The 243793-nt window shown below is 39.9% G+C and overlaps 6 protein-coding genes across 12 annotated transcripts; 3 read left to right on the plus strand and 3 right to left on the minus strand.

Annotated features, from left to right (window-relative positions):
* Positions 1-2944: 2944 nt before the first annotated feature.
* BEND3 (BEN domain containing 3) lies at positions 2945-10890 on the plus strand (the record flags this gene model as incomplete). The annotated part of the gene is made up of 3 exons (XM_080615906.1): positions 2945-2978; positions 3435-3652; positions 8617-10890. 3 exons carry the CDS (start codon positions 2945-2947, stop codon positions 10888-10890), a joined length of 2526 nt encoding a protein of 841 aa, XP_080472032.1.
* A 10994-nt stretch (positions 10891-21884) lies between these two features.
* On the minus strand, positions 21885-26465 carry MTRES1 (mitochondrial transcription rescue factor 1). 2 transcript variants are annotated; one of them, XM_080614769.1, is made up of 4 exons: positions 26385-26465; positions 24356-24794; positions 23445-23517; positions 21885-22393 (listed from the first exon to the last, which is right to left on the minus strand). In XM_080614769.1, the coding sequence occupies exons 2-4, from the start codon at positions 24784-24786 to the stop codon at positions 22217-22219; spliced, it is 681 nt and encodes a 226-aa protein (XP_080470895.1). In that variant the 5' UTR covers positions 24787-24794; positions 26385-26465; the 3' UTR covers positions 21885-22216. The 2 variants fall into 2 exon arrangements, with proteins under 2 accessions (XP_080470895.1, XP_080470896.1); XM_080614770.1 differs by lacking the exon at positions 26385-26465 and adding an exon at positions 24961-25660.
* Positions 26466-39769: 13304 nt separating this feature from the next.
* Positions 39770-42713, plus strand: CD24 (CD24 molecule; the record flags this gene model as incomplete). Its single annotated transcript, XM_080616706.1, has 2 exons — positions 39770-39838; positions 42519-42713. 2 exons carry the CDS (start codon positions 39770-39772, stop codon positions 42711-42713), a joined length of 264 nt encoding a protein of 87 aa, XP_080472832.1.
* Positions 42714-137417: 94704 nt separating this feature from the next.
* Positions 137418-150942, minus strand: QRSL1 (glutaminyl-tRNA amidotransferase subunit QRSL1). Of its 3 annotated transcripts, none has more exons than XM_080617056.1 (11): positions 150824-150942; positions 150378-150537; positions 149108-149206; positions 147384-147480; positions 145538-145714; positions 142971-143146; positions 142740-142897; positions 141059-141251; positions 140551-140668; positions 138328-138533; positions 137418-137850 (listed from the first exon to the last, which is right to left on the minus strand). In XM_080617056.1, the coding sequence occupies exons 1-11, from the start codon at positions 150845-150847 to the stop codon at positions 137639-137641; spliced, it is 1620 nt and encodes a 539-aa protein (XP_080473182.1). In that variant the 5' UTR covers positions 150848-150942; the 3' UTR covers positions 137418-137638. The 3 variants fall into 3 exon arrangements, with proteins under 3 accessions (XP_080473182.1, XP_080473184.1, XP_080473183.1); XM_080617057.1 differs by having other exon boundaries at positions 137419-137850; positions 142740-142852; positions 150824-150941; XM_080617058.1 differs by lacking the exon at positions 147384-147480 and having other exon boundaries at positions 150802-150856.
* A 95-nt stretch (positions 150943-151037) lies between these two features.
* On the plus strand, positions 151038-176694 carry RTN4IP1 (reticulon 4 interacting protein 1). Of its 4 annotated transcripts, none has more exons than XM_080617059.1 (9): positions 151038-151398; positions 153366-153517; positions 154384-154452; positions 154695-154819; positions 159970-160018; positions 161564-161700; positions 163869-164052; positions 165423-165515; positions 175913-176694. In XM_080617059.1, the coding sequence occupies exons 1-9, from the start codon at positions 151131-151133 to the stop codon at positions 176027-176029; spliced, it is 1194 nt and encodes a 397-aa protein (XP_080473185.1). In that variant the 5' UTR covers positions 151038-151130; the 3' UTR covers positions 176030-176694. The 4 variants fall into 4 exon arrangements, with proteins under 4 accessions (XP_080473185.1, XP_080473186.1, XP_080473187.1 ...); XM_080617060.1 differs by lacking the exon at positions 175913-176694 and adding an exon at positions 170223-170691; XM_080617062.1 differs by lacking the exon at positions 151038-151398 and adding an exon at positions 151756-151886.
* Positions 176695-178841: 2147 nt separating this feature from the next.
* Positions 178842-243381, minus strand: CRYBG1 (crystallin beta-gamma domain containing 1; the record flags this gene model as incomplete). Its single annotated transcript, XM_080615323.1, has 23 exons — positions 178842-178930; positions 182263-182425; positions 185282-185440; positions 186617-186740; positions 189041-189180; positions 192842-192971; positions 193241-193350; positions 195096-195128; positions 195298-195424; positions 201743-201888; positions 201980-202106; positions 202335-202477; positions 202863-202898; positions 203223-203349; positions 207087-207226; positions 208227-208389; positions 209758-209888; positions 209988-210035; positions 212586-212762; positions 212844-214287; positions 214709-214759; positions 219802-221288; positions 243346-243381. The coding sequence occupies 23 exons, from the start codon at positions 243379-243381 to the stop codon at positions 178842-178844; spliced, it is 5331 nt and encodes a 1776-aa protein (XP_080471449.1).
* Positions 243382-243793: the final 412 nt, after the last annotated feature.

Below are 243793 nucleotides of genomic sequence, written 5' to 3' on the forward strand. Positions count from 1 at the left end.
AGCACAAATACAAGTTGGGCAGAGAATGGATTGAGAGTAGCCCTGAGGAGAAGGACTTGAGGGTGTTGCTCAACAAGAAAGTGAATGTGATCCAGCAATGTTAGCCTGCCAGAAAGCCAACCATGTCCTGGGCTGCATCAGAGGAATTGTTGCCAGCAAGTCAAGGGAGTCGTTTCTCCCCCTTCGCTCTTGTGAAACCCCACCTGGAGCACTGCATCCAGCTCTGGGGCTCCCACCATAAGAGCGACATGGACCTGATGGAGCAAGTCCAGAGGAGGCCACAAAGATGACCAAAGGGCTGGAGCACCTTCTCCTATGAAGACAGGCTGATTCAATGGAATAAAAAGCCCAGTCTTTCTAGGTTTCATTGATTCTGATGCTGGTTTTGACTATTCTCTTTTAATTGTATTCTGGCAATTTTAAAATAAAAAAAAAAATCAACTGAAGTAGTACCACTGTTTTAAATTTGTGAAACAATGTTTTGACTTAGTGTTACTTGACCTGAGTTTGAGATAGCTTTGGTCTGCTAGTGTTGCCTCTTTTAGAAAGTTAACTCTTAACCAGGGTATGTGCTTTGCTTTAGTTTCACTTTTTTCCAGTTTTAAAGAGTGGTTATTCAGCTCCTCATTTATCTTCTCCTTCCAGTTTGCTTGTATTCTCCCAGAGGAATTCTCCTACACCATTTTTCCTAGTAATAGTAAGAGTTAGAAAGAAAATATAATTCCCTATAGCCTCTCCTAAATATTTCATGTCATTCCATCTGCCGCTACCTTTATAGTCTTTCCTTCTGGCTCTGTGTTTATCATCTTCTGGTGTTTTGCTCTGATAGAGCAGTCTAGGATTATCTGGAAAACCATTTTGATTTCCATTACAGAATGTTCTGTAGTGGTACCAGCTGATTCGCTTACTGTCACCTCTGGCCCTCACAAAATGGCTCTTGTCATGCTTCTTGAGCACTGGCACATGCTGGTCTTGTACTACATTGTTCAGAGCTAAGCTTAGTGCAGCCTGGAAAACTGTAAGATCTAGGCATTGAATATAAATTTATGACTATATGAACAATTAGTACTATGTGCTTTTCTTAAGGTCCAGTGTAGCTTTTTGATGGTGCTGTATGAAGTACACTGTTTTAGGGTTTTTCATAAAGAGCTGTCTGTAGTGGCTGTGTCTAAATTCCTAAGTCCTATTGAGTTAGTAAGACTTGATATTAACCCTCACTAGTGTGTATCAAGTGGTTTAAAAGTTGTGGGCGACTTAGGTTCATATTGTTATGTCTCTGCAGGAGTTTGCAGAACTTTAAGTGATGTGACTGTAAAGTTGGCATAACTTATATGTGGATCAGTTACTAAATGCAAGTCCTGAAAGAGAGAATTATGGTGGTTAAAAGGAGTAGCTAGCTAAGGGGTTTGCAGTAGCTGTACATCCAACTGAGAGAGACTTTCTGGTGACGTGATGATGAAGCCAATCTCTTGTTATCCTCTTGAGGATGCCCTTTACAAGGCTGTATTTAGGGGCAATGTTGAAGACCAGGACATCAAAGAGTATTTTGGCTTCTAGTGTGGCCCAGTATGAGCTGGTATTATAACTCCATGCATCTTTTGTTTCGATCTGTGTGCATTACGTGTTGTAGTGCAGTTGTACAAAATCTGATCCAGAACGTGGTCTCATACTTACCGTTAACAGCCATCAGTTGCTGAAGAAGAAGAATTCATAGCTGCACAGTATTAAAGTGTTTACAGAGGTTTTAATAGTTTTGGATTTTTTTTTTTTTAAAAAGTACTTCTGACTTCTGTTCAACACTGTTCTAAAGAAAGGTAGAGACTTTTAAAAACTCCAGACCAGAGTCTGTCTCTTTCTCTACCCATCCCTCTTTTAAATTTCATTGTAATTCCCACCCCTGGGCTGTAGGTATGCTTTTGATTGATTGTTTTTATTCACTTACTCCAGCCAGAGAGAAGCCTGTTTTGATTTCAGACCTTGGCTAAAAGATAGGCAGGAAGAAGAATGCAACTGTGAAAATGTAAAGTAATAATATTCTGGGGCCAAGTAAACCTAATGCTCTGTGTAGATGAACATGAGCGGTGGGCGACAGTTTACAAGTCACCAGCTTGCCAACTGAGTGTCAGTTTGCATCTGTGTGCCCTGTAACGGTCAGCGAGATCTGATTGAGTTGTTTGCTTTGTAGGTTTCCAAAAGATTTGGAGTATCTTTTAGGAACATGTTCACAGATTGTGGTTTGCCCCCAAGTAACTTGCAAAATTAGTTTTCCATGTAACAGAAGTACAGCTGAGTTCTTCATGTGAGAAGTAATGCTAAAATCATGCTAGAATAATACATATGTTTGTTTTTCCTTATAAAAAATATTCCTACATTATTTAGAGGCTAACAGAAAAAAAGGAGTTACTGTAGATCTGCAGGTGGCTCTGCTTGAACTGATGCAAACCATATCAAAAGATCAAAGATTTTTAAACGAAAACTTAACTGCAGCATGTGTATTACTGTTTATGATGAGTTTTCCTTCTCTGAGGACTTTGGGTCACCCACAATGACAATACAAAAAGATTTTACTGTAATAAGAAGTGGTGACTTGGTACAGGATGGAGAGTGTAATGCAGTTAACTTCCACTTGTATACTGCCAAGACACTTTATAAAGACGGTGGCTTTTATTTTTCTCCATAGCAGAAAAAGACACAGTTTTAAATACTTTTCTAGCTGTCACGTGTTGTCCGCAGTATGGTTTGCAGGTAGGCAGTTCTGTAGATGGCCATGAAATTTACTGAATATTATTACAAATGTGGAAATTATCTGTGGGCTGTTAATGCCTAATGGCTCTAGATTTAAAGTATATATATTATTTTCTGATTATAAAAGCAGATGTAGCTATTTCCTGATGCCAGAAGATGCTGATACTTGTTTTTGTTTTGTTCTTTAGTGAGATAGAAGATGAATTCAGCTGAAATCACTGATGATGATGAAGGTAAAATACTACGTTTTGTGTAACTTATGATCAGGAAAAAATACTTGTTGAATTAAAGCTGTTGTAACCTGATAAAAAATCTTCTTGGATCAAGACAAGTTACATTAATGGTTTTTAAAAAGCTATCTAAAATGCACCCTTATCTTTGTTACTCATTGTATTTTCTGCTCTATGTCCTTCCCCCCCCTTCCAAATAAATCTTCCTACTGTAACTTTATTTGTTTATACTTTATTTGGGGAAGAAACTGTAATTTACTGGATGACTGAATGGTTCCTAGCTTAATAAAAACTTGTCTTTTGGGTGGCCTCAGCATACGCTTATCGTACAAATCATATAAAATCATTATGTTCTTCAAAACACATTTTCATAAAAAGAAACAAAACCTGAAAGTATTATGGGTGTCATGGTTTTCTGGAGGGAGTGCTTTATCTTTCTATACCTTCTTTTTTTTGCAGTAAAAATTCCTAAAAATAATGTCGTGAAAGTAGAAACAGAAAATGAAGATGAAGCTCTAGACTGCTCAGTATCATCCAGATCTGCTGAGAAGCACTCATTGGATGGCACAGTTACTTTCCTGCAGGATTCCAACAAACGGAAGCAGACCTCACTTGGTTGTGATGGAAGCCAGCAAGATGTCTTACCCAGCGTGAAGAAAAGACGCTTTACGCAAGAGGTGACTTCTCTATACATGATTCTGTGATTTTTCTGCTCGTATTTTATAGGCTAAATTTGTTGCTGCTACAAGCAAAATGCCAGTCATTTAACTAGACTTGCATTAGTAATGAGTTCGAGGCAAATGTGGTTAATCTTAACCAAGTTTGCACATATTACTTGTCTGGGTATTTCTTTAAATAATGTGGGAGCAATTATATATATGAAATACAGTTACAGGTTAATTCATTCATATGAAGTATACTTTTGTTGTTTGTCAGAGAATGTAGGAGTAGGTAGTGATTTGGATTAATTGACTGTGACTCTGATTAATAGTCCCTCTCATGTCACACAGCCCTTCAGCTGGTTCCTCAGTGATGGAATCAGGGCTGTAATTCTTCCTTCTGTGACACAGATTTCAGTGTCAGTAAGACAAGTATAAATTTGTGTATTATTTGAAAGATAAAAATGCAGGGATGCAGAAGACTTCATATCAAGAACAGAATATATTACAACTTCGGGTGCAGCATCCAACTTACGACACTCCAGATGTTTGTCCAGGCAGTGGAGAAGATGCTCAGTCTCTTCCATTATCCTATTCTAATGTTTCACCTCTCTAGCAATCAGAGATTTTCATTAATCTTTACTGAAACTGAGCAAGTTTCTTTTTGTTCTTGTTATTTTCAGTAGGGAGAGCAGTGATCATCTGTTCCTAGAAAAGTCTTCTGCACATGGGAAAATTGATGAGGTGTTGTCCACCCTCAGCCTTTCATTCCAAGACTAAAATTCTGAGGTTTCAGCTCTTCTTCAGAACTGACCTTGCATTTTTGTTGTTCTTGTGAGATTCCTGAAAGGGTAATGTCCAGTGCTGGGTAGTCACATCTCTTCTAACACCCTCTAATGCAGTGTAATGACCTCCTGTTTCTCACACTCAGCACTTTATTAAAATAACCTAGATTCAAATTCATCCTCTTTTGAATAACTTCAGACAGGCCCTGGGTTATATTTAGTTTGTGACCTACTCTGATTCACGTACCCTTTTCTGCTGTTCTGCTACCTAGGTAGTTATTGCGTGTTGTATTTGCGCATTTCATTTCTCCTTTCTAGCCATATCTCTTCATGTTTCTTTTTCTCGACTGTTGTCTCTCTGACTTCTCGGGTCTGCTTTTTTCCGAGTGCCTGTGGTAGGTAGGTTTTAATCATATTACACAGTTTCTTTCTTTTCATTTCTCTGTTTCTTTTTATAATTGTTTTACATGCATTCAAATTCTTAAAAAAAGCTTCATACTGGTCTCTGAACTGTGCTTGGGTTGCATTTTACTGTTTGCCTTTAATAAATTTTTAAATTTAGTTTGAAATTAATTAGAACTTTGGACTTGATAATATCAGAAAGTGACCCAATAACAATGACGAAAATTCATTCTTGAGTGACCCCAAAGAATCAGCACGTTTAGTTAAATAACCGACCAGAAATAGTCCTCAATCCTAGCTACATTTTTTTAAGTTACTTATCTAATACCAATATTTTGGTTTAGTTGATGACTTCTTTAACTATTTCTAATTAAACAGAGAACAAAATGTTAATTATTTTTGAGAATATTGTGCTTTGTAGTATATTTTTACTACAAGTCACATAGGTATCTGTGTATGGTATAAGCAGAGCTGTACTACTTACATTATATAACTGTACTGTTGGTCTGGTGATTGTGTTAGTAAATGACTTTCAGAAGATATTTCCCTTTTATTTGTTAATTCCGATTGGCATTTCATAACCAGAAATTTATTTTCTCTCTTTTTTTTTTTTTTTTAAAGTGTCAAAGATTTAAAGAAGTTACGAAAGTTTATTTACAGGACATTTCCAAGTTCTCATGTGTTTGATAGAACCTCTTTAAGTGGTTCTTGCTCATGTGTTTATTATTCTTATTATATGCTAGAATAATATGCTCTGTATTCTTACAGATGTTTAGACTTTGTTTATTAAGCATAATAAACAAAGTTCTGGACTTTAGCACTGAACAGAGCAATGAGTAAACAACTTTTAAAACTTGGCTTTAGGAGTCAGAGAGATAATGTGGGAGACTGTTTCACAGTTACTTAAATTGGTTGATGTTACCAAAATACTGCATTTTGCAAGTGCTCAAAGAATGCATATAATATAAAAACTTGCTATGCAAATATAGTATAAAAAGCAGCACTATTTTATCTCATAGGACAATATCTTGCTTATTTTTTTGATGGTACTTTAAAACTGATCATCTTAAATGGGTGTAGTATTATCTGAAATACATTGATGTTTAAAAATCAGTGTACACAAAATGGATTTTAAAGTATTACATACTAGTTTAATAGGAGAATTTATGAAAAGCCATGTATTTATGCTGTGAATAGTGCTGTTCCCAGATGGAAACTTTATAAAGGCAAGATAATTGAAAGCAAAAGGATATAAACCAAGAATGTATCTGAAACAAAAAGTCTTTAAATGTGGGCCCAAATGTGTTGTCATCCATTAGTCAAACAGTGACTATGTGTTTCTGAAATGCAGATAACCAAATCTGTCCTGCAAGAAGATCCATACACTCTGAGCTGCATTAGTGAAAGCACAGAAGTTTTGCTGCCATCAGAGCAGAGATCTGCTGTAGTTGTTAGCATGGACACTTCTCCTCCAGAGCAATGCATCCAAAACTGATAACGCAGACTTCCACAATACTCACTTCAAAGTGCAATAAGATAAATGAAGACAATGAATTTGTGCTGTTTAATACACATTCTAATATTGCTGTGCCCTGGCTCTGTGTGAGGTATGCAGAAGTTACTCTCACATTGCCAAGTTTTATTACATAAATAATTAGGGACAAGGTACAGCAGGAGTTCTGATCAAAACTGACAGGCAACTGGTGGCCTGTGGCAAGCTATTTAGTAGAGAAGGAATTGAATCAATCGTACTCCATACGTGAAGGAATATTTGTAATATTCCCTGTAAACAGGAATGTTAATGGAAGAACTAGCTATTTAGGTAGCAGATCACACTGTATGCATAAGAAATGTATTCTCCAGAATTGCAGATTTGTTTTGTTCTTTTATCTAAAATGGTAAAAGAAGTTTGTAATTTGGTCTGGGTGTCTCACTGAGGAGCAGAAGTATGTTTATTGTCAGTGGAGATTTTAATGACCTGCTTTCAGGTGATGTCTGTTTGGGAGAATTCTGTTGCCATCTGGAAATAACCTGTTTCTCCACTGACAAGTATCGGTGGTGTATGACTTCAGACCCAACACAGGACCCTATAGTTAGGTGGGAGCAATGTGGATCTCAGTTTGCTCACAATTCTTTCTCTTGTGTTCTGGTATTTTACAAGTCACAAAGACCTGATTTAGTTATCATATCACTTGCTGGGGTAAAAGTCACCTTTTAACAGCTGGTGGCGTTACAGGATTCTAGTTCCTTGCTGTCCTCCTAGCAAATGTGCTGTATGAGTGGGACTGGAAGAACAGTCTTCTAAATGGGATCTGGACATCAGGTGTAAGCCTGCCATGGCTAGGGATTCTGCAAATATCTTTGAAATATATTGCCTTTGCATTAATGTTTTCATTTATCATCTGTCTGTCCATAAAACTTTGGATGTGAAAAGCATGAGGTTTCATATATAGGGTTGTATGATGTGAATGATACTTCACATCTTCAACTTAATTGAATCTGCTGGTTTCTAAACTTGGAGTAGAATCCAGCTTGTTTTTTCTGAGCCTTTTTTGAGTATACATTGCATTAGAAATTAAAAAGTAATTAGATGCAGTTTGTCACTGCAGTAACCGGATGCCAAGTGTGAGTGCACATAGGGACCCCATCAATTTCATGAGTGTTATGGTTCTGTTTTTTCAGAGGAACTTTAATTCAAGTTCCCCACTGCAGGATGTAGCAGGGTCTTCACTAGAATTTCAAACTGCTTGTGGCTGTCATGTCAGACCTCAAGTCTCTGTTTCATTTGTTTCAATACTTAAATTCAAATTCTGTAGGTTTTTATGTAATTAATGTTCTGTGGAACAAGCCAAGCAAAATGTTTTGGTACAGTCTTCTCTAAAATCTGTGAGTGTTTTCTCATGTTTGAATTCTGTATGTTGGAGTTTGATTCTGTTGTATCTGTTTAGCTTCCTAAGCTTCTATTTGCAATATCCATGTGTTTGCAAAAAAACCCAACCCACCCAAGCCCTGCATATTTGCAGTGGGTTGGTGAAAATTCTTGCCTTCCATTTCAAGCAGAAGAGTTAGAAATTACTGAAAACAGTAATTCCTTAAGAGATCATTACTGGTTCTTATATAAATAGTTTAGAAAATTAGATACCCATGAGTCTAAACTTCCTGCCTTTCAGAAAGAAATAAATCTTGGGCTTCCCTGTATAGAAAGGCAATACCAAGGTGCTTTTTACTTTGTTCTTAAATTTTTATTATTAAAATGACTTTTTTTTTAATTACAGTTCACTTACAAAGAAAAGAAGCATAATTTGGGTATCTTATAGCCTTTGAGGTATTTTCAAAAGCTAAACTAAAGAGAGTGCTGGAACGTTAAATGCAGTTGTTGGAGGCAGTGGCAAGGTCACAAGACCAGGAGTCAGAAAACCTAGATTCTATTCTTGGCTCTGCTGCTGACTTGTTGCCACCCAAATTCTTTACAGCCCAAGATCCTCATATGCAAGGTGAAGCATAATGATACTTGATTTGTGAGAGCATTTAGAGCTCTGTGATTTAAGAGTACTAAGGGTTATTACTGCATTTCTGTTCCATGGAGAAAACCGTGACCAAAACAAACAAACAAAACCACCTTCACTAATACTTTACTGTGTTTTTGGTTTTTTTTATATAATGAATTTATTGATTCTTATGTATTTAACATAGCTAAGTCCTCTGGAGAAAATTTGACTTTGCATATGTATGCAACATATTTATAGCTAATAGTTTGAAGGCAGTCTTACTAATACAATATTTATTCATTTAAAGGGTCCCCTTTCAAACTTGAAAACCAGAGATACTGGCTCACCCACTCAGGTAAATGCAGAGCAGGCAAACAAGAACAAGAATTCTAACGTAACGTGGCTCTGCGAAGAAGAATCTGTCAGTGACATAACCACTCCATCTTACAAGAAACCTCTCTATGGCATCTCACACAAAATCACGGAGAAGAAGAACCCACCAGGAGCAGAGCAGTTTGCTTCCTATGAGTTGTTTGAAAAAATCAACCCCAGCAGTCCCTTGCCTCTTCGGACTTTGAATGACCAACGCAAAAGGGACTCGGCTGCGGCCATTGCTGTAACAGCAGCCACCACGGATTCTGACCCAAATATATATTCTTTGATACAGAAAATGTTCTACACGCTTAACACCCTCAATACCAATATGACTCAGCTTCACAGTAAAGTTGACCTGTTGTCTCTGGAGGTTAGCAGAATTAAAAAGCAAGTCAGTCCAGCGGAGTCCGTTGCAGACTTCAAGCCCCCCCCGGAGTACCAGCTGACTTCTGCGGAGCTCAAACAAATCATGGATCAAAGCACATCAGGTGGAGACCTTGCTTGCCGGCTGCTGGTGCAGCTCTTCCCAGAGCTTTTCAGCGACGATGAGTTCAGCAGAAGCTGCAGCGCATGCGGCTTTCTCAACAAAAGGAAACTTGAATCTCTTCATCTGCAGCTGATCCGTAACTATGTGGAAGTTTGTTATCCTTCTGTGAAGAATACAGCTGTGTGGCAGGTGGAATGTTTGCCTCAAGTCAATGATTTTTTCAATAGATTTTGGGCTCAAAGGGAAATGGAAAACAGTCAGCAGAATGTGCAGTCATCCAGTTTTTATGAGACTGAGCAAGTGGAATCCTCTCATTTTATCGATGATAAAGAGCAGGATGAAGCTTTGTCCTTAGACAGGAGTAGTGCCATTGCCTCAGATTACATGCTGGATGCTCAGGATCTCAATGAATTTTTAGATGAAGCTTCTTCTCCAGGGGAGTTTTCTGTTTTCTTGTTACACCGATTGTTTCCAGAACTCTTTGACCACAGAAAATTAGCTGAAAGGTACAGCTGCTTTGGAGACTCTGGAAGACAGCTGCTGGATCCTCATCGGCTTCAAATAATACGTAGGTACACTGAAATTTACTTTCCAGATGTACAAGAAGAAGAAGCCTGGTTGCAGCAATGTGTGCAGCGAATAAACGATGAGCTTGAAAACACATATATGGATGGAAGTGAATGTGATCAGATGAGAGATGACTATTATGATTCTTCTAGTTTACCAGATGATGTGTCAATCATAAAAGTGGAAGACAGTTTTGAATATGAAAAGCCAGGTAGACGCTCAAAAAAAATTTGGCTTGTACCCATAGACTTTGACAAACTTGACTTTCCCCCTCCCGATTTTGATGTCCCTGTCCCAGATTACCTGTTGAACAAAGAACAGATTAAAAGCATATATGAAAGCAGTCTTTCCATAGGCAACTTCGCCTCTCGATTGCTTGTTCTCTTATTTCCTGAACTGTTTACTCATGAAAACTTACGGAAGCAATACAACTGTAGTGGATCTTTAGGCAAGAAACAGCTTGACCCCACTAGAATTAAATTAATTCGACATTATGTGCAGATACTGTACCCCAGAGCAAAGAATGACAGAGTGTGGACATTGGAGTTTGTTGGGAAGCTTGATGAGAGGTGTCGACGTAGAGACACGGAGCAAAGGCGCTCGTACCAACAGCAACGGAGAATCCATGTGCCAGGGCCTGACAGGAGGGAATTTCTCAGCTATGTAATAAACCCCGAGAGGTTTCGAGAGGAATTTGAAGGGCCGCCACTGCCGCCAGAAAGAAGCAGCAAGGATTTTTGCAAGATACCACTTGATGAGCTCGTTGTTCCAAATCCAGACTTCCCTGTGCCTTCTCTGTATTTGCTGTCTGATAAGGAGGTAAGAGAGATAGTGCAGCAGAGCCTGTCGGTCGGCAACTTTGCTGCCAGGCTTCTTGTAAGACTCTTTCCCGAACTCTTTACTCCAGAGAATCTCAGGCTGCAATACAACCATTCAGGTGCTTGTAACAAAAAACAGCTCGATCCTATCAGACTGAGACTGATTCGTCATTACGTGGAGGCAGTTTACCCTGTGGAGAAAATGGAAGAAGTATGGCATTATGAATGTATACCCAGCATTGATGAAAGATGCCGGCGTCCTAACAGAAAAAAGTGTGATATACTGAAAAAAGCAAAGAAAACAAAAAAAGTGACAGATTCTTTAAATTCCTAAGACTTTGACCACTAAATTATTGTCAGGATTATGCTTTGGTTTAGACTGAGGGGCCTGTCAGGAGCTGAGGGTAATCAGCATCTAGGACAGTCAGGCGCTAAGTTTGTTGCTTTTTAATGTGTGTGTTGCATTTATGTGGGCACCGCAGTAGTGGGAAGTGGCTTACTACATTTGTACATGGGTAAAGACCGTAAGTCATCAATGATAGCACTATCAATGGCTCGCTAAGAGCATGATTTACACTGGTGCATGTATTGAAACTGTATTACTCCACTCCCCATTTCTGCATCTTCTGGTTTTTATCACTTTCTAATAATAAACAATATTTTTTTTAAATCATTGTGCTCTTCAGGGGCAGGTTTTCATTGTACCCTTCTAAACAAGCCTTGTAACTTAATTCAGAGTTTGAAATTTAACCTTAATTTCAATTTGAAAGTGCCATGTTCACTGGAAATCATTGGAATATTAGACTTTGTTTCTACAGTAATTGCAGTTTCACATTTGTTCTGTTCTTGATGATACTGAGATATTGAAAATAATAAAACTGTGTCAAAGAATGGGTCAGAATGGTGTCATTTTCATTTTTGGCCATCACCCAGGTTTTATTTCTAAACCCAAGAATTAACTGTTGAGAAATTGAGATGTGAGGACAGACGCCATGTGAATTTTTGGTTGATGTTTTTTTATAATCTTGACACGACAAGCTTGATCCTGCCCCCATGAGTTCTTCTTTTGTTTTGTCCAGTGTCACTGCTGGTGTGACTGAGGATGTTTGAATAAAGCGTGTCAGAACAGACCCAGGCGTGTACCCATGGAATGTCTTGCCATCGCCTGCTTGCTGCTGTGTTCTTAAAATAGCAAAGATATTTGCTAACAGCAAAAAGACCTGAACCAAAAGCTTGGAAAAATTTTAGACCTTACAATCAAAATCATGATTCCAAAGGTTTCCAGTGTTCATATTGAATTGCAGATATAAAACGTATGTGCAAAGATGGGGTTTGTGATGAAATTCAGTGTTTCAGGATCCCCTCTTGTGATCTGTGGTAATGTAACTCATTCTTTGCTTAAATGCAGCAGCACCTGGATATTTTGGTGTAGGAATATTGAATTCGCTCACTTTGCCAAATTGATTTAGTGTAATTGTAATTAGTAGCTATTTGGAGGCATAACTGTGTATGTATAACTTAGGGCCATACAGTCAAGTTTACATCATTAATATATTAAAGTGTAACAAAGATCACCCTGTACCAAATGTGAATTTGCTGTATGACTTGTCACTGGAGAGTGCTGCTTTAAAACTAGTTTTTCTCTTCTCTTTTTTTCCTCTCCTTTTTTTCTTTCTTTTAATACTGATAGAAATGGTGAGAGAGAGTCAAATGTGAATTTTTAAGACAGCAAAGACAGTGATCACTTACTGACCATTGCTGGAACACCTTGGAGCAATTGTTGATGTTGTCTGTGGTCCTTTTTTGTTGTTTAGTTAGATGGGTCATAGTGTCAAATTTTAAGCCAGTTCCAGTGTAATCTTCTATTTTAGCATTTGTAAGAAAGTACAAAATATTTGATATTTTTACTTTCAGATTTTTAGAATTTACTGCTCTTAGAGTCATATGGATCCCTTTCTTTTAAAAGCAAAACAAAACATTTTTTTCCTGATGGCAAGAACTAGTAAAAGTATTATGTTAAACTGGGAGTAAATCATAATAGTTAGTAGCATTTGCTCATTTTCCCCATATGCTAGCAACATTCTCAAAGAATGTATGAAGAAAATCATGAATGTACTAAATAATACACTGATACTGTTTATATCCATACAAATGTTTCTTGTTGGTTTAAATAATAGCAGGCCATGCACAGGATGGATATCAAAGCAAATATGGCTATAATAAAAAATGAAAACATTTTACCAAAGATAAAGAACTGATACCACAATGTCTGCATCTTTCATTTTAGCATAAATTTAGCAAACTGAATGTATCAGAAACCAAGACTTTCTCTTGTAATTGTATGCTACCTAGCACCTCTGTGAATTTTTTTACATGCACTTTTATGGGAGATAAAATAATTACAGAAAATATTAACAACTGCTTAATCTGTTGTTGTGAATAGCTGGCCAGAAGGTAAGAAATGCATTTTCTTATCTTAATGCAATACATGTTTCACCACTTAGTGATGTTGAAGCTCCCAGAAGAATTTGATCTACATTAAGCTTTTCTACAATTGACAGATGTTCCTAGCTAGCATGCAAATTTGAGATATACTTTTTACTGTAGATGTTGACATTAGGTAAAAAATTCAGTCAATTCACATTATCTAAGTAGTGAAAAAACAATTTTCATCTTTTAAAATTACATTTTTGAAAGTGAGTATAGAAAGATTTTAATTGGTTTTTTTCCTCTTCTAATTGTTGTATACATTCCTTTTATCTCACTCTTCACAACCCTTTCATGATTTGTTTGATTGTATGTTTTATAACTGATATCAAGAAAATACAGACATGTGAATAGTGATGTAGTTCACTAATGAAAGCTATTTCGGTGCATCTGAAGTAGAGCCACTTCATCCAGTTGGTCAGTCTTGTAAATAAATTAAAGGTATATTATTTTCATACAAGAGGAATGCTGTCTGGTGATTGCTTGAGTACAAGCAGGAAGTTTTTCTTACAAAGTCTGTTACTAAGGTCTGAGATAACCTCAGCTATTCGGGCAAAGCATAAATGAAAATACCCTGCTTTGCTGCAGCCATTTAAAAATACTTTTCTGTTTTTCAGACTTTTTTTGTTTAGAAGAATAAAGTCATTTTGGAAGTGAGGCTATCATAGGAAGATTGCTAGATATTGAAGTGTTTGAAACGTATGTAGCCATGCACACACTGATTTGCTATGGATGACTATTACTTTCTACCTACCAGGTCAGTAAACCCTGTTAAGGTGAATATCAAGTGTCTCTGTCAGCTTTAGGTAAGCATTGACTAGCTGACTTCTAAGAGCTGTCTAAAAGAAATGGTGTAATATAACTATGTATTTTTGTGTCTTGCGCATTTCCCACAAATTAAAAACTTACTTAGAAGCTCTGTAAAAGATGCAAAACAGCATATCACAAGGGAGATGAAGTATGCATCACTTTATTGCCTGTTAATTGCATTCAGCTGTCAGAATCAACGAGTCTGCAAATGAGAAAAGTCTTTATGTGAAGTCAGCCACTTTGTTACGCTGATGTATTACAGCCACCAAAGTGTTTCATGTTATATGAAATGTTTGTGACTGGCTTTTTTTCTTATCTTCAAGATGCATATAATTTATTTGTAGGTACACTTTTCAAAATCTGTCATTTGTTTCTTTTCAACTATTGTTTGATATTTATATTGTGTTATAACAGTGAGAAACAGAGGATCTTGTGCTTGACACTCTGCAAAGGCACACCAGGTCTGATTTCATGCTGGAAGGGGATAATATGAGTTCTACAGCCCCAAAAGCACAGAAAATAATACGCAGGTTTTAGTCATAATTTATTTTTATTCAGATTTTGGTTTTGCTGATTAAAGGGATGTGAAACAGCTGGAAAAATCAATGTCTTAAGCTTGCCTGTACTGAGGGTGGGGTATAAATTGACAGGTGTTCTTACTTAACTCTGCACATTTTGGTTGATTGCACTTAAAATCTATGGGAGAACAAGTGTGGCAGGTTCAAGCCTATGGTTTTTCTGAGTAAATGAAACAAACTCCATCACTGTCATTGCCAAAACTACTTCAGTTCCTTGGTTTGACTCTCTGATTTTTTCCGTTATTAGTGCAATGCAATTAGCACCAACAGTTCTGGGGTTTTGTTCAGGAACAAAAAAAAAACCAAACATTGCTTTCAAATGTGCTTGAAGTTGTTTAAAATGAATAGATGAAGTGATGGTTTAGTTCCCTCTCCTAATTCTTCCTTCTGACTGTCTTTGCTAAGAAAGACAGAAATAAATCCGCGTTTGTTTGTCTTCGTTCTTTCCTATGTACTTTTTTGTCCTAATATTAAGATACATTCCTAGTAGTAACAGTGCTTTTGAAATCCTCATTTTACCCCCTCCATTATAGAAGTCATTCATCTAAACTTCTCATGGGTAACAATAGTTTAATTTCTTATGGAAGTTTCTCACAGGATACAGAATACTCATCACTGTCTTCATCACAGCTCAGAAACGCTGTTCTGAGAGGTCATCTCTCCCACAGCAGAGCCCTGGCTGAAGGAGCTGCTCTGGGTTGGCCAGTCCCAGTGCTGGAGGCACATGACTCCTGACAAAATCAAAACTCCATCATACTCACATTTTCCTTCTACCTCATCTGACTGTCAGGAGATTTGCCCATACGCTACTGTTTTCATCCAGCATCTTCCTTTCCATTTTTGACATTTTCTGGTTAGTGGCTGTAAAAGAGTGGGCCTGTGTCATGGGCAAACCACCTGCTTACTCCATCTCCTGATCTGTCCATGATGGGGCTGTGGTCCCCACTGAGGATTTTTCTTTCAGTAACAACTCGGAAAGAATTTTATTCTCACAAGATGGGAAGAGCTGTAATAGAAAGGAATTAAAACTGTTCTGGAGAATACAACATGTTCTTTTCCCACTTCTCCCTCCCTCCTTCCCCCCAAGATAAACATGAGTAGAACAAAGCTGGTTTGTTGGGGTTTTTTAGTAGGTTTTCGTTATTTTCTGTCTAAAAATTTGGCATGACTTCCCAGTCAAAAAAATGGGCAAAATCACCATGTGTGCAATCATGCTAAAATTTGTGGTAATGGATGGAAACAAAAGGCGATTACTGAAGACTGGAGGAAGATCAGCTAATTAATATCTACACACACACAAATCTCAAGTAATCATTCCCAGTTTCCTTCTCAGATTTCAATATGGCAAAACCACTGCTTGTCGTTATTTCCAGAGGCATTTTGTAGTCTTGCAACTCACTTGAAACTCACTTCTCTGGGAGGCAGAATATTCCTTTAATCAATAGACTTTCAGGAGTGTACCACTTTGATTAGTTCATAAGGTAGTGTGTTGGCAAGATCTACAAATTTTTCCTGTGGAAAGAAAATCCAGAGGTACTTGTCAGCAGGAAGAACAAGTCACTCAGTAACATCAGACCCCACATCTGAGATCTGCTTCCTTGTATAAAACCTAAAGTTTGAGTTTATGTCATGTAACGTCCCTTGTCTCTTGCTCCCTATTCCTCCTTGTTCTAATAATTTAGAAAAGCCAGGGTCTCCCTGAAGTGCTTGTCTGTATGTGCATTGAATGCTGAAGCACTGGAAACTGAAGAATTTTAGCTTCAGCAGTTCTCACATTTGCATGCCTCCCCCACAGCCCCCTTTTGCATTCCTTTCCCCATACACGCTGTTGTAGAATGACCACCGCAATTGACCTGCACAGGCTGTTGAGCACTGTAATTTGGTAGGTGCTGAAGGTAGGCTGTTCTGTTCTGACATGCCATTGCAGAAAGAAAAAAGGAAACAACCCCAAGAAAGAAACAAACACAAATTCACAACCAAACAAACCCTCCAATCAACCACACATGAACTCCAGAAACACTTTTGTTTTCTGTTCTCTGGAAAATAGAATTCCCTATTATTTGGCAGAGGGACAACAGAGGAGTGAGAGTATAACCCCCCTCTCTGTGATAGGCAGCAGAACTCTGAACCTAGTCAGAGCATCAACATGCGCCTGCTTTAGTTGACCAGGCTGACTTCTGCCAGACCCAACAACTCCTGTGTGAGCAATTTCCATCACAGGATCCTCCTGCACCCTGTTCCATGATGCAGGCTCGCCCATGGGCAGCAGATACTGCACTGTGTAACATTGCTTCTGTAGCAGGCAAAACATGCAAAGCTGTCGGATGATGCCGTGTGCTGTACCAGTGACAGTGGGTCCTGAACCCACAGACTTGTGGTGCCTGCCTCTTACAGGATGAGGCAAAGTCTTCTGGATCAGGTCATCCCTCTGTGCACGGGCAGGTATTCTGGCTGTTCCAGGCTCCATCCAACCAGCCTAAGGCTGAACTTATCTGTGTTTAATGCAGAGCTGGCTTGGACAGCGTAGTCATCTTAGCAGCCCCCAATGAACTTGTCAGTCACATCTCAAGCCATCCAAACCTCCCTTTTATAACCTCTCAGCAGTATCTCCACAAAGAAGCCCTTACATAGAGTTCTTCCACCATGCAAAGAAACAGCAGATGCTTTGCCAGCATCTGATCAGACACTTAACCATGTTATCAGATAGACTTCATCCTTAAATTCATGGCTGATGAAGGGAAGATGCACAGCTGATTCCCAAGCAAGTTTTATGCTTTACACACAGACAGTCTATGTGAGCCAACCTTGTCTGAAAGCCCCCTTGAATGGCTGGCAAAACCTGGCTGTGATGTGCCTGTTTCTGTACCTCCCAGAACACGTTGGCTCTGCTCGCCGGGCACTCAGCATCAGTCATTAACCAAGCTTTGTCTTTCTTTAGCTCACAGATCAAATGTTTAGAGGCTGCAGAAACAAGCACAACCTGCTCAGCAATGTCTGGCCCCAATAAAAAGGTCTGATCAATAGAGAAGCTTATCCAGGACAGATCAATGCAGCCAAGCAGAACAGCTACTCACTTTCCTACTGTCAGTTTTCCTCTGAGATCACCCTGACTGTGACTGAAGCTTTCTTTTCTGAAGCCAACAGGTACAGTTCTCTCACCAAACACTGAATCCACAGAAGCTGCTCTCACCACCATCACAAGACTATAGGAAGTCTGCCTTTCTTTTCCTTTATTTTGCTGATACCACTGGTGGATCAACACTTAAAACCTATGAAAGCCCGTTTCCATCTTCATCTGTCAGTGAAGACCTGGTTTTGGTAGCAGTTGTAGAGTAACAGAATGGTTTGAGTTGGAAAGACCATCTAGTGCACCCCCCTGCCACCTGCAAGAACACCTTCCACTAGACTTGCTCAAAGCCTTGTCCAACCTGGCCTTGAACACTGCCATGGATGGGGCAGCCACAGCTTCTCTGGACAACCTGTGCCAGTGCCTCATCACCACCATAAAAAAATGTCTTCCTTATATCCAATCTAAATCTGTACTCTTTCAGTTTAAAACCAGTGTTCCTTGTTCTCACTACAGGCTCTGGTAAAATGCCTCTGTCATCATGAGGAAGGGCTAGGTCTTGATTGCAAGCTCTTGTCTACTTCCCAGTAGTCCAGTAACCTTTTCCAGAAGTTAAATCTAACGTTTGGCCTAATATTGTATTTATATTTTGTCTAACTCAAGAAATTACCCTGCCAGTGCTTTTTCTTAGTCAATGACTTTCAGGGTTGCAGCTTTCCTGCTCATCTTGGATGCCAGGCATGTGTGTGCGTTTTGTTGTTGTTGTTACTGGTTTTATTCTACACAGAACAGACCCTTTCAGAAAGTTAATTTCTTCATGTCTGTACCTTAGCTATTCTCAAGCCCCAAAGCATGCCTGTTGTTTACAAGTGGGGTCCTATTCTGGCCTTGTAATCTCTGGTGTGAAAGCTGCCGCTGCTGGAGGTGGCAGGCAGCATGACTGTATAAACTGACAAGCACTTGACAGATAATGAATGATTACTGACCTGCAGCTGGAGCTCACTGATGTATTGCTTGTAACACATCTTTCTACTTGCTTCTCTCAGCATCCCTGGAGATTATGGGAGCCACTTAGAATAGCAATGGTAAGTGGAATTGGGGAACAGAGGGTGCATCTCATCTGTTTATGTCCACAGCACTTGGTGCAAATTCCAACAAATAGAATGGAAACAGCAATGCCTGCAATGAAAGTACAGCCTGTCATGTTCCTGTAGGTGCTTGCTATGCTGAATCCCTTCACTTCTGCAATGTAAGGATCACCAAAATCCCCTAGGGAATCTTGCCAGGATCATGTCATGTTAAGAGCCACAAGTGACCAGAAAAGGTCACTGTGCCTCTAGAACTAGAACTAGAACTAGAACTAGACATGTGTCTGCATCTTTATACATCTACACAACCATAAGAAAAAAGAAAAAAAAAAGAAGAAAAAAGCCCAAACCAGCACAGATTTTAGCTAGAAAGTATTTCAAATCCCACACTCAGCAGCCACCACTTCCAAGGCTGTGGGCAGCAGCAGGTACAAGTCATCTTAGAGTCATCGAGTAGCTGTTGCCAGTTGAGCCCAACAGTTTCCATGCACTCCTAACCAGGTGGGCACCACAGCTTCCTCTCACCTCGTAGATATTTCATGCAGTGAAAATCCAGTCATTGCTTTACCAAAGCTTTTAAGTGTACCTGGTAGTCCAGTGCTTTACCAGAGCACTGGGTTTGCTTTGGGAGCAACAGTTTCTTGCCTGCCCATTTAGGTTTCAGAACACCAAAGAAAAAGTGCTCTGGAATATGCTCCTGCTGCCTATTCTGGGCTATCTTCTTTCCTCTGGGCTCTCCAAATTAGGTTAGGAGCAGACTACGGACTGGATGAACAGTAGCTACCTGCTCCTACTGACCAGCTTTCCTGTAAACACACACCAGCATGTGGCTGTCTAAACATACATGAGCAGAATAAAAGCTGTCTGCACCACATTCATCCAACAAGTTGCTTGTGTTTGGAGAAGCTTATGTTCAATGTTACACAAGTGTGAGTGGTTACTCCTGAGATGCCTGTCCTAAGTGACAGTATTTTCCTGTAGTAATACAGGAAGGTGGTTTTCATTACATTATGGCCTGACCTTTGCTCAGATCTTTACACCACCTGAGTATTAAATACTCTTCTAAGTGCCACACTGAAATTAATATGTGACAAACATATTTCATTTTTCTCTGCATGGTTACGTGAAGAACCAGCAGTACTATACATATCCTCACTGATCTGCCTTCTCCATGAGAGCAGAATCTTGCTGCCATGACTGATTTATAACCTCCTGACACAGCTCATGAGGAAGGGAAGGCACCCCACTGGACGTGTTGTTCACGAGACAGACTTGTGGGTGACGTGATGGTTAGAGGGCATAGCAATCATGACATTATAAGGGGGTTCAATTATTGGAGAATTAAGAAGGGGGTCAGCAGAGGGAAGACTTTGGCCTGAGTCCCCTGGGAGACAGTCCTGAAGGGCACATGAGTCCAGGAAAGCTGGACATTCTTCAAGAAGGAAATCTCACAGGCACAGGAGCAGGCCGTCCCCCTGTGCTGAAAGATGAGCCGTAAGGAAAGAAGAGGGGCCTGGCTGAACAGAGAGCTTTGGCTGGAACTCAGGAAGAAAAGGCAAGTTTATGACCTTTGGAAGAAGGGGCAGGCCACTCGGGAGGACTACAGAGTTGTCATGAGGTTATGCAGGGAGAAAATTAGCAGCACCAAAGCCCAACTAGAAATTCATCTGGCTACTGCTGTAAAAGACAACAAAAAAATGTTTCTATAAGTACATGAGCAAGAAAAGATGGGCTAAGGCGAATCTCCATCCTTTACTGAATGCAGGGGGAAACATAGTTACAAGGGATGAGGAAAAGGCCTGAGGTACTTAATGCCACCTTTGCCTCAGTCTTGCGGGAAGACAAGGACAGGATGCAGAATGAAGCCCCCATAATCCAAGGGGAAATGGTTAATTACCTGCTACAGCACTTAAACACACACAAAGCTATGGGGCCAGATGGGATCCACCCAAGAGGAGCTGGCAGAAGTGCTCACTGAGCCCCCTTCCATCATTTATTAGCAAACCTAGCTAATGGAAGGTCACAGTTGACTGGAGGTTAGCTAATGTGACAGCCATCTACAAGAAGGGTCAGAAGGAGGATGCAGGGAACTAGAGGCCTGTCAGCCTGACCTTGGTGCTGGGGAATGTTATGGACCAGACCTTCTTGAGTGCTATCACATGGCACATACAAGACAAACAGCTGTTCAGGCCCAGTCAGCATGGGTTTATGAAATGCAGATCTTGCTTGACTGACCTCAAGCTCCTCCTTTAGGGGGCCTATAAGGATACAGGGGGGCTATAAGGATGCTGGGGAGGGACTCTTCATTAGGGACTGTAGTGATAGGACAGGGAGTAACTGGTTAAAACAGGTAACAGGGGAAGTTTAGATTGGATATAAGGAAGAAGTTCTTTAAGGGTGATGAGGCACTGGAATGGGTTGCCCAGGGAAGTTGTGAATGCTCCTTCCTTGACAGTGTTCAAGGCCAGGTTGGACAGAGCCTTGGGTGACATGGTTTAGTGTGAGGTGTCCCTGCCCATGGCAGGAACTAGATGATCTTAAGGTCCTTTCCAACCCTATTCCATGATTCTATGACCTAATCTCCTCCTGTGAGAAAGGTGACCAGCTTAGTGGATGAGGGCTCTGGATGTTGCCTACCTAGACTTGAGTAAAGCCTTTGACACCATTTACCATAGCATTCTTCTGGAGAAACTGGCTGCTCATGGCTTGGATGGATGCATTCTTCACTGGATAAAAGGAGGGGCACCTTACCGCTCCCTACCACTACCTGAAAGGAGGTTGTAGTGAGGGGGGTGTCAGTCTCTTTTCTCAAGTAACAAGTGGTAGGACAAGAGGCAACAGCCTCAAGCTGCACCAGGGGAGGTTTAAGAAAAATTTCTTCACCAAGAGGGTTGTCAAGCACTGGAACAGGCTGCTCAGGGCAGTGGTGGAGTCACCATCCCTGGAGGAATTTAGAAGAGGTGTAGATGTGGTGCCTAGGGACATAGTGCTGGACTTGGCAGTGTTAGGTTAATGATTGGACTCAATGATCTTAAAAGTCTTTTCTAACCTAAATGAGCCTATGATTCTCTGTTATCATGAAGTTTCCTTTTTAGAAATATGCAGCTGCAATCAGAGTCCTTCTGTATTCTTGGTATAGCAGCACTGTGTATAAGCACAGCGTTGGTATGGTTAACCAAGATCAAACCAATAATGAAAAAGGAAGCAATTTCACATAACTGGGGGGTTTATCCCTATTATCCCTATTTTACAGATGTAGAGATAAAATTAACAAAGCAGATCTGCTTGTTGTGCTGTCAGCTTTAATGTAACCTTTCTGATTAACAAAATTAGATAGCAATTAAACAGTGATCAAATTAGTCTTTATTCGTTCATCATTTATAACATCTGTAAGGAAACTGCCTGGAATTGTAAGGGTTGGATCTTTTATTCCACAGCGCCATGAAACAAAACTAACAGCAAAAAGCGACAGGCTTATTGCATGGATATTGACATACACAGCAGAGGGAGAGAACATTCTGACACAAGCCCTTAACAAAGGGTACTGTAATTTTGTTTAACCAAAATTCGTACTTAAGGACAAATATGGTTTTCTGCAAAACTCTTAATGCTGCCACATGCAACCCCCTGTCACTTAAATACATCCTGTTTGGGCACTTTTAAGTGTTTCCAGCGCCTCACAATTACTTTGTATTTTTCACTTTCAGTTTTGTTAGATACTTTTTTTAAGACTACCCGCATAACTATGGCAGTTTCTGTTTCTTTATCTTCACCTACTATGAGATCCAGCGTGTCCCCAGTTTTCACCTGGAAACAGAAAAAGATGACTGATTATCAACATTTCCTGGGAAAACAAAACCCGACAGCCTATGTCCAACTGTAACTCTGTTCCTTTCTTGCCATTTAATATTCTTATCTCCCAGGGCAGGAGGCAGGCAAAGCAACACCAGACACACTACAAATCCTCCAGCTATTAAATTCTAGGAAATCCCTGGCAATAAGCAATTAAATGTCTCATGACCTTCTCCGCCAAAAGCTCTACCCTTCCTGTTCTATGGCTGACACCTAACTGTGAAAAAGGTGCCATGTAGTATGTTGGGGGTTTTTCCTGAAGGGTATTTCCTGCCAATCTTTTTGTATCGACACAAACCAGCAAAATGCAGTGTTCTCCCTCCTGCCTTTAAAAGAGCATGAAGTGTTTCAGAGTGCTTTCCAACGGCCTATGTTCTTTTCAAACATCATACAAGCAGTATGCCTCTCAAAAACTAGTCTTCAGAGAACCGGGAAATAAAACTTATGACCCTTTGATGACAGTAACCACCATGTGGGACCACCCTCACATGCAGGGTGGGTCGAAGTCTGTTACCATTCTGGCAAGCTCTGTCATTAAAGAGTATGGCTTGCAACCCTTCCAGCTCTTCTCCCAAATGTGTTCCTGTGTGCTCTGCTACAGATATAACAACCTCACCTGAGCTCGCCCCGTTTCAATCCCTATCATCAAACTTTCTCTTTAATCATATGCCTGCTCCATCAGTATCTCAGATTCAATCTTCCGACTCCATCAACCTCACATCGGTATCCTCACTTCCTTCATCAACTCTGAAAGTTCTGTCTTTGCTGCCACCCGTCTTCTCCTGACTTTCAGCCTTAGGTTTTACTCTCTAGTAACACAAGTCTCCTGCCTGCCTTAGGGAGTAATGCCTTACCCAGAGAATCATAGTCACACGTACACAAGGCTGGAAGTGGTGTTAGCAATGCTATTCATTTGCCTTTGCAGAGCGATTTAGAGGGAGAAGAGGTCATGACTTAGTTATTTTCTTGTACTGTATGAAAAGATTTAAATTTTAAAAGGTCTTACAGTTCTACTTTTCTTCCATAGTTTTTCTCCATTCAGCCTGAGTTCATTACTGTAGAATGCATCTTCTACTTTACTGAAGAAAAACAAGGTTTTATTGCATTTACAGTGTGCAATTGTTTCTTTGCAGATACACAAGAACACCATTCATGTGCAAGGCACATTGCCACCGCTCTCATTTGCGCATAAAGGATACCTTTATTTAAGGTCAGGACAGACCTGAACCAGAAGTAAAGAAAAAGTCTTTCATAGACACTAAATGAAATAATATAGTTGCTCTGTGCAAGCCATGAAAAGCTGTTTTTACAGACCTGTCTCCTGAATATCCAATGAATAATATCCCCTTTCCTGCACCAGCCAGGTTAATAATTTGTAACTCATCAAGTTATACTAACATTCTGTTTTAAAAGCACTGCAATTTAAGGCTTCTGTAGGCTGCACTAGATCAAATACCGTGGTATATTTACAGACTGCACTGTGATATATTTACTAGTACATTAGGCTTATACTCACTATCACCTATTTCTACAGCCATTAAGTAGTATATTATTTTACTCCCTCAATCTCAGATGAGATCTTTTTGTATTACTTAGTACAGTATTTTGTGGTTTTTTCATTTTAAATAAATAGTAACTGATAGAAAATGCCTCCTCAGCAATCTTAGAAATACTGCAGCCAGCAAAAAGCAGAAAGCGGGCTGTTTCAAGGGAGGCAAGGTAAAACCCACAAGAACACCCATCCATCCAAAACATTTTTAGACAGTCAAAATAGCTATGCAAAAAAAAAAAACCAACCAGCAAACAATGCCCCCCTCATCTCCCAATATTTAGTTATTCCAACATTAAGAGTATCAAGCCTCAAATTTCAGATGCATGACACTTTTATCATCAGCAGGTTGTTTCTGCCATACTTACTTTCTTGCAATGTCTAGGCCAGCTTTCATGACCACATCATATCGAAGAGACTGCACCACTTTTTCAAGATCTTTGTAATCTTTTACTACACTGGGGTCATTTTCAAATTCATCCTCCAAATCGCTTTCCTCTTCGTCCTCTTCTTCTTCTTCTTCTTCTTCTTGCACAGTCTGTCTGCTCCTTTTAGAGCTTTTGCTACTTTTGTTCCGCAGAGGAAGTACAGAGATATACTCTGGAGAAAGTCTTAGTGCACAGAGTTTTACTGAGGAAAAGCTGGGACATCTTCTGTAGTTTACTGTGCTTGCTTGACAGCTACAGAACATGCTTCTCCTCCAAGAGGGATACAGTTTATTAGAAGAGAATTTCTCCCACAGTCCAAACCAGACATTTAGCTTTCTAAAAGTAGTGATGGGGAATCTGAAGCCAGTCATAGCATACCCTAAAATAAAACATTCATGAGTAAAAATTAGCAACTGCTTTGTCTGTTGGATGGATTTTTCCAGGTACAACATGATAGTTAAAACATAAAGATTATAATCTAGTTCCCGGTAGAGCAATCAATGCATCACCTAAAAGTGCAAGGCTATACCAACTTTATGATCTACCTTTCTCACACACCGTCCACCATTACAAAGAGATAAAACATCAGATGAAAACCAAACACCAAAACCAACAGTGGAATACTCTGTTCGTGATTCCTTTTCTGGTGTTTAATATCAACAGTCCAAACTCATTTGTGGCAACTCATTTCTCCCTACACCTGAAATACAATTAACAAAAGCATATGTCATAAAAAGCATATAAAAACCATTCATCATGACTCATCGTCGGTAAAAACAACCAGCTCAATACTGCAAGCAAATAAACCCAGAAGACTCGAAAGTTGCTTAACTTTAGATTCTGCTTGGACCACAACACTCCTGCATGGCAGAACACTGCAAAGCGTTCCGCCCTGTTTCTCCAGATTTAGCATCGTGGTAGAGTTCTAGAGCAATAACGCTGCTCTGTGTACTGCAATAGGGCTGACACCAGCAACAGCAGTCTCACATGCTCCCCAGCATGGGGAGCCATCTCTAACCCGGGACAAGTAGGAGAAACACACCAAAAAAACCACTCCAGATGTTTTTCAACACTCTTAGGAATTGATTTCCAGTCCTTCCTGGCTCCGTGGAGCACTGCCTTTTATTACGACCTTGCATGTGTGGAAACACGTGTTTCTTCCTGAGACTGAAGCTTGTTTTCCCCACACCCGAAAGAACTCTGCTGAGATCTTTACGAGGTGGTTTTTGTGGCTGTGAAAAAGCCTTGATCAATGAGGGCAATTATTAGCCAAATAAACACACCTCCCTTGGCTTTCCTGTATTTAAATGCATGAACTTAAAATACATGACATATAAAGTTTATGGTGGGTCAATCCTCACTTAAGACTTACGCCTCTCCTCAGTTTGGGGACAAACTCCTAGAACAGTTATTTGAACGTGTAACCAACTATTATTACTTATTTCTAGTGCTCATTCCTACTTCGTTCCTCGCTGACCGGCGGGTACAACCGGCCGCCGAGAAAGCCCCTGCCAGGAAGGCCGACAGCGGCCCCACACGCGAAGGGCGTCCTCTCACCCTCATGAAACCTGAACGTGGACAGCGATCAGCCCTGTTGCCCGGGGAGGACACAACACCGAACGCTGCCAGAGGCTGGAAGCCTGTTCAAAAGCATGCAGCAGAGACAACGCCAGCATTCACGGTGTGCGGTGGGGGCCCGCAGACACTCCCCCCCCCCCCTTCCCCAGCTGGAACGGTCTCTGACACTCTGCAGAGGGCCCGCCGCTGCTCGGGGTCCTCAAATAGCCCCGGCTTCCCTGGTCGTCGCCTCGGCACAGGCCGCGGCGCGTAGGCCTGTCCTTCACACCGGACCCCGTGCCCCACACCCACGACCTTGGGGCCGGGAGGGGGGGGAAGGGCGCGAGGAGGGAGGGGAGGCGAGGCAAGGCAAGGCTCGGAGCGCAGCGAGCCCCGGCCTAGGCGCGGTTACCTGGGTCCTCCAGGCGCCTCGGGCCCGGGCCTGCCGCTGCCGTCCCCACGCCGACGCTCGCAGGCCGGAGGCGGGGCCGCCTCAGCCGGGGCCCAGCGCCCTCTGCCGGAGCTGGAGGCCGGAGGAGCGGCTGCAGGCGGGGGGCGTCCTGTACCCCGGAACGGAAGTCCCCCGGGAGACGCCAGCTTCTGCCTCCCACCTCTCCTCCGCCGGTCCCCTGCCCCACAGAAGGTCTGTCCGAGCTGTTTCCCCATCGTTATTTTCCGATGCACGCTGGTTTGGAGGCGGGGGGAGGCAGAGCGCGGGTTTGCCTGCCTGGGTGTCTCGGCAGCAGCTTCCCCCCTTGCCCGAGAAAGGTTGCCGGCGAGCCCCGCTGGGCAGGGCTCTTCCTCCCTCCCTCCCCACCGGTGCTGCTCTCCTAATGGCACAGTGAAAGCACCCTGAGTAATGACATTAATACTTTTCACACCGTTTGGATTTTACACACCTTTGATCTTTGTAATACTTTCTGCCCCTCAGGCTCTGCCCACACGCACAAACCAGAAAGCAGTGGAATTCTCTCAATGGGGAGATGACTTCTAGAGTTTCCCAACCACAGACTAATAGGAAAGGCTTGGCCACTGTGACAGTCTAACACAAATCCCATTGTGGCCTGCGTTCTCACTGTCCTTATCTTTGTTACTTTCCTTCACGTTATGTCCCCTGCTTTCACTCCATGTCCCCATTACATGGTGGTAATCCATAATCCCTCCTCTTTGGAGCTCAGAAACCAGGACAGGTCCATTCCCCCACTTCCTGCCTTCTCTCACCTTTCTCCCTGCCATGCACCCACCACATCTCTCTTGGTGCTTTGGGATGCCCTGGTTGCTCAGCATTTGATGAATTCTCTGTGTCCCTACAAACCAGCAACAAAATGCAATCCCATCAGATTGGCAGCATCTTGCCCTGGTGTAAATGGTTGTACAGCTTTGGTGTAATTTTGGCAGATGGAAGAGCTCCTCAGCTTTAAAGTTCTGCTTCAAAATGCCTGTTACCTGTTACCTCACCTTAGAGACCCATCCTCCCTTGGAAAATTATCAGCAAATATGGTGAGTCATATAACTGTGGAGATACTGCTGTATAGCAGCTCTGCAATTAGCATGGGCAGTATAAGTGACTGCTTAATTTTACGCTTCTATAAACTTGGTCATAAAACGTTTGATTGAGAGCTTCTTATGTCAGGGATATTTTGTAATGGAGCAGTTCCTTGGCAAAGCTATTTCCCCACCTTAGAAACCCCCCTGGAAAGGAAGATCCAAACATCTTTATGTAGGTTGAATGCTCCAGTGCCCAGTTCTGTGATATCTGATCAATGTCAGTGGGAATATAGCTGTTAGCTTTTTAGCACTTTCCCCCCATATCTCTTGAAATAGACATATCCTTATTGAGGAGAGAAAACAAAAAAAAGGTTGGTAAGAGAAACTTTCTTGCATTTCTAGTGGCACACAGTGAGTCAGAATAGAAATGAATGTCTGAACAGAGGGGATTCCCTGCACAGAAATATTGTCTTCTCTGGGAGAGGAGGAACCCCATACCCAAATCCCGATAAAACCCCCTCAAGCCTAGCTCTGCATACACCCCATTCTTTTCAGAGCCTTTAGAATTTGATTTGACTCATGTAGGATTAAAGTCTTGCTCTAACTTTACAAAGAGTGAAGATAACTTACAGTAAACAAAGATTTAAGTATTAGAGTCTTTCTAGGTTAGCCTGATAGTATACATCTTTATTGCCTTTCATCTCAAAAGGCAAGGTAAAGAACATGCCTGAAGTCCCTCTGTCTTTTATATTCGTCAAATATGATGACCTAGTGGTATCTTACAAAACCAGAAAGTAAGCCACACAGCAGAGTAAGAAGGGCCACAAAAGCCCTTGTCTTTAAGGTTTGTACTCCACTTGTGTGAGGTCCTGGCAGCTTCCAACCTGGGTCATTAAGTGCATTTGTTAATTACAAAAAAGGGGAAAATTAAATATTATTATGACGATTAATATTCAGTATCAATTACTCCTGATTTACTTAAACTGTAATTAACCTAAACGTTCTGACGGGGTGAAGACCAGTCTGAAAGTCTCATCCTGTAGTTTGCCATTAGATGGCAGTGCAGAGCTCCCTCTGCGCGCAGCCGCCGGCTCAGGCTGCTCTTTCCGAGGCGTTGCTCGAGCACAAGCTGGTCAACACAGACGTCTCACTGGGGTGTTCTTTAAACTCCTTTCGGGTGATTTGAAGCTTTATTTTATTTTATTTTATTTTATTTTATTTTATTTTATTTTATTTTATTTTATTTTATTTTATTTTATTTTATTTATTCCGTTCCAATCATATGACGCCTCAGCAACATACATTGAAAAGTTTCAGCTTTGGTAAGAGGCAATGATCAGTCACACCTGGAAGATTAGTGGTGGTCTATGCATTCTTTTGAAGTTTGGGTGAGAAATTAGTCTGACGAAGATGTATTCTTCTTCCCATGGCTATTCTCATAGAACTGCTTCATTATTATTTTTTTTTTTTTCAGTGAAGTCATCTCCTGTTTAGGAAGGGTAATTCCTCTCTTGTTTATGGTTTTCATTTTGTGTATTTCAATATACTTCCTATGACATTCACTTACAAGGAGATTTGTCTTTTAGTTTTGATAGCTCAGAGAAAAAAGTCATAATAGCTTTTGACTTGTATGTGGAAATCTGTAACTGGAAGTTCCCTCCCCACTGCATAGGGTTTTTTGTTACCTTTATTTTCCTGCAAGGTAGGTCAAGTGACAACAGTAGATCTGCTGACACTCGTTCAATGTCAAAATAAAGTCATGTTGCCATTCTAGCCCTGTGAGTAGCTCTGACTAACATTCTGCAATGCACATCTCACCAGATTACTTGTCACTGCAGATTTAACTTCAGCATTAGCTTGTTGGAACCACATGCCTTTTAAATGACATTGCCTATTTCAAGGTGTACTGAGAAGGTTCAATGCATGTTTATGCAGCCTGGGAAAACACAGTGTCCCTGTGTCAGGATCACCTTTAAGTTTGTCCATATTCAGCTGAATAATGAGCAAAAGCTCCCTGCTAGTTCACTTCTTCCAGTGTCACACTTATTGTAGCTGCTCAGGTGTTCCCTTAGTCCATAGTCTGGAGGCAATTTCTCTAGCTTGCTACTTGCATCCAATCCACGACCAAATAATCCCACCATCTCTTCCTCTAAAGCCCATCTCTGAAAACTAATCTTTCATGCAACAGAAGCTCTTTTTCTAGCCCTTCCAGTGCTGCCTTTTCAGTGGGCACCCTGCTTTAAACTGGTTTCCCTTTCTCACACATTTACCCATGTAATCTACTGTACCATTTTTATATAAAACATTGTTTTTCTTCTCTTTAGGACACCTTTAATGTCTCCAGCCCCCATGAACACTGAAACTTGGCTCTGTTTCTCTCCATTTACCAACTCCTTATGACGCCATTTCAACTCCTGCAGTAACAACCACATTGTGAACTTTTGTACACTTTTTTTCTGCAGCCATACCGGCATCCTGCACAGAGAATCTCTTTCTAGAAGGCAGCAAGGTCTCACAAAATATCTTTGCTTTCAGCCTACTTATTTCTTGAAAACTCATCTTTGACATTATAGTGGTTAACTAGTAAGGTAAGGTGGGTAAGTTTCAGGTATGTAACGTGATTAGTTTGCATTTCTTTTAAGTGATGGAGATATAGGTATATAAAGTAACATTATTTTCCCCCCTCCTACCATCCTTTTCACTATCTGACTAACTGCTATAATAGAAAGGAAATGGAGATGGGCAGTGCAGACTGCTCTGACCAGTGCTGAAGAAGCTGATAAAGGCCACTCTCATCATGATGATCCATCTAAACCAGAAATACATAGCTGCCTTGCCAGTGAAAATCAGTGTTACATCAGTGGTTAAGCAAATGGGAGGACAACAGTGAGTAACTTCCTTCTGTCAGCCTGGTATTAAGCCTCAGAAATGAAAGGCTCTGCAGTTTCACTGCTAATTCTTCCACTCCCCACTTTGCTGAGAGGTTTGCAATGAGATTTTTTCGTTTGTTCTTCCCCTCCGTTTCTTGTTTGTCAATTGCCTAAAACACTTTTTTTTTTGTGTGTAGGAAAAGTTAGTTTCCTAAGACAGGCTTTCAAACTTGCATTCATTCCATAGTGAACATGCTCAGGTCCAGATCCACTCTAGGATTTATCTAGATACAACTAGCAGTGGTTGGCAAATGCAATAAAAAGGAAAAGCAATCAATTAAGCATTTGTTATTTGAACCTCACTTATTAGCCATAAAACTACACATTCCATGAGCAAACTTTAATTAGTTTGAATTATTTGTTTACTTCTGTTTCCTCTGTATTCTGCTCAAATTAATGTCTTCGCTATTTAGAATATAATGTTCTCTTCTCTAATTGATAGTAACTAATTCAAGATATACTCAAGTCTAACATAATTAATTTTCAATGAGGAAATTTAGATTGTTCCTCCTAGATTTGTGTACAATTAAAGTTTGTTGGGCTTGCTAGGGTTTTTTTAATTGGTTTGTGTCAGGTTTGCTTTAAAAGGCAGAAAGAAGGCTGTTCAGAATATTTCAGCTTCCATTGTGGCTAAGGGACAAAGTTGCCTTGATTGGAACTTATAAACATTACTGCATTAGGAAGGAAAAAATCATCTGTAGGTTTCAATACACTTTTGATATTAAAAAGAATATAAATAAAGGTGCAATAGGGAGGCTAGAATGTCAGAATAATCATATTGCTTGGTCCCAAGGCTGTCTCGTCCTTTCACAGCTCCAGAGATATTAAAGATATGTAAGTCACATAGTAGGAAGATCTGGAATGATCTGTCTCTCAGGGAAGTGTGTCCTTGCAACACTTGCTATTTAAACTCTGGATGTTCTCATCCCTGCAGCTTGCCTAATGATACCCTGTGACAAAGAGTTCACCATCTAAAAGATACATGAAGTCTTAACACTTAGTGATACACAATACATGTCTCTTTTCAGCAGCTCATCTTTATCAAATCGTAAACTGCTCCCTTTTTCTACTAAGAAATGGGAAGAAGAGCTGATCTGCTTTCTAGAACTTGTCAATTTATACATATTTTAACAATTTTTTGTAATTTTGTTTTCTAAAATAAACAGTTCCAACTTTCTCTGTTCCTGTTTGTCATTTCTTTCGATGATTCATTTTCATTACCTTGTTATCTTTGCCTGTCCTGTACTCAAACTAGAAAATACCCAGAAAAGGTTACAAAAGAATAAGCCTTTCAGGATACCATGCCACAGTCATGACTAGGAATGAAATCTGAAACTGAATAGTCTGTAAGGCAGTTACCTTTTTATATACACTATCTTTTTGAAAACCGTGGGTAAAAATCTGCCTTGTCTACTGGCAAAAAGATAGCAGTAAGTAAAGATAAAAATTAAGCAAACAATAACAAAATATGGAAATGGAAGAATCCTGTATTAAAATGGCAAGATACAGATTTTTAACACTTCTCAAGAGAAGATAAAGACTTGCACTGTTATAAGAAAAAAAAAAAAAAAATGCTTGCTAGGCAGGGCTAAAAACATTGGTCTTGAAATGTGTCAGAGAGAGAAGAAATCCCAACAGTCATAAACTAATTATGACAGTTAAAATGACGAGTAAGGATGCAGAGATTTTCAATAAACTTTTTTTCATTTGTTTAACCATAGAATCATAGAATAGTTAGGGTTGGAAAGGACCTTAAGATCATCTAGTTCCAATCTCTCTGGCACGGGCAAGGATAGCTTACCCTAGACCATGTTGCTCAAGGCTCTGTCCAACCTGGCATTGAACACTGCCAGGGAAGGAGCATTTACCACTTCTTTGGGCAAATTGTTATAGTGCCTCACTACTGTCACAGTAAAGAATTTCTTTCTTGTATCTACCTGAACTTTCCCTGTTTAAATTTAAACTCATTACCCCTTATCCTAACACTACAGTCCCTGATGAAGAGTCCCTGTCCTTGTAGGCCCCCTTCAGATATTGAAAGCCCCAACTTTCTCAGCCTGTCTTCATACGGGAGGTGCTCCAGTCCCCTGATCATCCTCGTGGCCCTCCTTTCGACTTACTCCAACAGCTCCATGTCCTCCTTATGTTGAGGACACCAGAACTGTACACAATACTCCAAGTGGGGTCTCACAAGAGCAGAGGGGCTCCTTTGACTTCTTGGTCATGCTCCTTTTGATGCAGCCCAGGATATGGTTGGCTTTCTGAGCTGCAAGCGCACACTGCTGGCTCATGTTCAGTTTCTCACCAACCAACACCCCCAAGTCCTTCTCTGCAGGGCTGCTCTGAATCTTTTCTCTGCTCAACCCGTAGCTGTGCCTGGGATTGCTCCGACCCAGGTGTAGGACCTCACACTTGGCTTGGTTGAACCTCATGAGGCTGGAATCAGCCTACCTCACAAGCATGTCAAGGTCCCTCTGGATGGCATTCCTTCCCTCCAGTGTATCAACCGAACCACACAGCTTGTTGTCATCGGCAAACTTGCTGAGGGCGTGCTCAATCCCACTGTCCATGTCACCAACAAAGATGTTGAACAAGACCGGGCCCAACACCAATCCCTGAGGGACACCATTCGTTACTGGTCTCCAGCCAGATATCGAGCCATTGACTACAACTCTGTGTGTGCGGCCATCCAGCCAGTTCTTTATCCACCGAGTGGTCCACCCATCAAATTGATGTCTCTCCAATTTAGAGACAAGGATGTCATGTGGGACAGTGTCAAACGCTTTGCACAAGTCCAGGTAGATAATGTCAACTGCTCTGCCCCTGTCCATCAGTTCTGTAGCCCCATCACAGAAGGCCACCAAATTGGTCAGGCAGGATTTCCCCTTAGTGAAGCCATGCTGGCTGTCACCAAGCACCTTGTTGTTTTTCATGTGCCTTAGCATGCCTTCCAGGAGAATCTGCTCCAAGAGTTTGCCAGGCACAGAGGTGAGACTGACTGGTCTGTAGTTCCCTGGATCATCCATTCTCCCCTTCTTGAAAATGGGGGTTATATTTCCCTTTTCCCAGTCATCAGGAACTTCACCTGACTGCCATGATTTTTCAAATATGATGGACAGTGGCTTAGCAACTTCATTTGCCAGCTCCTTCAGGACCTGCAGATGGATTTCATCAGGTCCCATGGACTTGTGCGCTTTCAGGTTCTTAAGACGATCTCAAACCTGATCCTCTCCTACAGTGGGCCTAGGGTCTTCATTCTCACAGTCCCCGCGTCTGCCTTCCAAGACTTGGGTGGTGTGGTCAGAGCGCTTGCAGGTGAAGACTGAGGCAAAGAAGTCATTGAGAACCTCAGCCTTCTCGAAATCCAGAGTAGCCAGTTCTCCCGATAGCTTCCAGAGAGGTCCCACATTATCCCTAGTCTGTCTTTTGCTTGTGACATACCTATAGAAGTCCTTAATGTTATCTTTGATATCCCTGGTCAGACTCAATTCTAACTGGGCCTCAGCTTTCCTGATCTGATCCCTAAGTTCCTGGACAATATCCCTGTATTATTCCCAGGCTGCCTTCCTTGCTTCTACCTTCCATAAGCTTCTTTTCTCCTTCTAAGTTTTCTCAGCAGTTCCTTATCCATCCACAGAGGTCTCCTGGTCTTCTTGCCCCATTGGAAAAAAGCAGAGTGGAGTAGCAGTGTAATATCAGGATAACTAACTTTTCATGCACTGGTGAGAGAGGTAATGCAGAATATCATAGCCACCGGGAGGAATCAGAGACTTACATAGATAGTGCTCAAGCTAATGGCGAGAAAAAGTTGGTTCCACTAATTGCAACCAGTAATCTTATCATAGAAGTAAAATTCAAAGAGATGGTAAAACGGCTAACATTGCACTATTGTTCAAGACATGGAGTGAGATAATCTCAAAATTGCATCAGACCACAAACATTACAAAGCTGCTGCTGCTGCAAAAAAAGACATTTCTTTCTAAGCTGCATCTACAGAGTTGTTGCATGCTGAACTCTTGGCTTGAGTGGAGTGTGCTACTTCAGACAACATGATCTGATGAAGACAGATTTGAGAAAGTACAAAGGCAAATGCAAAAATGCATAGAAATTCTATGAAGTAAGGTTGAAGGAATGATATCTGTTCCTCAAAATAAGGGAAAATAGAAGTGACAAAGTCTGAGTTATTAATCGACACTCTTTTGATTGTCAGTGAAGAGATGAAGGCATCTCCAGGATGTGATTAATCTGTTTCACATGTCTATGTTGAAATTAGATGAATTACATCATAGAAGCACTCACTTCCCTTCATCATCTACCAAGGATTTCCAAAGAGACTCACTTAGATGTAGATAGCTGCTGTCATGCGACCCTTCTTTCCTCCTCTCAGTGTGAAGTGCTTGATATGTTTTCAACTTATAAACAGTTTGTGACATATCTGACCATCATTATTTCCTGTGCACTTTAATATGGCAATGTAATAAACCATTACTTTAAATCTGCAGCAAAGAAGACTTTGTATTAAGAGAATTATTCTGCAAAGATAGTTTGACAAAAGAAAGAGGAGGCCTATGGGCTGTGGAATACCATTCACTGATTTTGTCCTGAGAATTATGTTTTAACCTGCATCAAATCAGAAGACAGAAAAAATTGCCTTTGATCATTTTTACTTCTGCATGTCTATAGATCTGTTATCTAACATTATGGCTCAGGAGTTGAAGGAAAGCCTGTCTTGATTTTTTCCCATACCAAGTAGCATGATCCCAAACAATTCCTGAGCATGATTCAGAGGCTGGTTTAGGCCAGGGACAACTACCCACCAATAGGCAGTTCAGAGTCAGCTTCCATTTTCTGGAGCCTGGAAGAGTTTAATCGTATGGACATGGCTAGACATGTCAGTTGGCTTTAAGGACAAAGAACAGGCTCTGCTACCATTTAATCTGTATTGATGTCACCCAAGAGTTTGCTTGACTTAGGGAGAAAGGTGTGCTTTCAAGCACATCTGAAGCCACACCTAATTGTGTAAGCTGACACCATCCCTTGAAGTCTACCCGGAAATCAAAAGATCCATGGGTATTAGGGTGGCAATTCTTAAACATATCTTCTTGAGACTATTTCTGGAATCACAATTTCCCTTCTGCTCAAATTTCCAGGTTTATGATTCCAGGACTTTGTCTGCTTCCATAACCATATACCTCTAAATAAGGCCAGTCCAATGCTTTTTGCCTCAGATTGGCATAGAAGGGAAACTGACACTACTGGAATCCTGGTGTGATCAGGATCTGGATTGTGGCAGCAGGGCCCATGTCTGAAGATATGTATAGTTGAATCCAGTCAGCGTTTATTACCAAGTGGAGATTGACAGTACAACCTATCATGACTTCCATTAAAAGCTCTGTTAACATAAATTTAATATAAGCTCTCCAGTGGAAGAAGGAATGTAATCCTCAATACATATTCCAAGTTCTTACCCAAGACACATGTCAAAGAGCTTTGTCCAGTTGTCTAAAATCAGTTTCAACTTGCCAGTTCCCATAGTGTTTCAGTCTTGTTCTGCAATGATAGTGGAAGTGCAAATGTAAAGAAGGGTTCTTCAAAAAATCTGTCAAATTTTGATTATATGGCTGGAGCTTTGATGCTGCTGCAAGACTAAACAAGTAGCAGGACAAGGGCCAGCCCAACTTGTGAGAAGATGGTGTTCCTATGTATTAGGAAATATTGACCTGTGAGTTTCTCAAGGCAAAATCCAATATAGCAAAAACAGACATCAAGGAAACTTATCACCAGATGTTGTCAGCATAGATCAGCACATATGGGCTAGTATGTGCAAAGCTGCAAAGCTGGATTTCAAAGTTGTCCCTTGGAAAAAGGTCATGTTCTAATATATAAATGCATAAAGTTCACAGATGGGTATTAAATAACTAAAATCACTCATAATATGACACAGGTGAGTACTACTTAAAATATTTAAGTTTAAATGGATCAATATAGACAGCTAAAAGGCAAGAGTAAATTACTGGTGCAGTTACAATCAGTTCTCATGAATTCCACTCAGTGCTCTGACAATACTTATTTTGCTAAAGCTTGTTCAAACTTAAATACTTTACTTACATGTCCTGGAGACTACTTCTCTGCTTCCTTTTATAGACAACCAGGTTTTTTTTCCTGCCAGTCATTTTAGCTAATCTTGTTTGCTAATGCATTATACAAAGCAGCACAAGTTTTGCTTCTCATCACTAGGCTGAAAGTTATGCTTATTGCAAAGTTCAGTTGACTTAAAAGTCATCAGTGGAATATATAGCTGAAATTACATTTAACTCAAAAGATCAAAGTAGTTTTCTCTCTTCTCTTTGTTAAGCTTTCTTATTAAATATTATGTATTTAACTGTGGGAGGTGCTGAGTACCAATCCGACTCAGAAAAATATGAAGGAAGCAAAACAATGGTAATTTAGCAATAATATTTAACACTGTATCTCGGCATCATGAAAGTACTTAGAGCACATTGCTGTCAAAGGATGTTTGATTGAGAGAGTAGATTGTCTTTTATGACAGAAAAAAATATTGGAAGTGCCTTTTGGCCACCAGATAGCAGTGCTTCACTTTATACAGTTCTCAACTCAATTACAGTGTTTCTCGCCTCGTAGAAAAATCTATATATTGGATCCTGGTCTCTTGACCAGATACATCTTTTACAGACTTCATTATAGACTTCAGCTGAAAAAAAAAGTGAAGATTTTGGAATTAGGAATGCAGGTGATTTGTGTGTTCAGGAGGAATCAAGAACGTTGCAGCTTTCCTGAATGGAGAGAGTTGCTTGTAGAAATCTAATGGAGCATAGGCATTATAATTCTACTTTCCAATGACAAAAGTTTCAAAGAAAGTCTTGGGCTTAACATATTTTTAGCACTTCTCCCTTGCTGCCAGTACAGCATTAGAATATGCAAATAGCATTAGAATTTCAGGAATATTTCAGAGAGGTATGGTTTATAGCCTCAGAACATAAACTTAACATTGTTTTATTATTTCAGTCAATTTATCATCCTTGCCAAATGTTTTAAAGCCTCTGCATTTTCCTTCGGTTTTAAATAAAAGAACAGACTTTATAAGATTTTTAGCAAAAAACAAGATATCTCCATTTTTCACTGAAACTCGTAAAGAGGCCAAAAGTGGAATATACCAATATAATAATAATAATGATAATATTAATAAGCAGTTGTATAATGCTGTGTGGTTCACGTCATCTTACAAGAACCATGCATCATCCTCATTTTTTATTGATGGAGTTCCAGACCTCAGGTGAGGTGCACTGGGTAGAGTGAATGGGAAAGGCTCTCTGATAGTTACTACCTTATTCTCACCTGTCCCAGCTTTGACATTAACATGTGTCAGCTGCTGCTTTAACCTGCAGCAGCCAGTTATGATCCTGACATGAGTGTGCAACAGCAGCATAGCTTCTTTTTCTCCCAAACAAGGAGGAGAGAGATTATAATGGAAACCATCTCTGTCAGCTTTATACTAGAATATTTTTCGCTCGGGCTACTGTAGAGCCCTAACTAGATTCCCTTACTTTTGTAGCTCCTCCAGGGGACCCAGTGTCAGAATGGCGTGAACCCTCACTTCGTTGCTGTGATTCACGTGACTTCTCTCACAGGGAATTACACTTTCCTGTAGCATTAGGCATGTCTACAGAGTGAAAAGGTGACCTTCCATCCCGTTTGTGATTTCATTTAACTGTGACAACTAAAGCAAACTCTTTGTAAGGAGAAGTAGTGACAGGAATGTTTTCAGCTTTGTCACCCATCTCTTATTTTAAGCCATCACAATTGCCTTTTTTCTCTTCTTATATAGCCATGAAAACCCATCTTCTGGTAACTGTCTTTGAGCAGCCAGCCAGCGAGTATTCAGAGATGTAAGACCTTCAATTTGATGACTGTTCCCGTAGTTATTCTGTAGATAGACTATGTCTCTAATAGGAAATTGATGGGGAAATGTCACTTCAGGAGTACATTAGGCTTAGTGTAGCTCTCAGAAGGTCTTTCATCTTCGTATGGAACAAGGATTGTTATCTTGGGTGACACAGCTTACAAAATGCCTTTATTCCTGGAAAACCAAAATTGCTATAGCTTTGTCAGGCATTCTGAAGCAATTAATGTGAGGCTGGGTTTAGAGTGATATATTTTTTCCTAACACAAGTCCCAGCATCTGGTCCTGCCCATGTTTCCTGTGCCTTGGGACCCAGCTCTAGCAATGTCCTTAGAAACTCTCAAAAAGCAGTCCTGCCCCTGGAGATGGCAAATGAGTTAAGTAGTGCTGAAGCTGGATATCTCTTCACACTTTGTTCTGAGATAAACATGAACATATCCAAATCTAAAATCCATTGATTAGTCTGAGCTAACAGGACATCTTTTAAATGGAAAAAACTGCTTTGTCACAATAAGATCAGCACATCAGTGTCTCTTTTTTGTAGTTTATACAGCAGACACAGATATTTTTGCTAATTTGGCTGTAGGCTGAAACACCTGACTGATTTGGTGAGGCACTGGCACAACCTTTTGTCTGTTAAGGGAGGAGATACTATTTAACTGTAGCGTTCACTGTGCCAGAAGCTAGAACCTTAAATACACAGAGGCTGGAAGAGCCTACTGTTCCACTTGTTACACAGGTTTTCTACTCCTTAAGAAATAATGGTAACAATGAAATATTTAGATCCGGAGAGTGCTTTTAATTGCAACCTGTGGTCTGAAGTCTGAGCACTAGTGGTAAGGTGGCTTGGAACAAGACAGTATCTGAACTCCTCAGCCTTTCACCCACCATTCTCATCAATTGGAAATACTTACTGCCTTCTTTACCTTTCCTTCTCTGTCATGATTTGATATTAATTTATTTTTTTAATGAAAATGTTTCAAGTTTCTACAAACGGAAGACTTCTCTAGAGTAACTGCAACCCAACGTCTGCAGCCCTGTGCCATCCCCTTCGTACCAGAACACGAGACGCCGGCGCTAAACAAAGACACCACCGTCTGTCACACCTAGACGGGGGGTACCAATGCTGGCGGGTCTGCCGAAGGGAGGGAGAGAGGAAGGCCAGCACGGCCCTGCAGGCGCTGCACCAGCGACCCGGCTCCGTGCGCGGAAAAGGAGCCCGAGGTGGTGCGGGGACTCGCGGGGCGGCGGAGACACAGGGCGGGGGCAGAAGTGTGGGGAGGAGAAGGAGGAGGGGAAGGAGGAGGGGGTAGGCGGTGGCGGGGCGTCACGAGAGCCCGCGCTGCCGTTAAAAGGCCGGGCGCGGCCAAGGGGCGCATCCCTCTCGCCAGCAGCCACAGCGGCAGGAGCAGAAGCAGGCGCAGCGGCGGCGCGGCAGGACAGCAGCAGCAGACGGACATGGGGACGGCGCTGGCGGCACGGCTCGGCCTGGGGCTCCTGCTCATGGCCCTCCTCCTCCCCACGCAGGTGAGCCCCGGAGCTGCTCCTCGCTTCCCCCCCCGGCACGAGTGCGAGAGGCGAGAGAGAGGCCACGCCGAGACCCTCCCTCATGCTCCCGGCACCTCGGCTGTCGCCTCAAGGCTGGGTTGGGGGGGGTTTCGCCTGAGGGGCCGCTGGGCGGGCGGCCGTTAGGGTTGTTGCCGCCATCCTGCCTCCCGGACCCCCCGCAGCGGTGCCCCGCCGAGCGGCTCCTCCGCAGCGGCTGGCGAGGGGCCGCGGGGCTCGTCCGTCCCGCAGCCCTCCCGGCGGCAGGGGCGGGCTCGGGCGGGCGGCAGGTACGTGCCCAGCGCCCCGAGATGGCGATGCCGTGGGTTACCCCCGTCAGAACAAAACCAAAAGCAAAAAAACCCAAAAGAAGTTGGAGTTGGCCGCCTGTCTGCCCCTCGGATCCTCGAGGGAAAGCCTCGAGGAGCAGCGTTAATCCTCCCTCCCCCCCGTGTGATAAGAAGGGAAACGGTCCCCCCAGACCTAAGTTACCTCCGAGATCTGAACCTCCCAGCACCGTATGGAGCTTTGGATCCCGTTCTAGGGTCATAGCTGAAGGTTTGGGAGCTTGAGGCTAAGACAGTAGCCTCTTGCTGCTGTGCTGGCCAAGTTTTACCCTTGGTGCTAAGGTAATGAATGCAGTAGTGATTTGGCTTTTTTTAAGCAGTCAAGCCAAGTGGGGCTGCCAATTACCGCATCCATGTGTAGTGACCACCTTTTGAAAAGGGTCAGTTTTGCGATATCACAAAAATAAACAGCAAAGTAATCGCTTTGCTGGAGATTGCTTTAAATATTCCCCCCAAACCTCCCTCTTTGTTTGTAAGGAAGGGCTTTATCACTTCTCCATTTCACTCAGTGGGGTCTTGCCCGTGGCAGTGATGAGAGCAGGATCACACCCTTTGGGTTACCAGTATTTGTCACATGCACGTTAAGAAGATCTGAAAGGGTTCCATCTACCGTAGGGCTGTGGAACTTGGATCTAAGCTCTGCCACTTCCACAATTAAAAAAAAAAAAATAATTAAAAAAAATTAAAAAAACCCCCCACAATAAACTTGGTTTTCTGTTTAAAACTAAGAAAACAAAGTGGGAAACGGCAGTGGAGACTTTGTATAAGGACCAAAAGAATTCCAGGGCGGGTTGGGACCTGCCTGGTATCCAGCTTGTAGGTTATTAACACTGCAATTCATTATTGATCACTTTCGGACTGGTTTCAACAGAAACTTCCACACAGCTTTTTTGGGTGGTGTTTTTTTGGTTTTGGTTTTTTTTTGGTTTTTTTTTTTTTTTAATCCTGCAGTCCTAAATTGCTTCCAGCATGTGGCCAGTTGCCAAACCCCCCAAACTAGCAGAAGCCTTACACCATCCTGGTGTTTTTCTGTTTCATGCTTACTTATTTATTGTTCCTATGTGAAAATACTTAAAGAAAATGCTCATGAAATTTTCTAGTAAATTTAACGTTGATTTCATGGCTTCAGTATTGAGGGGCTATAATTATTTTTTCTGCTAGAGAAAATTAATTTTCTCAGTAGCACTAGAAATATGAGACAATAAAGACACCTTTTATGGAAGGTATTATTTATTAAAGTAGCTTTTATTTATTTTATTGTTTTTTTAAAGAAATCTGTGTTTACTTCAGCCAATTCTTATCAGAGCTTGCCAGAATGCTCTGGTGTAATACATTTTGCTGCCACAGAGCTGCTGAAGCCAAACTTGCTATATTGTGCTCATTTTTGGGGATTCTTGCCCTTGTTTTTTCACTCTCATGTACCACATGCATTCTTCCACTGGAAGAAATGAGCATGTTAGCTTAACTTTGAAAGTTTTCCTGTGTATGTGTAGGAAATAGCCTGGTACTGAAGTTACGTAGGGTGTCTTTTATGTTCTATCCCTTTAACGTGGAGTTATGAGATGGAGTTGTTTTTGTTGTTGTTGTTAGCTTGCTTTCTGCCAGCTTTTTTTTAATTTGCTATTATTATATGCTCTCCACTGCATTCTTTATGTGTGTGCTCTAGCATGCAGATAGGTTACGATTTAATCAGTGCAGTTCCATTGTTCTAAGTTCTGCAGTTCGGTGCTACCACGGCAAGATAAGAATCGAGAGGCTGAAATATAAAGTCCATTTACAAGCCTCACTATTGCTTGAAAGGAATCCCCAAACCAGGCCCAGAAACAGTAGCAATAGAAAACAAAACCAATGTTTGGTCATATTTTTGTTTGTGGTTTAGTCTGCAGAGGCAATGAATTCATACAGTTGTCCGAAAGTCTTTTCGTAGTAAGATTTGTATTTACAAAGCTTCACATTTGCCTTTTTTTCTTTTTATTTTTTTTATTTTTCAGTGTGAGGTTTTTTTGAAATCTGCTTCTCTAGGTCTATCTTTTGTTTTAGTGCAGGGTTTTGATAAAGTGGTAGTTACATAACATCAGAAAAGCACTTATAAAAATGTTAGATTTCTTTCTTTAATAATGCCATGCATGCGTTTCAAGATGTCTTTGTCCTTAACAGCACAATGAGAGGCATGAGCAATTGTGTGTATCGTATCTGAGTACTGTGACTGGATGGTGCTACACATTGTTCGTTACTACTAATTTGTCTTCTGGTTTAAAAAAAAGCAAAAGAAAAAAGCCCCCTTTTTGTTACTACTTTTCCTCCTTGCATTCTAGATTTACTGCGATGCCAATGGAACAAATGGAACAAGTCCAACACCTTCAAACAATTCTTCAGCAAGTTCCACTTACCTGTCAGCTGTCACAAATTCACTGAACAATACCACCACTCAGGGACATGGAAATTCCCTTCACTCAACCACAAGTCTTCTTTTCTTTCTCTCAGTTTCTTTTCTGTATTTTTGCTGTTAAGAGACTCTGGCATGGAAATGGCTACCACTCCCACCCAGTTTCCTGAACCATCTGAGATGGCTAGATCTCTGACCCAGCATGAAAATAAACCAGACCAAACTGTGCATCAAACCAGCTTGGTTCCACTTCATACTCAAATTAGTACCAGTCTGACCTAGAGAAGCACTCAGTATTCTGACTTTCCAAAGCTGACCAGTGTGAAAGACCAACTTCAGCAAGAAGGTAAAATGATGAGCTCTTCTACCACATGAGCTGGAATTTGAAATACAAGATGGAAGCAAAAAGAGACAGTATTGACACCCCCTGATTTAAAGCTGAGAAAAAATGCAGTATCTTACAATAAGGATGAATGATAACATTCCACCAAGAAAATGGCTGAGCGGTTATTTACCATTTAGAATAAGAATTTGAAGAGATTTTATTTTCCATTTAAATGTTGAAGTTGACAGGCTCATATAACCACTAGAAAACACAGCAAAGCTCGAACAGTTCTGTTTCTTGCAGAGCCTATATGGTTATGACCTGTGTGTAGTAGGATGTATGCAAAAGAAACAAAATACCAGTGAAAAAGATTTCTTCTATAATTCATTTGAATTTACAAGGTTACAAGGCTAAAATAGATTACCAAATTTAAGTAAGAATCTTCTTTATTTAACCTCTGAGTCCTAATCAAATGGCTAGCCGGGCAGGGCTAGATTTGAAATGACTAAAGCCCATCAGTTTTTGTAACAGTTTAATTATTTACCATGGAAATTTGAATTTAACATTTTATTTAAATTGTTTTCATATTAAACCATATGTGTGAGAGAAATGAGGTGTGGGAACACTGGGAAAAGTACCAGGAGCTTTTTGTAAGTTAAGTTCAAACAAAACCAGAAAAAAGTCAAGGGATAAATATCTCCTTTTCCCCCAGTTTCTCCTCCCAAGTTCTACAAATTGTGTAAGTTCTTTTTGCTCCTGGAACTTTCTTTAATTATGAAGGATTTATGGAATCTTCTGAGTAATGTTCTAGTGCTGCTTTTTTTTTTTTTTTTTTTTTTTTTTTTTGGGGGGGGGGGGCACAAGGTTAATAACTTACTGGGTTTTGGTTTTGGTTGGGATTTTTTGTTCTGAAGAGTTTTAATTGTGATAGTTTACTTTAAACATGGGCTAATATTTGTGGGGCAGAGAAGGAATGGGGAAAGGAGAGCAAAAAGCCAAAAATAAGAAATTAACTGACCAGGTGTTTGGAATATGAAGACTGGAATCTTAATTTAATCAGTGAATTTAAAAGTTACCTTTGTAAATACTACTTAAAATTTTTCTGAATCAAAATTGCTACACTTGCACAGATTGTTTTTGTATCATCCAACACTTTAGATAATAGTATCTGGTACTTGATCAGAGAAAGCTTTGTTGAGGAGGTTCAACTGCCTTGATGGTAAAACCTTGTAAGAAAAAAGAATAACGTTGATATGATCACATGTGAGTATACGTGATCACATCGCTGTGTACAGATAGGTATCGTGGTATAAGATCATGTCAAACATGAGTGGCTCTTGAATTATCTTTTTTTTTTTTTAAGACACATGTCTCTCAGTTATTTTACCACCAATTCAGAATATCACATGTTAACAGCAAACTAACACAAATTCATGTCAGAGTACATGGACATTTCCTTATGCTTATCATTTGTATCCAGTAAAATGTTAATGATTGTATTTTTGTGTTTGTGTAATTATGCTTTGATTTATTAGCTACTGATTTTCATTGGAAAAAACTGTAAATAAACCAGTGGACAGGCAATGCATTCTAGATGCACTTCCAGACACTTCTACGAAAACTTGTAAGTTGCCTGCTTAAAGTGAATGAACTGTTAAGCAAGATGGTATATGTGATTAAAAACCTCAAGGTCTAGAACTGCTGAAGTGTACTTAGTTTTATTTCTCTGTGAGGTTTAGCAACACTGGGAGTCTGGATTCTGCTTTGAAACCAGTGAGTGAGATTTGATTAACATCTCTAGTAACTGTAGTAAGATTTCCATACTTACTACAGCCTCTTTACTTTCCAGCTATCTTACTCTTTCATTTTAGATAAACAGCATGTAAAGAGAGTTTTCCTTTATTTCTTAATGTGGCAATGAGTTATTTTTTTCTTATGATGGCTAAAGTTTTTCACTTTCTAGTTATCAAACATGTGAATTAACTGCTAGAGGTTTCTGACTCCCACAGACTACAGTAATATTCTTATGATATCCTCATAATACATGTTTCACCATGCTCGATGAAGGACAAGGACTGGAAGAGGTAGGAACGTGTGTAGTATTTTGCTGAAAAGCAAAAATCACCTGCATGAGAATTCAAAACCAAGTAGTTTCAGTTCATGACATTCCAAATCTGTGCTTCTGTTGTTTTCCAGGTATGGTACTTTCTAACAACCCTTAAAGGCCCAATGCTATTCTGAGTGGTTATCTTTACTCCCTGGCTGTGGAGAAGAGCATTTAAAAGTGCCTTGCTACTTAGGCAGGCTGCACAACCGTCTGCATTTGTCAGCGAGAAAGAGGCCCCCGGAGAGGCCTCCCAAGGCCAAGGCACTGGAGGGAATGCAGTGCGGCAGGCCTTTGATTGTGTTTCTTTACTTTTCCAGTAGGCTGAGCAAACCCGGGGAGCAGTATGAGTTTATCAAAGCTGGCTGTTTGAATAAATCTTGGAATGCACAGGGAGTATAGGAGCACATTGTTCCCTTGTTTAGCTTCCCTGTGAGTGCTCCAGAAGAAAGCATGAAGATAACCAACCATTACCTGTCCTGTATCTTTAAAAAAAAGAAAAAAAAATCCAAAAGAGACTCTCCAAAAAGAGACAGAACAAAAAAGGCTGCAACAATGGGCCTTAATTCTGTGATGTGCCATTAAAATAAATGAGGTATAGGAATATGATTGAAGTTAAGTTTTTCAGTAAATATTCAAATGAATTGGGATGGTTTGCTTCAGTGGGGGTGTGCTTTTTGGTTTTTTTTGGTTTTGTTTTTTTTTTTTTTTTTTTTAATTTAAAGCCTCTGGAGTGTTTGAGGTTTTCACTGGTCCAGATGAGTGAGTGATTTAGAAAAACAATCTGGCAACTTTGTTCCATTCACAGAACAATGGGATCAGTGATGAAGAAATCTACCCAGGGAAAAAGGACATGATGGATTTATGTAACAAAATAGGAAGGCGGGAGGGAAGGGAGAAGAATGGAGCCTACACACTTCACAACTATTTAATTTTTAAAATGACACCTATAAGAACTGGAGCCAGCACTTACCTATGCCTCTCACTTTCATGAGTCTATCCAGCTGGAGTGTGTCTGGATAATGTACATTGCAATGGCTCTGAAACAATTCTGCTTCTGTCTGATGCCTGGCACTGCTTTTGTTGTAAACATACGCTGACCACATATGTACTGAATAAAGTATAGTGTTGTTATTTGAATGAAATAGCCTAAAATGAGCACTTAGAATTCGTGTGCAGCCTACTGTTCCTTCCTTCAAGACAACATACCCTGAATAGCCCTTTAGTTTTTTCAAATTGCAGTTTTCAGCTGGTTTAGAAATATGCAGGGACTTTGAATGAACAACTTCCATTCAACAAGAAGACTCCACAAGGTGAAGTATTTTGGGCTGGATCCAATGCTGTCATACCCATAAGCTTCTGCTAGTGGCTTCCTTGTTTTCTGCAAGATGAAATCGTGTACCCTGAGCCTTTCTCTCCATGTGTGAAAGGCAGCGTGCATGGTGCTGCTGTGTCCTGCTAAGAACAGCCCTACATTCTCTTTGTGGAGATGTGACATTATTCATGTCTCAATAAATGACTTTTCAAATGAACACAGGGCTATTCTGACAAGGCATTCACAGGTTTTAGCCTAATCCCTCAAGCATTCAGGATTTACCTGTACAATGAAAATACTCTCACGCTAGCTCAAGACACCAGTATACTCCCTGAAGTCATTAGCACAATATTTTGTATGGAGTAATTTCTCCTGGGAGTAGTTCTTATACCACCCATTGCCTGTGGAAGGGCTCATGAGAAGGAGTGCTTGCAAGACCAGGGTTTTTTTTGTACATCTTTCCAAGTCAGCATTTCCCTGCACTCAGGTTACATCAGTCTCCACAGCAGACCTCACAATGACACCTTGTACCTGAAAGCGAGGATGTATATAAACATGCATACCTTGGAGGCAGTTCAGAGTGATTTGCATTTTGCGCGCATTCAGGCTTCATAGGGATTTGATTTCCCATACATGACTGAAATGATTTAGACAGCAGGCTTTATCATCCAGCAACTTGATTGTAATGGAGACAATTGGGAACATTTCTTGGTTTTGCATAAACGATAACTTTGAAACAGGATCTGTCAGCTCCATCTCTGAACAGCACAAAGCTCTTCGTTACGGAGCGCATGTTACATTTTATGCACTTTACAGGTCTACTGTGCCCCAACAGATAAAGAAGCTGGTTATTTTAAATTCATCGTTTTACCTGCAGCAGTTCAGAGAGCAGTACTAGGCTTCTGCAATATGTGCTTTTAAATGCAATGTTTTCATCATTATGCAGTAGCCTTGGGAAAGATACTTGATCCTTACTTTGGTTATCAGCCTTCAGTTTTCCAAGAGAAGCCCTCAGCATTCTGCTCATGAATGCATAATTGCCCTGGTTTAGTCTTCATCAAAATGTCCAGAATGAATGACCTGGAGCTGAAGAAGAAACATGGTCAATTTGATACTGCCCAACCAAAATCCCAAACTAATGAAATCTCATCTGTGAACGGTCATTCAATTCTCTCTTGAATCCAGCAGTACTCCCTGCAATGTATGTGCTAAAAGTACATGAATAAAACATTTTCAAACTTTTCAGAAGCAACCCGAGACTCTTTTTTTCATGCTTTCAGCTTAGCAGGAGCTATGCTTTAACAACTGATGGGTGTACAATATAAAAATTGAGCACACAGCAGAATTAAATCGTGGTAGCTTGGTTTTGCTGCATAAACTGAATGATCACATTCCACCAAAATCTCTCCTGAATGACCTAGTGCAAAAAGTATTCTTTATGTGTCACAAATTATTAAAGGAAGCAACGCCTCTGTGAAGCAATTGTTCTGTTTCCCTCTTTTCAACAACTCTCATTGAAAACACAGCGTGGACTTTTTTCAGATTGCTTACTGTGCATAATGTGGACTTAAAGTCTGTGTTCGTTACACTGAATATGTAAACTTCACTTGACAAATGCCGTATTTTTTTTTTTTTTTACTGAATTAGGTAAAATGCAAACGGTTTTGAGAGATAAGACTGAACTTTTAGACCAGAGGGATACATATGCTAGAGTACAGTAACAAATGCATATACTCTGATTGATTAGACTAGTAGGATTCAGAACTGATTGAGTACCCACAGCTAATTATAGCAATTAGAGCCATAATAGCAAGGATTAAAAAACAATTTTAAAATTGGTAGAAACCATGTTTTGAGGACCCTCATTGCTTTAGGAGTCATAGTGAATTTTCTCTGAAAGCAGATTACCAAGTAGTTGTTTAGTTACTAAGACAGTCTAAGATATGTTAATAGCATGAAAACGGACTTCACAGAATCATGAAATATGATACAGAATACAGACATGGTGGAGTCTCTGCTCAAACGTGGCGGTTTCAGTGTTTTAATGTTGCAGTACAAAGAAGTTTTTTAATAATGAGCAAAAAAAGTTCTTTGGCAGGACTCTAAGAGTAATGTAAAAATGTGATATTGTTATCTTGAGACATGACGATGACATTTGCTGTCATGTATCTGCTGCTGCTGATGATATTTGCTGTCATGTATCCTACTATCTACAAAATTTTTTATGTTTTCTAAAACTTGCTGGCATTTGGTGTCTTTCTGTAAGTTTCCAAAAGTATCTTCAAATTCCTTTTTAAGGCTATGATAACTACTCTGATTTTGTTATCCTTCCTGTTTCAGGAAGCTAACAGAAAACTACATGCACTGCAGCAGATTTTTTCACGTTGGAATTAGTCATTGCCTCTATTCCAAAATCCTCAGGATTCCGTAAGGTGTGGCCTCTTGCAAAGCGCTGCCAGTAAATGAGCCAACATGAAGCATTACCCAGGATGACAGACTACTCTGGTTTGGTTTGGTTTTCTGGGGCTTTTTTTTCCCTGCCAGTCTGTGTTTTTACTGAAATTAAAATATCAAAACAACACTCAGCTCTATTCAGGACACAATGCAAACTCCACAGTAATTTAGCCCTGTTAACCTGGCACTGATCTAAGCCCTTTACCACAGTCTCACAGTAAGCAAAAATACATTGCTAACATCGTGGAGGAAATGGATGAGAGATAGAGCATTTGTACAAACTCCTGTGACCTGACTGAGATGTCAGCCTTGATCCCAAAATGTGTGATCTAATCTGCCAAGGATTTGTGGATCTTGCTAGCTAGCTGATAGGGGTCTGTGACTTTAATGAGTATTTCAATGTGTTTACATTTAGCAGGTCTGTTCTTACTCAGCAATGCAGGCTGACATTGCTCAACTTCTACCTCACTCCTTTTTCTTGTCTCCAGTCTTATATCGTGTGCTCCTCGGCACAGGGGCAGTCATTGCTGAGTGTCTGCAAAACTCCTATTAGGCATTAGCTATTCATCAGCAGGTTTTACACTGCTTTCCGTAGCAGCAGTAATTAAAGCCCAGGTCTTCAAAGGTAATTTGGTGCCTGACTTATAATTCCTATTGAAATCAGTGTCCCTGTGAGTTGTAGTCTGACTGCCTTCCCTGTAAAATTAGTGTATAATATTGAAGACTTTTACAGACCTCGTGGGATCTCTGCTTATTTTCCAGGGAAACAACAGTTAAGCCCCTCTCTTTTTTTGTTTTGCTTGCCTGCTTTTTGTTTTCTGTATTACGGAACATTTGATTGCTATGGCAAAAGGAGTGTTTGGAAATACCTTTCCATCAAGGTGGTGACGTTCATCCCTGCTACAGCCGGATGGAAGGTTTCTGGAGTACAGCTTCCCAGTCTCCACAGCCTGCCAGCAGTCCTTTCACAGGCAAAGGCCTGTCCTATGCAATCACATGTGGGGATCATCACCATCCCAGAGGATCCACACTGCTTGGTGGTTCAGCCCAGAGACAGTTAACAGCCCCAGTCAAGCCCCAAGTTTGGGCTTGAGCCAGTCATTGCAGTTCATACTGATTTCTGAGAAGAGAGAAGGAGGGGCTAAACGAGTGGCCGACCAACTGGGAATCTGGAAAATGGCATTTTCTTCCAGCTGGACCTTTCACATTTGATTTCTAGTAACACTGAAATACTGTATTTATTCTTACTCACCATTTATGTTACTGTAATTCTATAGCTAAGTGCCTTGAGATGGTCTTGGCCCTGAAGAGCTTGAAGTCTTACTTCAAAAACAGACACAGCAGATGGGTAGACAAGGGAAAATGTGACTCCTCATAACCTCAGCACACCCCAGCCTTTGACGTGGGTGCCCTCTCCCCTCCTCACCTCCTGTCTGGAGCAGGCAAGGCTCCCCTACCATGCAAGCCACTCTGAGGCAAGAGGGAACTACTGGCTGCAGAGAAGGAACAGGGCAAATGCCTGCGGTGGGATGGCAGCTGCAAGTGTCAGCCTAGGGTGGAAGCTGAAGCCAAGGGCAGGGAGCATAGCCTGCCTGTGCACCCGTGGGGAAGAAGGACCCCTTGGTTATGGCATGCACTTCTGAAGTACCCCTCTCACACGCATAGCCAGCAGGTCCTGAACAGGTTGAGGGAAATAATCACTACCCTTTATTCATCTCCCACGTGACCACATTTGCAACAGAGTGTGCTAAAGTACAGAAGTAAACTGAGAGAGGCCAGACAAAGCCACAGCAGTGGTCTTGGATCTGACACATGTAACGTAGGAGGAGAGGCCTGAGGAGCTGGGTTTGTTCCACCTGGGAGAGAGAGGAAAGACTGTGAATTGATTGCTGTCTTGCACAACCTAAAGAGCGAGGTTTGGGGTGGGAAGGTTGGGGAGAGGACAGGGTGTAGTGATGTTTAGGTAATGTGATCTGGTGTGGAAAAGGGAAGCATTATGGAGGGACTGAAAATGTCTGAAAAATGCTTATAGCAAGCCCTTCAACAGAAGAAATCTTACAAACCCCAAATAAGAAGTCTTGTGGGCAGTTTTTGACTCTGCAATTAACAGATATGAACTGGTAAAATTCAGAGTAGAGCAATAAAAATCATGATAAGTGTAGATGAGAAAAAGCAGGAAAAGTGGAGCGTGTTCAATTGTGAAAAGAGAAATGGGAAGCATAATGAAATCTGAAGGTAAAAGACAGTTGCTAAGATATAGCAAATAGCCTGTCCTTCATGCATGCTGTGAAGGAAACAAGTCACATACTGATGCATTGAGCTAGATTGCTGGGGGAGCTTGTGGATGTTTCTGAAAGCAGGTTAGATAAATATCTATTGGGAAATAGTTTAGATCTAGCTAACCATACCTTTGGGCCAGGGGAGGGCTGGATGTCCTCTCATGGCCCTTTTTTCCTCTCTAGACTGTTATTGAATTGCTATTTCACTGCTTTTGAACTTAACTTTATTGCCCTCCAATGAACAACCCCATGAAAACCGGAGCTAAGGTAATTCTGGTGTCTAACAGAAACCTTCTGTGTGAGCGGAGTCTTTAGAAAGGCTCACTGGCTGCCATATGAGACAAGTGCACGTTCCCAATTTCTTAATCACCGTTTTTGGAGGAAATTTCTCTTTCCCTCAGCCCTCAGTTTTCATGACATGAGCAGGAACTTGATTCTGTTCGGGACTTCGATCAACCTGTTAAAGCCTGTTGAGATGGGCCAGTGGGTTCCAACACATGAACTAAAGAAATGTGAAGATGTACATGCACTGCATGGTCATGTAACCTAAAAGTCAGTTAGCCAGGATGGGAATTTCGGGAGTTTTACATGATAAGAAGACCTGTCATCCATTTGATGGCATGGGGGAGAGGGTAAGGAAGGGAAAAACAAGTTCAAAGAAGCTGTTTCTCAATACCTCTCTCCTTGAAATATACATCTGTATGTAGCTGCCCTAAAAAAAATGGTGATGAGTCATTTGTCAAATGACCTGAATTTACTGTGCTTTAAATTGGAAGGAGTTATTGAAATTTTAGTAAGTGCACAGGAGACCTGAAGCTCATGGTGTGCTATGAAAGGTTTGTTTGTTTTGTCTAATATACATCTTTCAACCTTTCATTTTCTGTAGAAGGAGATAGAGCATGAATTACCTTTTTAAAGAGACAAAGATTCGCTAAAGGTTGCTATAGTCTCTGCAGTCCATTCAGCACACTCAGAATGCAAATTTGTTCTACATCAGTATTTTTGTGAGATATTTTATTACAGTGGTACAAGTAAAGCACTCACATTTCTTTTTTAATTTTAGATAAAAGTGAATCAAAAAGTGGGTAGATGTCTTTATTTGTATTTTTAAGAGTCTTTTTAATACTTCCTTCTATCAAACATGAAAAGAAAAATAGTTGCATTTCTAAGTATTTGGGGACGCCTTTGAAGAGTTGAGCAAAGAAATGCTTAATGCTTTGAAACTGTCTATTATTGAAACTATCAATTATTTTAACATTTTTTCAAAGGCAAAACAGGATTCCCACCAGACCAGCTTTGTGTGTCATTTTTCTTCTTCTGACAGATTGTCTATCTATCTGTAGTGTAATGAGAAGATGGTCAAACTAGCTTTATGTTTAGCACATGATATTTTTCATCTTCAAAATGCTTTGTGAACATCAAGCAAGCATATCAACTTATGTCTCTCTAGCGAATACTTGTGTTGAACACAAGCAACAGATCATGATTTTTTGCAAAATCTTGCAGGAGTCATTATATACTAGTGTTAATTTTAAAACCTGCGAAATATTAAGCAGGGCAAAATTAGACTTTTGGCAAACTGAATGAAGACCTGTTGGTTTGTCTGCTGAAGGTTTAGTATTATTCAGGCTTGCTTCTGTAATTTTAACTCAGGTTTTTGTTGACATCAAAGAGTGCAGCACTGACCAAGGCAACACAGTTGCTCACCACCTGCTGACTGATGCTCATCCCATTCTTGAGCAGTGATCAGTGGCTCCTGGCCAACTCCTCCCAGTTTCTATATCAAGCATGATCCAACCACTTTCAAGATGCATCAACAGGACTTTTGGGGGGTCCTGATAAGAAAGGCAGGAAATATACCAGGAAAACCTTATATCTTAGAGGTTTGTTGTGAGAAAACTATGTTGGGGGGTTGCTTATTCTCTGAAGAGCTCTAATTTATCAAGGAATATGCAAAAGTTGTGGTACCAGGAAAGGTGATGGTGAAGAAGAAACGGACCAGTTAATTGTTAATTTCATAGTATCAGATACTGCTAGATGCTTTTTTAATAAGATTTGACTCATAATGTGTGCAGTTTGAAAACCTCTTCATCTCAAAGGTAGAAGTAACTTGGAAAAGTCAAGGAAACCACAACTGGAAGACTTCTTAGGAGGAGTGACACCATTACTCATCTTCATATTATTGAAAGTTCAATGTTTGTATGTAAGAAACATGCAATGACATACAGAGGAATATAAAATGCGGTATAAAGTTCTCTGATTATATGCTATTTTGTTTATGTGACCTTTCTTATTTTCTTCTTATTTTCCATTAAAAGCAATCTCCTATTTCTCTTTCATCCATTTTCTTCTCTGGTGTTCTGTTTTTAATGTTTTTTGTTTGGTTTTGTTTCTTTTTTTTTTTTCTTTTCTTATGATATTCAGCCTAATCTGTGTCTGGTTTTGAGTTTTTTAGTGCTAGCCATAATGCTCCTCTCTCCAGTCTTACACTAAGCATATTTCTGAGAGGCTTTTTTATGACATAGAAATTGGTACCATATCTTAAAGGTTTGTTTCCCTTCCTTTTTAGCCCACTCCCAGTATATGTTTGGTTTGGGGTTTTGGGGTTTTTGGGTTTTTTTCCCCCGGAATAAATCCTTTCTTTTTTCAATAAATAATAATGTAGAATTGATCTCTTTTACAAATTTCTGTAAAAAATTTGTTATCTTCCTCTTTTGTTAAATCATAAAATGATAATGCAGACGTGGAAGTATTCTAAAGTTCTTGAATCATTACAAAAGCCCTGTAATTACATTTATTATTAATAGTTTTCATTAGTAATTTCTTTGAGTTTACATTGGTCCTTTCATCCAAAAGGCTTATGGTACTATATAATAAAACATCCATTACATCTTAAAACATCCCTGGAAGACAAATGAGTCTTCAGACTCGCCAGAGGTGTGGGGGAGGAACTGAGGCAAAGGCTGCTTACAAGACAGGAGCAGTGAGCCAGTGGTAGAAGGAAGAATAATTCCCATGAGGGCTGACTTCTCCCCTTAAATTACAATCATCTGGGTTTGGTCTTTTTGTGTGTGTGTAATTTTACAAGAGCTGTATCTATATCTCATGTTGTCATGAGCATTGTTGCAGAGGGAGCAGTATCCTTTGTCCTAGGAGAGAATGAGAACAAAGAAATTGGGGATTTCTTTGGTCGCACCCTGAAAAACTGGGCCTGGAGTCACAGAGGCTTGTGCTTAACCTGGTGTGGTGGTGCGTATCTTCTTTTCCCTGTTTCTTGATAGACCCGTTGCCAGAAGCTAGAGGCAGTGTTACTTGAATATGCACCTGAATTTCCTTCTGAGCTTAAGCCGACGGTACAGCTCTGCTTTGGCAGCACTCTGGCCCCTTTGAATGGAGGCACATATGGTACTAACATCAAATACCACTAACCTGTGACTAAAAAAAGAGCCAGAAATGAAGTAATCAGAATGAATTGTGTAGGCTATCCTGGATATGCAATTTTTCTTTGAATAACAAAAAGAAAAGCTATTCGCAAGACCTTGTTTTGCACTTTCCACCCACCTTGGCACTGGAATGATGAACAGCTTCTAGTTAATCATTTTAATGATTTACCAGAGCTAGAGCAAAAACCAACCTCTAATGTTTTGGGGAAGTCAAATACCTGAGCTGTTTGTCATGAAAGGCTTCTTCTAATGGCATGTTCCTTAACTTTACAAATAACCAGAAGTTTGCATTGATCCATGGGAGTAAAACGGAAGAATGAGTTACATGTTAGGTACTGCACCTCACCGATGGACAGATTAAACAACTGTCCGTAGCACTTCCTTGACAACCTGAATATAAAAGACTTTCTTTGGTACATAGTTGCTTTTTGCACCTTCTAGACTGGAAGCTTCTGTTTCTTTTTTTCAATTCATCATGTTATATAGCAGCTTGACTCTGATGTTGGAGCTTAAGCAAAGGAGATGACAGCCTTTGAGCTGCTTTCCTCTGAGGAACCTGACTTTGCATTTGTTCATAGAGGAATGGAGGAAGAGACATTTCACTGTTGCTAATGGAGTCAGTCTGCTTAAGGTGGTGTTAAAATTATTCACCTGCTATTTCTTCCTGAAAGCAAGGTCCTTTGATCAGGCGAAATAATAGCAGCATTTCTCAGGAGCTTAGAAGTTGTGTTCTACAGGAATTGGACTATTTTCTACTGAAGCTAGCAATTTCTTTTTCTTTCCAGACTTTCCAGTGTTAAACTGCAGCCATCCTACTTAACCAGTTCTGTTACTAGTCGAGGTGGCACTAGGAGCACAACACATGGATTATAACCCTGCTACCAGTTGCATAAACATAAAACAAAATGCACCTGCTGCAAAGCAAAGACCTTACATGTGAAGAAGCTACAGTTTGCTGTTGCTGGTTTGTGGTAAATACCTTCCTTTTTTGTACTCCATTTTCACTTTCAAATTTTAAACTCAATCCTTCTTATCTGACAGATTTTTCTGTCAGAATTATCAAATGGGTATTCTTGATTTTCCCCCCCTTTAGGCTGACCATATTCTACCCAAAATTGGTATCCTGAATGGGAATTATGCCTTTGCTTTGAAAACTATGACATGTTGAGGTATCTCTCTCACCTCTGGACAGCGTAAGAAACCTCAAAACTTTCAGCACCTTCTCAGTTGCTGCCTTCTAGTATTTCACTGCTGGAAGGAAGTCCTTCAGACAATGACATTCATCCATTTCTTTGTTTCCATGCAAATTGTTTGAGGATACTAAAAATTATGAAGCCTTCATCTGACAACTCTTCTCAGACATTTGCTGAGCATCATTCACAGTAATCCCTTTTGGTGATGTGCACATACATAAGTATGCAGTGCTATCTGAACTGAAGGGATGTAGCAATCATTCTTGTGCAGTACTCCCATCTGGGGCAGTTCCATGTGTGGGGCTGGAGCACCTACAAGGGAGAGAGTCATTGCCGCAGTTTGACCTGAATCTGCTCAGTAGGCCCAGAGGCCCCTCTGGTCCATTGCAGCCATGCCAGAGCTGCATGACTCCCCTCTGGAGGAGGATGCTCTCAGCTTGGCTATGGTGTTACCTAACTATGAGAGGTCCCTCTCACTGCACACATTAGAATATGTGCATACATCTGATAACAGGAGCTGAGAGGCCAGTATATCTGAACAGCAGCTGAATAAAGGGAAACCTTAATTTTCCAGAAATGCTCTCCTACCTGAGAGCTAAAGGGAATTCACACACACAAGAGCTAAAGGGAGAGGAAGAGGCCATCATATTGTACCAATCAATTTAAGTCCAACCTTCCTTTTTTCTCAAGGAAAATCATTTGGCTTTAATTGTTTTTAAAGAGTAATTTCTTAGCAATTCTTTCCTCTCAGATTGCTTCCGCTATCCTCAATCCAAAATACGACAAACTCACTACTTCAAGTAGGAAATCTTTTTAGAACAAATCATCAATATATACTTGATAATCTATTTGTGCATCATCTTTGACTTGAAATTATAAATAATTTTCTCTTGGAATCTAGATTCACCCTTGTCAGCTGAAATAATCCAACTTGTTATTCATTCATAGAATCATAGAATGGATTGGTATTCCCGTTAGAGGGCCACTTGAATACAAGCATGCACAAAGCTGTATGACTCAGTGGATGAAGAAGTTTAAGACACCTGAAATGAAACACTTTCATTATACTGACAGTAATTTCATATGACCGTATGAACTGTCTGCAATGTAATAAGGAATTGGGAGAGTAACATGGGAGTCCACTGGGCAGAAGAATAACATGAGATCTGTTTAAAAGGAAAAAAATTGCAGCATCAACCTACACTCTGTCTTGATTTCAAATGCAAATTACACTCAAAAAATGCAAAAGGCTGAAAGGTAGATAGAAAATGGAAATTCTTTCTTCATTCCTGAGAGTGCACGTCATGCAAAGGCAACATTTTCTGAATGTTATTCACACTTTTGACTCTAATCATATCAGTTTCCAAGGCAAATTATTTTTCAGAATAGTCTATAGTTCTTGTGATTGATAAGACAGACACCTAAAGTGGTGGGAATCATCATGCAACAGAAGGACTGTGGGATATTCTTAGTCTGAAATGTTCCCATCTAACAAGAGATTGAATTGTGTGAATTAGATTGACCGTAAGGAAAACTGAGTCCTGACAGTAAATGTCAGGAAAGATATATTAATGTACAGTAATGGAGTTAGAAGACAGCTTTTTTTTTTTTCTGTTGCAACTTAAATAATTACTTGCACAAAATGTCTACTAAGTGTCTTTTAAAAAGACATAAACCAAGCTAGACTATTCCTTATATACAAGCTTGAAGTAGACTATTTAAATACTAATTTGATATGAGTAGCAAGATAAATTGATACAAGAGGTTCCTGGACATATTGTAATTGCAAAACATGTTTTTAATATAGTGTTGGGGTTGGGGTTTTTTTTTTTTTGGCTTTTTAGAACGAGGCAAAATGTTCTGTGAATTCTTACCTTATTTTATTACTTTTTTTTTTTTTTTTTTTGAAAGAAAACAAGGAGGAGAACCTGCATCATGCTTTCAGTCACTATTTCTTGAATGACCAATGTGGCTGACATGAACATACCTACCTGAATCCTGCTCCTGTGAAGTGTTAGAGCAGAACTGGATGAAGAACAGCCATTCCATTCCATGGAAAGTTCTTGAGGTTTCTGAAGTCTCTGTAGTTTTGTGGGAACAAAATACAAAGCAGCCCCTATCAAATGCCTTTGTGAGAGAGCTGCATTGGAATGCCTAATTTGAGATCAAAGACCTCAGGTATCCAGTTGGGGGTTTTCATTTTAGTCACATGCAAAACTCTGTTGAAATGTTCATGTTCTTCTGAAATGTTTCATCTTTGGTGAAGTGGGATTTTTGAATCAATACCACTTTGAAAACATTCTGATCAGCTCTATAGCTTTGGTGCCACTGTGCTAGGAGGAGAGGAGTTTAAGTGGGGAAAGCTGATGACCAAGGAACTATGAAAGGCCTGGAAAAGGAACATGAACACTTAATAAGGTGCTAGCTCTGTGCAGGATCCAGCCTGTTTAAGTTAAGACTTTGGTTCCTAAAGCCTAAGGGTCAGAAAATAACCCAGTCTGTCTTCTTCTTGCACTGGAAGGTGCCTCTATACTGTGCTTGAAAACTTCCTGGGCACTTCCTGTAGACACCTAAAAACACCTCTTAGACCAGAGACAGGTGTCTCTTTCTCCCCAAAGCTGACACTTTTCAGGCAGGCAGGCAGGCAGCTGAACGCTGTGACTGCTCTGGGGTCGCCCGAAGCATCAGTGGTGGTAAAATCAGGCTTTTCATATGCTGCATAAGCCTTGCAAACACATTGATGTGTATTTGTAGTTGCAGGTGATGTGATCTGCAGTGCAAGTGACACCTCATCCTGCTGCAGGTGGTGGGTTTAGAAAGCAGCGAGATACCTGCATCTGTGTATATTACATTAGTTTTATATTATACAGGGAAGTGGAATTGAGAATGTACACTTTTGTGGAAATTGAGGTAAAAATCAAATTAAATGCCAGACAGGAGAATTTTCATGTTTTGGTCTAGTGCAGTTGCAATACCTGCTCAGCATTAAGGAAGACCAACAAAAAAAAAGTGGTAAAACTGGTAAGGTTTGGAAAGTCCTGGCTTTGTTCTCCCAGGCATAATAGCCTAGATCAAAAAGCAACTCTTTGTGAATCACATTTTCAGGCACCAAAAATAACAAAATCAGGAACCTGGAAATAAGCTTATTTAAGATGTTGCGCCACACGCACAAATGGAGCATCTGGATTTGAATGCCAAATCCTTCCCCATAGAGCCTATAAATATTTAACTTTGATCCAATGACAGACAGATGTAAAAGCTCAATTACTCTTGGTGATTCATATGTAGTAAACTGGGAAATTAGAAACTGCTCTTCAGAAAGGGTTACACATAGAGATGGAATTTCTGGATCCCATACATCCTCCCCAAATCTTTCAGTTTTGTCCCAGAGTTTGTCTTAGAAAGATGGCTTAGTGCCAAAACTGCTGGCAAGTATTTATGGTAACTTGGTTCCAGCTCTACCCTACACACTCTTAATTACGTCTTTGGCTGAATAGTTATGCCTGTATGCTATTCCTTGTCTGTAAAAGAAATGTCAAATCCTTTTCCTCCTAGACTGTAAGTTTCTCTGCTCTGGTACTGTCTTTTATGGTGAGTATGGAGGAGGCAATTTTGTTTAGTGCCTTTGAGCTTCCACAGTATGCAATTATCAATGTTAATGTCTTCAATTTGAGGGAGTGATTGGATCTAGCAGACGGCTTTGTTGTTTGTGTGTTGTGTAATTATCAGCATTCATTACAAACAGGTATGTCTAATTTTTCCAGCTCTCAGCAAGATGACTACAATGATGGTATTATGGGTTGGGTTAAACTGACTGGAACTGATGAGTGACATAGCTGCTCTTCTGTTATGAATAAATGCAACAAACAGCTAAGCGGATAGAAAAGGGAGAGAAGAAAAAAGGCTTGTTCACTTGTTCAGTATGTGAGCTGTGGATTTGAACTGCTCACAGAGGGGTTGAAAGCATGGAGTTTCGGTGGGATTTCCCAGGGTATTGTTTAACCATGTGCACACAGGTCTCTTCCGCAAGCAAAAGGCAGGTGAGGGAGAAGCACAGAAAACAGAAAAATTGGAAATATAGTCTAAGAAAATATGTGCAAGACAGAAAGCATTTAAGCAGTGCTGCCAGAAACTGAGAGCAAGGAACAAAGAAACACCTGCTTGTGTCCAGAGATAGTGAGGTTTGGCCAGCCTGTATGAATACACAGGGTTGTGTCAAAGAGTCCCAGTCTGTATGAATACACAGGGTTGTGTCAAAGAGTATGTCCTCAGCTGAACTGCTCCAGCAGTTATATTTCATTAGGAAAAGTGTTCTTGCTCAAGCACACTGCTATGTATCTCCTCTGTGTGGGAGGCTGAAGCTGCACTCATGGCCTGCCTGTCAAACTGCAATCAAGTAAGTTTATAATCAGTGAGAAACAATACCTAGTAAGGAAACATTTTATAAAAATTAAAACTCCCTCATACCTAGACATATGTAGGGGTGCTAAAATATTTAGAAGAGAGGAATATCATAATTCAAGAGGTCATCACTTCTCCTTTTATTGTATTTTCCTTGCTTTGCTTTGGCACAGGTGCTAAAGCTTGACAAAGAAATGCGATGTGCTTACAAGCACATAATCATAGCCTGTGTTTTCACGTGTGCAGGCAAATCACCTGGATCTAGAGCAGCCTATAGCACACTGAGCATCTGCCAGCTTCCAGGAAAGTTACCTCTTGCTGGGAGGCCCTGGGAGGGAAGGAGGGAGGGAAATCAGCTGTGTGTGTCTTGGGTGCCAGTGTGCTGGGAGCAGGGAGGGACTTTGGTGCATTCCCCAAGGGACCAATGGCTTGAAAACAAGCTCTGCTGCTCAGTACAGGCACAATCGCACCTTTGTTTGCTGTGGTGGGAAGAAAGGTAGCTCAGTGTGGAGGATGCCATAGGGAGGGCTGCCAGGTGGCAGGCAGGGCCACCGTGATGCCCTCCCCAGCACAGAGCTGCAGCCATTGCTGAGCATAGGAAACAGAGAAAAAATGGTATTGGAAAACTCTTTCGAAAGAAATTCTCCAGGAAAATGTCTGAAAACAGGTACAGGCACTGTTTTGAAATCCAGGGCAACATTTCACTTGATGTCAATAGTAGGAGAAGAAAGCAGAAAGTGTCAATTCTTCATTCACACAGTGGGGGTGGTTCAGCTAGCAGGGGGGTAGAGCCATGACCTATACAAGTTTATACAGGTTACTGTGCCAAGAGAAATTATGAGGTGTTGCAGAAGGGCAGTTAGGAAAAATGTAGTACTCCTGTTAATAAAGGCTGATGTTACTTGCCTGCCACTACAGATAATTTTTACGTGCCCATAATTTTGCAGCTCAGCACGAAATACAGTTCACCCAGCTGAAGTATTTTATGGGAATATACAGAAAGGTAATCCTTGTTGCACAGTTATTCAGCTGAAATAGGTTTAAGCACTTCACATAGAGTAGACACCAGTCTTGATATTTGCACTTGCCAAAGAAAGAACATCTTGTTCACACACTTCCTAGGTTTGAGATAAGAAAAATAGCATGAGAACTATGGATTGTTCATGCAGGTCAAGGTTTGAACTGCAGGAAAATAACATTAGATTTTCAAATCACTATTGGTGATGCAGAGTAGCCATCAAAAAGCACGAGTGAGAATGAATTTCAAAGTTTCCTTTGCTGCAAACAGAATAAATAAATTGTGGGGAGTTTGAGGAAGTATTTGGTGTTGGACTTAGTTTGGCCCCACTATGCTGCATGATCACTGCAATCATTTCTAAAATTATACCCTAGACACAGGGCAGATGACAGAGAGAAGATGTCCCAGTTCATCCTATAAAAATGTTACCAAGGCTGTACCAAAGGTGCTGAGACAGGTGTTTGACTGTTAGGAGATGTCCAAGGGAGCATTTCCCTCACAAGTTTCGTTCTTCTCATTATTTGTGTTTCTGCACTCTGTTAGTGCCAAAGACCACTGCCTGCATCAGGCTGTTACAAATTCCTTCCCCCTTAACCACAGTGAGTGTCTTTAAGCCTGCTTGGTGCTCTGGGGCCAGCTTCTGATCACTGTTGCAATGAAGGAAACACGGGAAGAATTTGCTGCATGGCCTAGAGTTCGCTCCTGCATGAGCAAGAGGAGTGGGAGGCTGATGGGCAGAGGCAGCCAAAGAAACAGCTAAATGGGGAGGGACGGTTAAAAAAAAAAAAAAGGCAATAAGACAACACCCAGCAATACTCTTTTTTTATGCATAACTCTTTATTTGAGTCTCTTGATGATGTTTCGTGGGTGCTTTCTTTGGTTCTTATTTTTTAGTCTATTACCATAAGAGCAGGTTGTGTAAGGTTTTCATGCATCTCATACAGGTGTTTCTTGAAAAGATGTCTGAGCATCCTACCCTGTCCTTCTGTATATTTTGCTTCTCTGCACACACTTTGCTCTGTGGATAGTAGTTGAAATTCTAGTGGGCTGCCATCCTATTAAAATACCTTTAATGTTTTATTGGGATACCTCCCACTTGAAAATAGTTTAGCACATAAAGATGCTCTGCTCATTTGAGAAAAAATTAAGCTGTATTTCTGATGCAGAGGCAAGATTGTTTGGGCAGCTCTCCTGTAGATTGCTCTTTATGCAAATGGTGCCTTGGGAACAGGCAGATGAAAGTGTTTCAGGGAGGGATGGTGATGCAAATGTTCCATTTACCTGCCTGGGAGTGCTCTGCTGCAAGAAGAGAAACAAGCTCTCTTGCACGTTGCTGACTTATCTCTTTCTGTTTGAAAGTTCAATGTCTGCCCTAGAAAATAATTGCTCATTTAAAGTAAGGAAGGAAAGTCCAGCATGCCTGTTTCTGAGCCTTAGAAAGTTAGATTCCACAGTTTGAATTGCCATCTCCCTGAGGATGGAGAGAGGTAGAAAAGAAGTAAGACTGGAAAGGGTGATGTGAACTGAAAAACAAGAAGGAGAGCAGACAAAATCTGAATGTCAAGAAAATGTAAGTCTATGCAGATTAGTTGCGTTGAATGACTAGAACAGGGTTTTCTATCACTAGGAAAGCATACAGAGTAGTTGTTCATTGAAAAGAGCATTTTCTAAGCCAGTCTCAGCAAAAAGAAAGCTGCCCTTTGCTAAAGGGAGGAGAGACCAGACCATCCAGGCTGGGAGCAGAGGAATGAAGAGTTTGGCTCCAAAGACTGATTAAACCTTCTTCTGAGAATCAGCCTTGGCTGGTTTTGCTCAGACTCCATTTTAGCACAGTTGTTGACTGTTGTAAAAATCTTTCTCTAAGTGTTCCTGGTTGGGTTTTTTCGGTTTTCTGTGGGTTTTGTTTGGGTTTTTTTAATTAAAGCCTGGGGATACTGCAAAAAATGCATTATGTGTTCAAAATACTGCACACATGTAACTGATGACAGTGTGCAACTGCTGACAGAATTGTGGTGAGACATTTGGTTACCTGGGCTATTCCCACCACAGCTGCTTCCAGCCCTGGGCGTCCACTCCAGACTGCTTCCAGGGAGCTGTTTTTCTTGGGAGGCAGCATGGCACATCTATTCTTACTCAGTTTCCTCCTCAAAGGGACAGTGGAGCATGCTCTGTGAATTGCTGAGCATCTTAGGGAGAATCAAAGACCCTGGAAGCTACCTGAAAAGTCTCTGAAGGAATTGGAAGACTTTTTGGGGTGAAATAGAGTTAGCTCCAGCTCTGCTTCCTGCAGGATTTGGAGCAAAGGCCTGGTTCAGTACCTGATTTCATGCCTCAATTCAATAGTGTCTGTTTATGCTCCATGGAGATGCCTGCAAGGGGCTGACTGAACAAACTTTGTTTTTCAAGCCAGAATTTCAGGACAACAAAGGAGGGAACAGCATCTAGGGGCTGGGGGGTGTCTGTGGATAATTCACATATTTGTGTGTGGAAAAAGCTTGTTGTAGCTACCAGTAACCATGGCATAAACTTTCTGTTTGCCAGCCTTACGCAGCATTTTCTTTGTCACTGAATTCATCTCCAAACAACTTGCTGTTACTCTGATTGTCAGTGTACCCACAGTGTGCAGGATGAGATTAAGAGAGGCACTGTGAAAGAAGGACTGAGACACCACAGGTACTGCAAAGAGCTAATGGGACTTTCTTCACTGGAAAGAATATCCCCATAGAAATGACTAAATCCTTTTACTCAGCCTCTCTGCAAGGCACAAGATGTTGACAGCATCGATTCAGAATGTGTTATCCCAAATGGTATCTGTAAGCCAGTCCCCTGCCACTACTCTTTTGGAATGTCTGCATAATAAATATCTTCCCAGCTATATAACTGAAATATGATTGCTGCTTCTTTCATGACCTTAGCTAACTGCCTCCTGCAAAACCAGAGTAAACCTGCAACTCCAGTGCTAAGGTACAGACCTGCTATTTCTGCCTAATTTAATCAAAATGTCTGGAAAACAGCATCTGAAGAATGAAGTACCTTTTGTTATTGTGAAACAACTCTTACTGGAATCTCTTTAAATACTACTGAAAGGGAGCAAACATTCACCTCTTCCATTCCCTCTCTCTCTCGTCTGTCCAGAGAAGGAGAGTCCATTTCCTTCACTGATTTAATTAAGGACTGAAAATGCAATGTGAAAAGGAAGAATGGAACTGAAGATTCATTTGATACGCAAAAATCTGGGGGTTTGCTTGTTGGTTATTTATTATTATATTTGGATGAAAAGGGTCCTCTGAGGTGTGATGGCTACTTGGAGCAAGATTCATCAGATGTGTACTGTCTTCTAGGCTGCAGAACTGATAATATTACGGCTTGATTGCTGCAAAAGGAATAAAAGTAATTGTGCCTAGAATGAACAGGCTATCTGTCCCAAATAGAAATAGGTCTCAATTTTTTCTGCAAAGCACTATTCACAAAAGTAAATGGAAAAAATAAGAGGGAAGGGAATACTGCTCATACTTACAATTTAATTCCACTGTCGGTACACATTTTCTACTTGAATTGAATTTTCAGGGCACAAAAAGAGGGAGAGGAGACAAAAATTATGGAAGTACGGCAGATTATATTAGTTCCATCAGAAACAATGAGACAGTTGTTATATCTCTGAGCTGTTGAGGAAAGTTAAAGGAGAAAGGTACTAGTAGAGCACCAAGGGAAGTGAACCATAATTATGGAGGCCTCGCTAAAAGATGTTATACAGGGTATTCAACAGAAGTTAATGCGCTCAATAGCCAAGTGTCAGGGTGGAAGCATTCAGTGTAAGAGCACTATAGAGGTCAGATGATAATTGTGTCATTCCTTCTCAGCCTTCAGATTACAGAGAGATCAATTTTTTCTTAACGAAGAACTGAAGACACCTAAAAGGTGGTCGATCTCTCGCTGTGGTAGTGTGTGGGTGAAAATAGTTTCATATAAGAAGAGATCCAGGTGCCTGGGTTAGGTGGACACACCAGTCAGCCTGCTGTTTTAGTGGCAAGTGAAGTTGCAGCTGTGACTTGCATGCTGCGTCTCAAATGCTGTCAAAAGCACTGCAGTCCTAGTTCAGTCTACTGTAAATAGTGTTTCAAAGGGGCTTTCTGGTAGGAAGAAAAGAATCCTAAACACAAATCCATTGCACTGTGGCCAGCAGAGATCTCACGATGACTGAAGATGTTAATGACGTGTCCAAAGAAGAGGGAATGATAAGCTGAAATGAGGCAGTACATTCACGGCCATCCTGCTAGCTGCCAGTCAGGCCACTGAACAACACCTGCAACACAGCTTAGGATCAGGATTTCTGAACTGGGAGTTTACAGGCCATCACAGCTGTCAATTTAAAGCTAAATTAAATGAAGCTGCTGCCTGTGAAAATGCCCCAAAAAGCACTTTCTGAAAGATGGGAATACAAAACTATTGTTAAAATTTTGAGGGATTATCTGTTAGGGTTTTGTTGTTGTTGTTGTCGTCATTGTTTGTTTCTAGTATTAAACAAGAAAGCAACTATAAGAGCTAATTTCTTTTTGTTCCACTTCTTCAAACTATCCCTGTTTGCACTGGCGATGCTCTTGTTACCTGAAAGCCCAGCCTGAACAAGACTTTACAAAGGAGATGGTTACAAAAATGACTCCAAAGGTGGCAGTATCCTTTAGGCAGCAGGGAGGGAAGGTAATGCTTACACCTTCCTGGCACCTAGCTCACATGTCAGAGATCAGGAAAGCCTGGGACAATGTTTCTTATTAGGTTTCTGTAATATGACGCACACTCAGATAAGTAAGCCACTCATTTTTTTTTTCTTCATCTGTTGTGAGAAAAGAAGAGGGAAATCTAGGTGAGCCTGGTGGAGTTTCTATCTTCTCCTTTTCTAAGGTTAGAGGCTAAGAGAAGACTGTAATGGGAGGCAGTGACCAAGAGCAGTCCAAGTTACTTCTGTAAGCAGTAGTTCTGCCATGTGTACTACCTTAGAGCAACTCTTTGCCAAGATCTACTTACTGACAAAATTCAGCCTTCTGCATGTCTTGAAAAGGAAGATCAGAGGATTAGGGAGATGATGCTGAAGGCAAGGGTGGAGTTCAGATGGAGACGTGTAGATATTCTGAAGGAAAGGGAAAGGCAGCTGCATAGGCTGCTCAAAATTTGGCCAGCAAGAACACTTAAAGTATGAACAGTTCAGTAAGGAGTCTGACCATCAAAGAAAGAGGAAGATATCATCTAGTGGAGTAGATTGATTCAAAATATAGACAATCACAAAAACAAAAAAGAGGGAGGTAGTGGTGGAGGAGGGAAGACATGATGCATGTGAAGAAGATACGGAACTCCAGTCAAAGGATCAAAGTTACATAGATTTTGTGAAGAGAAAAAGGCCAACCATGAGGACTGCCTGACTAAACTGAGCGTCTCTTAAAAAATCCCCCAAACCTCCAGGCAGAAGTGGAAAGCTTTCAAGGGTGAAGCAGTGCCTGAAAAGTGTAGTGAATCAAGACTTGATGAAAATCAAGCCAAGGCTGGCAAAGGATATTAAGAATTGGCCATAAAGGATCCTACAGACATACAAGTAGAGGGAGAACGAAAAAAGCTCAGCTTCCACCCTGGCATAAAATTAGGAATGTGTTAATGAAACCTGTTTATGATGTGAAGTTAGAAGTATCGGAAGCGTGAAGAAGGATGAGAATGTCATGCAGAAAACAGTAGATGATGGTAAAAGCTAAAGAAATAGAAATTCAATGAAATTTAGTAAAATGAGATCAAATTCATGAACGATGACTACTAATGGCAGTTTATGCTACAGGATAGGGCTACACAAAGTGAAAGAAAGAACAAGAAAAAGAAAGAGGAAGGACATCCGAATTTGTCAGAGGGAATGTTTTCCCTTTCATGTAGAAAATATGAATACTGTTGTAGAAGGTACTTTGCCTCCTTGCAAAATATCTGAAATTCTTCCTGCTCAGAAGCTTGAATTCAAGTGGAACAGTCACAAAAAAGGGCGAAGATAACAACTAGAGAGTCTGTAACATGAAAGATCACAAGATCCCAAGAAAATAGTGCTGGAGATGGCTACTGATGTACATACACTATGCACTGTAAGCTTTCATAGTGTGTATGCACACTATGCACTATAATCTTTAGTAGAAAGGAGAACCAGGGCAAGGCTGAAACAGGAATCAGAAAAGTAAACTAGTAATAAGTAACTTTTATTATTTATAATTAGTAAGTCATAGTTGTTTATAATCAACAATATTTTTAACACTTACATAGTGAATAGGCTAAGGATAGGATTATAAGTTTCTAACTTCCCGAGGAAAGAAATTCTGGGATGACTTTCCAACAGGAGCAGTGAGGACAGAAATTGTAACTAGTTCTGTAATGGAGCTTGAACATCTTACGGAAGAGTATTACTTGATATGCCCCGCAGGAACTGGCAACTGGATTTAATAGCCCTTATAGTCTTGTGCTTCTAGGAAAGAAGATAAAAAAGGGATAAAGGGAAGCAAAGTGCCAATGTTGAAGCACAACAGAGAACTATTCAGGAACTGAGAATCCTGGTGCTTTCTCAAAGTGAGGGCTATGTCTAGAGTCCAGACTGAAATTCATGTCCACAAAATGCATGTGAATGTGTGCTTGCATACCAGTAGTGAGTGGAACGGTAGAGGACTTCCCTGCTACCTGCTTTTCCCTTCTGAAATTTGGCTACAGAAAGGTTCTCAGCTTCATAACTATACCATATTTTGGTAGCTTCTTATCTCTAGAGAACAGCAAATGTTGCATCTTACAGCAGCCTTTGCAAGAAGTCGTTAATGCCTCCAAATGGTAATTCTCCTGAATTCCAAACAGTTTCAGATTTGACCTTGCTTACTTATTAGCCAGCTGTTTTATTCACAGCAGAGTGTGAAGAATGACTGTTCCTTGCTTGCATACATGCATTAATCTGTAAACTGAATTTGTAACTTGTTCTGTTTGGCCCAGAGAAACAAGCAATAGGTTTAGGTGACTGGTTACACATAGTAGAGCTGGGGGCACCTGGACACTTCATGAGAATCTACAGTATAAATATCCTCCAATTTGTGGTGGTTTACTCAGACAAAAAATCAAAGCCCATCAGACACAATCTGTAGTGAATTGGTTAAGTGAATCGGACATTTGCCTTTCTGCTTGTTCAGCCTATCTACCTACCTTACTAAGCAGGGCACAGCCAAGTCTGGGTTGGTTTTATGTCAGAAGCAAGCTGGTGATGATAACCTTCCCTTTGGCAATACATAGAAAGCAGCTGGTGTTTCTGAAGCAACTGCCTTGAGATGATCTGGTGGATGGTATTAGAAAGCAAAAATACCCTTCTATTTTGCCTTTGGAAGTATGTTGAGTTTGAGAGATGATGAGGTCCTTAAACCAGTGGCAATGGATAGGGGAGTGGAAGGACACCCAGCAGACAGCCTTATAGACAATAGTTTCAGCACACTGACAGTTAATGTGAGAGCTAAGCAGTCTCTGTGACAAAGGACAGCTTGTCAGAGATGGAAGGAAACTTCTGGTGTGTTATGAGGAGCTGATGCCCACAATCTCAAAGCCAGCAGGGTAGTAAAATCGAAAATAGTCTTTGAAATTTTAGATATGGATAAGAGTGGCATTGGAAATATAAGCCAAAATATCAGTAAATGGAACACAGGAATCTTTATGGGCTGCTTCACCTGGGCTGCTCCTATGGCTCAGATGTTCATGGTTGACCTGAAAAAGAAAAGGGGACCCTATATAGGGTCCTATATATAGAGGACCCTATAGAGGGGACCTACAGTGGGAAGCGTGAGTGTGTGTGAGAGTTTTCATGCATAAAAACTCTCCGTGGGTAAGAGTTCTGGTGCCTAAAAAAAGGGAGCTGTGTCCTGGAGACATTGGGAGAAGCAGCAGTCCATACTGACCAGGAGATGCGGTGACAATAAGGAGCTGGTGGAGTTCAAGACGTATGTATTTTGACACATGCTGAGTATCATCCGTGTGCCATACACAGCAGTGATCTTGAGGCTATCTGTTGCCTCTGCTTCTTGTAGTTCTCTGTCATGAGAAGTCAGCAAGCACTCTGGCTTCTACTTTTGTAAATGAGAAGTCCACCAGTTACTGTAGTTATGGGATAACTTTCAGTTCTTCTCTGAAAACTGTTCCACAAATGCGATCACCTCTCATAAAGCTGTAGGCTCTTATCCCTTTATAACAAAAGTGTCTCTTCCTTTATTACGTTCCTGATGCCTGCCCAAGGTGTTGTTTTGATGATGGCCAGAAACATTATTCCAGTGCTTAAAAACATCTAGAATGACTGCCAAGTTTGCTCACCCATAAATAACAGGTTTGTTAGTGTAATTCCTTCCTTCTGTCACTTGAAACAAATAAGCTTCAACTCTTCAGTTTGTTCATAACAACACTGATGTCAAATTTGGGTATGCTAGATTACATGGGGGACACCGTTGACTTTTCTCAATTTATCTCAACCTGTCTCTCTCTGTTATCCCAGAGAGCAGGATGAGGGAGAAGTTGAGTAAAGCAAAACTAAGAATAACAGAAAACCTGTATGTGTTAAGAAAATATTTACTTGGCTTCTGCTGACTATGTTCCTGCTCCTCAGACCTAATTTTGCCTCTCAGAATTAGGTGAAATAAGGGTTAAAACTGCTTCTGTTCTGGAGCCACTGCTTGGGGCATCCTGGGAATGCTTGATCTCATTTATATTTGTACCACACCTTGCCACAACTCAGTCATTGTCTGGTTAAAGCCTCTAGATGTTGGGGTGTGATACTCGCACGGAATATTTCTGTCCTTGAGATGGAGGCAGTGTGGAAATGAAGGAAACCATCTCTTCCCATAATACACCCTGGGGTTCCTCTGGTGTAAATATAAAATATTTTCATATGGGGAATGTAACCTTGCAATTGAAATGAGACCTTAATTTAAAAAAACATTCGTTTCCATGTTGCCCGTGGGCAACCTCTGAGAAAAGGTGGTTATGAAAGTGACACCACTTTTCATTTGACTGTGGATGCTGTGTATGCACACTGAAGTTCTGCACCCACCGCCCTAGATTATTTTGGGATGTGGTGAGGGAAGGCTGGAGACCTGAGAGCCCGCTGAACACACAGGGACTCTCTCCTCCCTCCAGCTGTTGGCTGTGATGCATTCTCACAGTAGAATTTCTAATTAGAAACCTTTTGCCTCAGGAGTGACAATATGTGGAGCTAAACTTAGTTCCTGCAGTTTCGCTTTCTTCCCTAATTATTTGTTATTTTCTTTCTTCAAACAGATGCTAGATACACTCCCTTTTCATAGTTCTAGAATGTGTCTCATCAGCATGGTTGACCCAGTTGTCTGTAAGGCACAGCCCAGTGCTACACTGCCTTTTCAATGCGGTAATTGGACTGCTGAAACCTGTGGGAGTGTAGGGGAGGTTTTCTGTACCTGCTTTTGTACAGCACAGTACATTCTTCTTAGATTAAACATTAACTGGAGCAAAGTTGGGTAGTGTTGTATAGATCAGTACACCTGTTTGTTTAGCAGACGGCAGTCTGGACGGGCCTGGCAAGTGCCACCTCTTGATGAGGATTGGGAGCCACACAACTGTGTTCAAGCCCTTGGACATCTGTGAACTGAGCACAACATCTGTGCATATTTAGTTTCTTTCTTTTGATAGAAAATTCAGAGGTTCCAGCTTTTCACATAGACAATGGCAACCTTGTTGATACACATTGGGAGTGGAACTTTATTGATGTTATTTCTTTTTTTCTTAAAGCCTAGTATTTATGAGGTTTAACTGCAACATGTATTGGACAATTAGCTTATAAATATTCAGAATTGTACATTCAAATATTATGAGGCATTGACATACAGACAGAAAATGCAGCTGATTGACTACTATCCCTTCCCAAACAATGGAACTGCTTCATATAATAAAGAAGGAAAATTAAATCTGCTGTCTAGCAAAATGTTTGGGTTTGGTTTGTTTTTGTTTTTTTTTTTTTTAAATTGCAAGAGAGAAAATTAGAGATCCAGACATCTCCTCATTTATGAACATACTGAGGTTTCTGGCAGTTTAGTAAGTGATGCAATGTTTATTCTTTCAATAAACTGTTTTAAATTGGTCGTTAAGCCATAGTTGTAATTCACATGAACTACAGGGAAAATCAGCATGTTTATGGCACCTCTTCAGTACCAGGGCTTCTAATTGTGCCTGCTTTTCTGCATGGTATGCAGCTCATATGAGTGCTTCATGTTGTGCTTGTAAGTTGCACAGTACAGGTAGGAGAAATGATGTGACAATTTTCAGATCACTGCAATGCTTAACTCTGAGCAATGTGCAACTCTACCTGCTGAAACCTGCAAATGCCATGTTCCTCTAGGTGCTATGGGCCAAACCTCTAATATCAGAGCAGCCTCCCTGACTCACTGTGCTGATGGCAGTGGCTCACTGTGCTACAGTACTAAACACAGACCTGTTGCTCTACTTTCCAAAGCTTCTTCATAACCTAAGCTGCTTGTAAATTGTAAACCTGGAAGAGGTATTCCAGGTGAGCTCTCATCAAGGCATGCCAACATTGAATAGAAGTGACTTAAATTTTTATCAGAAATTGCTCTTCAGGAGAACACTAATTATTTGGGGAAAAAAAAAAAAGTATTTCCTTCCAGAATCCCTTGTCTCTGTGCTGTTGGCATCAGCTAGTGCTCCCAGTTCTCCTTCGCTAACCACCTCTCCTCCAAGGTGGTCACTCCTTGCCATTCTAGGGACTCAGCCGTTCCTTGTGCTTCGGGTCCTGCAGCACAGCCACTGCACCAGGAGCACACCCCATCTGCAGGCTTTTTCCCAGTGGTTTACTTTCACGAAGAGGGGTAAGCACTTTTTTTCCTATGCAAAAGAGAAGAGCCTGTGTGTGGGCTGCTGTGGGTGTTCTAGTGCAGCAGCTGGCAGGTGGTAACTTGTTTTTCTGCAAGAAAGAGAGCTGCTCCTGAGCCTTCCCTGCCTACCTAGCTGTACCTAGGCTGGGGCTTGCCTGTGGAAACAGGGTGGGAGCTAGAGGTTTAGGAACTGCAGGCTGTCAGGGGAGAGAGGTAGACTAGACAAGGATGGGTCTAGGCAGTGGTTGGGCACTTGGGACATGCAGGACTGCAAGGAACCATGGGAGAGATAAAAAGCGGGGTTTGATAGGGTGTGCGTTGATTTAAGTAAATCAGTGTACCAGAGACCAAAGGGGAACACAGGACAGGCAAAATCATTATTCTTCAGTATAATTTCCAGCCCTGCCTCAGGCTGACTCTGCTCCTATAGCTCTTACTTTGTGTTTGGAAGAAGGCACGAATCACATTTTGACTGCCTTCCACTCTCTTGCACCCATCCCTGCAGACTGCCACTGCTAGGCAAACAGTAAAGAAGTCTCTGCCACTCTTGGGCTGCCCATGCTGCTTGTTTGCCACTCAAATGTGGGGAAAAGCTAGAGCCTCCACATTCTCCTAAGGATGGACATGTGTTTATACCCTGTCTGTGGCTGTCCATCACAGTGGGAGTTTCCCAGGACAGAAGACATATCCCTTCTGCCCCCCTCGTCTGCTTGGGGTAGTAAGGTCCCAGTTTTATTTCTGAGGTCTTTATATACTCTTTATTAGACTATGTTTTTCTTACTGATAGTAGTGGCTAGGAAATTGTAGTTGACATTATAATTAGAGGGAGTTGGAGGTACTCAGCACTTCTCTGGATTGACCCTGAAGAGTGGGATGCCTAACTAAGAAGTCTGAAAGTTAGACATCTGAGCCTGAGCTAGTCACCCTAGCCACTTATTTACACATTAGATGAAGCTCTCACTTCACATGTTTTCCTGTGGCACAAAAGGCCAGCATGTTTCAGCTATTAAGTGATTTAAACTGCAGCCACCAGTGAGTCAAAATCTTTCGGAGATGATGAGTTTGGTAAAATCTACTTCTGATCTTTCATCTGCCTGATAAACTACTTTTGCAAGGAAGGCCAGCCTCGCAGTCAGATGCTCAGCAGTATGTCACATTAAATTGCTTCTGCTGTTTACTGCATCACTGATTGATGCTCAAGAAGACATGTGGTGACCTCCACTTTGGCTTTTGCAGTTGCACAACACCTCACCAGTTCTTTTACGTTACAGGAGTTGTGTTTTTTGATTTTGAAACTTCAGGCTCTTGTGGGTTTGGTTTGCTGCAGGTTTTTAACTCTTCTGGAAGGCTCCAGAGAGTCCCCACCCAGACTACAAGGACTCCCTCAGCAGCCCTCCTCTCTGATGAGGAAATGCTCTCAACGGATCCTGCCTTCTTCAGGCAGGAAGTGCAATAGGTTTGCTTGGCAGTGTCTGAATGTTTATCAGGTATTCTAAGTTCATTAAATGAAATTGAATGGGGCTTCTAGCAATCTTATTAGCAGGATTAATATAATTTATGAGAGTAGGAGAATGCTTCATTTCCTACCTTTAGCAATAAACTGAAAATAAAATGTAAATGTCAAGTGGTAATGTGGCAGTGTGCTTAGCAACCAGATGATCAAATGTTATGAAAATGCCAACAGCAGTAAGTCAGAGCTACGTGCCTGTGTATTTGTGTGCGTGTAAATAATCTTTCTTCCCTTCTTACCACCTAAGTGTTGGCAAAGGTTATTTTGTTCCTTTCTATTTCCCCATTTGAGTGATAATTGTCTTAATGAGATTAAAAGACAGTGGAGAGCCAATATAAGTTTGTTAGAAAGGCAGACCTGAAATCCCCAGATACAATAATACACCTTTGTATTAGTGTGGCAATCAGAGTGGTATTAGTCTGGGTGGAAATATGATAGACTTTTCAGACTCTCCACAAGGCTGAAGTTAGTATGAAGAGTGGGTATCTGCTAAGCATGACATTATAAGATATGCCCTTAGGCTTTGAGATAAAACTCCGCTATGTTTATGGGGGTTTAGCTAAAAAAGTATGTAAAGGGACAGCCTCCAACCTTAAGGATATTTGTGAGCCTTTCATGTCGATTAGAAAAACTTGAGAAACAAAAAGAAGGCACACTTAGGCTTTGTTTGACCCATCATGAGAAAGCAAGGGAACTATTTCACAAACTATCCAAGCTTTTGTGCTAGGTATTAGTATGGGCTTGCTAGCCACTGTTTCCCTGCCTTCATGTTTTCCTGATTATACCATGCTACATTTCTTTCCTTTCTCAATTATTTGTAGAGTGTTACCAGTCCTTGCTCATATGCTCCTAAGGGGTTTTCTTGCTTTTTCTGTTAAATCAGACCCTCTAGGGCATCACATGGTTTTTGTTGCTTTCCACTGAACTACCTGTATTTTATCAATACTTTTTCACCAAAGAGTTACCAGGTCTCACTGTGATGTCTGAAAAGCCATCTCATGAGAGCAGCAACTATTGCTTCTAGCTCTGGAACAGCTGCATTTTATAAAGTAAAGATACTTCTCTTTTCCCTTCAAGCCATTTCAAGCAACCTGCAAATACCAAAGGACCAAGCTACTCCACAAGAAAGCTCTTCCCGTGGCATTGGCAATGTGTAAATTTTATCAATGAACATGCAGCTAGCTGTGGTGCTAGGAAAATTGTGAACATCTACAGGCATCACTAGCAGAAAAAGGCCTTGGGCTTCTTTCCAGATAGGATGGACATTTTTGGAAAACCTGTGATAACTGTAACACAGACGGAGTGCCTGCTACTGCATAGCTTCACAGTGCAACCACTCAGGGTTTATAGGCTGAAAGACAGGTCCTAAATAAACATAGTGCCTTGTTCAGCAGGCTCTGCCGTGCCCTGCCCCTCCTCCTGTACTGGTTTTCTTCATGTGGGGTAGGGAGGCTTTGTTCAGGTGAGAGCGATAACCCTGGCTGCTGGCTGCCCTGCCTGCCTTGGATCTTGGCCCACACACTGCCTGTCTCTTTGCCATTTCAGCCCTCCTCCTCAAAGAAAAGGCCACAGATCCAAGCTTTGCTTTGGATACTTATCACCAAAGCAAAAGCTAAAGCTCTCACTGACTTCACTCAGCACAGAAATTCATGTTAGCTTAGGGCTGCTGTTTTACTTATTTATTACATGATTGGATGTATTGTGTCAACTGTGTTGCCCACACATACAGCTGGATCCAAACAAAGGTTTGTGTCAGGAAAGTACAGTTATGATCAGTTAACCCAAAAGGGAGGCTGAGATCATGGATATCTAACATCTTTTTTCAGTCTTTCATCTCCTCTGTGCCTATACTCAAGAGCTGTACAGTTTGGTAATGACTAGATCTAGGCAGGAGCTGAATTACTCCTCCTGTGACAAATTCCAGGGGTTCCCAAACCTTTCCTTTGTTACAAAATCAACTAGAAAAATAAAATTTAAAAAAAAACCAAAACAAACCATTTTTCTGTAGTAAAAGATTTCAAAGCAATCAACAGGAAGCAAAAATGAAACTGTTCTGAATTTGATGGTTGTCTTCAAATTTTTGAATGTTCGAATTTTAAAAGCTTGGAAAAGTTTATGAGTCTTTTTGCAATGGTAAATGAAAGAGCATATGCTGAAAAAAAGAAGAGCAGATGCTACTTCTAAAGACAGTATTTACATTCCAACTTTCTCTCAAAACAAATCTGCCTTTCCCTTTAAAAAACATTTTCCTAAGAAAAATCTCTTGCAATGTAAGAGGCTGATGTCCAGTAGCTCTCTTTTCCCACCTGTGTTTCAGTTTGCTTAGCTCCTTTAAATTCTTCTGGGGTGCAAAACTCTCTAGAAATATCGTGCACATGGGCTACTATGTGGCATATGTGGACTTTTCTAAGTCACTGCCATGAAATCATTGGTAGGGATTTTATAGGCTTAAGGCCACTCGTGCAGCTGGCTGCAGCCTGTGTGAATGCTGTGCTCATGTCACAGGCAGCGACAGCCACCTTGGCATTGTCCTCACTGAAGAAGCAGCGTGTTGGCTTGCTTGCTAGAAACCAGAGAGGAATGGTTTCTTAATGAATGTTATTACTAAAAATATCAGACCTTCAGAGAAAAGGCAGGTTTTGAAATCTAATTAACTTCTTCCACTGAGTTAATGAAGGGAAAATAACTGTAGCTGCTCTCTTTCACTGTGTCTGGTGTTCAATACCAGATCACCACCGGTAGCCATCATCTACAATCTGGATTGACTTCCATTTAAACTTTTCATATCAATAAAATGACCAATTTAAGTTACAATTACCTGAAAACAGCAAACATTGCTGACTAACAAGATGACTGAGAAAAAGGAGATCTGTTGGCAGCACTTAAAAACTCCTCTCAAGTCTTTGACTTTGGCTGTGTAACTATAAATCATAGAGTCATAGAATGGCTAAGATTGAAAAGGACCTTAAGATCATCTAGTTTCAAACGGCCTGCCATGGACATCACACACTAGACCATGTTGCCCAAGGCTCTGTCCAACCTGGCCTTGAACACCAGGGACGGAGCATTTACCACTTCTCTGGACAACTTGTTCCAGTGCCTCACCACTCTCACAGTAAAGAACTTCTTCCTTATATCTAACCTGAACTTCTCCTGTTAAGTTTAAACCCATCACCCCTTATGCTATTGCTAGAGTTCCTGATGAACAGTCCTTCCCCAGCATCCCTGTAGGCCTCCTTCAGATACTGGAAGGCTGCTCCGAGGTCTCCACGCAGCCTTCTCTTCTCCAGGCTGAACAGCCCCAACTTTCTTAGTCTATCTTCATACAGGAGGTGGCCCTCCTCTGGACTTGCTACAGCAACTCCATGTCCTTCTTATGTTGAGGACACCAGAACTGCACACAATACTCCAAGTGGGGTCTCACGAGAGCAGAGTAGAGGGGCAGGATCGCCTCCTTCGACCTGCTGGTCACACTCCTTTTAATGCCGCCCAGGATACGGTTGGCTTTCTGGGCTGCCAGCTCACACTGAAGCCGGCTCATGTTCATTTTCTCATCAACCAACACCCCTAACTCCTTCTCCTCAGGGCTGCTCTGAGTCACTGCTCTACCCAACCTGTCCCTGGGATTGCCCTGACCCAGGTGTAGGACCTTGTACTTCACATTGTTGAACCTCATGAGGTTGGCATCTGCCCACCTCACAAGCATGTCAAGGTCTCTCTGGATGGCATCCCTTCCCTCCAACATATCAACTGAACCACACAGCTTGGTGTCATCGGCAAACTTGCTGAGGGCGCACTCAATCCCACTGTCCATGTCACCGACAAAGACGTTGAACAAGACCGGTCCCAACACTGATCCCTGAGGAACACCACTTGTTACTGGTCTCCAATTGGACATTGAGCCATTGACCACATGTGGCCATCTGTATCCACTGAGTGGTCCATCCGTCAAATTGATGTCTCTTCAATTTAGAGACAAGGATGTCATGCGGGACAGTATCAAATGCTTTTCACAAGTCCAGGTAGATGACATCAACTGCTTTGCCCCTGTCCGTCAATTCTGTAGCCCCATCAAAGAAGGCCACCAAATTGATCAGGCAGGATTTGCCCTTAGTGAAGCCATGTTGGCTGTCACCAACCACTTCATTGTCTTTCATGTGCCTTAGCATGCTTTCCGGGAGAATCTGCTCCAAGATCCTGCCAGGATTCATCATCACTAGCATCTTTTTACAGTCTCCTCTATATAAGGGTTGGTAACTAGTGTAGTATAAATACAGTTCTGCATAATGCTATGGTGTTCTGCTGCCTTATGTTAAGTGATTTTTTGTCCCTATCAGTACTCATCCAAATCTGGACTGAGCTATAATGCTGCAATTCCCTCACCTCCACAGAGTTGCACTGGGTGTAAACCTGGATCCACAGCCCAGATAGTCTTATACTCTGTAATTGATTTGTTAAATACCAGTGAGGCGCAGGTCACTGCACAGTCTCCAGTTTGCTGGAATACCTTGGATCCAAGAAGGAAAGTGAGCTAAATGGGGAAATTTTGTTGAGACATCAGAGTTAGGAGAAGTTAAAGCATAAAAATATCTGGACAGCTGATACAAGAGAAATTCCTGGAGGCCTGAACACTGCTGTTTTCTGCAACAATGCAAATAACTTTTGCTGACATCTTTGCTGCTTAATGCCACTTGCACTCAATTAATAGTTCCTATGTGAATAATATGAGTAAAATTGCAGTAGGCAAGAACATAATAACGAGTCTGCTCTCTTTCTCCATTCCCAACAAAGAAATAATGCAAGCCATTAGTTTCTCCTTGATGATTTGAAAGCCCAGGCAGTGCATTTGTATATTCTCTGTGGTTTGTGTGCATTAGATGGATGTTTGTGAAAATGCATTTTCAGGATTTATGAATAGTTTTGTCATTTTTTTCCAAAATCTCTGTAGCTTTGATTATTTTCTTTTTGAATGTAGCAAGGATTTTTTTAAAGGACTAGAATCAGCGTCACAGCTCGGGGAATTCTCTTTTAATGAGCTTCTGGCTCGCATTTCACAGGTCTGTGTTGGTTTTTTGGGTGGTTTTGGTTTTTGAGGGTTGGTTTTGGTTTTTGTTGGGTTTTGCTGGTTTTGGTTTTTATGTTGTTTCTTCCCCCTGCCCCCAAAGATTTAAAGTGCATGCAACTGATACCAGATTTTTTTTGAGTGGCAATAAATTAGTTCAGTACCTTTGTCTTCTGTCATTAATTTTAGCCAGTAATATTTTTACCAAGACCTCTCTTCAGTGCTCTCTAAATTGCAATTACTCTTCTAAATGGGAATAAGTGCTGCTTGCTGAATTCTTCTGTATGGTTTTATGTAGACTTAATTTAACATATTGATCTCATCTTACTCCAGGCTGGAAGCAGAGCATCTCACATGTTCTCACATTTTAAAATTAGTTCTGCCAGATCCACTGTGATTAATTTTTCAAGAGAATTTAACTTTCAGAAATAGGGGAACTATCAGAGGGTTTGTTTTAATGAAGCTGTTTCTATTCTGCTCCTCCGTGACTGATAGGTTTTATCGTAACTAGTTAAACAAAAATGCCAAAAAGGAACTTTAGAAAGAAATAATCTCTTAAGATATTCATTGTACCATAATTAAGTCTCTTCTCTGGAAGGCTGAATTATGTGCATGCATACATGTAATATTTTATCAGAGGGTTTTTATTTTTTTTCCAATGCTTTACATTCAACTTCAACTGCCTTTTAATCAGCTTGATATATTTTCTTAGGAAGATTAATAGATTTACAAGGTTCCTAAGAGGATTTTGATACATTACTAATCACAAAGCTAGGAGTTTGGCAGTAGTTAGATTTCAAAAACCCCATTTAACAATTTAATGAGATTGCAAACATAGTTCTGTAGAGTTTGCTCTTTTTTGTACATACATATAAGAAGAGAGAAAGAAAACATTTTCTGCCAAAATCTCTGTGAAATGCTGCTTGCTGAGTACATGGTACATGGGCTGCATCCAGGATGTTAACTCCAATATCTGGCCCTATGGTTTTTTTAATTGGATGGGTGCTGTGAACCTAGGATCAGTGATGGGTAATTCACAGAGAGAGCCCACAGCAAGTTAAAGAATGTTTTCCAATCTGTTTGGTCAACTATTTGAAAAAAAACCCCAAACAACTGAACAAAAAGAAACATTATGAACTAGAGTAGCTGAACAATTTAATGTCAAAAAATGTCACTGTCTTCTGTTGGTTCTTTTGATTGCACTGACACATCCAGCCAGGTTGGAACACAGCATTAATGGACTCCTCTGCCCGCACCCACCTCAAAGGCAGGCAGGGTTACATGGAAGGAAGGAGAAGAAAGGAAGTTTTTAGGATTACAACTGGAGGCACTTCTAGAGCTCATGGCTTAAAAGGAGGTGGACCTTTCTACAGAAAGTGAAATATTTATCAAACTCCAAAAAGCTTTTGCATTTGCCTACTCTGATCTCCCAGCAAACATAACCCCTGGACTTCCCCTAATTCCCATTTGGAATCAAGCACATTTTTAGAGGGAAATAATTATAACTTGATATTTTAAAAAAGCTTTGAGTGATAAAGAAGCTACCAGAAAACCTGAGGGCCTACTCCATCATCTGACAGCATGTACAATTAAAACCTTGCACCTTTTTATTTTGCCTACGTTTAGGTGCCTGGCTGTTACACTGAATGGTTCTGTATCTCTGATCTTGTTCGGTATTTATAGGAAAATATATATTATATAGATATGTAGCTATCTGGGACTTGATCAAAGTACCGAACTCTGGGTATCTGTGTTTAAAGTATATTTTCCAGTCTTTTGGTTGTTCTTATGGCTTTCCTCTAAATCTCATCATGTCTATTAGCCTCTATCAGAATCTTTCCACAATTGTGGGCATTAGAATTAGTCAAAATTCTCTAATAACTCTCCCATCCCAATAAAAATATAGATACAGAACGGCAGCTTTGATGCTGCCTTGTTCCCTGTTGCTCGGCGTGTGATCATGCTGTCTCTTTCAGCTGGTTGCATTGGAGATCTGGCTCAGCCAATGGTGCCCAGCAATACCCAATTTCTTGTCAAAGCTGCTCTTCCCTGGAAAAGAGGCTCTTGGCTGTAAGCCTGGTCTGCAGTCTTTGTTTCTAGATGTTTGACTTCATGGTTTTTGTATCTTTATGTTCACTAACACAAATATCTCTAAAGTTGTTCTCTGTCCTCCCAATTGCCCCCCTTCTCTGTTCTTCATATTACCTGCATACTTGGGTCAGTATCAGCTTTTATACCTCCATTTCTCTGGTAAAAATATTGCAGAATGAATACCCATGTGAACCTGTTAGAAACCTAGCTCTTCAGTTATGATTTCTCACTTACAGGACCTGCGCTTGTAATTTTAGACCTGGTGTTCAGTGTTGATTCTTCTTTCATCTATTTTTTTAACTATATTAAAATACCTTGTATATTCCTGAATTTATTATATCAGAGCTACTACTTTGACAACCAAACTTGTAATATCACAAAAAGCTAATAAAATCTATTGGGCAAAATTGATTTTCTGTAAATCTGTATTACTGGCATTAGTTGGCTCATCTACTTTTAAATCCTATTGTCCCCGCTTTCAGGTACTCTATTATATTGACTAGGATTGTTGACCTACTGATGATCCAATATTTATTTAACTTGTTTTAGAAAGTATTGGCACAGTATTAGGTCTCTTTCTAACCTTTGAAACTTTTCTGACATTCAATAAGTTATTGAAAGTTGACATATTTTCTAATTTGTATAACTCCTTGACCAACGCTTTCTGATATTTGGATACAATTTTTCAGATTAGATTTTTTCTAAGTATTTTTATTTTGTTTAGATTTACTTATTTATCATCCTTCTCAGTTCTGGATCAAAGAAAAAGCTTTTTATCAACATCTGATTTAACTATAGCATCCGTTTTTTTTCCAAACTGAAACTCAGCAAGGAAACTTTGAACTAAAACTTCCTAAATAAAATATGCAAAAATGTTCTAAAACAGAGTTAGAAATGGAGCTGTGAGTTAAGTAAAGTTACTTAATCAGGAGATATAAACAGAATATTTGGATAATTGCTCAGAGGGATAATGAGTGTCCAGTTTTACTGATCAAAAGCTGATCCACCATCTGCAAGATTTCAGAAAAAAAGATGCTGTTATGCAGTGTTACAAATCTGTTAGAGTCTCTTTTTTAGGACCCACTTGCATCATATATGAACAGAAAAATGAGTTCAGATCACATGAATCGCAGTCCCAAACAATCTCATGAAGACAAGCTGATTGAGTTTGTTTTCCAGGAAAAAAGTCTATCTATGTTTATTTTTCAATTACATTGAAACTCTGATTTGTACTATATCTAAATGGAGCAGTTACAGAAGCTCCGTGAGCAAACATAAGCTCCCTTTTGTCCAGGCACATTGCTGAAATGACAGCAAGATCACCTGGACACCTTTCTAGAGGCAGCGAATTGGTGTGAATTACTGATACCACATGCACACCTTCGCTCTCCAGCCGTGGAGATGAGAGGAGGAAAGAGTGGGCTGCAGGGCTCTCCACAAGGGCTGTGCCTCTCTCAGGGCTGAGCACAAGCCTCCTGTGATCCTCCATCTGCCACAGAGACTGCTGTGTGGGATAGCATTGTCTTCAGTCACACCACATTCATCACATCTCAAGCACTACTGAAGTTCATATGCAAATGGCTAAGTTAGTTAAGCAAGACCCCCATTAAATGTATTTTCTTACTTGCTGCATAACTTATTTAAGGGAAAGTGACATTTCTTTTTATTTTGATGAAACAGTTTCGCCTAAACCCCGGGGTACACTGCTCCCAATTTACTGTGTATGCCTAATGTATTCTTTCAAGGGTAACTTTTTCAAAGCGTAGAAGTCAGCTTAGTTACCATCAAAGCAGTAAAATCTGGTATTTCAATTTTCCTGCTAAGGCTTTATTAAGTCATTAATTGTTCTAGCGCCAGCAGGGTATCCTTGCAAATTTTAAGAACAAAGGCAGTTATTTTGTAGTACGCACATTCCAGGACATTTAAATTATTGACCAGGTATGTAAATAATTGATGGCTCACAAACGTATCAGTATAAGAGCCCTGGAAAGCGTTGCATGCATTTGCCAGGGAGATGGTGGGGTCAGGACTTCTGTAGCAAATAATGATTCATTCTTTCCTTCCCGATTCTAACGCCATTATCCTGCTCAGCTTCACACACAATGCATTTAAGCTTGAAACAAGGAATAAATCCTTGACGCATGCAGTAAGTATGAGAAACATTGTGTAAAGGTGCCTTTTAGTGATAAACACGTGAGACTTTATTTCTGTCCTGGCCCCAAGATAAAGTGGCCTTGGAAATGAGGAAGCCCTGTGAATTTCTCAAAGTATGAACTGGCAAAAAGGAAACAACTGTATCTGTTAAGGAAAACTGATCCCTGCCAAAACTGACCACCTCACTGATGCTGCTCTGTGCCATGCCTCTCATGGACCTGGCAGTTCTGCCCTGGTGCAGGCATCATAGGCAGGACCCCACTACGGGCAGTGCCATGGCTTCTCAGGATGGGTCAGAGATGCTTGCTCCTGCAGGAGGATGTGGGAACATGTCCCATATCCAGCTTGTGTGGAGTACAGGAACGGAGGCATCTTGGGATGTGTGGTCCCCAGACAACAGTGTAGTCCCTGTTGGCCAGCTGTAGTGCTAGTCTTCATGTTGAGGGATGCCAAACCATCAGTGGCATAAGAAGAATCCTTCTCAGTGCCCTGCACAGACAGGTTGAGTTCCCATCCCCACATCTTGTCTTTGGCATGGGGCTTGCCAGGGCTGCGTATGTGACTGCCATTTGGGTGTCCTTTGGAGCCAACCAGGGAGGAACGTGGCTGTGAGCCAGCCAGCACGGGGGGTAGTCTCACCTAAGATGCAGAGGGATGTGATGTGGGAAGCTGGGTCAATGAGCTATGGATCCATAGCACTGTGCACCAGCAAAATCCATGCTGCACATGCATGCACATGCACATACATGCAAATATGTATGAAGTTGGCCAGCAAGATGTAAAATCCAAAGCATATAGGTCACTTGAGAGGAAAAAGCTCTCTGTCCAGCCTTTGGAGTGGGAAATTCATCCCTTTTCCTTCAACTGCCGTTGAAGCCATGGCCTCATAAATATTGAAACTTTTTTTTTTTTAATTCAGTTTAAGGCAGCATTCTTTGTGGCTGATGTTTTTCCTCCCCTGGCTTTTGCAACAGGCTTCCTGACCCTTTTTTCATGTACCATGTTTAGCTTGATGCCTAAGATGTTAAAAAGGGAGCACTGAAACAACAGAGGTGATGAGTGACCTTGAAGTCGATGTCAAGAGCAGGACAAAAGGTGACCTGAGATCACTCTTGGCAGTGGGGTGCTCCATCAAAGGGTGAGAAGAGCGAAGAAAGGCCAGCAGGAAGCCCAGAGGAGACAACATTAAATGAGGTGTGAAACCCTTCATTAGGAGGAACATACGCGTTGTTCATCACCAAATGAGAAAAAGGAACAATTTAAAACTCGGGAATGGTGTGGGAAGGTGAAGTGTAAAGAAAGAGTCCAAAACTGGTACAAGTAGACAGTACCTGAGTGGACCAGCAGCTGCAGCAGTCAGGGTCAGTGCTCACCCAGGGTGAAGAAGCCTCACCATGCACCTTCCTCAGGGTCAGATTTTCTCAGCACTAGTTGTTTCCCTCTTAAATCTCTCCAGATTGTCCTCTCCTTTGTTTTTTAAGTGCAACACTCCAAAAGGGATTCAACAGAGAACCTTAGGGCTGAAAAAAGAGAATTTTTGCCTCCCATTTCTCACAAATGGTATCCCTCCCAGTGTCCTCAAACTTACACATCTTCATGCTACTGATCCATAAGAAAGTTTGGACCCATTTTACCCCCAGGGTGTCTTGCCAGTCATGTGCTCTGCATTTTGTACTTGATTTTTCTCTCCTTGTGCAATGTAGCATTAGCACTCCTCTTTGCTGAATTTCTTCATAGTGATTTCATACCCTCCCTCCAAGTTATTACAGATCACTTTTAGCTCTAACCCTGTGCTCCAAAATATTTACAACTTACAGTTAAGTGTCATTCACTCTGTGTACCATCATTTAGTTGTTAATGAAAATACTGAGCGAAAGAGAGCAGATTTCTGCCAGGTTTCTGCCCAGTAGTCTCTCTCCCGATCTGACAGTAATTCATCAATAACTCCCATGCTAAAAGCAGGTTTTCAACTGCTTGTGCCCATACCTAAGGCTGCTTATAGCTAGACTGTGTTGTTTATAGGGATTTCATGAGAGATGATTGTAAGTCATGTATATAGCTTTCCCCTCAGTCCACAAGGCCTGTTACCTTAAATATAGCGGTTAGGACACTATATTCTTCTGGCATAAGTTCTTGACAACAAAAGCAAACTATTTGGGCTGTTTGCTTAATCTCTTTTTTGTCTTCTAGGTACATGTGGACTGATTGTTCCCTTGTTTTCCTTGGGCACTGCTCAGTCTGTTCTGTAAATCCCAGGTTCTCCTTTGTATCACATCTGCCTTCTACAGACCTCTCCTCTCTTCCACACAGTATTGAAAATAATTGGTAGTGATTTGATGCCTCAGCAAGAGTCTCATTCGAGTTTTGACAATTGCCACACCTTCGCCAACTCTGGGAAGGTCAGTGATTGCTCACAGCAAATAATCCAGTTGTAGATGAGAAACAACCTGAAGCAGATGGATATGAGAAACAAGGAGGGGAGAATTAGGTTTCTTGATGATAGAAGTGTATTTTGATGAGGTGATGGTAGCATGATACATAGGAAAACTGTTTAAAAAGCCTACTGTTGTGAGAAGGTTGGTTTTTCTGGTCACCTTTCTTTTTGCTAACTCCTGTTTGCAGGCACAAAATGAGAAATATGATTTAAACCTTCCTCTCCAGAGATATTTTTTATTTTGAGGAATCCTGAATCTCTCTGTTCTTCAGGGGGTTATTTTCTCAGTCCTCGTTATAGATGTTTTCCAGAAGTTCCTCAAAGTCAGGGAAATTGACAGTGCTTGCATTCACTCTGGCCCTCAGATTCCTCCTAGATCTAGGGATTCAGATGAGGGAGACATCACTGCAAGAGTACTAGGGGGGAAGATAATAATATACTTAAAATATATAAAGAGGCTGAGGTAATGAGCAAATTTGACGCTAGCTATTCTCTATGATTCTGAAGAGCTTTTCTTAATCTGAAGTGCTCATGTATGTATCCTACATATTTTTAAAAAAATGGAAAACAGATGTCACCTATTGTGTGTTACCTGAACGTGACCTTGCTAAGTCTAAGCTAGTCACCCTAAGCTTTATTTACATCAGTGGAGAGAAATAGGCCCCTTTAGAAGGTAATTCATTAGACCCACTTTATTTACATTCCTTTGGAAGTCATTCTCATGAGGTACCTTAGCTCTGTATCGAGTATAAGTGGAGGCCAGGATGACATGAGTAACTTCAAGATGTCCATGTTAGGTAAGATAACTGTTCCTCAAGCATGCCTGAACTTGCTTAAGAAGTGCTAAGAGGTTTTGGGTTATTTCAGTCTTTGATTTTAAAAATACAGCACCAGCACTAACAGAAGGGCCAGTGAAAGCAAGTTAATACATTTTAGTTGGAGGCTGTTGAGCCCAGAAGGATTCAGGAAGATTCAAATTTCATTCTTCTGAAAGGCAAACTAATTACCATTGTCAATTTTAATGTTACAAAGCTTCAAGTAAATGCAAAAGCATTTAAAGATCAGCTGTTTATGCTTTGCATTCAGTACAGAAGTATTTGAACATTTGTTTTCCTAATCTTTTATGCCTACTTTTTTGTCATATGTTGTTTGACATTCAGGAAATAACACAACGTTTTAATCAACAGTGTAAGATTGCATTAAAACTTGATGGCCCATGGCTTAATGGCAAAACTGAGTAATTCAAGCTGTGGCGTAAGTCATAGTTGAAGGCAAGTTCTGGTAAGATTTCTTTAGCAAAACAAGGGAACTTCCAGGACTTATCCATCCATATCCAGAGACATAGAGGTGGAGGAAACACTTGTATTGCTTCTCTTTCTCTGTCTTGAGCTGTGTAGTGAGTCCATCAATAACTAGACCTCCAAATAGTCATACAAAATGTAGTACAGCACTCTTTACAGGGTGCAGCCCATGGTGATGATAGCTTGACAGACAAATTATCTGCTGGACTGGTAGTCCTTTAACTGGAATAAACAACAGCAAGAATACCATGACTGCTAAATATCAAAGCTGCTTCTGGTGCAAGAGAAAAGGAAAACTTTGCTCTGATCCCCCCCACATAAATATTGTATGTCTTTGACAAGTTGATTGGAGGATTTTGACTACAACCAAGAAGAAAATCCATACTCAAACAGCCTGGTATGAGATAGGTTTCATATTGAGTCCTGGAGCCCTCTTCCTCCTTTCTCACTGTCACAGGACACCTCTGACATTAGATGTGAAAGTTGCCTTAATCTTCGACTTTGTTGTCATGTCCAATATAAAGCATAATTTAAAACTCGTATCTAGTATGTCTCATTTGTAACATCTTCCAGATGTAAAAATAAAACAAAAAAACAGTTCTGTTTGTTAGCTTTGAAGAACTTTGCCTTCCTGGAAATGTTTTCATCCACATGCTTGCACCATGGAGGTCTCTCAGGCTTCCCTACTGTACGTAGTGGTTAGAATGCAGAGTGTTGTGAGAAGGAAAAATTCACACAGTTTTCTCTTTGCTGGCTCTGCTTTTCATAATGAATCTCAATCTCAGAGGTGTGGAAGTGTTTGAAAATGAAAGCCTTGAAACAAATGCCCATGTGGCAGTGTTCTTCAAAGGAGTCAGGGAGTGAGATGACAAAAACGTGACTCTCTGAGGACAGTGTGTCACAGAGTCCTGAAGTTTGGCCGGATCTTAGGAAGAACTGGGAAATGCGAGGCTACACTGGTGATGTGTTGAATGATGCCTCACATACCTCTGGGGCTGCATTTTCACCATCAGATTGAACAGAGCACTTAGAGCTCTCCCTTTGTGAAATGTAATCATACTACCTAAAAGAAAAGCTCTCTCTGTAATGTTCTTAATCCCCCTATAGAATTCAATGTACATTCATTTTGCTGCTGAAAAATGGCTTTTTTAAAACCTTAAAGACATGACATGCGTATGGTTTGTAGCACAGCAACTGTAGCATCCTGAAGGTTCTGTACCTCTTCCGTAGGACATTTCCTCAGGGCACTTTCTTAAGGAGTTCACTCAGGTTTCAAAATTATTTGGACTTGGATATGGATATTGGTGATCATCAAGGGAAAGAATAAAATCCTGAGCAAAGTGTACTTTTGTTCACACAGTGTTTGCTTCCAGTTGTACCTTCCTCATATAGACTGAGTTAAGATTCTGTTTTTTCAAAAGGAAAATTATGGCAGGAAAAATGAAACCTACAGTCCATACCACTTTCATTGTTCAGTGTAGAATGATTCGGAGTGGAGGAGCAAGCAGATATTTACCACTGCACCCAAACCTAACTAAAAATAATGTGGTCCCTCTTCTTACCACTTCATTTTTCTTCATGGGATGTAGCTCTGCCCTCTGCTTATCTGGCTGTTTCTGCTGGTTAACAAACAGGGAGGAAGAATCACACCTCTGATCTCTGAGACCTTTCTGAACACGAGGCTCTGGTAACCTTCAGAAAAGGAGTTTAATTGTTCACATATGCACTAGAGATACTCCACAGTCAGTCTTCAATTTCTATATTCCATATGAGATGGACAGAAGAGATGAAGTAATTATGCACTGAAATTTAAGGCACGGTTCACCTAATCAGTCTGTAGCATCAAACATGAGAAGTTCACATTGAATAAAAGATTGCCTTACTGTAATAACGTTCATTTGTACAGAAAGATCATCCAGGAAAGAAAAATCTGATTTAGAAGACAAAACCAGATGCTGTCAGCTAACAACTAACTGGATTTCTTCCAGTATTTGCTGACCCCCCTGTGGAGCAATTCTTATTGATTTGTAATGGAACCTATCAAAAGACCTTTTTCAACGGTAGATGTGCTGTCGGTGAGACTGCAGCTGGTGAACCTTATCATGCTCTGTTCCTGGACACCTCTCTGCTGCTGAGATCAAAAGAAAAATTAAAGTGTTACATTATTTTCTTGTCCTTTTCACATGCTGGTGTCTCTTAGCTCAAATAATTTAGATGCTTCTGAAGTGAAGTTGGCAAAGGCTTCAGAGTAGGAGAAATCACATACTTGTGTGGATAGGTTCACTACCAGGTGGTATTCCAAAAAGAATAACCATGCTAAATATGGGCTGAGATAAGGTCTACATAGTCTGGCATAAGTTAATCATAATTTGAGTTCTACTGGGTTGATTTCTTCCTTTCACAACACCATTAGAACCCAAAAACAACAGTAAAAAAACCCCACCTCTTTTGTAATTCAGACTGAAGTTTCAACAGGAAAGCTTTAAGTGTCCTTGCATTAAGAATGGCTGTACCACCTGACTACTGTGTATGCAGAACTGCAGTCAGGTTTTGCCTACCAATCTCAGAAAGCTGTCTTGTAATGGCCTCACAACACCAATTTTTACCCTGAGACCAATTAGATATCCATACTGATAAGTAAGCAGATTCCAGGAAAGGCAACCCCTCCTCCCCTGACTTGGTAGTATTCGGAGCTATTCAACCAAGAAGGGGAAGAACACACTGAGGGTACTGCTAGAAGATTACTGAATGATCTAATTGAGTGAGAGAGAGTGAGCGGAAAGCTGATGTAACAGGAATGATGGGAATAGACATGTCTGAAAATACTTGAAATTTATGGCGTTCTCACTGGGTTTATTTATACTCTAGAGCATCACAATTTATATTCAAACAGCCTGGTAGGATTAAATTTTAAATGAAGCTGGCTTAGAATTATGAATAAGGCCATTTAGTATTGCCTTAATAACCTTTAATTGCATGGAACAACTTCTGTAATTGTAGAGGGGAAAAGAACTTCAAGCATTTGCATTTGAGTAATTGATGGGCAATTTACGGTGTTTTCTATTTTCTGGGGAGAAATGAGAGGGCCCTAATTCTGCTGTTGACATTTGTTTTTCTCTAATGGGATTTTCAGAATCCAGTCTCATTGATCCAGTGTGCAGAGCTCATAAAAGTAACCAGCTAGTTTGAACATTGGAAGAGGGAGATCACAGAGTTCTGTGGGATGAGAAGTGCGACTACAGCTTGGGCAAAGAAGTTTGTGCACATTTACTGCTGCTCTGTGGAGCCCTGAGATCCACTGGTCTAATTAGAGTTCCATCTTGCACTTAGTTCTAAGGTTGCAACAACCCAGCCACAAACCCTGACTACCGGATATACCCCAGGGACTAGGAAATGAGAAATAGGGTTGAGAAAGAGTTCTGTAGAAAAACATACTGCAGTTCCTGTCCTTTACATGGGGAAATACACAGTCTCACTGGTAGGGGTGACTGCTGAATCACAGCAAGTACTACAAAGAATAGGAGGGTGAGATTGACTGGCATCATCCTGACATTGCAAAGTGGCATTCAAATGCAGTAATGAAAATTAAGAGATTGTAGTGAATCAGAACATCACTTGATTTATGTTAGAATTTTGACTTGATAGTTATAATGCTGGCTTTAAAAATGTCTTGATGGATTTAACTTTCCATTTTGGGTTCCTTCAGGTCAAGGCTAAATTGTGTTTTACTGGTGCTGCCTATGCAGTCTTTGTTTGTGGATAAATATTATGAGTGTTCTTAGCCTGGCAGTTTTCATAAACACTAGGCAGTTCTTGAAGTTTTAATTGATTTTGGTCAACAAATGAAGAAAGTGGAAAAGAAACAAGAAGCACAAGGCAGGGCAAGAGAGAAGATTATATATTATAATATATTCAGATATTATATATTATATATGATAATATATTCAGATTCCCCTAATGCAAATTAATTTTGTAGAAAGAATATTATGGTTGAATTAGAGCTTGAAATAGTCCAACATGGAAGTGGCAGAAGGTGAATAACACCTAATGAAAGGCATCTACAGTGACAGAAGGTACACTTAGTAAGGCACAAAGCAGAACTTTCAAATTCCTCTCAAACTCCTAAGTATCAGGAGCCAGGGGGCTTACTTTCATTAATAACACATTCTGTTTCCTAAAGGAGCTCAGAAATGAATTAGCTGTGATGCATGACCTCTTGTTTATATATCTGAAGAACTGAAGATTTTAAATATGACACCAATTTTTTAAGGTGTTTCAGGTAAAATCTGGGAAACTGTACCAGGCAAATCACTAGGAGCTGCACTAAAGAAAACAGTGCACACATGCATAAATACAATGTATAGGGAAGATCAAACACTGCAAAAACAGTGGCAAAAGCCACTGCTACATTTTCTCAAAAATGTATCATAGCTTTTTCTCTGAAAAGGTCAGCAGGAACATCGATACAGAAGATCCAGTTGCTGAGACTACCAAAAGGCAGGCAATAAGGCTTTAAACCAGGCTGCTGTGAATGTTGCAGATATGTCAGTAGCTAAATGAAGAGAGCAGTTAGAAGTCTTAGTTTTCACACTGAATGCCAAGCAGCAGAGGTTTATATAACTTTATGTTGGTGTGGACTGGGGTTCAAAGTCAGTGAAGGGTCTGAACAGGCAAAGTGACCAAACTTGTAGTAAGATATTTAGGACAGCCCTTACCTTTGTAACAGCTAAATTTGAAGAATCTAATACTGTGCAGTAAAATGGCAGGTGAACATTGACATGCATAAATATAAAGGCAAAGCAAAAACCACTTCTGGTTTTGCAGTGTTGAAATGTGAGCTGTCCTTTTTCATGCAGAAATGAGACACTGGGGTTATTGCAGACATTACTAGGAAGCTTTGGAAGGAGGAACTGAACAGTTGTTGGGTTTCTTGGTCATTGTGTTGTGGCACACTCCTGTTGTGCTTCAGCAACCTTGTTCTGCCTCCCAGAAAAGGTATTAAGAGAAATGGGAAAGGAAGAGAAGAGGGAGCAAAGGGATGAAAGCAAAAAAAGAACAACTAAATAACCAGGGACTTTTCAGCCTGGAAGCCAGATGACTGAGGGAGGGTCTGGCAGATATCTGTAATATTGCTAGCAGGTATGAGAATGAAGGCTTAGGAGAAATTGCTTGTTGTATCTTGCAGCACAATAGCTAGGAGGCCCCAAATAAAACTTGTATGTGGCATGTTTCAAACAAACAAAACAAATCATTTTTAGGAAACATGCATATAAACTGGGGAATATTTGACACAGGACATTGTGGAAGTCAGAAGTTTATATTTGTTCAAAATGCAACTGGACAGATTCTAGGGAAAAAAATATGCAAAGATGCCAGCTTTGACTCCAGAGTCCCTTGAGTAGTGGACTGAGGCATGTATCAATGAAGCATCCAGGTACAAATACAACTGCACTTAGGCATCAGTGTGAACCAGTGATTGAGGCAAAGCAAGGGGGAGTATGAACCTCTGAGCTCCCCAAGCCTGACTGTTTTTCTGCTTCTATGTCACTGTTCTTCAGATAGTGAAAAGTGCAAAAACAGTGAATGTGTTTTGCCTCTGGTTTTGTCTGGAGATAAGACCTGATGCAAACAAACTTTAGACAGGAATGCCTACAGACCATGTGACTTCTAATTATGGCTTGCTGGGGCTGGAGTCACCCCAGCAGACATTATACATTATGCTGTTAAAAAGATAACTTCCCTGTGATTGTCATTCTATTTGGTAAGTACTGTGCAGCGTGTCTCTTGCACTGAAATGTTATGATATTTACTTTAAGTGTCCACCAGTTCTCACTGACTCAGCCTGAGAAAGCTCAATGCTTCTGCTTTTCTCTCCACTGAAGCTAAGATATTATAGGATATAAATTCAGGTGATAAGTATCTTCTGGTAAAAGTGCACAAAAAGGAAGGATGTGAAGCTGAGTAAGAAAACAGAGTTTTAAATGGCTTTTGTTTTTCCTCTTACGAATCTGTGGTGAGTTGCCTTTTTATACCCTCAGGTGTGGAAGAACAAAAATTCAGCAGTCCTTTAAAATGGTAATGTCAGAGCTGTGTTTTACACTACACCTATTTAGAGCTACAGCAACCAATACTTGAAATAGACTCATTATTTACCTGCCTGCCACTATATAACATGACTGAGTGCTTCCTGCTACAGCTGAAGTAACTGTTTCCAAGTTGCAGTCCTAAACGTGCATTTCCTTTTCAGCAGATGCTATCTGAGTGCAGCAGCGGGAAGTTCAGCCTACACTGTGGTGACTCCCTGTACAAACAAGCTACACCAAGTTGAACTCTACACCCATTCTACTTCTGATACATAAACCAACTCATTTAAAACTTACTTGGTCATCTCTTTTTCTTGGGAGCGTGAAACATAGATATAATGTCAACTGAAAAAAAAACAACCAACAAATATAACTGGAAATGAAAGCCATATCCTGGTGAAAATTGTAGGCTTTCTCTTTAGTGTCCTCATATACAGCCAAGTTTTGCTGCAGCATTAGCACCCTGGAATTAAAATTCTGGTTCATGGTTAGGGCTGCAATTTACAGCGGCTGCAGCAGATGGATCAGACATATTATGTAGACCATTGCTGCAGAAGGAAAGAGGAGGATGCTCGATATCGTACAGCAGGACTGGAGATAGAGAAGGTGCTCATCTTCCTGCTGGAGTGAAAAAAGAGAGGCAATCCTGGCTAGGTGTTAAGCGCAGTTTTCCTAGTGAGAGCAAAATGATTTTCACCATAAATGTTGGCATAACCTCCAGCTATCCAGGAAGATTGCAGAAAAAAAATGAAAATGGGGGGTTTGAAGCTTGCTACAGAGCTGCTGTCTGCAAATGATAGTCACAGTCTGTGCTGGAACAGCAGTTTATGTAGCAGATCCACTTGTAACATATTTTTGCCATTTTTCCTGTGCTTCTTTTTTCTTTTTCAGTGTTTTACATGAATTCTTTGTTATCCTTATATGTCTGCTAAGTTCCTATATAGATGTCATTGTTTTTTAAAGGAGCATAAAAGAAGATGTTTTGATTGGCTGGGGTCAGGTCTCCTTCCCACTCACCTTTTTTTTCTGGATAAAAAGAAGCTGTGGCAGAAAGGAACAGGTCCGGTTTTGCGCATTCCCCCCAGCCTTGGCATTTTATGTGCTGGTGTGCATTTGTTCTCATACAATAAACAGCACAAGCTATTGCCAAATTTAGCTCTGTGTATCAAGGCTTACCATGGTCTGCTGCACTCTCCATACCTGCTAGCCACTTCATTCAAAGCTCTTAGCCATCTGTAATTTCCTAGATGTCAGATTTTGTGTTTGCCATGCAAAGGCTGACATATTCCTTTTGTTACTTACTTTCACAGTTGGATATTCATTGTTTTGACAATTTATTTCAGTCTCTTTCTGAATAATGGTTCAGGTAGAATGAAGGAGTCTTCTTTGTTGTCATTGTCACGATCAGGACCATCAAAGACACCAGGAAGGATCAGGACAGGAGATACTGTGGGACTGTGTCTTTTACTTTTTCCTTAGTGGTGCAGAAACGCTTTTTTTTTTTTTTTTTTTCTCCATGTTGGAAAATTCTTGTCAAAAAATCTCTTTGGATTAACAGTAAATGCTCACTTAGGGAGTGTGATCCACATTGCAGCTGGTCAGAAGGATGGCTTGCTGTGCAGTATGCATGACTTAAAACCTCTTCCTACACCTGCGCTCCCCTTATTCTCCTACCCATTCAGTAATAAATGGGTTACAACAATACTGAGAACAGAAACATTCTCCTATGACTTAACTCCCCTCTGTTCATAGCAGTGCCACTCCATATGCCTCACTCTATGTCCTCCCATGGCTGCAGGAGGATTTCTTTTCAGTAAAATATGCGTAAGTTGAAACTAAAAGTCAATACATCATGGGTCTTGAAAAATTATTAGTAATATTAATGGAAGTAAATTGCTTTTATTACTTACCATTACTTCCTACGTTCCAAATCACATCTTAAGAACACACAACCAATGGTGCTCTTTTTTCAGTTCAGCATTGGCAGATGTCATTGAAATAAATGTCTTGACAGGCAGTTGTCATAACTTTTTTTTCCTCCTCCTTTAGATAGTAACTGACTACAGAAATGCCAGTTTTCCCACATACTGCTTCATATGTTTAGAATGCATTATGTATTAAATCGCTTTGAAATAAATGATACAAACTAACTGGCATCTCTCTGATTACTCCTGAGGAAGCCAAACATGATATGCATGCACTTATAAACTATCTATAAGCAGTTTGTTCAGTTTTCAAGAGTGAATGTTCAGCTGTGTTTCACTTCCAACGTAGTTTTGTTTAAAGCTCATATTTAAATGTGAATGTAGTAGTACATACGGGGAAAAAAAAAAGGAGACTTAGGTATATTGTTAGTGTTTCCACAAATTTGATTAGTTTTGGTTTTTATACTTCAAGTAAGAAAATGAAGCATAGAGCTAATTAAAATAACAATAACAAATTTCTAAGGATTTTTGAAGTAGGATCCAAACCTATATAGTTTTAAAACTATGTTCTCTTGAAAGCAAATGTGAACTCAAACTTTTAATGGTATTTTGCCACTTTGCCTTTAAGCACTGATTTTTCTCTATCAACACCCAAAAGACTTTTGTAAGAAAGGAGAAATGGAGAAACTGTCTCTGCAATCAGAGCTCTGCTTTCTAATCATGAATTGCCTTGGGTCGATGGATAAATGTTAATAATAATTTCCTGAATTTTATAATGTCACTACTTATTAAGTTGGGGGTTTTATTAAAATGACATTTAAAAAAGACCTAGATGAATAGATAAAGCTCATGGTAAAGTTGGGGAAATACTTTTACATGAAAGAAGATCCCAACATGAAAAATACAAACAAGGGACCCAAAGCCTGGCCGTGCAGAAATGGTCCCCACCGATACGAGAAGATTGGCTGCTGTGCTTGTCCAAGCACCTGTGAATAGAGACATTGCAAAGTAAGTGGTTGGGAAACTATCCAGTAATTACATCCCCAGTGTGACTGCCACAATATGTCTTTAAAAAGGCTATAAATGGCTGTTTCTCTAAATATCATCCAGGCAAGGGTTTGGGAGACACATTATCAAAGCTGCCCCTTAAATAAACTGCAGTTCAGTATGATTCAAGAGCAAGGAAGATTATGAATAGAATTGTAGGTGAACACTAAGAAGGGACTTGGACATTGAAAGGGAAGAAATACTCGAGAATCTGAGACTCCTGAGCTTCTATCTTGAGGGATGGAAGAAAATGATGAAACCTCAGGTACAGCTGGTCAGATAGATACATAGAGATTAGTTAAGTAGGTTAAAAGTGTTTCTTTAATTTTTTCTTTATAAAGCCTTTGAACTGCTTTATTGCTTTTGGCTTCTGCAAATAAACATAAAACCAAATGGAAGTATTTATTCTGGCTTGTGCTAAGAGTAATTTTGGGATATTAGATAACATCATGTTATTCCATGGTTATGATAATCTCTGAACCACACAAGGACCCAAGCACTTCTGTGCTTTTAACAAAAGCAGGGAAACTGAAATGGGGTTCATTCACCAAAAATGTTGCCAAGCCTATTTGAAAGTTGGTTGCATGGTGCTTTAGTAGAAGGTACCTCTTCAGGTGGCAATGTGAAACAAAAGAGCTTTCTGAACCCCAGGGAAATCTGTAATCAAGAGTTGCCTTGAAAATTATAATCAGTATATTGTAAACAAATGTTTGGGAAACTGTCTTGGAGAAAGTAATAATCTGCTCATTGCTTGTGTTCAAAGCTTTTTCCTCTTCTCACTTCCACTTCACCATTCAGTGACCTATAGAAGAAGTACCCTAGCCCCTCTCCTCACCCATCACTGATTGCTGCCAAAGAGCTCTAGGATGGCCTGGCATCCTTCAGCATCACCAAACTCTAGTTGGAGTTCTAGGTGGAAATACACACTTTTTTCTTTCTTTTTGTTCCTTGTACAAATTGTTCACCTGTATCGTTTGTTTGGATTTTGTAAGCATTTTGGATTTTATTTGCTTTTCGTTTAACCTTGTTTGACTTAGAGTGATTTTAAAGTAATTATCTGAACTCTTGTAATCCCTCTGGCACTCTTAAAAATAAGATACTGGCTGCTTTTCAAGTTCACAAACTCTGTACTATATTCCACAGGTTATCTAAATTCAAAGAGGCTACGTCTCTACCTGCCTAGTTGAATAGTTTGAGAGTTGGTTAAAAAGGGTTTGGGAAGAAGGAATGTTTCCCACTTAGCGTTGTCAGCAAGGAAAGCTCTCTTGCATGTAGCAAGCAAGGAAAGCTCTCTTGCGTGTAGCAAGCAAGGAAAGCTCTCTTGCATGTAGCAAGCAAGGAGAAGCACACCTCATCTCCAAGGGCAATTTAAATTTCTCCTTAATAGATTGAGTTCTCTTCTGAAGGGAACATCATGTGTGTTTTGAAAACAGGACAACAGTTCCTCCAGTAAGTATTGGCCATGACTTGTAAATGCATTTACAGTTCCATTCTTTTAGTTCATCTTTTCTCCATTTAATCCATTTAAACTATTAAAAAAAAAAAAAAAAAAAAAAAAAGGAGATGAGAAGGCTGTGACAGGAAGGCAGAAATGAGATAAATACAGCTTTAGGCTAGGTAATTGGACAGAGCTGATAGTATAACAGTGGCAGCATGGCATCAAAGTAAGGGCATTTACCTCTGGTCTAAGAGGGGATTGCAGCCTCTGTTGTGCTCAATATGACTTCAGGTACTTTGCAGGTAACACCTGAGCCAACCAGCCTAGGCACATCTACTCAAGCTGCACTGTAGCAACTCACGTAGTAGCAGCACTCATTTAATGGGTTGAGTTTCGAATATTCATATGGAGTTAATTCTGCTTCCTGGAAAATACATGGAGTGTGACTTTCGGCTCCAATGACCAGCAAACACTCACACCAACCTTGAATAGTCAGTAAGGTAGTATGGCTTGGAGTATTGTATATGACAATTTCAATATAATATTTGGAGGGGGCGTGGATTATTAATTGGTGGAAAAATAAACAAAAAAGTTGTGGTAGGGAACTAAAGTCTAAGTAAAAATAAAGTTGGCTAGCTTAATTGTCATTCACAGAGAAACTACATGACTTTGGTAGCATGATACAGTTGAAATATCACTACATTACATATTATAGCGAACCAGCCTTTTGACTGGTCTACGGCAAATGAATAGACACCAAGTTTATAGTTAGAAACCATTCACTCTTACAGCTGCATATCCTGAAATCAGACATTGTGGAAGGTGGGGTGGCCAGTGCTTCTCTCATACATTGTATTGAATCTCATCATTTAATCAACCACAGCTGGGAAGTGATGAGCATTAAAAAATTACTTTCTATGTACCAGCTGAGAAACCCTGATCATAGTGTTGCAGATGGCTCTTTTCAGCGAACTAATGAAATATAATATGTAAGAAGTAGGTATTATGTACTGCAGTCAACTAAATCCTGGTAAAGATAAGAGGAACCAGTTTTACAATTCCTAGAAAATGGACTATTTACTTTGAAGAATTCCCCAAAAGCATCCTTATGAAATGTAGCCACACCTGGTAGTGGTGATCTAGTTTCCTTCCTCTGGTTCTTGTCAAGTGGGAGGAAAGAGAACCCAGCCCAGATGCACATGTGCTATAAATTGCTACCATTCTTCTTTCTTCCTTGCTAGGCCAGTCTTCACCACCTAACCAACAGACCTAAATGTTTTTGTAACTATTACAAACATCCAATTAGATTGGATTCTCCTGTTTCATAAATAGATATAATTCTGAAGTGGAGATCTAAAATAATCCTTAGAATAGATACAATAAACCCCATGTTATACTATACCCTTGAAAGTCCTCTTCATGAAGCTATAAATCATAATGCCATAAAGGTAGCATTTATGGAAATTTGCTGATTATTCAAGATCCTAATCTTGCAGGTCAGTAAGCAACTTTAAAAGATTTATCTGACTAAATTAGATGTCTACATCTGAGCTACTCACCTTCAGCTGTCTTTGTAGTGAGATATAGTTGAAGATGAAAAAGATTCATGAGAAATAGGAGTCATATCACCTGAGAGTAGATTTCTAAATTTAACTCGGAGGAATTGTTTCTTCAAAGTTCCATTTCCCTCCATCAGATACAAAGGAGTTCCAGAATGTCTAGACAGACATCTGTAGTATAATCATCTACATCTGACCTTAAGTGAAATATCCCCCATTATTGGTGATGCCAAGTTTTTGCCTGCAATCACAGTGACAAAAATTATTGGGAATCCATATAGGTGTTAATACCAAAACTACCTAAGCTGTAATACTGCTGAGATGCCCTGTGATACTGTCTATAGTTGCACTGCAAACTCAAGAGAAGTAAACCCAGTTTATGAAACCCTGCAATACTTCTTTTCCCTCAAATGCCAAGTCAATGTCAATTACATGTAAGTGCAGAAGACTCTTCTAGTAGGCAGCTATGTTGAGTTTTGTTTCTTGGACACAGCTTCTGTTTCCTCAAAATTCCCCACAATAAACCTAAGTTATTTTCTATGAAGCTTCATTTGGAGCAGGCCTTTTGTGAGTGGTCTCTGACTACATTAATGTTAGTATTGGGTTTGATTCTTTTAAATTGAAATTACAGAAACCTCAGCTTTATTGCTTACCTGGGCCTATTGCTGAAGGTGATGCTGAGACAGAATCACAGGTTTATGCTTTGTTTTGGTGCAGGTTGGAATATGCTGGCTTACGTCATCTCATATATAGCATCTTCATAATAAAAAAGTACTGTCAGTCTATGGCTTTGGATGTTTGGGATAGAATAGTTTGTTTCTACTGGTAAACTTTGCAAAGCTTACAGTGATGCACCTAGGGTTGGTTTTCGGAGGCAGCAGGTATTAAAACTCTTCTAAAAATGTTAGCAGTTAAATTTGGTGCCAGGGTTGGATCTGTGAGCAGGATCTGTGTTTGGAAGATGGATACTGAAGAGGTAGTTTTATCTTAGGTCTGGCCAGATACTCGTGTTTAGAACTGAGGAATGGTGCCTGAAAAGACGAATTAATAAGGTAGAGTGCCCTGTGCAATAGGATACACATGTTAAAGCTATGCTTTGGCTTCATTTACTGTTCAGATCAATCAGAGCTACAGATGCTAGATATTTATGGATAACAAAAATTACTTTTGTAGAGAGGCTGGTGTTGGGCTCCAGTGGCAGTTGCAGGGGTTATCATTAAGTTTGGGGTCAGTGTTTGGCTTCTCCTTAAGGTGATTAACAGCTGGGTTGGGCAAATAGGCTTTTAACTGTAGAAGGAATATCGGCTTGGCTTAGGTTATGGGCTGATTTCATAAGAGAAGACTATTTTGTATCTTTCTGTGACGTACAACTAAGGCAGAGGTTATGGTTAGCAGGGCCTGATGGAAAGTAGATATCTGTGTGGCACTTTAGGGTCAAGACTGGTAGCCAGAGGGGAAGAGCTCATTCTTTTTTCAAGCTGTGATAAGTATCTTGGTACTCTAACTACACCCAGACATCAGGTTACTATAATAGACAGCAAAGACAGAGCAACAATGTTTAAGGGTGCATTACAGAAGACACTGTGGACTAAGATACAGGCTTGTGCCAGGAGGCGAGAATATTTCATGCTTCTCTGCAGCCTGCATAAGTGTTTCAAAGATACAATCAATTATAAGGTTAGAAACAGCAGAACCTAAAACAGGAGTATTTTGTATTTTGTATCCTTAAAGGTGGCATTTCTAGGAATCAGGCAAGTGTAGATTTTGTAGACTCATAATCCAATCTATAACTCTATCAACTGGAGTTTGGATTTTTGAACACCAGGCCCTTACGAGTTTGACTTAATCTAAGAACATGCAGACTGTCTAGGATGAAAGGCTGCATAAGAGGTGGAGAACGGTCTTCATATGACTTCAGCCTCCTCCAGAAGTCTATACACACATATAGAAATGATGCATGTGTGTGTGCAGTTTATTTATTTATTTATTATGTTTGGGTAAGAGGCTAATAATCTGCCTTGTGCTAGGGCTGGTGAAGTTATTAACTGCAGGACCTGGAGACATATATTTATGTATGGTTGCAGTCTTCAAGGCTTGATCTTTGACAATGAGGACCATTACTAGAAGGGAAGAATAGTTTACAGTCTGGTTTCTTTTTTTCTAGCTAGGCCTCTCTGTGTTAAGACTAAAGCCTAACTTTATGGGTGAGAATAAAGTTAAAATTTTAGGATGTGGAACTCTATACATTTAGTTATATAGGACTAGCCTAAGACCAGATTTTGCAAATGAGTCTTGTAAAACACTCAAATTTAGAATGAATAGTAGAGATGAATTGTCTCACCAGCACTGCTGTCCAGTAGTCACACACTAACCACCCCCCCAATACTGGTTGTACCAAGAGTCACATCCCAGTAGAAGATGTATTCATAAGATCTTTGTTTCCTTTTAGTACCAGTACTCATCTTAACCTGTTGGGCCTGACAAGATCCAAGTCCTCTAGCCTCTGCTCTCTATAACCCAACCTTAACTGTAAACATAACCACAACAGTAGCCACAGGCTTAATAATAATAAACAACTTATCCAAACAAGAAGAAGGTCATGCTTTCTTATTGGTAGCAGTCCAGTCCACAGGTATTTCAGTATCTTTAAATCAAACTAGCTCTTCAGTTGAATTTTGGCTTTCTTATGTAGCCCAGAGCTGCCTCTTCTCTTTACTTCTCTCTTGAGCTTAGAGTAACAAAGAAACCACTCTTGCACATGACCCACATATCTCTCCCTCAGTCATTGAACCTCGCACCACTAAATTGAGATCTTCAGCCCCTTTTCCATAGCTCTTATCCCCTTTCCAGACTTAATTTTTAGGTATAAATAATTGTTCAAGGGACATAACAATCAGTTTAGCTACTGAGATGGACTTGTCATGACTAGCCTTAAGCCAGATTTTTCTTTTCAATATGAATCTCCATCCCACTCCTCTGCACATGACAGATCCATGGCAGAGCTGTTCCTGCCCTCAGAAATTGTAACCTTAAGGGGTACCCTAACCTTTTTTCACAAGTGTTCCAGAAGCCTGAACCTAGAGGAAACCAAGCATGACCGAAAAAAGTCCTAGCAATTTGATCCTTCCAGTCCAGATCCCCACACCTAAGCCCATCCTGAACTTAGACTTGTGTAGGGCTGGGGAGATCCCTGTTGCAGCAAGAACAATTTGAATTTCAGCATTGGTCATTATTCAGGCTCAGAGTACCTTGTATTTTACTCTGACCTTCAGTTGCCTACTCTTTGCAGCCCTATCTCCAGCATCAGTTCTCGTTGTAAACCTAGAAAAGGCTGGAAATACTTCCCGAGACATGAAACAAAAACCATATAAACTATTTGGTCCTTCTCTTGACTACATTTGCTTTCCATATCAGTGAGCCATACAGAAATGAGCCTTGCCTCTACTGCTGCATGTGTTCATGCTTTATCTCTGTTCCGGCTCATTTTCCTGCCCTATGAGTGACACTACAGTTGCTGCCCCACCTTTGTGTTTGGTCTTTGGCCAAAGACACTGTGTGGGGGAATGGTGGGCTTAATTTTACAAACATGGCATCTGTTCAAGGAAAGCATCCCAGATGAACTGCCTGCAGACCTCCTGGACATCCTTTTGTTTCAGGAAGAAAATACGGACCATGAGTTCCTGGGTGTCTTTGTGTTGAGGTTGAGTTAAAGATCTCTGAAGCTATTGTCTAAACTCTCTTAATTCTTACTGTCATTTCTGGGTAATTAGAGTGGGAAATAAATATGAATGAGTATGAATTCATCCAGGCATTTTCTTTCCTCGAGTTCTTGGAAAATACTTGTGCTTTTCATGGGATCCAGTACAACTGGTGCCTGGCTGGGGGCAGGCAGAGCTGCACTAGCCTCCACTTGTGCTGCAGTCTCCGTGGCCCACCAGCAGAGCCAGCAAGACAAGGAGAGAGCTGCCAGCTCTCTATGGAGGGAGGAAGCAAATCCCTGCAGTGGAGGAATAGCTGTTGTGGTCTACCATCGTACTTCAAAGTGCAAATACGGTAGCACAGTCACCAGTCAGCTAGAGTGCAACTTTATCAACAGCAATGGGACATGTTAGATTAACTTTGTATCTGTTACAAATAAGCAAAACTGTAGTTAGGTGAGAGCTGATCAGATTTTACACATCATCACAGAGCATTCCAGGTTCTTTTTTCAAGTCCTGGCAATGCTCCTCGATGTTGGATCCTGATCTTCTCTCTTTAGTTTTCTTCTCTTCTCTCTCTTCATCAATCACTTTTTACAAGCTCCTATGTGTTACGCAAAATTGTTTTTTACAATCTTACAGTCAGAGTTTTTATCACATCTACTACAGATATCTTACTCTGACTTGGCATGTCTTTTAACTTGCTACAGTCTCTGAACTGCCTCTAGCTGGTTTATGTTCTGACTGAGCTAGGCTAAATACAAGCAAGAACTTTTCTATTACAAGGTCAGCTTTTTCTCAGGTCCTTGCATAGCAGTTTATCTGGCCAGGTTGTTTTGGGACTCACAGTACTACCTGAATAACAATGCCTCCCATTGCAACTTGTGACCTGCTGCTAAAACCTGTTTAGGAATCTCCAGGAACAGACTGTCCTGCAAACCTTGGTGCATTAGCAAGAGAGAATTACAGACCCACATGTCTGCTTTAAGGACTGGAGTACCCTTAGAGGAGGCCTTTCAGGTTTTTTTTGTCTGCAGGGTGTATATTTACATGCACCAAAGCTGAATGCAATACAATCCAGTGCATAGTAAGTGCGAATGATTAGAGAGTTAACTTTAAAAGCACAGTGTAGCTCTGATTTAAAAATTTATTGTAGACTCACACAGGAATATCCTTAAACCTACTTCAGTAAGACCTAGCTGGACCAACACAAATAGAAGCCATTCTCCATCCTGACAATACCACTATATTAGGGCAGCACCTAACACTTGCCTCCTCCGTCTTCCACACTCTCCATTTTGAACCTTCCATAATTCACTAGCAACTGGGGAGGAGCAGCCCTCTCATCCCTCCTGTGAACTGCAACAGTTTTCTCCTGCTTCTCCTTCTGTCTGTGTCCCTGCTGTCCAGCCCCTGTTACCTCACACCAACTCACAGGCAAATGAGCCCTGCTCACACCCAAGGCGAGCTTTAGTCCTCACACGCAGATCTTATGCTAGCCCTTGCAATTTTCAGATCTAGCTGCAAACTTTGGACCCTACTCTCAGTTACCCTAAAACCTGCTCAACCTTAAAGCTAAAGCTAAACCTTCCATACCATACACTACTCATATCACTTTCTCCTTACCATAAATCAAGTTCTTCACTCTCTGCTTTGCTAAATACTAAGTCTTAACCTAGCCTTGATTCCAGTGTAAGCAGTAATCCTGTTACCACAGAATTATCTGTGCTGGCTTTATGCCAAATGACCGTGAATGTTTTTGGAATCTGGTGCTTAATTTGTTTTTAAAAGTGCACTGTATATCACCATATATAGTGCCATTTCTTTTCTCATTTGTTGTCAATTCTCTTGTTGATGCCAATGAGCTAATAAAAACACATGTAGTTTGGACCAACAGTCAGGTTGTTATGTTGGCCATGGCAGGGACTAAGGGTTGAGGTGTTTTATCATTCAAGGCCAACAGAACTAGAACTGGGAGGTGGAATTAAGTGTCAAACTAAGCCAGCAAGGTTTGTCTTTAACACTGGTTTTCCAGGTGTCTCTGGGAAGTGCTGAAGGAAGTTTGGGTTTAGAGGTAGGCTGTTGTGTGCTGAAGAGATTGATTTGCTGCTTGATCCCACAGAGACTGCATGGGTGGTCCAGAAAGGGCTCTCCCTGCAATGGTAATGCCCACACCAGCATCCAGGGCTTTCCTGTGAGTAATGAAGAGACCTTGTTTTTCCTTCCTTTGATCTAGACAGGGGGAATGGTTTGGTCAGAGGCCTGGTGTGCCTGGCATACCCTGGAGCACTTGGATGGACTGCTGGAACTGATAGCAACCAGCAGCATACGGACTGAGAACTGCTACAAATTGCACTGTGGTGGTTTTATTGCAGAAGCTTGTCTGAGAGCAGATGAGGTGAACACCTCCTTTGAGAGACATGGTAGCCAAGATTTTAACTCACTGAGAATTAATATTTATTCCATGGTAGTGTCACCAGCGAAATGCAGAGTCTTATTCCCACAAGGGCTGCAGAGAGTTAAGGTACAAATGCCTCCTTCATTATCCCTGTTAATTTAAGTGAGCACCTGAAACTTACATACCATGCTGGCAGACCTGAGCCAGCATAACAGGTTCTACTTAGAGTTGCCGTAGGTCTTGTTTAACCTAAAAAACAACAGAACCTGGAATTTTCTTGGTGTGGCAAGAGGCTAATTTTGCTGAGCCAAAAGGCCTGCAGATAACTGGGGGTCCCAAGACAAAGATAAAGCAGCATTTGCCATGATGGAGGTCCTTAAAAATGGTCACCATCTCTGGTGGGATTTGTATAAGAAAAAAATTATACAAACATATTAACATGATATCTTTAAAACCTGAATGTAAGTCTTGTTGAAACATGTCATATTGGCAAGCCCAGAAAATTAATTCACTGGTTATGTAGAGCTAGCAGCAATTTATTTACCACAGTTTACAGCACAGGCCTGTGTGAAGGCTGAATTCATTGCACCAGGCTTAAAGAGAGACTACATACATCTCAAAAGCAGTTGGATTTTTCTGAGCGATGACGAAACTGAGGATTTAAAAAGGCAACTTCCATTCACTTTTTTTGGTTAATATTTGTATTTCCGAATCTCTCAGCTGCTGATGGTGAGAGAGTAGAAGGGCTGTGCTGTGTGCCTGGGTTTCAGCCACGTGCGGGTGTGTGGCTGTGTCTCAGCCTGAGACATTACATACAGTGTCTAATCCCGTAAACCATAAAATCTCACGTGAATAGTGCCATTGATGAAGCTTGCAGGTAAGGGCTGCTGGTGTGAATGACTGCTTGAAGGACCCAGCCCTGTAATTTCAGTCTGTAGGAAACTTTCCTAACTGTGTTTTGTGTAAAAACACCTAAAAATCAGATCCCAATAACATTCCTGGCAGCCTTGCTGCTGTGGTGTAGAAGGCATTGCTGATATTTAGCTGACTGCTATGACTGTGAAAAATGAGGAATGGCTTAAGGCCCTGGCCAAGCTCCCAGCAGAGCCGATGAGTTACACTGGAGGCAGAAGCCGCTCCCAGATATTGGGGAGGCTGAACACTGGTGCTGGAGGTAGAAGACAGAGACAACCCTGAAAACACTGAAACACAGTGAAGCTGAAGCTGACCGTCCAGTCTTAGTCTTATGTCCAAAGGAGAAGAAGGTGGGAGGCAGGGAAGGGGGAAAGACTAGTTAATGAACTTGTGTTAATGATGTGAGTCATTCCTCCAGTGTCTGCAAAGAAGCAGTTAATTTACCCGCCAGGAATAAATTAACACTGTAACTGCTTTGCCAGTCTAATTACCTTGCAAGCTGAAAGGAAATGAGGGCTTGTTCCTTAATAGCTTTTTCTTCAATGAACTGCTTCAAACATTTACACTAAAAATAATGGAGATGAGGAGGTGTGCATGGAGTGAGATTCATGTTTTGCTCTAAGAAGCAGGATTTGTTCATTCTTTCAGAAACTGAAAGGAGGAAAGTTTTATGCCCTAAGCTAAACAGATACACTAGATATATGTGGCAGACAAATGTCTTAGGGGAAGACACTTGGAGAGTTGTCTACCTTGCAAAATCTGCTCTGCTCCATACAAGGAAGATTTCATTCTCCTAAATATTTTACAAGACAAATGTCTTAGGGGAAGACACTTGGAGAGTTGTCTACCTTGCAAAATCTGCTCTGCTCCATACAAGGAAGATTTCATTCTCCTAAATATTTTACAAATGTGAACTATTGATCATTCAAGTTACCAGATATATAGGTTTTTTTTTTTTTTCTTACCATTCAATATTCTCTTCTATGCAAGTCATAAGTGGGGAGGTAATTCACTTCTCATTATAATTTGGACTCATATTTCAATACAGTATTGAATTTTCTGTCATTAAACGCTTCTTCCAATGTACCCAAAGAAGAGAATATTAAAACAAATGAATTCCTGGGAAAGTGAATTTGAAGGTTCCAGATATCTCAAATTTTGTGTCTATTCACTCTTCCTGGGAAGTTTCACATTATGCTATGAGTGTGGTTGTGGATGCTAACTGTGGAATATATGGAATATCTAATCTATAGACACTAGCTGGCTATAGCATATGCAACTGGATTTGGGAAAAGTGGACTGGTAGTCATTTATCATACAATAACCTTATTCTGAAACATTTCTGTGGGCACAATAGAACACTTCAGTATTATTATAAAGACCTGCAAATGATAAATGATTACAAAGACCTCTGCAAGCAAGTGTTGTGGGATTTAATATTTTAGGCTGAAAATCTCACAGGATGAAAATGTCACAGAACTAAAATGTTACAACATACGTGAAGGAGAAATGAGCTTGCTTGGAGGTAATAGCTAAAGAAGAATCAAGAAACTCACACTGGGAATATTTGTACCTGCAATTCCCCACTCAACCCCAGTATTTACTGTGAACAGGCTTTCAGAGACTGTATAAAGTGACAGTTGGTTGGATTAAGTGCCAATTATTCATTACTTAGTCACCGAAATGTCTGACAGCGCATCAGTTTCTTAGCAATTGTGTAGCTGGTTAGGGAAAAAATAATCAATAGAACACCTACTCAGCAGAATGTATTGATTTTGGGCAAAATTAAATTGCTATGTGGAGATGGTTCTGATTCAGTGGAAGCCACAAACATATCTTCTCTCAGGACCACTGTGCTTGATGCAAGGGGTTGTTGAAACTCCTCTGCCATAGGCTGCTACCCTAAAAGAGCTCCTGGCCAAAAGCTCCCTAAGGCCCATCCTGCGAAATCAATCCTTGCAAATCAAGGGGTTGGATGGGGAATAATGGCTTAATTGTTTAAATGCATGAGGGAATGCTCAGGTAAGAAAATCTTGGGAAACAGTAACCTTTTCCACCTGTATGGCTGGGTCCGGAGAGGACACCCAGAAGTCTGAGTGCCTTAGACACCTGGGTCCCCATGAACCAGATTTCCTGTTGTCTTTCTTTTGACTCTAGACAACTTATTTTCCTTTTTCCTCTGGCAGGCACCCACTGGTAGGGCTTGGGTGTTTCCAAGTCCCACAGCTCTGAGGCAGTTAACCAAGCAGAGGCTTTTTGGTAGTGTGCGATGGAGAAACTAAGTATTTTTATACTGACAGAGAGTTTTGAATTCTGCTGGGGACAAAACTGTTTTGAAAGGCTGAAGTCTTTTACACAGAGGAGTTTCATCTCTTACGATGTCTCTGACTTTCAAAATTAAAATAACATTTTAACTCGAAAGTACATGAAAAGGCAGGCTCAAAAAGTGCTGAAGACAGGTGGTTCCTGTGCAAAATGCGCAATCCTACTGGCTGATGTGGGGTTGCAAGAAACTGAAAAGATGGTAAAATGGGTTTGGAAACTCTTTTCAGGGAGAAATAATTTCAGCAGGTTTTTGAAAATCTTATGGACATTTGCAATAGCCTCTGTCCCATACCACTCCTTTCCCTTCCCCCCTTCCCTTGTTATGTCTCTGAAGTAGCAATATAAGAAGGCTCAGTAAGCAGTAATCTTTGCAAAACCTTCATGAAAAATGTAATCTGGTGCAAAGAATTGAATGGAAGCAATAAAAAACTAGTTTTCCACAAAATGGCTGGAAATACAGTTATGGTGCTTCTCTGAACTGCTTGCTTACTGAAGAGTCTATTTGAAATACAGAGCCTTCCTGTATTATGGCAGCAAGGCAATGGGTCTCCCACTGTGTTATACAGGGTGGAGATGATGCTCAGAAAAGCAGCCTAATTTCTTGTATGTTTGTGAAGCCTATGGTTTCTATATGAAGACAGCACAAATAAGGTATTTTGTAATCTTAAATTTTTGTGAGAAAAGCAGTAAGGCCAACAGAAGATTATTTAATCCTCAAGTCCTTTGTTGGTGGCACTCAGTAAGAAGATAAGATATTAAAATTTTGATTTTCAGACTTAACTGACTGGAAAATCCATGAATATGTGAATAAAATTACTTTAAGCTTGTGAAGAAAAGCAGAAAGAACTATGTAACTGAGTCTTTACTTAAGAGTGTGCTTTCAATTTGTGTTTAAAACCCTTAAATGCTGTCACCTAAGAAAACACATTAGTTTCATAATTGTATATTTTCAGTAAAATAGTGGTCTTACTTAATGTGTTTTGCTTTCATTAAATTGTCTTTCCAATTCTTGATTTATGTTCCTATTAAATAGGCTTTTATATATTTTCTAAGACAATGTTCATTAATTTCAAATCAGTTGGCCAGGAAAGAGTAAGGAATCACAGAAAAATAAGATGTCTTTGATGGAGTAGATATTTGTTTGCTGATTTTTCTATTAGAAAACCAAAAGTGTCCAAGAAAGCAGGGAATTTTGCTTCAAGTTAGAATTTCAACAACAATGTTCTTGTTCATTGTGTTTGTTTTTTGCCAAATCTTTCATGACTCAGATAAAACCCAAAGTATGTCCTGTTGATTTTGAATTTGCTATAGATTTTTATAATAACCCCTACATTGGGAGAAGAGAGGGAGAAGAAGACGGAGTGCTAGAGAATTAAATTATAACTGAGTATGACTGATTATATATGTATTTTTTCTCTTTGTTTATAACGTATTTTTCTCTTAGAATAGTTTGTCTAATATGCCAAGATGTCAGGAAAATGTTTGTATAGTAGTTATAAATCTTATTTTAAACCTAGAAAAAAGGATTAATACATAATACCAGATTTGTCTTAATTTTTTATATACCTCCACAGCTACCGAGAACTTCCATTAAAGGTTAGATCTTTTCATACCTTCAGGATACATCTTTGTGTTACGCTTTTAACCTTGTTAACTGTCTCTAGTACAGGAGTAGGTGTTCAGTAGTTCACATGCACAAGTGTTTTGAAGATTGCTCTGCAAGTATTAGACTGTTCTACTCATCTGTGGAGCCTTTTTTTGTATGTATTCAGTACCTTGTTTCTCTGAAGCTGGGAATAGTCACAGACTCGAGAGTATAACAAGGGAACTGACTGCTTAGTGTCAATGAAACCCAGCGTTTCTTGGCCGACAGTTTTGCCTCTGAATGCAAACAGGAATAAAGGTATGTCCACAAGTGTGTGTATATATATTTTTTAAAAAAATTTTGTTTGTTTGTTTTATTATTACTAGAATCTGAAGATCTCTGTATACATATACTAGGTTTATGAAGTGGTATATTTATGGGGTAAATTGTTAAGTTTTGAATGCCAGAAAACAGTTCTTTCCTCAACTGCAGCTTCACATAAATTAAAATCAATATATAGGCCTGAATGAGAGCAAAGACTGACATATAAGGCATGACATAGAAGCAAAAAGCCCAAGGTAAGTTTCTGTGACTCCTTTGTAATAACCTCCAAGGGTTGCGTGCAGGCATAATTTTGTCACCAAGAGACATTTGCCACTAAACCAGGGAAAGGGAGCTCTGAAAAACCTCATCTGGGTATTGTGCTGAGACTTGATAGATATCCTTCTTAGAAGAGGAGGCTGTTTTCCAGGCAGTAGCAAAAGATCTCTATGCAGCCTTCTGCAGTAGCTCCCTTCCATCAGAAAATACTGCATGGGGACACCTTTGTATCCACTGTACCGCAAGGACCAAGATATGCATTAACTGATCAGAACTCTAGGGAGAATGGGAGGGGTAAAACAAAAATTTAATTAAACTAGAAGATGATGTTAGTAAAGTTGGTCAAAATTCAGTAACTCATTACTACTGCCTACGATATTGGTGGCAATGCACCTGGCACACCGGTTTTAACAAGTGTGCTGGCCAGAAACTTTCATTACCTCGTGGAGAGAAGTGTTGTTATAATAAATACAGAGTTCTTCAGCCTAGAAGGTGGTCATAAGAAAGTTTAGTGTTGAAACTAGAAGAATTATGCCAGAAATAAAATGCATAAGGCCATTGAAAATGCTTACATAAGTATTGAGTGTGTTTTCAGTTATAAAAAGCCTTTAATTTAGTAAAATATTTGTGTTTAGGAAAGGCTGGAATTCATATAAAGGTTACTCTGGGATTTAAAATCTATTAAAAAGACTTGTGAATAATTACTTGCAGTAAATGTTACTGACATGAACGTATAAGGCCTGATGTACATTGGCTTAATGTTCCTAATAACAGGTCTTAAAATCCAGATTCTTCTACTTTCGGATGTCCATAATATCCTGAGAAATGAAGTCTTGATGAAGACTTCATTGGATTAAGATAATCCAAAACATGCTTTAGAATCTGTGTGACTTATAATAACAGGTCAACTCTGCTTTTCTAGAAAAGTACTAAAGAAATAATTTTAAAATGTTGAAAATTAATGATGCATTTTGGAGGACAGAAATAATTTGGACTCTCACTTTCTCATAACCTCTTAAAAGATGGATTATTTTGTCTTCTTTTGGCAAAAAATAAAACTTTCTTCTTGTAGCACCATTTTCTCTTTGCTCACAGAGTCAATGTCGCTGTGCAAAGATGGGCACAGGGTATTTGTGTGTCTTTGGCTCAGGACATGAACAGAAGTTGTTGCAGTGCATGCACAGAGCAGAGCAGGAGAACCTGGCTGGAAGGGCTCAGATATACCCTGGGATGGAAGGCTGCCACTGCCAGTCAGGCTTTACGAGCATGTGGCACTTTCTTTGTAACAAAGAGTAAAAAACAAACCTTGCAGAAGGTTTATGGTTTTAGGATTGTGATGCTAACTGCCAATGCGATTGTCCTGCATAAGGAACAGTGCATTACAACATGGAGGTCCTCAGCGCAGTGGGCATGCGGAAGGTCCCTCACATACGGATGACAGGTGACAGATTTAATGAAGAGGCTACATTTGCACCCCATAGGCAAATGGGTTGGCAACTCTGAACAAAAGACAGAGCTGCATGATGGGAGGGCTTGCAGAGCCTGTTAGAGCTGATCTGAGCTCAGTGGGAGAAGGTACTTGAATATATTGAGAGTGTGTGTCCAGCCACTGCTTATTTTGAGGAGGATCCCTTGATCCACTTTGTTGTGGTGTGAGAATGGTAATGATGGGTTAAGGTTCTATATTGAGTTTTATTTGTCTTCTCTGAAGGCACTTGTCTTTAGTGTGAGGAACCCCAGTCTTTGGACAAAACCAAGAAAAAACTATTAAACCATATTTTTAAGAAAAAGCTACCAAAGCATAGCTGAGGATGACAGAATTTACCTGTGAAATTACTATATACCTGTACCCCAGGTAAAGAAATCTTCTGTGAAGAGGAAAACATCTCCTACTTAATGTTAATTAACATTAAGAAGTTAACGTTAGTGACTATGTAAGTTTAATACACTTTATTGCAAAAGTCAATTCAGCATTTCATAAAGTGTGTTGTTCTACAGTGTGACGGTATGCCAGTTTACTTGGACAAGGCATGGAAACTTCAGCGCAGAAGTCATAACAAAACCCTCTGGAAATATTCATGTCACAGCCTATAACTAGGTGAGGCGCTCCAGCCCATAAAGATTTTCTACATTGCTGCCACTTTCTGAGCAGGGAGGGAAGTCATAAAATGATGGCTTCATGAATTGGTCATGGAACTGGAAGAGAGAAACAACTCTTTCAGAGCTGGGCAGAACTGAGCAAGAGTTCAGAAAAGACATGAGAAAGAGGATGCCTTCAGAAGATCTGGAGTGAAGGCTCCATGGATGTTGTTCAAAGGTTTATGCTTGCAGGCTGAAGAGCCTGGCTGGGCAAAAGACAGAGAAGGGGTTTACTTCTTTGGAAAGGTTCTCTGACTTTCTGTCACAGACAGTGCCAGAAGGCTGGGTGTCCACTACTTGTTGAGATGCCAAGTTTTTTGAATTTGATCAAACACCAGTTTATATTCGAAAGGATCTGAAACATCATTAATTCCACACCAAAATATGCTTTACATTTACTTTAACCTCTAAAATAGCTATAGTCTATGTAAAAGACTATGGCCTATTATTATGCTGAAATGCTTGAGCTTCCGGGATCTGGGGGTGACTTTAATCCCACTTTTCATGACTTAAATATTGACTAAATATTTAGAGTACATCCATGGCCTGAAGGCTGATTGTGAAAGAAGACCAGTTTGAAATACCAGTGATATGTCATCTGTTTTACTGGTCTCCATGGACCATGATGATGGTAGTGTTTTCCTCCAACACATCCTGTCCTGTCTGTGGTGGAAGAAATGCTCTGCATTGCCTTCTTGAGTGGACGAATGACTTGCACAATTTAGGTGCATGGATATAAGGCTTGTCAGCAAATGCAGCAAATACTTCTTTTAGACTGATGGAGTACTGTCAGACGTAAGAGAGCAGGAAAACAGAATAGATGAGAAAAAATAATTGTAATGTAACTTCTACAATAAAAGCCTCATAGGTTTTTAGAGAGAACAACAAAAATTAGCATTGTAAAAGTGGCAAACAGCAATTGTACTCTCTGCAGTCATTCACATAAATCTCTTGACTATGACACCAAATTCAATAACATTTTCTACCCATTTCTGAAGCAGCCTAGCTTTTTAGAGTAAGAGCTTCATTTACTGTGAATAACATGATCCTCTTTCAATATTGAAAACAAAGAAAGATTGTGGCTACTGATATATCCAAATGTTTCCAATGTTTATTGTTGGGTAGGTAGAAAAGAATGGTGTGCTTTCTAAATTAATGCTTTCAAGATCTCAGTGAAACAGCATTATGAATATCTAAAAATGTAGCAAATGCACTACAAACAGATAATTTGGGCTTCACTGATGTACCACTGCTTGCAATTGCTACACTAATGTTACTACCTAGAAAATGCTACTTTGTCTGCAAACTAGTAGACAATAAGAAGCAACGCTAGCTTCCAGCTACTCTTCTAGGTCATAGGCAGATTAGATCAGGGACAAATGCACTCTTGAAGTTGATATGACAAAGCCCTTTGATTGCTTTTCTTCAGACAATAAGAAAAAAAAATTGGCAGTTGTTCTGTCAGCTCTCAAAGCATGGAAACATTGAGGTACACCCTAGTGAGAGAGATGTTTAATCTGCAGTGAGCAGGATCTTGAAATATTTTACAGCTCCTATAAATTATTTCTGCACAGTAAGTAAGGCTGTAATAATTAAATGTTGTTTATTAGGGATGATGAGCCTTTTTCAATAAGTGCATAATGCTTCTCTTTAATAGCATACCAAAGGTCTTCTGATAGCCTTAAAATCAAAATAGTCACATCTTGACAGTGATATGTTGGAAGAACTGCTATAAATAAATTAGACATTAAAAAGACATATGATAAATATTTTGGTTATATATAACCATGCAAAACCACATCATTGCCCAGTGAGATGCAAGCACATTTTATCTGATAGTCTGTACCAGCTCTGAAATACCCAACTTCCTTCTGATTTCATAAAACAATTGTCTTAGTTTAATTCAAGCACTTCCTCCAGGACGATAGCGTAGAGTTCAGGCAGTTCAATGGTTTACTGGTGCATACAGACTTGACAGAAGGTTGGATGCTGTGTTTGTGTCAGGGCACTGAAAGACCTAGAAGCGTGTGTTGATTTGCTGTGGAAGAATTGATTTCAGAAATGGTATAATTTTCTATCTGTAAAAACTAATTTTCTTGGTTACTCAATAAAGTCTGTAAATACTACGTTCATATCTACTTCTGAGGTAAAAGCTGAAAGACTATTTCCCTTGTGCAAACTGACTGTGGAAAACTGATAAATAATGTTTGTTCTGAGGCTAACATTGAACTAATTTAAATGGCATGCGTAAGGAATGGATTTTTTTAAAAAAATCTAAAATGCATGATTATTTCAACTTACAGATAATTGTATTTGAGGGCATAAATTAGGCATGTGTTAGGAAAGTACCTGAGATTTTGAGAAACATTTTCCTAAAATCCCTCTAAAATTAAACTTTGTCAATGAAAAAAATCTTATTCAAAGAGGAATGATTATTTTATTCTGTCTGGCAATGGATGTGACAAGAAAGACATTTCTCCTTACAGCAAGGTTAGGCTTTCCAATGGTAAAACTAGTGAAGTAGTGGAGCAGATCACCTGGAAGGTCCATGAAAGTTTCTAGACTTCCAGCTGTGCAGAGCAGATTAGACAAGTATCGGGAATTAAATGCATGTACTGGGTTTAACTTTGGAGGAGAGCTGGTATATTATTTCCTGGGGTACTTTTAGCTTTGTTTTCTATTTTTCCTCCCCCCTTTAGACCGTTTGGAGAGAACTAAAGGCCTTCCAGTAGGTTGGTCTTTAGTCCTTTTCAAAAAAAGGGTAATCTCTCATAGACATCCCTGAAAAATCTGTGCCACGTGGGTTATAGCCATGAGGTTCCTGTATTGCCAGTAGTCAGTCAACTATTAAACCACACACTAAGGCACCTCAGTGCTGATGCCTGCTGAGGCCTTTCTTCATGGACATGCTTTCTTCTTGCTCTCAGACTGAGCACTGAAACCCCTGAATGTGGGCTTTCCTCTGCAGCCTGACTGCAGAATCAAAGCAATTCTAAATCCAGAGCAACCCTCTGAAGGCAAATTGGGCAGTCACTACTGGCTCATTCCAAGGGATAGCAAATTCATAAAACCAACCTTCAATGGTCATCTGGATTAGACATGTGCCAGACTGACCAAGATGAATTCAACTACCTCTTAAATATCAACAGAAGTACGTATGCCACAAAGATGGGTTTGACATGCCTTTCTGAAAGCAACTGGTCTTTGTGTGATTTTCATTTCAAGCAGAGGCTGTCAGCTTATGGCTTACAGTCAATGTCTCGTGTTGAGATGTTTACTGTCTCTGGTGAGATGGCATTCTTAAAGCCATGGCCTTTCACTACAGGATGAGGTTTTAATTCATTTATTTCTCCTTTTCAAAGAGCATGCAAAAAAGATGGGGTAACTGGGGCAAGCACTTCAATTTTAAAATACATTCTAAAGCATTTTCATGTTATTCATTAGCAAGAAACGTGCTTCACCCATGTTTCACAAGGTAGTATCTGGCTTTACTGACTATGTTCTGCCAGCTTCTAGTTATCTCATGGTTTGCTGGGCATTTCACATTTTGAAATTATGCTGAGTGGTCTATAGTTTTCTCTGGTCGTATCTAGTAGCCTTCTTTGGCAATTGGGTAACTTGTTTGCTTTCTATGTGTTTTCTGAATTTTTGAGATTGCTTTCTACTTTTTAAAACAATGATATCTTGATTTTCCTCAGACCTCATTTTAGTGCTTGGTGCAATCTGTTGCATTTAACCAGTGACAACTGCAAGATTGTCTTTGTTCATTTACACTGCAAGTTAATTCCCAAAAACACTACCTATAATAATAGCTAGCTGGCAAAGACAGAAAAAGAACAATCTCGTTGAAAACACCAGAAGTGAGAGTGAATGAAAGTTTACTCATTGATTTATAAAGGGGGAAATTAAAGTCAATTTATAACAGCTCATTTACTCTCTAACTGAATATAGGTGTGACTTTCTAATCAGAACAAACATGCATATTAATACAAAAATTAAAAAATACAGTATGGATATTTAGTTGGATATTTAGATATTTAGTTGGTTGGTCAGTCTGGCTTTTTCAAGTGGCTCAAAACTAATAACAAAATAAGCATGTTTGTTATACAAGTGTTACAATGTAGAACTTTCAATGCTGGCAGAGAGTGCTTAAGGAGAAGGAAGAAGTTGCTTTTGCCCGCAGACAGGCTACAGGATGTAGTATGGGTAACACAAGGACTTCAGCAACCACTACCAGTGTGGTCTTACTAAGAAGCTACACCGAAGCAGAAATTCAGTTCAGTTTGGATTTACATTGTATTTTCTCTCCCTCCTGAACATTCCTATGGAATATGGCACTGTGTCTGAGAGGACAGACTCTGCCTGAACTATTTAAGATACATATAGGAATCAATCAGATAAAATGTAGGATGCAAAACAATTCACTGAAAATTAGTTATTTGAACCATAGCCACATCAAGCCTTTCCCCTTCTTGTGGGCACCATAAATCTAAAAAGATTAAACTATCCTTCCCTTCACAAACTTGTGATTGCCAAGAATTTACACAAAACTTCCTGATCAGCATTTTTCTTGATGCTTTTCGCAAAGCCTGGTGTTAGAACTCATCTTTGTTTCAGCCTGGAATAGTGCCAGAACAATTGCACCTGGGTCAGTTCAGGAGGCAATGTCTGACCCTGCCCAGTGCAAGAGAAAAACTTACAAAAATAATATTTGCAATGACTGGACATGCAGCTGTAGCCCTTGAACTGGAGAGCATGGAGCCTGCTTCCTCCTGGTGCCTCCAGGAGGGAATACCACCCCAAAAGTGCAAGGAAGAGGTGGAGCTGAGGTGGCACTGTCTCCCTCAGCATTAACCCAGAGTGTTGGCTGGTCTTCAAATGAGGGAATAAGGCATTACTGAAGCAGATGGCAAAGCCCAGCTTCTTCTCTGCTCCTCTACACTTTCTGCAGGTGTACCTTCATCCTTTGATATCCTTAAAAGCAAAGGGAGCTGCTGAAAAGCCTGTCTAGGAGTTTCTAAAACCCTAATCAGCCATCCTTTCAGGTCAGATAGGATTGATAGCTGTGTATTCCCCTGGCTGTATCTTTTTTTGATCAATGCAATTGCATCAGAGGCTGCTGGTGCCTGGAGGTAGGGAGCTGAGTGCAGTACAGCTCACGCATCATAATGAGCTGTGTGACCAGAATACAACAGCACGGTGTGTTTAGGATACACAAACCCTTAGAAACAGACTAACAGTGTTGAAAAGGACCTAATGGTTGAGAAGTACAAGCCAAACAGCTCTGCAGCTTTTTGGAGGTTATGTTTTCAAGCCCTTATGTTTTATGAGTGATGCTTAGGCACAGTAGAAGTGGTCAGATGTGAAAGGAACAAACAGTTCAATGTCAAGAGCAAATCATGTGGTTGCAAGTCAGCCTGCTTGCTCGCTGCACTGAAAGTGCAACCAGGTTATGGCTGGAAATTCCCACCTGGGACATTGAATTGGAAAATGTTTTGCACTGAAAACAGTGGGGAGACAGCCATCCACTAAAGTAAGGAAGCTCTTGTGCTCTCGAGATGGCTTCAAGAAGGCAGAAAATTAGATTTCGGTATGAAGGTGAAGCAGTAAAGGTACCTCAAGACTTCACTGCAGTCCATGAAAACCTTGAGCTGCAGCCAGCTATTGCCCGTGCTGCATTGCCGCACTGTCTGTGCCTGCTTCCAGGCTTCCTCTGGCAGTGGATGCTCTCCCATTCAGGCATCTTAGTCCCCCTGGCTGTGCCAACTGCCCTGCTGCCTCCAGGAGCCACCAGCATGCAGGGGATGGTCACAGCAGGGCCCAGTCAGGCAAAGTCGGTGGAGACTTGCTGCTGAAGCCAAATTCACACAGGTACAAATTGCAGACAAAAGCAAAAAGGCATTAGGAACATTTTTGTTTGTTTGTTTGTTTGTTTTCTCTGTAGAAATATGCTTGTCCTTCTTCTTGCGTATTTTTTGCCAAAGATACCTCCTACTCTTGTTTTAGCAGGGGATTGCCGATAAGTAGCAATCCCTTTTTGACATTATGCTGTTCTCAGGGCAGTGGGACACGCTTCTGCTTTCTCTCCCTGTTTAACAGTTAATGATCTGGAAAAAGAAACAAGGGGTAAGGTGACATTGGCAGAGCTGCAGCTCCCAGGGGAAAGGGGCTCTCTGTGGGAGCTCACACCCTTGTCTGGGTGTTGGTGACCACTCATGCCACCCGGTGCGTGTGCTGGGGAGGCATGTCTCTCTGTAGGGCCACCTAACCGAGGGTCTACACCGGCCCCACAGAACACTGGCAGCTCAGCTGGGATAGCTAAGGGATGGTGCAACCCAAGTGCCAGGGCATGGGCGGGACATCCTGGGCAGCGGGTTTGCAGCCAGAGAAGTCTGCAGAGGGACCTCTATGAGTGGATAGCAAATTGGGAACAGAGTTCAGGTGGTGGCAAATGTGAGGAGAGATGCAAACGGAGCATGAACTATGTGTGTTGAAAAGGCAAGCCTGTAAAAGCAGCCTCACTGAGAAGTCCGTGTTGCCCCAGGTGGCCCTGAACCAGGGTCAACACTTTAGCATTAGTCACGCTGAACTTTTCTTCCAGGAATATGTCCTGTTACAGTAATGGGCTGGTAAAACCACCGTGCACTGTTAGGAGTACTCATAAACCTGCATGGCGTGATCAGAGGAGACAAATGCTATTAAGATCATGTGAATGCTGTCTGAGCAGGGACTGAAACCACCCCAACCAGCAAGCTATCATCTTGTTGGCAGCACTGCATGTGTTTGACACAGCCCAGTCTGCCAGCACATTTAGTCGCGGTGGTCACAACACCAACTCCTTCTTTCCTGTGGGTCACAAACACCTTTTTTGCCACAGCAACTAGCTTAAATGCAGTCAAAATGTTTTCATCCCTGTAAGTGTGCTAGGATCTCATGGTGGGGACAACAACAGCTAACAGCTGTTTCCTGATGAACACACACGTGTGTGACACATCACCCGTGTAAGTGTCTGTGGAGGTGTGTGGGCACCATGTTGCAAAGAAGAGGCTGGTGCCCCAGGGCCAGCACATTTGCACGCACCAGCCTGGACTTGAGGCATGAGACAGGCAGACAAAGACGCTGAAGTTTGCAATGGTAGAGGCTGGCGATGGAGAAAGTAGCTCTCATGCCGGACAGAGGCAGAGACAGCTCTCCCATGAAAATGGCCTCTTTCTGCTAGCAGTACAGGGGCAAATGTGGCAATGAGTATGTGGAGAACCACAGAAAAGCAGCAGATGGTGACTACTGACCTTGCTGCAGTAGCTAATAATTACCAGTGAAGTGCTAAAGCAAATGAAACTAAGATATGGCTGACATAGTTTCTCGGTGAAGTTCCTATCCACTTCATGGAGACTCAAAGCTGCTTCAGTACCTGCAGGAAGAGTTGTCAGAAGCATGCTGGGTCTTGCAGTGAAACCAAAATCTGGACAGGTCTTGGGCTATGAGAGGGAAGTCTTACAGCACAGAAACAGCTTCAAGACAGCATCTCTCTTTCCCAAAACAAATGTCAAACCTTTCAAACTCAGGAGCCTAAACCTCAAGTCCTAAATCCAAGCTTTAGCATGTGAAAGGGACCTGACTAAATTTTCGGGTAATGTTGAGTAGCTAGTAGGTCCTAATGAGTTTAATTTACTTATTTCTCAATTTCTTATATCTGTACTGTCACCTTAAAGTAGCTGCTGCTGTTCCCAAAAAGCAGCCAGTTCTCAATACATCTCTTATCTTTGAGACTGGAATGAGAAGGCGGTACTGGGAACTGCAGAATATCTTCTTTGAAAACCGTTGCTGGACCAGGCTTGACATTATTGGCCATCCATTGGTTTAGTGTAAGGTGTCCCTGCCCATGGCAGGGGGATTGGAACTAGATGGTCTTAAGGTCCTTTCCAACCCTAACTATTCTATGATTCTGTGATCCTGGGCTTTCAGAAAATGCATTTTCAGAGAAAAAAAAACCCATATATGTTTGAGAGACATAAGCAGCCAGCTGCTGGTTTGAAATTGGCAACGTGTAGTAGCTGCTCAGGTACTAAGAATGTCAGCAGTGCAGCAGGGTTATGGGAGCAAGGAACTTTGCCTCCTGCCCTGGATAAAAATACCATAGTCATAGTCATGGTACTTCAGTTTATAGCCAAGAACAGAATCAGAGGTGACATGGAAGCATATTTAAATTTTATACCCTCAACCATATTTCAAGTATATTTATATTGTTCACTTGGGTGAATTGCTGGAAGATTAAAGGCTTTATTTCCCTGAATCCAAGTAAATTTGAAGCATTGATTTAAAAATAAATAAGCATTAATCCCTTTAGTTGTTGTCACTTTAATACAGCGGCAGTGCTGCTTGGAGAAGGTGAACAATGTACTTTGCTGGCTTTTAAGTCACACAGCAGAGAAAATGAAGCTCTGCCTGCTCAAATTCTTGGTGGTGCACTGCAAAATGATATGATAACTACATCACATTGAGTGCATGTTCACAAAGTCAGCAGCTCAGTTGTGCTTAGCTTGCAGCATGCCGTGGGCGTTTAGGGGTGCTTTTCCATTGGTAGGTCAGATAGGATGTTTTACACTTCAGTGTGGCTTTGGGACCTTAGTCTAGAGATAATCAGAAGGTATCTATCTGCACGGTATTTTCAGTTAGACCTTCTCCTTCTGCTCCTTCAGCCAAACCATAAGTGTATGCTCTCACTACTAATATTTTTATTTTCTTTCAGTCTTTTCTATCCTCAGTTTATTTCTGTGGAGAACAGTTCTACTGCATTTTTTGGATGATCAAAAAATGTGGGTCCTCAGACTTCAGAAGCATAAAAATGTCGTTGGTTCAGGTGCTTCACTTGAGAAAGGTGAAACCATAGCTGTTCAGACCTCTCAATTTCCCAGCAACCCATCATGTGAGACACCTTAGGTCAGGTTATTTGATCTGGAAGGGCAAAATGCTTGTACAACGTATCACGTGTGGAAGAATGCAATGAGGGCTGCTCAAGCACAAGGACACAGGTGCTGGGATGTCTGCCCCTCTGCACCCCCAGGAAAGGACCTGGGGCTCAGTGATTAGCAATGCTGCAGTGGGGCAAAGAGAGACTGTGGGAGAGGGCTGATACTGGAGATACGAGCGGTGTTACAAGAGGAGTACAGAACTGCAGCTGTCCGACAGGTCTGATCTCTGAATATGGAGCTGAGTGAGCCTGGGGGATTCAGCGTTGGATTTGAAGGAAAAAAAATCCTAACAGCATGCATGGTACTTGCTAAGTGACAACCTCTTCCTTCAGCAAGTGCAGTAATTCCTTTCAAATAACCACAATCCCAGTTTTGGAACAGTATCTGTGGCACTGCCAGGAAGTGGCTTCATCCTCACTACGTGTGACAGCAGGTTTCCTCATGTGAGTGGTCCCTGGTAACTTTAGTAAAGGATGCTGGCAAGGCCAGCTGATCAAAGCATTTTGTACATCATTTAAAACTTTAGCAAAGAAATTGATCTGTCTGTGAACTGGTCATGGAGGACAAAGAAAGCTAAGAAGAAAACTCGTAAACGGAAAGGATATACTGTTGTCAAGAGGAGACAACAGTAAACACAGTATGTGCCTGCTTACCTAACAAAGGTGTCCAAAACTTCCTTCTCCTTCTCCTGCCATTCTGCTCTCTGAAAGCACAGATCATTGCCCACGGCTTTCATGAGCAAATTCACTAAAAAAATGTCATAGCTCCATACAGTCCAGTATTACCAAAGTGAATGGGATTTTGAGTTACCCCCACTTTGAAGTCATTCTAAGTGGTTTCAAACAAGATTTTCCAATCTTGTTTGAGACAGGAGGACTTAACTTGGCTCAGACTCCAGTTCTGGCAGTCAGAAATTGCTGCCATTGCCATAAGTATCAGTTTGCACAGTGGACGTGTGGGGGACAGGAGACTAAGTGCCACTTAATTATTCTGTTGATCTATTCCATTTTTAAGTCTTTTTTCTAGGGCCTGCTGCAAGCACTAAGCTTTAGCTGAAATTACCATTAAGGAACACTGGTGAGGAATAAGCCTGAAAAATCATGAACTCTCAGAACATGGGGGGTGAAATCTGAAAATGAATTTGATTATTCATGAGTAGCCTTTGGAAATACCTAAGTGTTTGCAGAAGGGTGACACTGCCACATCCCTACCCATGCACTACCTTTATAACATCTTTTACGTTTCTTCTCTCTTTTTCGATACATTGATCTGTACCAATAGGTAGGAGGCACTGGCTTGCTTGGCTTTCCCAAGGAACAGCAGCTGCACAGGGAAACTGAAGATATCGATTTCAAACTGGTCTTTTTCAGAAGGGACTGAGCTCTGTACTCATGGCACCCCTTCTCAAAGATACATCGCCCATAACACAGCATGAGGTTGCCTTCCAGAAGCCTGTGAAATGTTACAAGGACAATGTCAATGCTCAGAGACTGCCCTTGCATCACTTTGCTAGAGATGATTCTTCTTCCTGCTCTGCTGGATTTACTGTTCTGTGTATTTACTTTAGCGTGCTATGCTGATTTCTACACAAGTGCTGAGTACCACCCAAGACAAAAGAATCACTCTGCAACTCTAAATATATGAGAACAACATTGTTTTTATCAGCTGCCTCTTGTAACGACGTTACAAAGCGCTCAGTTTAGTTTGACGGAAGCACTTCTCTATCAGTCTGTTGACACTCACTCTAGCGCTCTCAAAGCCTTATCCCTGCAGTACCCCCCATCACGCTTTCTGTTATTTTTCCTGTGACTAGGGACCAACAGACTTATGATTGGCTCTGTGCATTGAAATGCTACCAGGTCTAACACTGGCTTCCTTCTCTCCTTCCTTGGGGTTTCCCCAGTGGCCATGCCAACACCAATGCTCCCCATGGGAGTCTCTAAGCCCTGAGTTTCCTGGAGGGAAGCCGCACCTTTTGTAATGTTCAGCTGCAGCTTAGCATTCTCCCAAACTGTTACTGGAGGGGAAGATACCACACAGTCTTATGACACGACTGTAATATCCCTGCTTTGTATCTATAAAATACCTTCAAGTACTTTCTCTGCTGTAATGACAAATCTGTTGTTCCGTCAATGGCACCAGTAGGTCCTTCCTCTTAAGAAATTTTAGGGCCCAGGTGTTTAACATCTTGCCTTACCCCAACTGTTTAGATTCTTCTCCTATGGAAAGAGCTATGTCAGCTTTTCCTGTCAGCAGTTTCTGCCTTCTATTTGTCACTCTCATCTTCCCCGTTCTTGGACTACTTGCATATTCAAGGAGAGGAGGATTATTGTTTTAGCAGCTCCCTCTCAGCCTGGATGTTGTTGTTGTTCTTGAAACTAATATGCCCTTATTTTTCCCCAGTAATTTTTTCCTGCTTTTTAGGTAGGGAACCTGTAATATGTCCTTAGATGTTTTCCATTTATCCTTTTAATTTTTGCCCCAACTGACTTAGTTCAGCATAGTTTTCCTCTTTGTGAAATAGTGTGAGCTACAGGTACTGATTTAAATTGGCCTGTCCGTGAGCTGGCCATGGAACAGGCAGGGAGTAACTACAGCTTAACCTGTTCTGGTTTTGCCTTTCAGGCTCTTTAGGACATTCCTGCAGAATGTAGCCTATTCTGCCGTGGGCTTATCAAGGTTTGCGAAGAAAAAGTAATAGCCCTTGTGAGGGCAACTGGCACACATGAAAAAACAGAGAATTCAGGTACATGGGCTTTTTCCCAGCCTGTGTTCTCCTTACCCAGCCACAGATACATGGTTACTACAACACTCTACAGGCTTTTTAACACAGAGCTGTTCCCATGTAGAAAAGGAAATACACATAAACTTACATACAGCAGGTAAAAAGCCCTGCAGTGGGTTACTGTGTTTAAAAAAACAACAATAAAACAAACAGAACAACAACAATAACAAAAAAGTCACAGTAGCTAAATCACTTGAACCCTTCCCAACTCAGTTTGCATTTTAATCAGGCTTTAAAACCTTTGTCTTCATCCTGCCACACATTACTAACAAGTGACTTTGCAAGCAAGTCCAGGATAGTTTTCCTCTTTGTGAAATAGTGTGAGCTAGAGGTATTTGTTTAAATTGGCCTGTCTGTGATGCTTCGTGTCCATTCAGGTTTTTATGCCTTGTCTGGGTTATATAGACGTTCTATATTGCCAGCTTTTTGATATGCCATAGGAATTGCAAAGGATGAACCTGGAGGATTTTGACCACACGATAGGGAGCAACTGGCATACAGAAAGGAATATGTTGTCTCAATTATTTTGGTAGCATAATTAGTGATGAAACAGCTAAAAACTCGTTATCCAAATGTTGTCCACAGCTTAGTGGCCAAGCAACTATTGAAATGCGTGAGGCAATTCAGGCTTTCCGAGCATCATTATTTAGTCTGGCTGCCAACACTGGGGATTAACGCTCTAGTGATTTGCACTTGTTTCATGTTTTCATTGCCATAGATCTGGAGACAGATTCAAAAACAAAACCAAGCCCTTAAATTTTGGAGGATTTTGGGATCTTGAGCTATATATTGATGAAAGAGTATAAAATCCTGGATGTCATTCAACCATTCTTGTTAATGCAGCTTGTACCTTTGTTCTTGGTGGCTATTTTCTAGACTTTCTATTTATTTATTCTTTCTTCCAACAGACTTGCAAGGAAATCTTCTAGACTTACAATAGCCTTGCAGAGGTATTGGTTTTGAATTGAATCAAGTTTCTGTAGACACTTGAAATAATAAAAAGGTCGTTAAATGTGAGTTTTGTATTGGGCTAAGCAAACTGACTAAGAAGTGGTTACAGAGAATTGAATAAACACCTCATAAGTAAGAAAATGCTTCAGATGTGGGAGGCAAAAAAGTTCTGTTTTTTAAACTGGCTGTATAGGTAATAGTTCCTTTAGGACACTCAACTGAAAAATTGCTCATTTGATCTCCCTAGAAGATTTAAGAACTCTCAGCACAAAACGCTGAGCCATTAGAAGATTTGAATTAGGAAGGAATAATTTCTGTTCTGAGAGCAAGAGAATACTGCAGCTGTGATTTTTATTCTACAAAGAAATATAAAGGGCTAGCGGCCGAACACTGTGCTACTGTATTGGCAAGATGACAAGTTCTGAAAGTGGGAAACACTAAATAAATAGTTGGAAGTGCAATTAGCTTGAATAAATCGCTTCTTCTGTCTTTTTCTTTCACTGTCTTTCTCACTTTCTTTCATTATTGCTGTTAAGTACTAATTACACTACAGTTTGTATTACAATCTGTAAGAATAATTGCTACTGTCTTAAAGCACATCCTGTAAAAAAAAACATCTTACAAGGTATTGGCAGGAGATTGCTAAAGCTGTTCTCATTTAGTGTCCAATACATCTCTGGTAAGATGCAGCACTGATTCAAGAATGGGCTTCTGTGGTTTTGATGATTTGTGCAGGGTGCAGGGTAACCAATGTGATGAAATTTAGTATCATACTAGAAATCAAACGACAGGATTGCATCATTAATCATAGAAGGCCACCAAATTGGTCAGGCAGGATTTCCCCTTAGTGAAGCCATGCTGGCTGTCACCAACCACCTCCTTGTTTTTCATGTGCCTTAGCATGCCTTCCAGGAGAATCTGCTCCAAGAGTTTGCCAGGCACAACTTTTGTTTTAAAGCTGGTGAGGCACTGGAATGGGTTGCCCAGGGAGGTTTTGAATGCTCCATCCTTGGCGGTGTTCAAGGCCAGGGTGGATGAGGCCTTGGGTGACCTGGTTTAGTGTGAGGTGTCCCTGCCCATGGCAGGGGGGTTGGAACTAGATGATCTTAAGGTCCTTTCCAACCCTAACTATTCTATGATTCTATGATTAATGAGTGAATTTATGTGCAAAAAACCAACTTCAGCCTTTAACTGACCTCTGACTTTTTTACCATGTTTCCTTTAAAACAATGAAAGCTAAAAGCAATGATATGGATAAACACAAAGAGTTATTTTTGCTTTAAAGGTTCATTCCTGTATACCTTCCTCTGAGAAGCAGAACTACTATGGGGCAATTCTGTTTTTTAAGGGGGGAGGGAGAGGCAGAGCAACACATGGTCAGGTATTAACTGGAGTAATGACAGAAACCACCTGTGTACGCAGTTGAAGAAGGGTTGCAGGCACAAATTGGTTTAATGTTTCCTGCCTTTGGCTGCAGGGAAGAAGGAAAGCTTCTCTTCTTGGAGGGTTTCTGGTTAGTGGGCAGCCCCTGAGCTGGCTAGGGGGACCTCTATAGCTTCTGCCCCTTCGTGAGAAAGGGACCAACAGCAGAGAGCATGGGACCTCCAGCAGCCCCAGGATTAGGAAAAAGTGAAAATGGGAAACAAACAATAAACATTTAATCCCAAGCTGTGCTGCAGTGAATAAAGTTAACCCAAATGCCCAGGGACATGATAAGGAGAAATTATTTAGCTGCTTAGACCAATGCAAGGGACCTAGGTAATAAACAGAGGAGCTGGAATTGCTCATTTATAAGCAAAAAATTCAATAGAAATGGCATTGCTGGAACTTGATGGGAAATTTCTGGTGACTGAAATCTTTAAATCACTGGTTATAATCTTTTAAGAAAGGTTTAGTGGACAGAAGGGAATGAGAAATGGCACACTATGACCGAAAAAAGAAAAGGGCATGATTTATTTACTAGTGACAAATGACAAAGAAATGATCTCATGGATTGATTTCCCACTGTGAAAAGTGCAAACTGGAGTATGAGTTGCTGTCTGTGAGAGAGCAACCATTTTAATGGAGGAACAGATGACTGGTTCCTTCGGTTACTATCCATAAGGATAGCATAGGGGGAAAAAGAAAGTTGAATTTTTGTGGGAGATATTGATCCAAATGACATATGCTGGTAGTCTTATACTGCCAGCACTGAAGCATCTTCAGTGACTAAATGTTTATAGTCTCCTTGCTTAAAAAGTATTGCACCAGAAAACAAGAAAATTCTAGAGCAGACATTTGCATCAGCAAAGGGAAGGAACCACAGTACTAAAAATTAGTGGTACAACAAATGAATAAAAATGTGCATAACTTGATTACATTTGTTGAAGGCAAAAGAAGTGCAAATCCCTAAGCATCCAGGTGTATCTGCATTGTGAAGCATCAGGAAGCAAATGTATGAACGTGTTGTTCAGAACTTGCAGAAACTCCTCAATTTTCAGAGTGGCTGCTTAGTCTTTCCAGCCTGTCTTGCCCTCGTGCCATGGTAACTGGGACTGTTGAAGCAGCCTTCAGATCCTCCCTATCATTAAGCATCCCGGTGTACCTGCCATGTGTAAACTGGTCTGTCAGCAACAGAAATTACCAACTTCATGTTTCAGTGAAAAAGCTTATGCTTTTGTCTGCCGTGGAGGAGTAGAGATGGAGATCCTAGACTTGCTTGCAAAGTCACTTGTTAGTAATGTGTGGCAGGATGAAGACAAAGGTTTTAAAGCCTGATTAAAACGCAAACTGAGTTGGGAAGGGTTCAAGTGATTTAGCTACTGTGACTTTTTTGTTATTGTTGTTGTTCTGTTTGTTTTATTGTTGTTTTTTTAAACACAGTAACCCACTGCAGGGCTTTTTACCTGCTGTATGTAAGTTTATGTGTATTTCCTTTTCTACATGGGAACAGCTCTGTGTTAAAAAGCCTGTAGAGTGTTGTAGTAACCATGTATCTGTGGCTGGGTAAGGAGAACACAGGCTGGGAAAAAGCCCATGTACCTGAATTCTCTGTTTTTTCATGTGTGCCAGTTGCCCTCACAAGGGCTATTACTTTTTCTTCGCAAACCTTGATAAGCCCACGGCAGAATAGGCTACATTCTGCAGGAATGTCCTAAAGAGCCTGAAAGGCAAAACCAGAACAGGTTAAGCTGCAGTTACTCCCTGCCTCTTCCATGGCCAGCTCACGGACAGGCCAATTTAAATCAGTACCTGTAGCTCACACTATTTCACAAAGAGGAAAACTATGCTGAACTAAGTCAGTTGGGGCAAAAATTAAAAGGATAAATGGAAAACATCTAAGGACATATTACAGGTTCCCTACCTAAAAAGCAGGAAAAAATTACTGGGGAAAAATAAGGGCATATTAGTTTCAAGAACAACAACAACATCCAGGCTGAGAGGGAGCTGCTAAAACAATAATCCTCCTCTCCTTGAATATGCAAGTAGTCCAAGAACGGGGAAGATGAGAGTGACAAATAGAAGGCAGAAACTGCTGACAGGAAAAGCTGACATAGCTCTTTCCATAGGAGAAGAATCTAAACAGTTGGGGTAAGGCAAGATGTTAAACACCTGGGCCCTAAAATTTCTTAAGAGGAAGGACCTACTGGTGCCATTGACGGAACAACAGATTTGTCATTACAGCAGAGAAAGTACTTGAAGGTATTTTATAGATACAAAGCAGGGATATTACAGTCGTGTCATAAGACTGTGTGGTATCTTCCCCTCCAGTAACAGTTTGGGAGAATGCTAAGCTGCAGCTGAACATTACAAAAGGTGCGGCTTCCCTCCAGGAAACTCAGGGCTTAGAGACTCCCATGGGGAGCATTGGTGTTGGCATGGCCACTGGGGAAACCCCAAGGAAGGAGAGAAGGAAGCCAGTGTTAGACCTGGTAGCATTTCAATGCACAGAGCCAATCATAAGTCTGTTGGTCCCTAGTCACAGGAAAAATAACAGAAAGCGTGATGGGGGGTACTGCAGGGATAAGGCTTTGAGAGCGCTAGAGTGAGTGTCAACAGACTGATAGAGAAGTGCTTCCGTCAAACTAAACTGAGCGCTTTGTAACGTCGTTACAAGAGGCAGCTGATAAAAACAATGTTGTTCTCATATATTTAGAGTTGCAGAGTGATTCTTTTGTCTTGGGTGGTACTCAGCACTTGTGTAGAAATCAGCATAGCACGCTAAAGTAAATACACAGAACAGTAAATCCAGCAGAGCAGGAAGAAGAATCATCTCTAGCAAAGTGATGCAAGGGCAGTCTCTGAGCATTGACATTGTCCTTGTAACATTTCACAGGCTTCTGGAAGGCAACCTCATGCTGTGTTACGGGCGATGTATCTTTGAGAAGGGGTGCCATGAGTACAGAGCTCAGTCCCTTCTGAAAAAGACCAGTTTGAAATCGATATCTTCAGTTTCCCTGTGCAGCTGCTGTTCCTTGGGAAAGCCAAGCAAGCCAGTGCCTCCTACCTATTGGTACAGATCAATGTATCGAAAAAGAGAGAAGAAACGTAAAAGATGTTATAAAGGTAGTGCATGGGTAGGGATGTGGCAGTGTCACCCTTCTGCAAACACTTAGGTATTTCCAAAGGCTACTCATGAATAATCAAATTCATTTTCAGATTTCACCCCCCATGTTCTGAGAGTTCATGATTTTTCAGGCTTATTCCTCACCAGTGTTCCTTAATGGTAATTTCAGCTAAAGCTTAGTGCTTGCAGCAGGCCCTAGAAAAAAGACTTAAAAATGGAATAGATCAACAGAATAATTAAGTGGCACTTAGTCTCCTGTCCCCCACACGTCCACTGTGCAAACTGATACTTATGGCAATGGCAGCAATTTCTGACTGCCAGAACTGGAGTCTGAGCCAAGTTAAGTCCTCCTGTCTCAAACAAGATTGGAAAATCTTGTTTGAAACCACTTAGAATGACTTCAAAGTGGGGGTAACTCAAAATCCCATTCACTTTGGTAATACTGGACTGTATGGAGCTATGACATTTTTTTAGTGAATTTGCTCATGAAAGCCGTGGGCAATGATCTGTGCTTTCAGAGAGCAGAATGGCAGGAGAAGGAGAAGGAAGTTTTGGACACCTTTGTTAGGTAAGCAGGCACATACTGTGTTTACTGTTGTCTCTTCTTGACAGCAACACATCCATTCCATTCACAGCGAGTAGAACGAGTTTCCTTCTCACTTTTGAAGGGTTTCCTCCACCATTTTTGGTGGAGTAATTCCGAGTCCATTGGCCCAGTTCTTAAGGAAATCTAATTTTTAAATGCAGTGAGTTTAGTAGCAATGAAGTGTCAAATAGGCAGAACAGGAGTCACTGATGCTCTACACTAAAAGCTCAAAGGTTGCACAGAGAAGAGTGATAGTTCCCTAAATTTCCTCTATCATAGGATCATAGAATGGTTTGGGTTGGAAGGGACCTTAAAGATCACCAAGTTCCAACCCTCCTGCCAAGGGCAGGGACATCTTCCACTACAGCAGATTGCTCAAAGCCCCATTCAGTCTGGCCTCTACTTGACCTACGCCATAACCTCTTTTAGGGTCTCACTTTTACAGCAGAAAGGGAAATTATCTTTTTTATTTTTTGTTAGGGTGCTGGTTCTGTACAGGTTCAGCTGAAGTGTGGCTTTCACCAGTTTCAAAGTATGTTAGATCAAGTCCTAACCCTTCAGCACTCCAATTCGGTCCTGCTGAGATGAAGGAACTTGAGCAATGCATCTGCCTTTCATCAGGCTTTTTGCAAATGGTCTTCTGTGCTTGAAGAGCAAATGCACAAGAGTATTTTGCCGACTTGCCTGTAAAAATTATTTTCTCCTTTGGTATTCCATTTCATCTCCCCTGATTTCTTAAGGTGTGCTACCGGTTCCCCACCACCAGTCATTCCTTTTGTACCATTTACTAGAAATTGGGAATTTCATTTTCAAGATAAACATGCTGCGTGGGAGGAATACAGCTGGCACCCCCAATGAGCAGTATGAATCCTGGAGGAAAAGAAAACCCCAAATAGTAATTTTGTCTATGAATAGTGTGCTTCACTGAGTTCCTGCCCTGGAAGAGATACAAGGAAGTGTAATCTCCTCCCCCTTTCTCTGAAGATCTGTATGGCCTCTTTGCTTTGCCTGCCCATGGCAGGAGGGATTTGAGGAAATCCCTTCTGCCAGGATGTGCTGTCATCCTGCTGTGCCGCTCTCAGGTGAGTCCTTATGGCAGAGGTGTGTAGCAGTCATCGTTGGCTACAACACTGAGTGCTTTTTGGCTTGGACAGTGATTCTGTCAACTGGCTGCTTTCAATGTCAAATCAAACTGGCATGAGAAAAGCTCATGTCCTTGTCCTGCCCTGAAGAAGTTTAGACACATTAGCCAGGGCAGATCTCCTGCCTTAGGGTGTGTTATCACTTCGGCTGCATACTCAGTGTTTCACATAGCTTTTTTTATGTTCCATATGGCTTCCATGTATTCCTCACACTCACCGTGTGTCTGCTTATTGATTCAAGTTCAAGACTGGGATGGCAAATGAAGAAACAGAAATTTATCATTGAGACCTTGGAAGCTAAAAAACCTAATAATTATTATCATCACTATGCTTGAAAACTGTAAGTACAGATCTAGTAACGAACAGCCCCTCTCCTAATGCCCCTCTCCTAAACATACTAGTTTTGCTATTGGCCAACATTTCTGGAGAGGCGCTAGGTCTGCCCTCACGTCTCCTCAGAGACACCCGTTGCCTGGGTGTATTGGGCAACCTGCTCAGGGGCAGCTTTTCCTCCTAACTATATTCTCTGACTTGTTGTGTGACCAAGCTGAGGGAGCCCACAAACTTCCCAGCTCATCTGCACTGCAGGCAAGCTGGTGTCTTTGGGAGTACATAGGTTGACTCAGAGCCCATACCTCTCTCTGAAAGTCTTTCTGAGGTATTCCATGCTCTCCCTGAGCCAGGCTGTACTGGCAAAGTCTGCATTGTCAGCGTGGTTGTGTAGCACAGGGGACAGACACAAATACAACCTGAAATGGAAGACCCAGAACAAAGTGTAGCTCACAGCTTGGTTGAACAAGGTGGACATCTCCCTGCCTGTCACGTTCCTGACTGGAGATGCAATAGAGGATTTGTTGCTTGTCTGTTCAAACACCATGAAGTTAGATGTTTTCTTCTAGAAATGAAATGGCATTGCTTTATATGCTGTATGAAAAAAAAGCACAGCACAAACTTTGGAACACAGTTGTGCTTCTCCCCATTTTTTGAGTTAGTAACTGCCAAAGTGCTATGACCACAGTATCTTTTTAAAGTAGTAACAGCTTCCCTGTTTAAGTGATGCAGTTTTTCTTTGTGGTTTATCCTGTCCTTGCCTCTGGGGGTAAGTTTTAATTTTAATCATTAAACAAAATTCTACACTTTGTTCATGAACAAGAAAGTAACAGAATGGCCCCTCCTTCTAGCCCAAATTGTAGTGACCATCTGGAGACTTCTCTGTTCAACTTTGGATGAACTTCAGCTGAAGTACAAGAGCCAGTTTGGCTCCACACAAGCTGTTGCAAGCCTCATTGTTGCTATTAGCAGTTTGTCTTAGTGACAAGGCTGCATTTTGCCTATTGAAGATTCGGTGTTAGTGATTCAGTGTGTTTCCATTGTTCCCACTTGAGAGTAGATCATTCAGGCTCTTATGTTTCCAGTGCTGTGAATACAATAGCTTATTATCCTGGGGTGGGGTTTTTTTGTGGTTGTTTTCATGGTTGGTTTTGCATAGATGCACAATAGATCCAGCTCTTTTCAGGGGCAGGTTCTTTTCTTGATATCCTTGCACAGTGTTTATCACAACAGGCCTCTGCTTGTAGCCTTCAAAGCAAACCAGTTACGGAATAGAGCAAGGACCTAAGTTTTCATTAAGGGTGGCTGCATTTCCTCAGCCTGTGTCTAGCCGTTGTTAATAGGCAGTGCTTTATCATGATTCATCAAGATACAGAGGCCGTATAGGAGAAGCTGTCATTTGCAGCAATAGCTTGGAAAATGATTGGAACAAGAGTAAAGTTAAGGTAATAAGGCAAGTTATTTGAAGGACACATTCTTTGTTTCTGATGACATGAAGCTGGGAGTTACTGTCAAACCAGTGGAAAGTCGGACTGTACAGGAAAAACTGGAAAACACTGATAATTTGAATAGCAGTAACGACGAGTGAAGGGTCATGCACTTAGAGGCTTAATAATGAACTCTCAGCTCATACCAGAAATACTTATCTATTGAAAGCAATGGAGACAGAGAAAGCCCCATGTGCATTGGTTAATAATAAATTTGAGCTACCAGTGTGGGCTATTGTGGCCAAGTAAAAGGCAAGTGTGATTCCAGAGTGTTCAGGGGAGGAATTTTTCAGGAGCAATAGGGAAATATTAATGCTGTTGAGCTTGTAAAACTGCACCTGGAATTGTCTTTATAATAGTTGTCACCCATGTTGGAGGACAGATGGATTCAGCTGGAGCAGGTGCACTGGATGGCTACAGGGATTAGCACAGGGCACTCTAATATACAAGAGTAAACTGGAAGAGCTTGACTTATTCATCCTAGCATAATAAAGGCTAAGGAAGAATGCAACTGTGCTCTGTAAGTACAAGAGTGAATTAAACACAAGGAGTGAGAAAGCGTATTTAAACAAAAGAACAATATTGCCTTGAGCAAATAGGTATGTGTGGCTTGGCTGTGATTAAAGTTTCTAACAAAAGGTACTGGAATACTAATAGGAGAAAGAAACCAAAATACTCTTTAGATAGATTTTAATAAATTTATGGAGATGACTGTATGAAATAGTTACCTATGAAGAGAAATTGAGCCCACGAGGTTCCTTTTGCAATGTGTTCCTAGGCTTCCTGAAGTATATTGTTAATAATGTGTTTTCCTTTGGTCTTTGTTAAGCACATATTATGTGTGTCTGTGCCAGGCATTATGTGTGCCTGAATAGCGCTCACTTTGGGACTAAAAGCTTGCAAATGCAAGTCTCCAACACTCTGGTTTTACACTAAATCCAGCAGACTCTCTAGTTCAAAGAGGTACAATTCATAAAGGTACCCACCTTCAAATATTTCAACTTAGGAACATGAAGTTGGGGCCCCTCTTTCACCAGAATACTGCTTTCTCACCCCTGTATCCTTTATCTCTTCAATCTTTCTCTCCCAAGTCTCTGGCTTCTCGAATGACTTACTAGCTTCCATGACTGTTAATCATTTCCCTTTTCCATGTGTTTTCTACCTCCTGATGTTTCACAGCCTGCCTAGAAAACTCTTCTGTGCTTCTCTGTGTCTTTTCCCAAGCTGAAACATCCTCTCTTGGGTGACACAATGAGGTGCCTAGTACTTTTACGCCATACACTGCAATGCAGGAATTGCCTTCCCGTTCAGGTTGGTGTTGGCAAATGGCAGTAGCAATCCAGTAGCTGCTCCAGTTCACAGTACAGTGCAAATGGGTGCCAGTTGCTGCCAGCCAGTACTGACCACCTCTGCTCCCTTATCGCTGCATCTCTTGCCTCAGCAGCATTCCAGCTAGTCTTTCCTCTGCCTTGTAACTCTAAGCCCATGATACATCTTCCCCTGCGGAGGGGTACCTAACCCAGGATCCTCTGCTGCTGTCCTAGGTGTCTGAGCTGGCACACATGATGGCAACCTGTCCACCATGTCACAATCAGAGCAGCAGAGCAGGCCACACAAATCCGCTCAGCAACCAAAACACTGACATGCAAGAACAGTCCCTTCAGCTAAAAAAAAAAATTAAATCATAAAAAATTTATTTCTTATCCGTTTGGAGTCCATTTCATCACATATTGTGACACAGCATTTGCTTGCAATTCTCACTTACACCCTTATTGTACAGACATCAGACCACAGCCCTGGCCATGAAAGTGTGTGCAGGACCAGGCAAAGCCCCCTGGCTGCGTTCCTGCTGCTTTCACTGAACGCCCTGCACTGCTGACACCTTCTATCGCTGTTCCAGACCAAGCACAGCAGAATGCCCATGCTGGGTGGGAAAAAGCCTTTCTTCTGTTTACAAAAAAACCCAAAGTTAGCTTGGAACCTCTTAATTGCATCTGGACACTAGTCAAGGAAAGGTGTGGTAAGCTAATTAAGATAATTGTGTTTTTCATTTCCTGCCTCTAACATTCCTGGAATCTGATACTTTCTTCTTTATTCGAGAGACATACTGAAAGATAACAAACTTATATAAACCTTTCTTGCTTCTCTGACTTTTTTGCTTATTTCCCTGCCCTCTCTGGTGGTACTGTGGCCAGCAGTTTAACACGAAGTATGACAACAGTGTAACCCTAACAGTGATTTCTAGACACACTGTGTGTACCTCTTCATCCTTTTTCAGTTGCCCATCTCCTGTATGTTAAGTCTGGTGGAATTACTCAGTATTCTGAGGGACACAGCTGAAGGAAGGGGTCCCTGGACACCTCAAATAAGCCACAAAGTCCATTCCCCATTGCAGCTTTCCAGACAGATTGGTTCCTAGGTGAATCATAAAAGTAATGGAGAAGTGACTAGCACTATGTAAGGGGAAGCTACAGTGAAGTCACAGTAACTGTCAAGTGCCCAATGCCTGAAAACTGAGAAATGCTGGAATAAAGAATTAGCAGCAGTCAGGTCTAATTTTGCTTTGAATTTCTCCTTACTATGAATCTATTGGAGAGTGAGAGAAAAACATATATGTGAAAACCACATAAATATCGGAAGCAAAAGCCCTTAACAGTTTTCTTCCCCAAAGTAACTTTTCCACTATACAATGTTTCTACAGTTTCTCATTACCTGAGGAAAAAACTTTTCACCCTTAAACATTAAAGCAGATTACTTGTTTGCTAAAGCTCTGGCTTTTGTTTCCTTCAGGAAATACTGGAACTATCTGGGCTCCCTGTGTGCTAAGGTTACACCTACCCCCTGCTGTGGCTGTGCTGCAATGCCATAAAACTTTCAACTCCTATTATTTCAGAGAATTGTTTTTCAAGGCAGCTGTACAAAATGTCTGTATAGGCAGGTTTGGGGCTTTGTTTTTTTTTTTACCCCACACCTTTCTGCTCCCTGGAATTCCTCTACACAAGGGGTTTTGGAAGTCTAATCATCCATCATAGAAACTTTATAACTCTGGGGCTATGATTTGGCATTGGTAGCAGCTGCACTGGTAGCAACTGTATCTGTAGGTAAATCAGGGTGTTAAGCTATTGGGGTGTTAAGTTACTCTTTCAAAATGGTTTTTCTAATGTGAAGACAGCACAAGTCTCTTACGTATCCTCTTGGGATAACTTGAGGAAGTCTTGCTTACATACTGAAGGTGCAGCACTCTGGTTCCCAAGCTTTCACCTCTGCCTTGGCAGGGGAGGAGACAGGCAGGAGACAGGAGAGGAGATGGCAGGAGATAAGGGTATACAGTCCCCCCAAATGCTAAACAGCTGGGAATGAGATTTTTAATTGTGTACCATTTTAATTATGTGGGAAAGGTATCGGAATGGTTTCTCCTTGGAGCATGGAAACTTCACCCATTCACTTGCAATTTTTAGAAATAAAGTGATATATATATATTAGATAGGTGACAGTACAAGTCCAGGACAAGAGCTAATTCAGGAAGATTCTGTATGTAACCATAGCAGACAAAATTTTAATAGCTTTCCCCACCCTACACTTCTTACATCTGTGCACGCTGTAGACTATGAAAGGAAATCTGATGCAAAACCAAATCTACAAACTTAATCCTTCATACTTTTTTGACTTTCAAAAAATGGAAACCACAACATTCACAACAGGTTATTAGTTCTTTAGCTTTCCAGTCTACCAACATTATAGTTCGGAAATTTGTTCAACTACTTTTGTGATGAATGACTGTCCATGAAGGGATAGGTGATGTTACTCTTATGGAGAGATAATTTCTTTCTTAGTAAGCATTCATTTTAAGTGCTGATTATAAAGAACAGTGAAGAAGGAAGAAGAAAATAACTACACAAGAACTAATAAGAAATCTGGAATTCATAATTCTTACAATTGATGTAATCAAAGTAATCCACATGATTTATAAACCTGGAGGTTTTTCCACCTAGCATGTTTGCTAGAAATACATATTTTTAATTAATTTTTTTTTAAGTGTTAACTGTATGTTATTCCCTATATTTCTATAGAATAACTGTATGTTATTTCCTTGTTTCCTTTTGTATTTACCTGTTGGTGAACACATGGAACCTTTGTTCCATTACAGCTTGTCTGACTGTTGCCATTACAAAAGTCTATGGTCCAAAGGAAACCAAGCCCTCTGGCAACCATGCAAGTTTCACACGAAAATTCAGGCAAATTCTTTAATTGCCTGATACCTTAACACACCCTCTGGGATGGAAAAAAGCAGCTCCACAGGCAAAAGATACGTAATTTCAACTCAGTGTTTTTAATATCTATAAGAAATGGTTCTTAATAACACAGACATGTTTACTTAATGATTCACTTTGCCTTAATTACACAATAATAAGCTGTCATGATTCCAGCCTGCGTTACTGTATATGGTCTTCTTAAAATGCATTATTATTTCTATAGAAGATAAAAAACCTTAACTGCAGGATTACGTTTTTATACCATCCCCACAGCTTTCTTATTTTAGCTGACCAGCAAATCCCATGTTATGAAAAAGAAGCAGATTTCTGATGTTGAAAGACACCATGGTCGTGCTTCTTCACTTCTTCTAGCTCAATCACTGGGAATTTTACTTGTTTTTCAAACCATTTGGCTACAGTGAGAAGCTGCTTCTCCTGGAATGAGCGTCCAATGAACTGAAGCCCAACTGGCAAGCCTCTCTCTGAGAGAGCTGTAGGAACACTTATAGCTGGCAGTCCTGGAAGAAAAAAAGATACACAGGCAGACTTACTGTTAAACAAATCCAGTTGGAGTAATTTTTTTAACAATTCTAAGAGAACAACAATGACAAAAAAAGATGTAAAGAACTAATTAAAACAATCTGAGTCAATGAACTAAGGATCCTGCTAGGTGATAAGAAATTAGAGATATTTAAGGAGTCAGCATCCTCTGAAAACAAAGCCAAGTCTCCTTCAAAAAAGATTTTGGTCTCTGGAACTTGAATAGATTGATCTTATCTGCAAGCCCACACTCGGCTCCAAGGTGCCCCACTTCAAAATCTTACATTTTAAAGCATTTAATAAATAGGCTATCCTTATACCTAATTATCATTGTAAGACTTACACACAGGAGTAAAACATCTTTATTCTAAATAGAAGGTTAAATAGCTGAAGGAAATGGACATTAAAAATGACTAGGCAGGGGAAAACCTAGTTGAATTCCTGTCTCTACTCACCAGCCATGTTTGCAGCCTGTGTTAGGATGTCATCTTGCGCACTACGGGTTCTGTTGTCTTCTTTGATGAATTCTATATATGGTACTGCATCACTCAGAGTAGTAGGAGTGAGTAAAATATCAACACCACTCCTGAAAACCTTCATAAAGTCATTGGCAATGAGACGTCTGACTTTCTGTGCCTTGACAAAGTAATTCTCATAGTTCCTGGAAAGAAATATGGACACGATGGCACAACACTAATTCCAAAAATACAGAACTTAATTTCTTAGTTCCTGTAGAAAAGACAAGTCAAGTATTCCTTTTGGTTAAAAGACTAACAGTAGCACTTGGCTTTTTGATAAAACAGAAGCTTAGTCATCAAACATGGTGTTTATGGTCTCATAGCAATGAAGATGTTGGAGTAAGAGGAGGTGAGGGCATACTCCTGAAGAAAGGTGAAGGGAAAAACCCCTAGTTTACAATAATTAACTAAAAATTAAAACAACATTTTCTGACCATTCTGCAATTAAACTGTGTACTGAATTTCACTGCAGGGCAGCGTAGCAAAGCTTAGAAATAATACAGAACTAAGCAGGACTGGAAAATAGGCATTAAGCATTTAGGGTTCAATCCAACAAGATACTTAAAGCATGTGAAAAAGTCACATCATCTACAGAGGACTTAAAACTATGCATGTCTGTGTAGTGTACTTCTCTGTAGAATGCTCTAAGGACTTTATCTTTTCCTAACCTTTTTTTTCCCTCATGTAAATATGTGGTCTATTGATTTCTAAACTGTCTTTAAGTAATTCTCAAGCAGAAACAAATTAGTCAGCTTTATGTCCCATTGTTCCTTTTAACTCCATATGCAGAACTGACAAATGCGGAATCCTTAAATTCAGAGAAGTTCAGTTTCAAAAGTAATTGTCATCTAACCCCACAGCTATTTAAAAAAAAAAAGGGAAGGGAGTATTAACAACCACTATATGCCAGAGTGTTTGTAGATAAAACCACTAAAACTGCCTGTGTCATCTGCAAACTTACTGAGGGTGCACTTAATCCCCTTGTCCAGATCACTGATAAAAGTATTAAACAACTTTCTGAACAGTCACCTAGTAATTTTACAGATTTCAAAAGTGAGATAATTTTTATCTGTAAAATGTAACATTCACATCAGTCACAGATGCTTCTTCTCTACTGTTTATCCTAAGAATGCTTTTGAACCCTGTCATGTTCTTCACAAGTAATTTATTGTGGACAGGAACAGGACTCTCCAGTTCAATCTTGACGGAAGCCAATTGCATATTTCTTCACAGAAGAATGAACTACATGAATTTTAAAGCCTTAGGAAATCTGAACTGGACTGTTTTAGCCAGAAGGAGCACACTTGACAAGAGGATTGGCATTCCATAAAAGCTGGTTGTTACATACTGACTGACAACGTTCCTGTCTCTAAGAGCAATTAGAAGTCACTATTGCTGACAGAGCTCTTTCTGTGGTGCACTTGCTTTGAGACTGATTACATGACTAATATTTCTGTTAGTATCTTAAAAACTAAGAGAAAATCAGCACTTTTACTAAGAGAAATTAGGACTGCTGGATGAAGATTTAGCTATATAATACCTACTGAACTGCTAATAATATTAAAATTTGAAAACTAAAAAAAAAAAAAAAAAGGTCAAATTGATCCACGCACCAGCTTCTCTACATGAGCTGGATAAAAACGTGTCTTCACTACCTTTGCCAAATGCCTTCCTTTCCCTGTATACTGAGGCAAAAAAGTATAGTTGCTTTAACTGCCATATGTTCTGGCTTTCTTTAGAAGACCTCACTAGAATGCACCAGCAGTTTTTCTATGCAGTTTTAATGACATTAATAGCTAACATAACTTTTAACACTACAACAGTAATACTTTGGTATGATTTCAATGTCACACAATAGGATAGGTTTTTGCTTAATTTAACTAATGGGTGCTAATAATACTCTATTAAGGAAAAAAAAAATAAAAATCACCAGCTTGCTTTACTTATTTAATTGAGAAGGTTCATTGGCAATACTAAGCGAAACACTTTTGTTCATTATTAGCAGTTCAGGAGGTATTTATATAGCTAAAGTAAGAATAATAATGATACAAGTGGCTACTAGTGTAAGGATGATTGTTTTTCATGTCACAAATGACGAATAACCATTTGCTTAAAAAATTATTCATTTGGCAAATTTGAGTTTCAAGATATTCCACTTACTGTTTCAACAAGAAATAGTTTCCTGACAGAATTCTTCCTCTTACAACATCATTAAAGCCTTCTCGTCGTGTTGCAGCATACATACTTTCTGTGGACTTGTGCATGTCAGAACGGTGTCCTGAAAAAAGCAATTAGAAAATGAATACTTTTTGTGATCCTTAAGATTTAACAACATAAGGGAATGTTAGACACAGTAATATAATAGGTCACTGTTTGTTGCAGACTGACACACTACTATTCTGGAAAACAACAAAGCATATTCTTGATCCATTATACAAATATTAAACAGATTTTAAGACCAGACACTCATGTATCTGGAAGTGAAATATATATTAAACAATGCATTTAGTTGCTTATTTTTATTTGGATAGAGTTTCTACTCTATTCCATCTCAGAGAAAGAACACCAAACATTCAACCAAGAAAAGCATAACTATTAAAACAAATACTTTTAAATGACATCCAGCAATGTTTCTATTGTCTGAGAAAAGTTTTTTCAAGAGCCTTACCATATTCCAGTCCATCAAACCTGGCCATATTTGATGCCACTTCTGCTGTGCACAGCACATGATAGCAGACAATTGAGTAACAAGTGTGTGGTAGACTCACTTCAATTACATTAGCACCTGCATTCTTAAAGAGGTCAGCAGCCTTTGACCAGAGACCCAGAATTTCACTAGAAAGTCCTGGTGCATGATATTCCTTATAGAAAAACAAGAAGGGAAATGATTTTTAGATATCAGTTTACTTCTAATGGCAACCAAACTGCAAATACTCCTTGCTAAAAATACATCAAAACTATTACCTCACCACTATACGATATTAAGTTCTTATTAAAGTTTCTTCCATCTACTAGATATTATACAGTCAAGTAGTATTAAATTAACAGGATTCAGTCCTCTTAAGAATATTATGTTTATCTCAGTAGGATTAACCCACATATTGCAGACCATGGACTTTTCTTCTGAAGGAGAAATTGCCCAGTTATCCACTTATTTGCCTATACTTAGGGAGACTGCACTGCTCTGCAGTTCAGGGGTAGAAACTCTTCAGGTTTAAGTCCCAACACTAGGGCTGCTCTGAGTAGGAAAGATTAAAAGAAATTACAGCCACAGCATATCAGCAGCAATTGGCATGCCACAGTGAAACAAATGAAACAACTCACCAAAGAGCTATGATCAAGGGGTTGGGAGGAGACTTAGATAACCTATGTTATGATAAGATAAAGATATTCAATTGAATTTCTCTATTCTTGAAGATATTTGCTTTAGTTCTAATTCACAATGTCAAGGTCATAATACTGTTTGATTTCTGAGTAGCTATGACCCATGTTTAACATATGCATGTATCTGTTCAGAATAATCTGTAGCAGTAGAAAACAACTGTCCAAATGGTATGAATAATTAACCAATACCACTGTTTCATACTTATGAAAATTAAACAGTATGCAGCTAATAAATTTTACAGGAATACCATTTTTGCATTTAACAGATCCCGAATAACTGGTCAGTGGACATCTGTTTACCAAATTAAATCTTTCAGTATACCTGTTCCAGCACAGGTTCAGATACTGAGAATCAAACCAATAAATGTTATGCACACTGTTTCTTTGAAGGCAGAGCCTTCGCTAAATTAAAAATAGGCTGAAGTCTGAAACATTGTACCTAAATTGCAAGTGTCCTTTGAGTTACAAACACGACTTAACTGCATGAATCAAGAGGCAAGATCACAGTTGTCTTTTAATCCTTAGTAGAGCTCTGAGAATCACAGGTCCTTGTGCCACTCCATTGCCTTGAAAATTCTGCTTTGTATTAACACAGTGCCATTTAGAGAAGTATTTCAAAGCACTGCACAAACCAGTATTAAGAGCAACTTTTTTGAGGTTATACAGGCAACTGATGAAAGCAACAGAGAATCAAGAATTGAAGTTCCCCATTTCCTTCGGAAATTCCCAACAGTGCTTCCCACAATGACAACAAAATATTTTAGATGAAGCAATCACGTATGCTTACTCTGAATCACCTGCACAGGCAACAGAGCACATATTGCTCTTTTTCAGCAGCTGCTCATGCTGTCTTCACTGTTTTAAACCATGAGAGACTGGGAAGTGGTGGGCAAGACAAGTATTTTTTTGTTGGGTGTCCTATTCACCATTCCTGTCCACAGTTTTTGACAGGCTTTAAATGGTACCTTTGGAATTCCTATTGAGAGCTTGCTGACATCAGTCAAATTGGGTAGTTCGAATGGCTTAAAGTTGTCCTGAACTGTGGTAGAGTCTTTAGGATCATGTCCAGCAAGTGAACCTGAAATATGACATCGTGTATAAAGAACAAGAAAATGTACGTAGCCTGAATTCAATTTGTTTTGAGACAATGCTGCAAACAAAGATATGTTGTACACAGACATAAGAAGTAGTAATACCTAACACAACTGCTGCATCATCCACACATCTGGTTAGGATTCCCGGCACATCCATGGAGTTCACTAGAGGAATGAGACCATGGCGAGAGATCAGTCCATATGTTGGCTTTAAACCTACTACACCACAGTGAGCAGCTGGGTTTCGAGTAGATCCTCCTGTGTCTGACCCTAAGGCTCTATAGTTTCAAAAGGATTATTATTAGTAAAATAATAGGGAACATTTCCAAATAATAAAAACTTATGGCTTTAAGATGCATGGATTTAAAAATGCATGAATTATTCCAGATTAGAAGTTATATTTAGCCCAAATTTCAGTCTGCTCCTTATGGCTGCTATTCTTTTAATCCGTTCTCTTATTTTTCCTAGGGTCTTTGAATTAGCCGACAGGAGAGCCCCGTTCTCTTCACATAGCAGAGGTAGACAGGTAGAATTTAGGCTATCTGAATATGCCCCTAAATATCTACTTCTGCCTTCTCCGCTGGTCTGTTCCAATACTGAGGCTCTGAAAGATAAGCCTCGTTATTTTCAGACATTAGTATCTTACTCAGTAGCTAATATGCCATGAAGCAGCATCTTCCAGTATACAAATAAAAAGCAACACAATATGCTTCTTGCTTTTAATAAGAGGTAATAATTTGCAAAGTCTAGGATGTTTTTCCTGTTTCCAAACCTACAAAGCATAGCATTCTAATGCTATCTTACAGTAGCTTAGGTGCAATTTTCAAACACAGTATATATTTTTGTTTGTTGGTTGGGGTTTTTGGGTTGGTTTTTTTGTTTGTTTGTTTGGGGTTTTGTTTGTTTCTTTGTTTTTAAGCTTTTTTTTTTTTTTCTTTCAGAGGTGAAACTTTGCTTTTTCTGAATTTATTATTTTGTCAAAAATTGCAATGGAATTGGAAATTTATACTGAAATGAAACCTGCTCTTATTTTGGTTTTAATAATTTTAATTCAAGCACCATTTAAAAAAGTAGACAGCCTTCATCCAAATCTTTGTCAAAAATAAATGAAAATTCAGAAGGAGGCACAATTTTTCTTGAAGTGGTTATGTGACTTTTCCCACAGGCATCTGTTTCTAAGATGGTTGAACCAATTCAATCGACTTTCTTGAAGAGTATTCATTTCAAAGCTTTTGTAACACAAAACTTCCTCTATTTTGTAGCATCTCTGTACGTCCAAATCTCAAATTGAAAATACAAAGACTGGCAGTATTCCTGATACTTGAAAGAAATTAATAGAGAGGATAAACGATAGGTTATAGACAATAAAATAATTGGACAAAAAAAAAAAATCTTCCTGATTTGACAAAGCGCTGAGCAGTGCAAAATAGGAGTTCAGCATGCCCAGCAATTTAAGAGAAGGTGCCAGCCAGACTCTATCAGGATCAGCCCATTCTGGCTCAGGACAAGGACCAGCAGTCCTTAGAGATGGCTGCACTAAGATCAGTTTCAATAGCATTAAAATGTTGAGTAGACTACATCCTAGCAGAAGGCAATGAGATGGAGAGGTATCATTTAAAAATCATAAAATAAAATGGGTTTTGTATATAAAAGCATACTTTTTTTTAAAAAAAAGCTGTGATCAATGCTAGCAAAAAATATTTTAGCAATAAAACAGACACTTATAATATAGTCTATAGGTAAACAAGGACACAGTAACTAAAGAGCCTTCTTAAACACCTTCCAGTTAAGAGCACAACTGAAATAATCTTCTATAAAATGTGCTCCACAATGTAGCTCTAAAAATTGCATAAAATGAAAGGTATAAAGCTTTAACGATCAGATTTCTGTTAACAGTTGTATGGGAAAGATAGTATAGACAACTGATTTGCTAAATATCATGTTGCTATTCCACACAGATAATAATACCTTTTTAATTAAAAAACAAAACCTAAAAACTCCAACTAGTGTAAGTTCCTTTTAAAAAAATAACCCCAAAACCAACAAAAAAAAAAACCCCAACCAACCAAAACAAGAAGCCCCCAAACACTAGAACTGTCTTCTAACCTTTTAAAAGACAAGTTTGTAAGTATGTGTATAGTAAGTATCTGTGTATCCTTTCGTTGAGTCAGGGATTTGAAAGCTTTTATTTCCCAAATCTCATGTATTATTATTTTAACTTTGAGACAAAACAGAGGAGGAAATATTATTATACTGTTACATATTAAGGGATCTCCTCACTTGTTTAATTACATTTTCAGTGTGTATTTGTGTAACACACTTACTGAGGAAGAGGACGTGTCACAAATCCCATGTCAATTTTAAGAGAGTTATGTGGAAATAACAATAAAACTGTTCTTTTACTGCCATTATTATTTTATTTCATGCAGTGCAAAGTGGTCATCTCATTATGCTGAGTAATACTAAAAATGAAGAAGCCTAGATTTTCCTACCTGGATTAATTCTGGCTTCATGATATGCTACAACTAAACTAGGGATGCTGAAATAATTCTTGTGTGCCAGTATAAATAACCCTTGCATTTCAAATTAGATTATGAGAAAATTATAAAATTAAAACATTCCAACATATGTTGATACATTTAATGAAACAATTTTAAAAATCCTCTTACGCAAAGCACGTGAAAGATGACACAGCAGCTGCACTGCCTCCTGAGCTTCCTCCTGTTATTACCCAGTTAGAATCTTCATCCTCAGGATGGGATTTTGGGACAGGTTTTTCCTTGTACTGTCTTGAATAGCTCCAGGGATTTCTGACTGGTCCAAATACCCCATCTGTACTCCCAGATCTAAGATAGTCAGACAGGACAAATGCAGACAGAAGTGACAGATGACAAACTGCATTCCCCAATTTTTTATTTTCCTCAAAGCAAAATTGATTTCAACACAAAAAGACAATGTTACACAGAAATGTAAAGTTTCTAGATCTTCATCCCCTTCTGACAGAGAAACTGAACTTGTGCTTCTAACATCTGCTAATGCCACTGAAAAGAAGACAATCACAAAAATATAAAACTGATTTAAGCTATGAAACAATAAAGCTGCACATCTACTTCAAAATAAAGGTCTTCTGGTTTCCTAATGCTGCATTTGGAAAAGGCAAAACACAACAACAGTCTTGTGAAAAACCATGCTACTAGAGAGCAGTGGGAACAAGCACTTCTCTAAGTAACACTATTACTTGCTCTGTAGGCCTCTTTTAAGGCCACTGTTCCTTGGTTCAGTGTGACTGGCTTCTCAAAGTGGTTTCAGTCAGCTTGTGGTCACCTAAGTGTGAGCTGTCACCAGAGGCAGAAGCAGCGGTACCTTCCTCCTTCCTCACAACCTCCACCCCATGTTCCCCTCTGACTCCAGAGTGCCACTGTTACTGGCCAAATCATCAGACAGAGTGGGTATTTGACACAGCAGTTGAAAACTAACCATCATTCTTTGGAGCTAGATCCGCTCCCTGGTTGACCTCATGGTAGACCTGCTCTGGTGCTAGCATAACAGATCATGCTAACACAGAGAGATGAGAGGCTAGCAGTGGGATACGTCTTTTTAGGATAATCTTGTGCTTTAATGAGTTTAGACCAGATGTAATACTGCATAATCAGGTTTTTTTTTAGTGTGCCTCTTCCCTGCTCTTCCTTTGAAGAGTGTCGCTTTGACTCAGAAATTACTTTATCCAAAAAAATACAGCCAAAGTATTTCCACCTTACCCATGTGAATTCCCAAGCAAACCTGATTCTGGTCAAACCACAACAAATACTGTTTCATATGTAACTAAAGTCCCAGCCATTCCTTTTGAGACCCAAAAATTGCAGTGACAGAGACTCCCATGGCTAACAGCTCAATGATGTTCCCTGCTATAGCTTGGCTACCTTCACTGATTTGCTGGAGAATCAATTTGTGAGGGCATTTCCCAGTGTGCTCCCAACAAGAAGTCATCAACATCAGCTTAGGCAATTTAAAGTGTTGCTCTAGATTAGCCTGTTTGCAGCAAACCATGGAGTACTCACACAAATTACTCCAGCTGCTGACCAGCAGAGGCACCAACTGTGATCAGGGGCATGATAACAATCAGCTAAAGGCAAAAAAAAACCAAAACCAACCCAGTAAGGAGGAGAGAAAAAGGCACCAATTAATTGGTGGTGTAACCAATTATACTAACACACCACTGGATCTGAAGAAGTCTGCCTGTCCTTGGCCTTCTGCAAAGGCTGTACCACTTCCTCCCCCTCAAACAAAGCTATAGTTGAATGCTATGTTCATAAAACTCAGCATTTATACTAGTTATACAACAGTATATATGCTCAAGGAGAAATCCATGTAACTCTATATACTCTTCATGGGTAAGTATTCATTATTTCCTAACCTCACAGAAGAGGGGTTAAGGATTACAGGTAGATTGGAACAGATGGTGTGTATTCTATTTAATGTGCAATCAACACATAAAAAATAATATGCGTCACTCACCCCATTGCAAATTCATCTAGGTTTGTTTTTCCTAAAAGCACAGCTCCCTGATCCAGTAATTTCTGAACTACTGTAGCACTGTAAGGAGGAATATAACCTGAAAGCAATGAGAACGATTAAGAGTGATTGGTGAGATACAGCTGATTTTTATGATTAGCTACTCTGAACACTTCAAAGTTGTCATTATTTCTGCAGAAGAACAGTCAGTTCACACTGCTTCAAGATAACATGAGTAATTCCAAAATTTAACAAAGTAAACCAAATGCTGGTTTGTTTGCAGTATGTTTTTTCTTTCTTTTTCCCCTCCACAATTTATAACCCAGTAATTCTGGATTATATATTTCTAGAGCATGGAGCTAAGACTTCACAAACAAGTTACCACAAGCATAGCAAATTACTGCATTCAGCCAATTTGCAGGAACTGTCTAAAATTGGAAGAACAAGAAACAGCTCTTTAGAGAAAAGTGCCAAGACATCTTGAATTATCTCTGGTTACCATGAAATAAAGGAGCATATGGTTAACTGCAAACTGAAATACTAATTTGCTATCCTGTGATCAAACATGTGCACCCATAACCACTTAGACATTACATATACCAGGATGAGAACCACAACACTTACAGGAGATCTCAGGTAGCAACCAATTTCTTCTTTAACTACTGACAGCTGTTTCTACACCCTTACTTTCAATGGGAGCAACACAGACAACACCACTCCTAATACTCTCAGCCACAACATTACAATCAATCACAATGAGTCTTGAGAATGTGCTTTTAAGGAAAAACATCACAGGTAATACTACTTTTTCAAAAATGGCAAAGTCATATTTTGTTTCATAGAATCACAGAATGGTTTGGGTTGGAAGGGATCTTAAAGATCATCTAGTTCCAGCTCCCTGCCATGGGCAGGGACATTTTCACTAAACCAGGTTGCTCAAAGCCCCATCCAGCCTGGTCTTGAACACTGACAGGGATGGGGCAGCCACAACTTGTTTGGGCAACCTGTGCCAGTGCCTCACTGGTTTCTTCTGCTATTAAAACAAACATACATGATCAGATTAGGCTCCTCTTCCACAAAACTTTTCAGTTGTACTTTGTCCAGAATATAACAGACTTAAGAAATGTTTTCTACTTTTGCTTTTACTATAGCAACATTCTAACACCTTGAAAATGTTCATGGCATGTTAACAGAAACAAGGAGCTCAGGAAGCTTCAAAAAACTAAAAAAGCCTTATAGACAAGTTTGTACATCAGGAACATAGAGAAAAGAATTGTTAATGTCTAATCCTCCTGCAGCCATATGAAAAACTACTTAAGTCAACAATTATCAACAGAAAACAAACAAACAAAAAGAATACTTTCTTTGGATTTTGCTAGACAGAACAGTACTGACTGCTCCCCTGGAAACCTAAAAGTCACATGAAGGAGAGCGTGAACTACAGAACCATTCTGTTCTAGTACACATGCTATAATAAACAATGCTGTATTAAAAGCATAGAATTATATGAATAAAGGAGATAATGTGCTTGCAACAAGGAAAAGCTGCATCTGTAATACCAGTTGAGCTTGGCAGAAGAAATCAGATAAAAGTATTTTCTCAAATGAGCTCAGCTCATTTTTTGAAAATATTTAGATTTCTGGACCACTCCATTTCATAAACCCTCTCAAGAGAAGAGCAAGAACATTAAAATGAGATCTGATTTTACTTGAAAAGCTCTACTGTACCTTTTAACATCTCTGATGCACATGTTGTCTCAATGCCAGCTGTACTAAAGTTGTCTTTTACTGCAACAGGAATTCCATCCAAAACACCCAGTGGCTGACCTGCATTGGGAATTATTGCAAAGAAAACAGAGATTAAGGCAAAGCATGCTATACGTATAGCCTTCTTATTAATTTTTAATTAAATTAAATTAAAAAGTTAATTTTACACACCCTTCTGGGTGTTATTTGGAAGCAAGAATGCTATCCACCACTTAGCATTTAATGGTTGTCTGTTACATTTTCAAGAATGTCCATCCATTCTAACTCTGGCATTGAGCATTCTGCTGAAACCAGACCTGGCCCCACAGAGCAGAGCTTTGCAAATGTGATTAAGTGCACAAGACAGGTAGCTGCTATAGGTTAGCTATCCCAAAGGAGTACTTACCTCTTCAAATGTGATAATGTAATGCTTATTTCAGCCATAGGTGCTGCCTAAATCTACTCCATCCCTAGGCTGGGAGGACTAAATGCTGCCCACCTGACACATGGAGTAGATATGATCTTAAAAAAAAAACAAAACCAACAAAATAAACCCTGAAGCAGAGAACATCTTCCCTAAGTGAGTGTTTATCCACTATCCAGAAAAAAAGGCATATGTCAGGATGCAAAACACAATTTTCTTAAGCTGCCAGAGGATAGTAAATTTCACCCAGGAAGGAAAAAAAGCACCCCATTAGGTGAAATTTCCCTTTTCTGTCTTCTGGGATATGCAAATGAAAATAAGGATGGTCAGCCTCTAAATGCTGCAAATAACAGGACTGAATGCTGTTCTGTTCACCGACTAGTAACTGTGATTCGTAAAGTTGCTTTATTTTCATTCGCTCTCTTAACAGAAAAGCTGACAGGCTGAGCCAGGTGTTTGTCTACCCCAGCCAACAGGCTGCAGAAGACCACTGCATCTTTTCCTTTATAGTAACTGTTGGCTACCAATTCAAAATAAACTGCTAGGGAAAGAAGAGGCAATCAGTAGCAGCAGTGCTGCTCAGGAAGCATTAAGCCTATTTATTTAATTTGCAGTACCTGGCTTGGTCCAGGTTTTGCCTCAGCTTTTAGACTGAATACGCTACCTACACCTTCAAGCATGCACTCACAGAAGCCTCAACCACAAGCCTCATCATCTTAACAGTCAAACAAGTAGCACATACACCCGCTTTAAGAAGAAAAGGTACTTGCTAACGCAAGGAGCTCCTCCGAAACAGCTTTTTAAAGACTAATATTAACAAAAACATACCTGTTCTATATCTTTTCTCTGATTCTTCAGCCTGTTTCAAAGCAGTTTCTTCCGCTACAGTAATATAAGCATTAAGGAATTTTGTACTTTTGATGAGGGCAAGGCACCGCTGGCAAAGCTCCGTCGGAGTGACATGTCCTTCCTTCAGAGCTGCCGACACCTGAAAGCACAATTCCCTGGCTTTCAACGCAGCCAAGTAACAGAGCCCACCTTGGGGCGTTAAAGCGCGGCCAAGAAAGAGCCCCCGGGCCCCGCTACGGCTAGCCCCCTACCGCCCCTTCGGGAAGCAGACACACGGGGCGACACCGCGGCGGGCCTGCTCGCCCCGGTCACCTTGCGAGCCCGCCCCGCCGCCACCATCACCCCGCTCCTCAGCCCGGCGCGCTCTCCCATGCCCTCCCCACCCCTCGCCGCAGCAGCTCACAGGGTGGGCTGGCACCACACACCTCGCGGAGAGAGGCACGCAGCATAGCGGCCCGCTTCCCACCACCTCACGCCCGCCAGGCCGCCACAACCCTTCTCCCGGCTCGGCGGCTGGGCGCCGCCATCTTGCTGCAACACCGAGAGGCACCATTGGCAGGACAGCCAAGAAGACGGCTACCGATTGGCAGCGGGTGCCGCCGGGAAGAGAGGAGGAAGGAGGGCAGGCCGGGCCGAGCTTCCAGGGTTGAACGCGGAGGCGTGTGCGGAATTCAGCAACCCAGCCCGATCCCTTGGAGCGCTGGCTACGCGGTCTGGCCCGGCTCCCCAGCCATGTTATCGCGGGGAGCAGCGAGCGGGTGGGTTCTGAGCGGAGCGGCGCGGGCAGGCGTGCAGCAGCAGCAGCCGCCACCGTTCCGCGGGCTCCGCGCCTCTCCGCGGACGCGGTCTGCCATGCCCTCCTGGGTCATAGACCGGTACGGCCGCAACGACGTGCTGCGCTTCACCAAGAACATGGTGTTCCCCATCATACACTTCCCGAACGAGGTCATCATTAAGGTTCACGCTGCGAGCCTGAACCCCATCGACCTTAGCATGAGAAGTAAGTGCCGAGCCCGGGCAGCCTGGCCGGGCTGGCGCGATGGCAGAGGTTGCGTTTGAACTGTGGCTTCTGTATGGTCCCCCGGCGGCCAAAATCGGCCAGGCGTTGTGACCAGCCTGCCCCGGTGGGCACTTGTCTCGCCAGTGCCTCAAAGCAAGTGTTGCCCTGACTCCTGTGTGAAACTGCCTGTTTATCGTGAACCCCTTTGAAGTTCCTAGGAATGAACGGTACAAAAAGCCTTTCTGAAGACAGGAGCATGTGTGTTGCAGGGGCAAGCATTTAATCTGAGTGACTAATTGCTGTTTTCTGCACGCTTGCAGCTTGCAACTCAGCTTCCTTCTGCTAGTAGCATGACTACGGTGGGATTTATTTCCTGGCCTTCTCCCCTGTTACCACCGTCTGAGTGGTGGTACTCTTGATCAAGAGACTAGGCTTTCCACGGAGCAGCATTCCCCCTGCGGGGTGCTGGATTTTCCTGTCTCTTTGAGGTAAATGGAGCTGAAGGTCAAAATTGCCACAAAGTTGGCACATGCAACCAGATCAGAGTCACAGAATGGTTTGGGTTGGAAAAGACATAAAGGATCATATGGTTCCAACCCACTTGCCAACGGCAGGGACACCTTCCGCTAGACCAAGTTGCTGAAAGCAACGTCCAGCCTGGCCTTGGAACACTTCCAGGGATCCGAACCATATTCATTGTCATGCCCTTGCTTCCTATGGTGGTGCCTGGGTAGCTGCTGTCATCTTGCTCAGAAATCTGTATCTTTCACTGACCAACTCTTTGTATTGGATGCATTTAACCAGATTTTCCCCTCAGTTTCAAGGTTTGAAACACGAGAAGTTGTGGTAGTGGAAGACCTTATATTTCACATTGAAGAGCGATCTTGCATATCAAATCAGATTCAGGAGCACATTCAGAGATACCTGCAGGAAGCCTGCCAACAGAGCTGTAATTTGCGTTTGGGCCACTAATAAATTAATTTTAAAAAATCTTTGTATATAGTTGTGGGTTTGGTTATGGGACATGTGCTGAGGATTCCTGTTGAATGACCTATTTGAATTACTGGGCTACAACTGGTATTTTGAGTCTGTATTTGGAAGAAATTACGTTTTCATTCTGTTTTCAAGGTGCTTACTTTTGTGTCTGTTTCTTTAAAGTATTAAAACACATCCTAGCATAACAGGGCACCTAGGCAGACTTGTCCAAACACTTGAAAGGGCATACATGCCCGAATGCAGTCTTTTTTTTTTTTAGGCTGAGCAGAGTTATTAGATGGGTAATTCTGAGAGTTTGCAGCATATAGCTGTTGCTTACTGAATGGAAGTTCAGGTTACTCACCTTAGGGGATGTGCCTTAATGTCTTTTTCCAATAATGTTCGTATTGCTTTTTACAGTACTTTCTGTGAAAAGACAAATTAGATAGGTTAGATATAAGGAAGAGGTTCTTTACTGTGAGGCTGGTAAGGCACTGGAATGGGTTGCCCAATGAAGTTGTGAATGCTCCATCCCTGGCAGCATTCAAGGCCAGGTTGGACAGAGCCTTGAGTGGCATAGTTTAGTGTGAGGTGTCCTTGCCCATGGCAGGGGGTTTGAAACTAGGTGATATGAAAGTCCTTTCCAGCCCTAACTATTCTATGATTCTATGAAATGGGAAGTTTTGAGTTCTTTTGGATTTTTAGCTACACAATGGTGTTGGAAAATGGAACATTTCCAGTGGACCTACTAGAATTTGTGACAGTGTTATCACATGCTAAATATTCTTATAATGGAGAGCCATTTCCTGGACAAATAAGCAAAATGAGATTTTCTCTTTATTTGTAAATTCTATAAAAGTATAAAATGTTGCAGATTTTTTCCATGCTAAATATGTATGAAGCTCATCAGGTTCTGATAGCACTTTCTAATTGGAATTGTTCAGTTAATAAATGAAAGTACAGTATGTCATGGTTAATTTCATGTGTTGCAGGTGGTTATGGTGCAACTGCATTAAATATGAAACGGGATCCCCTGAAACTCAAAAGTGAGGACACTGAATTTCCGTTGACACTTGGTCGAGATGTCTCAGGTGTTGTTATGGAATGTGGACTGGCTGTATCTTATTTCAAACCTGGAGATGAGGTGATACCACCAATCTTTGTTTTTTCCTAAATTGTATTGTTAAAATGTACTATGAGATGTTCACCTCTCATTTTCCTGTTGAGAAAATTCTTTGTTTTTTTGTTCTTTTAATGTTGTTGCACTCTGAATAAGGCCTATCTAGCAGTAAATTCCTAAATGCCTTCTTCTCTACCTTTTTTTTCTCTGAAAAACATGGTCTTTCTGAGACTTGCTTCTGCAAGTTAATTTCCCTTCTGGTTTTGGTTGTTTGTTTTTTTTTTTTTTTGTCTATTTCATTGGTAGCAAGAGAGAATTTATTTGTGCACACTCATGGTGCTTCATCATTTTTGACTGAAGATAGAATTATAACAGGATGCAGGAAAGGATTCGTTTCTGTGATTTTTTTTCGTAAGTTACTTAGGATAGGAACTCTGGCATAACCCAAGAAGCACTTTCTGAGGCCCCCCCATAAGTACTGATATGTTTGCTTTCACCATCAGCAGTTCCTTTCACATCTTACCAGTTTTAGTATAGCAATTTCTGATTACACACACACATGCGCACCTTGCCTACCCCACCCCCTACCCCATCCCCTCCAATATGGGCTTTCCTGGCGTGGAAATAGTTTGGGGGTTTTGAAAAAATCATGTCTTATACACAGTATGGTAAGATTTATTCACATACCTCTACAGTCCTTCATTTAGTCAGTCTTGTAATGGTTTTTTATTTTTGTGTAGAGTAAGCTAAAGCTGGTTTCTGATAAACAATAGCGAGGACATTCTGCAAATTGGAAAAAAAAAAAATTCTTCAATGAAGAAAACTTATCTGTAGGTACAATCGTGTGCGAAGTCCACAAAACCTGATAGCTGTTTTCTGTTTGGTTTTAGGTGTGGGCAGCAATTCCTCCATGGAAACAGGGCACACTGTCAGAGTTTGTGGTTGCTAGTGGAAACGAGGTAAACGTTCAAAAGTGTGGCTAATAGACAAAAAACCAATGTTGTAAAGACTGGCATTTTTTTTCGTCGGTGTCTAAGTAACTCTTTATTTCTTAGTGCTTGGCTTGGTTTAGATTCCAGCTAGTTACAAAGACAGTTGAAAATGTGGGATACAAAATCTGCAACTCAGTAAAGCTTATTTAAATATTTCATTGTCACATAGGATCTGCTGTGTAACGTATATATGATTGATTTTATTCCAGGTGTCTTTTAAGCCAAAGTGTCTCAGTCACACAGAAGCTGCCTCCTTACCATACGTAGGTCTCACAGCGTGGTCTGCTGTTAACCAGGTTGGAGGACTGAACCAAAGTAATTGCAGTGGGAAAAGGTAAGTAGATAGTTCTGGTGCTGAAACTTTGTGGTTCATTTTTATACTGATTAGCTGCTTCTAAGACATGTCCAATGATGAAGAAGACTGTTACAGCATGACGTTCACAAAGCCCAGCTGGCTGAAGATGTTAGATCTACACAAGTACTGAGGGAAATGTCTTTTAGAGGGAGACTCAGATGAGGACCGTAACTGAAGTGTACCTAGTCACTTGCTGCTTGTTTCCTCTATATAGCGACTATATAGAGGTAGTTCAATGCATATCTAATGTAAAGAGAATTTGAGCGGTATCTCTAGGAATTTATAGGGACTTTGCCTTTCTGCCTGCTAGGACAGCTACCAAATGCAGTATCTTCTCTGAGTTACTTTGGCAACTCACAAAACGCCCTCTCAGCCACAGAGGTGTGGTTCTCTCAGTTCCTGCATGTGTGGGCCATTTGGAACAGACTGGTTTTCCAGCTTTTCAGAAAGAAATGAGCAGGTGACTGGGTCTCGTTTGAGCTATAGGCCAGAACTTTAATGAGGTCAGGAATGCAGAAGACAAAAACGTGAAAGATAAGCAGCCAAATCAAACAGAAAAATGGGCTTTATCAGCCTCTGATCAGACATTAGCAGGTGGGGGACAGAAGACAAAAAATGCATTGAATGATTGGAGCAGGTACCTTTTTCTCTTGATAATTGAAATTTGCAATTTGTTTGGCCTTTGGATGTTTGTGTAAACAGATAGCAAAATGTTCAGAATGGAAAGAAGGGCAAAAGTAAAAATACCAGAATTGGGGAAAAAAAAAAGTCATTGAAATTACTATGTTGCACCAAAAATTTAGGTCATAGAGTAATTACTGGGCAGTAGGAGTCTAGATGCCTGACCTCTTATCTTAGGTCTTTATTTGTAATGCAATACATTATAAAGGACACTAGATTTACTGAAATTCTTCACCTGCATCTTTAGAAGATAATAGATTGAGTAGTTGTATGTCATGGCAGATTTCATCATGAAAATATCAGATGATTGTTCTGAAGATAAACAATGCTTTGAGAAAATGAAATTGCAAAACTTAAAGCAATCTCAAAGAGACATCATTGAAATTAACTTCCAGCTAGTGACAAAATTCTAGTTATGTTGCATTCCATTTTATTCTTCAGTATTTAGACTTCTTCTTTTTAATCTTAACTTTCACATGTAAATAGAATTAACCTAAAGATATATTGGTAGGCTGGCCTTGTTTAAAGTATCTTTCTAATCTTCAGGTAAGTGTTTAGACAGTTAAAAGTGAAATTCAAACTGCATTATATAGTGTCTTTGTGTTTAATATTTACTTTTATGTTCCTGATATTTAATTCCTCTGTCAGCAAAAAAACATTTTAATGTACTTAAAAAATTATGATGTTTCCCATCTAGTCATCTTGAATTGTAAAAACAGCAGGGAATGACTTAAATGATGGTAGCTTTTTCCCCTGAAAAATATGTTGTAGGAAAATATATAAAATTAATTAAAGGCCTGTGCAAAAGTACATTCCATGAACTTTATATTACTTTCTCAAGACAATAATTTCAAAAGACAAGAATTTACATCTTAATTTCTTGAAATAATTTAACATGTTTGGCAAGAACTTACCTATATATATGATTTTACCTTGGTCTTTTTGTTTCCTGTAGGTGTATGTAAATAGCTATGTATATGTGTATGTATACGCACAACGGTGTGTCTTACTTTGAAAGAGCAGTTGTATTCCTTGATGAAAGCTACCTCACTGGTACTTTATTGCAGTGTTAAGACATCTTAGAGCAAGATTTTTCTATTGGTGTGTATTGTTTTCTTCGCCTCTTTAAGGTGCAAGGGTTGGCTAACCAGAAATACTTGCTAATAGTCCAGCATGTTGATCTGTCAGGAGTATCTGCTGCATCTGCACACACTTTCACAGATTTTGTTTTTCCAAGTTACCTGAAGCGTGCTCACAGTGTTTGAGCTGTCTCCTTCTTCACTATGACTCTAGTTGTTTCTCTGTAACTTCTGTCCAGGACCACTGTAATTTATCTCAATATTCTTGCACAAGCTAAAAGTGAATGTTCTTGTTATCCAAAACGTTCTGAATGACTCCGCTGTTTTGAAGTTCTCTGGATAATACCTGGAGACCTTCTGGTACGTGCCAGTGTCCTGTTTCAGTAGAAAGGTGATATGTTTGTTCAACAACAGTGTGATGTATCTTGCTTGCTGTATTCACAGAAAGCACGGTAAAAACAAACCTGACAATTTGAGAAAACATTTACATTAATATGAAGTAAAGGTTTTTATATAAATACAGTGTTATTATTTTATGCGTTTAAGTATGCTGGGCAGAGACGCTGGATTCTGTTGCTGTAAGTTATTAAGCATACACTCCTGGGTTACATTGTTTCAGTGAAAATTTGAATGATACCCCGAGAAAATATTCTTTTCATAGTCTGTATTATTTCATCATTTTATCTGTTGAGAAGTACAAAGTGAGTGAGGTTGCAAAAGTTCTTGATAGAGTAAATGCTTCTTGGTACGGGAATAAATCTCTTAGGGATTTTATTGGCATAATCAAATAAAATTAAATTTTATATACATGTATAAAATTGAAATATTCAAGAAATACAGTACATTGGTGTATAGCTGAGTCACTGAAAATTTCTAGTTGTTTGTAATCTGGAGAAAATGTTAGTCCTTGATCTGTACACCTGCTCCTCACCTCCTGTCTTTTGCGGGGACCCACACAGCTGAAACAGGTCCTGGCTCTCTGATTTGAGTTCCTGACCATACCATAGTTCCAAGTGGTGCCCAAGGAGAAGGGCTAAACTCCTGTGGTATGCTCATTTGGAGAGATATGCTGACTCTCTGATCGTTTGAACTACTAAAGCTTTATATAGGGCTTGGTGAATACTGGCTTGAATTATGTGCCTTTGTCAGAAGGGAGTGAAGCCTCGAGTATGATCTTTTGTTTTGTTCTTTTGAGAGAATAGGTTCTCTTGGACCTCTCTTCAGGTCAAATAATTTGTTAGTTTGTTGCTTGTGCACGTGTTTATATATTAGTTTATTCCTGAGCTCACAAACAGGTAGTTTCTCTGGTATGTTTTGTTCTGGCTGTATTTTCCTGAGGCAATACTAACAAAACTGTGCCTGCTTTGGCACGTTCCACCGTCTGTGTTCCTTTATTACCATCCTAACAGGTCCTGCACCTTCAAATGCTTCCCCACTTCCTTGTGTTCTGCCAAATAATGTGTCTTGCTGTCCTCACTGCTGTATAAATGCTGAGTGGTTGAGCTGTGGCACATGGATATCCTGTGCGGATGTAGTTGATCTCTGAAGCAAAAGAGTTTCTAGAGGTCACAGTGTATGGAGAAAGCTTGAATAATTTGAAGGTTTGGTAGAAAATATCCCACATAACATAGGAACAAACCACATCTGGAAAGCATGAAGAACCTCAGGGACTTTTACTGAACTGGAAAACAAAACAAAACAAGCAAACAAACAAAAAACCAAACCAAAAGAATCCAAGCCAAGTAGCTCCCAAAACCTGAAAACATTCCCCGAATTCATGAGCCAGATGTCCATTTTAAAATGACATCTTTCTCCAAAATTTGTAGTGCAAGAAACACGCTTTAAGCAGGGAGTAAAATTGGAAAGGCAGTTTTTGGGGTTTTTTTTTTGGAAGGATTTTATTGTGACTGTCCTTCGTGAGGATAAAGATGGGCTTAACCCGGTATCTTGAGTGTAACATCCCTGAGCCTTTTCAAGTATAATAAAATCTAAATGTGAATGTTGCTTCAGGCATCTGTCGTTGGAAGCACAGTTCTGAGGATAAGTATGTTTTGGCAGATTTAAAAGCTGCAGGCATTGTGATTTCATATTCTTTATCTGAATTTTGCAGCTTGGATCAGTGAAATAGGAGGGAACGGAATCTGATCAGTTACAAAAAAGGAAGCGTTTTAAAATGGATGCTGTGACCAAAGCCAAGTCTCTTAGGTTACTTCAAAGAATTTTTGTAAACTGAGACTCCAGATTGTATAGTACAATTTTGCACTGTAAAAAGTAATTTCCTTCAACATCCAGCACAGTGAGATTTAAAACAGGAACATTACCAGCTTCTAAGCATACTGAATTTTTTCTGGCAAACACAAGTCTCGAGAAACATGATGTTCCCTAATCCTATGCCAAGACTTCATCTTCATCTTGGATCTTCCTTTGTCCTAGAATTAGCAAATGGGTCCAGAGTCCAAGTGCTGTTTGTAGCTTCGGCACCAAATCTTTCTTACACTTTGTGAAGCTTGATTATTTAATTAAAATTTCTGGATGAAACTTCTGAACATTAATTTCTGAACATAATTTCTGAAATTAGGCTGCCAGCAGTAAGGTTCTCACACAACTGAGCTTGCATTCATTTTAATGAAGTTTAGGGTAGTGTGTTCAGTTAATGAACTCTCACTTGCTAATAATTTGGTAATACACTCCTAATCCTCATCGTGTGCCAGTTTTCACTAGAAAAATTCTACTGTCTTTTTTACTGAAGAAAAAAGCAGATAATTTAATAGAATTTAGATTTGTTTATGGCAAGGTTACTTCATTGTATTTTGGGGGGTTTTAAATAAATAGTATGCTATATGGAAAACTATGTTCTCTATATTCTGAAGTTCCCAATCTCCCTAAACGATGTGATACTAAACTACTTTTTCTTTAGATAATGCCAATTTTTATAAAATGTTGATGATTTTTTTTTTTTTTTACTTTAGAAGATACAACAGTGGAGTCTGGGAGAATGAAAGACTCTTAGCTGATTTTGTCCCAGAATAAGCAATTCTGTTTGGGAAAGTGAGGACAAGGACAGGGTTTTTGGGTGATAAATGTTACTGCTTGACAGCTCCACTGCCTGGGTTTAGTGGAAGGTACATCTGAGGAAGTCTCATTGGCTGTGCTTAGATAATGCTCTTGGCACAGGAAACAGGTAGTGAATAATGTTAAGTCACATTATTCGCCATCTGAAGAGCTAACCACTAAGTAACACTGAATAACAAATACAGTCTTCTGCTTAAAATAATTTGATGTCAGAGATGTGTAAGAAACATTAGAATACATTGTTACAATAAAGTTTATTTAAAAAACTATTTAATATATTTTAATTTTCTCTTACAGAGTATTAATATTAGGAGCTTCAGGAGGAGTTGGTACATTTGCTGTACAGGTAATATAAACCAGCATGCCCAGGGTGCATCTTCAAACTATTCAATATTAACAAAAAAAATTGATAGAAGGGAACAGAGGAAAGGAATAGTGAAATTGCAAGCCAGTGCAGTTGATCTGTCTGATCGATCTGATTGATACTTCCAGAACTGAAATATTTTCAGATTTATTTTCTTTCCATGTTACATTGTATTGGTTTAGAATAGGGAGCAGGGACTTTCAGAGAAAGGAGTTGTGAGTATCGTTGTGTGTTGGAGTAGGTCGTGAAAGATCGCATTTCACAGTTTGGGTGCAGGAAATCTCTTAATTGGTGTAACCTGAAATAGGTGGCCTGTTTTCGTTATTTTTCAGTCAGGTCTGCTCCATAATATGAAAAGAACTTGGTGTACAAGTAGAAAAATTCATTGAGAATGTATCGTCTACCATGACTGTTTCAGATGCTCAAATGATATGAGAGGCACCGGGCAGTGCAGTGTATGTGAAGCAGAGTGGTTTAGATGAACCTTCCCTCACTGTCTTTGCCCTGCTGCCCTTCTGTCGGTCTTCATTCTGGTAGCTCTAAAGTTCAGAGAGTCAATATGCTCTTTTATTGATACATGAATTGTGGAACATCCTCTTTTCATGCTGTTCTTTAATTTGGGGATTTTGTTTCTAATCAGTGTTGTATCATGCTGAAACATCTTTCTCTTGAGAATATGAAAAAAATAGTGAAATTTGGTGATGGCATCACTGTGTTCCATGTTACTAGACCATAAACATGGTTTTAAAGAGGCTTACATAAGAATATTTAGCGGTATTACGGAAGAATACTTAGTGGTATGCTATGCCTGATTCATAAATAAATAAATAAGGTGGTTAAATTAGATCAGTATGAAAGGCCGACCAGCCACTGACTAGTTACAATTTCTACCTGATTAATTCTGAGTAAAATATGTTCCTTAATCCAGAGTAAATGTAAAAAAGGTTACTGTGAGTGGAAAATGAGTTTACAAAACTAGAAAAATCCTTTATTTTCCTATAGCCTTTGGAGTAGAAAATAATCTGACATCATCCCTGTGGTAAATCAGATAACTTCCTTCTTTTTCTCATTATTAATATTTAAGTTATTTACAGTGAGGTAGATGTATGAAATACTTAATGAACAGGTAGGAATATAAAATAATTTAAAATATTTACAAATATTTAGTGGTTGATCTGGTGACAGTTTTGTAGATTGGTAACTTGGACAGTACTTCTTGGTATGTATTTAGCTGTCAGATTTGGATGGCAAACTGAGTATTTTATTTGAAGCCTTGCTTATCCTGTGACCTGATATATCTAAGTGGCATTAAAAACCGCACTCCTTCCTCCACACCAACTTCTCCCTCCCCAAAACCTTCTTAAATACTGATAAATTCTTACCACTGTTTGTCTGTGGGATGTGTGACAAATTATGCTGTGTTGGAACACAGTCCCCCTACTAAAGGTGATAATTTTTTTTAAGTTGTTCTCAATGTTTTACTAAAATTTAAACTTTAGACTTCTTTTTTTATATGCTTGTTTTCAGCTAGTGAAGGCCTGGGGTGCTCACGTGACAGCAGTTTGTTCTCATGATGCCAGCACACTGGTGAAAAAACTCGGAGCAGATGATGTGATTGATTACAAATCTGGAAATCTGGAAGAGCGGCTTAAAATGTTACCCTTGTACGTGTTTGTGTTGCTTAATACTGAAATGAAGGAGTTGGCGGTTAGACCTTCTGCCTTTTGATTGCTTGATTCCAGTCTGTCAGAACTCCCTCTTTTTTTTTGTTGTTCTTCACTGGGTTTTTTTTTTGGTTTTGGTTGTAGAGGGGGTTTTTTTTCCCAATTTCTAAAGCATTACTTTGTAAAGCAAATTCATCCCACCCCTTTTTGAATGCAGTTTGCCAAGTGAGTATCCCAAGCACAGATTTCATTGTAAGACTAAGCCAGTTAATTGGGCTTGTGGAGGCAAGCTCACTTTCACATGCCTCTGTTCAATGACTGTGAACAGTTTTGTCAGGATCTTGGAGCATTTATAAAGAATAAGTGAAATGAATAAATGAAAGTAAGTCTCAGAAATCCTGTGTGAGGTTAGTAAATAGTAATCTTCCCTCTTCTAGAGGGAAGAACTATGTCATTAAGCAGTAAAGTGACTTGCCTGAGGGTCTTTAGCCACTGTGCAACTCAGCTGAGAGTAATTTATTTTCTGTAACATTGGGTACAGCTGCCTCTGATAAACAGTCACACTTACCTTGTCACAGCAGTTATGTTTAAAGTAGTTTGGGGTTTTCTCTAGAACTGAAGTATTTTTTGCTTTTTCAATCTTTCCATTTGTTTAAACTTAGTCTACTGTGACTTGTATTTAAATATGGTATTTACACTGCTCTTTTTAGCTATATTGAGTTAACTTTCTGGGAGGGAAAATAGAACTTGTTCAATCTATGAAAGAATCTTACTGATAACTGCTAAGAAGGCATGTGCCCTTTAGCTGATTGTCAGCAGGATTGAGGTCCACTGTGAGGGCACTGGCTCTCTCTGTGTGGGCAGGACCTGCAGCTACACAGTTTGCAAGCAGTGCTAAATTTGCCTTTGTGCAGTTTAACATCTTAAATACTGAACACCCATTCTAGCAAGTGACCCTTTTAGGAGGTATCAACAGCAGTTTTATGATATGGCTAAGCTTATCAGTCAGGTATACTGAGAGGAATGTTCCTACTTCCCTTTTCAGTTGTACTAACTCTTCAGACCCCATAGTGGGCTAGTTTTTCCCAGAGCATTAGTTCTCATTATTTTAATTTCTCTTGACAGCTAACTGTTAGTTAGGTTGGCTAAACTTTAACATGAAATTACATCCTTGGAGGACAGGCAGGAAAACTGTCTACCCAGAGATAAGAACTTTTCTATTTAATTTGCATAATTTTTTTTCCCTTTTACTTCTAGATGTATGTTCCTTAGATGTATGTGTAAATATCTTTTGCAGTTTGGAGATTGCTGGAGATTTATGGATGAAAATGAGAATGAGCCGTGCATCTAGTAGTATAGGTGCATAGCTCCCTTTTGGCCTATTCAGCCTTTACAGGCTCACATGCCTGGGAAAGTGAGAAGGAAGGCTGAATCTGTGGCTTGTTGCCAGAGGCTGCATATACCTATTCCATGGGGGGAAGGTTTTAGACTCATTGCATTGTTAGGTTCTACGTCAGACAGGTAGATGGGGAAAAAAGAGCTGCCAGTAGAGGTAAAATGCCCCCAAAATTAATCAGGAGGTCAAAAAAGACTTTTGGAAGTGAAGCTGAGGATTGTGTCACAGAAAGGATGTGAGGAGGTAAGGGTTAGTAATTCGTTTACGTAACTTTGACCACTGGAATTGACTTTCTCTTGAGAACAGCACATACAGGAGATGTTCCTAGTCAGGGCATGAGTCCAGACTAGTCTTTACATTCACATACCATATTGTTCAATGCTAGGACCAGACCTCAGGACTGCTGTAGTAGTCTCAGTGGGAGGGAGATAGAGCTCTAAGCTTTAAGTAAGTAGAGAATGTAGTTGTACATGTAAGAGTCTGCTTTTTGGAGTTTAAGTGAGGTTTAAGTTCTCTGAATAGCTTGTGTCTGCTATGCAGTGAATGGGCAATAACCTGTAAATATGATTGCCATTGTACAGTAAATAAAGCTGGGATTTAGCTGAAGTCTGGGGACTTTCTTGCTACTGTCTTGCAAGCATATTATTTTATTTCATTGCGCTGACACGTTAAAATGTAAACTATAGCAAATTTCTGATATTAATTAGCTTAATTATGATGAAATTATTTTCCCCATATTGTGATTTTCAACCTGTTCTTTACATTTCTGCAGATTTGATTTCATCCTAGATAATGTTGGTGGATCCACTGAGAAGTGGGCTCTGGATCTCCTGAAGAAATGGTCAGGAGCAACATATGTTACCTTAGTAACACCTTTCCTGATCAATATGGACAGACTTGGAGTGGCTGATGGCATGTTACAAACGGGATTCACTGTTGGTTCCAAAACTGTAAAGGTATCTTACATATTTAATCTTATGTAGTATTCTAGTGGCTTCCTTTGTGGCTTGGATGCTAGTCATGTGGTTCTTCTAGAGGCATCTGTTGTATTTTCCTCATATATCATTAAGTAGACTTCAGATGCATTTCTATTCTTTCCTTCTTTCTTGAACTGAAAAAAAAAAAGATGTGTTGGGGTGGTAGTGATTGATGTATGTGGTAGTTTGGGGTGCTTTGAAGTTTTGATTCCTTATTGTGCTTTTTCACTGTGGCCTTTTCCATATGGCCTCCCTAGTGAGTCCTGCTGACAGCTAGTGTTTCATAGTAAACAGAGCAAATCCCTGCCTCATTGTAGTGTGGGTAATTTTGCTACTTGCTTTAGGCTGCTCAGGCTTTCTCTCAAAACATTTTTCCATGACTGGTTCTCTTCATCCTATTCCAGCACCAGAGAGTATTAAAGTGGTTGAGGGTGGCTAGAAAGTCTTTCATCTCTTTCATGTTCATGTGTCTGGATGGTGATACTGATTTTTTTTCTGTTTTTCATAAGTGGATCTTAAAACATTCTGCCAGTGGCCAGATCAGTGAGGCTTCTTAGAACTTTTCTCTTTCTTCTCTCAACGTGTGTACTTGCTCTCCAAATGAATGCATTTCAAGCAGTTGCTATGGTATTCCTGTGATGCCATGGTTGAATGAGATTCTAAGTCCTGCCCAAGTACTTTCAAAGGCAGGCTCAAAAACAAAATGAGAAGGCTGGAAAGAAATCATAGATAATGTAATATTTCTCAGTGTGTGTGTTTCTGTGGTGGGGAGCATTGTATGCCATGTATTAAAAATCATCTCTCTTTGGCAGATGATGGCTGATGGCTCTTATTCCTTATAACAGCTTACTCAGAGGAGGTGCTCTTGACTTGTGCTTATGAGATCTTCCCAAAATACTTTTCTTGTGAGCTGCCATATGTCATTGGTGATGACTTTGGCAGATGTGATGGTGGAAAGTTTAATTACTGACACTGAGGTGTAAGGTTCTAAATGTCACCTTGCTGGGTTTCTTTCACCCCCTTTGTGAAAGTGTATAAATGTATAGCACCATTTCTCTCTTACATAACAAACAATGTTTTTACTAGCTGCAGAGACATGGTGGTTGTTTTTCTCAACTAGCTGACCTGTAAAATTGAACACAAAATTCACCCTGATCTTATTGTGGTAATCCAACATCCCTGTCTGTACATTTAATCCACATGCTTAGGTGTCATTTTTTGTCAGATGCTAGCATATAATTTCCGTGTCTTTTCCTTAAGTTACTTCTCTGGATCTCCTGTCATTTGTTTCAGTTACCATTTCAGGTTTCTCTCATAATTTTTTAATATATTTGTGATTCTTCTTGCAGCATCTCTTAAAAGGAGTCCATTATCGGTGGGCATTTTTTATGGCAAGTGGCCCAAGTTTGGATGAAATTGCAGAGCTAGTTGATTCTGGAAAGGTATGTTTGTAATGGTTGTTTGGGTGTTTGTGCTGAAGGAGGTGCTGCTTTATCTGAAAAATGCTGTAGTTCATAATTACAGTCACAGTGAAGAAAGCTAGTTAAGAATTTACTTGCTGCAGTTTCTAACTTCTGAATTTGCATGGAATTTAGGAGTTCATAATCCTTTAAACTCTTCTGCCTTCTCCCTCTCCACCATATCTGTTTTTAAAAACACAAAGCTTACTAAGTTGTGAGGAAAAAGTGCCCAATGATTGTTTATTTTTCCCAGTCATTCAGAATGAACTCCGGTGTTGAAAATGGTATGTTTTAAGAGGCCTCATTTGGTTCATTTAGTCAGAATGAACGTGACTGTGTGTATCTGCATACACAAAATTGCCTAGCCTGGGTGTTTGGCAGTCTGGCTTATAATGTGCACAGAACTAGAATATTCAGGTTATTGCAGGTCTTAGACAATCTGCATTGGCAGAGTGGTGACAAGAATTTTGTGTTTCATTATTTCAGTGCTTCAGAGTATAATGTTTGTGCTAATTCAGCACAGTGACTTGGAGTATCATGAGCATTCGTAAGATTTTGGGGCATCTTTTATTGGACTTGTAGGAAAGGTGTGAAGTGGCAGATGGATTACTGTTTTTCTGATCATTTCAGGTCTATTGTTACAAAATGTGTGTGAGGGTGAGCAGTTGATTGCCTGTTTATTGGACTGTGTGGTGCTGTAGGTCCTGGCAATGTCCTCATATTGCCAGAATTCTGACAGTACAGAATATGGGGAACTGTTGTTAATCTTTTTATGTGGTACCTAAGCAGAAGAAGGAGCAGAATCTGCCAGGACTTGGTAGTTCTGGTACATTCTATGATTCTATGAATTGTCAGGGCAAATTGCCAGTGTTCAAAATCTGTGCATATTAGTAAAATCTAGATCCGTCAATGAGCGTTGATCTCCTTTTCTGCTGTGCATTGTGTTCCAGAGTGTTGAGATGAGTAAATGAATTCCTATTGTACTTAAGGCCTGATTGCTTCTATTTGCCACCTCAGCGCTGGTGATCAGAATAAAAACTTTGTGAATTCAGCCTCTGCTGTTTCTCTGTCATGAGCAGTGTGCTGCTGACACAACCAGTGGAAAGTCTGTGTTTCCTAAAAAGTTAACTACTCACAAATAGAGGCTGCAGCAGTAAATAGGCTGTGGTGGACTGTGTCCCTGGCTACAGCTTTGCACCACTCTGCGTTATGTCCAGTGCTGTAGCCATTATCCCATGATCAAGAAAGATCCTAGATGATGCTACCCACCGTGTGATTGCATACAATCACACTACTGAATTGTGATTGTCTAAGAAACAGTAATGCCCTTGTCTTTGTTCTTACCGTTTGTCCTGATTTTCAACCAGTCACAACTTGTTTTGTGTTCCTACTTTGTTTTATGCTCCTACCTTGTATGCAAAACAAATGCAGAATATACCCATGAAAGCCTCTTGGGAAACACCTGTTTATGCAATAGAGATAGGGCTTAATCCCTGTTCTCTGCCTGATAATCTGGACAGGTGAGTTAGAATGCCATTTAAAATGTACGCCATACATGTATGAATGTCCTGATGTACTTTTTGTTGTAAGATGATAGTGAGGACAAAGATGTTTGCTTGGTCTTTTATTCACCATGCAAAAACAGGTCACAGTGCCAGACTGTTTATCTGCATAATCATTATTCTAGCAGCATGTTACTCTATTTTGTAAAATGTTGCAAACACCTGTGCTATTGTATTTTGTAAGACCCAGATGTGTTCCATTTCGATCTATGTTAATAAGACTGTGACCTTTATTGTCTAGAAACAAGTGTTCTCTGAAATGGACAGATCATCCATTCAGAAGAGTAGGTGCTTGGAGAAAAGGCAGGAGAGAATTACTGGAGGAATCATACCATCATTTCCCGTAACTAAGTGAAAATAAGTGGGAATAATGAGGAAAAAATGAGAATTAAAAAAACCCACAAAGCAATAAAGTGTAGCAAGATGACTTGGGGAAGCCAGTGAAGTGAGTTCATGTAGTTGAACATCTTTGTTTTGATTGATTACAGTTTTGAGTAATACAGCTGTAGTTACTTTTAAATTTCAGTCAATCGTCTTTTCTGCTACAGACATCTTAGTTTTGAGATTGTGTGAAAAGGAGAGCAATTGCAGAACTCCTGAAAATGAGGGGCTTTTTTCAGGAAAGTATAAATCGTGAGGGGGGATTTAAATGAAGGAAATTAAAAGGAGATGATGGTTTAAAGAGGCGATGTTACAGTAAGTGAAGCTTTGAAGAGCATATCCCCGAAGGTGTTACAGATCATACTGATTCAACAGTGTTTTTTCTTTTAGTCCTTTTGCACCAATACAGGTTTTGAGTTCTGATGAGTTCATCGTCTTCCTTTGTGAAAGCAAAGGGATTCTCAGTCTTCCAGTGGATAAATAATAAGCAAAAAGGGCATTTTGTTTAAAGATTTGGTTTTTGCAGATGAGCTTTGCAGCAAGAAGTAGAGATTTGCAAAATGTCAGGTACGAGAAGTTCTTTTAACAGCCTTTTTTAATGGTGAGGAGAAGGAGAGGATTTGATGAGCTGGTAGTGCAAGGAAGGAGAGTAATTCTCCTTTTGTAATTTACCTGCGTATCAGCTCAGTTCTGGGGATTGTAAAACCATTTTCAGTTTATGAGCTGTTTTCTCTGCTTTGCAGCTAGACATCTTGCAAAGAGGCTATTATGAGACTGAGGAGCTGAGAGGCTGCTGCAACAGTAGTGGGCACGGAGAAAATCACATATTTCCTTGTCAGATTTTAGAGATATTGGCTACTTTTTAAGCTGCTGGGAAGTCCCTGTTGTGGAATGAACTCTGCCAGTTAATTATGAGCTGGCAAGGACTGGCTTAACATGAGCCTCACCAAATGAATTGATAAAGCGCATGTCAGAAGCTGGGGATCTCTTTCCATGGCAGAATGTTCCTGGTGAATTAAAAGGTTCTCATCTAAAGATGGCTGGAATCAATCAGGCCTTTAGTTCAGGACACAGCTCTGCTGGCACACCATTTGCTGAAGCATCATCACTGGTCTCTGCTGCCAGCATTGTCACTAAAAGGCTTGCTAGGAATTAGTTTGATGTATTTGTGGTCAGTGTTGTGATTTTAACATTGACAGCCTTTGATTTTTGCTGCTTGCTTAACTTTTTCCTTCTGTCTGAGGGCGTGTGGTTTAGTACTTGGTGAAAATATACCAAATGTGTGTAACTACATAAGTTTGTAGAAAGCCTCTACAAAGTTTGAGCACGCACTTTGCCTTTTATGAAGCCTGATGCAGGAAAACAGGCTGAAAAGACTCCTTAGTGTCGTAAGAGGAACAACTGAGTATGTTGTGTATTTCTGCTGGACCAAGGTAGGATGTGGGTTAACATGGAGCCCTACAGAAATTTGAAATTTCCATTTAAATTCAGTGTCATTTAAATGCAGTGCAGAGGTGTGCGCGCGTGTGTGTGTGTGTTTTCAGTATTTCTGGTGACTTAATGTTCTTTCCTTCAGAGTTGTATCAAATGGGCTGATGGGTGAAAGCTGATTTTGCAGAAGGAAGACTAAAGAACAAGTAGAGTTTCTGATTATGACATGGATAGATTATACTCTGTGTTGTTTGCTTTCTAGATCAATGTTACAGCACAGGCATACATAAGAAAAACTATTGCATGCCTATGTTAACGTAATTTGTGTCTAGTATTGATTATGCATTTTGCTGAAGACATTAGATGCTTTGGACTTCGCACCTGCTGTTGTGGTTTGGAGTACAGGATGCTGGCTGCTCTCTGGCCCTGCTGCTGTCTTTCTGTGCAATGCTGTACAAATCACATAATCTTTTGCTACCATAATATTTCTTTCTACTAATGAGGGCTAGTGCCCTTTATCCATCTTTGGTACTGTGCTCTGAGATGCCCTGTGGAATTGTTTTGTATTGCTAGTCTTTACTGTTGAGGAAATAAGTAACATGGATACAACCATCCACTTTGACATTACCTTGGGTGTAGTGCCTTCTTCACTCTCCCTGTCTAAGAAAGGATGCTAGCATCGCAGTTCTGTAATTAAATGTCTAAGTTGACTAGAGATCGGGCCTTCTCCACAGCTCTCCTCTTCAGTCACTCATATTTATTCTGACAACTAGTCTTTGGTAAATTGCAAAGCTTGCATTTTTTAATTTTTTTATCTCTTTTTCTTTCTTTTTATCTCTTTCTTTTTTTCTTTCTCTTTTTTCTTTCTCTTTTTTCCTTCTCTTTTTTCTTCTCTTTTTTCTTTCTCTTTTTTTCTTTCTCTTTTTTCTTCTCTTTTTTCTTTCTCTTTTTTTCTTTCTCTTTTTTTCTTTCTCTTTTTTTCTTTCTCTTTTTTTCTTTCTCTTTTTTTCTTTCTCTTTTTTTCTTTTTTTTTCTTTCTCTTTTTTTCTTTTTTTTTCTTTCTCTTTTTTTCTTTCTCTTTTTTTCTTTCTCTTTTTTTCTTTCTCTCTTTTCTTTTTCTCTTTTTTTCTTTCTCTCTTTTCTTTTTCTCTTTTTTTCTTTCTCTCTTTTCTTTTTCTCTTTTTTTCTTTTTCTTTCTAGTTTTGTGGTTTTTTGTTGCATGTTGTGGCTTCTGCTTACCAGGTTGGTTGGCTGGTCCCCAGATATGTTGATCAAGGAGAGGTTGCAAAAAGCTGTTTGGTTCTTTCTCTTCCAGAAGTCCCTGCTCTTCACTGCATTTTGTCATGACCACCAGAAAAAGCCACTGTGATTTTCATTAAAACACATCTGTTCCTATTCCTTCAGGACATGGGAGCTTGCTTGTGTTCTTCATGAGGGTGCTGTGTGATTACATCATAAAATGTCTGTGAAGAAGACTAATGGACATTTTGCATTCTGTGGGGAGCTAGGGTTTGGATATGTAAATTCACATAAACCACAATGAAGTCTGGAAAAAAAATCACCATATAACAGATATTTAATCAAATGTGTTGCTTTAGCCTCATATAATTGCATATTCTATAGGAGGTCAGACCCAGTGTTCTGAGCTCTAATCCCCTGATGTAGGAGGGAATTACATCCAGGACAGTGGTGAAATGTGAGGTCTTGTCTGTTGTGAGTTTAATTTGCTGAGATCTGGAGAGATACAGATCATGCAGGACTATTCTTCTAATATATACAATGTATAATACAGAGTATATAGTATATGTAATATATATAATAACATATGCTTTCATATATAAAGATATATACTGTTATATATATATACATATACACATGTGACTGTACTAAAATTTGTTGTTGTTATATGATAGCATTGGCCCAGATGGCTTTAATTACCAGCATAAGTATCAGGACAACTACCATGAATATGAGTGCTAGGGGATTCCAGAAGTGAGAGTTGTTCTTTCCTTTAGTTAATAGTTCTTCAGCATGGTTCAGTAGGTAACTAAACCCAGGATCTTCCTCATTTCTACTGATTTAAGCTTGGGCTAGGCTGGCACACACTACAATTCTGGGCTTGTTCCAGTTTCTTACTGCTCTTGATTATGTTCTGTAGAAGCTGTTCTGCCAGAGCCAATGAACTAGATTTTTTTTAAAGCCTTTCTACATTCAGAACCGTACCCTGATAGTCTGCTTAAGTGGGATTTATCTTCTAGCATTTTAATAATTGTTGATGATACTCGTGAGTTGCTGTGGGCTGCTGTTGGAGTCTGGATATGAAAGAATGTACCTTGGCTTCACAGTCAATACAGTTGCTGGTAAGATGACTGTGGGAGTAGACCCCAGGACACATGCCTTCCGTTCCTGTGTCTGAACCACTGCACCACCATTCTTCTTACAGGTGTGTGAGACTGGATCAGTGGCTCATTTTTACTTCTGTTAGGCATTTGGGACAGAGATATCATGTACCTGATATCCTTTAATGTGCTCTTGGATGAAAGTATGTATTTTCTGAAATATAAGCTAATAAAAACCATAGTACTGTATAGCTAAAAAGCTACCCACAACACGTGAGCAGAGCTAGCTGTTCCAGAAGGTGACAATTTCTAATCTTTGTCCTCAGTGAGGTTTGGCCGTAGAACCTAATACTGGCAAGTAGTATGAAGCTCAGCATAGATTTAAGGTGAAGGAAGAATGAAGAAAGGGGTGGAATTAAGACCCAGAGAACATGGAACTTGAGTACAGCTAAGGAAGAGATGCTCAGTTGAAGAGAAGAAATGTTAGAAACAGCCGTGTCCCAAAACTGTTTTCTCCATTAGATGACAGTAAAGTACTGAACAGGTAACTAAATGTTTAGTTACAAGACAGGGATTGTTCTTTGTAATGATTTCTGTTCAAGTCTCTTGTTGACATTGAAGGGAGACTTACTGAAGGCCACAGGAGAGTATCAAGCTGTGCTTTTGTGTCCATAGACCACATCTGGCAAGGTGGCAGTTTCTGGAGGAAGACATCCTTTATCCTTTTAACTCAGCTAGTCAAAATGGCAAGTGGGTCTTTCCATTAGGGCAAGCCCTCAAGAGGATTCTGATGTCTGGTGAAGCACATCACAGCTCTTGTTCTGTAAATACACGAGTATCTTTACCAACGTGTGTGCCCAAGTATACTACTTACGAAGGCATGAGGAGGCTGTGATGTGTGCTGGGAGGCAGCAGCAATGAGGGAGGTGCTCTGCAAAGCAAGGCTGCCCTGCTATTTTGACAGGGCCATCCTTTACAAACCTGGGGGAGAGCCAATGCACTGTCATTGCCCTTGGAGTGAGGGGACTTTTTGTCTGCTCTCAACTAGGATTGCGCTGAGGGCCTCTGAGGCTTGGTTCGTCTCTCTGCCGAGATTTCAAGGCTGTAGCTCTCCCTCCAGCGGCAGGAAGCAGCTTCACTCTCACTGCAGCAGCTCGTGCTAATACGCGGATCAAAGCCGTCTTCATTCCCTTTATGTATCATAGCTTGTCCCTCCTGAAAAATTCAAACTGGCCTTGCTACCACAGAAGTGGGGACCTGAAAGGGTAGGCTTGAATTTGCCATTAGGAGGAGTGTGTTTCTGCTGACCAGTCGACTCCTGCCTGTGCCTGTCCACTGCCTGCTGCATTCAGAGCTGGGTTGACCGGGATGCCACTTCTGTGCTCTGTGTAGGATAGCCTTAATCAGCATCAGCAATTAGTCTTTTTATTTTTTCCAAACACATGAGTTTATTTCAGGAGACCTGAGATTCATTTCTATACTGTGCCCTGCATCGGAGAGAATGAAGAGGAAGAAAGTACCTTTCAGGCCCAGTCTGTTTTCAGATAAACATTTCAATGCGGCTGTGTGTAATCCTTTCTCTCACAGACTTTAGTTTAATCCCTTTTCTCTGAACAAATAGGTGTCCTCTGGCAAGGAACTGATGCGTGGCTGTAAATAGCAGTGTTTTTATTATCCAGTTAATCTCCATTTATTATCACACATTCAGCAACAGCAGACGTTCCCCTACTTATTTGTCTGTTCACAGGAAGAAATTTTATCTTAGTCAGTGGATTATGGTAAAGGCTGAGTGAATCACTGTGCTGCAACATGGTCAGCCCTTTCAGGGCTATTCAGACAATGGGACTGACCAGCCAGCCAGATAAAATGTTTAATGCTCTAGATTGTCAGGATCATCAATTTAGTATTCATGTCTCTATAGCACTGCCTAAAGCCAGCGTTTAAATGGAGCTAGAAGTTACATCAATGTAGCAGATGGGCTTTGAGTGAGTGCGATACACATGGTGTTCTGCACTGTGAGGTTGAGTTTAGGGTTCTTCTGAACCCCTGTGTCACCGCTTTTCAAATGTGATGGCTTGAACTTTACCTAATAGGCTGAGGGCATAACATACCCTGTTCTGTCAGGGTTACAAGCTGCAGCCTACAATAAATGAGTGCAGGTGCCAGAACACTGAAATGTCTTGTTAATTTTTTCTCACTTGCTGCACATCTGAAATTAACTCCTGCCTTTCCCTGGAATTCTCTGTATTCACATCCCTTGTGCTGCTGCAGTGCTTTCTTCCCCAAGTACTTTTCCTCTCTTCCTGGCCTCCTGCCTTGTGAGGGTCATTTGTGTCCATACTCCAGCAGGTGAGTGTCTGTATAGTTTTTTTCTTAACTGAAGCACAGCTTTGTGTGTAACTGCCATTAAGTACTTGTGCAAGTGCTGCACTTGTGCTTGGCTCAACAAGGTTACTGAATTGATTTTTTTTTGCCAGGCTCCTGCTATGAAAGCAAGGGTTGCTCTTCCACCAAAGTCTACTGATCAGCGGCACGTTCCTCTTGCTGATAGTCACAGCAGCTGCAGTTTACTTGGGTGCTCAGTGTACCCAAAGCCATTGTCTCAGTGGTTTTGCTGCTCTAGGTCCACGTCCCTGACCTTGTGGATACCTGAGCTGACATTTTTGTTCTGTGCTGGATGCTGACCAAACATGATTTTGTTTTGATCATTCATGCCCCACATTTCATCCCCAGTTGAGCAGCAGAAAGTGTTACTATCTTTGTGCCTTCTTTGCTGTGTTATTATTACCTTTGCTTGAGGTTTGTCTACAGCCATTGTCCTGGCAGAACAAAGGGAAAAAACGACCCAGCCTTGTACCCTGCAGCATGACAGATTTGAGGCACTTAGTGAATGTATTTGCACAGTTGCTCTCATAGTGATTTGGCTGCTAATTCTGACTTTAGGGGGGTTCACTCATTCCTACTTTTCTGGCATAAAAAGCTTCACATTACTGCTAAGCTTGCCTTGAGAAAATAAAGAGGAAAATCTAGTAACAAGATTAGGCTATACTGCAGTGTAATAGGTAGATTATTGATGTCTTGGATTACTGTTATCATGTAAGCAAACCCAGTATTTATTTTAGTGCAATGAATGGACTTAAAAGTCAGGCACTTTGTTTGAATAGTTGAGAAAAGGATCTACATGAGTATGGACAATGCATTTGTTGCAGTGTCGGGGAGGGTGCAAGGTGGCCAGTGCTGCTGCTTGGAAGAAGTGCATATGAAAACCTTTCCTTGGTAGTGCTGTACATTTGCCTTCTAAACAGCATGTCTGAATACATACTCCTTGTCTCCTGGTAAAAGTAAGCAAGCCTTTTGAAAAATGGCCCTGTTCTCATGCTGACAAATTGTTTGTGTCTTTATTGCTGTTGTATTCTTTTTTGTATATAGTGAGATGCATGCCCTACCAGGAGAGGGCAGTTATCAGTTTTAGAGTATTCAACAAGACAGCGTGTATGCTAGTAGCTGCGAGGAAAAAGCGTGAAGATACCTTTTGCACTGACTCAAGTAGCAAGGATCTTTTTCTGATATAGCAAGTGGGCTGTTTGGATCTTTGTTGCTTCAGATCTTCATTACTGCAACAGCTTAGCTGTAGACTCATCTACTGTTACTGTTTTCCTCTGGTAAGAGGATTAGGATCAGTTCATCAGTGCAAAAACATGCATAGGGCTGGTGTTAGGGGAGTCCAAGGTAAGAGACTAACTTCAGGATAGGTAGGATCTTTGGGAGGAGGTAGTTTTGTACACAGATCTTATTTTAGCCTTTGGAAGGCTGACTCAGAACTGGACTGAGAGACTAGAAAAAGCTTCTTCCCTTGGATGAGCAGTGACAAAGTATTTTTCAGAAGCAGCTGCTATTTCTTCTGCCTCTGGCAGTACCCTATGATGTCTAAAGAAAATGTAGGGTTTTGGGCTCCTTAGTTAATACCTGAGACAAGGAATAGGTTAGTTTCACCTTCATTATTAGAAATGAGTCTAAAACAATCCAGAAGGCTACTATACAAAATTAATGCCAGAATAGCAGTCGATGCAAGCTGGGCTTAATGATGTATGCCTGCTGGAATACACAGTGGCTGGGCTTTCAAGTGTATATCTAAATGATTCAGCAACAAATGTTTGTGGAATATTTTTGGTACTTCATTGTGGCCAAGTCCTTTCAGGGTACTGAGGCATGTACTGGTGCAGATAGCCACTAGATTCATAGGTATCTTTGAAACAGCTGACCTTTTAAAAACTTGCAGGTTTAACAAGAGGACCAGTGGAGACATAGAAGAAAAAAAGAAAAAAGATCTTTTCCTCAGCTTATCATAGTGGATAACAGAAAGTTGTACCACACTGTCAGCTTTTAAAGGGGCTTAGAGCCTTGACTGGTGACCTTATAGTCAAGAGTACCAGTTGAGGGCTCCAAATTGTGCAAGTAGAGATGTTTCAAAACTTGGGAAAAGAGCAGCAGAAAACCTTGTGCATGCAGAAAGACCCCTGAAAAAAGGTAAAAGCCAGTGACTACATCATTTAGCAACTTCTGCCCTAAACATTATAAAGTAATTTCCCCCTTTCTTCATATAGTTTTAAAATGTGAAGGTGATACATTATTGCTAATGTAATGACATTTTTTCTTTATTCTATAGATTCAGCCAGTTATTGATGAAGTCTTCTCTTTTTCTGAAGTTCCAAAGGCCTTTCAGAAATTGGAAGGAGGACATGCACGTGGAAAAACAGTGATCAATGTAATTAGTAAAAAATAAAGTGTCTCTAATCATTATTCTCCCTGCAGTCAGCCCTTTACTGGTAAATTGTTGCCCTTGAACACGTATTGGTACACAGCAGCTGTTCCTTCTTTAAAAGCTCACACAGGTTGCATAATTAAAAAAAAAAAAAAAAAAAAAAAGAAGAAAAAAATCTTTTAGAAAAGCCTCTCTGATTCCTTCATGCTCTGCATTTGGTAACTGTTAATGTCCCATACGTATTTTTACATGTAAGCCATGTTAATAATGTAGCTGTGACTTTGCAGAACACCCCTCCCTCCTGGAATAAGAGGAACAGCCAGCAGCATTTTCAGTTGGTAGATCATGGAGCTTTTATTTTCCAGATGTTTTAGCTAAGTCCCAAAATTGTGAGGCATACTTACTCTTGTATGTAACTGTCCAAATGAAACTTGTGCTGTCCTTTTTCCCCTGGCCTTTCCTAGTTCTGTTCACCTTTATTAATACATATTATTATTCAGTCTAGTTCATTCTCAGAACCTGTAAACTTTCCCTGTAGTAACTGGTCACACTGCTACCTCAAGCCTGGCACTTTAATCTTGGTATGGCAAATTTCTCATGGCAAAACTAATCTGAGTAGAAGCATGGAACAAAATCCATCTGCAACTAACTGATAATTGTTCTAATTGCCTATCTTCTTGCACAGAGTCAGCTGACTACAGTGTTTATGCAGGTAGGCTAGATATGATTTTGTCAGTAATCAGGAGACCCTGTTTCTGCCATGGCCCCTGTCACTGCTGCTGGTGGTGAAGTGCTTGAGGGTGTATGTGTCTGCTGCTCTGTTTTTAAACTTACCATTTTACAGAGATGGGCTACAGAGTGACTTGCCCTGCAATTATGCAGGCAGATCAAAGCAAAGTGGTAACCTCTTAATTAGAGCTGCACATATACTGTGGTGCAGCTATGGTGATGGAAAAAACATGTCATATAGTGCTTCCACCAGGGGAAAGCAGCAGCAGCCATGAGAACTGTGGTTCCATGTACAAATGCACTGAACACACACTTGTACAAGAGAAGCATCTATTCCTCAGAGCCTGCAGGCATTCCACACCATGTATTCACTCCTAATTTGGGGTCACAGATGAATTATGGACAAAGAAGGATATAAGACAGAAACAAAGCTAACCATAAAATGTCAGCTTTCCACCTTTAAAAATAATTTCAATTAAAAGTTAGTTACCTAACTAAATTTATTTGTAAAATGCTATATTATATATAGCAAGAGCACATGAGTATGACAAAGTACCACTGTTTGGAACCAATAACAACACATTTTCTATGAAGAACTAAAAGCAGGACATTTCAGAGCAACAAAACTTCAGTACACCTGTACAAAAGGAGGAAAATTAGTAAGGCACTTCCTCTAGAGTGGTAACAATAAAAGCACCAGTATCCTTTGAGGCAATACAATAGTAATGAAAACGTTGATTTTAAACAGACTTACAATGCAAGACAAAGGCCTGGATGCTCCTGGGAGCAGCTTGTAATAACACTGGCCTAAGCCAGAATAAAAACACAGCAGCATAGTGTAAGACTTTGTATTTTACCTTTTTGCCAACATTATTAAGGAAAACAAAGAAAACCAGATTAAGAGCAGGGCAACAGAAGAACCTTCTGAAGTCATCAGTTTTACTTGTCACAAGCTCTTTACCAAACCAGTAATGCTTACTCTGAACAGGCACAGCCCTTGTGAGTGGGCACGTATCCAGGCTTGGCTATGTCCCTTACTAGAGCAGTCTGACACATCTGCTCAGCAGCAACTGGGAGCCAACAGCCCACCACGGATGTTGTTCTTCAACACGACCAGAAATACTGGGGAGTCCAGCTTTCTCTACAGTAAGCCCAGCAGGCAGTGGCTGAAAAACTGGGTAACTGCAGTGCTTAGGTGCTGTTGCAGTCACCTTTAGTGGTACTTTCCCTAAGAATTCTTGTTTTCAATATGATTTTGGAGTTCAGGGAGATTATACTTACTGGAAGTGTTTTAAAAGGTAAAGATCTGACTTAGCAAAGAAGTAAAATACCTGTAACTCAAAAAGTGAGGCAGCCTAGAAAACAGGCAAGTTCTTCACACTCCAATGCATCCTTTAGCCAGCCCTCTCTTTTTCTAACAAACATCTCCTAATTTATATTGTCTCTACATGAGAAAATCTACAGGTTTTTTGTAATTTAGGACTTACTATATTAGCATTCTAACTATATGTGAAGCCACATGTTAAAAATTCTTTAGATGTGCTGTCCCCTAGCTGTCTTCAAACTTCCAGTAAATGTTTTTTCCAGTGAAACAAATATATTAATTTCCAGTAGTGAATATTTCGCTATACTACAGCCCATAGGTCCAAGCTGCTATACCCATATACACACTGTACTCCTGCCCTTTATAAAATAAGCTTTAATTATTTTTTAGCCCTTCTCTCAGTTAAAAAAAAAAACCCTCTTGAAAAATAATTTAAAGTTATGCTTATTGACTATTCTGGATTAACTACTCACTGATGTAACTGTCACTCCAGGGAGTTTCCCCCACCTTAAGTTCTTCCACTCTAGCCCAAGGCATACTACCATTCTCTCTCTCCTATTGACTGGAAAGAAAAAAAAATAAAAGGGTTGAGAAATACTCAAGGTTTTCTAAGGATAATAATCTTAGATAGAGAGGTGAAACCATTCTGTTGCTTGTTCTTTTTAAAATTGGGAAGAAAAGACAAAACTCTTGTTGATCCCATATCCTTCAGAGATGGCAGTGCCAACTCTAGTGTCTGGAACAGCAGCCAACTCAAATGTCATCTTTGCTTGTTTGAGTTTATACAACCAGTGGTTCCCAACACTGCATTAACTTTTCTTCATTGACTGTGTTGACAACAACATGGTCATGGTCATACTGTGCGCCTCCTGTAAAGAAAGATTTCAAAGACGGTAGATTAGCTTTGAAATAAGAGACGTGTACTCTAGGTTTCAGGGCAATTCTAGTAAGTGCCAGTGTAGACAGTTTCCCTTCTCCCCAAGGCACTGAAAAGACAAACGCCTTTTCATCACTGCCTGCTTTTGGAATTCATTTTGAAGCAAGGGAGGCTGCCTGCTCCTCTCCACCCCTTCAGTAATTCAGTACCTCAGCTTTGTCAACCTGGATGGGAAAGGAAGGAAACACTGTAGTACAGTCAGGTGTGGCTCCTTTAAGACTGTCACTTCTCAAAAGTCATGCTTGGCTGTTCAGTTTTCCCTCAACAGCTGTCAGTTGTCACTTTGCTCTAAGGATGATGTTTACACAATGAAGTAAATCCTGCTGCTAACAGACAATGTGAGCAGGACCACACCAGGGACAAGGTCTGGTACTCATTTACTCTTCACCATTATAATCCTGTGTTTGGAGCAGCTGCCAGACACATAATATCACCCAATGTTCAGCTGTTTCCACTGGCAAATACAACCCTTTCTTAGAGGGGCTTAATTTACTCAAGTGCTGCAATGTTCATGCATGTTGGAACATGTTCCCATAGAAGTGCACCAGTACTAATCTGACTTAAACTCTGATTCAAAGAAATGTATGACTACAACTGAAAGTGAGAACTTTTTTTCTCATATCTGGTACATACTGCAAAAGTGTAGGACATGTGCATTGCATACAGTACAACATGCCTACAACAGCAGGTAGTATCCCCACTGGAAGCAGCCATCTGAGCCATCAGAGCACCAGGCCACCCCTGCAGACACTGTCTTTCATTCTGCACCCCTATAGCCTCACCCTCCCCAAATGAGCAAAAGACAAGCCTGGCAGCTGAAAGCTTATGATGAATGTAGCAAGTGTAGACTCTAGCAGATCTACATAAAAAGGACATGGAACTGTTGGAACAAGTCCAGAGGAGGGCCACGAGGATGATCAGGGGATTGGAGCACCTCCCGTATGGAGACAGGCTGAGAAAGTTGGGGCTGTTCAGCCTGGAGAAGAGAAGGCTGCGTGGTTTAGTGTGGGGTGTCCCTGCCCATGGCAGGGGGGTTGGAACTAGATGATCTCAAGGTCCTTTCCAACCCTAACTATTCTATGATTCTATGATTCTATCTCAGCAAGAAATATACATGGGCAGGCACATTTAAGAACAGCTCTTCTGTACAAAGGAAATGCAATCTCAAGCACCTTAGCTGTTCTCTTTCTCAGGAATTTGGAGGAGGCTTCCTGGTGCCACTGTCCCAAACCAGAAAGGTCTCTGAGAAAGTTAACACCAACATGATTTGTCTCCTCAGGCAGTTACTAAAAAGCAGTGGGGACACACAGCAGAAACACTTGCGAAGTTCTTCAGAAAGAAGAGTTAAAAAAAAGGAATACCAGATCTAATAATCCCATGGGAAAGAAAACCTAACCAGGAGCTACAAAAAATAACACTACCTAAAGAGCTCAGTTATCACTGCAAGCACAGAAAGTATTTTTTAAGCAGTGTCTCATAGCATGTAAACATGTTATAAGGGAAGAGAGGGCATTTCTTTCAGTGGAAGAAGAGACTATTTACTTTGGTAGAGTGGTGCCCTGGACAAGGCTTTGTGCTGTGCCATGACATCTGCAAGGTTGCATTTGCTTGCTGAAGAATTCATTAATGCTCAATTTGTGGTCAAGAGCGGATCAGCAAGATTGGCAGAAACAGGTAATGTTCCTACTAGGCTTTCTCAAATAAAAGCTGAATGTACTTACTCTTTCATTTTTACCACACAGATTTGTTTTTTTTTTTAAACTAAGAGCGCATCTATACTTTCAGCACCAGATCATTGTGAGATTTTGCAATTATAAATGCAGAATGCGTAACTACTTTAAACATGATGAATTGAAGACAAGGCAGTGTAATTTCTTCTTGTTTGGTGCAACCCAGAACTGACTGTAGAAAAAGTTACGCAGAGTTATCCTGACTAAACACTCTCCCTTGAACTGGAGGCTTTTTGAGTTTATAATTAATTGCCACTAGCTTCTTATGGCAGTAAAGAGAATTAGTGTTTTGTGCCAGTGTTGTATTATGGTCAAACATTAGATAACCCTTTTCTGACAGTTCTGATAGTCCTGTCCTTTTTAGTTCTAAAGTGCTGGCTGTTGACTCCGGTATTTTCCTTTCATTTTTTTTCTTTTTTTCTTTCGTAATGGCTGTAATTAATGTCACAGCATCAATGCAAAATTCATTTTAAAACAGCTAGAAAAAATAAACAGCTATAGGAAATGATTATTCCCCCCACCTGAAAGAGTGAGAGTCATTTAAGAACATCTAGAACATGGGGCCTAAAAGAAAGCTGTTGAGGGACGTTTTACAAGGCCATGTAGTGATAGGACAAGGAGGAATGGATTTAAACTGACAGAGGGTCAATTGAGATTAGATATTAGGAAGAAGTTCTTCCTTGTGAGGACGGTGAGACACTGGCACAGATTGCCCAGAGAAGTTGTGGCTGCCCCATCCCCGGCAGTGTTCAAGGCCAGGTTTAACGGGGCTTTGAGCAACCTCGTCTACTGGAAGGTGTCCCTGCCCATGGCAGGGGGTTGAAACTGGATGATCTTTAAGGTCCCTTCAACCCAAACCATTCTACAATTCTATGATCTGATCATGCTAATTCTGCTAATCATTCAATTTGTTGCCTTTTCAGACTTTCTAGGAAACTATGAAACCAAAGTTTGGAAACAGTATCTAAGTGAATCAAATTGCTGCAACAAAAGTGACTATAAAAAACACATCAAGTAGGCACAGACCTGAGGCTGCTATGGCAGAATCTCATGGTTGCAATAAAGGTGCCGTCATTAATAACCAAATGAAAAAAACTTTTTCATCAAATCACATCAGTGTACAAGCCTGCATTTGCTTTCCTAATATCCTCTGGCTAATCCACCTACTATATAAGAAAATTTGCTCTATACAAATTATAGTTAATGAGAAGTTAGGGTTTTCTTGCTTCAGCATTTTCAATAATTATATTCATATCACTCAGTGCACCTAAAATTAACTGAGGATATCTACCGTGAGTGGACACTGGGAATACAAGATAAGCAAGTACTGTGAGTTACTAAACTCTCTGTAGGAAAAATGAAGTCCTAGGGCCTGTCTAATTCAGGAGGTCAGACAAGCTAATCGGGTCTTCTTTTGATTCCAGATTAAAGTAACTCTAACACCATCCTTAATTTATAGGCACGTTTAGTGCCTATCCCACTGTAAATACCATGTAATTAAGACACAATGTAATGAGATAACACATTTGCTTACCTTTGATATCTAAAACCAGTCTGGGTTTCATCTTGCTATAAATCCTGCCATCGGGATTAATATGCCAATATTGTTTGTCTTCATTCCGCTCAAATGACAGACCAAGTTTAGAGCCAGGAGTTATAAGATTTCCAACAATTGTCAAGCAGCAATCCTCTGCCATCTGTACCATCAGAAAGGCAACAGCAATTATTCAAAACAGCCTTACTTCTAGTATTCACTATTTTTTAATCAGATAGATGACAACAGGCAAGAACAGAATCTAGGAACTAGTTTCCCTAAAGGAATGTATTTTTGCCCCAAACTCAAGCCTACTTATTTTTCTTTTGTTCCTATAAGGCTGACACTCTTCACAACATAAGAACATTAAAATAACCATGGTGTGTCAGATCAGAAGGTACAATTAGCAGGTGCCTCTAGCAGTGGCCAGTAACAGATGTTATGGAAGATTACATTCACTCTGCTCTTGTATGCAGTACATTTCTGGCAATCTCTCCCAGTCTACAGCAATTTCCAGTCCAGAGACTTTTCCATGCACAGCTGGTACCTTTAATACTCAGATGGTTTCTGTCTCATACATGGATTTGTTAATCACTACCCACCGAGATCAAAGTAACTCTTTGAAACAAACACCCTTCTGTATCATCACCTTCTGTAGCAAGCAGTTCCATATCTTCACTACTACTATTAAAAAACCCCCCAACAACTGATAGGCAACTACAGGTTTTATGTGATGCTCTCCTCACTCCCCTTCTTCTACTCTCCTTCCCCTCCCTTACTTCAAGGGATGTCTTGTCCATGCTATGTCTGCATGACTTCAATCATATCATTCCTCAAACTGCCCCCTTTGTAGCCTAAAAAGTCCTAACTATTTTGTCTCTTCCTTGCATAGAAACCCTCCATCTCCTCTGCATATTCTTTTTTTGTTCTTTAATAATCCCTAGTCCTTTTGAGATAAAGGACATAACTGCACAGTAGCATATCACAAGGATATGTTCTTCTTTGTTCAGTATTCTTTTCCTAGCCATTTGTATAACTTGATTTCAAAACTCTGCAAACAGTTAAATTTATGGTTAAAAAAAGAACTGGCAAAAATCAAGTTTATTTGAAAAGAATATTAAGGCTATATTAGTAGTAAATTACAGTTAATTATTTATGTGAACAGTGATTTTTCAATAGATCACCATAAGCTGCCTTGTATCATCTGAAGGGACTTCAGTGGCAGATTGAGCAAACACTCATCTGCCGTTGTTGATATGGCCCCAAATTATTAAATAGACAGTTGTGAAAAAAGTAGCACTTCTTACTATCATAACCTAGAATTGAAGTAAGATGATTTAGTTCTGCAATTCTGAAATTCTCATCTGTATCTAAAGATGTTCTCTAGTAGGACTTAGAAGACTCAAAGTTTACACACCTGGTAGTTACACAATGGCCACTACTTCACTCATTTCCAAGAAACTTGTGAAGAGTGAGAAGACCTGATTTCAGACCTACTATTCATATTCATTTCTGACAAAATGGGCAGAATAACTTTCATATCCTGCTTACCAGTTATGCCACCTACCTAAAACAGCCCTTGCTTGAAACCTCAGGCATACCTCAAGTACCGCATACTCAGTCAGACGACCTAAGCTTACAGGAAGAAAGGCACAAGTTCTTCCAGTGACCTGTGTCTGCCTACATGCATGTACCTGCCCACTCATGAGCTTATTTTTAAAATGTTGTGAAAAACATTTTTTTGCATACAATACATTTACTGCCATTCAACAGGAAGATGGTGGAGCTCTGTAAGAGTCCACTCGTTTAAGATCAATGTTGCCAGCCTGCACTCCACACTAAGCTACCTGGTTGCTATACAGCATGAGCTGTGTATTTTCTGTGCACAGAAGAACTGCTTTATGTGAGACAGGGACAAAAAACCAAGAGCATGTTTTATTCAAAGCCACGTAATACCCACTATCTTGATAAATACTTTCACTGAAATGTTTGAGAGGCACTGTCAAGACAGAAGTCTTTTGTGTGCGATATTAAAGCTTTTAGCTTACTTTGCATCATTTCACTCTCTATATAAATCCCTTTTACTACTGCATGTGTTCTGTAAACATGTCCAAACAATTCCTTAGCTTATTAACAGTAAGATTCTTCCCTCCAGGATAGATGACATAATTATAAATGGCTCCTTTGAAGTTATACAATCCTATAGAAAAAGTTCACATGATTCTTTGCAGTCAAGCTGTTTAAGAGCATTAAAGTAACTTAATTTTCTTTGGCTGGCATCCCTACCTAAGACTGTACATGCTTAGACATTATGAACTGCACATACCTCTGCTCACCTCAATGACAATTCACACATGATTAGTTTTATGGACTGTGAGAAAAGTAGGACTTCATTTGGAAACTTGTACAAGGGAATGGAAAGCGATGAATTTGACAAATACATGGGTAACCAGACACAAATCCCCCAAAACCCAGAAGAATAGGATTGCATCTTTAAGAAGCAGAAGAGGATATAACCTGCATTACACTTATCGACCTACCACAAGGTATTTGTAATTCAAAGTACTATCAATAAGGGTCTATTAATGATAGCATCTTAACGATAAGCATTTTAAAAGGTCTTCCCTGCTTAGACACTTTTGTGATATGTTCACTGGCAGAAAGAGGGCATAAATGTGAAAGGAGCTCATGAAGAGCGAGACAATGATCTGCTGGTGTTGATGAGGCTGGTACTTATGAGGCTACTATTCTTCGAGGGAAAAGTACATCGTAACTAAAATCTCTCAAAACTTAAATTACATCAAAAAAGGTATCATACAACTAGTTTGTATCACCTGAAAAAGCCAGAGTTCAATTTAAAAAAAAAACCCAAACGAAACAAAACCAACCCTTTACAAAAAGATTATGTTACAGCTGAAAAAGAAATACAATAAATTAAGATGATACAATAGGAACTGAATCCAGAAACCCTTAGTGGGAAAGAGGGAAAGAGAAAATTCATTCTGAACTTGAACCTTACCCGGCACCTTATGAATCCATCCTGATAAACCCAGATTTGATCATCTGACCCTGTATCTTCTGCAACCTGTATTCTGAGAAGATTCAGATTGTCTAGATTTCCATCAGCTGACATGAATTTTCCTGTTTCTTTGTTTCGAAGCCTGAAGTACACACGTTTCTGTAGAAAACAACAGAAATCTTTAACCACAGTCTCAGCACAAAACACATCCTGCTCTGGTTAACTTCAAAGCAGTTACTGTTCAGTGAACCCCCCATGTCCCTCCTCCTTTCAGAAACCCTAACTTTTCTATTCTAGAATTTAATTCCAAAGTCCACAGATGTCTAGAATAAGCCAAGCTTTGAGAACTTGTCATTCTGCATGGAGATTTCTAGGCCTTGATATGCACCAAGATCAGCACGCAGTGGAAAGCTAAGAATTTTTAATTCAGAGCAGCACTAATGGCTCTCTGCTAACTTCTTGTATTGATGCTTTTAGCTTTCATCAAGGGTACATTTGTGCAATGCTGCTTATTTCCCTGGCAACAAGTATTATGCTGCAAGTTCATGCTGTGTCTTGTTACACATTAACATTTCTGTTTAGACAAGCTCTCAGCCAGAGCAGTCAAAATGCATTATTCTAACCCTGCTTAAGGCTATACAAAGACAACATTGACAGCAAGCAAATACATTTGGTTACAGGTACAAGTAATCTGTGAATTAGAAAAAGTTGCTTTCCCAATAAAATACAGCTCAGCAAGAACCTCGAATGTTAAAGCTTACAGGACTCTGCAGTACTGGACCAAATCACATGGTCCTCACTTACAGAACAAAATGAAATGGACACCACAAGTTTTGCATTAGATTTGCAAATTATTCTGCCAAGTAATAAGCAGGGAAGAGCCTTTCCCCCTAAATCAACACAAAAATCACTACTAATTGAAGTATCCAATTTTGTTGACCGATTTTCTTGTTGTTCTAAAAATAATGTAGATAATACAGTACTTGCCCGTAGCAAGTTTGGGTGCTAATTATAAAACAAAATAATTTATATATAGTAGTTATAATCACTATTTGTTAAAATAATTTAGCCAATCCTTATATGCTGTCATCTATATTTTGGTTTAAAGTATGCTTAATGAACAGTTTGAGCAGCAGAATTGCAAAGCCATGTAGCATAATCAAACAGTTTTTATTACAAGCAAAACTGTAGAGCAATTTCTTTACACAACTGCTATTGCTGAAGCTTGTAACACGCATCAAGACTGTAACCCTGCTTTCAGCTGTATAATATCCCCCTAACTCCATTACAAAATATAAATTAGTACTTGACAATCTCACGTCAGAGCCTACTCACCTGCAGTAAAGGTCTCAGAGAACCTATCTGACAAAAGCCACTCACTTTATACCAATCTGGAATTTCTTTCGGTGATAACAACATCTGACGCCCCCTGTAATTACTGTGCTCATAAATTACCCATCTGTAAGACAAAAAAATAAAATACAGAATGTTTTTACAGCTAAATCCTGCTTTGAAATCAATAAATGGGTTTCTAGAAATCTGTCCCACAAAGTAGTAGTGTTCAGCTTTGGAAAGCCAATGACCTTCTTTCTAATAGGTCTTCAAAAATAATAAAATCATGTCCTGACTGAAATCACCCGCATTAAGATGAGTACACTGGAGTCCACATTTTACAGTCCTGTTATTTAAATAATACAAGCTGAATGAAACAAAGCTTTTTCTTGCCTTAAAGGGGGAACCCAACTTTTAAATATGATCTGTTTTCAGCAGGTACTGTGACTCTTCAAGGAGCATGTATGTATAAGCTACACGTGTTGTATATGCTAGACTGCTGCGTGTGCAGAATCAGTAGTTCTGATATCTTAATTTGGACAGGCCTGACCCACATGGGAAAGAGCTATTAGGGATGCAGACTGCAATGAGCAAATATTGTAAATGCAACAGGGTGAAATTCCCTAGGGTATTCTGCTAAGAGGTTTTATTTCAGAACACCTTTCTTCTTTCCAAATACTGTAGGGGAGGGGACATGACACAGACAGAGACAAACAAAAAGCATATAGAAAACTTTCGTTTAGCATTTCCTAGCTAAACACAAACATATCCAGCCACGGTAACAATCACATGGAAAGCAACCTGTCAGAACCTGACTTCTGCTTCTCTACTATACTGGCACAGGCAGTGAATTACAACTAGACTTTGAAACAGGCTGCAATACAGTGCAATACGTTGAGTTTTCTCACCCTGATTTGCTGGGACTGTACAATAGCCATATGTCCATACCCAGAACACACACCTTAATATTTGTGCTTTTTCACAGCCTAATACACATCTATCCCCTGGTATGAAATTAGGAGAATCATAAACGAATGTCTCTTAGCAAAAGAAGAGAAGACGAAAAACCCCTCAATAAAGGAGGCACCAGGGGCAAGCACACTCGGAAATGTATATTTTGACACATATCAGCATCTGACACTGCTAAAATGAAATCAGAATTTTCTTATCATTCCAGTGACCGACCAGAAAAATCAACCTGTCATTGGACAGAAAATATACACAATTCATGACTCCATTACCTGGAATCATGGTAACTGTTATTGGCAAAGAAGTAACAATGTTTGACCTCATGTAATTTCATGTTATTGAAAGTGAGAAACAACTATATGGTGGTTACAGTGAAAGATACGAAATCTCAGTAGACTTGAGAGTACTGAACAGGTACCTTTTCCAATGACCCTTGTGTTTCAAACGTCAGTGTGCTAAAGAAACCCTTCAACCAGCTTACCCAGATCGGAAAAATTGTTTGCTCTACAGATCTGGTATTAGCTATCCACTGGAGGGCAGTCTTAAGCTGTCTGCAGAGTCTCTCTACCACACACCTTGAAATTTATCTCTTCAGAAGAGCACATTTAAATGCAAACAGTAACATGGATTTATCGTTAAACAAAGCAACACAAAAAAAAACCAAAAGAAAAAAAACGCAAGTCAGTTCTTCAAGTTAGAAAAAACTAAGCATAACAACTGGTGCAAGTACCTTGGAGCTAGAGATTAACAGGAAAAAAACATGAAAAGAGAAGTTTAACAGCTCTGTTGGAACACTGGAGGAAGACAGCACAGTAGCTTTCAAAATGCTTCCAGACAGTTTTTAAACTTCATCACAGCCTATTTTTTCACCTGATCTTCAGAAGTAAGTTTAGAGAACACAACTGCTTAAAACCAGCTAATGAATTTAACTGCTAGACTGACAACAGAGTCTGACCCAGGTTCTGAATTAAAAGGGATTATTACTAATGCCAAAAGGGGCCAGTCCTGATTGTACCACTGTGTCCGTAACATCAAGGTGAAAGGATGAACGTGAAGACTTACTATAAAATTTTGAACTTATGGCACAGATCAAATGGAATGATTTTTTTTTTTTTGTTTTGTTTTGGTTTTTTGTTTTGTTTGAGATCTAAAGCAGGAGCACAAAAGTTGGCTTTAAGGACACTGTGCGAGCTGGCTTTTATAATATGGCATTAGAGAGGACACCAGCTTCCTTGTAGGCTTTATTTAAATTCAGTTCAAGTTCTAGCACAGAGCACAAGTCGGTGATAACACGTTCTTGAAATGGGATGCAAAAAGGTTCTGTAAGAAGACGCTGTATTAAAGCACTCCACACATTATGATAATCAAATTTTATACTCCTTGGTTTGTAACACCTGTAATTTTTCAGTTGAGTAAATAACATCATTCCAAAGAATCAGAAAGTGATTTTAAACTTACATGCCACCAAGGACTTGAACTGAAGCTACTCGAGGACTGTATCCCAGGAACTGGAGATTTAAGATTTCCGTACTGAATTTGATTTTCTTTCCTTGGAACCCCGCCTTTTCAAAAAGAGCTATGCATGGTTCAGACAACTCCTGCAAAAGGAAGATGCGCACTTTTATAGTATGTTAGAACTCCACATGGTGACTGTGAACATCACTACTCCACACAGCCCTTTTATTTCAGAGGTTTCTTCTTGATTGTTTAAGGATAATGTTTTTGTTCTGCACGGGTTGTTTACAAGAAATAAAAAGAAGTAATAAAAAGCCCTTATACAAAACACACAAGGGATCTCCTTACATGGAACATAAAACTTCGTTATCTTAAGGCACACACAAATTTCTCTGGTTTTAATTCTGCATAATATCTTAAGTATGTTTTAAAATATGTTTTCATTAATGCCCTATCTGTCTTCCATTGCACTAAAGCCCAGTCATGAAGCAATTTTCATCTTCAGTCCTGAACATACAGTCAAATAATATTGATTTCTACAGCTTCAACTGATGACAGCCTTGTCAGCACTGCTTATCACTTACTGCTCTCATTTTTAACTCTTACAGTTGGTTACAGCAATATCAAACTTTGATTAGACAAAAGCTTCAAGATTCACACTTCTGAGGTGAAATTCAAGACAAACAAAAACTGTAACATCTGAATCCTCCAAACTGCTGTGGAGAGATGATTTTTCTCCCTCACTGTCAAAATGCTTCTTGTGTCAAAGGAATTCTGCCCACATGAAGCTCCCTGCGTCGCTCAATCCACCTTAAATGCCTTCTGGATAACAAACCTCAGACTTTTCTGTGTAGCAAGGTTATCTGCAGTGGACTGGAAATAACCTCTCACAATTAAAGCCTTCCTCTGGAAGCTGAGAGGCAAGCGTCTGAAATCCCTTGGGATAAAGTCAATTAATCCTGAGTGTCCTGGCATTACAGTTTATGCTTATAGATAGAAATGACCCTGCCACTCCCTTTCTTGCAAGTCTTCCAGCAACGACTGCGTAAAACAACCACCATAGGCAGAAGAGCTCCTTCCTGCTGGCATGTGTTCGGAATGCTTGAAACACATCAACTGGATCAGGAACGCCCGACATGATGCAAAGTCTCGACAGACTCCTATCTGGCCCCAGGCATGGAAACAGGCCCTCCAAGGCAGAGGTGGCTTTATAATGCACGGCAGCAGATATCCATGCTTCCATGCAACTCTGTTAGGCAAGACCTCCTGTCAACCTATTTCTAGACAGTGCTTAAGTTTCTCTTTAATCTTCCTTTAGATGCTTAAAGGCTCAGATGACAATGTTACATGAGCATCACCATCATCTCTGCAACAGTCCAGGTTATTGCACAGCAGCCGAGCTATGCTTCCTGATCACACACACACTGCTAGGCTGTAGGAAATGCCAGGAGAGGCTTTTCAGCTTACTCCAAACATCAGAGTACATTCATCCCCACCATGAAAGGTAAACACCAGTTAGACCTTCATGCGTCATCATGGGTCAAAAGCTCAGCAGGGACAGTTGCACCATGATGATGTTCTGGTGTCTCCCCCTCAGCCCTTTTACAGACCTGCACCTGTGCTCCGAGACATGGAACTAACTGGTCAGGCAGCAGCCTTTGAGCTACGTGCAATGCTTGGGAAATAATCTACTTACAAAGAAAACACACAGACAGCAAAGGAAATCCTCCAATTTTCTGCCACACCTTCCACTCTGGGCATTGTTTAGATTCAGCAGCAACACTGTTACATAAAATGTTCCACACTGAAAGAACTGCAACATCTGCTCACCAGTTTTCTTTCAGTACTTCCCATGTACTGCACTGTGAGAATCTGATGTTCCTGTGTATCTGCACTTAGTTATTTCACAGAGTTGTTCATTAAAAAGAAGTATTTTCAGCATGATCGTTCACACATAAACCACATTCACAGTTGTTTTTATAGTCTGTTCAGGAAAATGAATGTTTAGCAAATTCAAGAAGGAAAAATGCTATTCTCTATCTGCAGCACAATCATCTGAAGTATGCAAAGCAAGCACAAACATGCAAAGATACGGTAGTATAATAACACAAAAACCTTGAGCTTATGAATAAAAGCCCTTTTAACTTTCTGTTCCAAGTTTATCGAATATCCCTTTCATTTTCTTTTTTCATGGTCCCTTAGAAATCAATCCCTTCAAGGGGGAGTTAAACTACACTAGTATAGTAATGCTAAAACACTTATATTTAGTATTTTAGACATACCAAAATAACAAAGGTGCTTCTTGTATAGAAATGTCACAGAAAAATCACACGGGTAATTATGGGAGCGGCAGATGGTGGGGAGGAATTAAGATCTGCCAAAACCAGTCCCAAAATAAATCTGAGAGGGGACACCAGTACCTAACAAGTTTCAAGCTTTTGTAAAATTATGAATCATTTCCACCTAACTTCTTATTCTCTGTATTCTGGTTTGATAATAAACTGCTGAGCAAAGCAACCCATTATCCTCTTCTCCGCAGGTAGAAAGCCTCTGAAGAAGAAAGTAGCAGCACTTGACTGGCAAACAGATGCATCTCTGTGCTGTCTAAAGTGCGATGAATTGTAAGGCTAAAACAAGTTTCAGAAATTACAAGGACTCTGAGGCACAAAAATGGTATTTGGCTGTCTTAACATAACAGCCTATGTCACAAATAATACATCTTCCAAAAGATAGCTGATCATTCCAGCTTGAAACAAGCATTTCAGACCCAAGAACTAGACACTGACAGGTACAGAAGAGCCTGTTTTAGTTCATGGTGATCACCCACCAAGCTTGGCTAGAAATATTTCTATTGTTTTTAATAGGATCTGTCTACTAGATAGCCAGAGAGTTCAGAAGTCAGACATACCTGCTGCAGATGTTTGTTTACACTGTACATCAAAATGCTTCAGACACATGAAAGAGGATGACACACTTCAGTTCTCCTTCGTCAACTGCTACATCACTGACGAGTTACCAAAATTACAGTGGAGTGCAATGAAGTTGCCAGATTTAAAGAACAGAGTCAACAGTGTACTCCTCCTTTTTTAAAATTAGTATCATCTATTCTTATTGACATAAGTTCCTGGATTCCTGATGCCATTTTGCTAGGAATTACTTTCATCTTAAAATACTCTTGCAGATTCCATCAGAACCAATCATAATGATTGGCTATAGGCTTGAGCAAACTCATTCCTTGCCATTGATGAGTTACAAAATATGTAAATGTTGTTTAGTTTGTATCCACCACACATAACAACACTGTCTGATTTTGCCAAATGGCATTGGGTGTTGCTTTATCTAGAAGGGTACATTATTTCATGATTACTCAAATTGCATTCCCCTGATTATAGCAATAGTGTTTTATAATTACATGTATTTCATGCAAAGTTGCTTAGTTAAGTCTGTTTTTTTAATACGCATAAAACCCAAGGGCTGCAGTACAAAGGTTTCTTCACACTGTTCTACTGACATTTCTCAACCCACTGTAAGTGGTCTCTCCTACTGGAAAATTAAGGCCTGACACATCCTTGACTCTTTTTACAGAAAATCCCAGGCAGCTTTTTCATAAAAACAGCACAGACATCAAAAAAAACTTGGCTGCAGCTAGGACATTTAAATGCCACTACATATAAAAAATAAATAAATAAAAATACTCCTGTTGTTGGTGTGTCCCTCACATTTTTACTGCTGAAAAAAATGGGGAGGTCAGAGTCACCAGTGTACCAATCTTTACTTTACAGTATTTCTAATAGTTTTACTTACAATATTTATAATATGTAAAGATTTTAGAACTGCTTGGGGTGAAAAACCCATTGCCGTCAGATCAGGATAGATTCCTTCTTCTAACACATACTGGTTACCAGAGAATTCTTCCTGGTCATACACTATGCAGCTGCAGAAAGAAGGAGAAGAAATGGCCTCTTAAGAATTCTGTGCAAGTTAAAATGAAGCTGTGTTTCTCACTCTTTAGAAAGAGCTACTGGCAGAAAGATTATTTACAATGTTTTGACCTGACAGGCTGAAGACTGATGTGTGAACTGCAAAGCATTTTTCTCTGTAAGTCCACATATGTGAAATCACTTCAGGTGTTAGAAAGCTGGCTGCTTTTTTAAAACTTTTACTGTTTAAGGGATTTTGCAATATTTATTCAATGTAACTTACCTGCCACCTAGTATTTTTGAAGACTTCACAGCAAATGAATCAATACATCTTGTATTTTTTTCAAATATTTGGCAGTTACCCTTGAATTCAGGCTCTGAAAATAACTGGACCTTTAAAAAGTTATAAACATATTTAAAAACAATTAATTATTCAATCTTCAGTAACACACCTCTACCATTACTTTTACAATTAGATTAAAACCTACTTAAAACACCCAGACTTCCTTAGCTACATGTATTTTTTTTTTTTACCTCTTCCGTGTCACAATCCTTGTTCAAGACAGCAAGGCAACAATACCAAAAATTACTTTTGGCTGTGTATCACTCAGCAACATACAAAGTAGTTAAAATAACACTAATGAAGATAGTTCCCCGGACTATCTGATGGAGAAGGTTTTTAAATTCCCACAGAATGGCCAGAACTGGCACATCTTTATTAAAGGGCCATAAACAGTTTTGGTTTAGATTATTAATCCATTTAATCTCCAAAATACATACTCTTCCAACTAAATGAAAACTGTCTGTCTCAACACAAATGGGGCATAATCTTGGCAAAGTACTCAGACAGCACGCTAACAGGCATGGTAAATATTCCCAGGGTAGATGGGCTTTATGTGCCTGTTATGGCTATACAGTCACATCAGTTGTTCTTTCTTTGCTTGGAGGATAAGAGAGGATACGTCACCCACAGTCTTTTGTCCTTGTTAAAAAAAGAAAGAAACAATATTTCTAAGCGGCAAACCTGCTAATTTAGTTAGAGGATAATTAACCCTGATCGCACAGAAGTCATGCACATTATCACATGCCTACCAGCTTTATTCACTCTTAACAGAGATACAAGTGTGGGCATGCACAGTGTTCTCCAAAGAGGAACATGCTGACGGGCGATGCAGTCTATTGGCTGCAAGCCATTACTTCTTTGTTTCCTCAGGATAAGGTCTTAGTAGACACATAATATATAGATGCAAATAATTTTTCATGCACATAGCTGAGAATAAACAGCCTTGAGATTTTTATTCCCTGTAGTTTATGCACTATCCCTATGCAGGAGATTCCAGTGAGGCATGCTACTAATAAAGAATGCAAAATGGAACAGATAAGACTTTTCTCCCTAGTTCTTAATTCCATGAGATACTCACCATTTTGACTGAATTGAAAATAAAAGTATCTTTGTGCAGAGACAAACATGAAAAGGTTCAGAATTATCAAAGTATGAAAAAAGGTGCCCATTGGCCTCACTGTCAAAAATATGTATTAGTAGTTGCATATAGGACACAGTCCAACATAAAAATACATTAACTCACTGAACAATTTCTCCCAGTCATTTCCTTCTCTTAACTATCGATAAAGATGGCATTAACTTTCAAGTGTAACTCAGCAGTATTTAAGAGTGAACAAGATTCCCATATAGTGCAATCACCATTAGCAGAATTGCTAATCAAAGAACTAGATCCAAAAGGGTTTAAGTCACAACAGTACCATGAACAACACCTAACTTGTAGAGCACTTGCCTCAGCAACTACTTGCACCTCTGCATGGACAGCTGAGAGCTCCAGCTCCTCAGAACAATCACTGATATACCAAAACAGCTCACTTGCTAAACCAAAACATTGCCTGTGCCCTGAGAAAGTTCTGGTGGCAGCTGTGTATTAAATCCCACCTTCCTTGGGCCTTAATGTGCCTTACTCGAGAGGTCTGCAAAGCTGCCTTCCTTCACCTGCAGTTCTTACTCTTTGTCTGCTTGTCAATCATCTATGCAAATAGCTGGATGTTACACTAGACAAAAAGCCATTTCTTTATTTATATATGTTACAGACCTACACAGTACTTTTCATGACCTTGGAGAAGTATCTTACCTTGACTTTACCTCTTTCATTTCCAGCAATATCCTGCAGATGTTTGGAGGAAGAAAAAAAATTTTTTAAACAGTAATAAAATAACAAACACATAAAAGATTACTATTATTAAAGAATGTAAATAAACTGAATTTGATAGAAAAAGTGTAGCTCTAAACACTTCAGAGAAACTTGCAAAACAAGTATAAAATTAATTCCTTACCGTAATGATAGGTTGAACTGAAGATATCTTGCAATTCTTTCCCCCCCATGCCTCAATGCTGGGATATAGCCCTTTAGCCAGTATATACTGCTCCCCTGTGAACTCGGGATTCTCATAAGCCACCCACCTAAGACAGACAGAAGAGGGTGATGGGTAGAAGTTGCAGTACTTTTCCAAAATACAGGTGTGTATAATCATTATTGTCTTAATGTAAGAACAAATAAAAAATTTCTCCCCTCATGTGTCAACTGTGATTTTATTAAAACCATAAACAAACAAGTGTATCTGATACTCCAAAACCCATGTAAATTTCACTTCCTTACACCCTATGTCAATATGAATTAGCTAAAAGCAGACCACAAATTCAAATACATCATCTGCTGGATTTCCTAAAAGCTGACTCCAGTAAGAACATTCTGAGATGTTTCACAATTCCATTATTTTAGCTAGCTTAAGACCTTCTCTGGAAAAACAGAACACATTTTTTTCAGATAAAACTAATTTTCAGAGTCATCTGGGCAGTAAAGATAGGAATACTGATTTTTAATGTTGCCAGTTCAGCTGCAAGCAAGCGTCAATCCCAACAGAAAGCTGAGCTGAAACAACAGACATATATGCTAATGAGAGCAGGCTGTTCCCTGCCAGGAATCACAGATATCAGGCAGGAAGAACATCTCTGAAAGTTAAGCATTAAAACCATCACAAATTTGATCAGATTAATGTGTTTAAATTCAAAACTATTATTATAACTAGGCAGTCACATCTCATGCCTGACACTGGCCACAAACTCAGAATTCTGCATCAAGTCCGTAACTTCTGTCCCAGTCAGAATACACCTTTTTGAAAGACACTGAACTTTTGAGATACACACTTAAGAGTGTATTAGAAAAACAACCAAATTACTATGTATCTCTCTCCAATGTTCAGTTACCCCTGCAGTGCTTTGTTTCTAGCCTCAACTATCTGCTATCAGGTAGTCTTGCTATGCATCCATTCAATAAACCTTCTATTACGGCATTCTTCTAACCCTGGCTCCATACTGAAGTCCAAGATAAAGCATTCCCACATCAGCACTACCTTTGGTTTTGTGATAACCTACATAACTTCTGTCTGTTGCCTTTCACCATTAGACTTCCCAAACTTTCCCATAATCATATTCTGGCTCTTTTTTAAACTCATCCTTTTATCTTTTTTTTTTTGTTGTTTATTTGTTTCTTTTTCAGTGCCAATATTAGAACTGGCCACAGTAACAGCTGAGTTTCATTCATGTTTATGCAGGCATATATATGCATAACCGTAATTCCTGGTTATGCAGGAACCATGCAACATTTTGCTGGTTCCTGGTTCTACAATATAATCTTTTACTCATCGTCAACCCACTTTCATTTTTATCCAAAGCATTGCATAATAAGTGTATGCTAGGCTATGCCAAAACCCACTTTCAGTGCAATCTTCTCACAAAGTTCCAACACTAACCAAAAAAAAAAAATCGTATCATAAAGCAGTAAAATGATATGGAACTTGTAATTTGCAGTGGAGGCTAACCCTCACCATCTAAATTCACCATAAAATGATCTACACGTGTCAAGTAACTGGATTTTATTAAGCTGCAGTTTTATTCTAAGAACAAATGCCAGAGTCTCTGCAGATACAAGAAGTAGGATAACTTCAAACTGAAATAAAGCTGCATCAACATGTATGTGCTGAGAGTACGAAGTTTGTATTAGTTGCCCATGGCAAACAATCATACAGTGATTCACATTTATCACTATTCACATCTCTTGGTTTGCCTCAGATATAATCAATTATTCTAACTTGTTATGCACTAATTACTTAAGACATGTTCCAAGGCACATTTCAAAATCACCTCATAGTAATTCATCAAAGAGACATCGGTATGTACAATAAATTGAGCAGACAGTTCAAATGTCTCAGGTGTGTCTATACCTGTATGCCACATATACCAAAAGCTGTGAAAATGAGGTTTCCTTAGCCAGCTTCTTCAGCAGATGTTCATTAGATTTTTCAATGTGCAAATGCCAAGGTACAACTACAGTGCATGACAATTTCACCTGATTGACATCTATGTAAAAAAGTTTTTCTGATAGTAAGTGAATGACAAAACATTCCAGGTGCCTCCTAAGAATCTGTCAACTGCAGTTATTTCATTTCCCCCATCTAAAAAGAAACCTGAATACAGAAGTAACCAAGGTATCTCACACACACATGGGATTTAAATAAGCAAGTCAGCCCATGCAGTTTCTGGTGTCAAGGCTTATTGGTGAAATACTTGTGCTTTTCTACTTCATTCAGAAGCCCACACAAGCTGCTGAGAGTAGTAACAACATCAAGGACAGGCAGCTTAATTCAGTACCAGCTAAACCTGTCAAACATCAAGTGCTCCTAGGAAGGAGCACTGCCTGAATCCAGCTTCTGACTTAAGAGAAAGGCCTGGAGAGCAAGACATCACCTCCGTATCTGAGCAAGAGAGTCACATCCCAGTTGCCAGGCATCACAAAAACTGGAGTACTGCTCTGCAGCATGGCAACAACAACCCTGCCCTACAGGGAACAAGTTCTCCTAGCACAACACTTTTTGTAACCCCCAGCCCTACAAATTGTCTTAGCCTGAGATACAGCCTCATCCCATGCTGCTGGCAGGGTGGTGCTGGAGACCTTCACTTCTCTACACCATCCATGCCCCTGGAACCAAAGATGTAAAGAAAAGCGTTGTTTATATATTGTTGGCACTACTACATGCACAGTGTCTTTCCCCAGAACTTTCCACATATGATGTCTAGGAAGCATGGGTCCAAGGAGGGTCTGGAAGATCAGCCAAGAACAGAACACAGACAAAGATAACTTGCCAAAAAAAATCAGCTCTGCTCATGGTTAGCCCAGGATTCATTTTACCTAACTTCATCTTTTAAAACACTAGCCATTTCTTATCATATACATTCTTTCTAACATCAGCTGCAAGGAGTAATCCCCATTTTTGAGCTGCTCAGACTCATTTTAAGATAGGACAGATTACTCAAGTCCTGGAAGGACCATTCTCAGCTAAGGAAGAAATGACAACACCTTCATTAAACTAAATGGCATAGTTGTAAAAAGAAAGTTTCCAGGCACAGAACACTCCTTCAGGTCTGAAATACAATCCACCATCTTTAAAGCTTAAATACTATATGGAGACAATGAGTTTAAATTGGCATAAATATGCTAATCAAATAGACCATAGGGGCCAGGAAGTGAACTGGAACTTTCAGATTCGTAGCATGATTAACAGAGAGGATGAGGTAGCAAAATTCTGTTATAGCAAAGACAGCAAACAGGTTCTTTATCATACCCCTTTGTGCTTGTGATTCCCAGTTGCTCAGGGATCGCAGATTTTAATTTCAAGACTCCTTGAAAGGTTTTTTGAATGTCAGTTCAGAGATAGAGGAAGTGGAAGCTTTGTTTGAGATGTTCTCCCATGGGGTAACTTGCCCGTGGGTTTTTGCCTTTCTCAGCTCCAGTGGAAGTTTAGTTCTCGTACCTCATGTCGTCTTAGTTTCACCTATGTTACCTTCCAAGCACATCTAGATTAAATTTACTACATTCTGGCTCCTGTATACGAACTACTCATCACCTTGTAATTTCCTTAATATCACTATCCAGAGGTACACAAGAAGGAGCCAAACCTGCACTGTGGACTAACTACTTGAAAACTAGGGGAAAACCAGCCTGATTACAGGTCCACAGTAAAACAAACGCCTACATAAAAAAACCACCAGGAAAAAAAAACCCCAAATCTGGAAATGTTCTTCCACCAAGTTCAGAAGGATCAACTAAAAGACAAGGGGTTTTCAGTATTTTTGGCAAATGTTTGGTGTGTTTATGAATACCAAAAAGGCACATTTCAAACATTCCTGTGATTTTGATCACTATTCAATGTAACCTTGAAGAGTTTTTATGCAGACAGGAAATCAAAATTGCACAACAGTTGATTCTAGTACTTGCTTAAACTTGTAAAGGGTGTTACCTGTTGCTAGCAAATATTTCCATTTCCCGCCACTTAAAATTCTGCCAATTTGGACGTAAAGATCAAACCCTACTTAAATGAAGAAAGGCCTTTCCTATTTTCAGGCAGTCTGGATTGCTTTCTCCTGCCCCAACGGCAGAAGAATAAAACATCCTGGATCTTATGCTTGGCCAGTCTCTGAAGAATGCTCAAGAACAAAAAATTCCCATTTTTGAAGAAGTAAATGCTCATCATTTTAGGGTAATTTGGGGGGGAGTCTCTTTACAATGGATTTAGCAAAGACATGAAAATACTGCTTGGAAACATTCTTCAGAAACAGGATAGCTGAAAAAAAAAAAAAATAAATTTGATGGAGCTAGCACTCAATTACCCCAAAATGGAATATTCACTTCCCAAATGCAAAGCTGGGCTGTCCTCAGCATACAGCTTAGAGATGCAGTTTAGCTTAGAGCTTATTCAGTAGTATCTGTGCACTGCAGTATCAGCCTTTCTTTGGCATACCCTTTAAATTACAGAGCAATTAAATTAATTTTGGGGGAAATGCAGATCATCTGTTATCTGTCTGCCATAACAGCTTATCCCAGATAAGCCTGTAGTTAAAAAGTTACTATGACAGATTCAGGTCTTCTTACATTATTTGACTTTATTTTTTACAATGAGGTATGATACGAGAAAGGTTCCCTTGAAATATTCTGACAAGCTTTTACTCAGTCCGTCACAGTTCACTATGACATCATCTACACTACAGTCTAAACAACTCAGGAAATTGCTCAATGGATTATTCATTGCTTGGTGACTGATTTCTTGGAAGGAAAGATATAGAAATTTTGTACCTGAACAGTTGCTTAAGATTTAAAATAAAGCACCATGTTACGAAGCATGACTTAACACGAATCATTCAACCTTTCTGATACAATAGCATTTAGAAAGACCACCACCACAAAATCTCCAAACACTCACAACCTCTTTGGAAACAAAAGGGTCACACAAGACTGTTCAGAGCTGAGTGCTAGTCACCTGCTACAAACAATGCACCTAAGTTTTTAAAAAGCTAACTGCTACAAATGACATCTGACTGACTGCAAGGTGAGATTACAGGTGCAGTAGCAGAGTCTGTTGGGACAATTTTTGTTTGTAATGACTTCTAGCCACCTTTACCATGAGAATATGAGAGCCACATTTAATTACTAGAATACTGAGACCGAAGCATGATTCCTATCTTAGCTGTAACTGACACATGTACTAGAACTACACAAAGGGCATGATAGGTAACCCACAACCAATTTTCACTTCTGAAGGGTTGTTTCCCCAGCCTTCAGAGGTGACTCTTTCTCATGAATCTCCCTTGCATATTACAGAAAACAAAATGGCACAGTGGCTTCAAAGATCACCATGCAGAAAAAAACCCTGCTGTCATATACAACTTAAAAAGCATTCATCTGAAATGCACTGAGCTTGACTCTGCAATCTTTACCCTGACAAAACTTGCAGAGCTTTCGCACAGGTAAACACACAGAAAGATTCAAGGTGTGGCTGCGTATGCTTTCAGCAAGTCACCTGCATACCAGGCAAGGAGAGAGACTGTACATCTCATATTCTTTTAGTTCTACTACTTCAAGTAATTCTGTGTATTTGGAGACATGATTGCTAACGCTTGTTTCTATTTCGAAAATACTTTGATGCAGTCTGCAAGGCTGTGAAACTCAATCTACAATTGATGTACTGAACAAATCAAACAGCAAAGTCTATCAACTTATCTACTGCATCTGATAACACGTGTGGCAGAGGGTAGGAGTTGTTAATGACCACACCAACGCGAAGTTTTGGGAATCACCGTGTTAAAAAAAAAAAGTGAACAAAACAACGGCATGGTACTAAAAGACTGTTAACCTATAGGATTCACTGCAAAACCACTGTTATGTTTCAGAACAGTTAAAGTCTCCTTAATATCAAAATGCATTAGTGAGCACGGCAAGAGTTATCTCCATTTTAAACATAACTGAAATAAAGAGCAAGGAATTTGCCTCTGACCAAACACAAGATGACCAGAAATTAAGTTTTAAAACTGGAAATGAGTTCCATAGCAATTTTGCTGTTGAAATGATTTCAAAAAACACAGCCACAAGAACAAGCTATTTCTACCTCTCTGGCGAAATGTCATCTCATACTTTTAGTACTTTGTGTATCAGTAAGTTAACATCTCCTGGCACCATCTGATCCTTACAATGAAAAAGAAAACTGATTTTCCATACATATTCACAAAAACTTTACTTTTCACATTCTGCAGTCAAGGGCAGAAAATCCTATCTGAAGACTCCACACAGACATTAGAAGTCAAAAGTGCTGAGAAACATCTGAAAATACTATCAAAATCTAAAAAGAATAGCACATTTAAAATTAAACAGCAATTAAAAATATCACTTACACGCCACTTAGCACATTTATAGATTGTGTCCTCAGCCCATATCCAGTGTCTTTCAAATTGGAAATAATTCCTAACACATTAATATTGGCACCCTTTGATCCAAAGTCTTTTTCACTGTACATTATCATATGGGAGTTTGTGAAGTTCTGCTAAAACAAAGAGAAGCATCATAAGGAAAATGCAACATGACATCTCAGTGCACTCAGGATATGTCTACTACACGTTCTTGGAACTCACGCCAACAATTGGTCGCAGTGACTGCAACTGTTCATCATAGCCACCCCAGTCTGTCCAATCCCGATATGCTCCTTCTTCCAGCAAGTACTGATGGCCTTCAAATCCAGGCTTCTCATAAGCAACCCAACTAAACAACAACAACAACAGAGTCTGTGTGTGAAAACGGAGAACTGCTGCTCTGCATCATTATGGAACAGATACAGATTTCCAAATTTAACTCTGGCATACATCTAACCCCCAAAAACTAGGAAAACAGAGAAAATAAACGTGTACAGAATTTGCCCACTGCAGTTTCCAGCCTATGAGCTTACTACTTCAGCTGAAGGAGAAATATTACTTTTGTTTTCCCACTTACACTCCTCCCAGTACTTTCATAGATCCCACCGATGGAAGCTGAAGTCTTGTCTTCTCTTCTGATTCCTTGTCATCAAGCATAATGATCTCCGATTCTATTTCCACATGTCTCCCTTTAAAGAAAGGCTTCTCATAAACAATTACCTGTACAGGAAATGAAGTAAAAGAAAAGTTGCAGAGAGCACGATAAATTCTGATGACTGTTTCTTTTGTGCACAGAGAATGAGAAGGCAAGATTATGAAATTCATTAGTGGGATCTTTCTACTCTGTTCAAGAGGTCTTAGAGATGCAACATGAGGGTCTGTCTGAATGTTCGTTACCCGTCTGCATTATCCAGATAGCTATTAATACTGCCATCTACGTATGCTGTGGATGCATAAATGTGTCAGAAATTGCAGTTTCATGGTGTGGTCACATACAGTAGGACCAAGCACCAGTAGCTCGTACATGGTCAAGATGCATTTATCTACCCATACGTTCATGTGCTATAAAATACCTTTGGACAATCAAACGAATACTGGCTTTTACCTTTGGCTCTCCACTGAATTCAACTTTGCGAGCACCCTGTTTAAAAAATAGAAGAAAGAAGAAAATAAGTTGCCTATACTTACTTAAACAACTTATAGGCAACTATTGAGTCATCAACTCTTCACAAAATGATAGAATTAAAGAGAAACCTTCCTTGAAAAACACAAGTGAAAATAAGAAGGCAGATTAAAAGCAGAAATGGATCCAATCAAATGTTAAAAGTTCAAGAATTTAAATCAAACATTTTTAGTCTATAAAAGAGTTTTATTTTGTGAGTCCTGAAAAATCTAACTACTTAACACATTATTTCTAGCACACAAATATAGGTCATGTGACTTCCAAGTAACAACAGTATTTTACCATTTTCAAGGGTCTCATGGACCTGATGTAGGCTTCCTTCTTCTCCCAGAATGCTAAATTAGGGTATTCACCAGGCTCCAACATTAAAGGGACTCCCTGGAAACCAGGTTCTTCATAAATTAGCCATCTAAAGAGAGGGATGTGGGGAGGTGGGGAAAGGGTGTTGAGAAAAGCAAAAGATAAAAACCCCAGAACATTTCTGAACAGTAAAAGACAAGATTATGTGCTTACTTTAGGAAAGACATTCTTGTACCCTTAATAAAATGTTATTTCTTTACCATCGAAATTGCCAGCTACAACCTGGTACATTGGCAAACTTCTGTGCCTGTGCAGGAAGCACCAATAATGCATGTGCTTCGTTTCAACAGGCTAAAAAACCCCCACATCAATATAATGAACACAGTTAGGAATTTGCCTGTCATCTCTGAAGGCAACCCAAGTTTTAGACTGAAATGTCAAGGTTACTCTCTATTATTTTTATAATAGTTTTAAAATATGCAGAATCAACTTTCAAGAACTTGAAAGACCTTGTATTATTTAGTAGTATGTAGAAAAACCTTACAATTTGCTAGCAATCTACTTCCTCATGGTTTGTATCTGCTAATAAATCTGCTTAGAAAGACAAAACTTTCAAAGTTCCTGATGGGAACAGCAACAGTGCTTTTAAAGCTCTTTCAATAAAAGCTTAGCCAGTAATCACTTACTGGAAACAAACATGCTGCTGATCTCTGGACTGAACACATTACCATCCTTACGCAATTAAATTTACTGATCTCTCAGCAGTGCAGCATGGTATAAAACACATACTAAATAGCAACACTTTATGCAGCCAATCCTTTAATCATGTAAGGATCATAATGTATAAATGTGGTGATACCAGAAAGATGTTAAAATAATCCATCACTCTATTGTGCTTAAAAGGCAGATTCCAAGCTGATGTAAACCAGCGCAAGTTGGTACCAGTTTCATTGCAAACATACTGTTCCAAGAAACAAACACGGAGTTTTAGCTTTACTGCTACCTATAGTAAATGTTTGATATATTTTATATCCGGTAGTGGCACTGCTCAGTAAACCTTCAACTTATGGCCAGTCACAAGTGGTGTTCACCAGGGCTTAGTACTGAGGCCAGTTCTGTTTAATAACTTTATAAATGATCTGGTCAAGGGGATTGAGCGCACTCTCACTCAGTTTGCAGAAAATACTGAGTTGGGTGGAAGCGTTGATCTGGCTGAGGGTAGGAAGGCTCTGCAGAGGGATGTGGGCAGGCTGGAGTGATCAGCTGAGGCCAACTCCTTGAGGTTCAACAAGGCAAAGTGTCGGGTCCTGCACTTGGGCCACAACAACTCCCTGCAGTGCTCCAGGACTGGGAAAGAGTGGCTGGAAAGCTGCTTGGCAGAAAAGGACCTGGCGCTGTTGGTCAACAGCAGGCTGAACATGAGCCAACTTGTGCCCAGGTGGCCAAGAAGGCCAACAGCATCATGGCCTGTATCAGCAATAGTGTGGCCAGCAGGGCCAGGGCAGGATCATCCCCCTGTACTCAGCACTGGTGAGGCCACCCCTCAAATACTATGTTCAGTTCTGTGACTCTCAGTACAAGAAAGACATTGAGGTGCTGAAGCATGTCCAAAGAGCAACGAAGCTGGTAAAGGGTCTAGAGGAGAAGTCCTCAGAGGAACAGCTGAGGGAACCAGGGTTGTTTAGTCTGGAGAAAAGGAGGCTTGGGGGGGACCTTATCGCTCTCTGCAGCCACCTGAAAGGAGGTTGCAATGAGGTGGATGTCAGTCTCTTCTCCCAAGTAAGAAGTGCTAGAACTAGAGGAAATGGCCTCAAGTTGTAGCAAGTGAGGTTTAGATTAGATAGTAGGAAAAATTTCTTCACCTAAAAGGTTGTCAAGCACTGGAACAGGCTGCCCAGAGCAGTGGTGGAGTCACCATCCCTGGAAGTATTTAAAAGTCATGTAGATGTGGTGCTTAGGGACATGGTTTAGTGGTGGACTTGGCAGTGCTGGGTTAACAGCTGGACTGGATGATCTTAAAGGTCTTTTCCAACCTACACAACTCTATGATTCTAACTTCACTGCAAGAACTTAAACACATGAAGAGCAAGGAGAGAGTACAGTCAGAAGATAAAGGTGCACTGACTCATTTTTGCTGGCAGCTTTTAGTAAACAACAATTAAGAATGAACACTGGGAAACTTTAGGAAGATACAACCACACCCACATGGCAAGGTGACTCAGAATCAGAGCCTCCCTCAACTGCCAGTACAGTGAACTATGCCATGCCTGTAAACTAATGGAAAGAAAAAACCCAGCAACATGTGAAAAAGCAGCAACAGTTTACTGAATTTCTCTGGCAAGCAATTGGCAGAAGTGACTTCCTTCTACACTGGACAAGTGAACTGACATCTGAGATGTCAGTTAGAGAAGATTGTTTTCAGCTGCCTGTTTTCCTTCAGCTGCAAATGTTAGCCTGCCTTCCCTCAAAGGATCCAAATGCAACAGACAGAAATTAAGACTGTAAGAGTTTACACAGATCTACTGCATGAAACAGTCACCCTGGTGAAAAATAAAGACTGAAAGAATGTGGACAGGCTCTGCTTCCTTTCCAAAAAATTTGCTATTTCAGTATTCACAGAATGCCTTTAACTGTGGACATAAATTAAGCAGAAAGGTAGATGAACTCAATTTATTATCAACATCCAAATAACATACCTTGGCAGACATGCAATTTGAATTAAGCTTGCAGTTCAACAGAAATAACTTCCTCTCAGAGAACCAACTACTTGGACATCTTAAATTTTTCCTATATATCAGTGTGTTTCATTTTTCACCAAATCACGGTGTAAAGATTTAATCAGATAAAATACCTTTTACCTATCAACTAAATGCGCCATCTATAATGTGGTGTATTTGAATCCATCTTTACAGTAGTATTTAACACCTGTCTTTAGTTGGGCAGGTTTTATAGAATCACAGAATGGTTAGGGTTGGAAAGGACCTTCAGATCATCTAGTTTAAGATCTACCTATCATCATTATTGATAGATAAACAGACCATCTGCAGCAAATGACCAAACACAACATGGCCAACAGGTTACAACCAAGGTCTGTACACCCTGTAAAGTGTTCTGCAGGACTGCACATTGTTGGTTCCACTTTCACTTTTTCTGAAAGCAGCCTCCTTATACCACTTTAAGGCATATTTTTGGTTCTGATTTACAAGTTTGTTTATTAAGTTATCAGAACTACCATTGTTACAGTATCTGGACTGTTCCTTAGAGGTCTTTCTCACAACAGCTTGCTTAGTTCATGACATTCATTACGCTCCTGAGATGGCTAGATATTTTCAGGTGACATAACATACATGTCCATTATCATAAAAACACAGATTAAAATGCACTGTGAAATACAAGAATGCTTTCCAGAGCATGACACTAAGTCTTATTTTGTAACACAAGAGCTTGAAAGTTTTCTTATTTTAGTAGAACAATTTCAAGTTTAGAGAAAAGTAAGTAGGAAATGTGGTCTTATCATTAACAGTTCATTCCCCCACTCTCATTTATGGTTAAGTTCTGCTTGAATGAAAAAGAGCAAGAGAGGCAAACTTATTCCTTTACTACAAATACACAAGGGGTTACTACATGTGAGCAGAAGAAAAACTGTGCCTAACAACACATTTTAAGAGGTCAGCCTCTGCAAGCGTGAAGCAATACAATGATGTACTAATGCTACTGTCAACAAATACTACCAAAATACAGGACTAAAATACAGCCTGCTTGCATGTCTGATGGATATGTATAACCAATGGTTTAAAACAAATTGCTTTCATTGCAGTACACATTCATAGAAAACTACGCACTTACGTGCCCCAGTGTACTTTGATAGAACAAGTCTTCTGAGTGGTGCCGAACACCCCTGTTTCTTCAGTGTCATCAAAAAAGGAAGTCACGATTCCTAACCCTTCAGGCTCTGTATACAAATCAATTCGGCAAACCCTGTAATCCTGAAAAAATGAAGATTGCCATAATCACTTACTCTGTGCTATGAGTTCTGTAATTAATGTGGATAACTAAATCAGTTTTGAAACACCTGTTTATTTCAAATTGTTTCCCCCTTGTCAATTACTACTGCTATTAGATGCCTGTAATAAAGTATAACTAGGCCAGTTTGCCTGTCCCTAGACCAGGACAGTCAGTCAATCTCTAACCGGCATTTACATTGTTTACTTTCTGCCATCCAAGCAGGAATGCATTTTCTTTCATCAGTTAACATCTCCTCTAGTAAATTAAATCCTAAGATAACACCAAGCAAGCCATTCTTGAAGACAACTACAATTTAAACAAAAATTGTAGTTACAAGCAATATATATTCCTTTTTCCCTTCCCAGTCAAGTAACTTTATAGCTCTTGCTTGCTTTGGCAACCTGCAAAGGTAACAACTTAATGGTTGGTTAAAACTGCATGTAGGAAGGCTGTTCCACCATGTGTGGAACTTCCTGTTAAGTCTGTTAAGAGCTACTTTTTATTTTAAGTATCAAACAAGGTTTGGTATTTGACACTAATGTTCATATTGAGTCTAAGTTTCATTTATACTTAAAAATAAACAAGCAAGTGAAAAAAAAAAAATAGCCACACACGCTGTTTGAAAATACAAGTCTTTAGAATTACTGAGGGTTTTCTGGGATATTTTTCCTGAGAGACTGACAGATTGTCCAGGCAAAAGAATGTATGCTATATATACCATTTTGGAGGCTATTTTAACAAAAAAAAAAAAAAAAAAAAAAGTTTCTTTCCTGCCTTCCTTCCAGTGGATGTTACTATAATCCCACTGTGTAAAAGCCTCCACATTTATTTTGTGTTTAAACAAGAAATTCCACATGAAAGATTGTTTCATACAACTACAATCCATGCTACACTTGTGTCCTAATACGCCAATCACACTTTGTATAAAACATTACTGAACATTAAGATCCATAGAAAATTTTCTTTACTTATATTACTTGCCTTAACAACATGTTTTATTGAACCAATCACTGCAGGCTTTAGAGATTTGCCTTCATTTGGCTCTTCAGAAGCACCTACACCCCAAATATCTGGGAGTTCCAGCTCTCCTTCTTCCAGCGGAATAGAGGGGCCTTCAAAATTTGGTTTTTCATAGAGTATCCAGCTTAAAATAAAAAAAATGAAAAAATAAAAAGATCTCATTTTTAATGCTGCTTTATCAAGAGTGATTTTCAAAAGTCATGCTCCCATTTAATAAATCCTTTCATAAGAAGAATTATTTCCAGGCCCTTCCCACCACCTCAGTACAGCTTATTCACTCAACACTGCTGATGTAAGCCATTTCTGATATCTATGATACTTTAAAAAGCAATTATAAAAACAAAGATGCCTATTGCTGACTTTGTAATTTCACTGAAAACTCCTCCCTCTTCTTAAATTGATGATTTGGGGTGGCAAGACTACTGTCTGTGAGTACCAGACTTCTGCATGAGATACTAATCAGAACCAATTTGTAGGTCAGAAAATGTTGACTCTGCAGACTGCTGCATCACGTATAAACAGACAAGCTACTTGGAGCCTGTGAACAGCAGCCTAGAGTTCCACAGGGGCTGGTATAGATGGGCCAAAGGACGATAGGACTGCTTAGAAGATAAGCATAACTTCATATTTATTAGCAATTTTGAATATATAACTAGTTAAAAACTATACCCATCCGCAAATACAAAACCCTCCCATGCAGCTCTCAGTAGAACTGGGGAAAGAAAAACCCAATCTCCCCTAGTCCGTGGTGGAAAAGACCTGGTTCACACAGATCCAAACATTCTCATTCCAGTTTTCGGAAGCTAAACAGCAATCAGTGTGCTTCCCAGTACCTCCTACTGCAGCTAGCCCTTGTTTCTGCAGTTTACTATCAGATCTTTACTTTTGAGAACCTGCTATTTGGCTGTATTATGGCCTGCCCACAACTTAACTTGCTATACTATCCACTAATAATAGCTCTTTTGTAAATGCTACTAAGAAAGTAGGAGATGAACTTGTTCTGAATTACTCTTAGGCAATCTAGCTTTTAAAGAAAAATTCCCTCTGGACTTCTAACAGAAACATTCAATTATCTTTACAGCACCACCTTACATCTTTGGATGTGAAATTAATATTCTGCATCCAAACCCATGTCAGACATGGCTTTAAAATCCTTTGCTGACCTTCTAGCCTGATTTAAATACTACACAAGAACCTTAACAGGGATAGGAGTCAAAGGGCAGCATAGATGGACAGAATGTCATTTCACCCCATGCCTTTGCCTGGTGAAATGATGCATCCCTGAGATGGTAATACTCACTCAATTCGTCAGCAAAATAAGTTTCCCAGACCAGAACTTCCTACTTCAGAGGTACAGTGTCACATTTCTTACTCACAGATGTCTATGCTACATTGCTATTTGCAAGGCAGACTGACTGTGAGTTACATGCAGGTTCTGTTTCGAAAGATTTTTGGACAGACCAATGAGAAATAGTAAAAATTAATCTCTTACCATCCTCTGATGACTTTAACTAAAATTGTTGGTGACAGAACCCAAGAACTGCAATCCAGAACATCATGGAAAACTTCAATACCATTTTTCTGATACTCTGATTTACAGTCTGATTCACAGTATATCACCAGCTGTGTTAAAAACAAAACAGAACAACCAAACACCAACATCATATAATTCTATCTTGCTATGCTTTAAATATAGAGAGGAAAATCAAAGATTGATCTTACCTTACCAGGTCTGGGATTGATTTTACTTTGTCCATTTCTTGAAAGTGCCTAATGGACAGTGGGAAGAGAAAGTCACCAAAAAAAACCCAAACAAAAAAAACACCACCACCACCACAAAAAAACTCAAACACAAAAGAAACAAACAAAAAACCCAAATAACAAATGCAAGCACAAGATTTATTCAATACAGATGTTCAGCTATTAAAAAAAAAAAAAGAGCTGTCTGAACAGTAAAAAGCTGGTAACACTTAAACTACACTTACTGCTTCAATTCCTTCTTCCTCCTTTGAAGAACAGTATCTTGTCATAACTGTATGAATTTACACACTTTTTTTTTTTTTAACTCTGAATTGTCTTCTGACTGAAGCCAACTAAACTCAGACTTGAAATACTTCTAAATCCTTCTGATCAGCTTCCTATATATCCCAGGAGTTTTATACCAAAAGACTACTTAAAAAACTGGCATTGGTAAAGTACAAACTCTTCAATGATGAAGATATTAACAGGAGTTTAAATATCTTTTAACCATTAATCATAAAATAATTTTGAAGGAATATATGAAAGGACTGAGGGGGCACAATGGCATATATGTGTATGAACTATTTAACGTAATTAATTTTGTGCTGAACACCTTGTAACAAGATAGGTTTCTTCAAAAAGCATGAGACTGTGCAGTAAGTGACAGACTAAAAATGCCAAGAAGAAACAGAACACATTGAGGTATACAAAATCTAAAACAGTGTTGAAGTCAGTGGTAAATTATATGATATAGAATATATGGGAAACTTGTGGTTACATCACGTCATCTTAAAACAAAGAAAGTGTTGCAATTATGTGTTTGGTTTCCTAGAAAAGGACAGGAGTGCTCATTCTGGGACAGGGTCCCACTCTTCTAGGAACTACTCTTGCAAACAACAAAACCTAAACAGAACCTGTCTCCTAAATAGGCTGCAGCCTAAGATAACCCGCAACACATGCAAGGAACTAAGGAAAATGTGTTAGTCAGCACACAGGGCAGTGGTCTCAGAACGGAGTTCCTAACCACCAAAAGATTTTTGTAGGCATCATCAAGACACGCTGAAGCATGACTGGTTTTTTAGCCTGTGCTTCAATTCCAGTTAGAACTTGCTCTGTGTTTTAGAGAATGCCAAAGTCATTGTTTTGGGCTGCTCTTCACATTACCATTAGCCACTGCATCATCTTCTTAGTCAGTGGAAGATGCACACATCATAAAAACATTTTTGGTTCCTGTCTAACTTGAGCAAGACAATTCACAGTCAGCAACAGAGCTGCAGAAATCCTGGAACCCTTTGAAGCCTATCTGGCTTCTCGTAAGAGCAGTACGTACCCCCTTGCCTTATCAGGCCTCCACACTCTACTGAAAAATTGAAACTCACTTGAGAACAGCAGTTTTAAGTAGCAGTACCCAAAAAAAAAAAAAAAAACCAAAAAAAACCCCACCAGTATTAGTCATTAAGCTTTAAACTCAGGTTTTGAAATCCAAACAGGACCAGCTAGAATACGAAAGTCTTTTTAACTGGCAGCATAAGTCCACTGCAAATAACCCCCCTAATTTTCATGCCCACAGTAATCAAATAACTTCCCATGAGGGAAAAATCTACATCCTCAAAATTGCAGGTAACATGGAGGATGTCCTTCTGCAAGGCGAAGAAGAAAGAAGCTATTTCTACTACTCCCTACTCCTTTTAGTAGAACTGTAACAGAAGATAACCATTAACTTTGGAAAAGCATTTCCCAAATTGCTTATATTCTGCTTCAATTCCCCAGGTCTCATTAATGTGGCTACTGAAGTTTGGAGAACACACTGCTTCCCACGGTTCTTAATCTTCTGATTATAGTTTTCCTCTCAGGTAACAGTAAGGGCTTACATCAACAGAAACAGCAGATATAAAAAACGTTGGTTCATCATGTTGTTGACAGAAATTACAAAGTTCTCCCACATTAAGGTAAAGTTGCCTCAAAGGGAAGACGTAGGTCTGTCTTGATTCATGATGGATAGATGCTCATAATCAGACAAAAGGACAGCTCTTCACTGTAGCAGCACTTCGAATAATTACTACTATCCAGTTCTTAAAGTATTTTTGAAAAATTCTCATTTTCTATCAAGAGCATAAGAATACTGGGAACAAAAAAGAGGGATTAAAAGAAAATTTGCCCTGTTACTCATTTAACAATGCAATGGTTGAATGTCTTGGTGAAACAGGAAGGAGATCACCATGAACAGAAGAAGCAAGCACAAGTTTTCTGCAGTTCACAGAAAGCATTCTACTAACTTACAATTTAAAAAAAATAACAACGTTAGCACTAGATTTGCTTCAAAATAATACAAAATCAAGTATGAAGATGTGAATGACTTTAAATTCATATTTGTGAAGAGTCTCAAAATAAGTGCACCATGAAGAAGCAAGTTAATAGATGCCATCTCCTTTTCACGTATAGCCAAGATCAGATGAAACTGGTTCACCTACATAACTCCCTAAGAGGGGAAACAAAACTAAACAATGTATGCAAATCATATATAGAAAATACAAAAACTGGATAACTTTCCAGGCAGATTTTAAACAACACAGTACTTACATCCATGTCTAATAAACCAAAGGGGACATTTGATTCATATCTGCTTGTCCCTAACCAGCTTGAAAAACTTTTCTCAGGGTTCCCATAGTTGGGCATTTGTAAACTTAGTTCTTTTTTTGCACTATCTGCTTGCATGTACTTCTCCACAAAGCTTGGAAGCTTCAAATCTGAAAGAGACTGAATTCCAAAAATCAAAATTAACAGTCATTCAGCAGGTAGACAAAATTTTACACTGTTGCATTTCATTATCTTTATTACCTCAGACTTTTGAGGCATGCCGAATGGCCCAGAAGCATCCTGCTGTAAAGGAGGGAGCCCTGAGGAGTCAGTTGCAAAAGCTGCTGCGGTGTTGTTTACTGTGGTGACAGAAGTATTAAGAAACTTTTCTTTAGATGTAGAAGACAGCAAACTTGAGAAGAGGGAGCTTTTTTCAAGCCGGGATCTCTTAATTTCACCATCTGTACCGTCAATGCTCTCTTTTCCATTTATTTCATGAGTAAAGGCAGGTTCCTCTCTATTACATGATTGCAGGGCTTTGAATACAATACTTTGCTCTGTTGATGCACGCTTGGGCCTGACTCTGGCTATTGTTTCCAGGCTTTGCATTTTAATTTGTTGGGCTGGTAACAGATCCTGTGCTTTTTCCCTCCTCAGTCCCAAACCAAAAGTAAATACACTGGCATCAAATACTTTCTCTAAGTTGTCTTCATGAATGGGAGGCATTGCAAAGTGGGGTGCTGGGGACTTAGGAAGCTTTGATCTCTTTTTTTTCTGGGGTAAACAAACCGAGCTGTCCAAGTTCTTTATTGTTTCAGCAAACTTCTTCATGTCAGATGGGGAATCAAAAATGGTATCATCTTCAGCAGACCCATTACAGGTTTCACCTGGGCTCTTCTGTGTATCAATGTTGTTCTCTGATACTATACTCTCTTGACTTCTGTCATCATACTGCAGTTCTACAAGGCTCAAGTCTCCCGGCTTTGTCTTTTTATCTCCATTTTCCATCTTCTTAAATTCTGATCTAGAAACCTGATGAGATGGTGATAAAGGTGATAAAACCTCTGCATTTGGCATCATCTTTTCTTCATTTCTCTGGAATTCTGAGCTTGTGCTGTTTCTTTGGTAGGAAGTATCTTGAGCATTTTCACTTTTACTGGGCAAGTGCAAAGGCAGTTTAAACGATGAACTTTCTTTTTTAGCTGTGGTCAATTCTGGGTCGGTTTGCTTCAGAGAGACACCACTAGCATCTGTTTTACTGCTCTGGTTAAAAAGGGATATTGCAGCTTTTACTTTAAGTTCTGTTGTCTTTCCAATGTCCTCACAAGAGGCAGAGCCTTCTTCACTTTTGCTCTTTAATTCTGCAGTGTTTTCTTTCTCTGTTGTTCCATTCTCAAACAACTTCTGGCGACTGCTTTGCTTACTTAACGTTTTATCAGGCTGCTCACTTTCCTTAGGTTGTTTTCCAAACTTTAGCTTTGCTCTGCCAACAAATGTGCTTGGTACAGTACTAGTTTTTGAAGCAGGAATGTCAACAGGCCTCTGGCTCTGGGTAGCACATTTATTTTCAAACAAGGAAATTTTGTTGGCAATGTTGCTGTTAGTTTTATTAACTGGTTTTTCAAGAGCATCCTGCTCACTTTCTAAACTGTCTTGATTCATAGGTGCTTTAAAATTCAGCTCTACATTCTTCGGTTTGGCTGGACTAGAGGAGGCAAAGCGATACAGAGTTACATCTTCAATTTATCATGAAAAGATTTGTAACAATTTTCAGAACAATAAAACGTATCATTAGAATTACTTTTTCTGTAGTCATATTCAGTTTAAATGTTGGTATCTCAAAAGGAGATAATGAGAAAAGGAGCAACTACACAAACAACAAAAAAACTTGACACTAAATAAGAATACATTCAAACATTCGCATAGTTTTTTAATGCTCAGTAAAACAATAAACACAGCAGCCTACAGCATCTGCAATTGAGGCTGAGAACTGCTTATGACTGACAGACATTAAAATTAATAGTGAACAGGCAGAATAAATTATACGTATGCAATTCCCTACAGAGTTTAGGAAACAAATCCCAATTCATTAAGGTGATAATGAGCTGGTTAACATTTTAATATACCTCTCCAACAAGTTTTGAAGACATCTGTCCAGATTCTTTGCAGCCTTTCCACTGCAAAAGCAACCTTAAACTAGTGAAAGACCTCTTCTGGCCTTATTAGTGCTCATGGAAAAGGGAACTGACCCCAATCACTGCATCACCACTTGGCTAAGCAAACACCACACGTGAGGACTGTCCCATTTCCTTCAGGTAAAGTCAGCTAATAATTTAAATTGTGTAAACTAACCCTGCTAATTTTACAAGAACTGAATTAGGAAACACTTGCAGAAACTTCTCCATCAGAGTGGATAGAGAAGTGTGCAAGTACATAGCACGTAGTACTCATGTACTACAGCAGAAGGTTGATGACATGCAGCTGCGGGTTTTAAGCCTGCTTCATCTGAATACCTATATCCAGGAGCAAATCATCTGTCCATGTCACTTGCTACTAAAGGAACAGTATCAACAGCTGTGACAATGCAAGGCATGTGTCTTCAAAATGTATCAGTTAGGTATAAGCAGTGTCAAAGAGCCCACCATCACCTCAAAGGCAGACCTGTCCCCCAGAGAGCAATCTGGGGACACTCAGCAGCAGAGGAACAGACAGAAACTGCACTACAGGAAAACTGACAATGATGAGAGATAGAAGAAACCAGCTTGCCGCAACAATCTCCAGGGTCTTGAATGCTCTGTCAATCAATGGACAATTCTGGTATTTAAGCGCTTTCTTCTTTTTTACCTATACGAACTGTGCTCACTGTGCTCACTCTCAGGCAGCTCTTTAGTCCAAGAAAGATGCATGAGGTACAAGTGAGGTAACATCAACAACTCAAAACCTGAGATCACTCCTGTCTCCTCTTCCTCAAGAGATCCATCCCAAGTAAGAAAATAAACCTCATTAAAGCAAGACTCTCTATTATGCAAGCTTCTTGGGAAAAGCATGAGGAACAAACTTATTGAAGTAACAGAAGGAACCCAAAATCAGCTGCCTAAGAATCTATACAGAAAGCAACTGTCAAAAAGCTCTTTTCAGAGAAAAATTCCCGACAGCGCTGACGCTAACTACCAGCCTGCTCATGTCAGTTCAGAACCAGAAGGCTCTTTTGAAGAACACGTGATCAATAAAAAAGAAAATATTAACATTAAAAATGACTGGCCATATTTCACATAGGTGCTAATAAAGCATACTTGGAAAATGTAAGTCTAGAAACAGAAGAAAAAAATCACTGAAAGGCGGAAGGCAGATGGGGAACTATCACAGCATAAAATTAAATATATTTAGACACTACTTTTCATTTGCAGAACAACTGTTTTTCCTAAGCTTTTCGATGTTAAATTACTCTATGATTCTTCTTTTCAGAAAAATGAATATAAGTTGCAAGGGACTTTTAAAGGTCAGCTAGTCCAACTTCCTGCTCAAAATAGGGACAGCTTCAAAGTTAGATCACGCTGATGAAGGCTTTGTCTGACCAAGTTCCGGGTATTTTTAAGGGCTGAAATTTCACAAACTTCACTAGGGAAGCATTGCAGCAGGTCAGCCACTGTCACTGTGTATTATTTTTGCCTTATATCCCATTGAAACTTTACTGTTGAAACTTGCATCCATAGCCATTGCCCCTTCACTGCACACTTCAGTGATTAATCTGGCTCTGCCTTCTCTATAATACCTCTGTAAGAAGCAAGAGGTGATTGAGATATACACATGTCCTCACAGTTAAACAAATCAAGCTGCTTCAGCTTCTCCTCATACATACTATGCTCCAGTGCCATCACCTTCTTAATGGCTCATCACTGGACTCATTCCAATCTGTGAACATTTCTTCTGGACCAATAAAGAGGAGGAAGTGGTACAACTCAGTATAATGCCACACAGGCAGCCTCATGAGCACCAAATATCTTCTCCTTTGACTCACCAGCTACACTCCTGCCAATGCAGCCCAGTATAGGCTTAGTGTTCATCTGCTACAAAGCTGCACTACTGACACATGCTGAACTTGCAGTTTACCAGGACCCTTCAATCCTTTCCTTCTACCTGTATTTTCAAGAGGTATCACTAATGGCCTAATTATCTTAACAGACTCATGTCCATACCATCCCTTTGTCAGCCCATCACTTGCACTACTATGTGCATTTCAACCTAACAACACGTATTTTCCTAACAGTCTGTTTCTCATGCCCTGACACAAGCAAGTTTAATGGTTAACATTGATAGTTATCAGCCACACCTAAAACCTATTTTAAATGAACAGCTAACACCTCAAAGGTACAGTTCCAAGCTTTGCAAATTCAGGCAAAACCAGCCACTTCAGCACTTTGCACTTTAAATTCTGCAGTATTTCTGCACAGCAGCAGCAGAAAAACACAAAGAGAAATAGAAAGCTTAGCCCTGGAGCTCCATTCACTACAGCTGGCCTTCTCTAACTGATCCTTCCATTACACCTTTTTTCACATTATGAAAGACTGATTTTTAAATACAGTCAAAAGATGTGCCTTATTGCAAGAACTGAGTTTCTAAACTTGCTTAAAAGAAGGAGATATTATTTGAGAGTCCTTTTAAGCTTCCACTCTAATATGAGGGAAAAGCACTGGAAGATGGATTCACTTAACAGTGCAAACAGTTTCTTACAAACAGCCCCAGTGTGGCTGATGCCTACTACCTCGTGCTGATCTGCAATGCCAGGAACAAGCAGACACAAGAGAAAAACTAATGTCCTTTTCTTCAGCTACACCTTGCAGCTAACCTGTGGAAGCAAGCACTTAAACCTCTTCCACACAGTCATAAATGGAAGATGAGTCACACAGTTGAAGCATATTGTCCAAACAACCATGTCAAGCATGTAACTGATGCCAAAACATCAGATTGAGATGAGCGAAGAAAAACAGCAATTAATAGAATAGAATAATTCAGCAAGTGGGCATAAACTACAAAACCATGTCTGCACATCAAATATGACAACTGAAGCCAAGTTTTCCACTAAGCACATCAAAGTAACTACTGCCTGAGGTTTTATTTGCTGATTAAGACATACCATCAACCTCAGTCTAATCTCAAACCTGATAGATTTCCCTTTCAAAAACTAGAAGCAAAGTATCTTGTGACTTCCAAGTTGCCCAATTTACAAACATAAAAGGAGAAAATGTTATCATTACTTACAGGGAACCAGCAGAACAGACTTATTTTAAAACTGTTTCTAAAGAAACTTGATTCCCAGAATTAGCACAATGTCATTAGTAAAAGACATTATGCATTTTCATGTGAAAACTACTTTGATTATATGAAATCCATCTTACAGGAGGCAAACATGCCTGCGAGTAAACTTTTTTCAACCTGAAAAGGATTAATCTTAAGTATCTAACAATAATTTTTCAACCTTTTAAAATCGAAAAGTTATCTGTTCTGTAGTTCAAAGCAACAACAAGAACAAAAACACACCTTCTAGGAATGGTAGCATCTTCTCCTTTCCCAATTCTACAGCAGCTTAATCCACGTCCAGGTTTATAGTTCATGTGTTCTGATGAATGACTGCAAATTATACCAGGTAGTCTGACCATACCAATTTGTCTGGCTAAAGAAACCAGTACTGTGCAACGACAGCTACCAGATGCATGCAACACAGTAATCCCCACCCAGGGCTAAAGTCCCAAAAGCAGCAGATAAGGCCAAGATGCAAAGTGCTGCACACCCCACAGAATCAGGTGAAGTAGAGCAAGCTCTTTATTTATTAAAATAAAAGGCAAGTAAAGTAACTTTACTGACAGTTTTACTATATGAGTACAGCAGAATATAATTCACTGTACAGCAAGCCAAGGAGATACCCAGAAAAAAGAAATCCAGCTAGGCAAGCATTTATTAACTTCATCATCACTAATGACAGTGACACAAAGAGAAAAATATGAGAGCTACCTTTCCTTTGAAGTTGTTAAGATACAAAACCTTAGAGTTTAAGTTTTGTGATCTATACTGCCAGATGACAAAGCATCACCATGTACAACAATACCACAATTTAACTTTTAGTACTAAGTGTTTTTAATTCAGTTATGAATGAACAAATCAGATGTACAGTATTACAATTCGTGCAAATTAAATTGTTCCCTATGCTTCTCAGATGTGGGAAGCATAATTGGAATCATATGTGTTTCTTAAGCCATAATGTTAAACCTTCACATCTCTCTAACAACACTTGTACCTGAGGGGGACTTACAGGATTCATTGTACTCTGACACCTATAAATGAACATACTAGAGTGAGGAAAGCAACAGAGAATTGCAGGTAGCCATGAAAATCAAAACCAGTAATGACAAACGTAATAAAATGATTCACTGTAGAAGAGAACGTCACAGAATCCAGGAAATCAATCATTGGATTCATACTTGTGATTACAGTGAAAGCTATAAATACATCTACTTCTTTAAAGTCCTAAGCAAAGCACTGATTGCCTGTTTGACAGATGACAACTTCCTTGAGAGTAAAACCAAATCCTGAAAACTAACAGATGTGTAATTCTACACGTCTGATGTTATTCACATGCACAAAAATTCACATGATTCATCCTGCACATACTTATGAAAGCAACTATAACTATTCAAATTTCTGGAGTGTGATTTATCATCTCATTTGAAGGATCGAGTTCTACATTGCATCCTACATTTCTTCATAAAATAATAGCTGAACTTACGTTGTTTCAAAGCACAACTTGAACACCTTTCTTAGTCAAAGATTTTCACATACCAAATCTTTAGCCACATGCTCAGTTGTTTACAGATAATAAGACTACATTAAGGTCAATGACAGCCAAACTAATATGAGCAACAATGGGGGCACTGATGTTGATGACAAAGCAGCTTTTATGTATGTTAAATTATTCCATATAATGGAACTGGCAAAGAAATTCCCTATCCATTAAAGAAAAAAACCAAAACACAGGAAAAATATTTTTCTAACACCTGTGAACTACAGTGCTTGTTAACTATGATACATTTAGGAAAAAAGGCAGTTCATTACTGAAAATAATCTAGATAGATAACAGATACAGTAGCTAGTGTTCCTATAGAATCCTAAACATAGATACAGGCAAAATTACAGCTATTAATTGCAACTCATTTATTTTACTTACAGGCTAATCTTTGTCGTGACTGTTCTGGAAGCATCCAAACTCTTCAGCTTCGAGCTGTCTAAATCAGAATTTGTCTGTCTCTCAGCTGACATACACAGGTCTCCATTTTTAATCCCATCGGTATGCAAGAAAGCTCTTCCATCCAAACCACTACCATGTTTTACTGCCTTGGTCTCATTTCTGCCTTCAGCAAACACCAAGGCAGTGTCTTCAGTCTTAGCAGCCAAAGAAACTCTGGGAGACTCCAAGCCATCTTCCCCAAAAGCCACAGATATAGTTCCCTTTTCCAAAGTTCTTTTTGTCACTGGGTTACTCTCTGGTGATCCTAAAGGTTGTCTTTTTGAGGAATAATCTTTTACCTGACCCTTCAAACCAGTAGGGGAAATGGGGACAGCATCTGACTGATTCTTCTTGTATGATCTTCTCCTTGCAGGGGTTGTGTTTGTGATCTGCTGCTTGCCTTTGTCAGCTTCAGTTTTAGATGTCCCTTTGTGAACAGATCCAACCTTTAGATCCTGAATACTACCTGGAGAAGAGGAATTCCTTTCAAGAGTCTGTTGAGGAGACTTTGTTTTTCTTTCTGAGTTTATTACCTTGTCTGAGAACACCTCAGAAGGGACATCATCTTCAAAACCAGATTCTTCTCTTGCAGTAATCTCATTCTGGTTTCTCTCCCCATTTGGAATGTCACTAGACGTCTGAGATTTTCTCCTTTTTCCAGATCTTTTATGAGCAGATTTTTTATCCATTGTGTCAAAGTCACTACTATTTTCTTCTGATGTAACAGTCACAGGTTCATCAAGGAGTTCCTCTGTTTTTCTAAGATAGATATCAACTGTTAACACTCTAGCAGAATATGTGCGCTCACTCGCTGCAGATTCCAACTCGTATGGCAAATCCCTTGGTTTCGCATGCCCAGGCTCCTCAGCCACCCACGTGTTCACAAGCTGCTTGTGGCTTAAGATACTCTTCTCTAAGTCTTCACTAGACAAATTTCTCAAGCTTTTTATGAAATCTGGAGTTGTAGAATTATTTATATCAGTGGTGGATTCTTTCTCCAGTCCCAGGGTTTCCACATTGAGGCTACTCTCAAAGAAAGAGTTTTTAATGGTTTCACTGCTGCTGCTCCAATCCGCTGACCACTCGCTGTCAGAAGATACTCCCCTACTACTCCATTCTGAAATGGTATCGCGATACAGCGTTCCTGCTTCCCCACCAAAATGATATTCTTGCGTCTCAGAAACAGCACTCAGGTCTCCCACTTGCTTCTGTACTTGAGGAGATTCGTGTCCTTCCTTTGTGTGCCTGCAATATATTGGCTGTACCCTGTGAGGAGAAACTGACCCCTCCCCTTTTCGATGCGAAGTGTATTCTAGGGAACTTTTGGCATGTTTCCTTCTCCCGGTACCAAACAAATTTCCAAGTCTTTCCAAAACTGGCTTCTTTTTAGTCTCTTCTCTGGAAGAATCTGGAAGTTGTGAGGTGGACTATAAAACAAACAAATGAATAAACATTTGGTTAATGTCAAAATTGTATAATATGTATGTTTGTATTAGCACCACCTAGGATTCAAAAGGACACAGTGAATGTGAACAGCTTCCTGAACAATACTAGGTCTCAAAAAAGAACAAGAAAAACAAAACCCTCAAAAACAATTAAAATCCAAAAAGGCTTCTGCATGTTTTTGCCTGTATTCATTTACAAGTACATTCATCTTGCCTTACAATATCGTCATTGTATGTCTCAAATCCAAAACTTTCGCACAATGAGTTAACATCACACGAAACAATAGAGGAAAGCAACCTGGTGTCTGCAAGATTTGGGACAAATTGCTTGGTCAAAATTTTCCTTACAAAAACAAGATTGGTGAGTTTAACTTTCCTCTTCATACTGGCTGAGTTAGTTTTGACACTCATGCTGGCAAAGAATAGTTTCAAAGGCATAAGTTATATTACTATTCATATACTTCTCATTAACAAAGTCCAGCAAATACTTGGCTTGCGTTTTGGGCTAGAAAACTCAGAAATATAAAAGCCACTCCATCATTCAATGAGCATTACTGGGTCATATACTGCCCTGGATTACTTTAGGCAAGTTTTCCCTTACAACTTCTAATTAACATGGTAAACAGGAAACACGCAACAGCATTGCCGAGTACACATGCATATTTGCATTTTAATATATTAGCACTTTTTACATGCCGGTACGATGAATACTTGTTTTGAGATGTCTATTTCAAAACACCGCGAGTATTTAGTACTTCGGCGGACCAGACCTCCAGAGAGGAGAGGGCACCTCTCGTCAACACGGACGTTTTAAACCTGGAGGGTTTTGCCGCAGACAGCGCGACCGCCTGACAGCGTCCAGGCGTCTCCACCGCCTGGAGCGCCCGCACCCTCCGCGCAGGTCCGCGGCCGCCCTCGCCCCCCCGCGGGGTAGGCGCAGTGACCCCCGCCGCTGTCTGCTTCCCCCGGGGACGGCTACGAAGCACTAGCCAGTACAACCTCACCTCCCAGCCCCGTGAACCCATCCAGAGGGTGAAGTCCCCTTAGGCCGCCGCTGTTCTACCCCTGTCCCAGAACGGGATGAGCGGGAGAAAGGAGCCTCGGACGAACTTTGCCCGCCTGGCTCCGCAGGTGCAGGTGCCGGTACCTATACGCGCCGCAAACGGCCCCGACACTCACCGCCAGATGCGGCTCAGCGACCCGTGCGCGGAGCTGCCCCTCACGCCGCTACCCGCACGGCTGCCCGGGCGCCAGCTGTCTGGGCGCTCCGCCTCGGCCCGCCCAGCCAGCGCGCCTCGGCCCGCCCTGAGCCACCGCCCCGGCCGCCGGCCGCGGGTCTACCGGGCTGAGCCGCCTCTCTCGGCCACGGAAGGAGGAGTGGCTGCTTAGCGCAGGCCCCCAGCGAGGGTGAAGGCCGAGGGGCAGCGGCAAGCGCGGGAAAGCGGGCGCCCTCGGCCACGGGTGAGGCTTCCGAGGGGGCGGTGGAGTGCGAGTGGGCGCCGCGCCCCGTACGTGCCCCGGCAGCCCGCGCTGCGGCGGCTTCCTCGTTATTGAGGGCAAAACGCCGCCCCGGGCAAAACCGACAAACTTGTGATGTTGAGGGAACAGTGCCAAGGGTGGAAGGCGGGCAATCCGCGCAGCCCGGCTGCCGTGAGGGCTGCCCGGCCTCAACCAGCGCCTGCATCAGGGAGCCAGCGCTCCCCTCCGCCGGGGCGAGGGGACGGGACAGGGATGCTAGACCCGGGACACCCGCTTGCCTCCTGCTACCGGGACACAGAAGGGCGCCGGGGTTGAGTGTGGGCCAGCAGCGGGCCGGCATCCTCCCGGTCCCAGCTGCGCGGAGATGCCGAGACCCAGCAAGAGCCTGAGGGGAGGAGGCGTGGGTCTCCGCAGCAAGTCCCGCGGCGGGACCTGCCCGGGTAGGTATGTCGGGGCCGGCACCGCCTGGCGGCTGAGCCCTTGTGGGAGATACCGGTTCAGAGCCCTGCGGGCAGATGAACCCGCACTTTCCACCTCGCAACCGCGGGCCGGCGGGCGCGGCTGCCTGCCGCGTCGGCCTGCCTCCGGGATCCCGGCTGCATGGGTTCAGAGGGCCTCTCTCTCCACCTCCCACCGCCAGTCCCCTGTCCTCGGCCGGGGCGGCGTGAGAATGACTCTCTGGCCTAATGGTGCCGGCGCTCTCCCCGGGCGCTCAATTAGTATTTAATGTTTAATGAATGCTAAACTACTCCTCTTCTAATTAACGCTTAATTAGTTTTATGAAGTGGAACAGCTTCAACAGGAAGGACCACGCAAGTGCCACTTCGGCGCTTCTGAGGCCCCTACGCGGAGGCGGGAGAAACACCAGGTCAACCCGCCGGCGGCTCGTCAGGTGGCCTGCCCTGCAGCGTGTCTGGCCCTCTGGCTATTGGAGAAAATGAGGGCCTCTTTTTACACGGTCGCTTCCTCCTCCGGGGTAAAAAGTGTCAAGTTAGTGATTTTTGCTTCATCAACAGACTAACATTTGGTCTCTCCTGTAAAACCACCCCCAAACATGAGTCGTGAAGCAGTCTCAGCTCCAAAAGACCTTACAGACCCTACTACTGCCAGAAACAGTGCAGCAGTGAGGGTTGCCCAAACACGTGAAAAATACAGAAAACCTAAACTGGTGAATATGTAGAGTAAACTTATCATACTGCAAACAAACAGAAATCCATGGCAACCTTTGGCTTTGCCAACCTTTCTTACATGTGTTACTTACACAACTGAGAAGCAACTTAGCCCCCAATGAAGTCTGGTGTCTGCACACTTAGTGATCTTCTACCAGCAGGTTTTCAAATAGGCAAGTCTATGATCATGACCCTGAGATTAAGCTTTTTGGTTGTTGGGTTGGGTTTGGTTTTATTTAGAGATAGTGAAATAATCTGCTAATGATAAAGTCTGATGTCTGTTCTTCTCTCCCTTTGATGATTTCTTTCAACCAGTAGAACCAAAATGCTCAATTAAAGAGCAGCTGAGGGCTGCATTGAGTTCATGCAGCTCAGACAGTTAAAGCGCTTTAGTGATAACAAAACCAACTTTGAATTTCCCTATCAGATCCAACAATCATAAGTAATGCAGCCCAATTACTATCTAATTTCTTGATTCTAAGTATGTATTGCCAGTAATAACTAATTGTAGGGAAGGGATAAGGAGATGGTAATGAACATTGCTAGCTAAAAAAAAAAAAAGTAAAAGTATGACATTTTCAGGAACACTTAAAGCAAGCCAATAAGGAATTAGTGACTAATTTATCTGAAAATTCACAGTAACTGCAAGTGTGAGGAGGATGCATATATTGTTCATATTGAAAACTGGTAAAACACCAAAATTTCACTTCATTATGGTGTCAAACTGCATGTTAATATTTGGATGTAAAACAGCTCTCAATCTTCTAACTTAGCTGAGATTGCATTATCAACCTGACAGTCATTATTACACTTGCAGTCAAGCTTTGGGTTTGCAAGATAGCCCTTGGAAAAAAATAGTTACTTGAACTGTGGATCTGGATTTCTGTCTTCCCAGCAACTTATTTTCATAAAGTCCATGGGAACTTAATTATCTTTGAGACGTCTCCCCCTTTCAAATGTAGTATAAACTGTCCAAGTTCAAAAGGTGTTGGATGGAAGGGAGGAGGGACAGTCACATAAGCCTTGTTTCCTCAGGGAACAAGGCTAAAGATTTTTTCTTGATCTTGAAATAGCTGCCCTATGTAAACTGTTTTGAAGTAATTTCTTCATACAAAGTACCTTAATTATATACAGCTCTTTCAAAACACATAAAAGACCAGGTACTTGCCCTGAAGAGCTTGTATTTTAACTCAGATAAATGTAGGTGAGCCAGTATTGCCAGTGCAAGAGGGCACAGAGACTGTGCTTCTCAAGAGGCTTCGAAGTGGGGCCCAGCCTGACAAAGCACAGCACAGGAATACTTGACTTCCAGAGCACAGCACTGAAATATTTGATTTCCAGAAGGCAAGAAGTATCCTTGCTCTGCAGATCAGGCTTCTTCAACATGTTTCTACTCAAACGCTCTTACCCTTGAGACATGAGGTTTTTCAGAAATCCCTGATCAAAGGCATTGGCAACTAAAGAAAAAAAAAACAAAGGACTTGCCTATCCATTCCTTGGACAGTGTGGAGGAAGCCATTTCAAGTACACTGCATGAATCTTTAAAGCGGTGTTCTAATCTGAAAGCAAAATGCCGCCTTCTTAACCAAGAAATGTAAATCTCATTTTATTTATATTCATACCTGTTTATGTTAGCATTAAAATATTTCCTATGTTTCTGGCTGGGTTTTTTTCTCATTAGCTAATATAAGTTGCCACAGCCAAACCCCTAATTTAGCAACGTAATTAAACGTGCTTTCCTGGTCTCCAGTGGAGAGAATGCATAAACTACTGTGATTTGTTGAATCAGGACTTCAGGCTGTGTCTCAAGGGATCAATTGGATGTTATTTTCTTAGGTTAGCTCATCTGAGTCAGTTGAACATGACTGGAAATACTTCTTAGAGCACACATTATAGAAAAAAGTAGTATTTTTGCTAGTCATTAGCAACTTTGTGGTAACTAATAGGTGGTAATATCTAGCGTGGACAGTTCTGTAAATTAAACATTTGCTAGCTTATGTTTGCCTTCAGAGGGGAAAAAAGCAACAAACAATATTTAGTGAAGAGTAAGTTTGAGCTTTATCATTCACTAGAAGGTCATAAATAACTGAAGTTCAGGTAACATGCAAACCTCTGAGACCCTTCTATCTTTAACCCTTCTAAGTTCATATTGGAATGACACTAACTTTGGGTACCTTTAACTCACAGTATCATATTCTTACAACCATGAGAAGCAGAAAGTCTTGGAGTTCTAGCAGTCACGTGATATCCCAAAATGTGCATTAGCCAAAAACATTTAAATAAATAAACTACTACTCTTCAGGCTGTAGCACTCTGCAGCGACTGAGTCTCAAAGTATTCAGCAATAGCAGTGCCAGGCTTTGTTAGGCTGAAAATTCATCTGGAATATTGCTGCCACAATGTGCTGGTAAAAAATACCAGAAAAATACTAGAAAAAATACTAGGAAAACTAGACATAGGGATGTACAAATCAAAGCTAAGAAAGAAAAGTCTGAGATGTCAAGACCTACTTCAAGCCCTATTGAGAGAAGATGTCATACTGCTGTCCTGCAAGGTGAGTGTCCTAACTACAGATAGAGAAAAGGGGCAGCTGTAGGCAGAAATAAAGGCTTGCTGCGTTTACTTGTTTTCTATTTAAGAAGCATGGGGAAAAAAATTATAGCTAACAAAACATTTGACCTGAAACAATTTTTTGTTTTGTTGATTCACTGAGGGGAAAAAAAGCAGTTATATTTCAAGTTAACTTAAACTTAACCAATTACCTTGCCATCAGTTAACTACATTTGAATTACTTCAATTCACTGTAATTTTTCTTTGTTTATGCTGACCCTTCAGAAAGCCGCAAAAGAGGGGTTACTATTATGAAAAGTATTACTTACTTACATTATTTTAACCCACACACTGCCTTCTTCTGGCTACCAAGAGTTTGGCATATACACATTACATATTTTTAGCATTTCTTTTAAATACATCAGATTCCAGGCTGACAGTGTCCTCTGAGTGTCTTCTGAGGCAAAGAAAGCAATACACTTCAACAAGTCCACTCAAGCATGGGATTTACTCCCTGCCTCTTCCAGCTCTTTGCCTGCTACACTTGCAAAGGTTATAAACAGCAACAGCTGGATTTTAAACAATTTCAGCTTTACCTGAGCTCTGAATACAGGGAATGTAGTTATCTAGCTCAGGGAACTTACCTGAATTACCAAGGAACTATAAATGTGAGACTTTAAAGCAGAGAGAAGTGAAACAAACATAAGTATTCTTAATAGTAATATTTTTTCCACAAACTATTTGTATTTGCTATATTCTAATATGTTAGGGTATTTTAGCAAAACAGTTCATGTCTTCAAGAGACAGGACCTGCCTGCTTACAATTTATTTTTTCACTGTAAAACTAAATTTTTAGCTCAAATGTGCACTGAAAATTGACCATTTTGCAATGGTATACAGACTAATAAGAATACCGAGCCTGCATGTTTAACTGATTTTTTTGAATGGAATAATCAGTTCAAGAAGCACAGATGTAACTATTGAATTCCATATTCTTAGGTGCCAAATACAGAGATTTAGATATTGTATATAAAAGAAAACCCCAAAATCCAGCAAAACAGAGAGAAACAAATCATGCAATATCAAGTAAATAGAAATCTTTTGAAAAAGCTCAGGAAAAGACAAAGAAGCATAAGTAAAAATTGAACAGATCCTTATATGAGTGTTTAGGAAACAAGGTTGATAAAAAAGAACAGGCATGTCAGAAAAGGCATGCCTGCTCCCATCTCCTCTTCCCCAGAGCTAGTTATTTCCATATACTAAAACCTTTACCCCCTCCCCTTCTGTCAATGGTAGCATCTGTCAGTTAAAGAGACACTTTATAAAACTAATGGAGATCAGTTGATTTTATGATTTAAAAAAAATGTGTATTAACCCAGAGATTTGTGGTGGGGTTTAAAGAGGGGGGAAAAAAAGCGTGCTGTTTGCCTTACCATGATGATGATAATTCTTTTTGCTGTTTACAGAAGGATAAACAAACTATGGTGTGTGAGATGCAGTCCTATGTGTCATTAACCAAACCCTTTTTCTTAGCAATCCTCCCACGCTTTAACCCCTTCTTTCTTCTGCCAGCACTCGGTTAAAAACAAGCAAAAAAGGAAGTAGTATCTGACTTGAGCCTTTCCAACTGATAAGTCATTTGGCAGACAAATTATAACGATGAAACGGACTCAATTAGAGGATAGGAGAAAGCTGCAGATGGGTGGCAGCAAGTCCTTCAGTAAACACCTCTACAGAAGCAGAGAACCTGTTGCAAAGAACTGTGAACTTACTGTTGAGCAAATGCCTTACGTGCATTAATTAACATGCAATACTAGAATGTAGATATGCAACAGTAGGTAAAAATATACCACACACGTTGGTTCTCACAAACTTTGTTACTGTCTTCTGTTCCCAGTTTAAGATGGCTAAAGGAAAAAAATTACTTGTGCCTTTTTCAGTAAGAGATTGATTTATACAGGCATCCTTGGTTTTTCACCTTCCTGATTTGGTTTATTAAATCTGTATTTTTCTGGTGATTTATGGTAAAATGATACTAAAATGGGACTTGAAAAAAGCAGAAAAGAAGCAGCATCAAAAGTAGGAGCAGGGATTATTCAACACTGAAGAAATGAGAGAATATTTAAACTCTCCTGAACTTGGATGACTTCCAGAAATAAAATTATATGCAAAAAATAGCATTAACATAAATTATTGTACTTGTAACTTTTTGTGTTTCAGTGTAAGAGAAAGTGAGAAAGTTTGGCACGAGCTAGCTTCACATCCTTGCTCTCAGGATTTTGAGTATTGCTGCTGGGTGAGAGCCGTATTATTAATCTACTCAGTGTAAAGATTAAGCAAGACACCATCTCTTCTGAAGTAAAGAGTAAAAATAAACATTTATTATCTGTGTTTTGTTCTGAGAGACAGGAACTTGAAAGTACTTTTTCTGTTGAGCAATAGAGGATAAATGGCATAAGCATTTTGGAGGGGAAGAGAGGGACTTGGAACTCTTTTAATAAGAGTCCCTAACCAGAAGCCACAACTAATATATGTAACCTCTTTCCTTTTTTAAATTCTGAATGCAATTCAAAATTATAAAGAATATGGTACAGAAGTGGTTTTGCATTTAGTATGTCTCTTTTGTTTTGTGACAGCATAGTGTCCTGTTGCTAACTAAATGGTGTATATTGGTAAGTACAGATTTAACATAAGTTGTCTAATTTAGATCTATAACTCGGTGTAACACCTCCCAATTCCTTTTAGATTGCGTATTTCTGTATAATTACTGGGGATAGGAGATAGGCTTCTTTTGCTGCAAATCTAAGAGTGTCTGTACAACAGACTAAGCCATAAATCTCTGGAAATCGGCTTTCTTAGGCACCATCAATCTTGATCTCTTCCCCTTGCTTTCATGCAAAATTACTGCTGTCATAGCAGCTCCACAGTCTTGACAGTTTACGACATTTGAAAAGTCTCATGGCATTTCAGAGCACATGCAAGAATTTTGTAAAAGCATCAGTATGTTGCAGAGCAACCCAAAGTCAGATACTATGACAAAGACTTATATTTTCACTAACACTACTGAGCCTACTGTCAAACAAAACCTGCTGATAGGTCAGCTAAAAATGTGCAAGTGACAACTCACTATGTTTTCCATTTTGCATCATTCTCATCTAAGAAAATGTATTTTAAATAGCAATCTGAATTTATTTCTTTGCTAAGCACTTAAATACAGTAAAACTGATATATATTCTCAGAAGAGAAATTACGCACACTGAAAACACCTTTGAAATCAGACTGTGGAAACTGTATTTAAAATGTCAGACTAATTTTAATCCTTGGATCTCATTCCAGATACTCTACTCTTCTCCTCAAGACTGTTTATACATTTTTACATTAAATGATTGTGGGACAAAGAGGAAATAATCCTAAGGAGCCACGTATAATATTAGCCTTTGCCAAACACAGCACTGATGTGGCTGCTCTGTGCTGGCTAACTGAGCTGGTTCCTCCTGGGCTAGCTTGGGCATCTGTACATGATTCTGCATGTAGCTCAAGAGCAAGGCAGGATTTCTAATATGCTCCTGTGCCCAGTCTTTCTTGTTAGCTAGTTCTAAGTACTCAGCAGATGGAGGATATAGATTGTCTCACTCTGGGCTTTCACTAGATAGGAAACGTAGGTTCTTACTTCCAGTTCTAATTCAGGCTAGGGAAAATATGCCTAGGAGTTAATTTAACTAACTAAAGCACATACATATTTTAGTCCTTCAGTGCCTCTAGCTCTAGATACCTAAAAGTAACCTGTTATGTCATTGAAATTTAGAAAACTGGGGTTCTTTTCATTGGGTAAAGCAGATAGTCTGGAACTATAAATGGAAAACTTAAAAGCCTTTTGCTAGCAATGCAAGGACTTTCCCCAGGTCAGGCACAGTAAAAGATGGGCTGTCACAGGCATACAGGGCAACAGGCAGAAAGCCATCCTTCTGAGTGCTGTGGTATTACTGTGAGACTGTAAAACTGCAAAAGAATAAAGATGGTAAACAAGCTGCAAACTGGACTGCTAACCTGACCAAAGCCAAATTTCATAAAGAACAAAGGGAAGCGTATGTTTGACATGCTTGTTTTGGGAAGCTAATGTGATGGTCCTGAAACAGGAAAAAATCTACTGTATGTTTATGACTGTGAAAACCATTTAGTAGGATGAAAAATGACAATATTTAATCAAAGTGTATTTAAATATGAAATTAATAGAATCTCTCTTCTCCACGGAAGTTCTGACTAAGTAAAATGCAACTTCTACTACACATTATGCCAGGGTATCATTCGGTACCTTTAAACAAACAGAATCTTTCAACTGAAATGTGTTTCAAGTCAACCCCCCAACATGAAAACACCCAACATAGCAGTTGCTTTGGAAAATTTGGATTTGACAGCCTGTGTGCTTCAAACAGCCCTTTTGTAAAATGTATAAAGTGTGTACACCCCTTGATAACTTCTCTGATGTACAGACTTGTCATCAAGTACAGAGGAAGAATATTAGGTACAAGGAACTATTATTACCAAAATACCATATCCTGACTTTATAAAAATGGCTGGACATCTCATTTTACATTTGAATTACAATGCTATAATTTAGCATTTATTCTAAATAACAGTGTTCACCTAAGGCTCCCAGAATTCCCTCAAACTAATTATAATAATAATTATTGCAGAGAATTGCCATATTGTTAATTAGAATTGACTTTATAAAACCAGTACAGAGAAGATAGGAATGACTCAAGACCCACTGGTTCCCTGCAGTGCAGTGGGCAAAAATTAAATCAAGTGGAATACTCCTGCAAACTCTTTGCTCTTAATCCCACGATAACATCAGTATCGTCTAATATTCACCATTAAGCAAGAGAAACCTCTAAGAGAAAATGCTTTAATGAAATGCATTTATATTCTTAGGTGTGTTTATTTTAGGCTCTGAACAGAAGTAATTAGTATATAAAACATTAAAATAAACAATGTGTCTGTCCAGAAAACAGATACATTATTACTTCTGAGGAAAAAGGGAGATGTATGTTTTCCTGTTATTACAGATACACTGTTACAGACATATTGCATTATCCTACACTGCACCCGAACTACTAAAGGTTAGCTGCTAAAGAGGTCTAACTACAACAGCAGTTAAACCTCACTACTATTACTAGTGGAGAACTAGATAAAAGTTCAAATTCCTACCTGCTATTCTTAAAAAAATATTCAGGTCAACTCTAAAAATATATTTTGTTGATTAACAATAACACAGCAGGGAATTGGATCAAACTGGATGATGCTGTACTGTTCAGAAATACCATCATTTCCAGGAAATGTCAAGAAACACACAGGTTTATTGAGTCTGCACTTAAAATTTCTGAATAAGAAGTTAGTACTACATCAGTTCTAGTGCTGGGCTCAGACTGCTTCAGATCCTTGCTAAATAAAATATGGTAAAAATACTCCATTAACAACTCTTGGGGACCACTTTGCATAAGCTTACCCCATTATTTGTCAGGGCTCGAGAATGTAGGAGGGAGATGGTTGCCTACCATTAAAACATGGTAGACAGCAAGTGCTTTCTGTACATGGAAGGCAGGCATGTGTCTTCCCTCCCATTCCTACTCTACTGCTTCCCTCCCACAGCTTCTTGGCACCTCGTAGGAAGGTGGGGGTGGCAAGACAAATCTCTTCTACTCTGTATGGTTCTCTAGCTACCTACCCTTTTAGTCTGCAAGTGATTCCATCTTTTGTCTCTGCTGCAACTTGGGCTTTCCCAGCCAGCCACATGATGAACCTGACAAGTCTATTCAGTTTCCCAGCTGTGCACAAGGCTCTGAACAGGAGCCAGCAACAAGCAGGGTGAGCTTCTGCTTAGCTGGGCAGCTGCTTAGAAAGAAACCCTCACAAACTGCCTATACCTTTTTCATGCTTGGAATGTGATTTTCTTTCATATCCAAGAGTCAGGAATTTATCTGATAAAAATTAAGTCTTATATGTCAAAGAAAAAACATACCCTCAGCATTCCCAGGAGCAAAACGATCAAAACTCTCCTTGAGAAGGGGAAAAGGGAATATCCAGAATTACCACTGATAAGCCATCTAAAATCAGAAGTTTCTTTTTATCTCAGTTCTGGTTGCTAAATCAGCGTAGTTTGTTCAGATTTTTATATTTTTTAAAAGCTACACTTTTCAATCTCTGTTTTCCTCCTAGACAATTATTCTGGTTTTCAGCAAAGATACCCTAGAAATCAACTTGGTAAAATGAAAGAAAAAAAAAAGCTGGGGGGAAGGGAAGTGTAAAGAGGGGAGAGGAAAAGAAGATATTTTTTTAATTGCATGACATAGGTATAATTTAGAGGAAGTTACAATGTTAAGTTCCATTATGAAATTATTGTAGAACAAAACTTTCTATTCTGTTTAAATCTTTAGATACTGTTTGCAGCCATAACAAATTCAAAACTTACCTGTTGAAATGTTACCCACTGTGATTTTAAAAACTGTATGACCAATGCTAGCTTATAGGTATGGTGGATTTATTTTTTTTTTTCATCTCTAAATCTTACTCAAACAGTAGTTTATGCAATTCCTTTTTGAAGTGGATCACGCTTTGCTTTTGCAGTTCTTGAGCCATGGCAGCTTGAGTGCTTGTTTTAAAGGGATAAGTGAAGAGACATTCCAGCTTATTGACTATAACTCAGTTCTCAAGAGAGTAAAATCAGAAAGAGTAACTTTTTCATTACTATCCTTTGCAAACGCATTATTATACTGCATCTGGAACTACAGAGCAATAAATTACACATATATGCATATATATGCACATTCCCAATTGTCATTATGCATTTCATAGTGAATAAAGTGGCAAAAGCCTGGTCAGGAGGAATGAATTATTAGTAGAAGCTTTGTGTCGCAACCTCCTCAGGTCTGAGGGTGCACTGGTGTACTGTGCATATGCTGAGCCACCTGGTCACATAGCATGGTAGAATGGAAAACAGGGTCACACCCAAGGAGAGAGCACAGGTAGCTGCCAAGGTCTCGAAAACTATTCCAACACACTGAACAAGTGTGGAAGTGGTACAAGAAAAGCAAAAGTCTACAGCTCTCCACGCAGATTAGTGCACAGTAGTGTAGAGTGGAGGCCAGAAACAAACCCCTGATGATTCAAAGAGCAACTTCACAGGACTTTACTCACCAAGGGAAAGAGAAGGGAGGAGTATGCCCTTTGGGAAGAAGGCAGTAAAGTGCCCAGTGTCATCCTAAGAAAGGGTTACATACTAGCATGAGCAACACCAGTGAAATGTTGAAATGCTATGTAGCTAAGTGTTTGGCATGATGATACACAAAGGTGGGGCAGATAAAGGATGGACACTGATAACACTGGACTGCATGGTACACACTCCCATGTCACCATTACCAGACTCATGACGTACTGTCCGTGCTTGATCTTTGATGACAGACTTCCTTAAAACTTTGCAATGCACAAATGGTTCATTGTTTTTTGTCAGCAATGCCACACGGAGTATGTGGCTATCCATATTATCTCACTCCTGCAAAGTGCAGTACTGTGCCAGTTTGATAGATCTTTTATTTTGTCATTGCTTGGGGGACTGTAGGTTATTCAGCCCTAAAGATCTCAGCACTATGACATTCCTGGACCATTGCTCACGTGACTGTTTTTTAAGCCATCACTAACCCTCTCAAACAGAAATGCATTTTCACCCACTGCATCCTCTAAATTTGTTCCCAGTATTACATGGAACGTGCAAGAACTAAGATGAAAATTCCAAACATAGCTCAACACAAAGACTATGCAGAATGCAAGTCGAACGTAAAGTTGGACATAGCGTTTTTATAATTCTCCTGCATCAAGGTGGGTGTGCTGAACTGCTTGGAAGGAGAGTTCTCCCAAGTGACGTATGTCTTAAGTTGCCAGACAAGAGTAAGTAAATGTAAGCTATATGATACATGTTAACAATTTAAGGTTTTTTTAAACTGAATGCAAAAAATCCCAACAATATCCTCAATGAACTTTGTGAGTACTTGAAAGATGTCTTTCAGAGTAAGAATCTACTCAGAATTTACTAAAATTCCTACTCTGCCTTCAAATTTATTTATATTCTAAAGGGGTGGAGGAAACTTCCTTGACGCAATGCATCCACTGCTGTCTTGAATACCAAAATGTTAGACTACAAGACAGATTCCTCTTGCACCAATATTCCAGGAGCTATGTTCCTTCTATGAAAATGCTAAGTAACGCCATGCCATCTTCGCTCTTGTCTTCTGCACTTCTCTGAGGTCCATGTTAGTTGTCAGGTTTCGTCCTGTACACCTGCAGTCAACTACAGCTTAAATGCTCTTATGCTAAACTCCTTACCGAAAAGCAGCAGAAATGCAAGAGAAAGATGTTTTCAAGGTCTCCCTGAAACTGCTGTAAGAACTGAACATAACCTAGACATTATTTTTAGGAAATCAGAGAGTTGGTATCTTCAGAAAGGTTGTAAATAGCAAAATGAAACCCTTTTTAAGTTAATATTGAAATGAATTTGTGGTTCAAATGGGGATAAGAGAACTAATGAGCTGGGAATATGGAAAAAAGTGGACTGACAAGGAAATTGCGATGATGCCATCAGTCTAGTCAGCAGAATGGTATTTTATTAAGCAGAGAGGTAATTTTGTTGAGCAACACTCAGAGAGGTTCTGTTGTGGATAGCCGAGAACCTCTGTTATGCTGTAATTAGCCATAAATGTCCAGACTTTTTGGACGATAAAAGGATGAGCAGGTCTTTAGTGAGCTGTGTTACCAAGCCAAATCATAATAATCAGATAGTTTTATAGTGGACCTGATGTCTAAGTTTTTTAATATTTGGACTTCTCAGAATTTTGGTCGCTGCCTACACAGTAAGTATGACAGTGCATGTATAAATAGCTGCTGGACTCTTCCGTCTTCATTAGTAACAAATGCAGTTGAATTGAGGGCACCTGGCATTTTATTTCTATGAAAGAACTATAGTTTTATATCCAGAATATCTCTGCTACAATGCTATGAATGCTTGCTGTGTCCTGGGAAATGTGGCTTAACCAAAGGTACATAAAATTATGGATACTAACTCAGGAATTCTTAATTCTGTTGTGCTTCTGACAGTTCAATCATGTTAGAAAGCAAATTCTATTATGAATGGCTTACTCCTCTGCCATTCAGAATTGAAATTACCAAAGAATTGTAGTTTTTCAACCAGAGACATAAAATAAACCAGACTTGGAGCAGAATCCTAAAAAAGCCATACCATTACCAGATACCACATTTATGGTATCTGGTAATTGAAAGCACTTAAATGACAGGAACAGCTTATTCTGTGTTCTGAACTCTCCTGCATACATTTTTGGGTTGCTTTCTTTCCTATCTGCTGTAAATTTAATCTATATCAAGTAGTTCTTCTTGCTTTAGTGCTCTGGCTTGCTTTGTTGGTTTTTTTGCTTTTTTTGGTGCCATGTTTTTGGTCTTTTCTCTCTGGTATCCCTCTTGTCCCCTCTTCCTCCTCCTCTCAAGGCCTTGACAAGGAACAGATATAGGTAAAGCAATGAATGTGCAATTACCACAGCCCAAAAGCAAAAATGCCTGATGTAACAAATTCATATCACATTTATCTTTATTTGTTTTATATAAAGCAGACATGATATCTAAGTTCTGTCAGCCCGAGAAGCATCGCCAACGGTGACTTACAACTATAGATGACTATCCCAGTGTCTTGATTCAGCATTCCTACAGGTACAATAGTACCCATGCACTATTAAAAGTATATTGCTTGTATAGGGGCTGTGCTACATCTATAGTTTTTAGTGTCAATATTGAGAAATATTTATATTAAAAGACAGCACCATAAGTTATTAAAACTGAAAGAATTAACAAAACCATAGTTCAGTCCTCTGCTGTTATTTAGTACTATTCTTTAGAAAGTGCTGGCATATATGTGGGTTCTTGCTAGCAGGTGGTGTTACACAAAGACTATCTGCACATGCTGTGACCAGCTTTGCTTTGTTTCCTGATTCTGAGCATCCCTTTCTGTCAAATATACTTAGAGTAGTCAACATTGCCATTATGCCTCTGTAGACCATGCTCCTAAATACTCTCTCGATGGAGAGTGCTTCAATAGAAGCTATCTTCAATTTATTCCCCCAGTATTTTGTGGGTTTTAACATTTTACCATATCATTTCAGGTTACTGGTTTATGATACTACTCACCAAATACTGTGGACAAGTCAGTTAAGATACAGTGGCTTCTCAGAGTGCTAGTGTTTGTGAGAGTCATCACTGTGACTTAAATGGTCAGCATTTAAATTCTGTCCCAGTTCTGTATTTTCTGGCTTCCATGATATAAATGGAAGTGCTATTTGAATTCTGTTTGCTTCTTGTTGGTTATGTTGTTGTTGTGTCTTTAATTATGAAATGAATATTTATCAACTAAATAATTCTGAAAGAATATTTCAGTATTAATCATCTCAAACTCTTGCAAAACATAGTATGACTCAGAGCTAAACATCCTGTAAAATATCTAAAAGTGTAAAAGACAGAGCAAATGAAATATTTGCTAAGTGTCTAAGTCCTTTGTTGACCATATAAGAAATGCTGGCATAGCCAGAACAAAATGAGGCATTCTTTTTCCCTGCCCACATCTCTCCACCCTACTCAACTGGTTTGGTTTGAAAATTTGGTTACTTCAGTGTTCTTCTTGCATTAACATCACTCTTTTTTTTGCCCAGATCATAGCATGGTTGCAGCCCAAGAATAGGAACAAATTGCATAGACAGGATAAAAGGAAAAAATCCCACAACTTAGATAAACTATTGTAATGTTCTTATGTTTTCCTAGACATTTAAACCACAATAAGAAATTACTGTGCTGGCCAGCACAATAACATCGTACTGAAATCCATATTAGAAGCCATACAGAAAATTAATAATACAGCTATTCTGAATGTTGTCAAAGAAATGCTGCGATCCATCCTTCATCACGTTTGATCTTTTTCCATTCTCTCCATATACTTTTCTCTTCAATTCATATAAATACATCAGGATAGCTTATGGATTAAAATCCCCCAAAATTCCTTCAATTCATGCACACATTTATTATACATCCATATATACAAATCTTTATACATCTGTATATATAAATGTAAACACAATTCCTCTATATACTCTAGCTTATGAAAATCTCTATTGCTATAATTTTCATTGATCTAAACTGAAAAAATTTATCCAGATTTCACATGAATTAGTGCACTAAAGGCATCTAACATGCAGATGACTCTCATAGGCAGACCTGGCTATTTAAAGAGGTTAAAATTTATGCTTTAAAATTTAAAACATGGGAAGCTACTCTGCAGGAATGACAATGTGGAGCAACATGATTAAAAAGTAGCCCTACCAGAGTGAGCACAAGCATGACAAGGGAGTAAGTAAATGCCATCTTTTTGTGGGGATTATCAGGGGATTTTGAATCTGTCTATCTGTAAGAGGGGGAATTACTGGTAGGAAAAGAATATAAAATAAGAAAGGAAAGGAAAATGATTCAGGCTGTAAAGCCTGGGAGGGAGGTAGAAAGTGCAACCAGTATTTTAGGGAAAGAAGTTACATTTGGGGGAGGAGGGTGACTGAGAGCATTGTGCATGGCAAGGGTCTGCACTGAACATGCGCTATCAGTGAGACCTCCAACCCAACTTGAGTGAGCCTTGCTGTATTTCCAACAGGAGAAATAACAGTAATTTTACCAAGTAAAGAACACAACAGTTACACTGAAGAAAAGGGGGGAAAAAATAACCAACAAAACCCCAACAGCTCAAAGTGCATTATTTTATACAAAAGTTGATGGTAAGTGTAGTTAAGCAGATAGAAATTCTGGCAAGAATCCCGATGTCCAGCACAGCACTGAATAGGATTTTTTCCCTGTTATTATAGGGGTTTTTTTCAGGTAGTAAGCCGGCAAGCTATAACCTATTTCGAACAGCTGAGGATCTATCCAGATTTTAAAAGAAAACAAAATGAAATGAAGAGCAAGCATCACCCTTCCTTTTTCTCCTTCAGTCTTTGCACAAGGCAGGTTAGTGCACTCCTGAAATGTTTGGGTTTTTTTTCCTCCTTTGAGAAAACCTACACCAGCAAATATTGTCAGCCCCTGCATGACTCACTTCATAGGATTTTGGCTACAAGGTACAAGGTTTTGTTTAGCTTTCTGGTTCCAGGTTGGAGAGGGATACCTTCTCTTCTTTTGGTCTCAGGTTTTGGGAGGAGATCAGTTAACCACCGGAAGGCCTTATCTATTAAAAATTGTGGTGAACTTTAAGGCAAAGACTTGTTCTCCTCAGGGCAGGCTCCTCTCACCTATTCACAAACTGGTAATTTTGTTGTCTGTTACTTTGGAAAGTGGCTCATCTGCTTTCTCACTTACTTGGTATTGGAAGTTTATCAAATGGCAGCATAAAATGCTTTGTTTCTACTGTTTAAACATCACTGTGGGAGGTGATTTTGTAACTCCGTGGGATCCCAAATAGTCTTTAGGTTTTGTTATTTGAGAAAATAAAGCACTGTAAAGAGAAGCAGTATGAGGACCTGGGCTGGATGTCTTGCCAACATTTCTCTGAGCAAGTAAGAAATGAACTGAAAATATCTTAGACCCTGATGAGCTATCATCTTGAAAGATGAGTTAAAAGAGCAGGAGGAATTAGGGATCTGCATATCTGCTGTCTCAGGAATATGGCAAAGGCAGTGATAGAATAAATTCATTTAATCCAGTAATTTGACACAGAATCAAAATGGGCTTCCATGGCCACACCTGGGTGTTAGAAGTACTCCACCCAGTTTCCTTCATTTAATATTCATGTCATAGGACTAGAATCTTTGTGTGAAAGGCAGTGACTGTGTTCAGGTAGCAAGTAGGTGTGAGAACTCTTATCTAGATGGAGAATCCTGAGAAACCTTTAGACAGGTACCTGGTTATAGGTCTGAAAATATGACTAATCAACACTTGTATGTAAGAGGAGAGACAGCATTAGAGCACATAGATGTGACTTAGGGAAAAAACCTGTTTAGACCTAAGTATCCCACATGGAATTTTATAGTCTAGATTTTTTGTGATCACCATTTCTGGTGCACAGGAAATGTATATATCTACTGAAGGATTAAGAACTCTTTTCATTCACTCATTTTACAATCAGCAGAAGCCAATCTAAATTTGAAATTGTTCCCTACAGAAATAAATGCTTTTCATCTTAACTATATGGAAACCTATCAACTTAGAGTCTATTTGCCTTTAACTTAATCAGGGTCATTTGGGTTTGCCATATCACGGGTAGGACTCCTCAATTCATATTAGTATTTTGTCACCATTGAAGCTGTATGACTGCAAAATATACATTTATTTGTGATTTGGTCTTCAAATTGAATTATTGTTTATTCAAACAGAACAGAATGAATCAAGCATTCAGGAACTTGTTTATTCATTCATAGTGAGAACACTGGCCACATTGTTTTATTAATTAAACAGTTTTAAAGATATTCTTTAGAAACAGTCATAAAATTGTGGCCACAGCTATCTACTTCATATAGGTTATGTGACAGCTGAAATATTCTTCAATGTAGATCTGCATAGGCATTCTAAATACAAACAGAAATCTAATCAAGCTATTTTGCCTTCATTTGCAAACACATCAAAGACACCAAATAATCCTCCTATTTAGCTCCAGTAAGCAAAACATTGATCAAAAGTATTATTTGGGAAAAGGAATAAGCTGAGTTTTAGAAATATAGAAATAGTGTTTTGCAGAAGTGACATCTTGAAATTATTTGGTTTGGGGTGGTTTTTGGGGGGTTTCTTTGGGGGGAGGGGGGGGTTGGTGGGCTTTTGTTTGGTTGAGGTTTTCTTTGTTTGTTTGTTTGTGGGTTTTTAATTTATTGCGTACCAAATTTCTATTTGCCAAAACACCAAAAGAGTAACTGCTAAACCTTCATTTTTGTAAAACAAATGTTTTGCATATTAATTAGTACAGGACTAGAAGAATCAAGAAAATTAAATTTATATTATTTATTAATTTCTCAGAGATCTAGCTACCTCCAGTGATTTAATAAACATATACCATTTATATAATTTATATAATATATATAGTATATAAATCATAATATAGGTGTTAAATATATTTTAGTATTATGTAATATTTTAATATAAAGATATGTAAAACATATTTTAACCATATGCCGTTTATATATAAGATCATACTTTCATTGTTATATAGCTGACATTTTCATTTGTTCAAATCAGAAGCTTAAAGCAAAGTGATAGTTTCCAGATGGCCTTGCAAAGGCAAATAAGTAGAAATCTTTGTACAGAACTGGAAGTACGTCTGAATCAGCATCAGAGGTATTTGATGAGAAAGTAATATTGATACAGAAGGATGCAGCTATTTATGGAAGTCAAACAAAAAGAGAAACAAAGTTACACTGTATATCAAGAACAGTTGCTGTGAAGTACAGGAATAGGTAAGATGAAGATTAGTTCAACAATCCTGGAAGAAGATGAAAGTGGAAAACCAGGGTATATTATGATAGAAGTTTATTACACACTAGTTAATTGGGTGGAGGGACGACTTGTTTTTTGATCAAGCAAGGGAAGCATCCAAAGGACAGAACCTGACAGCTTTAATTACTTCTTGGAATTATTTTTTTTTTTCTTTCTGCTGGAAAAGAAATACAAGACAGAGACAGTCCAACAAGTTCTTGGAATATGCTGGGGACAGCTTTTTCTTCAGAAGGTGAAGAAAACCATTAAGGGAGTGGCTATTTTAGATCTTCTGCTGACTAGTAGGCACAAACTAGCTGAGAGTGGAAGGGAATTAGGTGAAAGTGAGCTCTATCGTTTAATGATCACTTCCACAAAAAGGAAAAGGAAAGCAGCAAAATTAAATTACCTTTTTTTTTTTTTTTTCCCCTCCAGAAAACAAATCCAAACATCAACCAGCTCCAGAGGCTGATAAGCAAGGTTTCTTAGGAAGACTGTTTAATTAGTAAAAGAATGCAGGAGAGCTGGTCTGTTTTAGTCATTGTCAGAGTCAGCTCCTAATTATCTGAGGTAAAGGAAATAACCTAAATTAGGAAAAACAGAGGATAATACAAATTAGGCTGTGTATATTAGTCTGCAAGACTCTACTTAGTACATTCACCTTTGAAAGGTTATGAGCAGATCTACATATAGAAAACAGCAACAGAGAGGAGCCTGGTACAAACAGCTTCATCACCGTTTTCTACTGCTCTCCCACAAGAAATGCTGAGAGAAGGCAGGGCTTCATTATATCTCCGTAAGCCATCTATCATCATCAGGTGACTATATTATAACTCACATTAGCAGATTATCCCAATACAGAAGAAACTGCTGAATTCACGCATACACACATACGCACACACACCCCCCACACAATTTCCTTAATTTTCATGATTTATCTTACAATCAGACCTTTGTGTTACGCTTCAAAGTATAAAATGATGTAGCCTGCTCTGATACTCTTTTAGATGCTTCATTTAAGGGCTTTTAAATGTTCTTACTACAAATGGATTGGATCCAGGTAAGAGGATTGACACCCAAACAGTTTAACTTAGCTGTAACTATGAACAATTTATTCCAAAAGAGGAACAAAATGCCAACTCACAAGCTCACTAAATGACATCTGAATTCTGCCATTCTTAAATTTCTACTAAAAAACCAAATGTCTACTTGCTTTTCTAGGAGATGTCCTTGCGAATACACAAGTCCATCCAAGACAGTGATAGGGTGAACAGCAGGTTTTTATTGTTGGAAAGCTAATTCCCTGGCTAGTTCTACTGCAACAGAAATACCCTATCACAGCAGTATGCCATTTTGCTGTAAGGAACTGAGGTCTTTTTGTAGGCATGTTTCTACAGTATAAAAAGAACTAAGATGATGAATGAAACCACAAGGGATGTTTGGGGTGTATATTATTTGTGTATTCAACTAAAGACCAATGAGTCTTTCCAAAAGGCTTCATACAGAAATTAGTAGATGAGATTTACTGGCTTGAGAAGACTAGACAATAAAATTTTGTTTTAAAGACAGAATATTTTAAGCCCTCAACAAATATATTCAGATGAATGTTAGTTCCACAAGCAAGAAAAAATCAACTTTTTCAATTACTGGCCTCCTATGTACTTTTGTTAATGTGGAAAAAAAAAGTATTTCTCTTTCCATGGAAAGATTACAATAAAGACAAGAATGGCATTGCACAACCTTGTCTGCAATCTGAAATTAAATTCTCACATTAGAACAGAAGTAATTAGCATTTTCCCTACCTTGCTTCCATGCAGTAACACTGCTGCCAAGCACATGAGTAACACTACATGAGCTAAATGAGCACTAGAAAACAAATGCACAGCCATTTCTCCTTCTCTGGAATAAAACTTAACATAGACGACAGTACAGCATAAGTGAAAAACTGTAGGAGTGTAGGTAATTTTCCTTAATTATTTTTGCCTATATATATTTTATGAACAAAAAAGGAAAAAGCCATATGGTTTGTGAGAGCATGTGGAAGATCTCCTCGAGCCATTTCCATTGTTGGCTCTTCATGCCAGCTATAGTCATTATGTACCTTTGTTATTTCCGTATATGATATTAATTTGAAGTTTTTCCAGTATTTCACACACAGGTCTTTTAAAGGAAGATTACAATTATACCTAGTGTTAAATTTTGTTTTCAGAATAGTAATATTCTTTATGATACATGTGTGAGTGCATATGTGTATATATATATTTTCTGCAAACACGCATATTTAGCTCTCTTACCTTTCTAAGTGCTGCTGGTAATGAGGCAGTAGACATTGATATCGCTGGAAGAACAAAAGAGTGTGGACAGACTACTGATGGCACTTGATCTTCTTGAACAGTATAGTGTCTGCCTGACAGATCATAGTACCTGAAAGGAGAGTAAACCTTGTTCAATTAATAAATTCCAGTGAAATAAAGTCTGAGCTAATATCTGCTGTGTTTCTTGACAAAACACACTAAGCAGTTTTCTCCTGTTGTAGTGGTTTCATGCCTCTTGTGCTTGTAAAGGTTACAGCCTTATTTTAGCCAAATGACTTGCTCCTCTTATTAGACATTAATTCATCCCACCTGCTTTAGCGATCCGAATCTTAACTTCTCAGCTTTTTCCTGATAACAAAACAACCAAACCCCAAATATAATATTCAGCACGACAACCACATCAAAGCCACAAGGCAGAAAAATTAGT

The sequence above is a fragment of the Psittacula echo genome (genome assembly GCF_963264785.1).
Source record: "Psittacula echo genome assembly, chromosome: 4".
In the NCBI taxonomy this organism is placed as follows: Eukaryota; Metazoa; Chordata; class Aves; order Psittaciformes; family Psittacidae; genus Psittacula; species Psittacula echo.

Bases quoted from the DNA above. Each gene is read 5' to 3' on its own strand.
- MTRES1 (XM_080614769.1), bottom strand. From the start codon at position 24,786: ATGACTGGCTTCAGATTCCCCATCACTACTTTTAGAAAGCTAAATGTC. The intron at 23,518-24,355 runs GTAAGTATGGCA...GTTTTTCTTCAG, and splicing joins GGCCTAGACATTGCAAGAAA to TAAAGTAGAAGATGCATTCT. The intron at 22,394-23,444 runs GTAAGACCTTTT...TTCTGTTTCCAG, and splicing joins TATGGAAGAAAAGTAGAACT to GTGAAAACTGGGGACACGCT.
- QRSL1 (XM_080617056.1), bottom strand. From the start codon at position 150,847: ATGCTGCGTGCCTCTCTCCGCGAG. The intron at 143,147-145,537 runs GTAAGAGGATTT...TTGAAACTATAG, and splicing joins TCATCTTTCACGTGCTTTGC to AGCCTTAGGGTCAGACACAG. The intron at 137,851-138,327 runs GTGAGTAGAGAC...TTTTTCTTCCAG, and splicing joins ACAGGCTGCAAACATGGCTG to GACTGCCAGCTATAAGTGTT.
- RTN4IP1 (XM_080617059.1), top strand. From the start codon at position 151,131: ATGTTATCGCGGGGAGCAGCGAGCGGGTGGGTTCTGAGCGGAGCGGCG. The intron at 153,518-154,383 runs GTGATACCACCA...GTTTGGTTTTAG, and splicing joins ATTTCAAACCTGGAGATGAG to GTGTGGGCAGCAATTCCTCC. The intron at 165,516-175,912 runs GTATGTTTGTAA...TTTATTCTATAG, and splicing joins AGCTAGTTGATTCTGGAAAG to ATTCAGCCAGTTATTGATGA.